The 288,358-nt window shown below is 36.8% G+C and overlaps 6 protein-coding genes and 1 long non-coding RNA gene across 8 annotated transcripts; 2 read left to right on the forward strand and 5 right to left on the reverse strand.

The window, feature by feature from the left end:
• Positions 1-12,743: 12,743 nt before the first annotated feature.
• Positions 12,744-13,931, forward strand: LOC140170931 (uncharacterized). The gene has a single exon (XM_072194128.1). It carries the CDS (start codon positions 12,744-12,746, stop codon positions 13,929-13,931), a length of 1,188 nt encoding a protein of 395 aa, XP_072050229.1.
• A 38,803-nt stretch (positions 13,932-52,734) lies between these two features.
• On the reverse strand, positions 52,735-53,514 carry LOC140170932 (tereporin-Ca1-like). Its single transcript, XM_072194129.1, has one exon. The coding sequence runs from the start codon at positions 53,512-53,514 to the stop codon at positions 52,735-52,737; it is 780 nt and encodes a 259-aa protein (XP_072050230.1).
• An 8,195-nt stretch (positions 53,515-61,709) lies between these two features.
• On the reverse strand, positions 61,710-62,516 carry LOC140170934 (tereporin-Ca1-like). Its single transcript, XM_072194130.1, has one exon. The coding sequence runs from the start codon at positions 62,514-62,516 to the stop codon at positions 61,710-61,712; it is 807 nt and encodes a 268-aa protein (XP_072050231.1).
• A 10,350-nt stretch (positions 62,517-72,866) lies between these two features.
• Positions 72,867-177,798, reverse strand: LOC140170935 (uncharacterized). The gene is made up of 69 exons (XM_072194131.1): positions 177,688-177,798; positions 174,481-174,508; positions 162,093-162,266; positions 159,465-159,674; positions 157,823-157,981; positions 156,265-156,456; positions 155,195-155,227; positions 154,271-154,423; positions 150,589-150,612; positions 149,190-149,333; positions 148,347-148,490; positions 146,606-146,632; positions 145,621-145,773; positions 144,898-145,056; positions 143,923-144,120; positions 142,425-142,613; positions 141,684-141,872; positions 140,973-141,149; positions 139,044-139,184; positions 137,087-137,248; positions 136,357-136,533; positions 135,774-135,962; positions 134,885-135,088; positions 133,197-133,385; positions 131,767-131,955; positions 130,154-130,342; positions 129,109-129,330; positions 126,247-126,329; positions 124,731-125,460; positions 123,879-124,031; positions 123,719-123,745; positions 123,171-123,212; positions 122,600-122,743; positions 121,866-122,018; positions 121,218-121,352; positions 119,680-119,796; positions 119,233-119,454; positions 118,385-118,540; positions 116,942-117,082; positions 115,511-115,672; positions 113,655-113,831; positions 112,931-113,119; positions 112,489-112,653; positions 111,665-111,841; positions 109,056-109,253; positions 108,453-108,641; positions 108,356-108,377; positions 108,038-108,246; positions 107,112-107,273; positions 105,731-105,907; positions 104,514-104,711; positions 103,523-103,711; positions 103,107-103,340; positions 102,194-102,355; positions 100,801-100,968; positions 99,345-99,542; positions 98,938-99,072; positions 98,494-98,679; positions 98,056-98,253; positions 97,672-97,854; positions 96,840-97,037; positions 91,676-91,864; positions 90,803-91,027; positions 89,871-90,035; positions 84,792-84,998; positions 83,359-83,562; positions 75,233-75,412; positions 74,392-74,511; positions 72,867-73,457 (listed from the first exon to the last, which is right to left on the reverse strand). Exons 1-69 carry the CDS (start codon positions 177,742-177,744, stop codon positions 73,165-73,167), a joined length of 11,634 nt encoding a protein of 3,877 aa, XP_072050232.1. The 5' UTR covers positions 177,745-177,798; the 3' UTR covers positions 72,867-73,164.
• An 8,735-nt stretch (positions 177,799-186,533) lies between these two features.
• On the forward strand, positions 186,534-187,095 carry LOC140171591 (uncharacterized). The gene is made up of 2 exons (XR_011861620.1): positions 186,534-186,880; positions 186,923-187,095. It is a non-coding gene; the product is annotated as an uncharacterized lncRNA (long non-coding RNA).
• A 6,739-nt stretch (positions 187,096-193,834) lies between these two features.
• On the reverse strand, positions 193,835-248,814 carry LOC140171590 (uncharacterized). 2 transcript variants are annotated; one of them, XM_072194871.1, is made up of 5 exons: positions 248,718-248,814; positions 221,683-221,995; positions 200,656-201,409; positions 200,004-200,100; positions 193,835-196,697 (listed from the first exon to the last, which is right to left on the reverse strand). In XM_072194871.1, exons 2-5 carry the CDS (start codon positions 221,768-221,770, stop codon positions 196,680-196,682), a joined length of 957 nt encoding a protein of 318 aa, XP_072050972.1. In that variant the 5' UTR covers positions 221,771-221,995; positions 248,718-248,814; the 3' UTR covers positions 193,835-196,679. The 2 variants fall into 2 exon arrangements, with proteins under 2 accessions (XP_072050972.1, XP_072050971.1); XM_072194870.1 differs by having other exon boundaries at positions 193,835-196,771.
• Positions 248,815-268,027: 19,213 nt separating this feature from the next.
• LOC140171592 (AN1-type zinc finger protein 4-like) lies at positions 268,028-288,282 on the reverse strand. Its single transcript, XM_072194872.1, is given in 11 exon segments — positions 268,028-271,475; positions 272,275-272,407; positions 275,626-275,677; positions 276,450-277,075; positions 277,110-277,254; positions 278,591-278,732; positions 279,644-279,833; positions 280,269-280,336; positions 281,475-281,550; positions 287,801-287,896; positions 287,899-288,282. Coding segments are annotated over 11 exon segments (1,824 nt in total). The 5' UTR covers positions 287,963-288,282; the 3' UTR covers positions 268,028-271,243.
• Positions 288,283-288,358: the final 76 nt, after the last annotated feature.

Below are 288,358 nucleotides of genomic sequence, written 5' to 3' on the forward strand. Positions count from 1 at the left end.
TTTTTTTTTTTTTTTTTTTTTTTTTTTTTCCTTTTTAAGCTGTCAATTTCGTTTGATAAAAGCTTTGGAACTTTTTCATATTCTTTTTATTTTATTTTAAAAAGAAAAGAAAAAAGTCAGGGTCGGGCCTTCTTTTTTCTTTTAGCGTCGGTCTGGTTACACCAATCAAACAATTTTTAGGCCTTAGTCGAAACGAAACATATTTCGGGCATTAAATTTTACTGGGGTAATAATAAGAAAATGAGCCTTCTATACCAGTAAATGTCATTTTGCATGGCAAGCCTGTCGATTGAGTCACACCCATTTACATCAAGTTTTAAACTCCTTGAATAATTAAGAGAATGGAATTTGTTAAAACAATATTATTTACCTGGATTTATGATAGATAATTGTAATAATAATAATAATACCAGCTCATGTCGCCAATGCGAGACACTCATTCAAACGTAAGTCGTGTCGGCTCTTTTGATGTGTCTCGACTGCTCGCACGCCATGTACGTACAGTGGTATGCACATCGTGTACGCATTCGACTAATATTTCCATCGTAATAATAAAACGACGGTTCCTGCGGTTTATTCAAAATCTAGAATTTCGACAAAACTACAGCACCTAAAGTCTTGATTTTTCAGCGTATATTAGTTTACTAACGTACATAACAATCGTGTAAAAACATAAATTTGAAAAATATTGAGGGCGTCCTCGTCAGCAAATGTTATAATAATGGCTTTAAGTACGTTTTTTATAATTGTTAAGTATAATCTTGTGATAATATTCACAGCGTTGACAGAGACTTTGACATCAATTTGAAAGACGTTGGTGCTTTTGTTTCCTACTATAAAGACCTAACTTTTGAGATGGTTTGCATGTCGAAAGGTGCAAAATTAACAATAAGGCGCCCGGTTATAAATCCGCGTTCAGCAAGTCATCATCACGACAAGCTACGACACTTGTAAACAAGCCGTGCTCGAGTTTGATTGGCAGATGACGTCAGACGCGATAAATTCTCTTTATCTTTGTCTTTCATTATAGAAGGCAGAATATTTATTTAAATTGTATATGCGCCATTATTTTTTTTATCAATTTAGTGTAAATGAAGACTGAAAAATCGTTAAATATGTATTTCAAAATTCCATACTATCCCACTACTGTTTTGTTGTTATGGTAATCTAATCTTTTGATGTCTGAAATAAACTTTGGTGTACTGTGAGGAATTTTTAAGTGTAGTGGAAATATCCAATGCCTCTTTACAAGCAAAATGATACCTTATAGTGAAGTAAATGTAGTGAAGTAAAATCGATACATTCCCTCATTTCAAATTATAATTATTGGTTTCGCTTTTGTTCAGAAAAAAAAAAATCAAGGGAATAAAAAGTAGAGCAGATCTGGTCTGCAATCATAAGACTATTGTGCTGGGAGGACACAGTATAGGGTATATAACCATAAGTATGTGGCCTATTGTGCTAACGTAATTATTATCGCTGTGGACGGTAGTTGATGATCTTTGAAATCTGATTTAGTCTTACTTCAGATACGTCTGTCGTATGTGGCATACTTTCATGTCACCGTATAATTACACCCCGAGTTCTAGGTCTAGAAATCATGCGCGTATATTGAGGGGGAGGGGAACTTTGTTTGTTTGTATGAAACATAAACGATGCATGATGATGGAGATGATTTGATTTTGAATTAGTTTATTGTCCCCGGTAAGCACAACCCATACCTCTTACCTCCCCTCTCCCCCACCTATATAACCTTCTCTTCCCTAAGTGTCTCCATCCCCCCTCCTCGCCTCCCCTACATTTGATATATCCTCTATCTCGAGCTCTCCTCCCAGCAAACACAAAACGTTTTCGACATCATTCGCAAAAGGCTATAAAAGGTTGTCAGAAAATGTTTATGTTGGGTTATATAAAGGGTATAAAACGTTTTAATAACATTCCAAAACATTTTGAAAACTTGATACAAAACATTCTAAACAGAATGTTATTTTGGGGTTAAAAAATATTTTGCGAAAAATGTTTTGCCCAAAATATTTGCAATAACGTTTTAAAAACGTTTTCATGACCTTTATATAACCCGACATTTATATGTTATTAAAACGTTTGAAAAAAAAACATCTTAAGAACATTTCTGTATTTGCTGGGTGCAAATATTTTAACATAATGTTATTTAAATGTTGACAAGATATTTGGCAAAAAATGATTGTAAAAATAGTTTACAATAACATTTTGAAAACATTGTTGTAGTCTGTTTTCATACAAAACGTTTTAAAACGTTTTCATGACCTTTATATAACCCGACATTTTAATGTTATTAAACGTTTTGACCTATAAAAGCCAAAATATAACTTCTTTAAAACGTTTTTAAAACGTTTTTGTGTTTGCTGGGCATCCCCTTCCCTCTCCACTTCCAAGGCTCTATCCCATCTGTTTCTCTTTCTCCCTCCCCTTACATCCCTCCACACACCCTCTCCCCTCTCCCCTCTCTCCCCTTCTTCTCATTTTATAATATCTCGAGTAATAAATAAAAGTCAATTTAAACCAGCCTAGATATTGGAAGTCATATAGCTTTCTATATAGGCTTATCGATCGTATGCATGCGATATACAGTACATATACTCGTAAATAGAGAAGTGTATACTAGTGTATATATCACTCAAGTATCTATTCTCAGTGTATTCTTTTGTGATATCGGTGGAAATATTTCGATGGTCTATAGTTTTTCACAGTGAAATAAGCCATGGCTATTTCCAAAACTAAATACACGCTTTCAAATGTAGATTGACTTGTGCGACTTCTCTGCTCGTGAATATTGCACTGCGAAATTTAACAACTTCTTTTGTATAATTTGATCAAGGTAACTTCAAACCTGATTTCCGATTACATAACAAACTGAATTAAAAACCGAAACGGCTTGCTACAAATTTTAAGTTTATAACAAAGGTTACAGACAAAGATATCGATAGCTGTCGATAATGACATCACTCAAGAGCTTAGGCAGGATAATAGGAAACCACGTGACCAAAATCAAAACCAAAACTAAAACTAAAACTAAAACTAAAACTCAATATTTGAAATGACCGATTGTACTTGTATTCAACACACTGCAGAGTTTATTGTTCTATTGTGTCCGATTTGAGCGCTGACATATTGGAAAATGTTGCCAATCAATATTCATGAGAGTGTACATTCAACATCCTTGGGTGACTTGTGTTTGGCAGGTTTGAAATGCATCTGACTGGGTGTTTTAATTGCCTAAAACATAAAGGTTTTGGCATCATTGAATGGCTGCCAGGTGCTGTTATATGTTTAATTTCTATAATAATAACTATTATTTTCTTTATTCATTCCTTGATTTTCCTTTCTCTGCACTTATTCTTTCTTATGACATGTCACTCCCTCACTCTCCTCCCTCTCTCCTCTTCTCCCCCGGGTCCCCCCTCTTCCTTTCTTTTTCTTTTTGTCTTCCTCTCCTCCGCTCCAATCTCGATCACCTATCCCCTTCTCCTCTTTTTACCCCTCGATCCCTCCTTCACTCCCTCACTTGCCCCTGGCTTTTTAAATGGATATTCGTGATATTAAGAAACCCATTTGACTTTATTGAATAGGCCTATAACCATGATAACAACATTAAACTGCGAAGTAGTTAATTATAGAAAGAGACACAGATAGACACAACTTTACAATTAAGCTAGCGCTATAATGCACATAAAGCAGGTATAATCCCGAAATATCTTTTATTGTCAGGGCCATCGCTAGACCATTTTCTCGGGGTGGGGGGTGTCGAGAAATCAATTTTGTACATTACAAATATATATACTTTTATATTATTTGAAATTGTAGTTTTAAAATAATTGCAATTATTTGAATTTTGACCATGATTATAGTGGAAAAAGGAATCCATAATGGCGATTATTGATTACAAGAAATCGATAATTCATATAACCTTGTAAATTGGTTCAAGTTATTATCTTATAAACATAACAACTCATACCAAATATGAACTTCAAACTATAACGTGTTCTGGAGTTATGGAATTTATAAATGTTTGATGGCCTATATCTCAAAACGGTTATTATGGTGGTTGAGCTCTTTTTCCACTATAGTCTTCAATTGGTGCTGATGAACAGTGGCGTATATTTCTTTTTGACATATAGGGGATGGAAAAAATTTATTGAAGTATTTTGAATCCAGCACCTTTTGGCGACATAATAATGCTTATGGTACAAATGCATGCGCGAGTAGCGCGAAACAATTTGCCATATTGAAACTAAACTGGTGAAATATGGTGCCAAAGTGGACTAAATTCGCGAAGCGCGCAAAAATTGGCACTTTCTGGCTAAAATGACCAAATAATGAGGTTAGTTTGGTCAGAAACCCACATACAGGCGTTGGACATTGAGGGATGATTGCATTGAGGCCCTCGCAAATCCCCTCCCCCGGGAGCTACGCCTATACTGATGAAGGTCGCGGTCCGGAGAGGTGATAGGATGCGCACATATGTGACGTGTCATGTCAAAAGGAGACACTTTTGGGCAGGATCATAAATGGAGAAATAGCCAAAAATCTGCCCGAGGTGATTTTTTTCACAATTTGGGTTTGTTGCAAATTTGTGATGTTATTAATGTTTAAAATATTGTCTGATAGTTTCAGATCGGAATATAACTGGCATCTTGTATTTTTTGAGACACTTTTCAAGGTAATTCCTACCCTCAACATTGTCAATAATAAGACCGATATCTCAATATCCAATTTTATAATACATTATGTACCATAACTTACAAACTCAATATCTTCGCTAAGGAATGTCCGATTTCATTAGGGAAAACGGCGCTGTGGAGCAAAATATCTCTATATTTAAGATACTAAGTATATAAAAACCTCAAATTTGATAACCTGCCCAAAAGTGTCTCCTTTTGACATGACACGTCACATATTTTGTCAATCTTATAAATCATTAGTTCTTTGTCTGCAGCACCTCAACGCACCTGGTAAACATCATTGTAGGTCCGATATACCGGGCCAACCGGCCCAATAGGGGCTATAGTTTTTATCCCCTGTCTCTCATGTGATGTGAGATAAACAAAGGCTTAATGCTTGATAAATATTTTTTTTTAAAGCACCCTGACCATTACATCACTGGTCATAACTACATCCCCTTTCCACCTCTCCCTCTCCCCTCCCTCTCTCCCTTCTTCTATCTTTCTTCTTTTCTCTCTCTTTTCCCTCTCTTCGACGGCCCTGTTAATTATTGTCATAATAGATATTAATCAATTTGGGAATGTCAGTAGTATATCAAAAAAAAAAAAAAAAAAAAAAAAAGGCGTAGTGATTTATAGTGCGCTACGCACAGGCACAACGCCTAGACGTTGATCCACAAGCCTCAGCACACTTTACAGGTTGTCGCTGACCACTACGGCCCCACATCATTCCATTAACCATTAAACAACAATTCAGGGACTTTGCTGCTTCAAGTACTCACACCCTAGACATTCCACCAATAACCTTCGCAACCAGGATCAGCTCTCCGAGTTTCGTACGGGTTACAACGAGACACATTAGCAGTGAGTTCCTTGTCCAGGGGAATTTCAAGCTGACTCAATTTTTCCACAAGAACGTACTATAGGCACCGCCAGGGTTCGAACCCGCAACCACTCGCACCATAGTTGAACGCCTTATCGATTGAGCTAACTTGACTGATGGGTTGACCTGTGATTTTTCTTGTTTTAACGCACTGAACAGTAAACACCTGAAAATGGCAGTGTTTCTGTATAGAAACGACTGCTTAAAATCATTAAAAAATACTCGATCTCTCCCATCTGTGGTACACTTGCAGGATTTGATATTACTAATCATGACCAATCCAAATTTAGCCAAAGTTATGCGAATTTCTGCTCATTTTAATGCCTACTTTAATCTATGCATGGTTTTTTCTGAGAAATGCATTCAGGGCGCACAACCGTATAATACTATTTGGTGGTGTGAAATCTGAACGCACTGAACAGTAAACACCTGAAAATGGCAGTGCGCCCTTGAAGCTGAAAGTTACAATATGGTAGGGCGAATATTTACTAAAAACCGAAGCCGTGCGTATGAATTTTAGTACTATTACAACAAAAATGTTACATAATGAGAGAAAATATACCATTTTGAGGCATCAAACCCTAAAAAGTACTTTTTTGGCTATATAACTTGATCAATTTTAGCGATTTTGATGCAGTCTTTTCAGATGCCATGCAAACAAATAGCTACTCGTCGTATTTCCAAGTATCGTGCAGGCCTCTCATAATTCCCCTAATTACTTACCAATCTGTGGACAAAAATTCTCCCGTAGCTGGTGGTCAACCAGTTGGTCTGGACCAGTTGAAGCCTGTTGACTTGACAGAGAAGGTACGTGGAACATTTATTAAGTGTCCAATATTAACAATGACTTCTCCAAGGCATTTGACCTGGTAAACCACAATATAGCTGTTGAAAAGTTGATTGCTTTGGGGGTCCGGGGGCTATCGTTCCTTGGATTTGCAGTTTCCTCAATAATCGCACTCAGTGTGTGAGATATAACCAAACCTTGTCTGATTATGCCCCCTTGTGTGCTGGTGTCCCGCAAGGTACCAAACTTGGTCCCATCATTTTCCAGGCTGTCATCAACGACGCTGCTGAAGGTTGCAGTTCTCACTACTGGAAATGTGTCGACGATCTCACATTCGTTGAGAACCGTGCGTGTAGTGAGAACGGCAACCTTCAGTCTGATCTTGATGACTTCCTGGACTGGTCTGTAAGTAACCACCTGAAACTCAACCCTGACAAATGTCAAGCCATTCAAATCTGTTTCATGAGAAACCCACCTTCTCATCTGCCATTCATTGCTTTCTTTTGTTTCATCTGCCAAAGTCCTGGGCATCTTCATACAGCAAGATCTTAAATGGGATGCCCAGGTGGATCACATGTGCAAGTGTGCTAACAAACGCCTTTTCATGCTCCGTTCTCTGAAACGTTTTGGTTGCAACGTTTCGGAGCTGACCACAGTTTACGTTGGTTACATACGTCCCCTATTTGAATACTCTGATGCCATTTGGCATTCAGCGCTCACTGTTAAACAATCAAATACACTTGAGCGAGTCCAAAAAAGGGCATGCAGAATCATTTTGGGTGCTAATTATATTTCGTATGATAATGCAGATAGTGTATGTGAGCTAGACTCTATCTCTGCCAGGAGGGAACAACACTCGCTTAAGTTCGCGCAATCGCTTGCTAAATCAGAGCGTACCAACATGTTGCTCCCTCCTAGTAGAAGTGAAGTCCATGGAAGACAGCTGAGAAATGCAGCCCATATCTCCAAATTGCGTGCACGCACAAGCAGATTTGCTGAAAGCCCCATTCCCTACTACATTAATCTGTTGAATAAGCAGTAGTAGCTTGTGTGCTGGTGGCTTTCCATTGTGCCCTTTTGCATCTCTCTGCTGTTTTTCTATGCCAAGTTGCCTTTTTTTTTTTTTTTTTGCTTTATAATTATGTGTAATTGATTTCTTTCATAATATTTGTTTATTGTCTCTTGTATAATGCAATTCGGCCGTTTGGCCGCGATGTTGTGCAGGTTAATAAAATCATATCATATCATATCATAATATTGTTTTAATTATGTACCCGTATTGTTGGGGTTGTGATCAGAGGATGATTTAAGCACTTCCCACCACGCCACTGTGTTGACTTGCGGTTAGCACAGCTGTGTGAGTGAACATGACACGACTGCTCGCACATTGCACTGACGGCCATGGTTAAATTTGAATTTGGACTGATATATTTACAATAAAAACGCATTCACAATGCTGGTCGATTTCATATTTTATGTTACCTACAGAAGGTGTGAATTATCCTTCATGCATACATCACTTTAGATCTGAAATCGACCAACTAATAATAACACACGCACAATTCTTAAACAACATCTTTTGCACAGAATTCAATGGGATTTGAAAAGTAAAGTGGCAGTTGAAACTCTGGTGATAACACGTTTGCAGTGCATGATGGGGCTTCCTTAAATCATCCTCTGGGTTGTGATATAACTTTTGAAATATGAATCTTTGTTCTTCATCCTAAGCATGGCATTCCAGTCCAAGTGAAGACCGTATATTAAATTAATAAATTAATATTCAACATTCTGGAAACATATGAAGACCAATTAACACCACCAGTGTTAAATTCCAGCACTCAATTAGAAGTTGCTATCCGCCTGGGTCTTAATAGCGTAATTGAATTGGTAAGTGAACAAAAACGTTCATAACACACTACTGGCGCCAGGGGGTGGGCTGGTGCAAGATTGTCTCCTACATGGGCTTTAATACTCCTCCTCCATCTTGGGCTTTACCCTCCTCCATATTCTAGAGCCATAAATTTTTTGGCAATACGAAACGGACGAATTTCAAGGAATCTGAGGTAGAAAACGGAAAACAAGATTTCATGATGTTTAAGAAAATGAAATTGAAATTGAAAAAAGTGAACTAAATACAGAAAATAAATCTTAAAATGTTGTTGTTTTCAATAAAATAAACGTGTAAAAAGTGCGATAAATGATACCCCTACCAACGTCCACGAAGCACATCCAATATTGCATAATTTCACACATACAGCATGTTCAAAAAATAGGATGTATAATTGTACGTTACAACACACATAGTTTGTAATATATTTGTATTATCTTGTAACAGGGACAAAACATGGTAAAACCGGCAAAACACGGAAAGCCACACACACAAAAAAACACGGTAAAAAAACACGGTAAAAACGGCATTTGTGACCTGGTAGGCCTATATCGAAAGCAGATACTTTTGGGCAGGACCGTAAATGGAAATAGCCAAACATCTGCCCGGGTGATTTTTTACAATTTGAGTTTGTTGCGAATTTGTGATGTTAGTAAAATATTGTCTGATAGTTTCAGACCGGAATATAACTGGCATTTTGAGACATTTTTCAAGGTAATTCCTACTCTCAACATTGTCAATAATATTTTTAAAGGCCGATATCTCAATTTCCAATTTTATAATACCATAGCTTACGAACTCAATATACTTCGCTTAGAAATGTCCGATTTCATTGGGAAAAACGGCGTTGTGGAGCAAAATATATGTATATTTAAGATATGTAAAAACCTCAAAATTGATAACATGCCCAAAAGTGTCTGTTTTTGACATGACACGTCACATTTGATAAAACGGAATTTTAAAAGTAGAAAACAGAAAACTTATGGCTCTACCATATACCCTCAGTTGAGGCAAACGGTGCCAACTCTTATGCCCATAAAAGTCGCCTTTCTCCAACCCTATTGCACCACGGCCACGGGTCAGCCACTGTGGGAATATAAAATTTTAAACATGAATCGGACAATCTCTAAATAGTCCAACAGTAACGTTAAGTTTCTATTGGTGAAAGCATATGACAGAGAAAAGAGTTGTTACACATTAGCATAATAATGCCTACGTTCTTATTTTAAAATGGAAATAATTATCTATTAACCGGGCATTCAATTTCCCTCGTATGAATATTACCATTTCAATATTTTCGTTCGCAAATGGTTATGTTATTAGAAATAAAAATTGACAAGACAGAACCTTGGGTTAAAAAACCTTATGAATATTTTGTATGCATACTTTTACAGAACGAGAAAATGCAAACGTTGACACTTAGTGTGGTATTGGGAATGGTAAGTTATTTTACTGTTAATGATCTTTCTCTTTCTTTCTTTCTTTCTTTCTTTCTTTCTTTCTTTCTTTCTTTCTTTCTTTCTTTCTTTCTTTCTTTCTTTCTTTCTTTCTTTCTTTCTTTCTTTCTTTCTTTCTTTCTTAGGCTTCAAGAAATATAATGAACTTTGTATTAAGGGGCGGCTTCAAAATCAACCGCCGGTTCACTGGCGGTTGATGGCAGTTGAATTGCGTTCCTGGCGGGAAACCGGCGATTGAGTTTTGAAGCCGTCCCTATATACAGCTATAAATAATGACAAAAGCACTCTTAATCGCCAAACGAAACTTGATTTTATCATTTGTGTTTTATCCCCTAAGGTGTGGCAAGATGACTTTCTAACTTAGAACACAAGTGATTATCCCGATATTCCAGGCATCACTATTTCAGCATCCAAGATTTGGCGTCCGGATCTTCACTTATATTCAAAGTTAGTATCATTGCAAATATTGTTGCAAATAGTTATTACAGCTTAGTGTTGCTGTGCTAAATACTCATATTGAATTATGAATGTAGTGGGTTATGATTTTTGGGCTCTAGCCAATTTGCATATAATTATTGTAATCAATGGTTTTTTGTGGTTGTCTGGAAGCGTGCCAGCAACCCGCCCTTGTATGAGTTTGTTTGTGTAAGCTCTACGCGATTAACAGTAGGCCTACATTTGATATTGCAGCCAGCAAAATACGCACCTAGGCATATGTCACTATTGTATTGAATTTGATGTGAACCAACTATGATAGTCATGATAGATATCCGTTGGTGATTTTGTTAGGGTAGGGTGGTTGGGATTCTTTTCTTTCTTTTTTTTTTTTTTTTTTTTTTTTTTTTCCTTTTTTTAAGCTGTAAATTTCGTTTGATAAAAGCTTTGGAACTTTTTTCATATTCTTTTTTATTTTATTTTAAAAAGAAAAGAAAAAAGTCAGGGTCGGGCCTTCTTTTTTCTTTTAGCGTCGGTCTGGTTACACCAATCAAACAATTTTTAGGCCTTAGTCGAAACGAAACATATTTCGGGCATTAAATTTTACTGGGGTAATAATAAGAAAATGAGCCTTCTATACCAGTAAATGTCATTTTGCATGGCAAGCCTGTCGATTGAGTCACACCCATTTACATCAAGTTTTAAACTCCTTGAATAATTAAGAGAATGGAATTTGTTAAAACAATATTATTTACCTGGATTTATGATAGATAATTGTAATAATAATAATAATACCAGCTCATGTCGCCAATGCGAGACACTCATTCAAACGTAAGTCGTGTCGGCTCTTTTGATGTGTCTCGACTGCTCGCACGCCATGTACGTACAGTGGTATGCACATCGTGTACGCATTCGACTAATATTTCCATCGTAATAATAAAACGACGGTTCCTGCGGTTTATTCAAAATCTAGAATTTCGACAAAACTACAGCACCTAAAGTCTTGATTTTTCAGCGTATATTAGTTTACTAACGTACATAACAATCGTGTAAAAACATAAATTTGAAAAATATTGAGGGCGTCCTCGTCAGCAAATGTTATAATAATGGCTTTAAGTACGTTTTTTATAATTGTTAAGTATAATCTTGTGATAATATTCACAGCGTTGACAGAGACTTTGACATCAATTTGAAAGACGTTGGTGCTTTTGTCTACCCTAATGGCACCGTGGATTGGCTTACTCCCCACATAATGCAAACCTCTTGTGTTATCGATGCACGACTCTTTCCTTTTGATACTCAGCGTTGCCCTTTGAGATTTGGATCCTGGTCTAGTAACTTGAAGCAGATGAATCTTATAGCTTCACACGCATTTAGAAGTAGTAGGACATATTTTATCGAAAATGGAATATGGGAATTGGAAGATGTTGTCATTCAACGCGAGATTGTTGAGTACATTCAAGGGTAAGTCTAGTGCTCATTTTAAGACCATTCAAATAGAGAATGTTTCCTGTAGTCCAATAGATTTTCGCAACCATTGTGCAAATCATGTTAAATTATACAGGGTATCCCAATAAAAACAGAACCCTCTTTGCACCATCTTTTTTTCCTATTTCTAAAGGTTTCTTTACATACCAAAATATAATTTGATTAACTTTTCAAAAATAGGGAAAATTGGGAAACCCTGTAGCACTGATCATTATAGGCTATGGAGGCATTTTAACAGCACCATAATAATGGTACATATTAATGATGAATCAAACTTGGCTATAATTTCATGCACATGCTTCTTTAGAGCAATTAATGTCATACTTTATCTACAGATTTTTTGTATGCTAATTCTATGTTTATCTATGACATTAATGCTAAGGTCATTTAATTGGTGTTTAATTCCTTTGTGGAGACGGAAATCTTGTTTGTGATTGATGTTTTACGAAGTAGTAGTAGTAGTGGTAGTGGTAGTAGTAGTAGTAGTAGTAGTAGTAGTAGTAGTGGTAGTAGTAGTAGTAGTAGTAGTGGTAGTAGTAGTAGTAGTAGTAGTAGTAGTGGTAGTAGTAGTGGTAGTAGTAGTGGTAGTAGTAGTGGTAGTAGTAGTGGTGGTAGTAGTAGGTGGTGGTGGTGGTGGGTGTGGTGGTGGTGGTGGTGGTGGTGGTGGTGGTAGTGGTGGTGGTAGTGGTGGTGGTGGTAGTGGTGGTGGTGGTGGTGGTGGTGGTGGTAGTGGTAGTGGTGGTGGTGGTGGTAGTAGTGGTGGTAGTAGTAGTGGTGGTAGTAGTAGTGGTAGTAGTAGTGGTAGTAGTAGTGGTGGTAGTAGTAGTGGTAGTAGTGGTGGTAGTAGTAGTGGTAGTAGTAGTAGTGGTAGTAGTGGTGGTAGTAGTGGTGGTAGTAGTGGTGGTAGTAGTGGTGGTTGTGATATCCTGCATTTAGTGTAATGCGCCCTTAATGTTTATATGCAATCACAGCTTGTCACCCATTGTCCAATTAACCCTTGACCCTGGTAAATAAATCGCTTCTCTAACTGGTATCCATTGTACACTCACGTGTGTATTATTTCTTGTGGAGTTTTGGTATAAAACTACTACAAATTGGCGACGAAATGGCTAAAATTTCAATGGATAAGTTCGACAGTAATGTCGAGGATTTCGGATCGTACATTGAACGGCTGGAACATTTTTTCACGGCCACAGAAATCACTGAACACAAGGCAAGTCACTTGATCACATGTATCGATCCTGCAACGTATCGCCTGTTGAAAGCCCAGGTAGCCCCGGCTAAGGTCACTGACAAGACTTACGAACAACTTGTTGACATTTTAAAGGAACATTTTTGTGGTAAGCCGTTGCAGATAGCGGAACGTTTTAAGTTTTATCAGCGAAAGCAGAAACCAAATGAGTCGGTCTCAGACTTTTCTGCTGCCTTACGTCAGCTCAGTGTTACCTGTAATTTTGGGAACTTCTTAGAGGACATTCTATGTGACATGTTTGTGTTAGGACTCAGCAACAAGGCCACACAACGTAAACTCTTAGCCACGAAAGACTTAACTTTCAAGACAGCATTAGACACGGCAAACGCTGATGAGATCGCGCAGCGCGAAAGTCAGGTTGTTGCAAATGCTAGTGGCAGTTATAGTAAAAATGAGTCAAGTTCAGTTCATTTTACTGGTGCTAAGAGTAATTATAAGAAAGGTCATTATGGTCCTAAATCTAAAGCAAAGAAACAGACAGGTGATGGTGACACCAAGTGCTATCGATGTAACAAGGGTGGTCATAACCCCCATAAGTGTAGATTCAAGGATGCTACATGCTTTAAATGCTCAAAAAGAGGGCATATTGCACCTGCGTGCAACAGTGAAAGTCATAAAGATAGCCAGTCATCAGCACCTAGTCATGGTCAGGCAAATTATGTCTCAAATGCACAAATAGCCAATGATAATAGTATCAATTCTGTCTCTAGTAATGATAATGCTAGTTCATGTGCAGATAGTGTAAGTAGTCATGCATCACACACTCCATCACAGCAGGAGGAAGTCAATAAAGAGCCAATTGGGTTGTTTCATGTAGGAAGTGGTAAAAGTAAACCAGATGTCAAACCCATTTGGGTAACGGTCAATGTCAATGACAAACCAGTCTCTTTACAGCTTGATTCAGGATCAGCATATACAATTATTCCCAGAGACATGTTTAATGAATTACCTGGTAATGGTAATAAACTGAAACCAACCAAAGTAATTTTGGAAACCTATGGCCAGGAACTCCTCCCACTGCTTGGAGAATGTGAGGTGTAAGTTGAATATGAAGGTCAGGTCAAAATGTTAACATTAATTGTAGCCGATGTAGCAAACAAACCGCCTATTTTTGGCAGGAATTGGCTGGCCGAGATCCGCCTAAATTGGGCACAGTTATTTCACACGGTGATTCACACCTCAAATCTTGATAACGTCATGGCAAAGTATCCCAATGTGTTCAAACCAGGTCTTGGGACCATGACAGTTAAGGCAAAGTTACACATGAAACCAAATGTGACGCCAAAATTTAAGAAAGCTAGAAATGTACCGTACTCACTCCGTGCCAAGTTAGAGGAGGAATACGCACGGTTACAAGCTGAAGGCATATTAGTGCCTGTATCCTACTCTGACTGGGCAACGCCAGTGGTACCCGTTGTCAAGAAGGACAACAGCATTCGGGTATGTGGTGATTTTAAGGTCACAATTAATGATGTTTTGGACATTGATAAGTACCCCTTGCCCAACCCAAAGGATTTGTTTGCTGCACTGGCTGGTGGAAAAATTTTCACTAAGCTCGATTTGAGCCAAGCGTATCAACAAATGCCTCTTCATGAAGACTCTCAACAATATGTCACAATCAATACCCACATGGGTCTGTTTAGGTACACACGCCTACCCTATGGGGTCGCTAGTGCGCCCTCATTGTTCCAAGCAACTATGGAACAAGTCCTTCAGGGAATTCCTGGAGTTCTATGTTTTTTGGATGACATATTGATCACAGGGGAGAATGAAGAAATGCATTTGCAACGACTTGACACGGTATTGCAGCGCCTTGACGCATACGGCCTTCGGTTAAAAAACGCGAAGTGCGCATTCATGCAGTCGCAAGTTGAATATCTAGGTCATCTTATTGATGCAGACGGACTGCATCCAACACCGTCTAAAGTTGACGCGATCACCAGCGTACCGCAGCCAGAGAATCTGACGCAGCTACGCAGCTTCCTTGGTATGGTACAGTATTATGCAAGATTTCTTCCGCATCTTTCATCTGAATTGAAGCCATTGCATGATCTCTTGAAAGCGGATGTACCATGGAACTGGACTGAAGCATGCACTGTGGCTTTCCAAAGTGCAAAAGATGCACTGGTATCAGCACAGGTATTGACACATTATGACGTCACAAAGGAGATTCATTTGGAATGCGACGCATCACCATTTGGTGTCGGGGCCGTGTTAACTCAGGTGGACAATGGAGTGGAGCGTCCAGTCGCGTTCGCGTCCAGATCTCTTGATGAAACTGAATGCAAATATTCGCAGATAGAAAAAGAGGGTCTGGCAATTATCTTTGGAGTGAAGAAGTTTCATTCATTCCTATACGGTCGCAGATTTACGTTAATAACTGACCACAAACCGCTTGTAACTATCTTTGGGCCTAAACATGGAATTCCCACCTTGGCTGCACAACGCCTACAACGCTGGGCAATAATATTGCAAGCACACACTTACAATATAATGTACCGCAACACGCTGGATCATGGCAATGCTGACGCACTTTCCAGATTGCCCTTGCCACAGGATGGTAATGACTTCATACACAGTGAAGAACAATTGTACAATGTGAGTGTGGTAAATGAACTACCAAATAGCGCAAAAGATGTGGCAATGGCTACTAAGAAAGACAATGTCTTGGCACGCGCATTTGAGTACACGGCTTACGGTTGGCCGGAAAAGTGTGATGACCCCCTACTGCAGCCCTACTTCACCCGTAGACAAGAACTTTCGACGGAACAGAACTGTTTGCTGTGGGGAAGGCGGGTTATTATTCCTCCAAGTTTGCAAGGCAACATTCTGCATGAACTGCATGAAAGTGGACATTTGGGTATAACACGCATGAAGGCTCTAGCACGCAGCCATTTTTGGTGGCCCAAACTCGATACAGACATTAAAACTATGGCACAACAATGTGCTGCATGTAAGCTGGTCAAGAATACACCAGCAACTGCACCGCTGCATACTTGGCAGTGGGCAACACGCCCTCTGCAGAGAGTGCATGTGGACTATGCTGAAAAGGATGGACAATCTTATTTGATTATGGTTGATGCACACAGCAAATGGCCTGAATGTTTTCATATGGGAACCAATACCACAACCAGTAAGACTATAGACATTCTCAGAAATTGGTTTGCAGCGTATGGGTTACCAGAGACTATGGTCAGTGATAACGGGCCACAGTTTAGTTCTCATGAATTTGCCACATTCATGAAAAGTAATGGAATTAAACATATCCGTGTACCTCCATATCACCCTGCATCAAACGGTGCAGCTGAACGTATGGTTCAGGAAGTTAAGCGTTATTTGAAAAGCGCGCAACAGAGTAATATGACATTACAGCATAAGTTAGCAAACTGGCTTTTGGTTTATCGCAGCACGCCACATACTTTCACGCAATGTACACCAGCTGAACTGTTCCTGAAAAGAAAGCTCCGTACACGCTTCAGTATGTTGCAACCGTCTCTGGAGAAGTTTGCCCAGGATAAGCAAATGAAAGCTCAGAGTAGTTCACAAAGCACGCTTCGGCAATTTGCTCCCGGCGACACTGTGATGGTCCGGAACTTTCGCGGTAGCCAGAAGTGGAAGCATGGCATCATTATGCAACGTTTGGGACCTCTGTCTTACATGGTAAAAGTGCAAGACCTAATGAGACATGTGCACATTGATCACCTCATTGTTGGCACTAGTAGTGATGACAACTCAGAAAGTCAATCTGATGATGACTCTGCATTGGGTGCAGTGCCAGAGATTCCCAATGTTGTAAATGATGGTATGCCACCAGTTCGCGCAAATGCACGCGCACATGTAGATGCGCAAGTGAACGTAAGACCACAACGCAGAAATCCTAAGCGACACTGTGGTCCACCAAAGAAGTTGGATCTGTAAATCAGACTCTTTCCATTAATAACTGGACATTAACATAAGAGTTTTTGGCAGATTTTAAAACATGTTACAGTTACATGTATGTTACAGTGTTGATCACTGTTCATTGTTGAAACTACCAGTTTTCAGTACTCAACATTTATTGGCATTTTAATGTTAAAAGGACAGGAAACAAACAGCAAAGAAGTATGCTCACAACTAAAGATGGTAACTTGCATCATGAGTGTTTTATTTGTAACAACAAATTACATGTATTGTATACTGAATCAAAAGTATTGCTGTTTGACCATTTACTGTAATGTTTTAAATGAACATCATATTTAGGAGGGAGGAATTGTGATATCCTGCATTTAGTGTAATGCGCCCTTAATGTTTATATGCAATCACAGCTTGTCACCCATTGTCCAATTAACCCTTGACCCTGGTAAATAAATCGCTTCTCTAACTGGTATCCATTGTACACTCACGTGTGTATTATTTCTTGTGGAGTTTTGGTATAAAACTACTACAGTGGTAGTAGTAGTAGAAGAAGTAGTAGTAGTAGAAGTATTGCAACATAACAGTAATAATCGTTTAAAAAACGTTTTTAAGGCGCATATTATACCATAAAAATTGGCTTTTGCTGTGCACTTGACACTCTCAGGTGCGCTAGTAAAGGGTACGCAGATAATAGGGCTTGAAAAGGATTTCCGTTCAAAATTCTGAAATTGTTCTGGGACAATTTGTCAACCTTTTTTCAGAGTTTTCCCGCAAGTTACTTTCACCGTGGCACACTGTAACTAGTCCCTATACTGACTGTAATAAAGTCACGAGGCTCGTACACTTATATTTATAATAATTATTACAAAACAATTCTCAATTTTGCATGAGTTTTTAAATAATATTTAAAATAATATTTAGATAAACTCAAATTATTTTTAATATACTGTCAAAGCACTTAAATAAAACTAAATAAATATTTATTACATTATTATAAATGTTAAAATATAAATGTAGTGAACAGTAGGTCACGACCTTGCAGCGGTTGAGTCAAATCAATAGCTCTACACGTTTATGACCATGACTTAATCCACTTAGTCAATAAAGTTTATATTGTTGTGAATAACAATTTGCATAAATCAATACTGTCAGAGATGCAGTTGATGGTCTCATGTGATATTTTAAACTTTTCTACATGCACAAATTTAACAAGAAAGTCGACGATTTGAGGTAACAGTCGACCTATATGATTGGTACTGTTAGAAAGATAAGATATTAAACTTGAATCTAATTGGAAAAATTAAAAAAACTAATGGACAGAAGTTTCATACCAGTTGAATGAAAATTGGGGTCATTCGAGGTCAGAAGCAATCAGACAAAAGAAACAATGTAGGTGTGTCTACTCTCCTGTGTGCCAATTGGCTGAAAAATTTTGTGTGTAAAGTTATTTTTTTATTGAGTAGTTACATTGTGCGTGGTTCTCAAACGCCGTCCAGGGTTTTACATACTTACTTTAATCATACCAATAATAATCGTTTAAAAAACGTTTTTAAGGCGCATATTATACCATAAAAATTGGCTTTTGCTGTGCACTTGACACTCTCAGGTGCGCTAGTAAAGGGTACGCAGATAATAGGGCTTGAAAAGGATTTCCGTTCAAAATTCTGAAATTGTTCTGGGACAATTTGTCAACCTTTTTTCAGAGTTTTCCCGCAAGTTACTTTCACCGTGGTTCTCAAACGCCGTCCAGGGTTTTACATACTTACTTTAATCATACCAAGTATCATCTTGTCCGTTTTGAATTTGCTGGCCTTTATTCTGCCGACTGCCTCTGGTGAAAAGGTATCGCTTGCCATCACCAACCTGCTTGCCTTGGTGCTCTTTCAGGAGGTGATAGGAAACTTGCTTCCACCATCATCACACAATATTCCATTCATGAGTAAGCATTTTCGGTGTTGTTAGCGCAAACTGACGAATTGCATAAACTATAATAAATAATGTCCACTCATTTGTATTATTGCGATGGTGATAATGCAATACCGTGTTTGCCATGGTCGCTATCCGCGCTTCTCGGATCGCGGAAGGTACTGCGCATGTTATATAGTGATGGTTTATAGTTATCTGTGATTCGTCTGTATGTATAAAATGTTTAGCACGATTTGATTGATTGGTGATTCAAATTACTTCGTGTATTATTATTTTATCTTGATTTGCCTAGGGATAAACTGTCATAAATTGTGACATGGTATATCAAAAAGAGAAACTTTGTAGCAGGTTATCAATTTTGAGTGTTTTACATATCTGAAATAAAGAGATGTTTTTCTCCACAGCGCTGTTTTCCCCAATGAAATTGGGCATTCCTAAGCGAAGATATTGAGTTCGTAAATTATTGTATTATAAAATTGGAAATTCAGATATCGGCCTTTAAAAATATTATTGACAATGTTGAGAGTAAGAATGACCTTGAAAATGTCTGACAAATACAAGATGCCACTTAAATTCCGGTCTGAAACTATCAGACAATAATTTAAACATTATTAACATCACAAATTTGCAACAAACCCAAATTGTGAAAAAATCACCGCGGGCAGAGATTTTTTTGCTATTTCTTCATTTACGATCCCGCCCATAAAGTGTCTCCTGTCGATATATCACATTACAATTATAATTAATGTTGATGTTAGGTAAATTTACTTAAAATATTCGGCTTTATGTCATTCGATTTAATATTTTTGGAATTCAATATGAATTATTAATTGATTCATTTTCGTTCTGATAATAGGTTATTATTTTGCGCCAATGATCCTGATCAGTGGTTTGGCCATTGTCTCTGGTGTGCTTGTGGCGGCATTGTACCATCAAGACAAAGCCAAACCAATTCCACGTTGGCTTCGGAAAATGTTCAAGCTTCAATCATTGGTAGATCCGTCTACTGAAGATCATCGTTTAGAACTGAGAGCTTTAGATGAAAATAATGATTCAAGCGGTAATTACACTGGTAAATAACACATAATCAAGCAACAAACACGCATTTACCGTAATGACATCATATTGCAAAGAAAACCCCAATAGATTTTTAATCCTTTGAGCAGAAAATAAGGAACGAAAATTAAAGCATGCCGAATTCGACAGCCTCATTCGGCTGATAAGAAAAAGTCATTTTATTCTATCTTCAGTAGCACGTGTATGCTCTTTCCAAAAATGCACAATTAATGTGAATTTTTTATAAAACTTTATGGTGATGTGGTAGCAAATCTCTGATAATCCTTTAATCGACATAGTTGCCACATAAGAATGTGATTTTAGGTTAAAGTCAGCGCAGTTGAACATGAAATTTTGATTTACAAAGAAATTATTTAGTGCTTTTAAAAAATTGCAACTTGTTCAATATGAGTTGACTCACTGCAGACAGCATCAGTTCAAGCAGCGTAGCAATATCATAATATTAAGATAATATCATCTTACATGGGATGTAAATTAAGAAGCAACAACAAACGGTTTCAATGTTATTAGTTTGAGTGGATATGGGCATGACTTTGATCTTTTGTTTATGCAAAACAAAAGTTGAAATGTTGACAATGAAAATGATAGCACATTATTATTACTTTGAAGTTATAAAGTTACACCTATCATCAACAAAAAAAGCTGAAATTGAATATAAGTCGTGTCATGGGAAGTAAATTAGGTATGATTTATACCAGGGAGGGAAGCGAGTTCTACTCTCACTTTCCTGTTATACTGAGTTTAGTATTTAAATCAAGCAATCTTAGGTTTAACTCCATTCGAAGAGAATAAGTATTACATTACAAGTTGAAACTCTTTGCAATTTTTTATTCGTATTTCTCCTGACAAAAAGATAAATTGTGTTAGTAAAATGCTGGCTCGTACGGCCCTTTTCAACGTTGAAACGAAATTGATTTCCAATGCACCAGACTGATGACGTACATTATATGAACAGTAGTCTCCTCCGCAGCTAGTTTGGTTACGCGTAAACAAACTGGATGTGTAGAAGACTATATGCATGTTCACGAGTATTACATACAAATGAGCTCTCGAAGAACTCTTTTGATGTTCATTGATGTATGTAAAGCGCGACCTTCAACGCGAGAAATTGGGAGAACACAACAAAAGGTTAGTTCCCGGGCCATAGAAATTGGTTATTTGCATAATAAATACAATATTGATATGTCATGCTCAAATTCTGATCGTACATTGAAATTGATCTAAAATTTATTTTTTTACATTTAGTCCAAGTATTTCTCATCAAGTTGATATACACGTGAATTGTAATATCACAATTTACTAATATATAATAAAGAAGCGGCCTGATTTTATCTATGTGTAAAAAACATTAAATTGGTAATATATAGTTGATTCACATGACATCACTGTAGTTTCTAGGTCAAATCTTGTCTCGTTCGAAGGAACTCACCGCTTACAGTTGGTTTTTGCAGAATATCAATTTCAAACGACTTATTTTCTCAAAAAAGGAGTAATTTTCATTGTCCTCATAATATTAGCTTGCCAATATGCCCTTTAAAGCAGCGGTCCTATCAAATTTAGTAGTTAGTTGTTTTTATACTGTGCAAACATCAACTTAACCATCGTAAGGCCACTGCTCTTAAATTATACCTTTAAGAAGGAAAGCATTTCTCATTTGAGAAGGGGTCTTATATATACATTTTATGCTAATTGTATATTTTCATCTTATTAGTTTTGAATCTTAACTCTATGTTATCTTTTCAAGTGTTCGTCAACTTCAACTTCAATTCATTTATTCACACATGATTTCACATTTATATAATTACAATATTTTCAAAATCATATAGATAAAATTTAAGCATTAACAACAAAACAATTTGATTAAGTACGAGCGTAGGTACATAATAAAATGTATCTGAAGCATAATACAAAATTATATGGTTATATTGCAAATCACAATCGTAATTTCCGAAATTATATATTAAAAGAAATTTAAATTAAATATTTACACAGATTCCAAAACATATGTATATATGTCATTAACCGTGTGTTTCATTTTAATCTTTCATGTAGCCAAACCTCGTCCGTGGACAGAGTGAAAAACGGGTACATTTCTTAAAGAGGAAATATCTTCAAATTTGAAGATTGAAATAATTGTTTTGGTTTATTAAAGCTAACGATTTAAGGTTTCTTTACATTTTTACAAAGAAAAATAGCAATTCAATTAACGATACAAAATTTGTACAAAAAGTTTGGACATACTCAGTAGATTTTGAAAACGAGAAGAAAATAATATGAAGGTGTGAAATAAAACTTGTGAAGTAGAGGCTAAATAAACCCGAAGGTCTTTAAGGCTGGTCCCACCTTAGCAAATTTCATGGGGAAATGTTAGAATAGAGAGTGGATGAGCATGACAAGACAGAACAGTACAAGACAGTACCAGACGAGAGAGGGCTGGGCGGGATAGGATCTATCAGGACATGGATAATACAATAAGTACCAGTCAAAAACCTTAAAAGTTGACAGCATAGAGGATCAATTTCAGAAAGGCCTACATATAAAGAGTGCACTACATTTTTGGAAGAAATATGGCTTCAATGTTGATTGTTGATTTTCTGGTGGAGGTAAATTATGACAATTATTTTTTGCATTTGGTTTAAAGTTTACATGTACATGCTTTTGACACTTATTATTTGTACATTGCTGGTATAAATAGATTTTTGGGATTACAATGTTAGATATTGAGATGCTGACATAACAAGGGTCATTATACTAATTTAGTATGACGACAATGATTTAATGTAATATTGTAAAAGCTATTATTAAAGCCATATTATAACATTTGCTGAGGAGAACGCCCTCATCATTTTTTTTTAATTCTGTTTTTTACACGGTTGTACTGTACTTATAAATAAGTCAATAAAGATGCTCTGCAAAAATCAAGACTTTGGGTGCTGTAGTTTTGTCAAAATCTGAGATTTTGAATAAAACGATGGAACCGGCGTTTTATTATTACGATGGAAATATTAGTCGAACACGTATGCACAGTACGTACACGGTGTGCGGGATACACATACCATTTATACACACACACACCCCGAGGGAGTAACATGCATGGGCGCTACTAGTAAATTCCAATTTTCTCTGCTTTACCTCACTTGTTCGGCTCAAAATTAAAAGGGACATATCTGACAGTAAAAGCTAACATTTTATGGAAAATAAATACTAATCTATTTTTACAGAAATGTTATAATATGGCTCTAATGTTTTTTAGGTTAAAACAATAATGTGTGATTTGCATAAAGAATAGTTTCCTTTTCACTGATAGCTACTGAACAGGTTGTCCCCTTTTAATTTCGAGCCAAACTAATGAGGTAAAACGACGAACATTGCTGTTTCATTCCAGCGCCTACAATGCATGTATCAGCTCGCTGAACGTATTATTGTCATGAATGTTGGCGTAGTTTTACACAGCTAGGACGACAAAGAAGACGTAAGACGAATCTCGATATGCACACAGATTATACGTCAAGACGGACAGCGCTTACAATGTTTGTATGATCTCGCCAATCGTATCATTATCATGATTATTGGCAGAGCTACACGCAACTGATGTGATGTACGAACAAGACATAAGACACATAGCGATATGCAACGCATACACTATGTATATGCCATGCAGTGTAGGCTATACGTTACGGTACGTCACTGATTGAATGATTCAATGTACACACGCACGCGATGTGTTCAGAATAAAACCGGAGATACCCGGTTTTATTTTAATGTTAAATTTTACTGTAATTAAAGAACTTCAGGCTTAGGCTTTCACAGGGCATTTATGTACACCAATGGCCATTACAATGGTGCAAAAAGTAGAAATTCGAAAAATATTGAGGGCGCTGCTGTGGAGCGAATCACACATTATGGCTTTAATTGAACATTGTTTCATTAACATCACATATTCTTATGCCATGTTTGGTGTCCTTTGTCATACATAGACAGGACGCTATGACGTATTATGTTCCTGGTATCATATCATACTACTTTTGGCCAACCAGAGTGAGTTCATCTCTTACTACCGCACATTATTCTTATTGTATATTAATTATGTTCAACTAGTAGTTAGTTACGATTGGAGATCTGTCAAGTTTATCGTATTATGGTTACATATAGACAATAAAATTACTTCTACAGCTTAGCATCTGATTCCCCATTTGATTCATTTATATCCCGGTTACACTTACATACAATGTGTCTTAATTAATCTATAAATTTGGTAAAAAAATGTATATATTTCATAAATGGCTCTGTCAGACAAAGTGGGTGATTTATGAAGCGTTATCAACTACACTGCAAAAATTATTTTACTCAACACTGAGTAAAAAGGTCACAGCTCAAAAGTTGAGTAAAAATTACTCATTACTAATTTGTTGAGTTGTGACCTATTATGAACTCAATGTTGAGTAATTTTTTACTCAACTGTTGAGATGTGACCTTTTTACTCAGTGTTGAGTAAAATATTTTTTGCAGTGTACATTGTACAAGTGTATCATGCGTCTGAAGTTGGGCACCCCAAAAAGGTTCACAGAAAAGACTATATGTGGTGACAACTCTCTAGTCCGAAGATTCCCTAGTCCGAAGGCTCCTTAGCCCGAAGGTTCGCTAGTCCGAACACGTAATTTACCATTCGCTAGTCCGAATTCTGAAAAAGATTCGCTAGTCCGAATATCGCATTTTCTAGTCCGTATATAGAATAAGGCTCGCTAACCCTAACCCTAATCCATAACCCTAACCCTAAACCCTAACCCTATCCCTAACCCTATCAACTAACTCTAACACTAACCCTTATTCTATATTCGGACATGGAATAATTGATCGAAAGAGGCACTACCTAATTAGCATGAGGCCACACTGTTATTTAAATAGCGTATTGTTATTTAAATTTGGCCTCAGCTCGTATAGCTGGCGCTAGTCATGGCATGCAGACGGATCCTGTTCGAACCAGTGGAAGCGTACAGGCATGTTTAATTGATGCACAAATCAGCGTTCTGTATATAGGTATAAGCTGGTATATTTTGTACACGATTTCTTTATACAACAATGGGGGTGATATTAAATGTATCAAGTTTATAAAATGTGACATTTACGTGCCTTTTTATTGTCTGTAGTGCAGAGTTCCGCCGATTGAAGCTATAGATGGTGCCAGCGTGGCCGTCCCTGGCTGCATGTAGAATTCAATTCCAAAAAATATTGAATATATCAGATTCATTTCAAGTAAACACCATTGGTCTGCATTTAAAAGAAATGTTAATTCCCAAAGATATATAATCGAGTATCACAATGCATTATATTATGTCAAAACAGCCGTAGATCTTATAATATTCAAGGACATTGGTTACGTAATTCCCACAACAGCGTTTGGTGATAGACCTATGAATAAGGGATTAAGTAGTCTTCATTTCTGATCGGTCAGATGTAGTGTAAAAGGTTTTTTTGACTTGAAATACTACTTAAATTTGTCTCGAATTTCCATCGCATTATTGACATCAAGTCCTAATTTCGACATTGCTATTGCAAAAAGTCATTCCCTTCTCAAATTAGCAGACTTTCAATAAAAAAATTATCTCTGGTGCCTAATGGAAATACCAGTCCGCCATTACGGGTGCAGAGGTCAGTGGTCTCAGCTCTCATAGCGGGCGCACTTTTAAGCTTGGTACTCGCATTGAACGGACAAAGTTCGCAAACTGAATGGCGGCTTTATTTGCCATCCGTAATTAACATGATCAAGGGGTCAAACATAAATATTCATAACCGATCGATAACTGGACTCATTTTCTACCAAGCAAGCCAGCGGGATTTGTCATTGCTTTGCGTGCTTAATAGAACAACCGTGAATTTAGTGTCACCCCCTTGATTCGGACTAGAGTACCTTCGGACTAGAGAACCTTCGGACTAGCGACCCTTCGGACTAGAGAGAAGTCGCGAGATTAATTCGTCAAAAAAGGGGTCGTATTTGAAAAGTATTTGTATGAAATATTTTATCATTCAAGATAAAAATGCTGAAAATGTGCTTATGATGTTGGGGAAACAATTTATAGCATTTTAAATGAATGAATGAATGAATGAATGAATGAATTTATTTATTTATTTCTTATTTAACCTGGGGTGACCAATCAATGCACTGGCACTGTTCTCCCTTGTTCCCAGATTTTCATCCTTTGGTGTACGTGCTAAATCCCACGACCATGGGAAAACTGATAGTACCAGGGCACTGATGCCTTTGATAAATATTATTCTTAAGGCTGCGATCACATAGAAGTATACGGTATTCGCTATTCGCTATACGAAATAGGCTCATTCGATCAGGCTGAGTTCACATATAGTATTCGTGAACTCAGCCTAATCGAATGAGCGTATTTCGTATAGCGAATAGCGAATACCGTATACTGTATACTATGTGATCGCAGCCTAAGGCTGCGTTCACATAGTAGTATACTATTCGGGTATACGGTGCACGTTTTGTAGGTGCACGCGTATAGCTTAAATCGAGCAATGCAATTTCATAGTACCGGGTCACATAAGGCTACGATCACATAGAAGTATACTATTCGGGTATACGGTGCACGTTTTGCAGGTGTACGCGTATAGCTTAAATCGAGCAAGGTAATTTCATAGTAGCGGGTCACATAAGAGGGCACTATTCGAAAAGGCCGTATACCTGCGTATAGTAGTATAGTGGGAATAAGTGGGAATCGTGCGTGTTCGATTTTAGTGCAGCGTATACCGTCCTAATTTTAAAACTAAACCATATGTGGGTAAATTCACTTTTCACTAATTCTGCACATTATGACACCTCATTGAATGCAATGTGACCTCAAGAAGTAAACTTACAAGCATTTGATTAGACGAAGAAAATTGGTAAACTGACCTATCATGCCTAGACTCGCTAATTGCTATACGAAATACGCTCATTCGATCAGGCTGAGTTCACATAGTATACTCCTATATGAACTCAGCCTGATCGAATGAGCGTATTTCGTATAGCTTATACCGTATACCGTATACTTCTATGTGAACTCAGCCTGATGGCAGGCCATACCATGCCAACTCATTTCCATTGATAAGGCTGCGATCACATAGAAGTATACTGTATACGTTTTACGGTATTCGCTATACGATATACGCTCATTCGATCAGGTTGAGTTCACATAGGAGTATACAATGGGAACTCAGCCTGAGAGAATGAGCGTATTTCGTATAGCGAATACCGAATGCCATATACACTATACTTCTATGTGATCGCAGCCTAATGCATGTTGACATGGTTGACTTGCGTTTCATCAAGATGTTTAAGGTTGGTTCAGTGTGAATATTCGAAGGCGAATATTCGGCTTCGAATACTTTTTGTGACGTCAAAATATATACGGCAACGAATAAAATATGATGACACGTCGAGTTGAATCGGATTAAATATCGCGCAACTGATAGCGAGATACTATTGATTTATATGAAAGGCTCGAGGTCACCTGAATATCGTTCGACGAACTTGGTGATTTCAAAAATCCCCAATGAAAATTAAGGGATCTGGAATGAGCGTTTTGAGCGTTTCGACAGTATTTTTGTGGGACATGAGAGCACATCAGGCATATCGAATTACATTATGAATACGAAGAATGTCTTTCTGATATCAAATAATTTTTATTTGTTGAAATTCACGATATAATACAAATTTTATGACAAATTATTAAAATTTGATATTTTTCACATATTGATATATAACAGTCCTCGAAGTAAATATTATAAATCTAGGGTACCTGCAGGTAATATGGGACCATTAAGGACGTTTAGCTTATTTGCATAAAAACTAAAGAAGATATGCCCACAAGAGATTGTTATGTTGAACAACCTGTCCTTTAAGATTAATAAAACAGGCAATGTTACCTTGTTTTTATGTTTGTTTGGACGCTATGACGTCAAAATGACGTCATCGTCAAGTGTCCCATATTACCTGCATGTGCAGGTAATATGGGAAACTGTGTTATCTCTATGGTGAAAATCAAAAAGTTCAGAAAATCACTCTTTTGTTCTAAAAACATTTTTGTTACATGATTTTGAATGTTAAATGCAAATTTCTACAAGAAAATTCAATTTTCTAAATAGTTTTGCTTTTCGCATTGACAATGCACACAAATTCCTATGTGTCCCATATTACCTGCACCCATTCAGTTGAAAATCAGAGAAAATAATCATTTATAAAAGGAAAGTGCCACTTGTCAGTGGAATTTTACCTGCTGATAAGCTTAACCCATCACCTAAAGATCATAAAAATGACAAATGCCCCTCAGTACCAGAGTTTTTGGATACACAATCATAAAATGTGACGTCATTGATTTTATATCAGGCCAAAAAAACGACATAATTTTTGGGCAATTTCACTCTTTTGGCATTGATTTCCAAGAGTTTGATACACAGACTCCAAAACTGCATTTCTAGAAGCACAATTGATGTCTCTAAACACTTAACAAATCAACTTAAAGTGTTTACCTTCTCTAAGCTACTTTTTGTTAAAATGAAAACAGGTGTCCCATATTACCTGCTGTCCCATATTACCTGCACCTACCCTAATGATATTTTCTTAAAGTGTATGTAGCTGGGAGGAAAAGCCGACGATCAATTGAAAATTTTGCCCTTTCATATTGAAGATATGGGTTTTTTTTCCCAAAAAGACCTAATTTTTTTTTGGTGTTTTGGGGAAAAAAAAATCCATATCTTCAATACGAAAGGTCAAAATTGTCAATTGATTGTCGGCTTTTCATCCCACCTACATACACTATAAGTATAAATCATCAGATTTATAAAGTTTGCTGTAGTGATGGTAAGTAATGTTTTATGCAAATAATATGATATTTAGGCTTACAAACATAACCTAAATGTACAAGTGAATGTTTCCATATTAACGTAGCTCTATTTAAATCGACTGATGCAGAAAAAAGTCTAACTCCAAATTCAGATTTATGCCTCCACCCCGGTTTTACATAAATAATGTTTGGCCCCAGTTCTAGGTCCCCATGTGCATCTGCCCCTGGCAGAGGATGTGTGAGGGTCTGGGGGTGGTAAATCATTGGTTATTGATATAAAAATGCGTTTGCCATGGAGGTTCACCCATTTTTGTCATCTTTTCCGCACTAGCGGAATTATTGACGTTTTTGGCACCTATAAACGATGTTATTTTGGGCGGAATAAAGATGTAATGCGTTGTTATCAGTCAAATTCATAATTATAAGTAACTAGATTTCGCGGTTCTCGGGTATGGTGGTTCTCGTGATAGGACTACCCATATAGGCCTACCTGCCCTGACCTTTTTAATTTAATATTGCACCCCGGAAATAGTCATGTTCTGCTGTAGGCCTATAGGCCGTATTGAAATATGTTGAAAATAGGCCTATTGATCACACCTGCACGATTAGCCACACTGTAATCAGATGCTCGCACTGCGCCTGTCGGTACTCCGCGAACTACGCGATAGCGCACGCGAGGCGCACCGCGAGCACGCGTTAGCGAGCCGCATGCACGCGATAGCGCGCGGACAGAGGTACGGACGGACGGACGGACGGACACGCCATGATTAGTATTATGATAATTAAGAGGGCAAAATAAGTAATATGTAGGAATGGATATATAGCGCTTTGCAATGAATATCTTCATAAACTATGCAGAACAACCAAAAGCACGAGCGTTGGTACCCTATCATTGCGTGTTCTTTTAAAATAAATTCTTGTTTATTTCTATAATTTGTGAATCAGGCATTAAAACACACTTAGGCCCTAGCAATATAGGCCTACACAAGTTCGGAACGAGACTTTTTATCTTTTGACGCGTATTTCGGTCAAATGCCAAAATTGATTGCTCAATGAATCATGAAATGAGAGCAATACTACTTTGATGATACCGATCTCAAGTGGATATCAGCCAATGAAAAAAGTATTCACCGGAAACATATTTGTGGGAGTTGAATTTTGTTGAACTCGACAGATATATATTTGGTGGGTCACCGTGGGTGGTCTCATATATAACACTTGTGAGGGCTGTCATATTTGTCGTCGCTTCAATCATATCTTATGATATTTATTTATTTATTTATTTATTTATTTATTTATTTATTTATTTATTTATTGACTTATTTATTGACTTATTTATTTATTATTTATTATTTATTTATTTATCTATTGACTCATTCATTTCTTGATTTGCTTTGCAGTTGAAACCTACAAGAAGGTATGGGTCAACCTCCGCACCTGTTACAGGCAGGTCGTAAATGCCCCGAAAAGCAAATCTTTTTGACTCCTATTCAGGTCAGGGGCGTAACCAGACCTGACCTTCCGAGGGGGGGGGCATTGAAAAATTTCCCAATTTCTGATCAAAAGTTTTAGTATTTATGTTTGAGAGAAAGCTCGCTTGCCACGAAGCGTTAAACGGGTGGAGTCGGTGGGGTCCAGTGGTCCAGGGGCAAAGCCCAGGCGGTGGTCAAGAGGGCTGAGCGCCATGAAGCTCCTGGTTTTTGGCATATTAGAAAATATCAGTGTTTCAGAGTACAAATTTCACAATGAAAGTAGTAGGCCTATAGATCTTCTTCTCTCTTTCTTTCCCTTTTCTCTTCTCCCTTGAGTCAGTTCCCCTTTTCTCTTATCCCTTCCCCCTTTTCTTCCCTCTTTTTTCTTTTCTTCCCTCTTTTTTCTTCTTTCCCCTTTCTCTTCCCTCTTTCTTTCCCTTTTTCTCTTCTCCTTCCCCTTTTTCTTCTTTCCCTTTCTCTTCCCTCTTTTTTCTTCCATATTTTTCTCTCTTTCCCCTTTCCCTTCCCAATTTTTGACTCTTCTTCCAGGTTTTTTGTGTCCGGGGGCAGCTTGCACCCCCCGGCCCCCACTGGTTACGCCACTGCTCCTATTTAGACCCATTTATACAGACATTAAATCATGACAATAGTTCAATAGAGTTTACCTATTATGATTTTATTAACTTCGTTAAAGAAATTCTCTAAATTTTGCTTACCTTGGTCAACGGGCAATACTTGTTAACAGTCGGGCAACGCTGTGAATTGTAGAAATATATCTTTCTCCGGTTCATAGTTTTATATTCGAAGCCGCATATATTTTGACGCCCAAAACGTATTCGAAGCCGAATATTCGACTTCGAATATTCACTATGAACCGACCCTTACAGTCAACGCACCGCATGGCTTATTGTTCTATTGTGTCCGATTAGAGCGCTGACATATTGGAAAATGTTGCCAATCAATATTCATGAGAGGGTACATTCACCGTCCAGTTTTCGAAATTGGAAATGGAAACAGTCTGTTGGGGGATTAAAGGTGGCCTTAACCCTGGAATTATAGAAACTTTTGGGCTTCATAATGTCAATCATTTTTTGCCCTCATTTTTTCGTTCAACGTAACAAAAAATTCTTGGGCCAAAAATTAATTTTTAAAAACTAAATAAAAATATCTAGGAGCCGTTTTTTTTTTAATTTATTAATTTATTTCGACCAAGAAGAATCATAAAAAGTCTTATTTTCGCACAGAGTGTCCGTCTATCCGCGAGCTATCGCGTGCGAGAGAAGCGCTGTCGCGGAATATTAACGGGCGTGTGCGTGGCGACGGGGCGCAGTTCGCAGTGCGCGCATCGGAAAGCATTACAGTCAGTGTGACTAACAGGTGCATCGGACCAACAGAGAACCGCGAAATCTAGTTTAAAATATTTTTTCTGGTTTTTAAAAAATAATAAAAAGAATTTTTGTCACGTTGAACGAAAAAATTTGGGCCCAAAAAACTTGGTGTTTTTTTGGGGGGGAAGGGGGATTTTGGGCCAAAAATGCGCATTATAACAATAAGACTCGGGGTCAACAGCTCATTCGATTCTATTCGATAGTGATCTACGATCAGTCGGCAATCCGCTAATTATCGATTTGCAATTAAAGTACTTTTCTAGAGTAACAAAAGGTATACGCGGTTGTAATCACATTAACTCTAAGCGACCACTAACTATGGATTGAAGGCCATTAGATGTACCGCTAGATGGCGACATTCCAATAGCGCGCAGATTACTGTTATTGACCATTTAATCTTCATTATATTTACAAGTTTCATGATCCTTTCTTAGCTCACCAAAAAATCCCCCCCCCCGGTTGCTCAAGTATCGCCGTGGATGCATTGGCGTTGATCATTGGGTGGGGGGATGGGGTTAGAAAAAAATTCTTTAAGTAAAGTAAATTCAGCACCTTTTGGCGGCATAATAAGTTTATAGTACAAATGCCCGGAAAATTTTGCTATTTTGAAACTAAATTGTTGAAATTTGGTGCAAAATGGAATAAATTCGCGCGAAGAGCGAAAAATTTTGCACTTTTGGGGCTAAAATGGCCAAATATGAGGTTAATTTGGTCAGAAACCCACATACAGGCGTTACTATTGGAGGATGATTGTATGGACCATCCCCCCTGACAAAATATTGGGGGGATTTATCCCCCACCCATCCACCTCCCGGATCTACGCCTATGCGTGGATGGGTAATAAAGCCGGTAATCACCACCTCACAACTGGTAATAGTCTATACTTTGATGGACAACGATGTTGATCAACAAATTAGACAGGAGATTTATGACCTGTATGTTATTATTATATTATGGTCGATTACAATCTCAGTTTTGAAATCGGTGTTTGTACATGTAATATAATATGATGCTTTATCCAACATCATCCTGTGTCCCTCAAAACAAAGATACTTTGCTCAAGTGGCATTATCTTATATAATTAATTGATTTTGCAATACAGGGTACCAAATACATTGGTACCAAATACCAATCAATTTCCAGTGAATATGGATAAGAATGCCACATCAAAATGCAGTATTGGCAGGGCCGTGTCGGGAAATAAATTTTGCTGATGGCCGAAATTTACCTTTTGCTGGCTCCTGCGCAATATGATTGCCACCACTGGATCTTCGGATAGAAGACACCCCTCCGCCACACTGTAATTCAAGTTTTTCCAAGCTGTCCCCCGAATTCCTTTACCGGGGAAAAGTGCACGAAATGTTGATAAAGTGCGCTATTTCAAAGAAATTTGCTATTTCAATACTATAATTCAAAGGGGAACGTACCGGAGTTACCGAACCAGGCATAGTGCAGTTATGACCACGGCAAATTCATCGTGACCTTTCCAGCCAAAAACCCGCTTAGTGAGGATTAAACCGAGATATGCAGTACTAAACCATTATAGTAATCGATTGTCCAATGCAAATTTATTACCACGTGATAATATTAATCCAATGAGCGATCGAATTGTCCACTACGGTCGACTAATCCAATCGATAATGACGCTATTGAGATGTACGGGCGGAGCTCCACTGACCAAGTTTTGGGGTAATTTTCAATGGTTTGCTGTCATTTACTCATCAAAGCGGTCCCCCGTTATTACAAGGACTATGCTAATGATATAAAGATTGACATGTAAACAATAAGTCATACTTGATTGACATCAAGTACTAAATTTGTACATATTACGGTTTCGTGACACCCCTCTTGCAAATGCGACCAAGCCAGGGCAGCCCGGTGCAGCAAAATGTGCATTGGAATAACACGGGAGTTTGGATATAGATGGTATATTTCTTTCTCATACAAATGTATGGTCCCCCGTTGTTTTGAAAAGAATAAGTAATTGAAACATAGAGCAAGTACTAAAATCATAGCTTTTATACTTTTTCATATATGACGCTACCTAGTTCATCTCCTATATCTACAACATAGCGCTACCAGTAGGGTTCAATTGCCTATTGTGAGTGCCACTGTGTTGTGTGCATACATGTAGTTAACAATAACTCTATGATGGAGCAAAAATTGGGTATAAACACAGTGACAAAAACAAAAAACAAAGGCATCATTATCAGTTTTGTGTTGTCCCAAATGCTGTAATTAAATACAATATTGATTGACTTTGATTGATTGAGGTGCGTTTTAATGTTTGTATAAAATTGAAAAGGACAGGAGTAAATATTTCTTTACCTTTATTTCCATTAAATTATCAGTATGCATGCACCTCATCCCACAATAGTTTTGACATCAGTTTTGAAAAAACTACTAAAAGCCATATTGTAACATTTACTGAGGAGGATGCCATCAAGATTTTTAAGAATTCTGTTTTCTTATTCTGCCAAACTCTAGACTTTAGGTGCTGTAGTTTTGACAAAATCCGAAATTTTACATAAACTGTCTGAACAAGATGTTTAATCATTACGTTCAAAATATTAGTCGCACGCCGCCACGCGATATTCAGAACACAGTATATTCAGAGCACAATACTTTGAGTGGCTCGGATTGGCGGCATATGCGCTGGTATAAAAAATAGCAATTTTATTTGTTGGCCTCGTCTGTTCGGACAGGGATATGTGTCTCATATCCCTTTTTCGGGCCACAATTAAAATCAAACAGGAACATATGATGAAAACTAACATTTTGTTCGAAAGAATTCTAGGGCCTATGGAAATGCTACAACATGGCGTGTATAACATGTCATCTGCATTAATTTTTGTTTTGACTTGTTGAAATTCACGATATCATACAAAGTATGGGCATATTATGATTTAAAAAATATTTTTGACATTTAAAGGTCCGTAACCCGATCGACAGCATCATCCTCCGATTTTTCTCATTATTGTCGAGTTTTTGATATCAAATAACAGATCATATTTTTCTCATTACCATCTTGAGATTTGACGATCCAAATTTTTTCCAGAGAAATCATGAAAAACAGGGTTAAGTGGTTACCACTTTTGACATGCCCTGAAATTCTGGGTAGGGAATGAATGAATCGGTGAATTCGAGCCGTGTTATTCCGATATTAAATCGCCTGAAGAAAAAGATCAAAATATTATAGAAGGCGCTGTAATGATATACATTAAAACAAAATAAATAAATAAATAAATAAATAAATAAATAAATAAATAAATAAATAAATAAATAAATAAATAAATAAATAAATAAATAAATAAATAAATAAATAAATAAATACAAAGCATGATACGCGGAAAAAATACAACGGATATATCCGATTCGGAGATTTAAAAATTATGCAAAAAACTACTAAATTACTTCTGCAGAAATATCATACATGAGCCAATCCATGTCAACTCCAGGGATGTGCACCGCAGCACCTCTTCAATTTTTTTCTTTTTCTGTGTGGTGGTAGATATTAATAAAAAAAGTAAAATCCTGAAAATTTGCGCTTCATACTCCATTTCGTTTTCCCGTGGCATCAATTTGAAATTTAGGGGGGTCAGCGTAAAAAATGTGTCACAACGCGAAAGACGATGTTTGGAGGTCCATAAATGTATAAGGGGAACCCTCTACAACTTTGAAAAGTATGTATCCTGGGGTACTTTGTTGTGTAGACTTCAAATCTGGCATCTGAAAACTTCTAACTTCATTAGAACTGTCCATTTTTTGCCAGTCAGAGCCCTTTGTTAGGACATTACTCTTATCCAATATTGAGCCTATTAGAATACTTTTAGCTGAGATATTACCCATGCAAAACTCCAATTGTACATTTTTGGTACATTTTGACCCCCCCCGAAACCAATGTCAGACATTTTGCCCCACCATCAACTTCAGGTATGTTGAAAATGTGTTCTTGGACAACATTTCTGAGGGATAGTGGATTGGGGTCTTGATGACTTTGCTTTAAAAACATCAGTTAGGTTTGCCTACTCATATATGAGTCATTCCAGCCACATCAACAAAATAAGTTGGTTGGTCAGTGGTCATCCCTTCAATTGTGCTGAAAATCATTTCTAGCACTCCTCTATGAGCATAATGAACACATGGAAAAAATTAATGCTCAACTCCAAGAGGTTTTGGAGATATGGCTTGTCAAAATTTGACCCAGATTGAGGGGATAACCACTGACCAACCAAATTATTTTGTTGATGTGGCTGGAATGACTCATATGTGAGTAGGAAAACCTAACTGATGTTTTTAAAGTTGTAGGGGGTTCCCTTTATACATTTATGGACCTCCAAATATTGTCTTTCGCGTTACGACACATTTTTTACGCTGACTCCCCCTAAATTTCAAATTGATGCCACGGGAAAACGAAATGGAGTATGAAGTTCAAATTTTCAGGATTTTACTTTCTCATTAATATCTACCACCACACAGTAAAAGAAAACATTGAAGAGGTGCTGCGGTGCACATCCCTGTAGTTGACATGGAATGGCTCACATACAGTTTTCCCGTTTGCTTATTTTAAGATATTTTACTCCCGTTTGGAAGAGGGAAATTACTGTTCGGCGATATCCGATAGGTATTGTCAAAACAAAAAAATCCGAGATTCCGACCTATCTACCCTATTTTTTTATGTTACGCCAATCAAACACATTTTTAGGCCTTAGTGAATAGCCTATACCACATTCGCACAATTGTGAATGTATCACAATTTAGTATAGTGCCCTTTAATGAATGCAATTAAATGTTGTTGAATGTTGTTTCACGAAGGTTACGTCCTGTTACATGAATGTCAGTTGCAAGTCATTACTATTTAAACTTTCAGTCAGCGATTAGGGTTTGAGGTTAGGGTTAAGGATAGGGATTAGGGTTAGGGATTAGGGTTAGGGATAAGGGTTATGATTAGGGATTAATGTGAAGGTTAGGGATTGGGGTTAGGGTTGGGGATTAGCGTTAGGAATAAGGGTTAAGGATTAGGGTTAGGGGTTAGGGTTAGGGTTAGCTTTCAATAGTAATGACTCACCTTAATGTAACAGCATGAAAAGTGTACGTAACCTTAATGGGCTGTTTCCCCATACATTTTCCATCATTCTTCAGGCCCTACACTCTATTAGTCTGGCTGCAAACACCATATTTTGGGGGTTAGATGGTTTTGGCATTTAAACTTGTTTTTTTTGCTGATTATTGATCTTTGAGTGGTGTAGAAAAATATTCTGTGGGATGTAAAATCGTCACCCTTGGGCAATCCGAGATATTCAAGATGGCCGCCACGTAACATTCAAATGGTGTTTTAGTGATAAAAAGGTATCACACTATGCACACTGGACCATGCAGTATGCATGGCAGCTCATCCTAGTGTATAGTAACTTTGTGCTCCTCCTTACATGGGTATGGTTATTACATAGGGTATTTTATATTCTGTCGTCGCTCGCTCGCGATAGATTCGGCTGTTCCATCTTCCGCCCTCAGACATGAAGGGGATACTTACCGTTGTACTCAATGAGGAAAATCACAAAACATGTCATATGATAAATATACCTCTTTGTGAAACAATTTAAAAAGTTTGATTTCTTATCAGGGTAATATGCTCCCAATAAATTACAAAAGGAAACGCACATTGATGTTTTCAATGCGGAGAAAATTGACTGGAAATGACAGGCCCTGTACAATCCAATATGGATGTCGTGAGGGTGTCCCCTTTGACATATGTGAGAAATGGGTAAGTGCACTAGATGGAACAACAACCCTGACCGAGAGAATACATGTGTAGTTTGTATGTGTTCACTATTCGCTGCATATTTGTTCAGTTTTGAAAAGATATTTGGAATTAGTATCACAGGTACAAAGTATACCACATGCTTGAACTTTTGTTTGGTAACAACATAATCCCCCGACTGACTGATAACTGGGGGGGGGATATGGACCCCACCCACCCTAACTGATTTGTATACATGTGCAGTTATTCCAAATTTTCAGGCCTGCTTAATGAAGGTGGTAAAAAGTAAAGCTGTTTGCATACTGGTAACAAAATGACAAACTGGGAAAAAATTACAACACATTTTCTTCTTGATATGTCTGAAGGGTGAATTTCTAGTATTATGATTATTATTATCATTTATTTTATTATTTATATTATTATCATTATTATATTTTTATATAATTTATCCCACCCCCATTGAATACATTGCTCCCCATGTACATTGATGCTGCACACAGCTTAGACAGTGCCCTTTCCTAGTCCCTGTGTGCATCTGTGAGTTACATGTCACTAATGTGTCACACACACACCCCCACCTCCACATTTACTGCTATCTGATACATGTGAAGCCTAATAACCAACCAATCTACATAAATACTAGATCTAACCACCCAAAATCCATTGTGAGACATATGCCAGCTGCTATTGAGAAAAGAATATCCACGCTATCTTCAAACCAAGAAGTCTTTGACAAAGCTGCCACAACATACAATGATGCGCTTAGCAAAAGCGGTTACAAGGAGAAAATAAAGTATAGCAAAGGCAGTACAACAGACGCAAGCAGTAATGGAAAGAAGAAGAACAGAAAGAGACAAGTACTCTGGTTTAACCCACCTTATAGCAGAAATGTAAAATCTAACATTGGGGGTACATTTCTAAAACTATTGGATAGGCACTTTCCACCAGGGAGCAAGCTTCACAAAATTTTCAACAGAAACTGCGCCAAAGTCAGTTACAGTTGCATGAGCAACATGGGTGCAATAATCAAAACGCACAACAACAATGTCACCAAAAAACCCAGCAAAATGCAGAGAAAATGCAACTGCAGGAAAAAAGATAGCTGCCCCCTGCAGGGAAAGTGCCTATCATCACAAATCGTGTATAAAGCGGAAGTAGAATCAGATAGCATGAACAAATCATATGTAGGCTTAGCGGGAGGGACATTCAAAGAGAGATTCAACAACCACACAAAATCGTTTAGGCACTTAAAATATGAAAAAGAAACAGAACTATCGAAACACATTTGGGAATTAAAGAAAAAGGGCAAGGACTATTCAATTAAATGGGAAATTGTAAGGGAGTCAAACACAGAAAGAAGACAATCAGGGCAGTGTGACCTATGCATGGATGAAAAACTGGAAATAATCAAAATAATCAATCACAAACACTTCATAAATAAAAGATCAGAATTGATCAGTAAGTGCAGGCACGGGACAAAACCATCAAACCGTGCCAAGAAAAAGAAATAGTTTTGTGTGTGCATCTCAGCAATCAGTTGCCTGACGATCGCCGTAATGCGTGAAACACAGTGTAGCAGCTCTAGCAAAATAAGTGTATAGTAATCAATTTGTATTACAGCTCTACCAAATACGGTATTGAGCACTCTTCCATGTTGATGATATACATTATATTTAATAATGTAGATATATACATGTAGTTTTTAGAGAACTTTTAATACCTGTGACCCCCATGGCCCAATGGCCCCCTTTTCATTTTTTATACCCAATTACCCCCACCCCTACTTACCAGGCTCCTACTTCACTGGTAGACACATACCCGTCAGATATAAAGTTGAGTGCCTCACCCCAGGCATGGACCCTGACCGAGTTCGGACTCGAGCCGGACTCGTTTGTTTTTGTGGTTGATAAATGATCTTTGAGTGGTGTAGAATAAGATTCTAGGGGGTGTAAAATTGTCACCCTTGGGCGATCCGAGATGAGCCAATCCATGTCAATTCCAGGGATGTGCACCGCAGCACCTCTTCAATTTTTTTCTTTTTCTGTGTGGTGGTAGATATTGATGAGAAAGTTGATGGTGGGTCAAAATGTCTGACATTGGTTTTCAGGGGGTCAAAATGTACAAAAAATGTACAATTGGGGTTTTGCATGGGTAATATCTCAGCTAGCTAAAAGTATTCTAGTAGGCTCAATATTGGATAAGAGCAATGTCCTACCAAAGGGCTCTGACTGCCAAAATAATGGGCATCAAAATTATTTTTACTTTTGGAGTTCTGACCCCCCGAAGTTGGTCCTGGATGGACGAAGTTGCATTTTGAGGGCCCTATATCTTTTAAAGGAAAGGAGTTACAAGTTTTCTGATGCCAGATTTGAATTCTACACAAAAAAGTACCCCAGGATACATACTTTTCAAAGTTGTAAAGGGTTCCCTTTATACATTTATGGACCTCCAAACGTCGTCTTTCACGTTGCGACACATATTTTACGCTGACCCCCCTAAATTTCAAATTGATGCCACAGGAAAACTTAATGGAGTATGAAGCTCAAATTTTCGTGATTTTACTTTCTCATCAATATCTACCACCACATAGAAAAAGAAAAAAAATTGAAGAGGTGCTGCGGAACACATCCCTGGAGTTGACATGGAATGGGTCAGATATTCAAAATGGTCGACACGAAACTCGGAAATAGCATTCAAATGGTGTTTAAGCGACATAAGGTATCATACCAAATATATAGTGTTTTGGGCAGTTAAAGTTTGTTGTTTTGTTTTTTTGCTGATAAATGATCTTTGAGTGGTGTAGAATAAGTGTAAAATCGTCACCCTTGGGCAATCCGAGATATTCAAGATGGCCGCCGCGTAACTCTGAAATAGCATTCAAATGGTGTTTTAGTGACAAAAGGTATCATACCAAATAGTGTTTTGGGCAATTAAAGTGTTTTTGTTTTTTGCTGATAAATGATCTTTAAGTGGTGTAGAATAAGATTCTAAGGAGTGTAAAATTGTCACCCTTGGGCAATTAGAGATGTTCAAAATGGCCGACACGTAACTCTGAAATACCATTCAAATGGTGTTTTAGTGACATAAGGTATTATACCAAATATATAGTGTTTTGGGTAATTAAAGTTTGTTTGTTTTTTGCTGATAAATGATCTTTGAGTGGTGTAGAATAAGATTCTAAGGGGTGTAAAATTGTCACCCTTGGGCAATTAGAGATGTTCAAAATGGCCGACACGTAACTCTGAAATACCATTCAAATGATTTTAAGTGACAAAACAAATATAGTGTTTTTAGTGCGCATTATGGATAGTTTTGGCTCAATATGTAATATATGCATGTGAATTATGAACTGAAACCTCCCTACGCCATACATAAATTCTCCCAGCCACATTTCCTAATATGAAATTTAAAAAATAGCTTAAGATTGGCGAAGGTAGGGATCGAACCCACGCTGCGCCGCAGGCGCTATAATGCTTACAGCATCGGCTCCAGCTTCCGCTTGGCTACCTGACTTGCTGGTAGCCATCTTGAACACATAATCGCAACTGTATACCACGTGACAAGCAAAGACAGAAAACGTACCATATTTTAGAAGTTTATCTGCTTAAAAAACATTAATGTGTATTATAGAGTGTGATCGGAAATTATGTAACATTTGACCAAAAATTATAATTTTAATAAATTTGTGCATATTGTGCATAATAATTATCTTAAAACACCATATTTTACTAATCCAAAAGAAAAAGTAAAATTTTGCTTTACGTTCTGCGTAAACCGGGTCCGTAAAGATAGGTCAACAAAATTACACTGTGAGGAACGGACAACACAGTACACATTTAAAAATAAAGCTTTAAATAACAAGAAGAATTCCTGTAGCTTAATTTGTTTTGCAAATTAACTACAATACATTTACTATCAATAATACAATTTAGATGAATAAAAAATGTGTCTCTGTTTAAGGAAGAGGGGTCGTTGAAGTTGACATTATTAAATTGTGTCCGTCCCTCACAAAATTAATCGTAAAAAGTTTTTTCTCCGAAAAGTTCTTGAATAAATTACAATTGCCCCATCTAATGACAGTGATGCATAGGTATCATGATATAAAGTTACAAAAATTAGAAACATTTCAGTCCAGAGTTATGCAGCCTTAATTACAAAATACGTGAGGGACGGACATGCTTTTTGACCAAATTGAATGAAAAACCAGCATGTCCGTCCCTCACACCCAACTTGTCCGTTCCCCGTTCCTCACGATCAATCGCTGATGGTATTTACACACACTAGAAATAATCAAAGCAACATTGTATTAATTAAAATAATACTGTAAGAGGCTGAGGGACCAATTTTGAGGCAATTTGAAATAATTCCACTGATTTCAAAATGGAGTCACATTTTGTCCGTCAATCACACAGAAAATGTCCGTCCCTAACGTAAAGTTTGCGTTTGGTTTAAAGAGCCACTAGAAGTAAATTTCAGCTGTTTCTTGTATTGATATGATAGAGACAACATTCAAATTACATTATATATGTTACAATTGTAATTAAGACGAAAAGTTTCAATAGAAAAAAAGAAAGGTAACTATTGCCATGGTTTATCAAATCTATTGATTTCCGTCCCTCACAAGTCAAAATGCGACATTACGACAGAAGTACATGTGACACCTTCAATTTATTTGGCGTACCTTATTAAGAGTCAAATACCCATTCAAGTTTAATTGAATGCAAATACTCCTTAACTTACCAGTGCATCTATTTATCTATTGATTATCTGTCCCTCACGTAAGGGGCGGATTCCGATCACACTCTATAGCACTTAATTGTTGATATTTGCGTGTTCTACATACATAAATACGACAATACATGGGCATATGTACATGCACAGTACATTATCGATTTTGACTCTCCGGACTGCCCGGGTGGACAGATCAGTACCCCTAATTTTATTTCATAAAATAAACGATTATAAAAACATTTTTTCTGTCTTCATTTACACCAATTAAAAAAAAAATTTAGAGTATATAAAATTAAAATTAAATTCTCTGCCTATTCCATATAAACTGTAGCACGCTTGGGTATCACGAATCGCTATATATGATGTACTGCTAATATTCATATATTCTTTTATACTTAGGATGCTTCAGTGTTTACACAAAAATATTTCTTTGAAAACCCCTCACTCGGCTAATTAAAAAATAAATAATTAGGCTTCCCTAGTATGTGCAATAAATTAGTATTAAACATTTTCTTATTTTAACAGCATTCTATAAACACTTGGCGTTTGGCGAAGAGAGGAGTGCATCACCAGTTTGCTTTATTACCATGGTAACGAAACATCATAGGGAAAACTATTCTTTTTCTGATTTCTCATGGCAATACAAAGAGTTTGAGACCATTGTCAACAAAATCCGAGCAATTTTCATTTTTGCCCCATGTGGAGCCAAAATTCGATCTATGACATCTCAATGTTACCTATTTGCCCATAACTCCATCACCGTAAGTCGTGGATAGGTCAAACTATACTTTTTCTGAATCCTTATGACTAGATGATTTTAGTGATAATATTTTTAGTGATTATCATTTGTAATCGGTTTCGTAGAGGTGTACCAACACCTATATACGAAACAGATCTGTATTGAGTGATGGATTAATTACCAAAATTTACTACATTTAAATATATTTCTGCTCCTTTTAAATATATTTCTGCTCCTTTTTAGTTGAGCACATTATCTGTAGTGATGGTTTCCTCCAAGTTTACTCTTGTTGTATTTTATCCTCTCTCTGTCTATTTATTTTGCCAATGCCATCCTTGATGAAGCCCTGAGGGCGAAAGCTCGGATTAAATTTCATGTTACACTGCTACGCGTTCACGAAAAGCCCATTCAGTGATGATCGTAAAAATCATCAAAATTCAGATTTTGGTATCGTTGATCAATCAAAATAAGACATTTACATAAATCTGTAATTTATATACTGACAGTATATAAATAGCTGCATGTATTTGTATGGAGCTTCAACTTCGTCCATACTGCTGTTTTCTTCATTTTTTTGGCAATTGTTTTCATTTCGAAAATACATTTTGAATGACATCGTAAACTTTAAAGCAATTTATAAACAATTTAATTTTTTTACACTTGCGCTGAATTGTTGTCAATAATTATATGCTGTTAACATGGGTCAGATAAAATTGGGTCACGATCATGAAATGTTAATCAAACCTGCACGATATTTGTATTTCTCATGTACTTTAGAGCCGTACGTTGCCTTATCTTTCTTCGTTGTCAATATCTGCTGTTCAAAATAGCTTAAAACAATGGGATGTTTACGTCAAACAATCCACATTATGATTTATAAACTTTGCTTATGAAGTCGAGTAAACAAATTATTAAAAGCATGCCCGGGATATGTAAACATTATAATAATGGGAAATTGTGACGCAGTAACCTCACTACATTAAATTGACCGGTGTTTTATTGTTTTCTGGGCTAATAAATAAATAACAATAAATTCTGCTTCCAACGCATTTTACAAATTTGTAATACAATAGCCCCTTTTTGAATAATTGCTATTATTTAAGGGGGGTTAGTTACTTTTTCGAGATGTTTATTTATGCTAGCTTGATATGTTTACTCATAATTAGGGGTACCCCTAACCTCACTAAGATGCATCCCGACTGTATCTTTTATTTATTCCTACCCTTATACCCTTCACAAGCATGTTTAGTTATAGAGGTGTAATTAAGGTAAGCAACGTTGTAAAACAATGTTCACCGTTGCTACATGTATAAGGCCAAAAAAAAGGTTTGTCTCAAAGCTCACGAGAAATGTAAAACAAATGCGAAATGCGATTTTTTTTTTTGTATTCCCGACTTTTTCATGGTATTTTCGCCGATTTTTTATGAAAAAAAAAAAAAAAAATTCCGCATTTCTTTTTTGTCAAATCGGGCGATTTTACAAACGCGCACTCAAGCTTTGAGACAAACCTTTTTTTTTGTTTTTTGGCCTTACTAGTATATATTTTAAGCTCAGTTAATCCAACATCTGCATTCAGTTTTGAGTTATAAGCTTTTCTTTCAATCCGAGCAAGAGAAGATAAGCTTTTGTTTCAATCCGAGCAAGAGAAGGCCGTAAGTCCAAAAATGATAAATCGATCAATATTGATCAATATTACAGATATTTACTTGGTTGATATACAAAATGATTCTTCTTGCCTATACCCATGTACCTGAGAAGTATCAATATTATGGCTTTTTTGGTTTCCAAATGATCTTATTAAAAAAGTTTAAACGATCATATCTCAAAATTCCAAATATGGACTTACGGTCTTCTTGCGCTCAGGTCTTCAAATATAGTCTAAGCATTATGATTATTGGCAGAGGATGTTTAAAGACATTCCCACAACCCAATGGGGTTTCTGACCTTGTATGTCTGGCTTTTGCACACATATGGTACAGTTGATCATGCCTTGCATTGGAATTGTGTGCAAATATCTGGTGTTTTCATCCTATTATTTAACATTCATAACATTGAGACTTAAGAATAAAATTAATGCAGTGGGACAATATGAATGTTTCCTGTAAGAAAATCAAATATCAGTCCTAAGTCTCAACTATTAGCTCGTTGGCTGCAGTTTTAAAATGACCATTTTGTGTGTGTGGCAATGGGGACTTTGCCTTTAAAATTAGGTTATATTGATCAAATTTCCCAATCATAGTGCATTGTAGGAATGCCTTTAAGCCTCCTCTGGATTATTGGCTGCAGTACCAATATATGGATATTTACCTCCAATCAAAATGTAATGTATTTTACTGCCGCATTTAGAAGGTGGGTGTTTCTAAAAAGGTCAGTGAATGGATATTTTTTACACGTGGCTTCGATATGTTATGATATAGTCCGTGACCCGATCGACAGCATCATCCCCCTGATATTTTTCATTGTTGATGAGGTTTTGGAATCATACTGCAGTTACTGTCCGTTTTCCTATACACAATACACAGTGCTCTCACCATTGACGCGCGACCTTTACAAATAGTGTGTGTATAGAAGTATATGAATTTGCCTAGTTGACATCACTGTGTGAAAAATAACCGGCCAATATTTAAAGTATTCTCCAAACTTCTAGCAAATATATTTCTCTAACATGACCTAAAATTACAGCTAGGTTAGATGTTCAGAAATAGTCGCACTTTCGTAAAATATGAGTGAGTGCAAGGCATAGCTAGCTCATTGCTAGCCAACTCCCCGTGTTAATTGAATGGAGATTTGACTGAAAATATTAGCTAATATTGGTAACGGACCGCTCAGTTCTGAAGGATGCCACAAAAAAACGGTACAAGCTACATTTAAAGTATTCTATGAAATTCTAGAAAATATAGTTTTGTAACATGTCCTAAATTTTTAGCTAATTTAGGTGTTTGGAAATAGTCGCACTTTTGTGTTTTAGGAAGGATATGTAAACGACAGATAACACCAAAAAATATAAAGAAATTATTTCCAAACCGTGTTAAGTCAACAATCATCATGTTGCTCATTTTCAAGAATGCTGGTTGACAAAAAGCAGACCATTGTCTCATTTCGTGAACAAAGGTCTACATACCATTGTTTGCTTGCGTTTCCTTTATAATCGGTTACCCAACTGAAGCTAATACCAGCTCATTGCAAAAACCGCACATATAAAACAGACACATGTGCACAACCAGAGAAGATAAGCAGTTGAGCTGTTTTCAATGAGTGTTATCTTGGTTTAATAGCTTTTAATGGGGTTTTGTCCTCCAAAGGTCGTGGTGAATTCTACTGTATACATGACTGCATCATGATCACATAATAGATACTATTTTTCTCATTGCTATCCTGAAATTTGACGCTCCAAGTCGATGTATTTCCGGAGAAATCGTGAAGCACAGCGGCCTTTAGAGGCTACCACTTTGTAAATATTAAAAATTACTTCGGATTTCTGGGCAGGGAATTATGAACGAATCAGCAGTCTCCTCAACAGCTACTTTGGTTTCGCGTCATTCACATTCTGTGAAAGAAGCAAAGTGCTGAGTTGACTTGCGACAGTATATAATTAAAAAAATTCCACTGTTGTCTAAGCCGCTTCTGTGGCGCAATGGATTAGCGCGTTATGTTTTTACCCGAGAGGTTCCCGGTTCAAAACCCGGTAGTGGTAATTTTTTTCTGGTTCTGGTTCTGGTTAGGGTTGAGTCGGCATTGCCAGTTATACTGTACTTCACCAACTTATCCTGGAACCTAGGATTGAGTGCAGATATCAGAACCGGGGATGGTCCCCCTTCTCTTTTCGAAGAGCTCTGACACTTTAACGTGCACAGGGATGAATCCTCCTGAACACGGGACCAACGGCTTTACGTGACTTCCAAACCACGGGACTTCGCACACACACTACCTATATCTGCACGTGCTAACCCTCACTTTTTTATATTCATTTGAAATGTACATGTTGCAAGGGGAATTATATTTTGTTTCCTTTTTTTCTGAAACGGTACGAAAAAGAGTTAAAAACAAATATTTTCCGTTCAATGCGGACCGGGCATTGCAACATTGTCGTCAGATCTTGTTGCTTGCCTGCCCAGAATGCAATTCACGCATACCAAGGTATTGGATTGCAAATTTGGCTATTTATTCACATTTACACTGAAAATGCTCTCGTTTTTTCACAAAGCAGCATAAAGGGGGTTACCCCTTTAAATTTCAGTAATGAATACAGTTGAATAGATGGTCTAATAGTATGATTCTCCCTTGTAGGGCGAAATAATCCGGGTTCAGGTGGGCTGGGTGATAAGGTGGGTCAGAATTTTTTCTGTCCATTTGTGAGCCAAATTTGTTTACTTTCATGTGAAAATGTACATATTGCACTGGGAAATATATTTTGTGTCCTTTTTCTGAAAGGGTACTGCATGGGTGCAAAAAAGAGCCCTCGGAAATCGCTTTTAGAGGTTGGGGATGTCGGGGAAAGTTGTTTACAATACTTTCTAGTTTTTAAAAGTAACTGTATCCATACGCCAGCGAGGGCAGTTTTTCTGCCCTTGTTATGATAAATTCAGACGGACAAAATGAATATGCAGTGTCTCAACAGCCTTAGGTTTTATATTTCTCCTAAGACCTTTTATTTTGCCTTCCAATAACCAGAATTGTTGTTCCACAAACTCGATTCATTTATTTATCATAATCTATGCACCAGATCATCAGATATTCGCTGTTATTGGTCAAAGCTGTATGTATTTCTGTGTTTTCCTAACAAAAAATACTCTGTTTTATTAAACACGATACCGTTTCAATACTTTCAGTACTCTGTGTATATACAAATATTTTATTTATAATTCTATTACCTCCAAGACCCATTATTCAGAATCGCGCACTGTAATTTGTTGAAACGCGTCACGTGAGAGCCCATTATTCTGCAATAATGGGTCGAGCGCCGTAACACATTCTACGCTTGGTTACGCGTGCAATATTTCCGCGATACGCGCTGTTACTTACGCGTACGCGCTCCACCTTGAAGTAAACAACTTAAAAAAATATTTGTGCCAAAAAATGATATTTTCTCTTTAAATCGCACTATTTTCTGGTAATAGAATAGAAATAAAGGGTGCAGCATTATCCTTTACACGCAAATAATGTGTCCTCGGCAGTAAAACGTTTAAATAATGGGTTCGGCTGCGCCTCACCCATTATTTACGTTTTACTGCCTCGGACACATTATTTGGGTGTAAAGGATAAAGCATGACCCTTTATTTCATAAATCAACTACCATAATTCATTTGATAATTTATTATTAAAACGGTCTGATAGTCCCATAATGTAAAGAAAATGGATATTAATGAGAGCAACGTAATTCAACATGATAAACTGTACATTATGGGTTTTTGTTTTATAGAGTTTATTTCCATTTGTATGGTACCATACAATTTTGAAAGTTAGTCTGGCAATCTTGCACATAATTATCTTATGGTTTTAAAAAAGCAATTTTAATATAATGTATTATCAACCACTTGACGGATATTTTTTGTACTTGATGTCAATCAAGAATAATATATACATTACATGTAGGCTAAAAACTGAGTACATGTATGTGGGGCATCTGTAAATGTTCGTACCTCCCTGATATGTAAATGACAGATCAGCAAAAGCAGCTCCCATATCTGTCCATAACTTTGGTCAGTGCAGCGAGCCAGGGGATTTCAAGTGGGTGATTATTGATTGGCAAGTGCCATATTTGGGCATAAGTGCATTTCACCATTGAATGTGGAGGGTAGACTAGACTTTATCGATTGATTTTGCTGGAATAGTTTCCTGTTAATCATATTTAAGTACTGCAAAGGTCGAATCATGTTTGCTGTACAGTATAACTGCACTATTATCTCTCTTGTTTTTCCTGTTTTGTTTACGTTTTTAGAGGAGGCAGGGACCCTGGATCCGCCTCTGGTGTAGTTCAAATGATTCCAGTTCATGTACTACAATCTTGCAAATCGTTTTAATGTTGCCATATGCAGTGATATGTGACCGTACAGCTCGAATGAGCCGTAAATTCCCGAAATTGTATTCTGAGTTAGAGTGTAAAATGTACATGCATGTCGTATTCATCGGCATTTGTAGCTGGCGCGACATCGGCAGAGTGCTACACTATCGTAAGTGCAGTTTGGACAGTTTTACAGGAGGAGCATTTTTGTGTTTAGCGTAGCCATTTGTTTCCAAGTAGCCATAAAATGACATGGGAATGTAAAGCAATTTGATTTTAATAATATAAACTATATAAATGGTGTTAAAGTTAATAAATCGATGAATTATTTACTGATTTAGATGTCGTAAGTGCCACATACGATAGTGTTACACTCAAATAGAAATGAGTGTAGAGTGTAACACTATCGTATGTGCCACATACGATAGTGTTGCACTCAAATAGAAATAAGTGTAGAGTGCAACACTATCGTATGTGCCACATACGATAGTGTAGCATGCTTTGCTAAATTAGGATATGCGTAATATCGGCTCAAATATCCAATATTTTGTCATTTTATGTTTCCTAACAAGTGTTAATTTTTTTGGCACATAATATTTACAATAGCAAGACACCTTTTGCCGTAATGTTATCTCTCAAGATTTATTACTGAATCTAAAACTAAAAACACCGGATTTATCGTCTCTATTACCAGTCATGGGAGCTATGAACTTAGCCAGCATGGTGACAACGCATACAGCTGTCAGCGTCACAGCCAGTGATGTGTTAGAGACTGTTTTGCACTTACGATGGTGTAGCATTCCGTGAGTTTGTTGTTTAGGCCCAATAAAGTAGCGTATGTGGTCTTGCAGCAAATGAAAAACAAAATTAGGATGCAAGACTATCGTAAGTGGCACATACGATAGTCTTGCATGCATTAATTAAAATTGCATTGCACTTACGATATTTTATTTTATTAATTAAAAAATAATTAAGCAATTTTGAAACTTAAAACGTGGTTTAAAATGTGCGTTTTTATATGGCCTTCCATAATTCTTCAAAATCTCATTTTGGCCAAAAATGTCACTTACGATAGTGTAGCACTCTGGCGACGTAGTATCTCATTTTGATAGTCAAACACCAATCAATAATCCTATTATTGAAGAGGATAATAAGCTTCTACCTTAGATGTCAATAGAATTTTTAATAGCTGTGGTCTTTGTTTGCTTTGGCTAAATCTTGTTCAAGTAGTGGGTTACCAGGCATTGTATTTTGTATAGGTATGTATAACCAACAATTAACAATGAGAGAATTTTCTTGAACCTCGTTGACTTGGGGATGATTTCATATGACCGCCAATTATGACTATTTGATATTTATTGCCAGCAATGTGGAAAAAGAGACACACGTAGAAACGAAAAAAGCTACCATTTTGTTGAAGGAGCAAAGTTCAACAAACCATAACCCCGCTACTGGATATCGTTTAAAGTCAAATAATATACCATTTTAAAGCTTATGATGTATATTTTCTTAACTCGAAATAAAACAATTTTGACAGGGAGAGGAGTTTTCGGCTCATTCGCCGTGACAGGTCACATATTTGGCAGCGTAATACTAATATAAAGGTGATGGAGCAATTTCAACAATACCCCTCATTTAGTGGAAAAGGGTCACTGAACTTTGCATAGGAGTTCAGTTCAAAGTTATTCAAACTTGCTCAAAACTCACACGGCCATCATCATCCTGTGTCCATATTGAAAAAGTATACTTTGACCTGTCTATGACTACGGTCAAACGAGTCATTGTTGTTTTTAACCAAGTCCGACCAATGTTGAACTTGACCGGCGTGTAAAAGTAAATGACCTTTCCCCACAAAATACGGCTGCAGTTGAAATGGCTCCATAGCCTATATAATGATTAGGTCTATAATTACCGTATCTCTGGTGACGGGAATCTATTGGACTAGGGTTTGAAGTGAATGTATTACGAAATATCTTGGCTGGTGCATTAAGGGAAGGGGTATGAACGTTTGGACAGTATTTATTGTGGGACATTAGAGCACATCAGACATATCGAATTGCATTCTGAATGCGAAGAATGTCCTACTGATATCATTTTTTTAAAATTATTTTGCAATGTAATACACATTTTATGGCAAATCATTAAAAATTGATATTTTATAAACTTTATAAACCTGATGATTTATGCTTAACGTGTATGTAGGTGTGATGAAAAGCCGACGATCAATTGAAAATTTTGACCTTTCGTATTGAAGATATGGATTTTTTTCCGCAAAACACCAAAAAAAAAATAGGTCTTTTTGGGAAAAAAATCCATATCTTCAATATGAAAGATCAAAATTTTCAATTGATCATCGGTTTTTCCTCTCAGTTACATACACTTTAAGAATATATCATTAGATTTATAAAATTTACTTCGAGGACTGTTATATATCAAACATTTGAAAAATATCAAATTTTTACAATTTGTCATAAAATTTGTATTATATCGTGATTTTCAAAAATGAAAATTATTTGATATCAGAAAGACATGCTTCGTATTCAGAATGCAATTCGATACGTCTGAGGTGCTCTCATGTTCCATAAAAAATACTGTCGAAACGCTCAAAACGCTCATTTCAGATCCCTTAAAGCACGTCTATTAGAAGACAATTCACCTAGAACGCTACTGGCCACCCTCTATAATTGCTATGCATAGATGTACTGGAAGTCGATCGTGACATGTTCAAGCTAACACTTTTCTGAGATACAGCTTTTTACTTTGAAATTAATTTCCTAGATCAAAAAAAGCACTAATTGTTTTCTTAGTAATGTCATATAAAACCATAGTGCTTTGCTATGTCTTTTTTTAATTCTAATATTAAGGTGTCGGCCATCTACCTTTGCACAGTATTTTATGTGGGGCCTAAGAGCACATCAGACATATCGAATTGCATTCTGAATAAGAATAATGTCCTTCTAATTTCTTGAAATACGCGATACAATATAAATTGTATGGCAAATTATTAAAAATGGATATTGTTTACATTTAACAGTCCTTGAAGTAAAATTTAAAAATCTAATGATATTTACTTAAAGTATACGTAGCTGGGAGGAAAAGCCGAAGATCATTTGAAAATTTTCACTTTTCGTATAAATAAAGATATACATTTTTTTCCAAGGAGACCTAAAAAATATTAGGTCTTTTAGGGAAAAAATCTTCAATACAAAATGTCAAAATTTTCAAATGATCGTCTGCTTTTCAAATGAGGTTTTATTGCGAGGTTAAACAGATGTGAATGGCAACGCGCATATCCACAGTGTGAATTTTTCCTTCACTTTGGTACGCTAATAGTTTGAATGTACGAGCCGGGTTGCGTTCCTCATGACCGTTTCATCTTCTTCTTTTTTTCTGATATGAATCCTATAATGTAAATTCCACATGGGGCCTTACACTGTTTCCTTTATCTTCTGTGTACATGTACAGGAACGCAGGTTGCGGCTTATTCCTTGCTCTCGACTCGCTTTAGAAATCATATGTCCAATATGGGTAGGCCAAGTCAATAGAAATTATAAAAACCAAGCATGTCAATAGAATGGCCAAAAACATCATTAAAATTACGCAAACAAATGGTATTCGATGAAAGTCTCTCAATATAAGTGTAATCTGATCCTCAGGATTTTGTTCGCGTAACACACCTAACACCAATGTTTCACACTAGACAGACAATTAACTTGTGTATCTGGTAAAATCATACAATATATGCCCATATCAAGAGGTGAAGTCACATATGCATGAATAAATAAAGTTGTGTTCTGTTGCATGCATTTTCGAAGCGAAGTCGAAGATGTAATTAATTGGTTTGCCGTCAGTGAGTTGCGTCCGAAATTGTTTGACCATTGATATTGCGAAAATCATATAGTAATTAAACATAACAGTTCCTGCTTACCTCGAGTTTACGAGTAAATTCGTACTATAGCATTTCAAAGTCATAGAATTTATTAAGTACAGCCCAATTTCGACTTGGACCTGAGGCCTGCTATTTCTCCATCTCTGATTCTGCCCACTCTAAAACTCCTTTCCTTATACGGGGCGCATAATCTGCTAAGATGACTTTATAATCCTCCAGGGATTTGTGATCTTTGTTGAGCAACTGGGTACTAGCAGTTGAAACATTTGGATTTGTAAATTTCGGACGAAAAATTATTTTTGCGTCTGTTTGGTGAGTGCTCCCCATATATCCAACCACTTCAAACTTGTCATCGCCTTCCTCGATTTCTTCTGTACTAAAGTAATACTCGCCGCGTTGATAATCAAAATTGACTGGTCCGGTTGAAGCTTCCGACTTCTTTTTAATCACCTTATCTTTGGGCTTTTTATCATAAAGCATCAGATTGAGCCAGTCGTTGTCTTCTCGGTGTTTTGTTTCTCCTGGGTTAGTCAGTCCTACTGCGAGTGTGTTAGAATAATGGTTGTGGTTATACGGCATGCCCCACATAACTACCACGCGGCGATCAGCCTTAGGATCACCTGTCGCCACTTTCCAAGACACTGTACCATAAGATCCAGCCCAAATAAATCCAGTTTTACGAACCTCCATAGTTGTGTTTTTTCCCGGAGGAATTCTCGAGGGTGGTGAATTTACATATCCTTTACACCTTCTTATTATTGGTTCGGTTAATGGATATTTTGTCCAGTTTTCAATCTCGATACCTAAGCAGACACTATAACCCATTTCCCTAATGGTTGCGACAGTGCTAGTGACTGCAGCGACCGGGGCAGCGATAGACGATATTATACCTAGTAGCAGCGAGGCCATCGTTGGTGTTAAAACAAAGCTCTAAAAATCTTCTTCACAGTTTGCCCGCAACAGTTCACACAATCAGTGATATAGTCACATATACCCGTCTGCTGAGTGTGCGTATAACCATAATAACTATAATAAGCAAACAACGTCAGGAGTCACGAATAAGAGTGGCGATTGGACAATTTCCAGTAAAGTATATACCCCGGAGGAACTCATCTTTAGAAGTGACGGGCATGTGCCTCTCAATACCCGATGAACCCCTTTTTAGACTCGGCTACCCAATGACCCTCTTTTTCTAGAATTTTATAATCAAAATGCCACAAAATAAATCTCTTGTGATTTGACCCCCAGATGGCCCTGAAATTTTTCCTCGCTTTCTAGTTAAAGTTCAAGTTCACTTCTGTGATATATACAAAATGGACCTCTGGAGAATTAGGGCGAATGGATCATAGCTACTTCATGATGAAGTCATGTCTACAGTAGAATTCACCACGACCTTTGCAGGACTTAAACCCCATTAAAAGCTATTAAACCAAGATAACACTCATTGAAAATAGTTCAACTATGTTAAATCAGATCTTCTCTGGTTAAATCCACACTACACGTGTTTCTGTTTAACCTGTGCAATGAGCAATGACCTGGTATTATAGTTTCAGTTGGGTGAACGATTATAAAGGTTACATACCACTAATAGGCTTGGGCGATACATTGAAATACGACGAGTAACTATTTGTTTTCATGGCATCTGAAAAGACTGCATTAAAATCGCTGAAATTGATCAAGTTATATAGCCAAAAAAGTACTTTTTAGGGTTTGATGCTTCAAAATGGTACATTTTCTCTCATTATGACATTTTTGTTGTAATAGTACCAACATTCATACGCACGGCTTCGGTTTTTAGTAAATATTCGCCCTACCATATTGTAACTTTCAGCATCGAGGGCGCACTGTCATTTTAAGGTGTTTACGGTTCAGTGCGTTAAAACAAGAAAAGTCTCAGGTCAACCTATGTTGAATTGTTGATCATTTGGCATCTAAATCATATAGTTTCACCTGATATTAGTGGCATTTAACTGTGAGAGTTTTGAATATGAAAAAATTCCACCCGAAATTAGCCATTTTCCCATTTTCCCGTGTAATACATAATTAGTGGTATTTAACCTAAAGCAAACGCAAGGTAACAATACTGTATGGGCCTTCGTTTACGAAATAAGACAACAGTCTGTATATTGTTAACCAGCATTCTTGAAAATGGGAAACATAATGGTCAAAAGTTTTACTGTAATCTATGAAGCACATGTAAAGAGGAAGTCTACGCTCTCTGTACTTCTCAATCACATTCCTGAAATTGACAATTTGGTCCCTAGTCCCCCTTCCTTCACGAAATGTGAAAGGTCATGTAGGGGTTAGTAGAGGGTATTATGTGGAAATCTTTAAAATGCTACTAGTGCCAGCCGTTTGACCCGATTTCGACCGATTTTGAACCGCTGACCAAAGCTTAGTATATGTTGTACACAGAGAGGGATCAAAGGTCATGTAGGGGTTATTAGGGATAATTCTGTGAACATTTTAAAAATACTACTCCTCCTTTAAATTACATACTAAGACCATTAAACTTTAATTAAGCTGGCCAAAAATCAAACTTGGCGAATTTGACTTTTTATGTTTTTAGGTAGTTAGAGAAAGAAAACATCCCAAAGAACATGATTATATTAAATTTTTTTTTTTTAAAGAAATAATAAATAATTTAAATGTGTCATATGCGCCCGTAAACATGAAAAAACAAGACTACATATGGAAAGGTTTCTATACAAAAGCGATTCTCTTATAAACCATCATGAGCACCTGAGCACACATTTTCGTCCATGAGCTTTCAAGCAAGCGCATTATATCCGCACAGTCATTGATTACACTACACGGTTGAGTGCATAGCAATGTAATGAGCTGTGGAGCTTCTAGCTGAAATACGGGCCTCTTTGATTGGTTTTTGTTGAAACCTCAAGTGTTCTCTTCATCTAATCAGAATTTGTTTTTAATTTCAAACGAAAGCTAACACTTCCCCCTAAAAACACTTTTCGTCACTAGGTCAATTTAATGTTATAGCAAGGCGAATGTGGAAAATCTGTTGAAAGCTATATACCTATCCAAGCACATTTTTTGACCAAAATGTAGGTTTTAAAAGTCAAAACCTCAAGTGTTCCTTACAATATTTTTCAAATTTTAAATGAAAAGGCACACTTATATTGTCCATATGCTAGCGTCACTGTAATGAGCAATGGCCAATTCTCTTTAAATTACAAATCTTGTGCAACAAGCTACTGTTTTTGGGTTTTGTCATACGGTTGTAAATTCAATGAACTATGACTTTGCTAAAGAGCGCTTACAAATTGATATGTCAAAGAGTACGTATGAAAAATGACGATTGGTAAGATCGGCAAAAAAAGGATTCATTTTTGTGTACGTATACTCGAGGGGCGTCATTTGTTCGTAAGAAAAATGGCGAAAATGACTTTGACCCCTTAATCATATGTACATCTAGATCTATATCTACAAAATACTAAAAGCAATATCTAATTGAGATAGGAATGATGGATTTGGATGAACAAAACACATAAAAAAAGTGCTATTATGTTGAGGATATTTGAAGGAGGCCGTTCCAGTCCTGTATTGTGCGAGGATAAAAACTGTATTTATATACGTTACTGTTGGTTTTAAGAACTCTGAATTTTGCAGGATGGAATTGCCTTGTAATTTTCATTGCTTGACGATTAATGTAGTCCGATATGGGTATGGCAAAGGTTTCATTTTGTATCTTAAACATGGTGGTTAAACGAGATTGCTTTCTACGTTGTTCCAGTGTTGGCCATTGTAATTTTTTGAGAATTTCTGTCATGGAACCCTTGGCTCTGCTGTAGATTTTGGTGACAAACCGAGCAGCCCTGTGCTGCGTCATTTCCAATCTTTGGACGTCTGTGGTTGTATGTGGGTCCCGCACAGCACAGGCAAACTCTGAAATGAGGTCTTACTAGGGCGAAGTAGAGTTGCTCCTTAACTTCTTCTTACGAACAAACCAGAGAGCCTTATTTGCTTTGGCAATGATATTATTAAGGTGGAAGGTCCATTTAAGATTATGAGATATTTCAACACCTAGATAGGGATGATGAGGGACATGTTACAGCTGATCATTACACATGTTGTACGATTTGATTAGTGGGTGCTTTTTGGTTGGTTGTAATCCTGACAGTTTTGCATTTGGCGGTATTAAATTTTATTTGCCATTTTTCGCCCCAGTTACAAAGAGAATTAAGATCCTTATGAAGAATTTCTAGATCTTTGGGGGATTGAATAACTCTGTATAAGAGACAATCGTCTGCAAATAATCCTATCCTGGTAAAACTGTCAATATGGTCTGCCATGTCATTAATATAAATAAGAAACATGAGGGGGCCTGGAACAGTTCCTTGGGGGACTCCAGATTTATTTTAACTGTGCCGCATCTGAGGTTTCACCGTCTACGACTACTCTCTGCGTTCTTGATGTTAACCATTTTTCAACCTACTGTAAAAGGGGACCTCGTATTCCGTAGAAATTCAATTTTTGCACCAATCGCCGATGAGGAACAACGTCAAAGGCTTTCTGAAAATTATAAATATTTGAACACCAGTCTGCCAATTATTGTCTAGGTTGTGTGCGAGATCTCCTATCGTAATGATAAGCTGAGATTCGCAAGAATGCCCGGATCTAAAACCATGCTCGAAATTTGAAAGGATGCTGTGTTTTTCTAGGTGACACAAAACATGGCGGAAAATGATAATTATGTTCCTTAAGTTTACAAGTAACTGGAGTCAAAGACACCGGTCTATAGTTTGCAGGTTTGCATTTCTCTCCTTTTTTGTAAATAGCAGTTATGTTGGCTGTAACTTGTAAGCCAGTCCTCCGGTAGATCACCTGTTGTGAGAGATTGGGAAAAGATATGACGTATGATTGGGGCCAATTCATGACTTTTAACAACTGAGAAGGAATGCCATCGGGCCCACATGCTTTTTGGGATCTATTTCTTGCAGGAGTTTCTCAACACCGTCTAGGTCTATAGACAATTGATCAATTGATCAATTGTAGGGAAGGGCTCTCCATCCATATCGGATATTTGATTGACATTCTCGGACGTGAAAACGCTATAATATTGGTTACTATTAAGAGCTTCGGCTTTACCCTTTGCAGATGATATTTCTCCACCATCAACATTAAGAGTGGCCACTCCACAACTATCTCTTTTAACGGACTTGACATGTGTCCAGAATCTTTTACCTACTGATGGAGTTACATTTACATCGCTTGATTTTTTAGTTGGTGGTTCATCAAGCAAGGACATGAAATACTCATTTTTTGCCTTTTGCATACCCTGTTGAACAATTTCTTAAGTTTTTGGAACTTTTCCTAGTGTGCGTTTGTCTTGTACTTTTGATACAGTTTGCATACGCGATGTTTTTTGCGTGTCAATCTTTTATTTTCGGGAGTCATCCAAGGGACGTCCCACTTCTGTCTAACTGGGGTTTTTTTAGGTACGTGTTTTTGTACAGTGATCTTTGTCTTAAAGTCAAGCCAACTTGCGCTTACTCTACGGGATTCACTTTCGTTTGTGTTTGCTTGGATGAATTTTTCTTGATATTCGTTTGCCTCTTTCTTGATCTACTATCTATTCGATACGGCACGATTTAGGGTCGGAAAAAACCGGACATGTTTTGAAAAGAAACCCTAATACCTTATACTCATTTGAGACACTAAACAATATACCGTATAATGCGGGATAAAGTAAAAGACAAAATAAAAACTTAATTTAAAGATTCTAACTATTCAATAAATTTGTAATTCTCATAAATTTTTTTAGATTTACAAACCCTAATAAAACAAAGTCAAACATAAGAATTTCTAGATTCTTCTTTTCAATGCTTATTTTCCATTCATATAATTTTCCTCATAATACAATAAAAGACAAAAGAAATGGATTTACAGATCCTAATAAAACAAAGTCAAACATAAGAATGACTTTTTAGATGCTTATTTTTCAATTCTAATAATTTTCCTCATAATACAATGTAAAACAAAAGAAATAGATTTTCAAACCCTAATAAAACAAAGTCAAAAATAAGAATAGCTTTTTCTAGATGCTCATTTTCAATTCTCATAATTTTCCTCATAATACAATGAAAAACAAAAGAAATATATTTACATATCCTAATAAAACAAAGTCAAACATAAGGATGACTTTTTTCTAGATACTTATTTTCAATTCTCATAATTTTCCTCATAATATGATGAAAAACAAAAGAAATATATTTACAGATCCTAATAAAACAAGGTCAAACATAAGAATGACTTTTTTAGATGCTTATTTTCAATTCTAATCATTTTCCTCATAATACAATGTAAAACAAAAGAAATAGATTTTCAAACCCTAATAAAACAAAGTCAAACATAAGAATAACTTTTTCTAGATGCTCATTTTCAATGCTCATAATTTTCCTCATAATACAATGAAAAACAAAAGAAATATATTTATATATCCTAATAAAACAAAGTCAAACGTAAGAATGACTTTTTAGATGCTTATTTTTAATTCTAATAATTTTCCTCATAATACAATTAAAAACAAAAGAAATCTATTTTTATTCTTTTTTAATTATTCTTATGTTTGACTTTGTTTTATTAGGGTTTGTAATGCTATTGCTTTTGTTTTTCATTGTATTTTGAGGAAAAATATTAGAAATGAAAACCTCAAACTAAATTCCCCCTAAATCGTGACATAGCTGCTTTCTTGATCTCATCTACATTCATTTTTCTAAAAAGAAACACTTTGCCAGGAGATTGTTTTCTATTAACATTAACAACAGCTGTAACCACACTATAGTCACTCATTCCCGGATACACGTCAATATTTTCAACGAGACCAGGATTGGTGGTTAACATTTAAGTCCAGTATATTGAACTTACGTGGCAGGTTTTTCAAATAAATATTTTCTGTGTAAAAACTGTACCATCAGATAGGTAATGGAATATATGAATATTAACTGTACATCTATTATAACAATTTTGATAACAACTTGCGTCAAAATTGATCTAGAATAGAAGGTAGAGAATTTATTTCAATCTTATATACGCCTTTTTTTTAATTAAGTGAAAAATAAATTCTGTAAAAACGATAAATTTTTAATGTAAATTTTGCATTAGACCCCACAAAAGATTAACGCTTTGTTGTTATGATAATCTAATCTTTTGATGTCGTAAATAAAATTAGGAGTCTAATGTGGATATTGAATGCAAACTGGAACAATCCAATGCCTTGTCAAAAGCATTTACTTCAAAATGGAGTTCGGATGCATATAGGGTTTGTATTCAGGCATTCAATATTAAATTAATGTCATACTAAGACATCTAAATCCCCACAAAACACATGTACTATGTGGCGTTTCTTTCATTTTGCCTCATTATTTCGGTTTAAAATGACCAGTAAACTTTTTTGACAGTTGTTGCTAGTAAAATTTGGTATTTTTTGTCAAATAATAAAATTAAATGGTTGACCGAAATCGTACATGATGGGTTTGACCGGTGATAACGTTCTGTCGTTTTTATATGTTGCCAAAGTATCATTCACTGATAGTGTGACGACGCTATCGTCACGTCCTGTTGTAGAGAAGCGGATTTTGAGTGTCTTAGGCGCCCCCAAATATGCCAAAAGTGAAGTTTGATATGTGGCGAGTGAATCGGTAAGCTTACCAGATTTCTCAGACCATCGGCCAAAAATGGTCGTACAAACTTGCTTTTTACGATCAATTCCGACGGATTAAATGGATTTACAGTTTCTCAAGACCTTTTATTTTGCCTACGAAATTTGCCGTAGAACACGATTGCGCCAACTTTTTTGACCTCCGATGATGTTTGACCCCCCTACTATTCAAAAATTTAAAATGGCTTCTAAAATTACATATTTTTGCTTGTTTGTGGCATAGCTTCAATGTGTCTTTTTTTTATAATTTTGGGGTTGAGGAACACAAATTTTTGAAATGATTATCTCTATCCTGTACAAGTTCAGTCGCCAAAAATTAAAAACAACGCCAGAATGCCGTCATTTTGCTTGTAATAGCATGTTTAATACATGGCTTCAAATAAGTCTATTAACTCTTTTTTATATGTTTTTAAATTTGGGAGCACAACAATATTTTGTCGGATTTGTGTTCTACGCTAAATTTGGCCATAGAAACAACTCGTTTTAAATCAGTTTTGAAACTGTTAAACCAGCATTTAGGATGTTTAGCATTACAGAAGTATCTTAGCTGCTTGTAATCCCAACGCCCATGTCCACAGTGTGAATTTATCAATACTAATGCATGGCTGATTAGTATAATCAAAAAGAAACTAGAAAGTCTCCACTGATCAAACAATTTGAACTTCCGGCCCACTGTGGAACTCAATAACGATAAAATCATGCAAGTAGCATTACTGCCACCCGAGTTTTGTAAAAGTTTCTTCACCGTTTCATCTTCTTTTTGTGGTTTTTCTGATACCGATCTCAGAATGTTCAATGCAAATTCATCGTTTGTGTACAGGAATGCAGGTTGCGGCCTTAACTCCCTACACTCGGCTGGCTTTGGAAGTCCTATGTCCAGTATCATGGGTGTCCCAGCCCAAGTCAATAGCATGACAAACACGGAACATGTCGATATAAATTAAACTGTATCGCTAAAATTCTGCAAACAGTCTCTCAATATAGGTGTAATGTGATAATCCGGATTCGCATAGCACATCTAAATCACCAATGTTTTAAACGAGACAGACGACGATTAATATTGTCTATCTGGTAAAATTATACAATATGCCCATATCAAGACGTGAAATCACATATGCAGGAAGAACTTGTGCTCTGTTTCATCTTTATTTTGGTGTGGTACTGATAAATGTTTTTCAAATAAGCGTTGCGAAGATGCAAGGGACTGGTTTGATGTCATCGAGTGACAAATCCGACATTATTTGACCATCGATACCGCGAAACTCATATAGTAATAAAACATAACAATTCTTGCTTACCTCGAGTTCACGAGTAAATTCATAGTGCTACAAAATTTCAAATCCATATTATATCTTATAAAGAACCACCCAATTTCGACTTGGAACTGGGCCTATTTCGTGGGCTATTTCGTTAACTTCTCCGTCTATGATTCTGCCCGCTCTAAAACATATTTCTTTATACAAGGCGCATAATCCGCTAAGATGACCTTCAGGGATTTGCGATCTTTGTTGAGCCTCTGGGTCTTATCTCTTTCTTCCCTGGTATAAGCAGGTGACACCTTTTCATTTGTTAATTTCGGACGAAAAATAATGTTTGCGTCTGTTTGGTGACTGCTTCCCATGTATCCAATCACTTCGAATTTGTCATCATCTTGCACGATTTCTTCCATATTAGAGTAGTACGCACCGCGTTTATAAGATAATGGTTTGGTTGATTCACTTAAGCTGCTCATAGCAACCGCCCGATCCTCAGCATTGGACTCTGTCGGGGGCTCTTTATCTTTCCGCATCAGGTTGAGCCAGACGTTGCCTTCTCGGTGTTTTGTTTCTCCTGGGTTAGTCAGTCCAACTGCGAGTTCGTTATAAGTATGGTTGTGGTTATACGGCATGCCCCACATAACTACCACGCGGCGATCAGCCTGAGGATCACCTGTCGCCACTTTCCAAGACACTGTACCATAAGATCCAGCCCAAACAATTCCAGTTTTGCGAACCGCCATAGTTCCTTTGGTTCCTGGAGGAATCCCCGGTGGTGGTGAATTTACATATCCTCTATATGTTCTTGTTATTGGTTCGGTTAAATGAAATTTTGTCAAATTTTTAACCTCGATGCCTAAGCAGACACTATAACCCATTTCTCTAATGGTGCCGACAGCGCCAGTGACTGCTAATAGTGTATCAGCTGCATCTTCTATGAAACCAAGTACCTCCACCTGCTCCACTGCAGCCATCGTTGGTGTCAAAACTTAACTTAAAAAAATAAACTTCACAGTTTGCTCACAAAAGTTGACACAATCAGCGCTACGAAGTCACATATATACGATAATAAACCCGTCTACTGAGTGTGCGTATACTTAGTAAACCATCCCTGGTATACCGCAGCACTGACACCACCTTGCCTATCCTAACATGGATCGTTCAGGATTCGAAGGTTATTATAATAAATGATGTTGGAGATTAAAAATGTATACATGTATATAGCCATATAGACGAATCTCACGAGCCAAGTCATGGTCAGGATTTGGTCGGCCATTACTGGGTCCCCGCTGCACCAAACTGGTGTTTTGGCCGCCCAATTGTGCGAATGAAAGCCGCCTAACGCCTAGAGAAGATGCAAGGACGAGGAGGGTTAATATAATAATATATACAATAGAGATAATTCCGCAGGTAATCCCGTCGCATCTATTCATACATAGGGTCCTTTCATCTTTTCTGTTTCGGTTTCGGTTTCCGGTTTTGGTTTCGAATCTCATTGTTATTTTGAAGTGTTAGCATGGTACGTGTGAACAATCCTTTTATTCTAGTCTTTTGTTGACTACAGAAAAGTTGAACGAAGATAACTTCTGTTTCGGTTTCGGGAGTTATGTTAATTTCTGGCAGGAAAAAAGTGTGAGATGAGAGGGTTGATGCTAATCTAGACAAAAGAAGTGTCTAAATTTTACGGTCGTAAATTCGCGATAAATTGTACGGCTTCAATTGACTTGCGTTGGGTGTATAGGTACTCCAGCCTAAGCGGGAGTAGATTGTGAAAATTGCCCAACGTAGAAATATATGGTCAATTCCAGCCAAAGCGGGACAAAATTCTCTCTGGGGCCATTTTGAAAATGTTTTCCTTTTCAATTCTAGACTTATCAAATGAGACGATCATATCTAGTGAATCATCAGGTGGAAGTGCCATCGGATTGAAAAATAACTTTTCTTGCTATACCAAATAAAGTGTTAAATGCGCATATGCATGTTACCCACGAATTCAAGCCTTTTTCACCTGTTGTACTCCATAAAATTTCACTTTCTTTAATATCTTTCAATATTTTATGTGTGACTCATATACACTAGAAATCGGTGAAGACATTGAACGTTAAATAGAATTTTATTACATATATCTACAAAGAAATATTTTGGTTATTACAAATTTTAAGAAAGAACCAGGTGTACAGTTAAGATTGTGTCAATTCTTCGAACTCTTTCCAAAGTGGCTGTCATTTAACATTACTGTATTATTTCGAAAGATTAGAATAAATGCTTCATATAAATATAAAGTTAGATTTTGTATCTCGTCGCAGGATGAGGATCTCGGATGGATTCGTGGGTAACAGCGTCTGGAAAATAGCAATTCCTATTAAAAAATTTTAATAAAATAAAAAATACTTTTCCGTATGTCAATAATTCAGGCTGCAATGGCACTAAAATGAATTTTAATCAAAATACAGACTACATGGAATATTTAGCATGGATCATTATGTCATTTTGGGTATAAAAATTTTGAGAATAATGAAGTTGCCAAATTCAAATAGACAGAGCAAACAGTTTTATATTTTTATTTTAGTAACATTATTCCATATTTTCATGCAGCAATATTCTATTAACTCGTGTTTGACAGTTCCTATGAACTAAAACCCTTTCAATACATTGTTAACTATAATTTAAGTAGGGATTCGTGGGTAACCAAAATGTTCGTGGGTAACACATATTTGAAGGTATGTATTGGTAAGCGGCAAAATCGAAAATATTACAGAAGGTTGGAAACCATCATGCAGTTATTCCTCCATTGTGTTTCAATGATTCCCGTTTCTCTAACCAATTGCATTTACCCAAAAAATGGTAATTTAGGATAATCAATCAAAACTTCATGATACAGCTTCAGTATACCTTCAAGAAGACGCTATTAAACAGGACTGTTTTGGAACCTATTTCGCATGTTTTCAAAATGTTAAGATGCATAAGAAATATATAATTTACGAGTAAATCCTTGGATTCGTGGGTAACGCCGAATTCGTGGGTAAAGCTATAAGTACTATAGTATCGTTTGGGGTTTGCGTTTCTTAGGTGCATAAACTGTAAGTACTGTAAAAATTATAGCATACCCATGGCTTGAATATGTGCTGATTTAAACTTAAAATAAACAATCTCCTTGTTTTTCAAGGTTAGCATCTATTCGGGATTCGTGGGTAACAAAAGTTTAAACCGTCGTAGATTCTTTTTTTAAAGCGGTGAACGTATTTTTACGATTTACAATTTTAAGCGCTTGTCAAACTAAATTCAGTGTCCAAAGTCATTAAATGTTAATTTAAGTTATGGCAATTATATTTGCTGGACTCGTGGGTAACAGTTGATACGTGGGTAACGTCAAATTTGATTTTATGGGTAAAACGTATTTGCATAAAATAATCACTTGGACCTCAGAATTATAGAACGAAACTTCGTTTCATGATATAGTCATTTATGACATATTAACTTAACATTTCTCAGAACGACCATTTTATTTTTGATACGCGGGTAACAAAATTATTAGCCAAATTGACTTAATGGCCTCTAGAGTCCACAAACTTTGGTGGAATTCAATCGTTTTACATATGATGAGAGATCATGCAAACGTCTTTCTAACGGTAATAATTTCATTTTGATTGAAGGACATTCAATGACATATATGGTGCTTTATCTTTGAATTCGTGGGTAACGCCAATTCATTTAAGCCATCATAACTTGTCCCCTGGTATGACTTGCTAGTAAAGGCCTATATGCACAAAGAGAGCACATTGGACGTGACATGATATGCTTCATCAATAACGTGATTTCCTTTATTAATGACATTTTAAAGTGGAAAGTTAACATAGAGAGAATTTTGTCCCGCTTTCGCTGGAATTGACCATATACATTAACACGAGTAATCAGTGTTGCCAAGAATTACGTACTTGTTCGTGCAATCGCGCAAAAATCGGTTATATTATGATTATGTAGCGATTAAACGGGGAATTGTTTTCGTCCCAAATACACCTTAAAACTTGGTAATATGCAACACCAGAGAAGTGCGTTGAAGTGAAACTAATAGGATTCCTTTCATTGGAATTGGTAATCTGATAATTGCTTCAGGCAAAATTGCCAGACTCAAAATCTATTTTAAATGTAGATTATATGAGAGAGTGGGGATGCTAGACGAGGAGATGATCTGGTGGAGGGGAGGGGAGGGGAGGGAGGGGAGAGGGGAGGGGAGGGGAGGAGGGAGAGGAGAGGAGAGGAGAGGAGAGGAGAGGAGAGGAGAGAGAGAGGGAGAGAGAGGAGAGGAGAGGAGAGAGGGAGAGGAGAGGAGGGAGGAGAGGAGAGGAGAGGAGAGGAGAGGAGAGGAGAGGAGAGGAGAGGAGAGGGGAGGGGGGGGAGAGGAGAGGAGAGGAGAGGGAAGAGGAGAGGAGAGGAGAGAGGAGAGAGGGGCGAGCATGCAGGGAGGAGTTTATTTCGTTTATTTTTATTTGTCCACGTTGATCATAGGCCTACTGCTAAAACAGTGAGAGGGGAGAAGGGTAAAGGAAATACAACATCCAATATAATTCAGATATCCACATAATTCAAAAGATGGCACAGGTATGAGTTGGGGAGGGGGAGAGACAGACAGACTAGAAAGAGAACAAAGCGAGAGGAGAAGAGGCAGGGGTCCTTTTTTTTAAAGTAAGAGTGAGTAAGATTGCCCACTTGAGACGCCAGTGTTGCATATAATTGACTATTATTACCTCTTCAAATGAGAAGCATGATGCCCCAAACGTAACAATGAAGTCAACTTACACACCATCCTACTTAATCCCTTGCGTTTTCGTTTCTGAACAATAGAGCTCCCGAAACAGAAAACTTGAAACGAGGGATAGTCCTTTTGTAGCATTTGATATGGTGTATGACTTTATTTACTTTGTACCGCACGTAAAAAGCAATAGACCATGTAGAAGCTGTGTCGTCGCCAGAGTGCTACACTATCATAAGTGACATTTTTGGCCAAAATGAGATTTTGACGAATTATTGGGCCTAAACAACAAAATCACGGAATGCTACACCATCGTAAGTGCAAAACAGTCTCTAACACATCACTGGCTGTGACGCTGACGGCTGTATGCGTTGTGACCATGCTGGCTAAGTTCATAGCTCCCATGACTGGTAATAGAGACGATAAATCCGGTGTTTTTAGTTTTAGATTCAGTAATAAATCTTGAGAGATAACATTACGGCAAAGGGTGTTTTGCTATTGTAAATATTATGTGCCAAAATAAATTAACACTTGTTAAGAAACATAAAATGACAAAATATTGGATATATGAGCCGATATTACGCACTCTAATTTAGCAATGCATGCTACACTATCGTATGTGGCACATTACGATAGTGTTGCACTCTACACTTATTTCTATTTGAGTGCAACACTATCGTATGTGGCACATACGATTGTGTTGCACTCTACACTCATTTCTATTTGAGTGTAACACTATCGTATGTGGCACTTACGACATCTAAATCAGTAAATAATTCATCGATTTATTAACTTTAACACCATTTATATAGTTTATATTATTAAAATCAAATTGCTTTACTAGTATATTCCCATGTCATTTTTATGGCTACTTGGAAACAAACGGCTACGCTAAACACACAAATGCTCCTCCTGTAAAACTGTCCAAACTGCACTTACGATAGTGTAGCACTCTGCCGACGGTGTGTTTTGCCGAAGGGAATTCTATTGTGTTGTAAACTTTAATCATTCTTTTGTCTACGTGTGTTTTCGCAGCAGGTGTAAAACGCTTGATGGATTGCAGTTTAAAATTCCCGCCAAGGCCGAATCATTTAAATAAATAAATAAATAAATAAATTGGGTGCATTGTAGCCGACGGGGACCTAGTTATGGCTGCCAGTGAGGTGTAGGAATGCGTGAAATGAGATTCGTCTATACACAAACAACGTAATCATTTTATTATAGCATGCTTTTATTACGCCCCAACGGCGATCATCAGATAAAATTGCTGTTGAATTCTGAATTGCAACTCCAAAAGAAAATAAATTCAAAGCGTTAAAAGCGCATGCGTCTTTGCTAGGAAAGCATAACCACACGCAGGTTTAAAACGCGCATGGCGCAGTATGCACGCACGCATGTAATGAAGTTCGCAATTATTTTTCTTCTTTGCGCGGCTTGGTGGGGATGCCAGGCCTTTGCGCACGCGGTATTTCTAATTTATCTTCAATGCATAGATTACATTGCCTGAGTCACGTAGCTTCACATCTGTGTGTGTTTGATTCTTTCAAGATTGTACCAATGGATAGATTCGTTACTCCCTTTTCTTTTTAGCTGTCATACATATTTTGAAAGTTCTGTTTCCTTTTCAAATTTTTCATGTTTAAATGATTTGGCGTGGTTGTTGAACCTCTGTTTAAAGGTTCCGCCTGGAAGGCCTGTATAAGATTTAGATTCTGTATTTGAAATTACACTGGCTTTATACACTAAAGCACTAGTCATGCACTTTCCGCGCAGGGGACAGGTTTCTTTTACTCTACAGTTGTAACTTTTCGTGGATGGCACTTGGTTCCCTTTTTTGGTGATTTGTGAGTTGTGGGATTTGATGATTGATTTCATATTCTTCATACAGCTGTAGCTGATTTTCACTGTGATTTTATAGCCATATAAATAGACCTAAACATTTTCCACCATAGCGTTGCACAGTGTCAACACCCTGTATTATAAATATTTTTTTCCATAAAGCTCCATACTCCGTTGAAATCAATATTCTATTATTGACACAGATAAAGAAAGATTACATATGCATTGTGTTATAGGACTTGCACCTGGAACTAAACTGAATGGGCTAAACCGTGTTCCTTTATACCTATAAAGTATAATTGTAATTCTCAAAATTAAATATATCACAATTTTTACGGGCGATTTAAAAATCTTTACGGACAAAATGCAGTAAAACATATACACAACAAACAGCAGTCGCCGCTAATTAGTGTATTGCATTCAAGTTAGTGTACTGGAAACAAAACACTGGTTTTACCTGAAAACAAATCGATTTTTCTTGTAATAGAACATCATATGGGGTACTAGAGCAGGCACAAATCGTAATAATGTGTAGAATATAGAAACTCTGTCGTATCTCATATGATAGTCATGGTATGCTTAGCCTGAGTCGCTCGGCCTATCTCGAACAAAATCGCCATGCGTAGCTGTTGAAAAACGAGAGGATTCTCTGTACTATCACGGCAATTTTTGACACGAAGATATAGGGATGATGATGACGATGTGCGTTGTACCTGAATTTACACTACAGTCAGTAGTCAAGCACACACAACTCAGCGATCAGTATAGGGAATACTGGTCTACGAATGGCTTCAATTGGGCCACAAAACACGTGTAAAAAAATAATGTTCTTTAAACTGAGCGTTTTTGCCCAAATTTGACCCCAAGATGCATTCGACAAGTCTTTGTCGTTCTAATATACATTATTATGTTTTGATGAATCCAAGTGTGTGAAAACATAATAATGATAAAAATTTAGATCCTTTACGCCCAATATTTATTGGTCTCGCTATGAGTTTTCAAATCCAAGTTTTTATATCACAATTGATCGGTCATGAATTAATGTTCTCTGAACTGAAAGTTTTGGTCCAAATTTAATCCCAAGATGGATTCGACAAATCTTTGCCTTTCTAAAAATTATACACAATAATTTGGGTAGTCATGAGGCGAAGGTTACCATAATTCCAGGATAAAGACCAACCTTAAACTATTATTGTGCAATATGGCTTGCGTGCAAAATGATGATACTATAATAATCAGCATGATCAGTGGTTATTCTTATCGTCTGAGTTTTTGATAATCATTATGAATGTAATCGGCATAACATTGTTCATATTGTTATCATTAAATATACACGCTACAAGTAGTATAAACAAGCGACATTAACTCAGTTGAAATAGGTTAAAGTTTTCTGGGTGAAGGCCACTTTTATAGATCCGGACATAATGCAATATGATGTCTTTCATAATTATTCAAATTCTGCTGCTTGCCCTCCCTCCAAAGATGCAGAAGACATTTTCCATATTGACGATAATACTATGTAAAACACCTTTTATGGTTTACATCAGTGGAGGATACATTATATTAGAGGAAGTTTTGAATCAGAAAACGGACATTTTGGTGAGAAACGGACAAAATGGAAAGAATTTAAATTTTCTCATTCTTTTGGATGAGACACTTCGTGGTGTGTGTGTCAATCATTATTGTCTTATTAAAACTGGTGAGAATTGGTAATCCCCGCTGAGCTCAAAACAAACATTATTATTTTCTCATCCAAAAGAATGAGAAAATTTAAATTCTTTCCATTTTGGCCGTTTCTCATCAAAATGTCCGTTTACTCATCCAAAATTTCGTCTAGTGTTAGGGTGGGGGACTTTTGAGTGGTATAGGTAAGGTTACTGAGATGAACTTTATTTCTCAGCTTTAGCTTAGATTAAAACCATGTTATAACATTTCCATAAAAAAAATAGATTAGTATTTCTTTTCCATAAAATGTTAGCTTTTACTGTCAGATATGACCCCTTTTAATTTTGAGCCGGACAACTGAGGTAAAGCAAAGAAAACTGAAATTTACTACTACTAGCGCAGATGTCGCCAATGCATGTAACTCCTTCGGTTGTACTACTGCACAGGCCTTTGATGTACCATCCCGCACGCCTTGTACGTACTGTTAATGTTATGTGAACATCGTGTACGCGTTCTTCTACTATTTCCATCGTAGACTACTCCGTAGTTCACTTGCCCATTGTGCATACTCTGGATATTGCATTTAAGCTTAAAACTCCGATTTAAATAATTTGTGCACAATTGATATACCGTATGTGACGTGTCATGTCAAAAGGAGACACTTTTGGGCAGGATCGTAATTGGAGAAATAGCCAAAAATCTGCCCGGGGTGATTTTTTCACAATTTGGGTTTGTTGCGAATTTGTGATGTGATTAATGTTTAAAATATTGTCTGATAGTTTCAGACCGGAATATGACTGGTATCTTGTATTTTTTGAGACATTTTTCAAGGTAATTCCTACTCTCAACATTGTCAATAACATTTTTAAAGGCCAATATCTCAATTTTCAATTTTATAATGCCATAACTTACGAACTCAATATCTTTGCTTAGGAATGTCCAATTTCATTCAGGAAAAGGGCGATGTGGAGCAAAATATCTCGATATTTAAGATATGTAAAAACCTCAAAATTGATAACCTGCCCAAAAATGTCTCCTTTTGACATGACACGTCACATATTTTCACAACTGATCATCTTTTTAGTCGCCGTACTCCCTCTGTTTGTTAGCTTCCATCCAGGCTTTGTGCGTGCGGTTAAATTGGATGATAAACAAGTATGATTGACAGTGTTTGTGTTAGGGATCAAAGTTCCGTTTAAAATTGAAAGTCCATAGTCTATTTCCATCGTAATAATATATAAAACGACAGTTCCTGCGTTTTATTCAAAATCGCGAATTTTGACAACAAAACTATAGCACCTAAAGTTTAATAAGTCTTGATTTTTGCAGGGGTTTATTAGTTTAATAAAGTAAACACAGCCAAAGTAAAAAGTTGCCACTAGTTCCATCTGATGAGTTTATGGCAAAATAATTTATATAATAATTTTCTATACACTTTCCTTCGAAGGTTGATACCAAATTTGATATCAAAAGTTTAATCATCGTGAGCATAGACCGGAGACCATTATAAGCTCAGACCCAAAAATCAAAAACATTCGAATTGAGAAAATAATGTTACATATCACACAATAGAAACTAATTAAGAATTAATTAACGAAGTTTTGTATTTGCGTTACTCATACGACAACATATTTTTGGAATGGATCATTTCAGATACATTGGAAGACCGTGTACATATCATTAGATTTATGAAGTTGACTTTGAGGACTGTTAAATATCAAAAAAATTAAAAATATCAAATTTTCATTATTTGCCATAAAATTTGTATTATATCGCGAATTTCAAAAAAATCAAAATTATTTGATATCAGAAGGACATTCTTCGTATTCAGATTGCAATTCGATATGTCTGGTATATTCTCAGCTCCCACAGAAAATACATGAAAACGTCGCTAAACGTTAATATCCCATTCCTTAAGCTGTCCTAAAATTATTGAGGGAAAACAAAATCCAGCAGACATGATCACAGACTTTCTGAGGGTTGGACACTGACTGCTTAATTTAGGTGTTATTTGTCTTGGGTCCAATCTCTACCATGGGAAGTTTGCTATAACTTTGTAAATATAATGACTGTATGTTAAATCACCCGATAATGAGGGCCGATTGTTTCATTAAAAGCGACAGGCAAAACTGCTACGCACTTACCGCGTATTTATACGGTCTACCGCGTAATCGCGAATGTACGCAACGCTCTATCGCGTATACGCGAAGGCACGCAACGCTTGCGTGATTGTTAGACACGGCACGATGGAACAATCGGCCCTTGTGCGATATGCGAGAATTCACGGGGACTTTGACTGTTGATAAATGGTCAGTAGTAGTTTGTGATTGCAATATTTCGAAACCATAAACCAATACTGGGTGTTATGCTATGATGTTTCATTTTGCATTATGAATGACTTTCTTGTGGTGACCTTCAAGATGTGACTCTTTTCTAGGCAGATATGCGAGAATTCACGGGGACTTTGACTGTTGATAAATGGTCACTAGTAGTAGTTTGTGATTGCAATATTTCGAAACCACAAACCAATACTGGGTGTTATGCTATGATGTTTCATTTTGCATTATGAATGACTTTCTTGTGGTGACCTTCAAGATGTGACTCTTTTCTAGGCAGATATGAAAAGTGCTGCGTATTTTTTATTCATGGATGAAATTTGCTGTAATCAACGAAATCTAGCAAATGACTCAATTTCAGTCCAGATTGACACCCAACACATTCAAATTGGTTACATTTTGACGAAAATTTAAACAGTATATAAGCTGCTACTAAAGTTTGTTAGGCTTATAATTATAGCGAAAATTATTAGGTATAAGGGGGTGTTATTTTCTTTGGAAGGTGGGGGTCATGAATATGTCGGTGACCGGAGTCAATTTTTATGACCCCCTTATTGCGGGCTGAAAGTTTTACGACCCCTCCCCCTATCTTGCGCCGAATTTTTATGACCCCGACATATGCGCTGGTATAAAAATAGCAGTTTTCTTTGTTTTGCTTCATCTATTCGGGCCAAAATTAAACTGGAGAGAAACTGAGACACAGGTCCTGCTGAAAAGTTCATGTAAAACATGTCATCTGATATTAATTTTTGTTTTTACTTATTGAAATACAAAGTCTTATCATATTATGATTTTTAAAATACTTTTTAATTATTTTTTAATCCAATGCCGCCATGGTCCTTTAGTCACCCCATAAGTCAGATAATTTGCAGAAATGTGTGTTACTTGGAACGAGGTGATATGTGACCTATTCCGCTATTCTTGTGTATACGTCACAATAGGACATTCCAGTGTGTAGAATTTCTGTAGGACTTATCCCCATTGTCCGGACAGTTTAGTGTGTAGAATTTATGTGGAACTTATTCCCGTTGTTTAAACAATTGTTACAGTTGCCGCTGAGCTCCGCCTCAATTTAGCATTATTTTGTGCCAAGCATGTATAACGTCCTTGTTGTTCACTCTGAACTGTAGCGATAGTAAGACTTGTTCCATCTTCGCTGAAGGAGTAAGGGCTGTTGGCGACGGATAAATCTAAAACTTGTCCGTCCTTTTCCCATGTAACTACCGGTGTTGGTACGCCTATTGGTGGCTCACAAGCTAGTTGAACGGATTCTCCCAATTGTACTTGCACATTGGTAGGGCTCTGTCCAAATGCCTTCCGAATAACTAAAAAGAAATTAAATCAAACAAATCCGCATTTAAATTTTTGCTTCAAATGACTTTGAATACAAAGCTTTAGTAACTTGTATGACTGAACGCAACTACAATCTTGGGTTAAAAGTAATTATTCGAACATTCAAGTAGGACAGCGTTAAACCACATTTCCGTTATATTTGACTCTTTCTTAGTATGAAGTCTGGATCTTCACCATGAGAGGGGTCTCCTACTACTACAAGTATAACCCACCCGTTTCCCACCATGCATGGGTGTATCTAGGATGGCATGACCAAACAAACAGGTTGCATTATTCAACGGGGAATTGAAGTACCCAAGTCAAAGTGTTCTACAATTTTGACCGGGAGTATACTTCTCGAATAGATTGGTAATAGAAACATACGTAGAATTCCATCTATAACCATGCCTCTAAATTAAGGATTTTTGTCGAAAGAGACGTTAAGCCAGACACAAAATCTTCATTTAAAGTTTAAGGAACTACCGTAAAACATCGTCTACAAGCATATAGAGTGCTTTTGCTGAAAGCTAAATAATTTCAAGCGCCATCCATCGACACAATTATATCATTATGGAGTTTGAGCAAATAAATTACCGATACAAACATATAAAAACAAGTACTATAGCAAAACTAGTCAATTGTATTGTCATATTTACGCCTCTTTCGCATCAATTTAGCTTTCATCAAATCAAAACTCATCATCCTTGTAGACGAGGTTTTAAGGTATACTGAGACAGGCGGTATCTAATGTGCCTTTCGTTTCTTTCGTCAATAAAACACTCGTTTAGAGGTATTGCTTGTAGGCCTAGGCGGAATTCTACGGCATAGGCCAATAGTCATATAAAGTAGGAAATTTACCATGTAATTGAACAATAAAAGATGAGTGAATTAAAATATCACTATTGCCGAATTGCCTGATATACTCACATGAAATAGCTACGTAAGCCTTGTCACTTCGATGGATTTGCTGATCATCCGTAATAGCTACACATTGACACCAGAACTTGTCATCACCAGTATGCTCTTCTATCTCTCGTCTTGAAATATCTTTATCAAAACGAAGAAGAACAAGAAAAGAAATATTAAAATAACAGATAAAAGTATATAGAAACCTATTCCTCTGGAACGACCTTCTCGACAATGTTGTCATATACTCTTCAAATCATTGACCCTCCTCTGGAACTACTTTAGTGACCATGGTCATCTCCATCTCCTTTGTATTGTCTATACTTAATTTTTTCATCTTTTTGTCTGGTCTGATTCTCCATTTTCTGCCTGCCTCCTTTATGTTTGATGCATAGGTCATTCTTTAGTGTTCAGGCACTATGGTATTGTGGTCTCTTGGCCGAATAAAAAAAAAAATTTAAAGTATCAAAATGATTAGTATCCATCACTTTTAATATCTGTTACCACTTGAATGAAATTACGATACCTTTTATGGTTTTCTCATACCGACGAATCACAAACTATGAACCATCCCTTTGTTTTATATGCATCAAGAGACTTAAAGATATCTAGTGACTACAGATTATCGATTTTTTTCTTAATGAACAGCCACTTTACCCGTGGGTCGCTATCCGCGCTCGTCGAATCGCGGGACGTTTATAAGGCCGGCACTTCACAGATTATAGGGCTACTCGTATAGAAAGAGAGAACTTTAATATACGAGATTTATATTCATTGATATTAGTTGTTATACTACTCTGCATTAAAAAGTAACACAAAGATTCACCGCGTCACTCACATGGTTGTTGCCTTTCATACTCACCAATAGAAGCGACAGTTCTGCCTACTTCTTCATTATATTCAATACGTCCAACCTCCATGACTTGTCCATTGCATTCAAACGACAAATTTTCCCTCGGTACATCTACACTGCATGACAATGTGACAGGTTGGCTATGTCGGACCACGAAGGAATTCACAGGCTCTTCAATGAATACAGATGCTAGATCCAAAAAGGGGAAAGTGGTTAGTTTCTTATCTTCGTACAGATTTTATAAACAGATTAAGTTTCCCTCATATTCCTTTCCAAAATTATGGTGTGATCACATACATCCCAACCAAACAACAAAGTAAAGGATCAAACACATTACAAATAACAAGTTAAAGCCTGATATACCTCCTCACAAGACACAGTTTTGTGTATATCGTGTACGATAGTCCTTATATACCGAAACTCTTGCTGTTTATAGCGAGGCACCGTTAGCGCACAAATCAAGTCTGTAGATTTTTGAACCGTGCAGGGGTCAAGACTTATTACTCCCGGTCTAAGAAACTAAGAGACATTCTAAGCCACCCAAAAGACCCTCAGCCTAAAGATCATGGACCATATGTTTACTCCATCCCATGTAGTTGTGGCGGTAGTCAATACATTGGACGAACAAAAAGGCCCCTACAAGTGAGACTCAACTAACACAAGAAGGCCACTGAGAATAGGAAGATAGAGAAATGCTGAACATGCTTGCAAAGAAGGCCAGGAACCTATATGGGATGACTCTAAATCCCTTGTACAAGGTTCACACAAAGTCATGAGGCTCATTCGAGAAGCCTCAGAAATTAAAACGAATGAAAATACTGCTATTAACAGGATGGATGGCAAAAAGATCAGCCTCAACAGACTCAGCTACCATGATAAATCATAATTCCTGATTGACAGTTATCACTCTATTGGCATATATGTTGATATTGACAGATAGGAGTGACATGTCAACATTGATTGACAGACAGGAAGTTCATTTGCTCACTTAGGACAATAGTTTTCTCTTATGACATAACAGGAAGTAGGTTCATTTATGCTTTGTTCTTTGAATACAATATATTATGAAATAAACAGGAAGTCACAGGAAGTGCTTTGTTTGTTCACAACATAGACTTCTCTCTCAGCCAATCATATCTACCAAAAAACGTTTCAAAACGTAAAAAGCGGCCAAAGTTTAAAAAATCTTTCCTGTGTGGCTTTTCACCCTTTTTTAAACTTGGTCCCATTTATGAAAGTTTTAAAGACCCATACGAAGTCATCTATAGGCTACTATGTCAATGTTTATTTTGTAGAGCAAATGAATTAATGTTCGTGCGTAATTGAAGTTTTTTTCCGTATAGACGTTATAATGTATTTTGTAGCAAATACTCACTTTGTTAAATTCTTCATCGTCATGTGCGATTCTGCGCCTTATGTACAGATGTAGGGGGCCTATATGTAGCAGGTTGACACACAGTCAATTTGCTAAGTATATATAATACTCTACTACTCTTTATGATCACGCAATATAATAAAACATAAACCTTGAAATGTTTTTGATAATACATACGGTAGCCTACGTCATATTGCACCGCTTTCGAACAGTCTTAAACCTATAAGAGTACATTGTTGCATGTAAAAAGTAGGACTCATTCTTCATGTTAATACTACTTTACTAAATGGGACCAAGTTTAAAAAAAAGGTGAAAAGCCACACAGGAAAGATTTTTTAAACTTTGGCCGCTTTTTACGTTTTGAAACGTTTTTGGTAGATATTAATTCTTTTTTGAGGTACAAAAATATTGCGCGCTAAGTGGTTCTTTGTAGCCATGCGAGGTGAACTAGTTGGATATCCATATTTCGCGGTTAATGGTGCTTTGTAGCCCTGCGGGCAAACTAGTTGGATATCCATATTTCGGGGTGAGTGGTTTTGGAAGCTCCGAGGGCAAACTAGTTGGATATCCATATTTCGCGGTTAGCGGTTCTTTGTAACCCTGCGGGGGCAAACTAGTTGGATATCCATATTTCGCGGTTAGCGGTTCTTTGTAGATTGCGGGCAAACTAGTTGGATATCCATATTTCGGGGTGAGTGGTTTTTGAAGCTCCGAGGGCAAACTAGTTGGATATCCATATTTCGCGGTTAGCGGTTCTTTGTAGCCCTGCGGGGCAAACTAGTTGGATATCCATATTTCGAGGTTAGCGGTTCTAGTGGTTTTAACGACCCGTAACCACCCCAGTCAGCTGCATACCGCATCCAGAATAACAGAATTATTAAAAAAATTAATAGCTGAACCCAATAGTTCAGCCAAGGACTGGAAATGACATATTGATGACTTTATATAGAGTGTATTCAATAAACCCAAGGCGGAACGAGAGTTGCTAAGTAACCGCTATCCGAACCATAAACACACATGCATGATCAGACAACGAGTATTCAATTTCCTCATAGCATCCCACGTTGTACACACGTCAGTCGAATTTGGTGGTGTTGGTTTGTTAGCCCTCCAAGTTATAACATAGTTCACTTTGTGTTGAACATTGTATGTGGGCCTCTGTAATAACATAAAGATCAGTATGATCAGTGTGGTATCACAGAGCAGACCCTTGAGAGGGTCTGCTCATTTGGCTCATTTGCATGGCAGTCGGACTCGCCATTGTATTTGATCATTTGTGTATGGAGAGCAATGGCGACCCGTCATTGTATTTGTTCATGTGTGTATGGAGAGCCACTCTTGGAGCCCATGGGACTTAGGCTAGGTCCTCAGGTAGAGTCAGACGCTGTATGTACTAGAAACGCCCATTCTTGTTCATTCAATGTTAGCATTAAATTTGTATTGCCCGGCGGCCACGCGTAATGGAAAAACCTGAATTTGTTACATAAAAAGAAATGAAAATTAAAAAAAAAGCAAACCACCGGGATTCGATACAAGTTTGCGTTGTAAATGAATGCGTGAATAAGAGTGTCATCCCCTTGGCGCGATATTTGATTTCTGAAAATACTCAAGTTGCCGTTCAAAATGCCTAAAATCATCAAGATATTGCAATACTGTCTAAAGTGATGTAAAATTGTATCAAATTTGTATGATTTAAAGCACATAATTTCTGCGTAGCGTGGAGAATCATTTACATAGGATTTTGGAGAAAAAATGTGATAATTTTAGGGAAATATAGAATGGCGGAAGAAACAAATAAAACATTTTCCTGGAATGTGTAGACCATATTCTTTCTGTTCCTATTGATTTGGATACTGAAATAATTCTTAAAATGAAGCTGTTGGGTGATTTATGTTGGCGTTTCTAGAGTGTGTCATTATTGGCAAACATCTCGATTCACGAGATTTCTTTTGCAAGAACGCCAAAATAGCACGAATTTTGTTGGTTTGCGACTGAAGAGTGTCCGCACTATAGATTTCTGCCTTGCAAATTAGCTAGTGTCAGTGGGTAAGAAAGTGGCATCTTTGACAAGCCACATAATCTTATGTAAAACTCTGCTGGGTGTTTCGATCATGTATTATGAGCTATTATGCGTGTTTGGTCAAGTGAGGGTAATTTGTAAAGCATCAACTTGTGAACAAGTCATAGAGGGTTTGATCATGCTGATGATGTTGCCATTTTAGACGCTTTCTGAGTGTTTAAAGCCCAAAATTAATGAATAAAATCGTGTATGAGATATTTGCGGGGATATTTGGGTGCATTGGGCACTTATGGGTTGGGTATAATAGATTTCTATGTATACAATTAAGTCTGATATATTTTCGATGGAATATATATTTTCACTTGAAAAGTTAGTAGTTTTCCGAATTGCAATTTCTGAATATTATATAAAAGGTGAGAATAAGACTATAAATGTAAGAGTATGGGATAATTTTGATTGTTAATAAATGCGAAACGCCGGCGGTAGACATCAGCAATATCAGGGATTGCCGCGATTCTTGCAGTAGCTTTTATGAATAGAATACAATAGTGGATACAATAGCGGATACAATAGCGGAACAATAGAGCTCTCTTACGGGCAAATAAACCTCGTCCCGTTTTGCTAAATTTCACTTCTTCTTTTTCATGAACTAACCGTTATTTTTTAAAACTTGTGGCAAAACTTCGACCGAAGTTTTTAATGACAGTATCTTATTTTTCCCTGTAAAGAAGACTTGCTTTTTCAATTCTGTCTTTAGTCCTGATGAAGTCAGAGCCACATCTGACGAAAGCTTGACCAATTTCACACAGTGACTGGCTGCACAAATACTGTAGTTTTCACACATTGACGAATAAAAATCAATTTCTGACCGGAAAGAATGTATACGCCAATGCAACGTGCATCTGCTCCAACTATAAACACGCTGATAGATACAGTATTTAGTCTTGAGACTAAATGACATCCCACCCATACCCCTGGTTTATACCTAGCACCCGGTCAAGCCCGGGGTCAAGCCCTTGATATCATCTTGTCAGCATTGCAACAGTAGCATAAGAAACTTATTCTATGGGACACATTGCACAGTTTTCCAATTCAGTGGTTTACAGAAAGTAGTCAAATGGCCATTCACACTCAGTTATAATCTGTACAGTGTTGCTCACGATGCAGCATTTCCGCCCAAGGTCAGAACTATCTGAGGGTGAACTGCTATATTTAAAGAGGATGGTCTTACGCCCAAGCCGCTCTTATAGATGCAATGGAGATGGGTTGAAAATGGCAGTGGTAGTATAATATCTCTTTCATGCCCTGTGACCTGAGGTACCAAAATTTCCCTTATGAAATTCACCCTTATGACTTACTACAAATGAATTTATCCACATATTTCAATCCACTCTCCATCATGCAACCCCCACTAACCCAGCAAACACAAAAACGTTCTAAAAACGTTTTCAATAAGTTATATTTTGGCTTTTGGTTTAGGTAAAAACGTTCTAATAACATCAAAATGTCGGGTTATATAAAGGTCATGATAACGTTTTAAAACGTTTTGTATGAAAACACACTACAACAATATTTTTACATGTTTTCAAAAAATATTATTGTAAACTATTTTTGCAAACATTTTTGCCAAATATTGTGTCAATACTTAAATAACATTATGTTAACATATTTGAACCCAGCAAACACAGAAATGTTCTTAAAATGGTTTTTTCAAAACCTTTTAATAACATTGAAATGTCGGGTTATATAAAGGTCATGAAAACGTTTTTAAAACGTTATTGAAAATATTTTGGGCAACATTTTTTCGCAAAATATTTTTTCAACCCCAAAATAACATTCTGTTTAGAATATTTTGTATCAAGTTTTCAAGAATGTTTTTGGAATGTTATTAAAACGTTTTTATACCCTTTATATAACCCGACATTTAAACGTTTTCTGTAAAACATTTTTGTTTGCTGAGCAGTAGATTATCAAAAATGTTTTTAAGGTTATGAAAACGTTTCATACTCTTAATATACCCTTTATATAACCCGACATTTAAACGTTTTCTGACAACCTTTTATAACCTTTTGCGAATGATGTCGAAAACTTTTTGTGTTTGCTGGGTAACTTAATGTTCTACATGCTGGTCTCAAGCTTCAACATAAAAAGTCCAGTTTTGAGATATTTTCTCAAAATATCAAGAGCTATATTAAGAACTACTGAATCAATACTATAGTTTATAGGGAAAAAGTTCACTTTGGTGACCACTCTCTGGCTAGTAAGGTTTGACGATTGATTCGACTTCTATGGACCATTTAGAAAAAATAGCCACCATGTCCCTCGCGAAAATCCCGGCATTTTTCGCTAGAGGCCAAAATCCAAAATGGACGCCACCACCATTTTGAAAATTTAAGTTTTGAACCAGAGCACCTATAATCATGCACAAAGACACTTTTTCGGATATGTCGAGTACAAGGATTCCGATTCTGACATTAGTTTGACATTACGGCATCATTTTCACCCAGAAATCCAAGATGGTGGCCGGCACCATCTTGAAAAATTTAGTTTTGAGCAAGAGGACCTTAAATCGTGTACAAAGACACTTTTTTGGATAAATCGACCACAAGGATTTCAAATTTGACATTACTTTGACATTACGAACTCATATTTACCCAGAAATCCAAGATGGTGGCCGCCGGCGCCATCTTGAAAAAAATAAGTTTTGAACCAGATTACCTAAAATCGTGTACAAAGACACCTTTTCCGGTAAGTCGACCCCAAGAAATCCGAATCTGACATTAAGTTGACGTTACAAAATAATTTTTGCCCAGAAATCCAAGATGGCCCCCATTTGGTAGAGCGTAAATGTGATTTTTGAATGAAAGCAGAAGCATAAATGTGTCATTTCCGCCTTATCTGGGGTTCATGTCCCTTATATGGGGTTTAAACTGCCTTATCTTGGGTTTACATCCCTTATCTATGGATAAAGCGCCTTATCTGTGGTTTAGACGGCCTTATCATGGGTTTACGTTCCTTACCTGTGGCTAAGATGCCTTAACCTTAGCATATCGCAGTCTAAACCCAGATAAGGCATATAAACCCAGATAATGCGCCGTAACCCCAGATAAGCGACGTAGACCCCAGATAAAGCAGTCTAAACCCCAAATAAGGCGCCTTAACCCTAAATAAGGAACATAAACCCCAGAAAAGACATCTAAACCCCACATAAGGTGCCTTAACTCTAGATAAGTGTTGTTAACCCCAGATAAGGGTCGTAAACCTCAGATAAGGCATCTAAACCCAAGATAAGGCGCCTTAACCCCAGATAAGAGACGTAAACTCAGATATGGCAGTTTAAACCCCAGATAAGGCGCCGTCTGGGTTTTACTTCTCTTATATTAGGTTTATGTTCCTTATTTATGGTTAAGGCGCCTTATTTGGGGTTGGGACTGGTTTATCTGAGGTGTACGTCCCTTATCTGGGGTTACGGCGCCTTATCGGGGTTTAAACTGTCATATCTGAGTTTACGTCTCTTATCTGGGGTTAAGGCGCCTTATCTTGGGTTTAGATGTCTTATCTGAGGTTTACGACCCTTATCTGGGGTTAACGACCCGTATCTACAGTTTGGGCACCTTATGTGGGGTTTAGATGCCTTATCTTAGGTTTATGTTCCTCATTTAGGGTTAAAGCGCCTTGTTTGGGGGTTGGACTGCTTTATCGGCGGTCTACGTCCCTTATCTGGGGTTACGGCGCATTATCTGGGGTATAGATGCCTTATCTGGGTTTAGACTGCGATATGCTAAGGTTAAGGCATTTTAGCCACAGGTAAGGAACGTAAACCCAGGATAAGGCCGTCTAACCCACAGGTAAGGCGCCTTATCCCTAGATAAGGGATGTAAACCCAAGATAAGGCAGTTTAAACCCCATATAAGGGACATGAACCCCAGATAAGGCGGAAATGACACATTTATGCTTCTGCTTTCATTCAAAAATCACATTACGCTCTACCAAATGGGGGCCATCTTGGATTTCTGGGCGAAAATTATTTTGTCACGTCAAATTAATGTCAGATTCGGATTTCTTGGGGTCGACTTACCGGAAAAAGTGTCTTTGTACACGATTTTAGGTAATCGGGTTCAAAACTTATTTTTTTCAAGATGGCGCCGGCGGCCACCATCTTGGATTTCTGGGTAAATATGAGTTCGTAATGTCAAAGTAATGTCAAATTTGAAATCCTCGTGGTCGACTTATCAAAAAAAGTGTCTTTGTACACGATTTAAGGTCCTCTTGTTCTAAACTAAATTTTTCAAGATGGTGCCGGCCACCATCTTGGATTTCTGGGTGAAAATGATGCCGTAATATCAAACTAATGTCAGAATCGGAATCCTTGTACTCGACATATCCGAAAAAGTGTTTTTGTGCATGATTATAGGTGCTCTGGTTCAAAACTTAAATTTTCAAAATGGTGGTGGCGGCCATTTTGGATTTTGGCCTCTAGCGAAAAATGCCGGGATTTTCGCGAGGGACATGGTGGCTATTTTTTTTAAATGGTCCATAGAAGTCGAATCAATCGTCAAACCTTACTAGCCAGAGAGTGGTCACCAACGTGAACTTTTTCCCCTAACTACTAGGCTTGTTAATTTGTCATTTGTCATGCTGATTACAAATCAGATCATGAAAATGTATGATTATGATTTTTTTTAATTAAAAAAAATGAAACTTGACACCCGCGTGGAGTTGTAACAATAATATACTCACGGCAATCAATGAGCTGCTCTGGACAACATTTTCCAGGTGCAGGTGGGATAACAACGCTGGTACATCCTTCTGGCGCTGTGTCTAATGCACATGGTTGGTATTTGAAATAGCATGTTGAGTATCCGGACCGATCACAAGTACAGATATCGCAGCCATCTTCATATTGTTCACCAAATTGGCGAAGAGCGCCCCTATCGTTGCAACCTAAAATGTGGAAACATTTCTGATTAACTCGCATATTACCAAATTTATTTTGAAAAACTAGAAGATGATCGGTGACATTTTCAATATTGCTCACAATTCCCTAAATTCTATCATGCAATGCGACTGCTCAGTGCCAGAAGTGGGTAAGTGCAATAGCTACCCTGTGACCATTTGGCAATTTATACACAGTATATTGTACTCGGCCATCATGGCGGCTACATATGTCAGCTATTGCACTTATCCACTTCTGGGACTGAGCAGTCAAATGGCTCGTTCGTTTTTTTAAACCTTTGTAATTAACACCCTAATTATGACAAATAGAATAAATTACGTCTAGGCGTAACTTTAATGGCAGCAATAAGCTGTGATTACAATGGGGTATAGAAGACCATGAATTTGCTTGACAGCCATATGACAGATATTAATGAGCTGAGTTACACTATAGAAGTTTCCGGCATCCGCCTACCGGGCTTGCGGCCTTGATGGGTTTTTTAAGGTATGACGGACTGGGGCCCAGTATTGAGAAAAAATATCATGACCGCAAGCCCAATAGGAATGAGGCCGAAAACTCCCACAGTGAGGACTTGTATGGAGTTCCAATATAAATAAGACCCGCAGGGCAATAAAGCAACACCATGCGTAACCATAATATAACGTTTGACCAACAGAGGGCGTCATTATATATGAGATGAAATAGGAACTACATACATGAGATGTTGAACGGGTATCCCATGTATGTTCTACAGTACTACTCACACTGTTTGGGTATTGAAGAGCATGGGTGGCTTGAGCTGAGTTACAAAACATATTGTAGCCAGAGCACAAGACCATCCGAAGTACATGAGCAGCATTTTCTGTTTTACAAGCTCTTCATTGTACGGGTTTATTGGAATATTCAGTAAATTGGTTTCTATATTTTAATTGTTGCAAATAAAGTTCTTGATAATAATTTAAAGAGCTAACTGTCGTAAGTGCATATTCTTAATTTGCTGTTATTCTAGACCATCGTTTTTCCACAATGCAATACCGTCGTAAGTACTACACTTACGATGGCCTTACACTCAATGCTCATTTTTTATGACAAGGTAAGACCACCATAAATGCCATAAATCAACGGCAAAAATAATAATAACTCCCAAAATTGGCCACAAATGTCACTGACGATAGTTTTGTACTCAGCATTCGATTAGAACTGGGACGATTTGAACTGACACAAAATAAGACAGTACCTTCTGGGCAAATATACCGAGGGCAGCATTCATCACGTGATGTTTCATCTATGGTACAGAACGCAAAGTTTTCCGGAGGCGAGGCGCAGAGTACCGTGGGACAACGCGGCTCACCAAAGCGACATTGACAGTCCATACAGGCACCTGATGGCCGATAAAACTCTCCATCTCTGACTCGATTACCGTCTTTATCAATGCAATCATTGGCTATGAAAGTAATAAAAATGTTTGCGATGTATTACATTGATAATGAAACAATCCAAATATTTGTGACAGATTAAGGATCATTCTCAGTGAACGACTCCAAATAGGATTTTGTTCGGGGTAAATATTTATAAGTACCGGAAATTTCGATTTTTTTTTTCATGAAAAAAGGTTGTAAAATGTGGCATCAGAGTGATCAGTAGATTCCTTTTAACGACACATTTAATTTCACATGCAATCTTAATGGAAAAGTCATTTACGTTACCGCGGTCTTTTCAAAGGATTATTGGTAAATGTCTGTATTGCTATAAACAGTAAGACTTGTGTCACTTTTAATATTTTATCTAGATACAGAAACCCCCAAAATGGTAACGTATATGAAACGACACAGATCCTGATCACAAAACCAAACTAACCCTAACGCCCAGGCGTATTTTGGGACCGTTCATTATTTATAGGGGAGGGGGGGCCGGGAGGATTTCAAAATTGAGTTCATAAAGTTACACAACCCCCCCCCATCTAAAATTACATAACCCCCCCTATTGCCACCAAAAAAAATACATAACCCCCCCCCTCACATCGAGAAATAGGCCTACACTTTGCTGGTATACCATGACCGGATTCACCTTTTGATGGCCCCTGGGCATGGCAACATGATTGCCACCTCTGGCTCTTCATATAGAAGACACCCCTCTCCCCACAGTTGTAATCCAAGTTTTTTTCCAAGCTGTCCCCCGAAAATATGCTATTTCGATGCTAAAATTCAATGAGAGATGTATCGGAGTCACCGAACCAGGGAGTCCAGCGGGCAAAATTTCCAAATCGTCCCACTGATCTGCTACTAAAAGAACATTACTTGGACAAGTGCGCTCGAAGCGCGCGAAAAAAAAAGCTGAAATGAACAAAACTGAGGACAATAATAGCGTGTTTCTATTGAGCATCCGGAATTTTTCCAGTGAAATTGTTAACCGGGTAATAGCGGAGAATGACGGCTAACAGTCAATTTCTATTGGGGACTGTTATCCGGAAAATGCAAGCAGCCGTGGCCCGATCGTCACACTTCGTGACTTTGCCGGAGAAAGGTCATCTCAGGTCATTGCAAGTCTTGTTGGTTGACGATGGCGATCGTAACTTGTTCACTTTTAATGGGAATTTTAACATGTTATTTCTACCTTCAAATGAATCTTGGAAGATAAATCCGCCCATGCTACACAGAAAAGATTAGCCTAACCTACAAATTACAAAACATGTTGTATTATTGAAGTTGTATGCCGGGAATACCCGGGGCTTAATATCGGCCTACACACATTCTACACCGCGCTGCAATCACTGAACATGCTGAAATCTTCTCGGGCCCCTTAGGCCTATTCCTTCAGTTGTCCACACGAAAAGAGGATTTTCAGCCATGATTTCTGATATATTAATATTCTATACCTTAATTTATGCCTCTTTTAACAATGTTTAAAATATATTTTACTCTGTACGAAAGTTGCAAACACATACAGCTGATGAAATGGTAAACAAAACAGAACACACGTTGCGATCATGTGACCGTGTCGATTTTCGGTTTCTCTCCTGTAAGCGCAGTCTGTCGGAACGATGTCAGTTTACATTGGCGTTATCCGGATAATTTCTCCGCCATTATCCTACTAAAAGTAGGATAAATTCCCCGGAAAACTCTCGCCGCTATTATCCGGAGAATAGCGGAGAAGGTCAGTTTCTATTGGGCACAGTTAATCTCTTAACCGGTTTTTATCCGGATAATGGCCCCAATAGAAACACGCTATATGTGCCCTAAAATCATTCCAAAGGATGATGCATATAGGGCTTTCACAACTTTTGGTTAATTTAGTCCCAGTATTTTGATCCAGTATACAAGTTTTATGGTTTTTCCAAGCATCAGAGGAGCTGCCCTAACACTCATATTTATGATTTACATTATAGAATGGATGGAATTATAACTATCAATTTTGAGATTCGTGTTCAAACTTCAAGTTCAAGATGAAAAAAAACCACCAGAATTTACAAAGGCATGTCTTGCAGATCTACTCACAGAATGGTTTCTCTGAGATAAATGCGCGCAGCAATTTGGCATTTTGATACTAACAAAATAGAGTTAATTTAGGGTCTAAAATAGACCAAAAGGAAGATGCAAATCATAAGTTTTGTCACAATACATCTGTCGACTGAGCAGGGGAGGGAACTGACTTGCCACCCTGCCATATGGCTAATGTGCTGATGAACAGTGGTGTAGATTTCTTTTTGACAAGAGGTGGTTGGAAAAAATTCTTGAAGTATTATGTGAATCCAGCACCTTTTGGTGAGAGAATAAGTTCATGACACAAATGCGTGCGAAGCGCACAAAAATGTTGCCATATTGAAGCTAAACTCAAAACATAGTGCAGGAATAAATTCGCGCGAAGCGCGCAAAAAATGACATTTTTGTGGCTAAAATGGCCAAATATGAGGTAAATATTGTAGTGAATCATAATCATAGTGAATAATTTAATATTAAATTTCACCTGACCCCCCCTATCAGAAAAAATAAAATCACATAACCCCCCCTGTTTGTTAAAGTGAAAATCACATAGCCCCCCCTACATTTTTCCCGGCCCCCCCTCCCCTGTAAATAATGAGCGGTCCCTTAAATAATAATTGGCAAGGGGAAAGGAAAGAAGGAATAAACAAAGAAGAACAAGAGAAAACTTTTTCTCGGATGCGGTTTTGAATTCGTGACCCCTCGGGTGCGAGACACACGCACGGCCATGCTTTGCCACGGGGTCTACCTTGGCCAGCCAAGCCTTCCGTCACCAGATTATAACTGTTCGCATGATGACGAATGATGGATGGTTCGGTCAGGGTTAACACTGAAAAGTAGCTTTCATAACAAGATGACATAGCCACGCCCTATATATTAAGGAAGAATATGAATACCTATCTTGTTTCTGTGTTGTGAAAATTATTATTTTGTATCTTTTTTACCTTTTTTTTTTACTATAAACAAGAGATAAAATCAAAATCCTACGTTATTTTTCTCCAGTCATAACATGCATCGAAACTATAGTAACGTAAATGATTTCAAAAGCGGCGACACAAGTACATGCCAATTTTTGAATATCATGCCGTCATCTTTCAACATGAAAACACATTTTAACTATAAAAAGTTTTATCAGTTTTGGACCTTTCCGTAGAGTAGTAATTGTACAAAGTCAGAATTAGTTTTATTGAGACAGGCGTTTTGGGGTACAGTCACAGTTGCCAACTTTTTCATGGCGTATTTTACCCAGCTATGTTTGACGACATAATTATAAGGTCTGTCTGGTGCTATAATCGTTTGGGGAGATATTTTCACTCAAATACCTGCGACACTGTTTAGACTGGTTACTGAGAATGGCAGTTAAACCACCTGCGACACTGTTTAGCCCGGTTACTAATAATGGCCCTTAAACGACATTCAACATCATGAACAAGAGTGAAAATTTACAGGGGTGAAAATAACTGATATCTAAAATTCCTTTGCGGTCTGCAAGTATAAATTTGTACCCTAATGTATTATAGCGGTAGAAACCCAGACTGAGTTCTACTTTTACAGTCTTTGGTACAATCTCAGAAGAAAGGGTTCATGGCTGTCCTGAATGTAGATAGAGAACCTTCTTGAAAATTGAAAGAAATCCTAAATGGTTCTTTCTGGCCTTTCTAGAACTGTTTTCGTTCTTCATGTGGCCATTTACGGTTCTACATACAGGACGTTCAAGAGCCTTGTTAAGTTCCATTTAGTAGAACTGTCATGATGCAGTCATGTCTACAGTAGAATTCATCTCGACCTTTGCAGGACTTAACCCCATTAAAAGCTATTAAACCAAGATAACACTCATTGAAACAGCTCAACTGATTAAATCGGATCTTCTCTGGTTGTGCACAAGTGACTGTTTTCATGTGCGATATCGCAATAAAGCTGGTATTCAAAGCTTCAGTTGGGTAACCGATTATAAAGGAAACGAAAGGAAACAATGTTATGTGTGGCTTTGTTCACGAAATCAGACAATGTCGTGCTTTTTGTAAACCAGCATTCTTGAAAATGAGCAACATAATGATTTTTGACTTAACACGGTTTAGAAATAATTTCTTCATATTTTTGGTGTTATCTGTCGTTTACATGTCCTTCCTAAAACACAAAAGTACGACCCTCTCCAAACACCTAAATTAGCTAAAAATTTAGGACATGTTACAAAACTTTATTTTCTAGAACCTATTTAGAATAATTTAAATGTAGCTTTTACCGGTTTTTTGTGGCATCCTTCAGAAGTGAGCGGTCCGATACCAATATTTTCGGTCAAATCTCCATTCAAATAACACGGGGAGTTGGCTAGCTATGCCTTGCCCTCACTCATATTTTACAAAAGTACGACCATTTCTGAACATCTAACCTAGCTGTAATTTTAGGTCATGTTAGAGAAATATATTTGCTAGAAGTTTTGGAGAATAAATAAAATATTGGCTGGTTATTTTTCACACAGTGATGTTAACTAGGCAAGTGTCCATTCTCCCAACATACATCATTTGTAGGGGTCACGCGTCAATGGTGAGAGCACTGTGTATTGTGTATAGGAAAACGGACAGTAACTGCAGTATGTTTAAAAAGTGTAAATCAATAACTAAGGTTGAGACCAGGGTGTGTGTTAGGTTTAAAGTGTTTCTGGATTTGTACCCGACAAGTCTGATCATCCCGATGGACGGAGTAAAGGCCCTCTTGAGATCGTTCAGAAGCTTTCCCCGAAGACGAAATAAGATCCTGAACAGGTTATTTAAATATTAATTTTACCCCTCCATATTTTCCAAGGGGTACTCCGCCCCTATACGGTAACGCCCCTGTACCTGACAATGTGGTGCAGTCAACTTCAATCCCATTTGTATCGTAAAATACTGCATTGCAACTGCCGCAGTAGTTAGCCCTACAATTTGCTGTTGGGTCTGCTGGACATGATGCACTCTGGCATGGATCGGCAGCGCAGGCCACTTCAGGAGCGTCGGGTGGACAATCTGAAAAAAAGATAAGTTAAGCTACGTTCTAGTCACTTGAAATACTAATAATTGTTGTAAGACATATTGTGATGTTTTGTATGCTATACAAAATATAACTTATTTTAATATGTGTATGTGAGGAAGTAAGGAAAGGCTGTGATGAAATGAAAAATGCCAAATAATATGCAACTTGTAATAGACAATTCATAACACATTACTAGTTTACATAATATTCCCTAATTGAGCATCGTGAACAACTAGTTCGACGAATAGACCCTGTTTTTTCTTAGTAACCAACTATGCTCTGACTCTCGTCGCTCAAGAAAGATTAACCACAAACATCCACTAACCGCCCTCCCAATTTTGGGCGGCGCGGTCACTGGACTTCCATGTGAGATAGTGATCACAGTGTGAAATGAGTATAGTCTGGTAACTTAGAAAACAAGGTCCTACTTGTCGGACTATGAACAACAGAAATTCTCAACCATCGGTCGCGCGAAAGGTAGGGTAACGATATATGTTCATGCCTGCATTCACCGCCAGAAGTGTCCATTTCTCTTTCGAATCGTGGGCCCCCAGGTTCATTGGTGGATTCAATCTTGTACTCTTAATTGACAATAATGTCATATTACTGTAATCTTTCCATACTGCGTTATGGAGAATTTAGTGGTATTGAGCCTGAATCGGGTAACTGTTGGACATCCTCACAACATGGCGTTTGGTACCAATGAAGTATTTCTATACCACCTCCTGACCACCCAGATTATCATGCAATTATTCTCTACCTGGATCAATACATTGGAGACTTCCACAGCATTGGTCTTCTTTTGGTGGTACATAGCTACATCCAGGCGTCAACTGATACTGTGGACACGCCTCGGATTCACATCCTAATGGGTAGATGGTTTCACCAGGTATTGAATTGGGAGGCTTCTCGCAGGAACACGTGATACAAGGATCTGGATTCCAGACTTCGCCGACCTGTCTAAATTTGTCACCGTCAGGACAACCTGAAAAATATATGGGAAGAGTCTGCCAAAGTATTGTTCATGCAGTCTAATTCTGAATATCCTCAATCTATGAGGCACATTTACTACCAGTCATGCTTCATAGAATAAAAGTATTGTTGTTATCTTCTGTCGTGCGTGCATCTTTTGTCTCAACAAATGGATGATACCGTTATTTTAATAAGAACAAAGCAGAGTTTCTTTGCGGCAAAATGATTGTATCGCCCATGTCAGATGTTATATGAAGCAATCGACGGATGCATAACAGAGGCTAAGAAAAGTGCCCTTTTCTCATTATTATTTTGGTTAAAAAATTGTAATGTTAATTTTTAACATAAACAAAAGCTTGACTTTAAATCAATCAGACTGAATCAGTTGTCAGCCTCGTAACCGAATTTGTTGGTATGGAGAAAAATGATTGTTGGAAGTTTGGTACTTAGTCAGTAAAGATCGATGAAACGTTTGTTTGATTGTACAACATTTTCTCGGGACATAATGTTGGCTATTATGATATGTAGGTAGAAAAGTAAGATGATTATTAATCTCAATCAATGTTTGGCCAGTTTGAAATTTCCAAATGGATCATGCTCGCAATCAACTTTCTGACACTAGTCACGCTACTTTAGGAGATTCCGTCAACTTTGCATTTACCTTCCGGACAGGTATAAGATGGACAGCATGCATCTGGATCTTCTTTTACTGTACAAAATAGACTGGGTGGTCCTCCACAGCTAGCTATTGGGCAGATTGCATGGCCGTTGCGACAGATGCATTCACCACATGGCTCTTGCCATCTGGTTCCTTCAGCTTTAGGATTGCCATCTCTATCAGTGCAGCCTTCTGCAATACAACAATAATGATTGCAGATTATACAGTTCGTATCTTTATAATCATATTTTGTTTGAAATTGTTACTACTAAAACAATAATATTAAGTAAACCACATTTGTATTATCACCTGGACATTCTGTAGAATTAGACCGAGTAAAGATCTTGGATACAGATCACTGATAATTTGAACGCGGTGTAAGGTAGTCAGTCTACATCAAAGTGAATGAAACATCTTACGGACGAGGACATGATAAACTTCCAAGAATCTTAGAGCGTGGGATCAGTCTAAGGTCAAAAAGGTCAGGATCTGATGCCAGTGATCACAGTCTCAGTCTTACGGATGAAAAATGGAGTACCATCTAAAAATTCCGAGGTGGAAATTAATTTCTTTTGTTTTGATGAAAGCTTTAGATTGAAATCACATTAGTGTGTGTTGGTTGATACACTGGCTATGATCATGATGTGGCAGGTTCAGAATTATATGCTTCAGTCAGTTGATTACATACTAGCTGTTCTTTATAAGGGACATCGGGACCGATTGAAGGGGCACTAGGCCTCGACTGAGGGGGCACCGGTAATTTGTTGTAGCTGTCAATGGAATTTGTCATAATTTTACTCCAATTGGGGGCACGTGTTCTCTCCTGTCCATAGGGCCTGCACTTTGGCTCGACATTTGAAAGGGGCGTGAATTCATTTTTGGATACGCCCCTATTATAATTAGGTAATACTCGACTCACACACATTCCCTATTATATATACATGTACCACATGTAGTAAATCTATCTGCTTTATCTGTATTGTGCCGTTCTTAAGCAAATAGTTAAACACGATTTCATCAAACATAATAACAATAGCTCTTTTACAGTGTGCAATCATCCCGGGCAATAATAGAGGATGTGCGTGAAATTATTGATTGGCTCCATACAAAAGGATTTGAACCGGTGTCCTTCACCGTAATCATGGCGCAATGCAGTTCATTCAATCAAACGTTGTCGTCAACCTATTTTATCGTATAGTGCTATAACAGTAGGTGAATACAAGTATTGAATATAGGCCTATCGCGTTGCAAAGCCCAATTCAGTGATCCCAGCGAAAGTGAAAAAAAAATCAAATTGTTACTTTTATAAAAATATTTTAATGAAAAAAATTGGCAAAAAACCCAAGAAAACGGCAGTATCGACGAAGTTGAAGCCCCATTCAAATAGGCCTACATGTAGCTAATTTATATACTGTCTGTAATTACAGATTCACGTAAATGCATTATTTTTGTCTTAAATAGGCCTACACGGCTTTTGGCTGAACCACTAGCAGAAGACACCAAATTGATGTTTTCATGACCTTTGACATTCTTTTTTGTGGCGAGTGACATGGTCAGTTCAATTCACGCCGAGTGTCCTTGACAGGTTTGACCCTGCTTCAGTGGTCATGAAAGAATTCAAAAGATAACCTCTGCCCCAACAATCCCAAGCAATTGTCTGAAACTGCTTTTCGGATCATAAGAACTCAGTCGTCAAATGATGATAGTCATATAATGACCAAAAGATTATTACTGACTACTATATCATTGAAGACTGAGTTCCGTAGTACAAAATCTGAATTTTGATGATTTTTACGATCGTCCGGATGAAAAAATCACAGAATGTGCCGTTAGTTCCCTCCTCTCCTTACCTTGGCAATATGAATCAAAGAAAAAAAAAGAAAAAAAAAGAAAACAAGAAAAAAAAAAGACAAAAAAAAGAAACAATAAAAGAAAAACAAATGTGAAAAGTTCGAACAATATTTGGTTTATAAAATTAATGTGACCGTATATGAGGCTCGAACTCACCACCTTCCGATTTAAAGTTCGAAGCGCTCGTGAACAAAATTCTGATGCCTTACCAAGTGAGCTGTGCTCCTGAGATACGAAATAAAAATAAAATAATGCACTGTATACCTGCTTGTGTCGGTAATTGATTTGCTCATATTCCATAATGGTACAGTGCAACAGAGCAAAAATGCCCATAATTTAAAAGCTATATAATTTATGAACAATATACACTACACATAAAAATACTAATACAAGGGCATTTCAACATAAGAATCCAAACAATTAAGTACCAACATGCACAGCTTTGTCCTTATATCACATTTGGGTTTTAACCAAATGTTATCAAACCTCTACTGTGATTGGCAGCTGCACAAGGCATCTCTTTGATAGCTGATAATGGCCATCCATTCAGCAAGTGGCTACTAACTGACCTTGACAGGCTTGAATGAGCACTGTCATCTGCTACAAAACCATCACACTCTAGGTTTGACAATGGAGTGAAAGACTATTATTATTGATTAGGCGCGGATTTTAAAAGTACAGCTCCTATGCGTGTATGGCAAAAAATTGGAATAGAATGTTTGGAGTCATGTAACTAAAATACTAAATGCATTCTGCAAAATGTGCTCTATCTGACCAATTTATAAAGCATTTCATTAGCTTTAATTTGACACATTGTTTAACATGTTTGGAATTATGGTAAATCATTAAATAAAATATTTATTAATTAATCAATTATGTCAATTAATTAAAAATTTAATGCCAATATGCATATTTTCTCTGACAGAATTGTAGGATTTGACATGAGCCATTTTTCTTGTAAGTTTGATTCTTATAACATACCGGTATCGTATTGCGTCCCATTATAGTTACAGAAAAAAATACGCGCGCAGGACACACATACGCACACCTACACACACACACCCAAAGGATCGTACCGTTTTACAATCGTATAACATTCTTTGGCGCTAGTAGTAGTAGTAGTAAATTCCAATTTTCTTTGCTTTACCTCACTCGTTCTGCTCAAAATTAAAAGGGGACATATCTGACAGTAAAATCTTACATTTTATGGAAATTATGTTTAACTATTTGTTTAAACAGCACAAAACAGATAAAGCAAAATTACTATACATAGGACTATACATGTATGGTATGCCAGGGACTGTTTAAGAATATATCATTAGATTTATGATATTTACTTCGAGGACTGTTATATATCAACAATGTGAAAAATAAATTTGTATTATATCATAAATTTCAATGAAATTTATTTGATATCAGAAAGTCATTCTTCGTATTCAGAATGCAATTCGATATGTCTGATGTGCTCTCATGTCCCACAAAAATACTATCGAAACGCTCAAAACGCTCATTCCAGATCCCTTAAAGTCATAATGTACGATCTTATAATATGAATTTGGTTAATTTTTTCAAACCTGATTTTTTAGCATATTTTTAATGTTTACAACTTGCACCTAAATGTAATCAGCCAAATTGCTTGTGTTTGTAGGTAAATAGAGCAAAGTTCAACATCAACATCAAGGTGTTAATTTTCAATAATATATTGATCTAGATAATGGAAATCGATTTTTAGGTTGCTTCGACCAACAATACCTCGTCTACCCTTAAGTCTTTAATTTGGTTAATTTTCTTTGTCTTTTTTTTTCTTTTCTTGTTTTATTTATTTTTCTTTGATTTATATTGCCAGGGTAAGGAGAGGAGGGAACTAAAGGAATATTCAGTGATTTTTTTAATTTTTTTTCATCCCGACGATCATAAAAATCATCAAAATTCAGATTTTGAATACTAGACTGCGGAACTCGGTCTTCAATAATAGTCAGTAATTTTTATATTTTGGACATTACTATGACTATCATTTGAGGACTGAGTTCTTATGATCCGAGGAGCAGTTTCAGACAATTGCTTGGGATTATTGGGGCAGAGGTTATCTTTTGAATTCTTTCATGACCACTGAAGCATAGTCAAACCTGTCAAGGACACTCGGCGTGAATTGAAAGACCATGTCACTCGCCACAAAAGAATGTCAAAGGTCATAAAACACCAATTTGGTCATTTGGTGTCTTCTGCTATCTAAAGGCCTTATAATGGCTGATTTTGTACCTTTCGTCATTGTCATAGATGTGCTAACAAAGCTTGCTAGTGCAGTGGTTCAGCCGAAAGCCGTGTGTCTAAGGCAAAAAATAATGCATTTACGTGAGTCTGTAATTTATATACCGGTACTGACAGTATGGGCTTCAACTTCGTCAATACTGTCGTTTTCCTGTTTTGTTTTTTTGCCATTTGTTTTTCATTAAAAAATTTATAAACGTAACAATTTGATTTTTTTTTTCACTTTCGCTGTGATCACTGAATGGGACTTTGTAGCGCGGATTATTCAAAACTTGTTTTTACCTACTGCTATATATATATAGTATTAATCCGATTATTACATAACTTTGCCAGCGTATTCAAGACATAGGTTATGTAAGGGATAAACTGTACATGGGTATAGAAGCCCTGCATGCTTTTATTGATTGGCTCCAAACAAAGGATTTGAAAAGTGTCCTTCACCGTAATCACGGCGCAGTAGCCTACAGTCCATTCAATCAAATGTTGTCAGCGTGCGAGACGAACGATGTATAAATCTGGAGGTCACATCATCACTTATCATGCTTATTGTAAAACGTTTGTCCAATGCATACACTGTGTGTAGGCCTATTGTTCCCGGGTATTGTCAATGCAATCAAGCAAACAGGTATTATATTTTGAAAAGGCCGCTATAGTATATTCACATGGGTGTCTTGAATGGCCAATCATATGGGACATAATCAAATTGCAGTGACTGCTTCCTTTGTTACCACATGTCAGTCATCTTGTGATTATTGGACCATGTAAACCTGCAAAAAACGAGCCAAAGTGCAGGCCCTATGCCATATGATGTTATGCCACTGGTCTTTTAACAAGTCGTTGCCTTAAAACTTTAAACTCCTCCCCATCACTAAGGCATAATTTATACAAGCTAGCAGTTCGAATGTACTAGTCTAAAACCTGTCTGACCTCTAATAAATCGGCAGCTCTACGACCATGACGCCTGTTAGACAGAAATTGCTAGCGGTAGATTTCACTATTACAAGAGACAAGACAAACACGTCGGGTGTAGACTTGGCTTTGTACTCACGATCGCAAATTGGCTGGCCTTCTCCTCGTCCACGTCTTGTGCCTTGCAACTCTTCTCCATTTTCGTTGACACACCAACAATGTCCAATACTTCCATGACATTGTTTTTGCGCAAATTCACCAGCCTCTGTACATTGTGGAATATATTTTCCTGGAATCGGCGGCCCAGCATCTAATAACTGTGTTAGGCATTTGGTAGCTATGAAGCAAATGACATTTGTGAAACAAATTAATCACTGCATTAATTACAATGGCAGAATCGGCACTATACTAAAAATAAAATGTAGATATTTATATAGCGCTTTATGCCGTAAACAGCCTCAAAGCGCTTTATATTTATTCCGCCGTTATTAGAATATGTCGGAACCACGTTTGCTGCCTACAAATGGCGCAGTGTTCATCAGTACAACGACTGTGACTACCGCCAACAGCCAACAGACAAAGCGCCTTTCCTAAGGGCGCAACACGGTGGCGGGACGGGGACTCGAACCCACGCACGTCAAGCAAGCTCAAGTTTATGAGTCTAAGGCCGTACCACTGAGCCACCGTGCCTTACACTGAAAAGACGAGCTTTGTGTACTTTTGTGCTGAAGCACTGTTATTGATTGTCTGATTTTAAGCAGCCTAATGATTGCATAAAACACGCTAGGGGAAACTAAACTCATGTGCGTAAGCACTTAACAAGTCAGACCGTCACTTTTGTTATTTTACATGTTTAGTTTAATAGCCGTTTACGTACTAGTAAGTACATTAACATTAGATGTTTCCAAATAGACATATCCACAGAAATTCATACATATTTTACTGCTTAAAAGGAAACTTGTGTTAAGTACCTGCTGGTTGTGTTAAGTTGCGTAAAGCTTCCATGCAGCTTGATCCTCCACACGCTGTTGGGCAACATTTCTGAGTTTCACTACAGACACTATCGTCCTGACAAAGGTTTGCACAAATACCGAAACCTCCGTCACCTTCTGTCGGTGGACATATTCCAGGATTGCCAAGAGGTTCGGGAGCAACTTTAACAAAAGTATAAAGACGCTATGTTATAAACGTGTCCATAATTATGCTATGATAGCATTGTTAAAGAAATCAATTCAATTACCACAGATGTATTCAATGTTATATAGAAACAATCAAGGACAAAAAAACAAACGAACACCAAACTTTGAAGAAAGCTTAGTTTAAATTTTTTTCTGCTGCCTGTCGGCATTACTTACGATCACACGCTGGTTCTCCTTCTCCGGGACGTCGCCGCGTACCAGCAAGCTCTTCTCCATTTTCATTGACACACCAGCAATGTCCAATACTTCCATGACATTGTATTTGCGCAAATTCACCAGTCTCAGTACATTGTGGAATATATTTTCCTGGAATTGGTTCTCCCGCACCAAGTACCTGATTTTGGCATTTGGTGGCTAAAACAAAGGAAAATTATTAGATATTTACTACAGTAAACAATATGTATAATAAATCAGATTTTGTCCAATGATTTAACTTAATTTTATATCTGCTGGTGTTGTTATAAAGCATAAAGAAAACAAAACACTATACGCCGAAGGATTTAAGATGCCATGTTCGGTATTTTCCATCGAACAAATTCATTGACAGAAATTCAGGAATGTTCAATATATATTTTTTTAAACGAGACACATTACCAGGTGGTTGGATTTGTATAGCTTCCATACAACTTGATCCTCCACACGCTGTTGGACAACATTTCTGAGTTGCACTGCAGACGCTATCATCCTGACAAACGTTTGCACAAATACCGAAACCTCCGTCACCTTCTGTCGGCGGACATTCTCCAGGATTGCCAAGAGTTTCTGGAGTTTCTGGAGGAACTTTTTTCACAAAAGAAATAAAGCAGTTCGAGATAATGCAAAAAAATAATCATTTGTGCGTTAAATAAATAAATAAATAAATAAATAAATAAATAAATAAATAAATAACGAATAACATTAAAATAGAAGCTGATCAAAAGCAGGTATCTTGGATGTAAATGTCTTGTCTTTTTTGTTGAAATCTTCTAACATGTCATCCAAATTTGAATGCTTGACTTTTGACATCAAAACGTTATCCCGAGAAGCCAGTATACTTACGTGTGAGACAAAGTTTAAGCGTACTACCCTCTGCAGTCTCCCCGCAAAAACACTGATTGCAACCATCTCTACAGAGATATGAATCGCCAACTTCCCGTTTATTTTGGTTGGAATCAATGCAGTGATCTTTTAGTTCTGTGAATTAAAAGAAAACGATGCCAATAGATTCATGACAAGAGAAAGGTTGATGACAGCCATCATCTTCATCATCATCATCATCATCATCATCATCATCACCATCGTCGACGTCGTCATTCGCTTCGTTCTGAACCGGGTTCTGAATGTATGGGATGTATGTGTGACCCTATTCATTTAAGCGGTGTGTATTATGTTTTAAAAAAATGAAAATTAATGAGGAACATCTAGAACGATAGTCTATAGCTTTAACCGTTTCAATTACTACTCACGATCACACGCTGGTTGTCTTTCTCCCCGTCCTCGCCTTGTGCCTTCCAACTCCTCTCCATTATCATTTACACACCAACAATGTCCAATACTTCCATGACATTGTTTTTGTTCAAATTCACCAGTCTCTGTGCATTGTGGGATGTATTTTCCTGGAATCGGTGGTCCTGCTTCGTGAACTTGTAATTGGCATTTAGTAGCTATGAAAAAAACGTTGACGAGTGAATAAATAGGCCACAATAAACAATAATGGATAAAAGTATTTCGGAGTTGATCTATATTATATTGTGATTTGTAACGCCCAGCATATTATTTAAAGATCAGTTGTGGAGTGCAATGATTCAATGTAGCTACAACACAACGAGGAGGAACAGAAAAGACACGGCATGATTTAGTGATTACCCTGGCATGATTAAGAGCAAAACCGATGTGCCCTAAAAACACAGTCATTGTGAAGATCGAAGCTCGAAGACGAGTGTGGATTGGCAACAATACTGCGCTCTTTTAGGCATGCGGGAACACGGTTATTTGATGTGATCATTTATTAATTTTTCAAACAAAACATTACAATGTCCAATTCTAGACCTGACTTACACCAAAAGCTATCACACTAATAAACTTTATATATACACATATATTTTGTAGCAATTTTTAACACGGACTTTCTTTTATATATAAAATTATTCATCTTTTTCTGCTTTCTTGTGGTAATTTTAATTCTATAAACTGTACATTTTGCGGGCGATGTTTACATAAATTTTGAATTTAAATGCAAATAATATGAGTTATGCCTTACATTTCATGATAAAAAAAATGATTAAAAATGACATGCCATCAAAAAACTCGGGACGCAATATCGGCGACGCAGTGCCAGTAGCCCTAGAAATCGGGCTATAGTAACCGTTTTACCGTTTGTCATACATTGCCATTAAAATGTCCCCTTTTCTTGAATGGATATGAACATATAAATATCTAAGTTACATTTAATGTATAAAATACATTGCTGTCATTCACCAATTAATTGTAATTAGTCATTAAACTTATACGCCAGTATGTCAAATTTTTTGAAAAATTATTCTCCATTCAAAATTGACATACGACACGTGATCCGCCAGTATGTCGAATAATAGTTAAATTCATATCCATATTGGCCACACAGCCGCAATATACCAAAATATTGGTGTATGTCACATATTTACGACATAGTGGCGTATGTATGTATGTATGTATGATACGCCACTATGTCGTCCAAAACAAGGGGAATGTTGTACACAATAATTCCATTGAGTGAGATACGCCAAACCTAATTAGTGATAATACTTAATTAATTAATGACATGTATGTCTTGAAAGTTTGGCAGAATGTAGAGCTTTATACAATGATTATGAAACTGATCTTATCTCATTTTGTCAAAAATGGCTGATACGAATTTTTATTATTTTTAGAATGACTTGTTACCTTGTGGTTGGGTTTGTACAGCTTCCGTACAACTTGATCCTCCACACGCTGTTGGACAACATTTCTGAGTTGCACTGCAGACACTATCATCCTGACAAAGGTTTGAACAAATACCGAAACCTCGCTGACCTTCTGTCGGCGGACATTCTCCAGGATTGCCAAGAGGTTCTGGTGGAAATTTTTCCACAAAAGAGATCATTTATTTCCAGATAATGGAACAAATTATCAAAGTATCATTAATTGATCTCAAACACTGGTGTGTTATGTGTTGTTTGTACTGTTTACCATGACTGCTCATATCCATATGTACCAGACTTGAGTCCTGTTTATCAGGGACCAGTCTGTGTAGCTCAGTGCTTAGAGCCCTGCAAGCGAGAAGTCTGGGGTTTATCTGCCTATGCATGTTATGTTTCCATTTGTAATTTCATGTTTAATTGTGCTAGAGTTTTTGTTTGTTTGTTTTGTTTTATTTCTTCTTTAACCCGGGACACTCAATCAGTTGAAAACACAATTAATCATCTGTTCTTCCTTGAGGCCCAGGGAAAGTGGAACACGGGACGCAGTAGCGGGACCACAGTAGCGTGGGAAAGTGGAACATGGGACGCAGTAGCGGGATCACAGTAGCGTGGTCGCAGTAGCCGTAGAACTCGGTCTATAGTAAGGGGCACTTTTTATTCCAAATCTGGGAGGAAATGCTTGCGAGCCAATACAAAACCTGCAAGTCACTTCAATGCTTGAATGAAGCAAGACATTGTGAGATAGGCAAATCTAATTTGGTCCTATAGTGCTATCAGTGCCCTGATAGGTACCGTTGCCTCGTTTTGTTGTACCCTGAACATTTGCATAGTGCTTTTGTTTTTTATTTAAATGAAAAACAATAACATTATGCAAATGTTAATTATTATGCTTGATATAATGTATTACATCATCAGGGCATGATAGAAAGAGTCATTGGTACCTAACCGGGCACCAATAGTGCTATAGGACTAAATTATACACGTTGCCTTAGGTTACTTGAGAAAATACAATCGTGGGTTATTTCTAACCTAAATTTAGGAAACACGGTATGGGTTCTGACTCGCAATCGGAGGATTGCGGATTCTAACCCCGGCGGTGCCATCGTATGGTGCACTTGCACAAGGTGCTTTACCTTATTTGCCTCACCCCATCCAGGCGAAATGGGAAGATGCTAGGGGATGATCAAAGTGCTGTGAGGAAGTGCACTACGGGCGCGCCCTTGTAGACGTGGCAGTGGCAGCGGAATACATGCGAATGCGTGCAATTCGGCAAGCGTGATTGCGTATAAAATTCAGCTTTACATATACAATGACTAATTAACAGAGTGACAAAGAGCGTGTTCATTTTGTGACATTAGAAAACTTAGAAAGTTTACCTGATGCAAAACAGTCGATTTCAATCCCATTTCTGTCGTAGTATAAAGCGTTACAGCCGCCGCAATAATTTGTTAGACAGGTAGCCGTAGGATCAGCTGGACATGAGGAGGTCTGACAAGGAGATACGACACAGTTTACCTGTGGAGACTCTGGTGGACACTCTGTAATACACGATAGCACATGATATCAGATGAAATGTTACAATTAAGTTGTTAATAATCGTTGAAGACACCTTTTAGAAAGCTTTTCATTATAAATGAATATATGAATGGCATATTTTCTGTGTAAGGGGGGATTAAAAGAGCGATATTACGTGATACCAACGTACGTTTAGAATAAAGTGTACTTCTCACAAGTCTTCCTATTTCTAAATAGAACCTAAAAATTCACACTCAATAATATTATTATCTTTCAAGCTACTATACCATCCGTTTTCATTTGAAATTTGAGGGGTTACTATTGAGTAATAGGTTATTTTACATTGATATTGATACATATTGCCATAACAACCCTTCTCAGCCCTCTCCACATTGTGATTTTAATGCCCTTTTTAGATGCAAACTCAGTATACGTTAACTTACGATCCCTGTTTGTTGTATGTTTAATATGAACCATACACGTATGATTCATCTCATTTCTCTGGACTGATATTCCAACAAAAATAGACCTCAATAGAAAATGCCTGAAAACACTCATATCCCAAACACGGCATACACAAAAGTGTGGAGGGGAATCTTGGCACACCAGTGTTATGAGGGTATGAACGTTACTGATTACTACTCTAACAATAATTCTCGTCACAGGCAGGATTCATTCTGTGGTGTGTGTGACTCGTCATGCTAAGTCTATAACACAAAATTAGCGTTTGTGGATGTGGTACCAGCTTTAATGACTCAGATAATGTTTGCTCACCAACGTGTTCGTCAGGACATTGGACACTTCCACAGCATTGGTCTTCTTTTGGTGGCACATAGCTACATCCAGTAGACAACTGATACTGTGGACACGACTCTGGTCGTAGACATACTAATGGGTAGATGGTTTCACCAGGTGTTGTACGGGGTGGTTTCTCGCAGCCACACGAGGTACAAGGATCTGACTTCCAGTATTCGCCGACCGCTCGCAATTTATCGCCATCAGGACAACCTTAGGCGAAATATAAAAAAAAAAGAATGCAACATGATAGTAAATTGTACATGTGAAAACGACATTTCTCGTCTTGCACACTTACTAAATAAGTGTGTTAATAATTACTACAACGATCAGAATTCCACGTGAAAGATCGAGTCATGGTATTTTATGATAAGCAACCTCATTTTTTTAATTACCTTCAGGACAGGAATAAGATGGGCAACATGCGTCTGGATCCTCGATAACTGTACAAAAGGGATGTGATGGACCTGCGCATCTAGCTACAGGGCAGATTGCATTGCCGTTGACACAGACGCATTCACCACATGGTTCTTGCCATGTATCTCCTTCAGCTTTAGGATTGCCATCTCTATCAGTGCAGCCTTCTGTACGTGAAAAGAGAATTAAGTAACACAATGTCCAGTTTTTGACCAGAGAAATTCTTCCGGATAATTGGTGTATGCTTTTTTCGTCTTTTTTAAATATGATTTAAAAGAAAGCGAATACCGGCGGTAAGCTTTATTGTCGAATTAAGTTTTATCAATATGTACCATAAGTGTGTGCAAGAGAAAACAAAGCGTACTTGATTCATAGGTCAATATCCATGTTCGATTCATGCCTAGTTGTGACAACCCAGCAAACACAAAACGTTTTCGACATCATTAAAAGGTTAGAAAAGGTTGCCAAAAAAAAAAACACGTTTAAATGTCGGGTTATATGAAGGGTATAAAACGTTTTCATAACATTCAAAAACATTTTTGATAACATACTGCAAACATTCTAACATATCGGTTTTTAAGTGTTGACAAAATATTTGGCAAAAAATAGTTGCAGAAAATATTTTTCAATAACATTTTGAAAACATTTAAAAATATATTTGTAGTGTATTTTCATACAGAATGTTTTAAAACGTTTTCATGACCTTTATATAACCCGACATTTAATGTTATTAATACGTTTTACCAAAACCAAAAACCTAGAATATAACCTGTTTAAAACGTTTTGTGTTGAACTTTTGCAGACTTTACATTCGTAAAAATAAATTAAGTGTATATAGCACACGAGGAGCGCGTGCCCCGTCAAAATGAATTATTCAACAATTGCAACAAACGGTCGGTTGCCCATCAACCCCTTCCCCATTCAGACGACTCACGCTGCTACATGTATACGCCTCTACAAATGACTTACGCTCGCACGTTGGTTCTCCTTCTCCGGGTCCTCGTCTTGTGCCTTGCAACTCTTCTCCATTTTCATTGACGCACCAACAATGTCCAATACTTCCATGACATTGTTTTTGCACAAATTCACCAGCCTCAGTACATTGCGGAATGTATTTGCCTGGAAGTGGTGGCCCTGCTTCATTGACTTGTGTCTGACATTTAGTAGCTAAAAGGAATCAATAAATTATTAACATATTATTATATATTTTTTAAATGTACTATACATTATTTGTATAAAGTTTTCTTCAGTCATATTTGTCAAATTTGCACTAGATTGGTCTGGTGAGTTTCAAAGACAATATGTTTGAAACTTCTACTAACACACTCTAAAACGGCCCTTAACTCTAGTTTTATAATAGTCTTATGTGATTTTGTTACCAATACAAGCCGGTGACGATTTGTTATAAACAAATGCACGTAACAGTTTGAAAGACTGGATTGTATATGCACTGCATGTGTCAAAGATATTGGAAGGTTGGGATCCGGAGTTACATGAGTGGTATTGGTCGGTCGCTCAGTCGGTATGCAAGGTCATTGGCTTATTTCAATGGTTCTTTCGAAGGCCTACTCTGATCTGAGCATTCGAGTTTAAACGTGGCGCGTGAAATCCGACAGTCATTATTCAATCGCAGGCATGAATGCCGGCAAAAACAGTAAGTGCGGACTGTTGGATATAGATGGAAACGGAAGTTTTGAAATAGTGAAATTAATTTGTCTTTTGCGTTATAATAATTGTAAAAAAGTGTGGACAATATGAAAGTAAAATGCAAGTACAAGTTTGTGTTTATTTTGGTTGAAATCAACGCAGTGATATTTTAGTTCTGTGAATTGAGAGAAAACGAATGACAGCCATCATCATCACATCATCATCATCGTCATCACCACTATCACCATCTTCATCATCATCATCGTTGTCGTCATGCGCTTCTGAAGGTATGTATGGAGTGTATAGGAGATCGTGTTCGTTTATGCTGGATAAATGTGTGCATGTATTAAAATATTGTTTTAATCGAAAAAATAATGCGGAACATCTAGAAAGAAATTCTATAGCTCTCGTTGTTTTATTATTACTACTCAGGTCTTTCTCCTCGCCCTCGGCTTGTGCCTTCCAACTCCTCGCCATTATATTTGACACACCAACAATGTTAAATACGTACATTGGTTTTTCATAGTATGACTTGTTACCTTGTGGTTGGGTTTGTACAGCTTCCGTACAACTTGATCCTCCACACGCTGTTGGACAACATTTCTGAGTTGCACTGCAGACGCTATCATCCTGACAAAGGTTTGAACAAACACCGAAACCTCGCTGACCTTGTGTCGGGGGACATTCTCCAGGATTGCCAAGAGTTTCTGATGGAACTTTTTTCACAAAGGAGATAAATCAGTTCCAGATAATGGAAAAAACAATTATCAAAGCATCATTAATTGATCTCATACACTGGTGTGTTATGTGCTGTTAATACTGTTTATCCTGACTGCTCTTATCCATAAGTAACAGACTTGAGTGCTGTTTATCAGGGACAGTCTGTGTAGCTCAGTGCTTAGAGCCCTGCAAGCGAGCGGTCAGGGTTCAAGTCCCCGCAAAGACAGAGGTATGTCCGGAGTATTTTCTCTGGTTTATCTGCTTATGCATGTTATGTTTCCATTTGTAATTTCATGTTTAATTGTGCTACAGTTTTTGTTTGTTTGTTTTGTTTTATTTCTTCTTTAACCTGGGAGTGTCCCAACACAATTAATCATCTGTTCTTCCTTGAGGCCAAGGGAGAGTGGAACACGGGACGCAGTAGCGGGGCAACAGTAGCGTGGCCGCAGTAGCCCTAGAACTCGGTCTATAGTAACCGTTTTACTTTAAATAAGGACAGGGGCACTTTTTATTCCAAATCTGGGAGGAAATGCTTGCGAACCAATACAAAATCTGAAAGTCACTTTCAATGCTTGAATGAAGCAAGACATTGTGAGATAGGCACATCTAATTAGGTCCTATAGTGCTATCCGGGGTGCTATCCGTGTAAAGTTGTCTCTTTCTGTCGTACCCTGAACATTTGTATAGTGCTTTTGTTTTTGATTTAAATGAAATGCAATAACATGCAAATGTTAATTATTATGCTTGATACAAATTATTACATCATCAGGGCATGATAGAAAGAGTCATTGGTACCTACCCGGGCACCAATAGTGCTATAGGACTAAATTATACACGGTTCCTTAGGTTACTTGAGAAAATACAATCGTGGGTTAATTCTAACATAAATTTAGGAAACACAGTATTGGCTCTGACTCGCAATCGGAGGATTACGGACTCTAACCCCGGCGGTGCCATTTATTTGCCTCACCCCATCCAGGTGAAATGGGAATATGCTAGGGGATGATCAAAGTGCTGAGAGGAAGTGCACTACGGGCGCGCCCTTGTAGACGTGGCAGTGGCAGCGGAATACATGCGAATGCGTGCAATTCGGCAAGCGTGATTGAGTATAAAATGCAGCTTTACATATACAATGACTAATTAACAGAGTGACAAAAGAGCGTGTTCATTTTGTGACATTAGAAAACTTAGAAAGTTTACCTGATGCAAAACAGTCAATTTCAATCCCATTTCTGTCGTAGTATAAAGCGTTACAGCCGCCGCAATAATTTGTTAGACAGGTAGCCGTAGGATCAGCTGGACATGAGGAGGTCTGACAAGGAGATACGACACAGTTTACCTGTGGAGACTCTGGTGGACACTCTGTAATACACGATAGCACATGATATATCAGATGAAACGTTACAATTAAGTTGTTAATAATCACAACGTTGAAGACACCTTTTAGAAAGCTTTTCATTACAAAATAATATATAAATGGCATATTTTCTGTGAAAGGGTAGATTAAAAGAACGATATTACGTACCAACATAAGTTTAGAATAAAGTGTACTTCTCACAAGTCTTCCCATTTCTAAATAGAACCTAAAAGTTCACACACTCAATAATATTATTATCTTTATAAGCTACTATACCATCCGTTTTCATTTGAAATTTGAGGGTTTTTTTTTAGAGTAATAGGTTATTTTGCATTCATATTAATACATATTTCCATAATAACCCTTCTCACCCCTCTCCACATTGTGATTTTAATGCCCTTTTTAGATGCAAACTCAGTATACGTTAACTTACGATCCAAACAATGTTGTTTGTTGAATGTTTAATATGAAACATACACGTATGATTCATCTCATTTCTCTGGACTGATATTCCAACGAAAACAGACCTCGCTAGAAAATGCCCGAAAAAAACTCTTAATCCCCAAACCGGCATACGCAAATATGTGGAGGGAAATCTTGGCACACCAGTGTTATGAGGGTATGCACGTTACTGATTACCACTCTAGCACTTCTCGCCACAGGCAGGATTCATTTTGGGGTGTGTGACTCGTCATGCTAATTCTATTACACAAAATTAGCGTTTGTGGATGTGGTAACAGTTTTAATGACTCAGATAATGTTTGCTCACCAACATATTCATCAGGACATTGGACACTTCCACAGCATTGATCTTCTTTTGGTGGCACATAGCTACATCCAGTAGACAACTGATACTGTGGACACGACTCTGGTCGTAGACATACTAATGGGTAGATGGTTTCACCAGGTGTTGTACGGGGTGGCTTCTCGCAGCCACACGAGGAGTACAAGGATCTGACTTCCAGTATTCGCCGACCGCTCGCAATTTATCGCCATCAGGACAACCTTAGACGAAATAAAAAAGAAAGAATGCAACATGATAGTATTTGTACATGTGAAAACGACATTTCTCGTCTTGCACACCTACCGAATAGGTGCGTTAATAATAACTACAACGATCAGAATTCCACGTGAAAGATCGAGTCATGGTATTTTATGATAAGCAACCTCATTTTTTTAATTACCTTCAGGACAGGAATAAGATGGGCAACATGCGTCTGGATCCTCGATAACTGTACAAAAAGCATGCGATGGACCTGCGCAGCTAGCTACAGGGCAGATTGCATTGCCGTTGACACAGACGCATTCACCACATGGTTCTTGCCATGTATCGCCTTCAGTCTTAGGATTGCCATCTCTATCAGTGCAGCCTTCTGTAAGTGTATTTTAAAGTGAAAAGGGAATTAAGTAACACATTGTCCAATTTTTGACCAGAGAAATTCTTCCGGATAATTGGTAAGCTTTACTCTCGAATTAAGTTTTCTCAATAAGTACCATAAGTCACAAAGCGTAACTGATTCATAGCTCAATATCCATGTTCGATTCATGTCTAGTTGTGATAACCTGGTATAAGAAATCTTCACAAATCTGTGTGTTAAACGATTTGTAGACTTAACATTCGTAAAATACATGAAGAGTATATATATATATATAGCACACGAGGAGCGCATGCCCCGTCAAAATGAATTATTCAACAATTGCAACAACCGTCGGTTGCCTAGCAACCCCTTCCCCTTTTCAGATGTGAATCACGCTGCTACATATATACGCCTCTGCAAAATACTTACGCTCGCATGTTGGTTCTCCTTCTCCGGGTCCTCGTCTTGTGCCTTGTAACTCTTCTCCATTTTCACTGACGCACCAACAATGTCCAATACTTCCATGACATTGTTTTTGCGCAAATTCACCAGTCTCAGTACATTGCGGAATGTATTTGCCTGGAAGTGGTGGTCCGGCGTCATTGGCTTGTGTTTGACATTTAGTAGCTAAAAGGAATCAATAAATTATTAAAATATTATTATATATTTTTGAAATTTACTATACATTATTTGTATACAGTTTTGTTCATATATTTGTCAAATTTGCACTAGATTGGTCTGATGTGCTTCAAACACAATATGTTTGAAACTTCTACTAACAAACTCTAAAACGGACCTAAACTCTAGTTTTATAATAGTCTTATGTGATTTTGTTACCAATACAAGCCGGTGACGATTTGTTATAAACAAATGCACATAACAGTTTGAAAGACTGGATTGTATATGCACTGCATGTGTCAAAGATATTGGAAGGTTGGGATCCGGAGTTGCATGGGTGGTATTGGTTGGTCGCTCAGTCGTTAGGCCTGGTCGTTGTATTATTACAATGGTTCGTTCGAAGGCCTACTCTGATCTGAGCGTTCGAGTTAAACGTGGCGCGTGAAATCCGACAGTCATTCAATCGCAGGCATAAATACCGGCGGAAACACTGCCTGTAATCGTGCACTGTTGCATAGGGAAACGGAAAGTTTGAAATTGGGATATTTATATGTTTTTTCACGGCAGTGAAATGATGCCACTTTCCCCCACATCTCATATGCACAGTTTATCCCTTACATATCCTGTGTCATGAATAGGTATTGCAGCCCACCAGCCCTGTGGCTAAAAGTCTAGGAAATAATTCCTAATATCTCATACCCTAGTTTGTATGCCTTTATCTAATCTTGCCACACATGACAACTTACTAATTAGCCCTAACCCGGAAAAGAGTCTGTGCAGGAGTAGCAATTTTTTAGCCTTTTTTAGAAACATGTTTGCAATTGGCTTATAGCCATCACATGCTGACAATACACATAACTGATTGGTTAATCAAAACTAGCAGGGTCATGGCCAGGCCTGATTACAAAGTAAACATATCATTCTGTATAGGAAACTGTGCAGCAAGTGATTTACTTCAGAAAATTACTACATTGCACAAAACTAAGTCCATTATCTATACTTTATAGTTAATTGAATGTTAGCTATATGTTTATTGACTCTTGTAATAACCCATGTGTATGCCTATAAACCTGTATAATATTGGTGTTCATACATATCCCTGACTCTGACAAAAGCTAGCAAGAGCAAGCTGTGTATTTATTTTGTTTATTGTGATAAGATACAATTTTCTTCGTAGTTATAGCCAAATTTGTTTCCTAGTAGGTGGCTTAATAAATATTCCTTTAAAAGGAATGGGCGCCCAATGTGAGCTTGGTCGTGATGTGGTAAATTTACTGGTGTTTAGATTTGTTATTATTATCTCTTCAAACCCGGTGACACTTCATTATAGAAATCAAACGAAATGCAAAACGAGATCCTGTAGGTGGCTCTCGAGGTGGCTTAAAAAACTAAATGCAAAATGAGGTTTTTAAAAAATATTGTTTTCCAGAGTTTTCCTCATATCACTTATTTATTGTCGAATAAGTGCAGAGTAGGTTAGATATGAATATTGAATGTTAGACCAAAGCACCTGATCGGTGAACTTATCTTTTTTTAACGACAAATTCTTGTTTGCGTTATAGTAATTGTAAAAAAAGTGTGGACAATATGAAAATAAAATGCGAGTACAAGTTTGTGTTTATTTTGGTTGAAATCAACGCAATGATATTTTAGTTATGTGCATTGAAAGAAAACGGGTAACAGTCATCATCATCACATCATCATCATCACTATTATCATCAACATCATCATCGTCGTTGTCATCAGACGCTCCTGAATGTATGTATGGAGTGTATAGGAGATCGTGTTCGTTTATGCGGGATGAATGTGTGCATGTATTAAAATATTTTTTAATCGAAAAATAATGAGGAACATCTAGAAAGAAAGTCTATATAGCTTTAAGGGTACACGCGGTATTGTCGAAGCAGCCAAAATATCCATTTTCATTTTCTAAATCAATATATTATTGAAAAATTGCACTTTGATGCTTGGCAAAAGTTCATTCTACAATCATATACTTTGAAAACTTGCTTGATTTATTGTTGTTACTGAGTTATGTACGTTTCACAAAAGTGTTATTGTTTCTTTACAACATAACTCAAGAACCACGGGACCTAAAAAATATATCTATCATATTTGAATCCTTCTACAGACTTTCTATGAAATGATCAATGCAATTTTTGCCAAAGCTCACTACCATTCGCAAGATGCTGTGAACTACCAAATCGCATCGCAACAAGTTAAAATAGTTACCAACCTTAACTATTTTATTATTACTACTAAACGATCACACGATGTTCGCCCTTCTCCTCTCCCTCGTCTTGTGCCTTCCAACTCCTCGCCATTATCTTTGACACTTTGCGACACCAACAATGTTAAATATGTACATTGGTTTCTTCATACTAGGCTCTTTTTAAATTATTTTTAGAATGATTCGTTACCTTGTGGTTGGGTTTGTATAGCTTCCATACAACTTGATCCCCCACAAGCTGTTGGACAACATTTCTGAGTTGCACTGCAGACACTGTCATCCTGACAAAGGTTTGCACAAATACCGAAACCTCCGTCACCTTCTGTCGCTGGACATTCTCCAGGATTGCCAAGAGTTTCTGGTGGAACTTTTGTCACAAAAGAGATAAATCAGTTCCAGATAATGGAAACAATAATCAAAGTATCATTAATTGATCTCATACACTGGTGTGTTATGTGTTGTTTATACTGTTTATCCTGACTGCTCATATCCATAAGTACCATACTTGAGTCATATTTATCAAGAACAGTGTGTGTAGCTCAGTGGTTAGAGCGGTCTGGGGTTCAGGTCCCCGCAAAGGAAGGTTTGTCCGGAGGTGTTTTTTCTGGTTTATCTGCCTATGCATGCTATGTTTCCATTTGTAATTTCATGTTTAACTGTGCAAGAGTGAGATGCGTGATTTTTCTTTTCCCTCTAAATCATTCGTGCGTTAAATAAATAAATAAAACTTTTAGAAATTAAATAGTGCTCAAAGCTGATCAAAAATAGACTGATTTTTTTTTGTCTTTCTTGTACGTGTTGGACATAATAATACTAGCCTCCCAACTCTCCCAACATGAACACTTATTACAACCATCTCTAGGAATCATCGCCAACTTTGAGTTTTTTTCGGTTGAAATCAATGCAGTGACCTTTTAGTTCCTTGACTATCGAGAAAAAGATGCCAAAATTAATATAAGTAACATAAGATAAATTGCACTATCCTAAAAAAACTGGACAAAATGAGACATTTACCAACTACTGCACTGCAATCAACTTCAAGGTCATTTTCATCATAGAAGATTGCATTGCAGCCGCCGCAGTAGTTCGCTTCACAACGAGCTGTTGGATCAGCGGCACAAGAGTTGACAACGCATGGGTCCTTTGCACATGCAACAACGGGAACCTCGGGTGGACAATCTAATATAAAAATAAAAGCTTACATGAGTATTCGACATTTGAGATTTCCTTCAATGTAATGAACTTTACTGCGCAAAATAGTATCTTTATTTACAACATAGGCGCCTTAAAAAAAAGTACAGCCACTTTTCGTAATTTTCTGCGATTCACTTTCTCCGGTGAAGGCACCAGCTGAATCAACCTGCCTGTTACGCTCTACGAACTAATCACGGCCTTTGAGCACTTTTTTTTTTTACATATGGCTCCGATTTATAGTATGTGGGTTTGAGATACCAACCTGATGGCTCGCAAATGTAAGACGGGCAACATGCATCTGGGTCTTCCTTGACTCGACAATTAGGATTAGGAGCTGGAGCACATAATGCTACTGGACAGATGGAGTTACCATAAGTACAAACACATTCGCCGCACTGGCCAAGCCACTTGTCACCCTCCACTTTCGGGTTGCCTTTATGATCAGTGCAGCCTTGTGCAAAACAAAATAATACAAAAATAATTACACAATGATGCTTGACAAAAATGGATGATATCGTGTATTATCTTATCTATTCCAACAGCCTCCCGTAATATCTCATGTATACCGGTATTATTGTCTTAGGTATGATTCGGTCAATGTTCACTGAAGGGCCAAGCAAAGTAGCACTGTTGTATTGATTTTGTTAAGTAAAACGCTATTAGCCTTTTAGAGATATGGCGGACACAATAGGATAGCGCTGCACGAAGTGGGTCAAGTCTTTTGAATTTGCCTGCTTTTACCAAGATTGAACACTGCCCTCCTTTTGTGTACGCCATACTTCGAACAGGCTATTGCAATAGATCCAAAGGTCCAGGGAAACTAATGAGGTGTCACTGGAGCTGTAAAAGATATTTTATTAAATGAGATGCTGTAGTTGCATTAAATACTATTCCGCTTGTGTAAACTTGCTATAATAGATTTACGCTACGGTTTTCCAATTCACTAAATTGCTTATGATCGTACATTTTTTCATCTTGTTACCTACCTTGGGGTTGTGGTTGTATAGCTTCCATACAACTTGATCCTCCACACGCTGTTGGACAACATTTTTGAGTTTCACTGCAGACACTATCATCCTGACAAAGGTTTGAACAAATACCGAAACCTCCGTCACCTTCTGTCGGTGGACATTCTCCAGGATTGCCAAGAGGTTCTGGAGGAACTTTTTTCAAAAAAAATAGAAAAAACAGTTCCAGATAATAGAAAAAATAATTATATGCATCAGGATTTCCAAGAAGTTCAGTAGCAACTTTACCAATAGTATAAATTATTTATTCATTTATAACACTTTATCACTGGCACAGAAATAAATCAAAGGGATTTGGACAATTACAAATGCAAACACAAGTTGCATCAAAGGTGCGAGCAAATTTGGACTGGTAAAATTGAAGCAACAGAATGTGTGGATCTGATAATACTAGAGAGCTGGTTTCAAATGTGCACCATACGCTGTAAAAATCCCATCTTATGGCATGCAGTTTTAGAAAGCTAATTTACCAGTAACAAAGGATCAGAGGAAAATCTGGTGGTGGGACGGTCTTTGTATACCATTAAAAACTACATAATCATCTAGATTGATGTCATATAATCCGAGATTATATTTACATTTCTTTATGCTCGGCCTCAGGATAATCTTAAATGAAATTAGTTGCCCTTCTCTTGACCCCCTTAACTTTCTGGATGTTGCGCTTTGAGGTACCACTCCAGAGTTCCTGGTTCTAAAACGCTTTATTACAAACGCGTCCATAATTGTTAGAATTCAATTAAATTACCAATTACAGACATAATTGGTGTCCAAATATTTTTTATAATAGTATCAAGTTTCTCCTGAGCATTAAACTACGTCGTATTTGTTTAATGCATTTGTGAATAATAACGTTATTTGACAGCTGGTAGCTTTGTAAGATAAAAGTTATGTATAGTTTATAGGTGAATTCGTAGTTTTATAGTATTTATAATTTTGTAGGTGAATTTTCAAAATAATAAACTACTCAATTTTTAAGAGAAAGAATAATCAAGAGGGTCTACACTCTAAAATAGGGGAATCAACAATATTTTGGACCAACATTCACCTCGATTATGGCTTAATCAGTGCGAATATTGCGCGCATCAGTCAATGCATTCATTTTCAGAACACCAACACCAAAAATATCCATACACTCGTAATTGAAACCTGATTTTTCACAAATAATAGGAAACATAACCTACTACCCTATTACAGCTTGCAATATAAAATTATTTAAATGTCGGTAAGTATCTAAATTTAATTTATTTATCAATTCATCTTATTTTCATCTTTAAATAAATATGCGCAATTTATGATGACCTGAAAGTGTCTGAGAGCAGTTGAGTGAGCAAAATGCTGTAGAACAGATAGTTATAATAAAATACTCATCCGTGTGCAATATCGTTTTTGGTGTGTTTTCTAAGAATGTACTTTTCTTCAAAACCATTAGAGGTAAAGACATGATTTTTTCACCAATAATAGGAAATATACTATCCTGTTACAGCTTACAAACACAAATTATTTAAATGTCGGTAAGTATTTTATTTAATTTTTTGAAGTTGGGTACAGTTCATTTTAAAATCACCCTGCATACGTGTAGCTGGTGGGTGGGGCACCCATGAATTTGATAGAAATTGTTCAATTCCGTGCCTCTTCCAAAGTATTTCAACACCACCGTCATTATGGGAGGCTGAAATTCAGAACTTCCGATCTACTAGTACTAGGATGGTTTGTACCCTCGTCTTCTTCCATTAATGAGAAATTCCGTAAGATAATTACAACTATAATGCATATAATGATATATATATTTTCATGAATCTGCATATGTTTCGTACCTTGTTGTGCGCAATCAACCGCAATTCCATTATCGTCATAAAATACGGCATTACAACCTCCGCAATAATTGCCATGACAACGAGCGTCGGGATAACTAGGACACGTTTCAAACTGACATGGATCTGCGATGCAAACCGCTTCAGGAATATCAGGTGGACATTCTATATATCAGAAGCAAAACCATACAATGATGAACGATGGATTGTCCATTGTTTCCACGAGCCGGAATGGAACAATACAGTTCATCATTCGTCAAGTGGTTATATTTCGACCATTACACGAACTTAGGATAGATAATATTTGCTTTATATCACTCATACTTAAATTAAAAACAATTCAAGAATATTTCATATTTTACAACACAATATAGGCAATATATACGAAGTAAACTCCTCAACAAAAGTTTGGAAAGTTTTTTCAAGCATCTGTATCTCCAATTATTTGTGACATATTCATATCGTGTTGCATATCACTGGATAGCTACAATACTGCCCTTTACATTGACACCCCATTTGAAACAATAACATTTTTCACGGCTGAGTACATGCCTTGTGAATGTTGTGGGGTCTCAAAATGAATTTGCCAAATTGACCATTATTCTGTGCAGCAAGCTGCAATCCCATAACTTCACAATCTGGGACCTAATGCAAGATGACACCGCTCGCCCCACATAGCCACGGTAGTCAACGACTACCTACAGAATATGGGAGTAGAGTCAAAATGGCCTGCCATCAAGCCAGACCCGGGGGCCAGACCTCAACCCGATTGAACACTTGTGGGACCAGCTTGATCGTGCTGCGCGTGCCAAAGAAGCCCATAGGCAACCACATTGAATGACCTGCAACGAATCCATGTGGAAGAATGGAATTCTATCCCACAGTAACGTGTAACCAGGTCGGTGAGCAGCATGAGGAGAAGGTGCCTGACTATTTTGGCTGCCTGTGATTTTTTCACCCGCTATTGAGGTTAGTGGCTAGCTTTGTTTGAGCACAGAATACTGATCAATTTGGCAAATTCTGTTTGAGACCCCACTACATTCACAAGGCGTGTACTCAGCCGTGAAAAATGTTGTTGTTTCAAATGGGGTGTCAAAAGGGGAGTATTGTAGCTATCCAGCGATATGCAACACGATATGAATATGTCACAAATAGTTGGAGATACATATGCTTGAAAAAACTTTCCAAACTTTTGTTGAGGAGTTTATATAGTACCGTGACTAAAATTTAATTACAATTAACTCGCAACTTTAAAACGGTGAGTCCACATTGATACCAAGGCTTTTGTCAGTACATTCACATGTTTATAATACACCACGTCGCCGTTTCGAAAACCTTGCTAGCCACTGAATGACCCGGGCTGAATGATAATCAACCAATGAGCTGTCTGTATGTATGAGTGATACACTTACTATATAATCACTGAATACTCACCCATGAATTCACACCGGTTGCCACTAAATCCAGGTGGGCACGAACAGTGGTAGAAGAGTCTCCATTTGACGGTACACGTAGCACCGTTTATACACGGGTTCGGGTAACACGGCCCAGATTCAACTGGAGCTGGCGTTGGATCTATAATTGATAAAGTAGGAGATATTCTAACGTGACAAAACACTACATCAATCATGTCAATACCAATACAATGAATAGAAAGGTTATTATACACTTACTTCCATTCTTCTATTGTTATGAACTTGATTAGTGATTAAAAGACTATCTCTTTACCTTAACCTCGGTGATCCTAGCACACTCTTTTTATGACATTTTTCAGTAGATATCCACGAAAAAAATGCTTATTCCCGAATTTGTGTTGTAATTTCGTTCTGGTGTACCAGAACGTAATAATATTTTTGCCAAACGAATTAATCTACAAGAAACTTTTTGTACTTAAACATTGTGTAGCCAGAGGTTTCCAGTGGTATAAAAAAATCTCAACTTTTTTTTGAGAAAAGTGTGTGTGTGGGGGGGGGGGCCTTATGTTGTGGATCACGAAATGCCCTTTTAACATAATAAGTATGCTATATGTTGGGTCGGAAAGTGGATGGATGGAAATAGGTACTAATTCTGTATGCCAAAAACGAAAAAAGGAGCAGACCCTAGCAGAGTGTAGGAGCCGTGGGGTCAATGTAATACTCATTTATGCATACATAAAATGATACATGAAGGGATGCTACAGACAAACAAAATTGTTTCGCTTGCCCAAGATTGCATTAGTTGGAAAACCTTGTAGACGCCTGCTCTGCAGCCAACTGATGATGATGATGAGTTGAGGCATTTCCAATGTTGATGTTGTATTATGAGATGAGGGTTTGAAAATGAAAACGAACTCTCCTAAACATACTTTATAAAACATATAATATTTAGCTCCAGTATTTTACAATTGTTTGGCATGTCAAAGCAATATAACATTTGTTAAAAAAAACCGAGTTTTGCCCATGAAAGAATAAGGTTTCATATCGTCACTGGGTAGGAAAAATCTCATAATGTAATTCTAAAGGCCAAATGTAATACCTCATATGTAGCAAGTGGGTCCCTGTTACATAAACCTCACATGTGCAGTTTTTATCAAATTCCTTCTTTTTTTTTTCTTTTCTTTTTTTTTGTACTTCAACTTGAGGAAAATGCCTCCTCGACACACCTTTTGATACTTCCCTTTTAACTGTAAACTACTTAAATGTCTGTAAATGACCAAATAACCAACAAAACCCTCGTAATTTTTAACAGTTTTTATGTATACCACGCACAATGACAAAATCGTTACATACGAGATGGGACCCACTTATTGTAACATGTGAGGTTTTGCACTTGACCTTTGAAATTACATTATGAGGTTTTTCCTGCCCAGCGACAACATTACGGCGATATTATATGTACCTGGTTTACAATCAACTTCATTTCCCGATACATCAAAGAAAACTGCTCTGCATTCGCCACAGTAACTTGGCAGACACGTAGCGTCTGGATATGCAGGACAACTAGTCACATCGCAGGGATTTGCTGCACAACGAACACTGCTTGGTGATGAACAATCTGAGATACAGGTCATTGAATTAGGAATAAGAACAATAGCTTTTGTAAAGATGCATTTTTCTTTTCCTAAACAATTTATTCAGGTGTAGAGAAATTGACATCCCAACATACACTCTTGGCAAAATTACTAAGTATAAACCTTTATTTTAAATTGAACTTTAGCCAAATAATAGATTAAAGAAGCCATTTTTACAGGATGTTTCTGAGCTAGTTGGGTTCCGTTGCTTACTTGTTAGGACAAAAAGGATAAATATCATAATTAACCCCATGAGAACTACCTGCTGATTGACCAAAATGAATATTGTGTCCAATTTTAAACCAACCAAGGAGGGTATTAATAAGATCATCTGCAAAATAATGCACGTTTGACCATAAATAGTTTAAAGCCTAGTCATAATTGGCAATTGAAATGAGGATTTCAAGTTATCAAACAATCAGAAATGCTGTTAGATGACCAGTAGTGTGCAGGGGATGGATTGTTATACCAATAGCCTATCTTTTTTAAATCATAGAATTTACTTATGTTATTTAGGAAATACAGCGATCTTCCCAAAATTCATGATACCGATTTTTGGTAACGGATTATCAACTCTTACGCAAACATCCACACACATGACGTTATTATATCGTGTCACATGAGCAGATAATCATTAGTGGACAAAGATACATGGAAGGTTTTATTTAATGTTTACCTATGTTGCAGTTGATCGGTTCACAGCAACCAGGAGGGGTACTGTCCCCACCAGTACACCTAACTCCGTTTATATCACGAGAACTTGGAAGAGAAGGCAGACTGGGACAAGACAATTCAGGGCAGACAATCTCGCCATTTTGACATATACAGGTAGCACAGTCTGCTCGAGACGTGATCGAAGTTCCTTCTTGATATACATTGCCAAGGTAATCTGTACATACTGAAATAGTAGAGTATTGCAGAATAAAATTATTGAAAAAGACAGATGAAAATCTTGATATTAACTTATAATAACGATTTACTTGCCAAAAAGGTTTCAAGATGACGTAATCATTAAAACTGCAGGTTGATATAAATTGACTCTGCAACTTAGTAAGTAATACAAATAACACTTTGAAGCTAATAATTATATATAATGTAAATTTAATTGTCATCCTTAACGAACCTCTTGTGTCACAAACTCTTCCGATATAACCTTCCTGACATCTGCAGGTGTAAAATCGCCTTAACCTTACGCTGCAAACACCGCCATTCTGACATGGGTCTGGGTTACATGGTCCGGCTAAAAATAGTGGAAGATAAAGTAATGGAAATAATATTAGATGCTAGTTTTAAAAAAAACATAGACAATTTATATATATTGTATGAAATAACAGGGTCAAGATCGGATTGGTTGTTTAGTACCGAGGAAGCCCGATTGGCTGATGGGAAACAATATCCAGCTATGAGGTGGGTATTCATCCCAAAATTACCCCTGTCCTAGACTATGCCATAGTCGATTTTTGATAAATAAAAATATTGTTAATCATGATGAACGCATTCAGTTGAACTCGAAATTATACTGATATTTAGTAGGCCTACATCAAAATACTAGTATAAAATGGTTATGAAAAAGTTTAGGCTATATAATTATATTTGTGACAGTAAAAGTAAAGTATAGGCGCTACGTAGGCTTATATTATTGAATGCAACATATCATAATGGCATAATTATAATGACACTTCAACACTGAACAATTCTAATTTTAGAATCTGCCAGTTTATTATCCGAAAAACCGACTATGGACTTTCACTTTTAAGCAGAACTTTACCCCGGGACTCACACACTGTCAATCATACTTGTTTATCAATAAAATCTAACCACAAGACTAAGCATGGTGGTACAATACGCGCTAGATGCATACGTTCATCCACCAGCACAAAAGCGCCACATTCCCTAGATAGTTGTGTACATGTATAGTTATAATGGTACCAGTACGCGTCGGGAGGATTTAAACAATAACGAGATCTGGGCGACCAATCACAAGCCAGATTCATTTTTAAAGATGCATTACATCATCACCAATTTTAGTTAGGCCAGAAATTGGCCTAACTCTCAAGGCAAAGTCAGTAGTCCACTTGGGAAGCTAACAAACAGAGGGCGTACGGTGACTGAAAAGATCAGTTGTGAAAATCTATCAATTGTGCACTCATTAATTAAATCAGAGTTTTAAGCTTAAATGTAATAGCCAGAGTAGTGCACAATTGGCAAGTGGACTACGGAGAAGTCTACCCCTGTCCATGAGTATGCATATATAGGGAGAATAAACAGTTTCTTCTTTAAATATTGATTTCAGTGATCAAAAACATGTAGTAGTCACTCTACTAATATAGAATAGAGTCCATACAAATGTATCTGAATGTTATTGCTTTCTTGGCCTCGAGGATTGAGACAGTACATAATTGAGAGGAAATTGCGCTACTTTGGTCACATTGTAAGAAAGGATGATGGAGTTCAGAAGCCGATTCTTCAAGGAGCCATGAAAGCCCCTTCGTGGAAGTAGACGTCCATCAACATGATGTGAAGAATATTTCATCACAGGGTATGTATGGTGCAACAAGTTTGGTTTTAATAGAAGTAGGTTGCGTGCTCTTGTAAGGACCACAGCCATCTAAGCCAGAGATCTGAGAGATGATTAAGAACACAGTAAAGCTAAATACTTACGTGGAAGACAAAGCTTGAGAGTACTAGCCTCTGCACTCTCCCCGCATAAACACTGATTACAACCATCTCTACAGAGATAGGAATCGCCAACTTTATGTTTATTTTGGTAGAAATCAACGCAGTGATCTTTTAGTTCTGTGGAATTAAAAGAAAACGGTGGCAATAGTGTTATGAAAAGGGTGGATTGGTTGACAGCCACAATGAATCATCGCCACTTATCATATCAACAGCAGCAGCAGTATCATTATCCTCATCATCATTGTCGTCATCATCATTGTCATTACTATCATCATCATCAATCATCATCTTCGTCATCATCATCGAAATGATTATATTCACGGGGCAAATTATTATACTAATCAAATGTGTATGGTTGGGAATAAATAATGGGAATTATAGAGAAATATAATAAAGGATGTGGAAAGTGAACTTTGCTGTATGATTTGCTTGCTTTATTTAACACGATTGTTCCAACTCGACTCACACTATCGTCATATCTAAATGACATACTTCACATGTACGCTGATTGGTTGCTCCGCGATCTCCTGGCAATCGGTAAAGACATTTCTCGCCACCAAAGCTTTGACAATGTGCGTGAAAATATTTGGTGTAAAATGATGAGGATTTTTCACTTCAACGTAGGCCTACCTGAAACTGGAATAGCGACTACACACTCTCTCCCTCCACAAGCGTTAGGGCAGCATTTTTGTGTGTCCGTACAAGCTGTATCACTTTCGCACAAGTTGGCACAAAGTCCTACTCCTGCTCCGTCGTAGATCACAGGTGGGCATTCTAAATTGACTGTGTGGGTAATAGATATACGGCTCGTAAAGATAATGAATAATAAGAGTGAAAATGAAGGCATTGGTGGCAACGTAAACTTGCCAATTAAATAACCAGTCTATTATCTTAAGACTCAATTTAGGTACATGTAGACTGACATAAGAGCCTACTCTACGTTGCAGGTTTACTGATTATGGTTAGGTACCAGAGTTAAATTTGTTCGATCTTTGGATCGACCGTCATTAATGACGTTATTAATTAAATATCAACAAATTAATCAAAATTACTGGTATATTTGTATTGGTCAATGTCATTACATAAAAAAAACCCTCATATGTAATCACAATTAAAAATAGTCGATGAATTGATTGTATAAATAACAAGGTTCGACCAAGCATCGATGGTAGATCGAATTTAATTATATTGCCTTATACTGAGTTCAGCGGTATCTTCAAAGAGATTGATGAGAGTATTGTTCTTGCCGAACTGAAACTTTGCTCGTGTATGCATGCTTACAGTAAATTTTCGTTTCTCAAGATGAATGTTGCAGAATATATATTAAAAAAAGTAGTTACCATGGTTACGCTATTAACACTTACTTATAATACATTCTCCTTCATAAGCAACTATAAGTTTGGTGTTTAGCTCGCAACCAGCTCGATTCATTTCACACAAATTAGAATGAGTTCTACCGCCTGTATCGCACACAGGTCTGAAGTCACGAGTACAAGCAAAGGCACATTCTGTGGATAGAAGGATGCAACAAAATTAGTCGTAAATTTGAACCATTTTTGAGATTTGAAATTGTACACGTAATATTGCTTTGTTTTCTTACACCAAGACTTAATGTCCAAGACTAAATCAGGTCTAATTTAGAATTATTACATTCAGATGGTTAGACAAGTTGTTTACAAGCTATGCAGGCCCCATGCCACTGGGTAAAATGAGAAATCATGCTATTATAGATAAACAATCCAAAACTGTGAATCACAGAATATTGTCACATTGTGCAAAAACAATGGTGGATAAAAGCAAACAGTTTTTAATTTTACTAAGGCACAGCAGCTTGTGGTAAATTGTGGCAAGAAATTTTGTCAAATTCTGCTAAATCACATATTGTTATTTTATACGTTATTTTAAGCTTTGTAATATATATCTTTAAACACTCACTTCCAACTTCAGGGGCAATAACAGGCTGAATAGGAGGTTCAACTGTGAAGAAACATAACATATTATAAACTTTTCGCCTACTATACTAGCCATTCTGACCAACAACACACACATAACATGCATTTGCTTTGCTACAATATTTACATTCTCCTTCCAGAAGTTTAAATCCTTAATGTAAGATTTCCTTCAAATTTTAAATTTGTTATTATATACTCAAAATCATGAAATAATGCTAGTAATAATTATCGGGGAGGGTTTCTGTTAAATTTGAGCTAAAATAACAAGGTAAATGACATTATGTCGAACTTTGCTCTGTTGACCTACAAACATAACAAATTTGGCTGATTCCATTAGGTGCAAGTTGGGACATGTGTAAACATTACAAATAATGCCAAAAAATCAGTTTGAAAAAAAGAATTAACCAATTTCATATTATAAGATCGTACATTATGACTTTAATTGACACAACTAATGTCAAACAGATACAAAATAATAATCGGTAAGAAACTTAACAGCGACATTTCTATACCAATCAAATTTGAACTTACCGACTAATGTTTCTTTTTCAGGCTCAACTGCTTAAACCAAACAAAGAAAGAAACAATCAGAAATGAGATATTTTGCGATGACGATATTTAATATAACAACTAATAATGGTTAATGTGTTTCAGGTTTATAAAATAATCATGAAAATGGAAGGCTAAATACCTTGGACTGGCTCAACACAGCTTGATGCACCACATGCATTTGGACAACATCTTTGTTTGCTCAGACAACCAGCATCACTTTCACAAACATTTCCACATATTGCAACAGCTTTTGGATCGATGGGAGGACATTCTCCTTCCAGAACTGATGTCTCTGAGATTAAAAAAAATGCATGTTTACAATAACATTTGAAGTGTTACAGACCCATTCATATACAAATAAATATAGTACTGAAGTGTGACGTCATCAAATTTTGCAGCATTTTCATGACCATATTTCAGTAGAAAATGATGAAAAACATCCACAGTCCAAATTTGGTGGGAATCGGATCATGAGGGCCCGAGATATGGCCGCATGAATACCTAATTAGCCCCACTGAAATCAGTGTAAATTGGCCTGGTTCGTAACTGTTTGGATTTTTTTTTTAACCAGGCCAATTTACACTGATTTCAATGGGACTAATTAGGTATTCATGCGGCCATATCTCAGGCACTCATGAACCAATTCGCACCAAATTTGGACTGTGGATGTTTTTCATCATGCTCCACCGATACATGGTATTCAAAACGCTGAAATGCAAAATAATAAGGGTACCAGTTATTTTAACCCCCGTACATCCTTAAGAAGGACATATTAGATTTAGCACTGAGCGTGGTAAATGGTCTCTATAACATTCTAGTGCAATTTCTGTTATTTTTTTTTATTAAGCTCTAAGCATGTTTTGTCCGTTCATGATATAAAAGTGAAATTAATCAATTCCACAGCACTTACTTCCTCTACTTAAAAAGAAAACTTTGAATCTAAAATGTGTTTCAACTAACTGACGGTAGCAAGATTACCAAGCTTTTCCACTCATATTGAATTGCAATGTTGTTAGGGTGTTGATTAGAGAAAATAAAGTAAAAGAATAGTTTGTATTACTTATGCAAGATTCAGCGTCCTCCCCCGGTTGGAATCCCGATGAGCATCTACATTCTCCCTGATTCACAATCCATTCTCCGGATGCTTGGCAAAGGTAAGCGGGGACCTGGGTTCCAACCTGCTGGCTATTTGCCACGCACACCCCGTGTACCTCAACTAAATCCGTTGCTGTTGACGCCGTCTGCGTTCTCTCAAACCGAGCAAAATTCTTCACCACAGAGGGACAGACAACATAGTATACCTCGAGCTTTAACACTGTCATGCACGCTCCCTGATCCCGTAGTGCGATGTAGAACCCATCGCGACTTACGGGAATATTTTCGTCTACGTGGTTTATCGCCGGTGATTCCGGATCGGAAAACCTACCGTCGGCTGCAATACGATTTACTTTTGTATATGTCTGCGGTGTCCACGCGGGATCTGTGCTCGTGGCAGTGTCCTCGTCGGACTCATAATAGTACATTTCAAACGTTTCTCTACAAATGGCTAAGTCCGCTTGTGGTATACTGTGACAAGAATCCATTGTGAAGTCTATTTTTACGTGAATACGGTTTGCATTGTTGCGCGGTATCCATGGTGTCCGTACCCAGTGGTCGCCACCTGCCTGCTGTACTTGGCAGATTTGGTGTATGCGCGCATAGTTGGGTCCTGTCTCCGTCCACTGTAACAATGAAACAAAAAAAAATTGTGTCCACGAAAGATTGTAGTTTTTCCAAATAAAGGGGTGTAGAATTCAACCGTCATGTTGCCTGCCACGGACCCCTCGGGTGCTAGACACACGCACAGGGATTGTGTGCCACATGGGTCTACCTTGTTGGTCGCTCAAGCTTCAAGTTCCGACGTAATCACATCACGTGGGATACATGCGCTTGCAGGTGCTTTGTGAATTGAGCTGTTTTGATGTTTGGTTTGTTTATTTTTATCATAAAATGTTATCCATCTAATCACCTACAATAGATAGAGAGGGCTCAAATTTACACTCTCTCACCCCCTCCCCCACAAACACACCCACCCACCCACACATACAGCATATTTTACAACCCATTTTATTAGCTTCTAGCTTGCCTCATTACCACACGTTGTCCATTTTGTGTTGACGACACTGCCATGGGGAATTCATTACGGCAACAGTTTTACTATCCCAGAAATATACAGCATTAATTTTCTTGGACTAAAAAATATTCCGTTTTGCCAAATGAAACATAACTAAAACCCAATCCTATAGCTAGTTCTAACTGGCAATATTATTGGAATATTTTGTGTCCATAATTATTTTGTTTCGGCAGTGCCATATTGAGCACAATTGCAAAGTCGCCCCACTGACCCGCTCCCAGAACGACTTGGAATTTTGGTCAATTTTGTTCCGGTATTTGAGCCAGAAGGGGAAACTTGCTCCGCTCCCGCACCTCCACCCCCACCCCCGGTTGGGTGTTCAAATACTATTTACCCCATTATTTGTGCTACCACCAGATGACTGCGGATACACTGTCCAGTCTAAGGTTCGAAATGATGAAGTATTGTACACATTTACTGAAAAAGGGGGAAAAACAACAAAAACAATGTTACCAATTTGTCAACACACTGACGAACAATTTTTAAAATGCTAATAAAATAACGTAACCCTTACGAAAATGCAGGCAAAAAAAAATGTGTGCCGAAGCGTGCTGCACGCTTAAATAAGTGTGCAAAAGTGTGCAGAAGTGTGCAGAAGCGAGCAAGAGCGTGTTCATGTGTGCGAACTAGCCATGTGCGTGCAGGCAATGCACGCAAGTATCAATTGCACATATATAAACTGTGCGCTGCACGCAACTTGCACATTATTCCCTGCACGCATTTTTTAAGTGTGCAGTGCACGCATTTGCACACCTAATATTCTCTGCACGCAAACTTGAAGCGTGCAGCGCACGCATTGCACACTTGCACGCATAATTGCAGGAAGCAGCAGTGCAGTATGGGATGTCAGAGGTCACCAACTGCCAAGGATCAGAGAAGTGCTGGCTCCTCAGAAGCTCCCAATAACTTTGAAAATTTATAAGTTTGAAGTGTATATTAGGGGTTTCATCATTGTCTTGTTGATGTTGAGCATATCAAGAATTGTCTCTGCAAGAAAAATCAAATTGCGTAAGTTTCAAAAGTCTGTTTTTGCGATTCTTTTCCCCAGGAAACCATAGTCTATGAGGTTAGTGTTGAATTCAGCAGACATGCATGAAGTGTATAAATACCTGTATATTATCATCAGCTCCTGCACGCGTGCAAGCGGCAAGCTCCTGCATGCGTGCAGATCCTGCACGCGTGTAGCTCCTGCATGCTATATAAGCGTGCAGACTGTGCATGCATGTGCATGCGTGTTTTTGGAGAAAAAAAAACATGCATGCAGCTCCTGCAAGCGTGCAGCTTCTGCACGCGTGCATGCAGCTCCTGCGAGCGTGCAGCTCCTGCATGCATGCAGCCCTGCATGCTATATAAGCGTGCATACCATGCACGGTGCATGCATTTGCATGCGTGTTTTTTTTCCAAAAACACGCATGCGCACACTTCATATGCACATGTGCGACAAGTGTGCGCATTCATGCTGCACGCTTGCAATAAAAGCGTGCCATTTTCGTAAGGGAAAGGACATAAGATTATGAGACTGGTTTTCAGTTTTTTATTTTTTTTGATGTCATCATCATCGGCTGCCCATCGAGGTCGATGAAGGCAGAGTTGTCGAAGTTGATGGATGTTTCTTTCTCCATCCTTCAAGGTACTTCTCCTTTCGCTTCCGCTCCACTGTTTTTCCAGCATCGTGGATCTTCTTCCTCCAACTGACTCGGTCACTAGCTTTCGTCTCCCATGTTTCAACATCCATGTCAGCTGTCTTCAGATGACGCTTCACAACATCTCGAAGTTTCTGCCCACCACGTTTTCTCTTTCCTTCTGTGAGCTCACCATACAGCACCGCTTTTGTCATCAGGCATCCTTACAACATGACCGACCAAGCGCAGTTGGCTCTTCACTAGGATGACTTCTACGCTCTCCATTTTGGCTCTTTGAAGCACCTTTCCATTAGAAACACGGTCCTGCCATAATATACCCATGATACATCTAAGGTGACGAAGTTTGATATGTGTGTAAGTCTCAGTAGAACACAGGAGACAGTGTAGGACGAACACGCAATACAGCTTACATATTTTGGTCGTAAGTCTTATACCACGTTGGGAACATACTTTTTTTTCAGAGAGCCAAAGGCACAGGTGGCACTCTGAATGCGTCTTGTGATCTCCAAATCGATGGAATTGTCCACGGATATCACACTCCCCAGGTAGGTGAAATTGGTGACAGATTTGACAGGTTCTCCATGTATTGGTGTTGAGTGCCAGGAGCAGGTTGGTAAATGACCTTTGTTTTACTTACGTTCTGCAGGTCTTCAATGGATTGAGTTATACCAGGGCGGTATCATCAGCATATAGGAGCTCTTGCACACATACTTCTTTACATCGAGTCTTGGCACGGAGACGAGTCAGATTGATAATTTGCCATCTGTTTTAGAACAGAGGAAAACTGACCATCTGATCTGGTTATTAGATGAAGTTTCCAAAACATCTGGCAAGTAGAGACCAAATAAGTTTAGTGCCAATACACATCCCTGCTTAACACCATGACAAACGGAAAGGACTCGGTTGTATCACCATCAACTAGAACAGTTGCCTGCATTTCATTATGAAATTCACGAATGATCTTGACAAAGATATCTGGACAACCATAATGCGCCCAGTAGTTTCCAAAGTAGTTCTCTATCAATGGTGTCGAATGCTTTGGTGAAGTCGATGAAGACCATGTAAAGTAGTCTCTGCTGCTCTATTGATTTCTCCTGAAGCTGGCGCAGGGTGAAGATGGGATCAATTGTGGATCGAAAATTGATTTAATCTATAAGATTAATTTTAAGTCTAAAATTGATTGGTCCCTAATTGCAACCTTAAAGATTAAGGGAGGGGGAAGTGAGAGGAGAAGAGATGGAGAGAAAGGAAGAGTGATGATCAGGATGTGATAAGCTTACATTTACATGTATGATTTGAGAGACGAGGAAGCCAAGGGGATGGAGGGGAAGTGTGAGGAGAGCGATTTGGAGATTTCAACCGATATCAACAAATGAGGTCTTAAATCAGAGCTAAAGTACAAAGGGTATCGGATACTGGTTTTGATTTATACATATTTATCTTTGCTTAGGACATGCAGGGCTGAACATAACTGGTACCTTTCTTCTTTTGCTGTTTGTATATATGTAATAGTAATAATGTGTAAGTTATGTTATTCAGCAGAACGTTGTTACCTTCAGGACCAGGCTGTTCGGGACATGTAAAAGATGGGCAACATTCTCCTTTTGCTGGTTCACCAGCAATACACAACGGAGAAGGTGGAGCGTCACACAACTCATCAACGCATCTAAAGGTCTGACGCAGTCCTTCTCCAGGTGGACAGGAACATGTAGTACACTCGTTGACCTTCCATTCCTTGCCAGTCTCATGCAAGACATTATTGTCATCTACGCAACCTGCAAAGAGTTGAGACATTTTCTAACAACTGTTCTTATAACCCGATACCCACCACAAATACAATTGTGTAAGCAAAGCCGTTTAACTTTTAAATGTTTTAAAAAGTATAATCGTATAGACATTATAAGCTTACAAGCTGACTTGTCTTGACCTAGTTGATTTAATTTATTAACTAACATTAATAATAATTCGGTCGATTCACAATACGATGGCCTCCAGCCGTAGCTGGGGAATGCAACACAGAAACATATCATTGTGTGTTTAAATGTTAATAAACTTATGTTACACGTGAATGTACACTATGCAGTTTACAATAATTGTAGTAGATCCATTTTCGATTTATTGATCATTCGTGGAGCTTTTTTTAGCATTTTTATTATCACACTCGCGTAAAAATCCAATGGTGGCTAGGAAGGCCAAGGAAGGTCAAAAATTGGACTAGCAAGAGCAACCATTGGCAAAGCATTGTATTGTGAATCGCGAGAATTGTTTGTCTATTTTATGAAAGCCCTGTCCCTTAAAATAATTGCAGTTGCTCTTAACAACCGTAGCAACCAATTAGATTATTTGTCTGTCACTGAGGTGTTTAGTTTGTCACAAGGTTAGGGGCACTATATAACCCAGACGGGGAATGAGTTACATAAAATGACCTTCTTTAATATAACGAACTTTTAAGACGATAAAATGTGTCATATTCTTTTAGAAATTTTGCACCGTAAATCCCAAGAACTTTGCTTCGAGACCACTCATTGATCTTGCGAAAGCACTTAAACTTCCAACCAAAACGTTGAGAATATAGACTCAATTTTGTAGCAGTTATACCTTCAGGGCATTGGTAAGTTGGGCAGCATGAATCTACACCATCACGCACTGTACATAATGGATGTGGCGGCCCTGCACATAGAGCTACTGGGCAGATAGATCTGCCACCAAGGCAGACACATTCACCGCATGGTTCCTGCCATCTGTCACCCTCCTTTCTAGGGTTGTCGTATCTATCCGTGCACCCATCTGTAATAGAGAACCATCGTATAAGGTCAGTCTTTGACATGTTTGTGATATTATGTTCTAGAAACACTGATCAATAACCATCCTGGCTAGAGAACCCTACAATGCTTTCAACTTTTAATAGTGTTTGAAGGAAGTCTCCGGCGATCATAACATTAAGCCTTATACTGGGTACTTTTGCCAAGAATACTCAATGTACAATCAAGCGTGTGGTGGTATGTCTTGTATAAGAGCCTGACTTGTGGATGAGGTGATGCATAAAAAAACGTTCTGTAAAAACTGACGAAAATGACGAACATTTGATCATTTCTTTCCATTACATGTAGTATCATATTGTAAAAAGCCAAGTAGCTGAGGTGTTAGATCAATGTGCTAGGAACATATTTAAACCGATGACCCCATTTTCACGTTGGCTTAAAGGCCCTTTCAGTGATTTCACAGGAACATTAAAAAAAAATGGAAATTTGTCAGAGTTGCTTAGAAATAAAGAATAAGTCTACAGAATTTCATTAAACCACTTTTTTCCTGAATACATCGACAAATTAGTCAAGAAAACAGAAGTTTTAGAAAGCTTTTCTACTTCAACTCAGATCGACTCGAGAAAATCGAGATTTTCGTACAGTGCGCCACCAATCGACTGGAAAAACTTCCTAGTCCAGTGTTTCTAACACGGGGAAGTAGAGTCTAAATTGATTTAAAACAGACGCTTAATTTTTGTAGTAGATAACAAAATAAGCAATTAAAGGTCACCGAGGCAAACTAACGGTCAATTCAAATATGAAAAACAGTTAAAATTGTGTATTTTGTTTAAAATAGTAGCTACTGATGTAATACGTAGTAGAAACAATACGCAACGCGTGTTGGTACGGTGGAGAGTGAGCTTCTTTCGATCTCGAGTCGGACTTTTGTACTGTCAGTATCAAAAGTCCAGAATCATGCAAATGCTTTATTTTGTCTAAAATACACGGCTTTCGACCAAACCACTAGCAGGCTATGTTAGCACATCTATGCCAATTACAACGGTACCAAAATCTGAATTTTGATGATTTTTACGATCGTCCGGATGAGCAAATCACTGAATGGGCCTTTAATAAGTTGTATTTTCGCGCAAACGAATACCGTAATTCGTGGCATTTCTTGTCCGCCAGTTTGGGTACAATTTGACCCCCTAGCGTACTGAATAAATAGCGCGGTTTTCCGAACGTGTCCGATCTTGATGGTCTATTGCGAGTGATTGCCGGAGACTAAGTGAGATTTGGTGACCTTGATTAAGGATCAAAACAAATATCACATTTCGGTGCATAGATAGAAGAATAAAAGGTAATGAGACATTGCAGATTATCGGAATTAAAAACATGTGAGTCCTCCTCCTTTTATCCCTAGCGAATTATTCAATCGGCTATTGTAATGAAGAGGATGAAACCTACCTCCTGGGCAATTATAAGTTGGACAACAAGCGTTCGGATCTTCATTTACTGTGCAAAGTGGATCTGGTTGTGGTGCACAGGCAGGTGTTGGACAAATTGCATTGCCATTAACACAGACGCATTCACCACATGGGTCTGGCCACGTAGCACCCTCTGCTTTGGCGATACCAAATCGATCTGTGCAGCCCTCTACAAAAGCGATATTAAAATGCCATTTTATTTTTAAAACAAAACTGAAATATCTTAATGATTTAACATAGTGCAGTTATACTCCACAGCAAACATGATTCGACCTTTGCAGTACATAAACCTGGTTAACAGGAAACTACTCTAGCAAAATCAATCGATAAAGTCTAGTCTATCCTCCACATTGAATGGTGGACTGCACTTATGCCCAAATATGGCACTTGCCAATCAATAATCACCCACTTGAAATCCCCTGACTCGCTGCACTGACCAAAGTTATACGACAGATATGGGAGCTGTTTTTGCTGTTATCTGTCATTTACATATCAGGGAGGTACGAACATTTGCAGATGCACCACATACTCAGTTTTTAGCCTCATGTAGTGTATACATTATTCTTGATTGACAGCAAGTACAAAAAATATCCATCAAGTGGTTTAGCTTTAATGCTCTTCGGTAGAAAGCGGTCTACAAGTGAGTGATAGTCACTGAAAGTTGCATTCGATTTACACAGGGAATTTTGCAGGCCATGCCGTGCCCTACTTACTAAAACACCAAAGTGCGAATATTTCCAAATATCTAAAATAGCTAAAAAATTTAGGACATGTTACAAAACTATATTTCCTAGAATTTCAGAGAGTACACAAAATATTGGCCGGTTATTTGTCACGCAGTGAAGTTAACTAGGAAAGGCCCTATACCCTGTAACATACACTGTTTGTAGAGGTCACACCTCAATGGTGAGAGCACTGTGTATTGTGTACAGGAAAATGAACAGTAACTGCAGTTTGAATCACTTAAAAATGCAATTATTTGTTTTATTCTAAAGGTACAAACCAAATTTTGCCGTTTCCGAATACCAAATGGAAATAAACAAATGCTTATATATAGGAAAAACTCCTTTAAATAAACTTTTATCGTTTCAATATTTGAATTATCTTTTGCCGTTTCAAGTCGAATATAATGATATTGGTACGATGCTTTGCAAAGTTATAGCATTTTCTCCAGCAAAAAGCATCAGGTAATGTTATGCATCCAAATTAATGTTGACCAAACTGTGCTATGAGAAAGCAAGCCATAATTATTCTAACACAGACTAAATAAGCATGGTGAGCAAAGCAAAATGAATGAATCCTTAATTGGCATGCATGTATTACTGAAAAACATTGGATCTCACAAAAACGAAAAGATAGAATTTTGAAGGGTGAATAGTTGATGAAAGTTGAAAAAAGTTATCAAAATACCATCTGGACAGTCGTAAGTGGGACAGCAAGAATCCGGGACTTCATTTACTGCACATGCATCACTGGGTGGTGGAGCACATCCAGGCACAGGACAAATTGAGACGCCATTATCGCAGAAGCATTCACCACATGGTTCCTGCCACCTATCGCCGGTAGCCTTTGAGTTACCATACTTATCCACGCAACCCTCTAATGCAATGAGAAAGCAGATCTAATACAGGATGGCTTCAAAATCAGCTTGGTACTACTCACTCCCCTTCCCAATGGACAATTCCAATTGCAATCCATACACCCCTCCCCAATGGAAGACATGACCTTCATCTTTAAGGAAGTATGGATTTCAAATGGGTTTACCTCAATGGGTAACTCCATTTGAAATATACAACCCCTCCCCTCATGTGAGCTGGTGTGGGACATCATGTCTTTCATATGGGTGTAAAGATTTTAACTAGAATAGCCCAATATTGGTGGTATCACATTGTAATGTAATGTTAGTTGTTATGTCTTATGGAGTATAGCATAAGGAATATCTAGCTACCTTTACCGCATGATTCTTAACATAATAGCGCATTGATTTCACTTCTAGTCAAATGAGCAGTTTATGTTAATTTTCTAAAGGGAACTAAGATGATTAATATATTTTAGTGATAAGAAAAATCATCTGGAAAATATGTAAATAGATTGGAACCAATGCGTTGCAGCTTTATCGAGAAAAGAATTAATAGAATAAAAATCATGATCCTTAAGCAAGTGCGTTTAATTGCAGACGTTTATTGAAATAATTTACTTCATTAACATGGAATTCCTTCGCAGCAAAACTGTACTAAAGCTTGTTTTTGCAAAACAAATATTTACCGAATGATATGCTTGAGTTCTGGTATCGTAATTTGAAAAAGAAGAAAGGTACAAAAAAGCAAGCTACGGCGTATTAAATGCAATTAGCCACGGTTGTTTGATGGGATCATTTATTAGTTTTTCAAACAAAACATCATGTACAAGCAAATTTTAGGCTAAAACAGCTAAATGTGATATCATGCTAATGTATACAGATGCTTTTGAGTCATTCTCAACTTTGATTTCACCTCTTTTACAAAATTGTTCACTTTTTTAGCATTTTTATAGCTTTTTCGGATATAAAATGTATCTATTAATGACAAAATTGGTGGCGCTATTTAGTTACTGGAAATTACTCTTTCAAGCTTTTAATACAGATAATTCCTTTTATTGTTTGATGAAATATGTTTATGTTTATGAAATGTTTCACCTATTCCAGCTGTTTTAATGGCAGTATTAATCACCTACCCCTTGCAAATAAAGAAATATGATTTAGGATAAATAGCGCCATCTATAGTTTGCATTTAGTTAATAATGAAGCCAATTCTATATGCATCAAACAACCGTGTTATAGCATGTACAGGTGTATGACGTTGTTAATGCTTTTTGTTTTTTGAATTTTTGCGCATTCGATCTTTTTGTCTCTCAAAAAATGCGTGGCAAGTTTAAGCAAATAGTCGGACTTAGTATAATGAAAGACAGAGATAAAAAAAAAGACTAGTTTGCGTCTGAAATTCTGACAACAAGACAGAAAATGCCGTACTGCGGAAGTCGGCAACCAATTACGGCGCGCCTTTTACCTGACGTCAGACGCGATTTAGTCTTTTTATCTCTGTCTTTCATAGTAAACAAACCTTCTTCACAAATCCACTCCGGACAACAAGTTGGCTTATTGGAGGTAATATATGTGCATTCTGGACGGTCTGGTTTAACTAGACACTCAACAAGTGGACATGAAATAGTTTGTGAAATACATGTACACACGATTTCACAAAGGCCTTCCATACGACGAACCTCGGCACCTTCCTCGTAAGTCTTTCCATCTTCGTCGATGCAAACTGTGATGGTAAACCAACAAATAATATACAAACCATAAAAAGAATAAATGTAAATTAAATATTTAACAATTTCGGAAATTCAAGAAATACTCTGCAAAAAAATAACAACCCCAAGCTAAGTCATCACACCGTCACTGCGCAATGCTACTAGAAATATCCGTGTCCGTGACAGATACGGGTATGTCCCATCAGTCAGGCCCTTGACAGACCCTGATATGTAATGCTGGTGTCATACTTTCCTGTCGCTTGCTGCTTTGCCGGTCTGACGTCTAGTTTGATTCACTGCGCAGTCGCACTTTGCGAACAGAATACGATTGTTGGCACATAGCGAAGCTTAGCAGCAACCATGGAACATTGGCTTTCAGACCGAGTCAAATTGAAGGTAAAATATGGTGAAAAAGTGGAACTAATTCACGGGCGAAGCGCAAAATTATAATTTTTTGCTAAAATGGCCACATTTGAAGTTAATTTGTTCAAAAACCCACATACATGTATCAATCTGGGTGGGTATACGACTGTATCATCCATTTATGGCTCAATTTGTTGATAAAAGTATAACTACCGATGTTCACCATGTTATTCACGCTTATATTTACGACTGATAATGTTGCCAGAGTTAGCTAGCGATCAAAATTTATCACACATCTTGTTTATTGTTGTGCGTACATTGCGTACATTCATTTACCTTCTGGGCAGATGTATTGTGGACAACAGGCATCTGGATCTTCTTTCACAGTACACAGTGGGTTGGGTGGTCCTTCACAGAGAGCTACAGGGCAGATTGCATTGCCGTTGACACAGACGCATTCACCACACGGTTCTTGCCATGTGTCTCCCTCGGCTTTAGGTTGGCCGTCTCTATCAGTACAGCCATCTACATTTAAACGCATTAACATATTTCAGTGTACGCTAGTATAGTATGTATTTTTCTACATTGTGACCGGGATTGTGACCAAATAATGGAGTAGTAGCTAGCAGTTTGAGTCGTAAATCAGTACTTAACTATACTATGATCAGCTCGTAATCGGCGGAAATTATTAGGCTTTTACCACTACGCCGAAAAGTAGACACACGTTAAGAGTGATATAATTGATCTGCCTGGAATATATTTTGCTTGTTAAAGAAAGTAGACGAAGTATAGGACTTCAATTAATAATTACTTCTGGCGAGATGTCACAAGACAATTCCCAAAACAAATTATATTGATATCAATCCGCGATGTTATAAGGCCCGCCGATTACCAGCTGATCAAACTATAATGTATTTACCTGGTGGTTGTACTTGTAAAGCTTCCATACAACTTGATCCTCCACACGCTGTTGGGCAACATTTCTGAGTTGCACTGCAGACACTATCATCCTGGCAAAGGTTGCCACATATACCGAAACCTCCGTCACCTTCTGTCGGCGGACATTCTCCAGGATTGCCAAGAGGTTCGGGAGCCACTTTTTAACAAAGGGATAAAACAGTTCCAGATAATGGAAAAATAATAATCATATGGATCAGGATTTCCAAGAGGTTCTGTAGCAACTTGACCAAAAGTATAAATTATTTATATATATATTTTTTTATTTGTTACACTTTATCACTGGCACAGAATTACAAAAATATTATATTGCACATAAGATACATCAAAATTTACATAATATCATAAAAGGAGCACATTAAAAAAGTCCAGCGAATCGCTGGAGCGAACAGGTTCTATGCACCTCTAAGTAAGAGAAGGGAAAAATAAATCAGAGGAGGAAAATACATCAGGTTATTAAGTTAAGTTTGCCTGCAATTTGGACAATTACAAGTGCAAACACAAGTTGCATCAAAGGTGCGAGTAAATTTGGACTGTTAAAACTCTCAAACTTGTTGCTGAAATGAAGCAACAGTATTTGTGGTTCTGATAATACAAGGGAGCTTGTTCTAAATGGGCACCATACGCTGAAAAAAAGCCCATCTTGCATATAATGTTTTATAACTTTTGATGAACCGGCATATATTTCGTACCTTGTTGTGCGCAATCGACCTCGATTCCATTATCGTCATAAAATACCGCGTTACAACCTCCGCAATAATTGGCATAACAGCGAGCGTCGGGATAACTACGACAGGTTCCGAACAGACATGGTTCTACGATGCAAGTCGCTTCAGGAACATCAGGTGGACATTCTATAATTATATCAGGTAGAAGCAAAACCATAATGAGATGAAATATGAATCGTTCCATTGTTTGCACGAGCCGCAATGGAACAATTTTCTACAATACATCGTTAATCAAATGATTATATTTCGAGCATTGCACGAATTTAAGACAGTTAATATTTGTTTTTTATCACTCATACTGTACATGAAATTCAATTTCAATTCAAGAATATTGCATATTTTACAACACAGTATCAAGTATATAGTGCCGTGATTTAATTCATTTCTATTTAAATTTACCAGCTACTTAATCGGCGAGTCCATGAGATAACCCACGCGCAAATCAGCTAAGAAACAGTCTCTTCCCTGAACGTACCCGACACGCATGGTGTGTCTGACCAAGGCGTATTGCGTGGCGTAAGCGTTGTTGTGATGGTAAAAACTATCAAATCGCGGTGGTTGATGGCCAGTGGGGGCGGTTGCCCAGCTAATGAGGTAAAGTCATTCTCGGGTTGGTACGGTACAGAGCAGTTGGGAGAAGGAGGGAGGGGAAGGTCACTGGGGGACGTGACATAAAAGAACACTGTTCGGTGTCTTATTAAGGTTTTTGTCAGTACATCACATGTTTGTGCCCCTTACGCCACTGAATGGTAATCAATCAATCAACCAGGCCCTTGCAACTCCTATACAGCGCAATACAAGAAGATGTGGCAGCGTAAACGTGCCTGTGCAAAAAGTGCCGTTATTACACAGGGCCAATCTTACTCTTACTATTTGAAGCAGAAAAATGATGCTGCCACGAAGAGGCGCCTACGTACGCATGAGTAGTGATTACGCGTATTACTATACAAACGTCACTTATACTCATGAACAATTAAAAGCAGAAAAACGATACCGCCACTGCAATATAGCCTAAGTAAAACAGCGTAATATTCAAGACTTATGCTCACTAGTATGACGTCACTGTCCTCAGATTGTACATGCCAGTTTCTTATCCAATGTAATGATAACCATATGCTGGTTTCTTACTTTCTGCCGCTGAGCAGCGTGACGCTTCATCATACCGCTTGCACTTGTCTGCATGACTCTGAAAGCCACTCTTGCCGCTCAGCACCGCTCCAATATCGTATTTTGTTCTCATACGTCAGAACGGTACCGCTCCGACTTGACTTGAATTCAACTCCTAGCGATGCTGCCGCTTGAACAAAGCGGTGGAATGTTCAATAGACCAGCTTGCCGCTGGTCACCGCTAGCGTAGTCTCGGACCCAGCCGATTTGTGCTCCTTCGTCACTAAACAAATCGTCTGGCGACAACCTCATAGTACGTCTTTCCTGATTGGCTGAATTAACTCAGTAAAATATTGGGTTGCCAAATAAGGCAAGTTGGTGGACAGTCATGCGGTGATATAAATCCCCGTATTAATCAACACAAATATGTGAGTACGCGTTACGAGTCGCAGACATGAAAGGCGATATCAGACGATTGGCGCCTCAGTGGCTGCAAGTTAGCGTACATTTTGCGTTTGCGGTATCTACAAAGTACGATGTTTGTGTCACACGAGTCACGCCCTAATTCATCAGCCATAGCCAATTGAAAACCTTTTTATTTGGCAATTCATTAACCGACCCTGAACCAATCAGCAATCATCATTTCGGGGTTGTTGTCAGACGGTTTGTTTAGTGACGGAGGAACACAAACCGGCTGGGACCGAGACAACCGCTAGCGTTTCTGGTGCGACTGCGCAGTGAAGCAAAATCATCGTCTGATCGATAAAGCGGCAGGAAAGTATGAAACCAGCCTATATAATCACTGAATACTCACCCATGATTTCACACCGGTTGCCACTAAATCCAGGTGGGCATGAACAGTGGGAGAGGATTCTCCATTTGACGCTACACGTGGCACCATTTATACATGGGTTCGGGTAACAGGGCCCAGATTCAACTGGAGCTGGTGTTGGATCTATAACAAAGTAGCAGATGTTCTAACGTGACAAACATGACAAAACACTCTATCAATACCAATGCAATGAACAGAAAGATTATTATATGTTTGTTTTCGCTAGTTTATTGTTATGAATTATTATAATTATAGATTAGTGATTAAAAGACTGTCTCGTTACTTTTATCATATTATGCTACATTTTGCGTCGGAAAGTGCATGGATGGAAATGGGGACTAATGCTGTATGCCAGAGTTCAAGGTGCAAAATTGACAAAAACGAAAAAAAAGGAGCAGATCCTAGCAGAGTGAAAGATCCATGGGGATGAATGTAATACTTCCTTTTATAATGCATACATAAAATGATACATGTAGTTAATGTGTTTCTCATGTTGGTATTGCATTATGAGATGAAGATGTCCTAATCATGCTTTATAAAACAATATTTTAGCTCCAGTATTTTACAATTGTTTGACATGTCAAAGCAATATAAACATTTTGCTAAACGAGGTGTGCCCAAACTTTTCTTTAAAGAACAAAGTAAAGGTTTCATATCATTGCTGGGCAGGAAAAACCTAATATGTAATTTTAAAGGCCAAATGCAATACCTCACATGTGCAATTTTGATCAAATTCCTTTTTTTTGTCTTCCAATTCCGAATTCCATATTATTAGATTTTGACGACGAAGAAAACATCAAACCTTTATCTGTAGAAGCCACTATACTTACATGGAGGACACGCCATCAAAGTACTTATCTCCCCGACATCCATGCAGATACACTGATTACAGCCATCGGCACAGGGATAGGAATCGCCAACTTTGTGTTTAGTTTGGTTAGAATCAACGCAATGATCTTTAAGTTCTGTGAATTGAGAGCAATCGATGCCATTAGTTTTATGACAAGGGAATGGTGGTCGACAGCCAGTAATCATCATCATTGTCATCATCATCGTCAGCATAGTTTGTGAGGATGAGTTAGCGCAGTGGTAATTCCCTCGCTTTGCACCACTGAGGTCCCGGGTTCAAGCCCCGGCGCGGCCCAAGGACTCATGTGCACTTGGTTTATCCCGATCCATGCTTGCTCTCGCAGGTTTTCTCCGGGATCTCCGGTTTCCTCCTGCTTTCAAAATCGGTGATTAGTTGTTTCGTTATCAAAACTTCCTTCACCCAATGGAATTTGGGGAGCTGCAGAAAATGGGTGGATGTTACAATCTAAGTGCGGATAGATTTGCGCCGGGTTCGGCTGCAACTAGCCTAGTTGATGCGATCTGATTGTGATGATTCACCACGCAGCGAAATTACAGCGCTTTGAATCCTCTGGAAAAAGCGCTATATAAATTCCGAAATTTATTTATTTTATTATTTATTTTATTTTATTTATTATAGTCACCGTCGTAAAACTAAAGAAATTGGCACACTATTCAAATATATATATCACTTACGATCACACGCTGGTTCACCTTCTCCGGGTCCTCGTCTTGTTCCTTGCAACTCCTCTCCATTATCATTGACACACCAGCAATGTCCAATACTTCCATGACATTGTATTTGCACAAATTCGCCTGCCTCTGTACATTGTGGAATGTATCTTCCTGGAATGGGTGGTCCAGCTTCTGATACTTGTGTTTGACATTTAGTGTTTGCTGTATCAAACAAAATTAACATGAAAAAAAACACTTTGCATTAAGCTAGAAGATACTACACGCTTTAGATATCAAAAATACTGTCGTAGTAAGAGACTGGTGTTTTTCCGTCAATCATCATCGGTTTCAACATATTTTTATTATTATTCTAAAATGACTCGTTACCTGGTGGTTGTACTTGTAAAGCTTCCATGCAGCTGGATCCTCCACACGCTGTTGGACAACATTTCTGAGTTGCACTGCAGATACTATCATCCTTACAAAGGTTTGCACAAATACCGAAACCGCCCTCGCCTTCTACCGGTGGACATTCTCCTGGATTGCCAAGTGGTTCTGGAGGAACTTCACCAAAAATGTAAATTATAATCACATGTGTCATAATTTTAAACGTACATCAGTGATTTTGACATACTTATTTATATAACATAAGCGCAGTATGAATGGGTTAGAGAAAAACATTACGACATAATAGAAAAACAATTTCAATCTTTAGATAAAGCTTAGCCTCCATAACTCTGCTCCACACGCTGTTCGACAACATTTCTATTTTGTACTAATCCCGATTCCAGCACTAATTTGGATTAAAACAATTATTATCCTATTTTGCTGATGAAACATGGCTAAATCTTAATGCCCTGCGTGTTAGCCAAAGGCTTCAACATAAAAAGTTCAAGTTTTGAGATATTTTCTCAAAATATCAAAATATCTCAAGAACCACCGAACCAATACTAGGCTTGTTTGTACTCATTTTGATGCATTTTTTCATGCTGATTTCAAATATGTTTTTTTCTTTTTGTGAAGTTTGAAACTTGTCGTCTGCAGTCGACACTCGCGCAGAGAGCGTTAATCGTTAGTTATATAGTCTCCTTTACTAACCCTCTGGACAGATGAATGACGGACAACACAGATCAGGGTCGTCCTTCACTACACAACTTGGATTAGGTGCTGATTCACATGATCTTACTGGACATATTCCGACGCCATTCTCACAAACGCATTCTCCACAAGGCATTAGCCATCTATCACCATCCTGTCTTTCTTTGCCCTCTCTATCGAAACACCCTTCTACAAAACAAAGGAAAGAAACAACAAAGAAATTGTGTTAAATCATGTTCAATGAAAATCAAATTCCTAGATGCTTGTGAGATGCCTTCATCGAAAACCACCGAACCGATGATTTTGTTGCACATTTAGATTTTAAACATGTAAAGTGGTACAGTCACCTTGGAGATGAATTCAGGGAGATGAACTGTGCGGCTTTGTAAATTAAGACAAACTAAAACATGGTTGCCCAAATGAAATAGTCGCGGCCATGATGCAGTAACTTCCATGGTTCACAAGTCTCCTACAAATACTTTCAAAAATTTTCAAAATAAGTTTATAATATAATATTTAATGTTATTGAAAATAATTCAATATATATTACCATTGTACAGGTTCGCGGCAATCAAAAACATATAACTCATTCAGCCAGGATGTCTCGAAACTACCAACTTGCGACTTTGCACTCATTTCGTGAGAGCAGATCGCAAATATATTCTTTCTTCTCATCAAAATCAAGCTCAAAGAAGCAAAAGGTCTTTCAAGATTAATCAAGGAAAAATCTAACAAACGTACCGGTGGGACAAGTGAACGTCGGGCAACACGCATTGGGATCAACATCCTCCGTACATCCTGGGTCAGGTGGACCTTGACATTTGACTTGAGGACACGATGCCTGTCCATTAGTACAGAAACATGTACCGCAGGGTTCTTGCCAAGAGTCGCCTTCTACTTTTGGGTTGCCATCCCTATCGGTACAGCCTCCTACAACAAACGTATGAAATATAAGTACATCGATTATAAAAAGTGAAAACGACCTCTGAATCGCTATAAAGGTTCCTATCATCCTAGGTATATTACATTTGAAAGCTTACATTTTTCTTTTGTTTTTAGTACACACTGTTAGAATAATACTTTGGTTAGAACACATGTTCATGGTAAAATTGTCTAACACGGATCTCCAGATGACCCACAAAATTTTTAACCAACAAATTAAAACTTCTGATAACATGTGTTAAAAAGTTTTAACTCGCTGGTTTTAATTTTAACCAACAATTGAAGACCTGAGCGCAAGAAGACCGTAAGTCCACTTGACCCCTCAACATGTACACACTAAAGTTGCGTATAGTTTGGTAATGTTTTATACATATTCAGGGCCAAAACAAATCTTTCACAACCTTTCATGATGTTTTCACCCTGGAACATGTATTAAACATTATAAAACCTTACAAAATTATACGTAACTTTAGTGTATACATGTTGAGGGGCCAAGTGGACTTACGCTCTTTTTGCACTCAGGTCTTCAATTGTAAAGTTCACCTGATAATCCGTGTTGGTTAAACATTTTAACATGTTTTTAACAGTGTAGTTGGAACGGGAAATCTTTCAAATAAAGATACACCATTTATAGGACATAGCCAGCTTTGCTGTTCCGAAGGGGTCAAAATTCCAGGCGTTGAAAATTGGTCCGGGTTGTTTGAAAGGTGAAACAGGCTCCAAGAAGGGCTGATTATTTAACTTTAATGTGCATTTTTTCATCCCATTTTGAGGAACATGTATTGTAATATATACCTGACGAAGTCTCACACTCATATGTTGGACAGCAGGCCCCTTCAACGTATCGAGGTACATGTGTGCATCCTAATCTAGGAGCTGGACAATCAACTATCGGGCAGACTTTTCTGCCATTCTGACATAAACAATCAACGCAGGAATCTGCGGGCCTAAAAACTCCCCTTCACCAACAATGTTTCCTGTTTCGTCAACGCAATCTGAAGAATAGAAAATAATTAACGGTTGAAACATGCTTATTGCTTAGTACAGAAGAATGTACCGGTTCCGTCTCTAAGGTTCCTATAATCATGATCAAAATAAATGTGTTATAGTTCAAACTAGAAATCTCTAAAATGAAGTAAGGAGATGATATGGATACATCTGATGCGTATTCCAGTCCGAGTTGAAGGATCCAAGAATGGCTGATTATTTAACATTGAATTGCATTCCTTTCATTTCACCATAGGGAAAAGAAAGAAAAAAAAGTAAAATACGCCCCTGTGGGGAATATAATATCTACCTGATGGAGGTCCGCAATCGTATTTTGGACAGCAGGCACCTTCATCATATTTACGTATGCATCCTGGTGCAGGAGGTGGTGGACAATCAACTATCGGGCAGACTTTTCTACCATTCAGACATAGACAATCAACGCAAGAATCTGTGGGCCTAAATGATTCGCCTTCACCAACAGTGTTTCCTGTTTTGTCAACGCAATCTAAAAGAATAAAAATAAATAAACGGTTTCAAACGGATGCAAGCAAATGTCACGTAGTAATTTTTAAATCTGAATAGCACTATAATTAAAAACCTATCGACCTGTCAACCAGACCAAAAAAGCTGTACTGCGCGGGTCAACAACCAACCAACCACCCCGCGCCTTTGCCCTGACATCAGACACAAACTAGTCTTTTTAATTCGGTCTTCAATTATTATACTATCGTTTAACACCACTGACAAAGGTCACGGGGTCATTCCCAGACAGTTTCATGCGTATTTGGGTGATCCAATTCCTTCTGCGTCTCAAACTGGGTTTTCATTCCCGAGTATCTTCAAAGAGTGTCAGTTAATTTTACAACTTACAATTTTACAATCTTGATCGATTGAGAACAAAGGCTATACAATTAGGCACAGCATTACCAACATCGCGGTATTAGCCGCTAAATTACGCTTAGTTCCTCTGTTGGCTAAAAGTAATATTCTTTACACCCAGGAACATTTTGGTGCCGACTGGGAGACCGATTGTTGGTTTGCCACGCCTTTGTGCTTTCAATTCTTATAGGGCATCGGTAACACTGATATAAAGATGGGTTCAAATGGGGTTTTATTGCGAGGTCACACATACGTATTGAAGTGACCACCACTTCTTAGGAATCTGGTTTTTATTTCAGGATATATGCAAAAAGAGACGCAGGTATAGCAGCCAACAGCATTTTCATACGGTTGTACACAACTGTTTAAGGCGAAGCGTCTAAACAAATCCCTTCATGGTTACCTGATGCTGGTACGGCTATCGAACAGACTGTTCCTCCACATGCCGTTGGACAGCATTTCTCCCCGGAACCACATCCACTATCTGCCACACATACATTGGCACAGATGCCAATAGCATCCTCTTCTACCGGCGGAGGACACTCCCCGGCAGTAGGGACATCTGCAAAATGATATCAACAAGTATGGCTCTTATAGTATCCAATAAAACAGTTTTTGTTTGGCTTACGTAATAAAATAAGGTATGAAGAATAGCACAAAAACATTATAAATTAATACCGTAACAATTCAATAATAGGCCTAAGCAGCATATTTGCTATGTGCCTATTGAATAAAGAGTTGATCAGACAAGAACGAATTTTAGGGTAGTTTCAAACATACTAACCGCAAAAAACCCTCAAATTCCAACTACAAGTACCGATCATGAAAAAATTAGCTCGAAATTCAATCGAAGACTCGAAAAAATACATCGGGGTTCCGATATTGATTTGTTGATTGTTCAAAATAAAATCTGATTTTACAGATTAGTCTTGAATGATATTACACCTGTGATTAAAAGTCCGTTCATGTTATGAATACGCCCAACCGCCGTAAAATAACTTTTCTGACTTACTATATTATTACCTAGACGCTGCGTATTAAAACAGTACCCTGGTATCCATACTTTTGCAGGAAGTCCCCCTCCCAATTTTATACTATGTAACCCATTACGATTTAATATAGTTACCCGTTGTTGTGGAAGCACACGGTCCTGTGCTTACAACAGTGATTTCAATATTTTTCAAACATGCAGAAACAGTTAGTTGACATTCATTTGTGTAGGTGTCCCCATCGCTGCCACAGACTGGCTCGTAAAATGCGGTACAAAAGTCGTTGCATGCTGTATTAATTATTTTTGAATATGAACAAGTGTTTCAACAATTAACATGATTAATTAATGGAAATGTTTATCTTGATATGCCCTTTTAAAGAGTTCTTTTGCTTAAAATCTTGTTTCACTGAGTAGTATTTGAGTATATATTACTATCTTTAATGTTGCTATTTTAACCCCTGAAAACTATTGTATTTAAAGCGTTGCTTAATAATTGGTTAATTACGCGATATATTCTTCTAGATATTGAGGCTCAATCTCTTCAGCCCTACCACATTCTTACCATGCTGCTTATTGGCTCAATAAATCATAATAGTTTTCTTGTCACCAATCAGCAGGTAGTACTCATGGGGTTCATTTTCTTCAGCCCTACCACCATTCTTAACATGTTGCTAGTTACTGATTGGCTCAATAAATCATAATAGTTTTCTTGTAACTAATCAACAAGCACATGTAGTACTCGTAAGGTTCAGACTTCGCTGACAATAACTAGAATCCCATTCTATCCACTGGACATTTCAAGCTAACTCAATTTTTCCACTCCACGAGCATGACGAGCGCGTACTAAACCACCGCGAGGGTTCAGAACCTACAACCTCTTGTACCATAGTCGAACGCCTTATCGATTGAGTTAACTTGATTACTATAAAAATCATGCAGTAGTGTTATTACTATATTTATTATTATTATTATCATTTTGCGTTATTGTATTGTAGTCTTTGCGAAGCAAACTTATTATTACAAGCAAGTCAATTGCTGAGGTAAGCCATAATATCACAATGCAGAATATATGAAACGTGCAATATTACAATGGGTTTTATAGAATAATCATGCAACAAACCTGGAACTGGAATATGTAACGGTAAACCTGGAAAGAGAAAAAAAAGACGCCAACGGCATACATACTTATACGGTATATTGTTTTAAGTCAATGTTCAATTAATAGTTTACAAACCCCTGTGCATCCTAAACAAAACCAAATAAACATCTCAAAAAATAACTATCCCCTTAAATAATGGCCATTATTCCAAAACGGGTGATTGTATTACAAATCTGTAAAATGCGTTGGAGCAGAGTTTATTTTGACACCTCATTTGTAACAATTGACTAAATATTGACGTCACAGCGTACATTTCAATCAATGTAACCCAAGATTTTAAAGTTGCAGTAAATTGTATTGATTTTGTATTCAGTGTAATGGAAGGAATCTATGTAATGATATCTAAGTGTTTTTGTATTGTAAAGTTTTGTATGTAAGTGCAACTTTCAAATCTGGACCTCACTACTTTAAATTGACTATCGTATCAAATGAGGTGTCAAAATGCGCAGAAATACATTCTGCTTCCAACGCATTTTACAGATTTGTAATACAATAGCCCCTTTTTTTAATAATGGCCATTATTTAAGGGGGTTAGTTACTTTTTTGAGATGTTTATGTCAAGATTAAAACAAGCAGCCAGTACCTGTACCCTTTAGCTCTGATTTTAAACCTCATTTGTTGAAATTGGTTGAGAATTAATGAAACGGAGACCTAAAACCTAATTAAGGAACGAAATCGAAAGTTGCACTTTCATGTTCTAATCAATGGAAAGCACGGTGCTAGATTCTCTTGTTCAACGCTTTGTGTACAAATCAATTGGGCAAGCAACACAGCAAACACAAAACGTTTTCGATATCATTCGCAAAAGGTTATAAATGGTTGTCAAAAAACGTTTAAATGTCGGGTTATATAAATGGTATATTAAGGGTATAAAACGTTTTCCTAACATTCAAAAACATTTTTGATAATCTACTGCCCAGCAAAACACGGAATGTTTTACAGCAAACATTTTAATGTCGGGTTATATAAAAGGTATAAAACGTTTTATTAACATTCCAAAATCATTTTTGAAAACTTGATAGTTTCCATGACCTTTATATAACCGGACATTTAAATGTTATTAAAACGTTTTGAAAAAAACATTTCAAGAACATTTCTGTGCTTGCTGGGTGCAAATATTTTAACATAATGTTATTTAAGTGTTGACAAAATATTTGGCAGAAAATGTTGGCAAAAATAGTTTACAATAATATTTTGAAAAAATATTGTTGTAGTGTGTTATCATACAAAACTCTTTAAAATGACCTTTATATAACCCGACATTTTAATGTTATTAAAACGATTTTACCTAAATCAAAAGCCAAAATATAACTTATATAAAACGTTTTTAAAACGTTTTTGTGTTTGCTGGGGCAATGTAGCAAACTGCAACTTTTGAATTTGCATCATCCGTGGGGTTATGGATCATTGTGTCTTTATGATTTCAACGAATGAGGTCTTAAATTCGAGCTTAAAGATGCAGCAATTGGCTGCTGGTTCTAATTCTGACATATGTCTTTGTTAGAATTTTTTTAGTCGTTTTAATGAAAATTTACCCTTTGCTGTCCCCATGTTCATCACTGAAAATATCTAGGGTGTAAACCTCCCCAGCCCCCCCTCGGCTACGCCAATTTCTACTAGTACTATAGTCCATATTATTTTGTCCATTTTGAGTTAGGATGCCACTTTATTTAATCGCTCTTCAAAATCAAAATTTACGTACCCGATTCGCATTCTCCGTTATGATCTATGGTTATTTCTCTGTTATTTTCACAACTTTCTTCTCTCATGCTACATTCATTGGGGTACGTTTGACCGTCTGAACCACACACGGGTTCATAAACGCTACTACACGATATATTACATGCTGTGGATGATGAGAAAGATATTTAAAAGTTGCAGTTGATTTGCCAGTTTATACGCATTATGTTTGTTATTTTTACCAATACCACTCTGGAGCGACTGGAGATTCGTGATTTAAGTATCTTCTTTTAGGGTATAGTATCGTGGAAAGCTGATATAAGCAAGGGCTGAAAGATGTTAAATTTGGGTTTTGCAAGCCTAATACTTCCTAATCTAACAAACCCAACACGGTAAAGCAACTGCGGAGCCAGCGAAACCCCCATGGCTACTGGTTGGTTCGAATCGCCGGGGTACCAAGTGACTTCTTTGTTCATCTATATACTCTCCTTTTTCGTTTCTTATTTCCCTTTCGATATCAAAAAATCCTCTGGGTGGTAGGATTAAAAATGTATTTTCCTTAGTTTGAGGCATCTATATTATAAGTCATGTAAGTGAGCAAATCAATTGATCTTCACATCGTATTCTATTGTGCGCTAAAATCTATTTTGGCTGTCATATCTAAAGGAACTGAAATACCAGCATGGAGCTCCATAAATAGGAAGTGGGAGTCATTCAACCAAGATTAAAATAGAATTAGGGTTTACGTTTAGCGTAATTGAAAATAGTGTTGTGTTCAGCGTTTGCCCATAGAAGTGGTATCTCCATATGAATAGTATGCTTATCTGATCATTTTTGAAAATCTCGAAGAACGTCTGGAACATACCTGATACACATCTTCCGGTGCTTTGCACAATAATGTCGACATTCTGTTCACAAGCTACTCGGTTCATCTCACACTCATTCAAATAGGTGTCACCGTCGCTTCCACATACCGGTAGATACTCAGATGTACAATCAAATTCACAAGCTAATGGAATGCGTAAGAGACTGACAAGTATATTCATGGTGGAAAGCATTTGATGACAATGAGTATAGTTCAAGAGATGGCATGAAAATTTCTTTGAGGAGGTGAGAAGCGAATATGTACATTGTATACTTATAAGTTTTAAATTGGTTAATTTAGGGCACCTAAGAAACAGAAATCATAACGACAAATAAAATTCAAATTCACACTGTAAATATTAACTCGTCAAAAATGTAGTATAATTTGACAAACTAAAATTCGTATATGTTAAACAGAATCATGCGTAGTACTACAACAAATGGACTTTCTGGTTCTTTTTTCCTTTTCACATAATATCTGAATACCTTGAAAGTAATTTGTAATCATTTTTACCAGTGCATTGGATGCAATGTTAAAGTTAATCAGGCTTTTAGTAGGCAGAGCGAGCTTGAAGCGTTTTAGCTCTAGTGTGGACTGCAAGCGAAAGAATATTCATCGGTGGCAGCAGTAGCGTAAAATAATACACACAGCAAACGAATTGAGGTATCGGTTATTTTCAACCCTGTATATTCTACACAAAGACAGATGTATCATCAGTTGTCACGAGTTAAGTCATTTCATTGTCGAGTCGAGTCATTTCTAGCAATAGCTCGAGTCGAGTCGAGTCAAATGACTCGAGTCACTGTACAATCTCTATGGGGAAAATTTCAAGATCCGAGTCGAGTCATTCCATTTTAGAAAAGTCGAGTCTCGAGTCATGACTCGTTACAAGTATGGTCATAATTAGAACCAACAGCCGATTGAAATCGTTGAAATCGGTTTATGAAGTAAAGGCACGGTGATCCAAATTCCAAGAAAGACACAAATTCAAAGTTGCAGATTGCTCCGTTGGATGATGTATTGATTTGTATTATACAAAGTGATCTAGAACAAGAGAACTAGCGCCGTGTTTCCCATTGATTAGAACAATAAAATGCAACTTTGAATTTCGTTCCTTCCTTAGGTTTTGATCACCATTTCTTTAATTCTCAGCCTATTTCAACAGATGAGGTCGTATCAGACCCAAAGCGAACAGGTATTTGTTGCTGGTTTTAATTTTGACATAAGATATGCAGGGGTGAACATAACTGGTACCTAAATTATTTTGCTGTCTATATTACTATAACACTATTATATATACCTAAACCCGTAAAACTGCAATTACGCAAACATTAATTTATATACAGCATTTTCCCAAAATTCAATCCATACATGCAATCGAGAGGTGCCAAAAACTCACCTGGAATCTGCGGGTGTGGTGGTCCTGTTAACCAAACGTTGCAGAAACGAAAAAAGAAGAAAAAACGCGGTAAATCAGACTGATTGTATGTAGCCTTTAGAAAACAGAAGCACAAACATTAAGGAACAAAACAAAAATGGAAACAGCCTTCAATTACGCATACTCAATCATGCACAGTTGCTCAAAATCACCTCGAATCATTGTGTATTTTGGTCCTATTAAGAAAATCAAAAAGGAAGAAGAAAGGCGTAGTCAATCAAAAGAAAGGCGTGGTCATATTTAGTCATTTTAAGGACAGTTTCTTCTTTGCCGTTCCCATTTTATCCCCTGGTGATTTTGTGTGGGGGCAGTTTGCTCCGCTCCCCTGACTACGACACTGATCGGAGCCCATTTTATAGTCCCCTTTCCAAATGTCGTTGGCGGGGACAAAATTATGCAAAAGTCCATTCAATCATGCATAGCTGTTGAGAAAACGCAAAAAGGAAAAAGAAAAAGAAAAACCATACTGTAAATCAGAAGCTTGCATGCCTCCTAGATGTGTAAACTCACCTCTAATATGTCGAGGTGATCGTGGTCCTGTTTTTAAAAAGAGAGATGAAACAACATGTTAAATCAAATTAAAGATTGTCATTTTTCTCATACGCAAACGTCCATGCGGACCCTGGTTAAAAACAAGTACAAAAAAAGCACTGTACTTTTTATGTACTTTTAAAAAATGTACTTTTTTGGAACGCGAAATAAGTACATTTAAAGTATAAAAAAAGTATAAGAAAAGAAAAGTACACTAAAAGTATAAACAGACCAAAAGTACATAAAAAGTATACTTTTTAGCCATAGGAAAAGTATACTTTATTTGGCAGTGTGAAAAGTATACTTTTGAATACTTTAAATGTACTTATTTCGCGTTCCAAAAAAGTACATTTTTTAAAAGTACATAAAAAGTACAGTATACTTTATTTAGCAATAGGAAAAGTATACTTTATTTGGCCATGTGAAAAGTATACTTTTCACTTTTCACATGGCCAAATAAAGTATACTTTTCAAATGGCCAAATAAAGTATACTTTTCACATGGCCAAATAAAGTATACCATGCTCTACATATGGCTTAATAAATTATACTTAACATATGATTAAATTTGAAAATTTTCTTGTTGTAAGAAATTAGAAAAAGAATATTTTTTAACTACCATGGTTGCTTTCTTGTCCAGGTAACACCACATATGTCAAGTTCAAATGCCTTGTCCCTCCCTCCGGGGCACATTATTGCAACACATCAACAACAAAATACAATAATACAAACAATATTATAATATAAATCAATACAAAATCAGATCAATGTTGAATAGTTCATGCATCAAGCCCGGGTATAGGCATTTTGGAACAAATGTGTTTACAAGTTATTTGCTTTGAAATTACACAATTATGTTCTTGGTGGAGCGAACTGAAAATCGCAGGTTGTTCGAAATTTGTGCAGCTGAAACATGAAATGATCTGTTGCCCCACTGGTTTCTGGCAACTACATGTACCGTAGCTGTTTCTTGAAGAAGTCTTTGTGTAGCAGAACGGATATTACAAGCTGGTGATACAGTTCTGGACCTGATATATACGAAGTCTTGTGGACAACAAATTTCTTTGTTCAAAAGTAGCTAATGCAGATCATGTAAAAACAGGTGTAATGTGGTTTCATATGTAGACCTATATGTTCATGCATGCCACTGGTAGCACTTATAAATACAATGTTTCGAGTTATCTGTATAGTCTGTGCAGTTGAGTCTTGTGATGCCATGCAACAGAGTTGCCAATGTCTATCGTTGAGGTTATTGAATTCCTCAAACATAGCACATTATACCATTGACCATATGGGTACGGAGAATTCAGCAGTGTTGTATGTTGACAGCATGGGCACTCATGAATGAAGCTGAATGAGCGTGTAAGCTTACCCAATTATCAGCATTATATGGCATTTCTTGGTGTACAAAATATTTTAAACAATAACAAATACATGGTACCTTCTTTTGTGTCCATTGAATGCAATCAGAAATCCAAGTCATAGCATAATTATATCCATGTAAAATCCTCAAAATGAGAGCTCCCATCTTAATATGCCATGTCAAAAACAGCTCCAAACTGAATGACAGTTATTTTTCAAATCCACAACAATATTGTCATGTGACAATTTGCATATCAGGTCAAATGCTAATCCAATAAAAGTACAAATTAAGTACACTAAAAAGTATATTAAAAGTACAGTTGGTGACCTCCTAAATGTTTAAGTCCCAGAAAAGTACAAAATAAGTACAATGGTGCTTTTGAAAAATGTCTGAGTCTGAAAAGTACATTTTAAGTACATTTCACGAGGTCCAAAAAAGTTTAAGTCCAAGAAAAGTACAAATTAAGTACAGAAAAGTACAAATAAAGTACTTGTTGATGGGCAAAATCTTTGGAGTCAAAGAAAAGTACAAATAAAGTATAGAAAAAGTATATTAAAAGTACAAAACATTTTAACAAAGGGGAGAAAAAGTACATTCAAAGTATACTTTAATTGTACTTTTAACTCGAAAAGTACAATAAAAGTACTTAAAAGTACACATAAAGTATACTTTATTTGTACTTATTTTTAACCAGGGAGTTGTCATGCGTATAGTTGTTCAAACTCACCTCGTATCTTTCGATGTTTTGGTCCTGTTGAGAAAACGGAACGGGAAGAAGAATAAGAAAACGCGGTAAAACAAAATATAGCAGCCTTCTATTAGGCAAAACTTCCATTCAATTATGCATACTTGTCCACACTTCTTTCAGCTGTTTATGAGTGTGATGGTCATGTTCAAAAAAAGTTGCAATAAGAAAATTAATGTAGAAATAAAAATATATTGGAACCTTCAATTATAGCGCATGTTCTATTCAATCATGCATAGAAAAGAAAGGCGTGGTCAATCATCATGAAAAGAAAGGCGTGGTCAATCATCACAAATCATTGTGCTTGTTCAAAGACATTTCCAATGTGGTATGCTTGAACCAAGATGAAAAAGATGAATGTGTTAATGAAGAAAGATTCTCATAGCCCGGTCTCACAGCTGCTGTTTGGCAGAATTTCATTAAAAGGAAAGTGTAAAATACACTGAGTTTTACCGATTGTTAATGCGAAGTTGCCCTTTCGATAAGAAAAGCTTTGGATCCGATTAATATCTTAAATTGAGGTAAATTAGTCAGTATACTTCGACTATATTATTTATAAATACGCACGTGGCCACCTCCGTGCTGCCATAACAGTTTGTAGACAGTAAGTCTCGAAGTGACCGGCTACAGAGCGGGTGGTCTAAGACCTTCCTGTATATTTGAATGCAAAGGCGGTAAACAACGCGAGATTGTGCAGTAAAATTTTCTATTTTGTTCAACTTTGTGATTATATTGTAAACGTTTCTTTCGATAATTTTTTTTCCGTCGGCAAATACTTTCAAAACGTTGTTTTTGATAACAAATTAAAAATTCGGAATCCCCCATGTGTAATAATTTTTTTATTCAATTAATACTTAAATTTGATGATATTTATCTAAAGAGTTCCTATCGTTTTCAATGGCATGTGGATTTGGTTACGCTTGCTGTTCTTGGTAGGTCCCCCCTCTGTATTTTACTTGTTTCCTCATGTCAGGTTGGTTTACCTTGCTCTTTTTCTTTCCATACCTGGGTGTGTTTGCTCACATGTTCCATCGTAGACTGCAGTGATTTCAATGTTTCCTTCGCATGCTACCCGTCCCATCTCACACTCATTAGAATGGGTGTTACCATCCGAACCACAAACGGGTCTGTAGATACGTGGACAAGCGAACAAACAGTCTGAAAAAAAACCATTCAGTACGATAAGAGTAATATATAAGATTTTGTAAATATACCATAAAACCTCGCACACCGACATCGCCTGGCTAATAATTACTTGGTACAGCAGAGATACTAAAATCAATACCCGGGATCGATACACGTGAATGTGCTATGCACGATTTTGATATTCAGACGAAAATCTTTGGATACCGGGGTAGAAAATTATGAATATCTCCCGTAATTGATTTCGTCTAAAGAAACCAGATGTGGTTCCTTGCACTTGAATATATGTATTGAACAGATATGATAGTCGTTAGCTTGCGTCTTGAGAAAGAAGCTCACGTCTTGAACTCAAAAACTGACAATAATTCTGATTTTATATGTGCCGAACTATATAGCGCAGTGTATAGGCCAATCGTGGAGGTAGTCTAAAGCAGATGACCCATAGCGTACCATGGTCACTCACACACAGCGAGGTCAGTCACCGGGCTATTGTCAGTAGCCTTAGTCAGATATCCTTCGGCCCATTATGCGTTTCAAAACTATTAAACAGGTCGGAACAAAATAGCCATGCGTGGCGGTGGATTCAACCTACCATGGCGATTTCTAGAAGATATCGGGGCGATGACACTGTGCCTCGTCTACATGCATATAGAGTGTTTTTGATGAAAGCTAAAATTAATACGAAATAGCCGTATATATAATAATACTGTAGATCGGGCTTATAATAGTTCCTTCAAATGTTGTACATTACTGCTTCTTACCCACAATTTTAAGGTTAATACTTACCGACATCGATAGGTGGTTCTGGTGATACTTCCACTGTAGTCATTTAAAATAAGAAAGAAAACAAGTAAGGTTTAGATATTAACCCTAACCCTGCCAAACACTAAAAAACTCACTGCAAAAAGTAACTGCAAAGTGCAAGTATCCCACGTGATTCGATTGCGTCATCAATGTCTGCCTCTTGTTAAAGTTGCCGCACGTAACAATATTTATTTTACAGGCTTCATCACGTCTATATATCTACACTCTGAGCCACAAAAAGGTCATATCTTAAAATCCAGTCCATCACAATTAACAAAAAATACACACAGGATTGCCTCAATATTCTACTCTAAACACATGTCAGTATTAACCAAGCAGTCGTCCAATTTACACAAAAGCAAATTGCATTGATATGGAACAGCTTCCCGGGCCACATTCACAGTCCAATAATTGGCACCCAACAAAAGAAATCTGTGAGAATCGTTGAACAAGGTCCTTGCACAGATGACAATGCCCAAAGAGTGAATGGAATAGTGTGGAACACGACAAGCAGAAAGCAGCACCGTTTTGTAAATCTGTTCAACGATTCTCACTGATTTTTTTTTTTTTTTTTTATTATTGGGCTGTGAACCAGCATTTATACATTTGTGTTATCCAACGGCGCGCGTGATTAGTAGAAAGCCAGGTATAAACAACATTAAGGGGAGGCGTTCATACAAATCCCTTATGCGTTAGGGATATCCCTTAACAAATACCTAAAGAGACATCCTTACTATCTACAAGGGTCATTCAAAAAGTTCTACCTCCATCATCACATCTCAGTGTATAAAACTCTTCATATCTGACCTGTCGCCACGAAATGAGCGTAAAATCGCAAATTGGCAGTTTTGAAACGCCCTGGCTACTGCATTGGTGGTCTTTGTTTCTTTCTTGAATGCCCCATTGTGCCCCCATTCACAAAGGTCATATAGACGTACTTCTGGCTTAAACAGGTGCGCAGCAAACAAAGAACATCAACTGATTCAAGTCAGTCAGCCAGGATGTCTTGCGACTTTATGCTTATCTCGCGGTAGCAGGCCACGCATTATTACCATCTGGACATATCCAATTCGAACAGCACACCCCGTCTTGAATATCTTCTTCACAATCAGGTCGGGGTGGACCTAAGCATGCTGGAGACACACAAGCGGGTACACCACTATCCAAACATTGGCAACTCAAACATGCATCGACATTCCAAGATGAACCAATGGCATGTAATGTACCATCATCATCAACACAGCCTGTATCAAGACAATGACAAGATCAATAATTATTTGTTTAAAGCAGAAATACGTTTAAGGGTAGACTAGGTATTGTTGGTCGAAGCAGCCAAAAATTTCATTATCGAAATCAATATATTATTGAAAAATAACAATTTGATGTTTTGCAAAAGTTCATTCTACAAATCATATACTTAGAAAACTTGCTCGTTTTATTGTTGTGAATGAGTTATGTGCGTTTTACAAAGGTTTTGTTGTTTCAGCCCTTTTTGCAACATCTCAAGAACCACAGGACCTATAAAAGTATATCTGTAATATTTGAATTCTTCTACACACTCGCTATGAAATGATCAATGCAATTTTTGCCAAAGCGCACTACCATTCGCAAGATGCTGTGAACTTCCAACTCGCAACAGTTTAATATAGTTGCTAACCTTAAGGGATCTAAAATGAGCGTTTATTGGGTTTCGACAGTATTTTTGTGGGACATGAGAGCACCTCAGACCTATCGAATTGCATTCTGAATACGAAGCATGTCTTTCTGATATCAAATAATTTTCATTTTTGAAAATCACAATATAATACAAATTTTATGACAAATTATAAAAATTTGATATTTTTCAAATTTTTGATATATAACACTCCTCGAAGTAAATTATATAAATCTAATGATATATTTTTAAAGTGTATGTAGCAGGAAGGAAAAGCCGACAGTCAATTGAAAATTTTGACCTTTCATATTGAAGATATGGATTTTTTCCCAAAAGACCTAATTTTTTTTTGGTGTTTTGGGGAAAAATCCATATCTTCAATACGAAAGGTCAAAATTTTCAATTGATCGTCGGCTTTTCATGCCACCTACATACACTTTAAGTATAAATCATCAGATTTATAAAGTTTACTTCAAGTACTGTTAAATATCAAAAATATCAAATTTTAATGATTTGCCATAAAATGTGTATTAAATTGCGAATTTCAAAAAATCAAAATTATTTGATATCAGAATGACATTCTTCGTATTCAGAGTGCAATTCGATATGCCTGATGTGCTCTGATGTCCCAAAATAAATACTGTCCAAACGTTCATACCCCAGCCCTTAAGGCTGGTGTCACACTAAAACAGAGTAATGCATCAAATTTGAGCGAACGCTAGGAACGTGGGAATGCAAAATGTTTCGTCTAATAATGTGTTGAATTCCCCAAATCCCCGCCCTGCCTAGCGTATCAGCTCGCGTGATTATTCTCTTATTCTATATTACCTACAGATTGGCTAACCAATTTCGTCTGAAGGTATATATTTCGTAAGACATCTCAATTGGGTTTTTTTCAGCAACACGAGATTTGCCTTTTCAGGCTTTTTATAATCTTCAAATTTATTAACTCTTACCTGGTGGTCCGCAGTCGACGACAATGTCATTGAGAGTAAATTCAGGAATACATCCACCACATATCGAAGGCTTGCAAGTAGCTTCAGGGAAATCCCTGCAAACGGCGCCTTGGCACGGATTGGTGGGGCAATTATAGGCATGACTATCACTCGGGCATGCTGTAAGAACAATATATAATGTATTTATTTTTGTTATATTGGTTAACCGGCATTAGGAAAAATAGTCCGACGAGTAGGACCTGGTTGTTTTAGTTACCAACTATACTCTGACTCTGATCGCCCAAGAAAGATTAACTTTCACTACAATCTCGATCACCCATCCGCTTCTAAAATCTCGAACCCTCCTTCACTACCTCAATTGGCCCTGGCTTTTAAAATGGATATTCGTGATATTAAGAAATCCATTTGATTTTATTGAACAGGCCTATAACCATGATAACAACATATAGCTGCGAAGTAGTTAACTATAGAAAGTGACACAGATAATAATAATAATAATAAAACAGCATTTATCCACGCTTTCTGAATACTCAGATTCCTCAAAGGGCGCCACACGGGTCGATATGCTACCAAGCCCCAAAGGGCAGCGCAAGTTGACCTCAATGCTGAGTGTGACATACAACAGGCCCGGGATGATCCCCTGATCTTTACGAAAAGGCCTGCAACTTTTACATGTCCAGATATTGCTCTTCTGGTACATGGGACCACCATTTTACGTGACTCTCCGAACCACGGCCTGCTATGCACCCACTGTGGTGTCTGCACGTTTAGGGCCACAATGAGTGGGATAGAGGATAAATGAGAAAGCTCATACAACCTTCCGACCGATAGCCTAGCACACCAAACTACATGACCACCCTCTACCTCTAGGCTTTGTCTCGAACAGAATGCAGAAGGTACCTAATACTGTAGCCTTCTACAGGGTGGACTAAGGATGACCACCATTTCCCTTCTCCTCTGTTCATCCGCCAGTGAACTGCCGTTGACTTTGGAGGTCGTAACTCATCCGCCTTCACTACAGATAGACCTATATACCTGGCAGCAATAACACGTTGTTACGGGTAATCGATCAGCAACTCTATTGAATTTATTTCAATGAGGCGCCTAAATTAAGATGGGTGCTAAATAATTCTACATCGATGGTAAAGTGTGCTTTTGTGTGTATGCGACAACTCAAGCACACCCTTGGGTGGTATGATAACAAAAGGTACTTTTCGTTCGTGTAGGCGTTTCACGCGACTTTGGTTTGATCACTTATTGACAGTAGCTTGCCTATGAAAGCGTTAATACGCTGTCAGGTCAGTTACCGATTTAATGGCGGAACTCCTTTGTCTCGAACAGAATGCAGAAGGTACCTTTCGATGAATAGCTTGGCGGAAAATGAAATCGGCACAAAGCAACAATGCGTTACATAATCTATTGCTCCTCCAGGTTTATTAGCTCCATGAGTCCAGTAGTCTCGGACCCAGCCGATTTGTGACCCTTCGTCACTAAAACAACTCTGTGACGAAGGACCACAAATCGGTTTAGACCAAGACTACAGGTACCAAAATTGGACAACGCTGGGTTCCATCGCAATGAACGCAATTGTTTGAATCTGATAAACGAATCGTGCTAAAACAATGAGAATTATTAAACCAACCACAAATCCTTTCTCGTAATCTCAATACTGGATGTCTTGTGTCTGGTACCTCATTGCCACAGCGATCTGTACAATAACACGACCCAGCTGCACATTGTGTGTGGTAGTAAAAACCATCTGGTCTACATCTTGGTCGAAATGCACCCACTCCTCGAAATGCTCCTACCCTCAGCGACTTGTAGGCTGTTTCACATGGTGGTACTTCGGGCCCTGAAAGCGAATTGTTAGTTGGTTTTTGTTTGTTGTTTTTGTCTCAGTTAAATTAGCAATGTTTAATGATACCCGATCATGATCAAATGTAATCGGGTAACTGTAAAAGACAGAAAACGGAAATGACGGAAAAGACAAAAAAGGTAGAAAATACAGAAAAGTTTGGAGTTGAAAACAGTTGATATGAAGCTATGGGGTTAATATGTTGGAGTTAATGTTCTTAAGGCCCTGTATCCATAGGCTGTTCCCTTGTGGCGTGTGCCCTTGTTCCGTGTTCACTTGTTCCCATGTGACCTGCCACACAGACAACCTATGGATACGGCCACTAAGCAAAACAAAGGTTCGTTGTCTGTGTGGCAGGTCACATGGGAACAAGTGAACACGGAACAAGGGCACACACCACAAGGGAACAGCCTATGGATACAGGGCCTAAAAGGTGTTTGTTCCCATTAATTAGTGGTTTGTTGGATAGTCATGAAACTTGGTGCATGCTAGTACCGAATATATATTTTTTATGTCCAAGGTCAGATTAAGGTTATCTGAGTATTGATTGTTCAATTGTCATCGACCTTGGTTGATGTGATCACCATTGCGTGTCAAAATGGTTAAGGTCATGTCAAGGTCAAGTCAAGTTCATCCGAGAATAGATTGTTGGATTGTCATTAAAATCGAAGGATGTGATCACCATTGAGCACCAAACGTTCGATGTCATTTCAAGGTCATTAGAGGTCATCTGATATAGATTGTTGGATCACCATAGATTGCCAAAACATGTCAAGGTCACCTGAGTACAGCTTATTAGATTGTCATTACATTTGATTAATTTATTAGCCGCCAAATTGGGCTACTTCTGGAAAATGATGTCGCGTCTTGTCTTGAACCAATGGTTTCGAACAAAATGTGACTACTAATAAGGGGGTACTACACCCCTCGATAAATTTGTGTCTATTTTGCATTTTTCTCAAAAACGAATAACACAGTGGTAACAAAAGTTATGTATATTATAGGGGCAAGGAATTCAATTACTACACTGGCATTTCAGAGACCCAAGACAAGCGGTTCGTTATTTATGATAAGAAAAGAGGTACCGCTAGGTTGTACCTCATTTGCTATTATATATACTGAACCGCTTGTCTTGAGTCACTGAAATTTCAGTGTAGTAATTGGATTCCTTGCCCCAATAATATACATAAATTTTGTTACCGGTGTGTTATTATTTTTTGAGAAAAATGCAAAAATAGTCACAAATTTACCACAGGGGTGTAGTACCCCCTTAAATCAATGTGCTAAATTTGTGGTGTTTACATCCACCAAGTTTGGTGACAATTCAACATCTTCAGATGACCTTGAACATTTTCGGCACTATACTCAGATGACCTTGACATGACCGTGACCAATTTATGCACTCAATGGTGATTATACATTGATCACAATTTTCGGACATCCAACAATCTACACTTAGATGACCTTGAGTTTTGGCACTCGATGAAAATCACGTCCACCAAGACTCATGACAATCCAACAAGCTATACGCAGCGCAGATGACCTTGATATGACCTTGAACAGCTTCGGTGCTCGATGGTGATCACATCAACCAAGTTTGATGACAATATATTCAGTTGACTTAAGATGACCTTGGATATGTTCGGCACTCGGTGGTGATTCAAACCACTTAGTTTGATGACAAACAAACACTATATACTCAGATAATCTTGATACTACCTTGAACATTTTATTTTCGGCATTCGTGTGCACCAAGTTTCATGACTATCCTACAGACTGTCATTTAATGGGACCATGGACCTGTCTAATAATAACTACAAACTTTTCTGTCTGTTCTGCCTTTTCTATCATTTCTGTCTTTTACAGGTGCCCAGTGAAATCTCTTAGGTCCGACTTCTCGAAGCTTGGCTAATGCTCAGGCTTCCTATGCCAGCAGGCTAGCCCTACCAATGTGGACCCATTTTATTGATTTATCTTTCTAGGTGATGTACAATGTGAAATTGTAAGTACTGGTATAATAAATGGGCTTAAGCCTGATGGCTTAGGAAGCCTGACCACTAATAACGCTTCGAGAAACCGGCCCTTAGCGGCTTCGTGTGAATTTCGTACAACAAAGATTTGTGTGAAAAAGTAGTCGTCGTATAAATACCCATCCTATATACGTTTTAGTAATGAGTCATATTTTTTCTTTTTCTTCGGGCGAGCTTGGTCGGCCGGCTGATTTTATGCATACAGAAAATTTAAATCCCCAAAACGGAAATTCTGGACTGTTTGCATATAATTATTATCATCAGTACCATTTGAGGAGAAAATAATGTCTGCTGAGTGTCTACTCCCTCTTTAAATACAAAAACAATGTGATGACCATTCACACAGCAATAGGTCCTTACTATGAGTGACAAATTCTACACTTACTACACCTCACGTCTTCGGTAACACCGCGGGTACCGTCAACCTCCGTTCCACATAGATCTACACACCAACATTCCCCTAATGACGCATCACATTGCTTAGGCTCGTAATCCCCATTGTCATCACAAACATGCTTCAAACTCGAAGTAGACCAACTCAATTCATCTGTACAAGGACCTTGATATATGAGAAGATAAGATGAAAATTAATTAGCTACGCGGCTACGCCTACATTATTTTTATTATTATTAGGCATTACAATGCACAAATTTTAATTTTCATTATCTGAATCAATATATTATTGAAAAATAACACTTTGGTGTTTTGCAAAAGTTCATTCTACAAATCATATACTTTGAAAACTTGCTTAATTTATTGTTGTTAATGAGTTATGTACGTTTTACAAAAGTGTTGTTGTTTCAACCCTCTTTACAACATAACTCAAGAACCACGTGGTTTTAAAACGAACTCATATTAACCATGAAAACGAATAAAAACAGTTGGCTCCCCAACACGTGATTCCCGCGCCAAAAGTGCAATGACGTAATTGTTATTTGTGTTCAATTGTCCCCATATAAAAATACAATAGGTATCGGGATAGTATCTGATACTAATACCGGAATAGTACCCGCTACCTAGTGGGATATTAGTATCGGTATAGTATCCGGATATGTTTCACATGCAAATTTTTTGTCCATATATGGACATATAGTATCGGGATAGTATCCGATACTGTTACTGGGAGACACTGATAAATAGTATCGGAATAGTACCCGATACTAGTATCGGGATAGTACCTGATACTAGTATCGGGATAGTGTCTGATACTATTTGTTTCGCATGTAAATTGTTTTGCCCAAATATGGTCATAGAGATATGTCCAGAGATTTACATGGTATATGGACAAGGTCACTGGAAAATTTCAAATGATTATAGTTGTACATACATTAAATGTGAAATGTGTAGCAATTGATTATTGTACATACATTGAGCATTGAAATATGTGGCAAAAAGCAATTGAAAATGTACATTATGAATGCTCAATTGCATGCTAAAAACATATAATATACACATTCACATTTATTGCATGCATTTGATTTGGGTGCAGAATTCAACATACTCCGTGGTTTGATATAGCCTACATTGTACGATGTTCTTAAGCTTATACTAAATTTAGATAAAATATAAAGTTCTGTTCAAAAACTGTCACCCGATACAATCATACCTGTATTGTGAAGCCCAGAAATTGAACACACTGTACAATTCCTTGTACAACAGTATATTATCCTTTGAATCAGAGGAACTCATTCCTTGACTGTATAGCAATTTGGCTCCAAGCCGATATGGCAGTTATTCTAATTAGTCATGTGACATGGATTGGCGCCAACTGAAAGCGGGTACTATTCCGATACTATAGTATCAGATACTAGTATCGGAATAGTATCGGAATAGTACCACTATAGTACCACTATACCGATACTAGTATCCAACTAGTATCTGCTAGCAGATACTTTCGGATAGCTCCAGAATACCTACCGGATACTATCCCGTATAGTAGCCGGAACTATACCGATACCTTTTCTTTTTGCTATGGGTCGTCACCCAGCAAACACAAAACGTTTTCGACATCATTCGCAAAAGGTTATAAAAGGTTGTCAGAAAACGTTTAAATGTCGGGTTATATAAAGGGTACATTAATGGTATAAAACGTTTTCATAACATTAAATAACATTTGTTGGTAATTTACTGCACAGCAAACACAAATGTTTTACAGAAAACATTTAAATGTCGGGTTGTATAAAAGGTATAAAAACGTTTTAATAACATTCCAAAAACATTTTTGAAAACTTGGTACAAATCATTCGAAATAGAATGTTATTTTGGGGTTGAAAAATATTTTGCAAAAAATGTTTGCCCAAAATATTTACAATAACGTTTTTAAAATGTTTTCACGACCTTTATATAACCCGACATTTAAATGTTATTAAAACGTTTTGTAAAAACATTTTAAGAACATTTCTGTGTTTGCTGGGTGCAAATATTTTAACATAATGTTATTTTAAAAGTGTTGACAAAATATTTGGCCAAAAATGTTTGCAAAAATAGTTTACAATGACATTTCGAAAAAATATTGTTGTAGTGTGTTTTCATACAAAACGTTTCTTTCATGACCTTTATATAACCCGACATTTTAATGTTATTAAAACGTTTTTACATAAACCAAAACCCAAAATATAACTTATTTAAAACGTTTTAAAAACGTTTTTGTGTTTGCTGGGCAGCCATCATTGTATTACTAGGACGTCATTGCACTCGACAATTTCGGCGCGCGAAAATTTTGAATATCGCGTGTTGAGAGACGGATGTTTATATATTCGTTTTTATGGTCACTATGAGTTTGTTTTAAATAAAACCACGTGATTCGTGATTGATAATTATTTTTCTTACATATAAGGCATAATGTTGTGATTGCCGGTGACTTCCTTCAATCAGTCACATGTCAGTTAGCCTAGTATCAAGACAGGGATGACACAGCTTACGGAATAAAACTGTATAATAGGTTTAATCCCTTAATGATGTCTTGACAATAGACTAATTTTGTGTTATAATTATGGTGTACAGGGGGTCCCAGAAAAAATTACGGAGTAAATAGAATTGAACGTAAGTCGAGAAGTAGACATAGGAATCAAACAATTCAAAATGTAGCGCATAGCCTATTTTATTGTGCATCACGTACGAAAATTTTATTTGATTCGGTTGACTGGTTGCGAAGAAATTAACGATTACATAATGCGCGCATCAATGCAGTTCATTCCAAGTTTGAGCACAGGCGCTTTTTTCATACTCGTGCACCGCTTTCTAAAGTTTGTGTATCTCATTAAATTTAGTCCACATTATCTATTTTATAATCCGACGGTGTTATGTTATTCATGCTTTCACTGAAGATGGTAACATTTTGTCCGAGAAAACTTTGATTTCTGCAATTGGAAGCTTTCCAAGTTTAATTTAATTGTGCAAATATATTTTAAGTTTCCAAAGAACATTTGAGCCACGAATGACAATGACCAAGTTACAGTTAACGTGTGATTTTTGATACCATGCAACATTATAATGTTGAAGTTTTAAAAGATTTAAACTTTGCATTACAATTTCTGCGAAAGATTCCAAAAACTTAAATGTCTGTGAGAATTGTTTTAAGCCAGCTGGGATTCTTTTATGCAATAATTCTTTATACAACATTAATATCAACATTAACGAAAAAGATATTTACAAGTATCGAGCATCATCTTACATGCAAGCTTTCATTTTCAATATCGTGCTGGTTGTTTTCAAATTTTAACAAAACCTAATTAAATGTTTTGAAAGAAACAGATTGTTTAAAAAGAACGAAAAGGATTTCACAGATAGTGCTGCGGAATGGTGAAACCATTGTTCAAATTGGGTGAAAAGCATGAAATTTGGTTCAGATGTACTTTAGTGTATACTGATTCATTTTGGATCCGGGGCCAATTGAAATTTTTCCTATTTTCCAAAATGGCGGCAATTTTCAAAATGGCCGCCTATTTTTCCTAAAAATGTCGAACTGATCATGGATATCAGCTTGGAATAGCTATTTCTCTCTGATTGCTACTCAAAATCATCTAGAAATAGAGTAGGTTGAATATTTTTGATTTTCAAAATGGCGGCCAAATTCAAAATGGCTGCCAAATATCGTTTGACAATGAGATGAATGTGAAAAGTAATATTTTTCTTCGCAATGATAATGGAAGTAACCTTATATAAAACATTATAGTGTACACCCAAACATGTGTGTGACAGAGTGAGAGAGAGAGAGAGAGAGAGAGAGAGAGAGAGAGAGAGAGAGAGAGAGAGAGGAAGAGAGAGAGGGGGGAGAATTGCAGTATTCTAAAGGCACCTATCAAATGCTTTCGCCTTATTGCTACATCTTAAGTCACTTTTACTTTCCACTTTTCTACTTTCAGATCTGTTTCCAAGCCTTCATTATAATATGCCTAAAAATCAGAATGCATGCTGCCCTTCAAGCTTGTAGATAGCTAGCAATAGACTCGTAGTTATAGTGGTGGTGGTAATGGTCAATACTAACCATGGAAAACTCATTTAGACTATTAGATCAGAGGCAACTTCCAGTAATACCTTCAACATCTGAATTGTCAGAGCCAATAGATTGGAACAAATGCATTTTGTGCCAAAAAGCTACTAACGAAACACTGCGATGTCCAGGTGATAATAAAGACCCTGATTATGATATTGATTTGGTGTATGCTAACGTCGCTAGTAATTTGGAAAAGTTCAAAGAACTAGGGGAACTTCCAGATAATTTGAATTTAGAAGCGCTAGATGACGGAACAGGAATTGCCGCAACCCTGAAGTCCAATGTCGCCAAGTGGCACAAACAATGCAAGGATAAGTACAATACCACTAAATTGAAGCGTGCAGAAAAGAGAAAAATAAAGGAAAGTGAGAGTGAACCAAGTGGTGTCTCACCAAGGAAGACTCGCAAGAGTAGTGACAGTGCGGCAAGAACATCACAAGATACTTGCTTCTTTTGTGGTGATCCAGGTGATTTACATAAAGCCTCCACTGTTAAGTTAGACATAAATGTCCGACGATGTGCAGAAATTGTTAAAAACTATACCTTAATTGCTAAATTGAGTTCCGGTGATATGATGTCCCAAGATGCCATGTACCATGGTAAGTGCCTAAAAGCACTTTATAAGAAAGCAGAGCTAGTGAATAAATCTAATAGCAAAGATGATACTTCCAAACAACTCCAAGGGATAGCCTTAGCAGAACTGCTGTCATATATTGAAGATTGCCGTGGTGAGAGCGTAGAGAGTGACATAGCACCAATATTTAAATTAGCCGATTTAACTCAAATGTATACGGCAAGACTCAATGACCTGGGGGCAGAAACAACTTCGCGAGTGAACTCTACCAGGCTCAAAGAACGAATCTTGGCCAACATTCCAGATTTGCAAGCCCACAAGCAAGGTAGAGATGTTCTTCTTGCTTTCAAGGACGATGTAGGGTTGGCTTTGAAAAAAGCACTTGAAAGCGACTTTGATGAAGAGGCCATAGTGTTGGCCAAGGCAGCTGCAATCGTTCGCAGGGACTTGCTGAACCATGACAAATCTGAATTCTCCGGCTCATTCTCTAAAGATTGTCAACAACAATCTGTTCCACAATCTTTAATGACCCTAGTTGGCATGATAATGACGGGTCCTAATATAGTCCAACAATCTAGCAATGCTACTGATACTCAAGCGATGCTCAGTGTCTCCCAACTTGTGCGTCACAATCTCATAATTCGGCGCAGGGTAGGCTCAACATCTTTATACCACAGCGTGGATCGTGAACCACCCCTCCCTATTTACATAGGACTTCTAATTCACGCCAGAACACGGAAGCGTGGATTGATCGACAAGATGTATAATCTTGGAGTCTCCGTATCATATGATCGAGTACTGTCTATTTCAAAGGATTTAGGCAATGAAGTGTGTTCAAGATATGAAGCTGAACAGGTTGTCTGTCCAGCAAATCTTCGCCATGGTCTTTTTACAACTGCCGCAGTTGATAACATAGACCATAACCCTACCTCTACAACAGCTCAAGGTTCATTTCACGGGACTGGTATATCCCTCTTCCAACACCCAAGCAAGAATGTTCTTGGAGAGAAACGAGATATGCCTGAAGTTCAGCACAGTCACCCTAAACAGAAGACAATGGCACAATTACCTGAAGATTATACCAGTATACTTCCAGCAGTTCTTCACACAAAGGAACCTGATGTACCTGAGGTTGCTGTCCTCCCACCAGTTCCGTGTGACGCTGACGCAATATCTGCAGCTGCTTTGCAAGATAATGAAAGGTAAGAATCACTTCTCTTTCTTGTTCCACTTAGTATTGTCAGCCTTTATACATTAAGATGAGAATACTGTTAGGTGATGCACGTCCTTTCGAATATATATATATATATATAATGACAAACACACAAAGATACATTTATGTGCAGTTAGGTGCAATGAAAGTGGTAACTGCCTTAGAAAGGTCGAATGCCTTAATGTTACCTTCAAAACACCCAGGGTTGGAAAAGCCTACAGGATATCTCTTTGCTCTAGTTTCGGAGCGAGCATGGCAAGCATTCTTGATAATTACTTAATGACTATCGCATAACCTAAAATTGTCTATTATAGTAAATTGTTATTGTTCTTCTATAGTTTACCTGCCTCACATTGACTATGTATTTGTGTCTTGATGTATTGCAGGTGGCTCTGTCATGTGAAGGATGTCGTAGAATCTAGTGACAACACTCCGCAAGATATGGAGGTCTCCTGGGCAGCATTCCATGCCAGTAACACAGAACATGACCCAGAAAACCCAACAGACATCAGCACACTTCTGCCTCTCTTTGCCGAGAAAGCGACTTCTCCTGCAATGATACGTCATGCCATGAATATTATCAAGCAGAATGTGGACTTCCTCAATCCTGGACAAGCCCCTGTAATCGCATGTGACCAGCCATTGTTTGCACTCTCTAAACAAATCCAGTGGAACTGGCCAGACAGTTACGGAGAAGATAAGATGGTGATTATGTTTGGTGGCCTTCATATAGAGATGGCTGCTTTCAGAACCATCGGTGACTGGTTAGAGGAAAGTGGATGGACAAATGCACTGGTGGAAGCAGACATTACATCTCCTGGCACGGCAGACTCATTTCTAAAGGCATCCCACTTGACGAGAACAAGACATGCCCATCAGGTTACAGCTGGTAGTTTGTATATCCTAATGAACAGAGCATATGATAAATACACAGAGAGTTTGCCAGCAAATGAAACACCAGAAACATTTGATACATGGCACAACAGGCGCATACAGGAAAGCCCGCAATACCAATTCTGGTCTATTACTTTGGAGTTTGAGCTAGCTATCCTGAGCTTTGTAAGGTCGCTTCGAGATGCCAACTTTCAGCTATACATTGAAGCCCTTGATCAACTTATGCCATGGTTTTTTGCCCTTGACCATCCACATTATAGCCGTTGGTTGTCAGTTCATCTACGTGACATGAGGAGTCTCAAGAATGTTCACCCTGCAGTTGCGGAACAATTTGAGGGTGGTAAATTCGTTGTGAGGAAGACCCATCGTTCCTTTTCATCCATAGCTCTTGACCATGCACACGAGCAGAATAATGCTGTTGTGAAAGGTGATGGTGGTGCCGTAGGGCTAACAGAGGACACATCTAAATTAATGCGTTGGATGGTAGCAGGACCAGAAATGGCGCGAGTCATAGGCGAATTCGAAGAGTCAGTAGAAAGCATTAAGATGACGCAGATTAAGGGACCCGATGTCAAACATCATGAACAAGTAAAGTCTGTGCAAGGTACATTTGCCAAAGATGTGAAATCGCTCTGTGATACTATGGAAGAGATGGGCAACCCCTTTGAAGAACAGACCAGTGACCTCTTAGTTCTTGATACAAGGGACATAGTAGACGATGGAGTAGTGCACACAGTTCGCAACGTACAGAAGCTAGGAAAAGAACAGCACACCAGCTTTGTAGAATCGCGCCTTCACAACAGAACGGAGTCATTGTTCAGTCCACTGAAACGGAATAAATATCCACTGTTCAGTTGCCCTCAACCTGCAACAAAGTCTGATGAGAAGCAGCAGATTGCATCACTGAAGAAGAATTGTGCCCTTTTTTCCAGGCTGTACGTGTCATGCCAAGTCCGCGACGGAAACATGGAAGAATTTTTTCGCCACGAGAATCAGAGTTATCCGCCATCATTATCCAAATTTGGAAAGCTGCGTTCAGGAACAAAGGCAGACCTACTTGGATGTTTCCAAGACACATATCCTCCTCCACCTGAAGATGTCCCCAATGTAGACGCTATTCTTCTTGATGGTGCTGCAATCATTAATATACTGAAGCCTGGTCCAGCAAAAACCTTTAGTGAGTACTCAGAGCTTGTATTCTTGCCGTTTGTGCAGTCCCAGCTCAGGAATGCCAACAGAGTAGATATTGTATGGGATGAATACATTCCAAATAGTCTCAAGGCAATGACAAGACAGAAGCGTGGAAAAGGTACAAGGAGACGTGTGCAGCCAAACACCAAGATACCCGGTAATTGGCCAGCTTTTCTACGGATCGACGAAAACAAGATGGAACTCTTTGCTTTCCTGGCTCAACAGTCTGTAACAATCCACACTGAAGGGAAAGTAATCTCTACTTTTGGCAAATTGACCATACTGAATACCCCAATTGAGGAAACAGGCCGCTTGTCTCCTTGTACCCACGAGGAAGCGGATACCAGGCTTCTGCTGCATGCAGCTGACGCTGCTGCTACTGGATGCCAGCGAGTCATGATACGTACAGTGGACACAGATGTGGTTGTGTTGTGTACAGCTTTGTTTCCCCAAATTAATCTTACTGAACTTTGGGTACTATTTGGCACAGGCAAGAATTGCAGACTCATACCAGCACACGCCATTGCCCAGACCTTAGGACCAGAGAAATCTATATCTCTACTTATGTTTCATGCGTTCACCGGTTGCGATCAGACATCCTTCTTTCTTAACCGAGGAAAGAAAACGGCATGGCAAACGAGTAAGGTCTTCACTGATGTTGTAGACTCATTTGCAGCTCTCAGTAGAGTTCCACCATCAGAGCAGGAGTTGAGTGATCACATGCCGACAATTGAGCGGTTTGTTATCCTTATGTACGACAGAACAAGTTCCTCTGAAAGTGTTGATGATGCACGCAGAGAACTCTTCACTCAGAAGGGAAGGTCAATTGAGTGTATTCCACCAACCTTGGCAGCGCTCTTCCAGCATGCGAAAAGAGCAACATTTCAGGCTGCTTATGTCTGGGGTCAAGCCTTATTACGCGCCCCAGAGTTGCCGGATCCAGCTGAGTGGGGATGGACAAAAGAGACCTCTAATTTGTGGCAGCCTCTGTGGACAACACTGCCTGAAGCTTGTAAATCTTGCCAAGAATTTATCAAGTGCGGCTGCAATGTGAACTTAGGGTGCCTTGGTCGGTGCAAATGTGTAAAGACTGGAGTCGCATGTACTACGTACTGTAAATGTCATGGGGACTGTGAACGACAGTAATAAGAGATAGTCAATTTAGAGTAACAATGAAGGCAGATGTTTTAAGTTACATGACCTTTTTATGCTCTGTATTAATTGAACTTGCCAGGTAAAGATGTTCTTTACAGTTTAGGCCAGTTGCAAATGCAAATCAGTCATTTGAATCCTTTTTGGAATTTGTCGGCCATATTTCAATGCATTTTGTTGTGTAGCCAATTAGTAAAGATGCCACTTGAACTGTGCATTTGACTATCATAAGTTTCACATTTAAGTTCAGTAAAAGATTATCAACATTAGAAGTACTGATTTTCTGTAATAGTGGTGGCCATTTTGAATCTGCCGGCCATATTGTATATTGAATTTTGTTTTTATTAAGCCAGTGAGTACAGACGACAAACTGTTCCTTTGAATCCATTGTAAGTTCCAAATTTATCCTTTGTAAAATGTTATTAACATAAGAGTACTAACTTCCTAAGTAACCGGTAGCCATTTTGAATTTGGCGGCCATGTTGGATTTTGGATGCACATTTTTACGTGATTTATAAGTATAGATGCCAGACCACACATTTAGATATCACACATTTACATATCGTGTCAAATTTAAGCCCAGTAAAAGCTTTTATATTATAAAAGTACCGATTTACTGTAATAAAGGCAGCCATTTTGAATTTGGCGGCCATGTTGGATTTTAGATGCATAGTTTTATGTGATATGTAAGTATAGATGCCAGACCATACATTTAGATATCATTTGTGTCAAATTCAAGCTCAGTAAAATCTTTTATATTATTAAGTGCCGATTTACTGTGATAAAGGCAGCCATTTTGAATTTGGCGGCCATGTTGGATTTTAGATGCATAGTTTTATGTGATATATAAGTATAGATGCCAGACCATACATTTAGATATCATTTGTGTCAAATTTAAGCTCAGTAAAAGCTGTTAAACCATAAAAGTATCGTTTTACTGTAATAGTGGCGGTCATTTTGAATTTGGCGGCCATATTGGATTTCGGGACAAAAATTGAGATGGCCCCGGATCAAAATTTGATTAGCATGCAAAAAGCTACCTTTGTACCAATTTTCATGCTTTTCACCCAAAATGAACAATTTTCTTGTATTGGAGCACCATTCTGCAGCACTAAGAACAAAACATGAAGCCCATTGACATTTAACGACTATAGTGCGCATTGTGTTGCAGTATGATCTTTCTCTCAAACTTGGAATGAAGTGAATTGACGTATGCGTTATGTAATCGCCCATTTCTTCGCAATCAGTCAACCGATTCCAGTAAAATTGACATATATGATGCAGAATATGATGGGCTACACGCTGATGTTTAGATTTGCGGATTTTGATGTCTATTTCTCGACTTACGTCCAAATTCATTCGCTCGGTAATTTTTTTCTGGGACACCCTGTATACTACCCTTGACATTAATAATGACTCTGAAAAGAGCCGTGGACAAGTAATGCTGTCAAAATATTCTAACACGTAGTGAAAATTAGAAAAGAGTCAAAAGTTTTAAAAGGACAGAGAACTGGAGCTCAATTTTTTTCAAAGCTGCTCCGGTCGGTATTTTGAACGTGAAAATCAAACCATACCTAAACATTTGATGTTAGTCTAAATATAAATTTGTGTTGTTTTCAGTTATTTTAAGACTGATTGCTCAGTATTGAAGACTGAATGTCGTATATTCAATCTATTTACGATATAGAATTCATAAACGTATCGTTGTGGAGGATCTCTACTATGTGTATATTATCTAACAACAATCTATAGATTTCAAGGGTCGTGTTTACATGTTTAGTCAGTGATTCCATGCAACGTCAAAGTAATTAGAGGGAATACACAATGATAATAAACATGGCCACAGGGAAATTAGAATAGACCTACTTTTGAATATTTATAAGGGCCTTCCAAAACTTCCAACTTCGCAGTGCCAAAGAAGCGTTGTCCTTTGGCAAGTCGAAATGCCGGTCTTATTTGGCAATTGTCGAAATGAAGTTACACTGTCAAAATATCCGATATTCTGACATGGTATTTGAATATCTTATTTGTTTTTGATACAGGGTGACTTTTAGCATTGTTATCACAATGACTATTTGTAGGAATGTTATTTTCCTGTACCTAATGCCTTGACATGATAAAGATTATTATTGCTACGGCGACCCCTTTACCAGCTCACTTGTGCCTGGCCGAAGTTTCGTCAGCGCCAGCTACATTTTTGTATTATATCGTGAATTTCAAAAAATCAAAATTATTTGATATTCGAAGGACATTATGATATAATGCGATTTGGTGTGTCTGATGTGCTCTCAGGCTCCACAAAAAAATAATGAGCAAAGGTGGGTGACTCGATCCCTTAAGAAAAATCGGGAGATAACGTTGACGAAAATTTGGCCAGGCACAAGTGAAGGGGTCGCCGTAGTTGGGATTTTTTAATGGAGAATTGAAAAATAAAAGCAATATAATCTTTATCATGTCAAGACATTTTAGGTACAGGAAATAACATTCATAGGAAGCTATAGGAATAGTCCTTGTGAAAATAATGCGCAAAATCGGCCTGCACCAAAAACACACAAGATATACAAATACCATGTCGGAATATTTTGCTTTTGACAGTGCAACTTCATTTCGATAATTGCCAAAAGACCCATATCAATTTATAAAGGCTGTTTAGGAAAGTCATAGTTCATTGAATTTACAACCGTATGACAAAACAGGCGAAAATAGTAACTTTTTGCACAAGATTTGCAATTTAAAGAGAATTGGGCATGGCCCATTCTAGTGACGCTAGTATATGGACAATATAAGTGTGCTTTTTCATTTAATGACATAAAACCTGGGTAGGTAGTTTTCAACAGATTTTCCACATTCGACTTGCTATAACATTGAATTGCGTTATCTGTTGACCTAGTGACGAAAAGTGTTTTTGGGGGAAGTGTTAGCTTTCGTTTGATATTGCGTTTGAAGACTGTGTGGAGACAATCACTGCTTGCTTGAGAACTCTTGGACGAAAATGTGTGCTCAGGTGTATCGAGGTGGAAACTGTGCGCATGATGGTTTATAAGAGACTCGTTTTTGTGGAAACCTTTCCATATGAGCATTTCGACTTGCCAAAGGAAAGGACAATGCTTCTTTGGCACCGCGAAGATGGAAGCTTTGGAAAGCCCTTATCCCAGCCCTTAACATTAAAGCCCTTAACGTAAAAAAATAAAGAAAGAAAAGAAAACCCTCTCGACAACACGCGTTCTCATTGTATCGTCCCTACATGTACTTACCTGTTTTCTCAGTTGACGTGCACTTGACCTGTTAATAGTTTAAACAAGAATGATAAGAAATGGATACATTTAGACACGTTTTACATATATACAAGGTTAGTTAAAGTTGCATAAGCTTATCATTACTTTAATATTGCGAGTACTGTTGACACATTTTTTACGGTGGCAAAGAAAGTATCCATACACTTGAAAAAAAATCATTTGGGTAATTTTTTTTTTATTTGATGCACTATCTAATCTTGCACATTATGACACCCCATTGAATCCAATGTGACCTTAAGAAGTAAAGTTACAAGCAATTGATTAGACGAAGGTCCCGTTTTAAAAGTGACAAACTGGCCTATTATATTCAATACAAGGTGAAAAGATTACAACAAGCGCAACAAAGAGACAACACAGTTTCTTCAGTGAAGAAATAAAGCAGTTATTTTGCTTTTCAGTTCTTTTGTTTCAGTTTTCTTTTCTAAAAGTTTTCTTCCTTTTATTTTAAAACAAAGGCACGCAAAAATTAGCCATTTACTACTCTCAAACCAGAAGTATGCATGTACTGTAAAACTGGACCTTCGTCCAATCAAATGCTTGTAACTTTGCTTCATGTGGTCACATTGGATTCAAAGAGGTGTCATAATGTGCAGGATTAGGTAGTGTATCTATTTAAAAAATCATATTTACCCAAATATGGTGTAGTTTTAAAATCAGGATTTTTTACGGATACTTTTTTTGGCGCAGTATATTAAACCTATGATATTATCATGTATAACCTATTGAAGAATTTAAGATGGAAGAACGTTAAAGGCACTTCATGATCCATAGCCTCATCACCACCCCCCACTTACTCTAAAAATAAAAAAAGTTGACATATGTTTATACTATTATGAAAACTAGGACTACAAAATGTCTATAATAACTTTCTGGCAGATTAGGTCGTTTGATATCGTCCAATTTTAATTTTCTGTCTGACGACAGACAAACACAGACATTAACGCATATGGGGCTTTGTGATACATGCAATTGCACGTAAAATGTTCAAATCCACTAAAATTGTGGCAATACATATTTTTTCGTGGATATCTATTTACCCATACCATAAAAGAAGGATGCCAGAATCACAAAATATCCCTTTAAATAGACACCGGACAAATTTTGGAAGGCACAAAACTATAATAACTTTCTGGCAGATTAGGTCGTTTGATATCGTCCAATTTTAATTTTCTGTCTGACGACAGACAAACACAGAACATTAACGCATATGGGGCTTTGTGATACATGCAATTGCACGTAAAATGTTCAAATCCACTAAAATTGTGGCAATACATATTTTTTCGTGGATATCTATTTACCCATACCATAAAAGAAGGATGCCAGAATCACAAAATATCCAATAGACACCGGACAAATTTTGGAAGGCACAAAACTGCACAATTTTGTCTTCTCTTTTCTTTCCCTCTTCCTGTTTCATTCTCTTCTCTTTCCCTTTCTCTCTACTCCACTTTTCTCCGGAACTTTTCTTTTCCCTTTTCCTCCCCTCACTCTCACTCTCCGTTCCCATTTTCCTATCTTTCTCTTGTCCTGACATACCGTAGGCCACAAGACTCCTTAAACAAGTCAGTCCTACATGTATTTTACGTTTTAAGCTGAAACAGGCGGTAATAAGTCATCCAGCCATACAATATCCAAAACATGCTTCCAACATGACATAATGTTACTTGGTTACCAACTGTCAACATTTGACAATTTGACAACCAATTCCCTCAGAAAGTCACTTCCTGGAAAGCTGGACTGAACTTGGTCATCTGATGTAACTGGAGACTGGCTAATATATTACCTTTCTGTATGACGAATTAGTATATCTGGTAATTGGACTGTATTCTTTCTAACACAATCAAGAAGAATTGCTAAAAACTTTAAGAGTCAGGTAACGTACTGTGGACATGTTTTATTATTACTAGCGGGAGCGCTGTCTCGTAGAAACTACCACTACGTCCACTAATAAGAAACTCCGATATTACCTGAAGAAAACAATAATTGTGATTGTGAACATTGTGCTTACCGTCACTCCAGTAAGTAATCCTAATAAAACAAAAAGTATTCCAGATTTTTGAGCCATAGTTTCCAAATAAATTCCAAATGGTCTCCATACATCCACTGGAGATCGCATAAACACATCAGATAATAAGATCGTTTGAGCATTCTTCTAAAAATCTAGGTAGCCTAGGCCTTTTTGTACAGTAGTTATCGATGCCTACACGTTCTAGGCGTGTTACTATAGGCGTCATAAACCTTGTATCCATAAATGCGTCAATTTGAATAATCTGAGCTTTGTATACTGATTTGAGAATGATTATGATCAAACGCTCATTTGATTCTTTAATTCGCTTTTGGCCTTGATAGTCTTATAAAGATCAATCCCACTGATCACACTAATTAAAAGATCCTTTCCATCAAGGTAGAAGCAGCAATTGAATACCAGCAACAATTAATAGGGCACGAAGACTCAGTGCCACTTGTCAAAATCAATAATCCAGATTTGAGAGTTGTGCAAGAAAACGAAAGATATCCGTTTAAATTGACATTACTGCAATATTTCCGATTTGGTTTACCAGATTTACCTTTTGGGGGCCCTGGGCCAGGCCAAAATTTGGAGGCCCCAAACTGACCGCAAAGAAGGCATGTGCACTTAAGCGGCCAAATTTTGGTTTCCGCATAAGATCGACAGTGGAGGGGAAGTATTACAATTTATAGGGGGACGGGCATTATCTTGTTCCGATTCTAATAGGACAACAAAAATCAATTTCAGACTGTTTTAGCTCAAACTGAAGATGAATTTTGCTATTAAAAGGGCGAGTGCGCGCGGCGCGTGCAAATTTTTGTTACAATTTTACCATGCAACTAAAGATTCATGTAAATGAAAATACAAACATGCTAACTTGAAACATAACATGTTAAAAATTATTCCGAATATTATTGTTGAGATACGTGATCTTCAGTTACCATGTTTTGTCAAAGGGCTACAAAAAAGTTTAAAATTTTAAATATCTGGGCGGCCAGCATCCCACAGGGGGCAGCATCCTCCTGTCCCCGGTTCCGCTAGTGTCCATAACCTCTGATATTTTATAGCCCTGGATACTCCATATAAAATCAAGCAATATAAAATAGCTTTAAGAAGTTTAAGTAAAGTTTAATATCGTCTGTGAACATTGGACTTACCGTTGCCGCAGCAAATAACCCTAATATAACAGCAAACCTCACTGATCTGCTGTCCATTGTTTCCAAGTTGAATGACAGAAGAACGAACTGACTTCACATTAACAACTGGGTTGTACTCCACTGATTCAATCTCTCATTCCGATTTCCTCCGGTGTATGACAAATATGATTTTGCAAAATAAGGTGCAAAAATTAATTCACTATTAATTCCTTTGTATTCCTGTGTCACTTGTCATGAACATGCAAATGTTTGCATATATTCAATATATTTCAAACACACAAACAAATAAATCAACGAAACAAGGCTATGCAAACGGCACAAAGTCACCAGAACTTCTGATAGCGATCTGTCACTTACAATGGATTAGATATCGGTATACGCTATCTAGGGCGAATCGGGGTCAATACCGAAAGGTGAAGACACGGGTGAAGAACAACTTTACCACATAGGTATTTTCCCATTTCATCAAAACTTAAGTTACATAGCCTACTTATTTCATCATCCGTAAAAACATAGACCAGCTATTAATAGAATGTACCATAAATTGATTTGTTTGACCAACTTCCAAGTTTAAGTGCTTTACAGTATTGCAAAATGTGATTTGTTATAAATATGGGCACATTTTGGGTGCTAAAACCCCATGAGAACAGATGAGAACTACCTGCCGATTGGGTAAAATGAATATTGTGTCCAACTTTGAACCAATCAACATGATCAAGGAGGGTAAAAGGATCATCTGCAAAATGCAAGTTTGACCATAAATTGTTTAAAGCCTAGTCATAATTGGCAATGATTGGCAATTGAAATGAGCATTTCAAGTTATCAACCAATCAGAATTACTGTTAGATGACTAGTAAAAAGTGTTCAGTGGGTTAACCTGCAAATGTGTGTTTCAACCCCATTAGCTCAGTTGGTAAAGCGCCGGACTTTGGTACAGTTTCATATTTTCCATGTTTTCAAAAGCGCTCAATAATAAGCACATATGCTAACTATCGAGTTTTTACGGTATTACCACTTGTTAATATGATATCTGAGCCAAACAATTCCACGGTGCATTTGAAGGCACACACGTCACGTGTTTGCGTCACAAAATAAAAAATGAAAATAAAAATTCTTCCATGAAAATGCATTACCTTTTTTTAATGTCAAGCATATCTAGGCATTAACAGCTAAAATCTAGGAGATAAACGCTGACGAAACTTCGGTCAGGTAAAATGTTGACAGCCCAGAGTTCCAATGACCTTTGATGATCTTGACATGACCTTGATAACATTCCTCAAGATATGAACATTGGGCCATTGTATCAATTTCCAGCCAAAGTTGAAGGCACTTCCCCATTGGCATATAAACAGATAAAAGACCCCCTTTAATACATTTTACTATCTTAGGCAAGTCTTCTGTGAGTTAAGTACAATATACCGTAGTATAACATTAATAGTAATCCCAACATTTAATAATTTTCTAAAAGATGTAAACCTTCGTAGAAACTGACCACTAAATTTCAGATTGCAGACTACTTTAGTTGATAACGTCATGTCTATATGACGTAGACCCCGGGCCACAGTATTAACCCTTTGTATATCATGGGGTTGTTGCCAAGCTCTTTCGAAAGGATCGTTTATTAAAGAAACAAACAAAATGTTAAAAATAAACGAACCTGCATCGAGTTTCGGTTTAAAGGTAATATCAGGTCATACATATGCTCTTTCGTTCAATGCACTCTTTTATGGAAGTTACGTGCCGCGATTACCTGCGTTGGCAGACATCTATCAACAACAATCCGTTGATTCTGGGGATTTCTAGAGAAGCCCCCTTAGTCACGAAATGAATTCCGTGAATTAAGGATGTAGGCTACGTCATCAGCCTCAGGTGGGATCACCAAATTTGTGGTTGACTATGGTCCTACTAAGTACACATATAAGTTTTTCGGCTTAAACATATCGCATAACCCAGCAAACACAAAAACGTTTTAAAAACGTTTTAAATAAGTTATATTTTGGCTTTTGGTTTAGGTAAAAACGTTTTAATAACATTAAAATGTCGGGTTATATAAAGGTCATGATAACGTTTTAAAACGTTTTGTATGAAAACACACTACAACAATATTTTTAAATGTTTTCAAAAAATGTTATTGAAAACTATTTTTGCAAACATTTTTGCAAAATATTGTGTCAATACTTAAATAACATTATGTTAAAATATTTGAACCCAGCAAACACAGAAATGTTCTTAAAATGTTTTTTCAAAACCTTTTAATAACATTTAAATGTCGGGTTATATAAAGGTCATGAAAACGTTTTTAAAACGTTATTGAAAATATTTTGGGCAAACATTTTTCGCAAAATATTTTTTCAACTTTTGTATCAAGTTTTCAAGAATGTTTTTGGAATGTTATTAAAACGTTTTTATACCCTTTATATAACCCGACATTTAAACGTTTTCTGTAAAACATTTTTGTTTGCTGAGCAGTAGATTATCAAAAATGTTTTTAAAGGTTATGAAAACGTTTTATACTCTTAATATACCCTTTATATAACCCGACATTTAAACGTTTTCTGACAACCTTTTATAACCTTTTGCGAATGATGTCGAAAACGTTTTGTGTTTGCTGGGAACATAGCCTACAAACGTTGAGGCATCAATAGACTATCAATATGTAGATATTGCCAAAATTCGGAATTTGAGACAAAACAGGCTTTAAGAAAAACAAATTGTCAAAAGAATTGCATTACAACTTCCATTATTCCACTAATTTTATATTATATTGTCAGGAATTCTAATTCAAAACTTTTAAGCAAGTCAAATATTTTCATTGAGCCCATATTTATTGGACGAGCTATGAGTTTTAAAATATTGGACTAAATATTGGGCATAAAGCACCCAATTTTATCATTATTATGTTTTGGATCCAATATTTTCACACACTTGGTTCCATCAAAACATGATAATGTCAAATATTGGCTCTCGTCATGCTCATGGACAAAGGTTGTAATAAGGTCAATGGTCAAGGAGTCCAGTTGCTGTATTTAAGATAACACATTTGTGAAACATTTTCTTTCAAGTTCACTCTGAATTTTATCTCGAATTTTTCGCCCCCCCCCTCCTTTTTTCAGGTCTCAGGTCTTTTTTTTTTACTTTGATTTATAATGCGCCTTCTCCTGTGGCTACAAAGCGCAACAACAACATCAAAAAAAGAACAGCAAACATGATCAAAATTAATACATAAAACAAAGGCAACAATATGGAAAAAGATATGTCTTGAACATAGTTTTGAATAGTTCAAGAGTAGCAGCATTACTGATATGAACCGGTAAGGAGCTAGCACTGAAAAGGCTCTATCCCCAGCACCCTTCTTGGAACAATGCACCAAGAACAAAATACTAGATATCTGCCGAGAGGGTCTTTATTGGGATGATCTTCTCACAGTGAGGCAGTTAGTTATGTACTGGGGAGTTCTGGGGAGATATAGTCAATTCAGAGATTTAAACACATTTAAGCAGCGTCTTGTATACAATTTTCTCACTAACAGTGAGCCTAATGTAGTTGGCTCAAGAGAGGGGTAACAAGCTCAAATTTGTGTTTGAAACGTGCACACTACCTGGGTGGTTCAGCAGCACATAGATGTTTTGCTTCCTATTTTATGTAGAATTGTATTGTGCATCATTGCTCTCTGGTGTGTTCCCGGATAATCTCCATAAAGCCATTGTTACTCCTGTTCTAAAAACAAAGTACACAAAACCCAAAGGTCTTGTAACTGAACCTTGTGAAAGGCCATAGTCCGTGTAAAGGTCTTCTGAATAATGTGAATATGCCCCAGAAACAAAAACTTGACATGAACTGTTTTCAAGATAAGAACTATAGTACCAACAGTGGGCAGTTTACACCAAAACCATCTTGAAGCCTTTAAAAGGAAGGTTTTATTTCAACCTCAAATGGTGACCCGCAGGTCAAATTGCTAGAATTGTACATTAAACACACCTAAACAGACACAATGCAATTTGCAGGAATTATTTGTATTAAAAGCTTGAAAGGGTAATTTCCAGTAACTAAATAGCGCCACCAATTTTGTCATTAATAGATACATTTTATATCCGAAAAAGCTTTAAAAAATACCATAAAAGTGAATAATTTTGTAAAAGAGGGGAAATTAAAGACTAAAAACTATCTGTATACATTAGCACGATATCACTTTTAGCTGTTTAAGCCTAATTTAGTTATACATGATGTTTTGTTTGAAAAACTAATAAATGATCCCATCAAACAACCGTGCAGCTTAATCAGCGCCAATATTGCAACATTGAAACAAACAACTATACAAACATCCAATCCAACCCAACCCCATCCCCCAGTAGGCAATGAGGATAAAGTGCCTTGCCCAAGGACACAACACGTTGGCACGAGCGGGGCTCGAACTCGCAACCTATGGATTATGAGTCGGGCACCTTATCCACTCGGCCACACGTGCTCCCACAGCTCTCTGCAGCATAATCCTATGGTCAACCGTGTCAAACGCTGCTGATAGATCAAGCGTCAGCAGTATAACAGCTTTTTGATCATCAAGGGTGCGCTACAAGTCATTATGGACGCAGGCTAAAGCAGATTCTGTACTAGCTCTGTACTTTGCTCATTGCTGACTCCTGTAGGCTGACTGCAAATGTTCAGATAGACTATGGGCATTGGTGTGTTCAATTAATTGAAAGAAAGCACACTGTTCCAACACCTTCGAAGTAAATTGTGAATTTGCCGCGATTAAAAGCACATTACGATTGAGAATGGACTTTGTTTTTAGAACAGGAGTAACAATGGCTTTATGGAGATTATCCGGGAACACACCAGAGAGCAATGATGCATTTACAATTCTACATTAAATAGGAAGCAAGACATCTATGTGCTGCTGAACCAGCCATGAAGGCATAGGGCACTTCTTAATGATCTCAAGTAACTCTTCATTAGTAACACTCTTAAATTCAGGGAACAAACATGTAACTGGATCTGACTTCATACATGAGAAGCTCATTTCAATACGGTCTTATACATGTCCTTGACACAGCAGTTATTAAGTTTGTCTGAATAATGAACAGGGTTTGCGGCGCGTATTGCATCATTAACGACCTGTGTTGATGCAAGATATTCTTCGTGGTTCACATCAGATCTTGATTTTCACCATTTCCTCTCATTGCGACGACGCTCTCTTCGGACATACCAGGCAGGACGATGTCTAATCCTCCGTGATTTTGTGGAGGGAGGAGCGTGATAGTTTTAAGTACTTCAGAACATGCCTTGTTGTAATCAGCAAGCAAAGCATCAACATTGTCATATTCTACATGTATCTCATTTTGATAGCGACAGTCAAACACCTTTTAAACCAATCAATAATCCTATTGTTGAAAAGGATATTTATTTATAACATTTGGCACAAGGCCAGGCAGATCCAATATTGATTACACAATAAATTGAAGGATTGCCCTTACATTAAAATCAAAACATTACTAGAAAATACATATAATCAATACAGAATAAAAAAAATAAAATATTATGTGAACTGGTTAGAGGAGGTGGGACTGAATGGCCAATTTGAAGGCCTGGAGGGAAGAAGCATTGACAATAGCCTCAGGGAGATAATTCCAGATGGAGGAGGCATACGGATACAATGATCTCTGGGACAATGAAAGCCGGCGGAAAGGAACTTGAACAGCGCGGGAATTGAGGGTTCGTAGACCGGGTCTGGGATGAGGCTGGAAAGGGTTGGGAGAAGAACAAAGATTAGTAAAGAGTTTAAATAAGTGACACAGAGAAGCAACATCACGACGCTTATTAAGAGGCAGGTCAGATTCCAAGAGAAGGTCCTCATGGGAGAGGTTCCAAGACTGAAGAATGACACGACTGGCGAATCTTTGAGTAGACTCAAGACGGTTGGTAAGGGTTATGTTCAGAGGATGCCAAGTAGTACAACCATACTCCAGAATGGGAGAACCAAGGCCAAGTAGGCCTACAAAGAACGACAGATGCTGAAGGGGCTGATTGGAAAGATCTATGAATGAAGCCGATGATTTTGCGAGCTTTTTTGCATATGTGATCAATGTGAAGATTCCAGGAAAGCTTGTCAGACAGCCAGACACCAAGAAATTTTGCAGAAGACACACGTTCAATAGGCAGGCTGTTAAGAGTGAGATTGAGATCCGGGAAAGGGTCCATCTTAGTGGAAATGACCATGACTTTTGTTTTGGAGGAATTGACAGAAAGGTGATTAAGGGAGAACCAAGAATGGATGGTATCAATGTCGGATTGGAAATCAATGACCGTCAATTAGGGGCTGTGCAATAATTATGAGGGGTAAATTTCCCAAACCAAAATTCTTGTTTCTTGATTTGACTGACTACTATTGGCCTCTTTGACCCAAGCAGGGGTGTGAGCCCTGACCCAAGTCAACTGACACTGCGCATCCTACAGTATCATTAGTAGATACAGGGATGTGAGAGTAGATGTTGTTGCCTTTGTGATTCTTTGGGTTTTAATAAATAGCACTGGGTCATCGTATGTCCTGTTCTCTTACAGTAATTGCAAGTTAATTTGGGTTTAAAGTCAGTCCCACCTTTTGGTTTATTATTTGAACCCTCTGTCATGTCTGTGGTTCTTTTACCGCTTGCACTTTGCTGTGAAGTAGACTGATTTTTCCCTTCTTAGGTACGTTACCACCCTGATTTGCATTAGGTTGGTTAGTCATGTTTCCATAACTTCTGATATGGCTAAATTTGCTTTGAGTTCATCTCATGGATAAGCCATAGTCATTTGCTATTGTTGCTGCCTCATGCAACGTTTTAATTTTGCTTGCACTCTCATACAAATGAGTTTTAATGTCAGCATGGACACATCTTTTGAACTCTTCACCTAGTTTGTCTATCTAATTTCTCTTGCTCAAACTTGTCCTTTACCTCAATTTCTTTTTCTTTCAATGCTTCTATACACAGTGTGGTTCCCAAGTTATAATTTTCAGAAACTCTTCTGCATTGCACGCCATAGTATTACTGTACTTTCACTTTAAGAGTTAGTAAATTATAGTTGGAATTCCAATTGAATGAACGCAGCTTTTAATAGCGTGACGAATTTTTGCGTACACTGCGTGATGTACGCCAGCGTGTGCGACTGTGCGTGAGTAACGCGTAAGTGAATCCAACCATGCCAACACACTCAGGATTGGTTAGTATTGTATCCAAGGTCGTGCGTTCGCGTTGTAGTTTGAAATACGCGACATACGATCGCGGTTGGATCGAGTGCAGCTGTTGAAAGCTGCGTTCATTCAATTGGAATTCTTACTATAATATCAACTGTCTTTATTACAATGTGGTTCCATTCTTGGGTACCACCCTGATTTGCTTTAGGTTGGTTAGGCATGTTTCCATAACTTCTGTTATGACTAAATTTCCTTGAGTTCAACTTATGGTTAAGCCATAGTCATCTGCAATTGTTGCTGCCTCATGCAAAGTTTTAATTTTGCGCGCACTCTCATACAAATGAGTTTTAATGTCAGCATGGACACATCTTTTGAACTCTTCTATAAGAACTAATTCCCTAAGCTGGCCATCATCATCTTTGATTTCTTTTGAGCCGAGCCACCTATCAAACTTTATTCTTTTTCTCAAATTGAACATGAGTTTGGTCTGCTTCCTCTCTTGGACCTCTAAATTTTTAACAGCAGGGTCCAATGCTCAAACGTGACATTCCCATTTTATGATTTTTGTTATGAAATCACAGCATATCACAATCAATAAATCACAGCATATACATATTCATCATTGTCATTTCATATCATTTATTCTGATACTAAACCAGCATATATCCATCAATCTGTGTTCAGTGGGCTATTCTAGTTGAAATCCATACACCCCTATGCAAGACATGACCTTAATCTCCAACACAGGGAGTGTGAATTTCAAATGGGGTTACCTGAAAAGGTGACTCCATTTGAAATTTACACCCTGTGTGGAAGATTAAGGTCATGCCTTTCACAGGGGGTTATGTATTTCAACTAGAACACCCCAACCAGTAACTGGATCTATGGTGTTCCATTGCCACAATTTAACATTTTCCACATCGATCCAATTTAAAATGTTAATTCTTATTTGCAGATAATTAGCCTTGCATACCAATTTATACTAAAATGAAAAAGAAAACAAAATTACACTTTCTCTGTAGATCTCATGTTGTCTTTTTCCCTCAAAAAGAAGTACCCTTGATAATGCACATCCCTCATCATTGCATTTGTGTACAAGAATTAAAATGTCCCACAAAATATAGACCACAGTAGATGAATTGGGCTATTCTTTAAAAAAAATCCACACTACCCCTGTGGACGGTTTTGAAAATATCTTCCACATGGGAAGTATGAATTCAAATGAATTGAACACATTAGGTAGCTCCATTTGAATTTCATATATGTTGAGTTTCAAATGGAGCTGCTAATGTGTTCATTCCACTTGAAATTCATGCTCCACTTGAAGATATTTCCAAAATCTTCCACAGGGGTACCGTAGTATTCATTTTTAATGGAAGAGTCCATTATTACCTTTCATGCCTGAAAATGTGAACAACTTGATCCTTATTCCTTTTTAAAGAAATGACAAGTTCCCATCACATGCATGACAGAGCCAAAATTATGACTACTTTCTGCAATTCATTTTGGTTATCACATGACAACCGCCCTTTACAATGTTATTCTGAAACATTACAAGGTGTCCCAAATTTATTGGTATCCATCAGGGGTGACCATTTGACGCTAACATTTTACATGACCATCACATGATATTTGCTTTGCATAAGATCCATTTCAACTTTACCAAAGACGTTTTCAAACCGCTGCACAAAAATAAAGGTTACTCCAAAAAGTTGTAATTAAATGAGTATGAGTAACACAGATACTATTTATTATAAGATTTAAACACAATTGTTTTCGTTTGTTCCAGAAAGATGTCGACAAGGACTTGGATACCCATATATTCCCCCATACCTGATGACGCCAATATACAGGGTGGTATTAGGCGTCTTGAATCTCATTCTCTATATCTATAATACTAACATCTAAAAAGCCGTGGAATGTGATGGTATTAATAATTTTGGGACACCATGTATCATACCCAAGTCAAGTTAAATAAGCTACAAATTCTACTATTGCAAAAGTTAATTTACAATTTATAAGGTAAGAAACAAAACAGAATGTACTAAATTTACAATTTATAAGGTAAGAAACAAAACAGAATGTACTAATATGGTGCTCATGAAGAGTAGCACCAAAAATAAACAATTCAAAACAATTTTAAAATATGTGACCGAAATAACTTTTTAACACCTTGTATTAAATTATCAGAAAACATAAAAAAAAAGTAACTTGTAATATTAATCAAACCGAGCAAAGTTTGTAACCAAATAAAGCTGTTTCTGAAAATATTTAATATACCAATCGATTTTCATTTTTTTGAACGACAAAAATTCAAATGTGGCTTATTTGTCAGTCATAAACTACACACGTTTTGAAAAAAAGAAAGGGAAAATACTACTTTAATGGTACCCTATACATATAGCACCCTATTATGTATAGTGTCAGACAAAATACTACTTAATAGTAAAAGCTACATTGTGGGACTACTTAACAATTGTAACTTATAAATATATGAAATAAAACAACAATCTTAACTTATAAATATATGAAATAAAACAAAGAAACAAAAGTTATCATTGTATCTATACAAATGAGAAGGTTGGTCAAATTTTACATATAACAAAATAGGATAATAACTCATAACATGTTCTGTTTATCTTTCATAACATATATTAACCTTGGTTAACTAACATAAATTCACTCCACAGTCTTAAGTGATCCACTCATTGATCAAAGTTTTCAAATTCACTACATGTATGTCCACATGGAGGGGCTTCAACTACTAAGGTTAAATAACTTGTGTGATATATAATGGGTGTTAAACGGTTGATTGTTTAATTGTTCTCTTTTGGTATTTGTACCAAAAAAAATAAACAGATATTACGACTGCCAATATAGTGAAAGGGTATGCAATAACCCCTTGACTGTCCAAGGGGACCCTAGAGCATAGAGAGGAACCAAAATCCAACCCATCTGCAATCAAAAATTGCCACTTGCTACTAAATACAGATTGATGCAGATTATGTTTTCTCACTCATATGATTCAATCACATCAAGATTGAATACGGCCACCATTGTGGAAGTATTGAAAACATAGTGTCTCATATATTACATTGTTGCTTTGTTAACGGAACAGCTTCAATTGATATAAAACAATATTACTGACATAACCAAAAAACATTAGTATATCTTGTACATGTAGGAGATACTGACTGACCACCTCTTCACTACTTGTGAGCTGTACTTGTGCAATGGGCTATGCCAGTAGAAATCCATACACCCCCTATGGAAGACATGACCTTAATCTCCCACATAGGGGGTGTAGATTTCAAATGCAGTCACCCAGTCAGGCAACCCCATTTGAAATTCACACTCCCTGTGTGGAAGATTAAGGTCATGTATCAATAGGGGTATGATTTCAAACTGGAATAGCCTATTGGGCAAGTTGTAGTATAGTCAAAACTTGCCCGGATGTCTAGCTGTTAAATGAGCTTTGAAAATTGTTACATAAAATCTTACTCAATAGGCATCGATTACACACTTATTTAAAGTTAAGCAAGTCCAGAATAGCAAGCAGGTCTTACAATATGTTTAATATTTTCCAATTATTCATTACTAGCATTTCTTCCATGCCAGTATTCTGCAGGTTAAACACCAGCATTGTCAGAACATGTCAGAAACACTTTAATTAACCTATACATATCAAAGTTGGAGTGTTTCACATCAAAATTGTAAAATACTTTATAAGTTTGTCTCGTCTCAAGTTGAGAGTAACGGCATGTTGGATTTATGCGGCTACACCACCAGCGTACGGACAAAACGCCCATCTATGCATGTGTATACACCCCGCTGGATAGGTTGGCACACGCGACTCAAATCTGCCACTGCAAAATCCAACATGAGAAAAGACGGACTGTAGTACACTGTACTCTCTATCCACTGGCTCCCCCTGGCTCCATGCATGGTTTTATATATTAGAAGGAGTGAATACTAAAATGGAGGGGCTATCTTTTTTAAAGTAGGAAACATTTCAAGTGTTTTAACCCTTATGAATACTACAAAATTTACATCATCCATAGAATACACTCACTTTCACATTGAAAACTAGAGTTACCCTTCAATCAACATGTAACAAATTCCATTGTCAACAGTCTAGTTAATAAAACTTGCACCTAAAAAAAAAATTTAAAAAATTACCTGTCCTACATGTACAAATTCAGGTGCAATATACTTATTTACATATGTGATACAAATGATTATGATATATACTAAATAACATTCTCTTGGTCGGACAATAGTTACAATAGGTTGAAGTTACAATAGGGAAACAGCCTTGTAAAACAAATGTATGTGTAGTTCCCAAATACTCAAGAGCTGAATACAAGCAGCTCAAAGGAGTTGTTCCTAAACACCTCACTTGCCCAACATCTCACGTTACTGGAGTTTAAATTTCATTGCAGCGTGAAAATTAATCTTGCTTCATACAAATTAGTTTGGCAGGAATTGTTTGATTTTCCCAAATTAACTGTGTCATGTAGTAACCCTTTTTTTTAAACAAGGCTAGATAGGTGTAACAGGACCTGTGGTTCCCACTCAAATCAGCTGAGCCAAGATTTACTCGTAATAAATTATTGAGTCATGCTTTTATAGTTTGTTCGGCTTATAATTGGTGAAAATGATGAGATTATAACATTGTATATTGATTTAGAATCACATGCACTCAGTTGGGTGCAGCATTTACGCTAGTTGTGTGTCGCATGTGTGACTGGCGCATGCTTATGTAAATTTATGTGAACGTAAGTTGGGATTTGATTGATAAAAACAATTTTGCCAATTATAAGCCAAACAAATTATAATCCTCTTTTTTCACCCTAAGATTTACCAACATTAAATGCAAGCTGGCAGTTCATTCCATTTTAATACAGATTATTTACACATTCAAATCTCTGGAGTTTCTACCAACTTACTCTATGCAAAATGCAAACCTATTTCTTGCATTAACTTTTTCAACATACTTCATAAAAAAATACCTGCACTTAGTACACCTTTTCTAAATACCATTCTTGAAACACTTCACACCTATAATATACACCTTGCATCTATTAATCAATGCGCTATTCCAGTTGAAATTCATACACCCCCTATGGAGGACATGACCTTAATCTCCCACACAGGCTAGGGGTGCAGGTTTCAAATGGAGTCATCCATTCAGGTAACCCCATTTGAAATTCACACTTCCAATGTGGAAGATTAAGAGAATGTCTTGACAGTAGGTGTATGGATTTCAACTGGAATAGCTCAATACTCTCTAAGGGATAAAATCAAAACTCGACCAGCGGTTACCGGGGTTGGACAGTGTTCTATTGTTAAGAATAGAAACTGGCTTCAACCAGACAGAACGGCCCAGAGCCAACAGTCGAGTTTTGATTTCATTCCTAAAACACACCTTTTTATAAGTTAATCTACCATGTTTATCAAAATATTCTCCCTGTGACAACAACATGTCACATCATAAGAATCTTTGCAAAGCTATTTCATATCACATGATCATATCAAACCAACTGCAAAAAAACACATGAAATTTTGTCACCCTCTTAAATAAGAAATGTATGATTGAAAACACATCAAAAGTAGAGATCATTAGTTCATATTTTCAATGAGCTATAATTCTATGAATACTAGTAATGGAATTAGCAATACTATCTGGGATGCACACCCTATGCTACAGTTTAACGATGATATATGTTATTGCACCTCTCACAATACATGAAACTACAGGAAGTAAAACTTGCATATATCCCCCTGATTGGCTTTAAATAGCAAGGATTAGGGATGTGTTATGCTAACACTACCAACACGTCGTAAGTGAATTCTAAAATCAATCGTAAGTTATGATGTATCTTAACTTCCATATCTTTGAAGGATATTTGTGATTGGTACACATAATAATAGTGAATGTAACGGGAACACATTCAATGACATTGTTAAGTCATGAAGAGTAAAGAGTCATTGCAACTTTACGACGGGTTATTTAAGCTACAATGTTAACGTTTAGTGAACCACAACCCCTGATCCTATGCTCTTTGCTTATACAAGACTATGTATTTGTAACAGATAAACTATAGCGGGTGCTGTTCAAAAACATGACATATGCACAGTAGTAAACAAATACAACACAGGCTATATTTGTGGCATTCCCAAAGCCAGCAAGTTTAAATTTATAATATGTACGCACCAAATGTACCACATCCTGTGTTCAGAGGAAAGTGGTCAAATCGGATGTTGAATTTCACCGCAAAATCAATACAAATTCATCTGTTGGCACCCGTCACAAATACAATAATATTGATACTAACAACAAAGAGTACCTTAACAATAACCTCATAACAAGCAAAGCCAGGGGGATAAAAATAAGTTGCATTGCAAATTTATCAACCGATTTGTTACGAGCAAGGCCACTTGATTAGTGAGATACTTATTTACATAACACTCCATCTATAAATATGTCTTCATTATACAAGGTAAAAGCCTATATATCACAGCATTAAACATGATGAACTGACCCTGTACAACAGGATTGGAAAACTGAGTACATATATATATATATATCTATATATATATATAACAAGGTTTTTATCGGTCAAGAGTGTGCGACCCGACAACACGTTCATTGTCTAATTTGTTCATTCCAATTAAATATAGTCATCAATTAAAATTCTGATTTACCCACTTGAACTTTGACGTGACCTTTTTACTGGAACCATTATACTCATGGTAAAAAAACAATCTGCTCTGCTCACCGCAGTACAACTTAAGGACAACTGTACATTTGGTTATGTCTCTAGCATGTCACTCTTGAAGTTGATGCTGAATATTGATAATATGTAGTGATGGTCAAGGACAGAATAATTGTTTCTTAGTTCGAGTTGTATGATTATGATTATACCTAGAGGATACAACAGCTTCCAATTCCTCCTGAGAGGGGACAAGAAGTAACATTTTTGTCCATGAGTATATTTCTGAGCTACAGTAAAATTTACATTCTAATCAGGTGCTAACCTGCAGATGATAAAACAGACTTGTTAATGCATGTAAACCTCATGCACATTTTTCCAGGAAACATCACATGAGGTTTGAGTAACCATGGCAACGTCACAAATTATACTACTTCTAAAGCACATCCGGTTCCCTACTTCTACAGGATGCACATACTGATGTATAATAAATAAATGATGAGAATATTGCCATACCCAACATTTTTGCTACCGCCATTGAAGGCAATATTTTCTTGTAAAGATGTGTAAGCAGGCCCCGGGTAGCAGGTTGAAACAAAGGGCTATTCCAGTTGAAATCCATACACCCCCTACAGACGACATGGCCTTAATCTCCCACACAAGGGTGTAGATTTCAAATGGAGTCACCCATTCAGGTTAATCAATCCAATTTGAAATCTGCACCCCCAGTGTGGGAGATTAAGGTCATGTTTTCCAATGGGGGTATGGATTTCAACTGGAATAGCCCAAATTGGGTGCATCATCAAAATAATGAACTTCCTATAGCAGCAATTTAAACATAAATACAAGCATGCTAATATTTTCTACAATATTTATACTTTATAAAACTATTACTTCATAAACTACACTATTAATCCTACTTAATATCTGGCTGCCTAGTAAAAACTGCAGTATCTGCATATGTTATAACATGGAAGATACTGTCTTTTTACTTGCGAGCGCAGATATGCATGTGACTAGTACGACTACCTATTAGTTGTGGGATAGGGCAATTAGTATGTTTTTAGCGGGTTTGCTGTCGGACAAGTTTAGTGTTCTCAAGCTTTCATCAGGAGTAGCTCTGACTTCTTCAGGATAAAGTACTTAAGTATGAGACATGTAGGCCGCCACTGGTGGCTCTGAAAAGAGCCGTTCACTGAAGACTGCCCTCTACACATTACCAAACCTTGACATACTGACTACATCTGTACCTGGTACAAAAATCTTCTCTGTTGACAAGGGGCAGTCTTCAATGAAGGGCTCTTTTCAGAGCCACCAAAAACTTTTACATTAGCAAATAGGTGAGGTTTCTTTGTTCACAAGGGGCAGTCTTCAGTGAACGGCTCTTTTCACAACCACCAGTAGGCAATGGGCAGCCTCATATTTAGGTACTGTGTCCTAACAAATTCTTGACAGTTGTTAATTTGTCCGACGGTGACACCTCTAAAAACTTAATGATTGCTACCTATTAGTATTACACTGAGATTCAAAATAACAATATCATTACACTTTCGCAAACCGTGACTACATCTACATGTGCCTGGTACAAAAAACTTCTCTGAATACTTTCAATTCTAGAATATACATGTATAAATAACATTGAAATACACTTTGACATATTAAAATAGTAATAATTAATTACACAATACAAGGTTTAGTGTCACCAAAAATAGTGTTGTCTTTCGACTATCTCAATTCCATCATCTTTCATATAATACATAGTTTAACCCCCTGAGCACTACCTGCCGATCTAACATTGCCTCTGATTGGTCAATTTCACGATATTTTCACTTTAATCACCAATCAGAATGGAGCTTTGAAAATAATTCACCTCAATTTTTTTGTGTAGTGAAATTATTCTAACAATGTTGCTGATTGGGCCAATTGATAATGAAAACTTCTTTTTGGCCAATCGGCAGGTAGTTCTCATGGGGTTAAACCATTAACACCACTGTCGTTCCCTTTCTTTCTTTTTTTACGTATGAAAATAGCATTGTATAATCAGTCTATACATGCAAGCTCACTCTCCCTCATACACATTTGCAATCTCAGAAAGACATTAATTTTAGTTTCTGGTTTACTGGACTGGAATACACCAAAAATGATAAATATTCTGGTTTCTAGTACCTCTTTTACCCACAAAAAGGGTATGGAGGAAAAAAGTATACAAAAATGGCTGGGGAGGGGGTCATGTTTTGTTTGTCTTGATTCTGACATGTAATAGTCAAAATTCAAATAATATAGTTATATTTTATTGCAATAAAAAAATGCAATAAAATATATTACACTCCACTCTCCTAACATATGATTTTCTTTGAAATATGCATATATCAAGCAATTAGTTTTCGACTGAAAATTGAAATTCATATAATTTTTATTTTTGATAAAGCAATTTTTCCCTACCTTTGTTTGATAATCACATTTTTTTTTCAGTCTGTTACTGGAAAATTTTTTTTTTTTGCCTTAGTTCATAAAACTCTTGGATCCCAAGGGCTTGATTTTATTCCATAAAATCTATTTTATTCCATAAAATCTTACAAGGGTTTGCACCAATGCTTGAAAATTGATATGCTATTACTGTGCTAGGGTTGTGGTTATTGTGATTATTACCGGTAATATTAATAAAGCATCACAAGCTGTTGCAAAGAAAAATGTTAATGCATTTTGTGCTTGTTTAGGCCAAACAAATTTAGCATTTATATTTTCTACAAATCTGGGTTAGGCGAAGAAAAAAAACCCTGTTTTATGGGTGGACGGACTTTTAAACTAAGGTCGGTTATTCATGATTTGCTTTTTGATTTTTTTTTCTGGAAATATAAAATGACCCTAAAATGTCACCAAAAGTTTGAAAAATTGTGAAAAAAGTTTTCTGCAAACATATTTTGAAATATTTTTCAGTCAAAATCAATAAATTTTCGTCAAAAAACGGCTGATTTTGTATGATTTCAGGAAATTTTTTTAAATCTTCCAAATGCAAATTCTGGGTTGGTCAAGCCAGTAAAATAAGGTGTGTTTTTTTTTTGTCCCTTTAACACTACAATACTTTCTCATCTTTCCATGTCCTTCCTCATCCTCATAATGTACCCTTATAGAGAGTACAGTACTAACAGTCTAACACCCACCCATCCACAAGTCATGTCAGTGGTGGGCATTTGCTGTCGGGCAAACAGAATTTCAAACATACCTGCAAAACTTGAAATTCTCCCATTAAAAACAAGTTTGAACATAATATCTTATAGATTTAAGAAGATAAACTTTGCATGTCCTTGCAAAAGATTAATGTTACTTGTAAATGAAGTAGTCATTATTTTTATTTGTAACAGAATTTAGTGTTTTTAAAAATCTTGTTAGAATGTCATCAAGGACAAAAGTCTTTCAAAAAAATGTGTAGAATTTCACAAATTGCACACTTTCCCAAGACAAAATCATAAGCCACCTTTGTATGAATGAATATCAATGACCTAATCTGATTAAAACAAATTATGTTGGAACAAATGAAAATATGACATATAATATAGGCTAGGACCGGACTGGTTTTAGTGTACAGCACAAAAAGCACCAACAAGCTAGTGTGAGCATGAATATATACATACTATGTTCTGTAAAAGTGATATTTTTCCTTAATTATTTTTTCACACTGAGATTTTTTTGACAGTTTTGCTGCTAATAATAAGTTTTCTACATTTGTACATGACTCGATCACACATTGAAGAAACATGTTCACATGTTATAAATTCTGTGCCATCTATAATTAGGAGAGTGCAAAAAAAGCATGAAAATTAAAGAGTGCCAAATTTGACACACTCGCACTGAGAATTTTTTTTTCTACCTTGACCTGCACATAACATATTCACGTATATAAATTCTGAGCAACCTTAGTGCAAAAAAAGTATGAAAATTAAAGAGTGCAAAATAATACACTTTTACAGTATATATACCTACAATGTACTACCAATAATTCCTTGTTCGTGACTTTTGACTCTTACCAAAAAAAAATGTAATTGATTTCCCAGAAAAAAATCTATGGACGTAAAGAACATCATACAAGAATAGGTTGCATAGAACATTCTTAAAGGTAACTTACAACTACTGGACAGGGAGAAAGTCCATTTTAATGTATATAATTAAGTTAATAGACTTAATAAAATTTAATAATAACCCTCGCATGTGCAAATATACATGAATAATTGAATATTAAATTCAGTTCCATTTGTGTACTTATCAATTCGGTACACATGCACAAGATAAATGTTATAGTGTGTTAGTCAGCCCACAATATTACAAATTGTTTAATCTTTAGTTTACGTCTTTTGGAATACATTATTGTGTAAGAAAAAAAAAAAAAAATCAAAAGCCTAATTACTTATGTCCAATACATTTTTACCATGGAATACAAAACGTTAAATAACTCGGAATGTATTTGATTACATTTGAAAATCTGTTTTTAGTAATCAGGCTTACTCGATCCAAATGTAGATGCCATAGACTAGTAAAAAGCTTCATCACAAATACTTAGCAAAAAAATGACAAAGAAGGCAAAAAGTGAATTAGAATATAGTACATAACACCAATTTCTTGTGAAAAAAATTTCTATATTCCAATGTTTTCTTACCCTTCAGGACCTTGAATACAGAATTATGTCATCTTAATGTCTTTAAAGGAAACAGCAAAAATATAATACTTAATACGAAACAAAACCATGAAACTACTTTATCTCAGTAATTCCATTGTCATGTTTAAAAACAAGGAATCAATTGCACCGCCGGACGGCAGGCGACAACGCCGGATTAAATCAGTGAAAATCACAAAATTGTCGCCGGCTCATCTGATACCTTTATACCAATAAATTTCATCTTAGTACATATACCTTCAACAGTTTTTAGCCTTTTTTGTAGGCATCTATCTCAAACAAAAAACCACAGACTTATATGTCCTGCATTAAGAAGGTTCTCCAGGGCTGTATCAGGCCCGGGTCTCAGGTATGCATGTCCACTGCTCCTTGAAATCCTAGTCATGTATCTGTCATTTCCATTTACAGCAAAGTCAATTTACATGCTGAGAGAACCTCATAGTGGTTGATAGTCCTGCAAATATAAATAATGTAGACGAAGAAAGTCAAAGAGAAAGAAGAAAGAGAGGCTCACAGTGGCTGATGGTCCTGCAAATAAAAAAATAATGTAGATGAAGTCAGTGAGTGTCAAGTATTAAGATGGATGGTCATTCATTTAAAAGTAGGGTTGTTCATGCATTTCCACTTTAGCTGTCAAATTGAGTGTACCGTATTCGTTCCAATAAGCGTCCATAACCCAATAAGTGCCCACCCAGGGTATTTTCAATTTGCTAAAGGGTACCATTAATGTTGAAGTGACTGATAGACGTTGATACAGTGAAATAGCTTGAGGATTTGAAGTCCTGTGTAAACTTGCAATGCATTTTATACTGCATCAGAAAAGCTACTAGAACGTCTCAGGACCCTATTATAATGTAGGTAAATCTAAAGGTAAACCAGGTAAAAATAAGCGCCCACCCAAAATGACTTTGTATAGCGCCCTGTGCGCTTATTGGAATGAATATGGTACATTGTTAGGTACTGACTAAACAACCAATGTGAAAATACACAAGTTTATAAGGTGGAACACCAATTGCTGATCAAAAAATTTCCTACAGTAGAAATTTGATTTGAATGAAAACAGCTACTAATATTGTAATGATTGTCTTTGTTCACTGTGTGATGAACTCTCGCATGCAAGTAACCCAGCAGTGAATCCAACTCACAATGCTTATTTGTGATTGGTTTAGTATTTTCATTTGTATGCAAGGTTGGCGTTTGCATTGTATTTTGGAATACGATCGCGGTCCATTCACGTACAGCTGTGTTCATTCAAATGAAATTTTTACTTTATGATATGATATGATATGATTTTATTAACATGTACAACAACACAGCCAAACGGCCGATATTATACAAGAAACAAGGAAATATCAATTATCATGAAAGAAACAAAATACACATTTAAGGCAAAAATATGAAAAAAGACAACTTGGCATGGAAGATAGCAGAGTCTTTGGGTTTTTTTTAAATGTTGAAATAACGTCTCTCTCCCTTTAAGAATCGCACATGTGAAATCAGTTTAATATATATATATATGTAAACGGTAAAAGAATTTGTGTCAAATCCACACATTCAATTAGGCTTGTTTATGCATTTCCAATTTCTATTTCTGTCAAATACAGTGTTTGCGCATTATTTGGAACAGTACCGACTATACAATCACTGGGAAAACACACTTAAAAGGCAAACCCCCAGTACACCATTATTTACTTCAGCATATGAATTGTAAATGTTGAATTAACTTCTCTTTCTGCAAGAATCACACGTGTGAAATTTAATGTATCTACCATGTAAAATACACACCTTCGATCACTAAAAGTCATATCCATTATTTTCTACAATACAAGCTAATGTGTTTTTACTAGAGCATTTGGAAGCATAAACATGTTTGTAGATTTTAGTCGCGTTTCCTATGTGCAAATAAACTGACACTCTCCTCGCAATCAATCCCTACTCTTTGTTAATCAGGGTGTGCATGTGGTAAATTGAGTGTGACAAGCCTAGCTTGCATTAATGCAAAGTTAACACAGATTTGGTCCAATTCTTTGTTATTTGGCAAAATCTTATGTTAATTTTAAGAAGCTGGATATCTTGTCCTAAAGCAATCTACATCATGTATTCTAAGCCCCCGGGAGCTATGGCATTTTCTAAAGGGGGATTCACAGTGAATTTTAGATGAACAAATGGTGTTTATGTAAGCTTAAACATCAGTGAAATATGGGTGACTTCGGGTTTACTTCCTCTTGAAGTTCTATACAAAAAATGTAGTTATAGCAAATTACTTTTAAGTTTACTTTTAAGTCTGACCTACATCATATATGGCATGGCAAATTTCTGAATTTCTGTCAATTTTACTCTATAAAAATATGGAGGGGAGCATTTATTTAGATGGCAGCCTTTATATGACAGCATTTATGTTATGAAATCTTAATTTGTCGGACACTTATGTTCTACATGTTCTTTACCCATTGAATTTTTCTGCTTAGTTCTTTATGTATGGATGGGGGTGTGTGTATGTATGTGGGGGTGTACATATGCGGCATGTGTGTGTTTTTATTTGATAAATTATGCAACTTTATAGACCCATATCTATGTTAAGGGGGTGTTTGTTTCTCCTCATTCTAATGTGTTTTTATTGTATAAGTTGTTGCTGTTGTTTTTCTGATTTGAATGAAATCAAGATTTGATTGAGTGATTGATTATTCAAGAGAATATGGTACATATAGTGGTATGCTAATGTAAACACCCTGATATTTTTTAAAACAATATTATTGCCTTGCCATTACAGCGACTTTCCACTATATGTCATCAAATTCTATATACATAACCATCCGTAATGTAAAATAGAATTTGTATTATTTTCATCATCAAGAGTATAACCAAGCAGACTTTTGGTGAAATCCTTAAATCCCTAATGCTGACTTTCTTATGTATTTTATTGTTTTTGCTCCCGCTCCCTACCTAAATCTCAATTTTACAATTCCTAATTGAATAGGATCATGCCACATACATTGGAGATCTCGAACTTTAACATCCTACATAGTATGTTAGCCTGTATCCCACATAGAATGTTAACCTATGTTTACCCTGACATATAGCTATAATATTATTGCAATTACATAGCTAGGGACTTTCCCATTTTCTCATCACATTCTGCAAGCACAATGTTACAAAGGGCTGAAGAGGGTAATTTGCAAATATATTGGATTTTTCTCTCCAAATTCGAAAATTACTTTATACAAAGCCTTCAGAAGTAGCAATTAATGTTGGTCAATGTTTTATTTTCACTGCATTGTGAATTACTACAGCGTATTCAGCAGCGTAGCCAGCTTTTTAGTGCGAGGGGGCAAAGCCAAATTTTCTTCCCCATTTGTCAATTTTTCGACCAATTTTTAGTCATTTTAATGACACTTTACTCTTGCCATCCCCATTTTCATCACTGAAAATTTCTGTGGGCGCAATTTGCCCCCCCGGCTTCCCCTGGCTATGCCATTGAGTGTAAAGTGTTAGTGACAATCTTCTAGTACACATATATATATATATTTGGGTGCATCAAATGCCCCTCATGTCAAGCAAATTTCTTGTCCTAGTCTCAAAATATGCCATTGGTCAAAATATTAACCAGTGACAAATTTAAAGTTATTCTGTGGTCGAATATATCTTCAAATCGCCAGAAATTGTCTGATTGAGTATAACATCTTCCTGAACTAATTTCTGAAAATTTCCGATCAGCGGCTGAAAGGGTCTATGAAGTTTGTCAACTTGATACACTACTTACCCTGTCCCCACGATAGATGGGATTCTTGGAAAATGCTGACCAACCGCTGTCGTCCGTTTCCTCGTTAAGTCTGCCATAATTGTTTCTCAGTTTATGCCTAAATAATAATAAAAAGATAAATCAATAAACATCTTCAGGTGGAACAAAAAACTACAAAGCGTAGAACAAAGGCCATGGTTGATTCAACTTGAGGAAGATATCTATAACCAAGTCAAATAGTTAGTACACTTGGGATATGCACATTTGTGAAAGGTAAAATTGCTTCATGCAAGGGGCTTGCGAAAAGCAAGTGAGACTTTGATATAAAACTGGATCAATTAAAACTCATAGCAAAACCAATAAATATTGGGTGTAAAGCATCCAATTTTATCATTATTATGTTTGGATCCAATATTTTCATACACTTGGATTCATCAAAAAAAAAATAATAATGTAAAAAACAATGGGAGGGTATCCCTCTACAAGGGAACCAATTGTTATAAGTTTCTGAATTTGATGTGAACAATGGCAGAAGAAATGAAAGATTACAATGAAAAGAGGTCAACAGGAGGATGGAAAGAAAGACAAGAGGAAAGACATAAGGAGTTGAGGAGAAAGGAAAAACAAAGGAAGAAAAGGAAAGGAGAATTTGATAAAAACATGCCCAACTTACTTTCTATAAACATATCCGACTCCGATTAATGCTACCAATGCAATAGCAAATACAATAACAGTCACAACCACCGCAGTCTTGTGTCCCTGGCTGCTCTTCTTCGGTACTACTTTCTCATGTTCATCTGTCGTCAAGTGTTTAGCACCTGTCGTCAATGGTTTTGGTGGCGCTTTAGTTGTAGGTTCTTCAGTTGGGGCTTTAGTAGTCGTTTTTTGTGGAGCTTCTGTTTTTGCTGCTGTTGTAACCTTGGGTAATGTAGTTGGTTCTGGTTTCTGCGTGCTAGGTTTACCAGCTGCACCAGTTGTACCACCTGGCGCAGACGTTGTCGCGGATGTGTTATCAGTTTTGTTTTCTGCCACAGGTGTTGCTGTAGCACTTACTGAAGCAGGTTGTGTTGGCGTAACTTCTGTACCACTACCAGGTACGGGTGTCGTCGTACAGTTACTACCAGTGTCCGTGCAGTTTGTAGATTTTGTAGATGAAGGCACTGCTGAAGTAGTTGCACCTGCAGTTGTCACTACGGAGCCACTGGTTGTCGCAGCTGGTGATGATGTGGTAGTGGCACTGATGTTTCCATTATTTGGACTGCCATCTGTTTTAGATGTTTGTTCTGGATTGGTGGAACTGTTAGTAGTTGCGATAGGTCCTGGTATAACTGTTGTGTTAGTTTCTAATATTAATGTTGTTACCCATTCCGTTGTGATTCCTGTGTTATCGACGCCAGGCTTGACTGTTGATTGCGCCGCACAGCTCACTAGAACAAGAAAGAAAACAGAAGTAATAATGATTAATCATAATATTGATCATAATCATCATTTACTATTTTGTGAAAGTCAAACTTGACATCACAGTGCAACAGAGTGACTATTCTCTATGGACCACAATGGCCTCATTCCAGTGGCATAGTTCAATAACCTCAATTAAACACTCACAGTGCAAAATTTGACCTTAAGTTGCAGAGTTTTTGTACTCAAATTTTCAAAGGTCATTCAATGAATATGGTCATTTTCACGGTAAAGGGTGTAACTTTGGATTTTTAACATTTTGATCCGTAGTGTTCTAATAAAGCCACAGAATTCCATGATTTTTGGCCACATAAGTCATCTAGTTAGCAGCTACCTTGGGTAGCATAGTCATCTTTGGGAGTTACTGCGTTCAGTTTTAGCAGGCTTAAATGTACTTAATATTGCCATTTTGAAAAACTATAAAAAACAGTAACATTTTTGTAAAACCCTGTGTTTTCTTCAGTTACTTCATGGATAATATTTCTTATCCTGAAAGTATGGTCATATGTTCAGTAAACACTGCCACATTAGATTTAATTGTGAACAGCCCTGTATTTTTGAGAACCGGACTTCGATATTTGTCGTTTCGGAGGCTTCATTTTCCGTTAACAATTGTTAACAAACTTTGTGGGTATAGCTTTGGTTCATAATTCTTGGTTATTTCTTCACTTCTTCATGATTCATAACTGTTGATATCTTAACTTGAAATGGGTAACAAAAATTAGTTGATTTGCAAGCTTTTAAGATTTTTATAAAATCTTGACTTCAAAGAGCCCTTTTTCCGTTAACTTTTTTGAAGCCTCCGAAACAAACTGTTCAGCAAGCTTGGGCAAATATAAATAAAAGAGCTCATCCAATCTATTTATCAAAATGTAGCAAAGTAGATCCTCAAGTCACTTGTTTTTAAATCGTGGAGATATATATCACCGTTTGAAAATGGGACCCAATACAAACTTTCCGTTAACAATTGAAGCCTCCGAAACAAATGAAGCCTCCAACAACAATAAGATTAATTATCATCTATGCATATCTAAATTGGTGTTTCATACTGATATCTGCATTGTAATTGTTACTTGATATGTGCAGAATGTCATAAATTTAAAAAAAAATTTGATATTATGGTCAATGTTTGAAAAATATACTGATACCCAAAAAGCCTGTTTCGGAGGCTTCACATGCAAAAAACACCATACTTAACAAATGGGTAAAAAAGTTAACATGTTATAAATCTACAATATCTGCCACATAGAATCATTGATTCGATACACATAAGAAAATAACAGCTTAGATGATCCCAACAGTGTTGTTTTCAAAAAAACTACTTCTGCAATGTTTAACCATTGTTAACATGAAGCCTCGAAACAAAAAAATGACTTGCTGTGATAATTTAATTTTTGTCACAACTGAAATTCAATACTTGGAAGCAAAGCATGAAAATTGGTAATTGTGATATTGTTTACCTATTTTTTCATGTCAACTTGCAGTAGTTAGCCAAATATTTTACTTTTATGATCACCTGTGTTGTTAACTGAAGCCTCCGAAACACAAATTGCTTGAATTGCCAATTCTAAAAAATAACTCCAATTTCTGTGAAACTTGGCTGGGAGGTTCCTTTTATAAAGTAGTATTTGTACATGAAGTTAGACATTCAAATTATTTTAGGAACCCAATTAAAACTTAAAAAATATGTTTAAGGTTGGGAAATTTCCATTGTAAATGACACTTTATGTAAAAAAAATTCAAAACTGCAATTATAAACATAGCAAAACATGGTATAAAATGTAACTTATATCTGTTGACTTACTTTGGAATGGGATTTCACATGTATTCCAGCTTTCATGTCATAATTTTCTGAGCTTATGTAAAATACATTTTTCTTAGATTTTAACCAAAATGTTATGGAAATGTCAAATTTTTATTAGAAATCAAAAGGTTTAAGCCTTGAAACATTATTTTACTGGAATTTAAGTTGCTTCTATGCATGATTTCAGTAAACAGAAACATATTTAAGTGGTTTGAAATTTTGACCCTAAAAATCAAAAGTTACACCCTTTACTGTGAAAATGACCATATACAAATGTATAATTTAGGATTAAAGATCTGTGCCTTATCTACTTTTCAGGGTAAAATGATAACATTTACCTACAAAGGTCCAAATTAAGCAAAGACAAATGAACAAAGGGGTCCCTTTTCTATTGCAAACTGTTCAAAATAGCACCACAATATCAATTTTTACCCCCTTGCAAAAATGTCTGACTAGATTTAATATTACATCCGCCATTGAAATTGGATGTCCAAATCATGCTTCTGTCAGTCAGTGTGATATTATGGCCCCTCCCTTTTGGCATCCCAAAAAAATCTTGCCCCCCCCCCCATTTTAATTTTCCCTTTCCCTCCAGGGTCATAATTATTCATTTTTTGCAAAGTCCCTAATGCAGCCGTCAAAGGGAATCTTGACCCTACCCTCCTCAAGACTTCACCATGTCGTTGGTGAAAATGCATCTGATCTTGAACTTACTGGACAAGAGCATAGGGTGAATCTTGACCCAATGAGTTTTCAAATGCTGTGAATCTTCCACCAAACAAATAATCGCAAAAGTGAAACTTTGACTAATCTTTACCCTCGTGTAGATTGTTAAATATGCTTTTACATAGAACCAGCACTCACAGATCAGGTGAATCTTGACCTAATAATTTTTTTCTTGTGGTGAATCTTGAACTAATATTTTTGGACAGAAGGTGAATCTTTGCCTAAAAATAATTTTTGAAGGGTGAATCAAGGTGAACCCCTTGAGGAGGGTAGGTTCAAGACTACCTTTGACGGCTGCATAAAGACCTTGGTAGACAAGAAGAGTCATGTAAATTATAAGAAATTCAAATTATTCTTGATTTATTACTCTTGAAATATTGATTACAACTTACAAGATACAAGATACAAGAAAGAGTAATCATGCAAAAGGTAGGTCAAAGTCACACAAGTGTTTATGCCTTATCATCCTTGATTCAGACAGACATGTGTTTACTAATTCTTATTCATATAGATCTTTATTGACTTGATAATATAAATACAATCTATATCCTATAGATTCGGTATCCCTTTGTGTCAGAAGAAAACAGGAGTTATTAAACATGTACAGTAATCATGCATGGTAAAATTTTTCATTTGGGGGCAAGGCATTAGCTAGGGGTGTCCGACTGGTGTCATTTGGACGTCTTGTTTTCAATTTGGACACCCTAAAATTTTGATTTTTATAATAGAGTGAATAGGAAGTGGACACCCTGATTTTGTAGAATAAGGTATTTTGACCATTTTGGACACCCTAAAGACACCCCTCTGGCTAATGCCTTGTTTGGGGGTGATGTGATACGTTTATGTTGGTTACCTATGCCTGTTTGATTATGAAGATACAACTACATGATGTATGAGTTTCACAACTTATTAGGCAAAAAAACAAAACATGTTTGTTTCCTGTAGCTGGTACAAAAAGTCAAATGCGAAATGTGGTTTTTTTTAAATCCATGTCTTGAAATGGGAAAAAATACCCATTTCGCTGCAAATTGGAATGGGAATTTACAGTGGGTTTCTCCGACACAAAAAAGAAATCATATTTCTTCATATTCAAGAATATTTATGACCCCCTTTCAACCTGCAGTAGTTTTTCACTATGTTTGTTTGTTGTGTAATGTGTAAATGTTTACTCCAGTAGTGTTTTATGTTATTTTTGTGTGATTTTTCTGGGTTTTTTTTCTTTCTTTGCAAGTGAAAAAAATTCAAATGCGTATAATAAGTCATCAAAAGCGAAATACGCGTGCTACAGGAAACAAACTTGGTTTTTTGCCTTACTCAGCTATGATTATTTAATTATTCTGTCAGTGACTTTGATAAATATGAACGAAGGAAAGGGTTAAGTTTAGAAAACAAGTTTTTCAAGACAATACTCAGTCATCAATTACAATAAAAAGTGTTTATTAAAATTATTATGATCCTCTCAAAATGTATCTTAAAAAATAAAGCTGCTGACTCATCCTCTTAATTTAATAGACAGTGTCTGGGAGCCTATCGCTTGCCAGAATCATAATTTCTGACATAATCTATAGCAAATAAGCCAGTTATTGCTGAATATAATTCTGATATATCATCACCTTAGATGTGTTCAAATTATCTAAAATTTATTGTCTTTACAGTATATATTCATGTCTTATTCATGTCTTCATGAGGAGCCACAAAATCCAATTTCAATAAACCTTTCAGCAAATAATAGTTTGAAATGGGAAGGAATATTAAATCAAAATAAAGAAAAAAATGATTTTTTTTGACCGTCAATTTTGTCGTGATCACGTCCCACTAATATCCATGCATGCACTCTCTAGTGTGTTGATCTTATCATCCATATCATCTAGGCAAACATCACGCTGACTTGATGATGACCACTATCACCATACCCATCACGTATTCAGGCCGGGCAGTAGTTAGCGAGATGGACGACAGACAACGCTGTCGTCCAGGGCTGTAGTAAGTGTACATGTAGGTGTTGATTTATTGCTTTAATAATGATGGCATAATTATATCATGTTTCATAATTAATAGACTATGTGTGCTCATCGCAAGAGACGAGACATTATGTACATAAACTGGTGGCAATTTAGCTGAAAAAGGGGAGACAAAAAGAGCGATTCACTCAGGAAATGAATAAAAACCAATTTCTTTCAACTTGGACCAGACAATTGTGTTGAACATGCATGATCATAAGATTAGAGTAAATGATGAAAATTTTGGGCAGGAGACACGTTCATATCCTCCCTGATGCAAAACTGATGGCGGGCTGGGTCAGCCGTAATTTTGTGTTGTAAACTTTAAAAACCAATTTCTACACACCATTAACTGGATGCCTTCTTCTTTTTCCTTTTTCTAGAATTTGTATTCACACCCCGTCTTGATCCCGGGGTCTTGATTTTTGCTTTCTGTAAAAATATCTGTGATGTGATCAAGCAAAATCAGTCAGAAATATTGATTTTGAGATATCGCCAATCAAAGGAAGTATTCCCTTATTGAATATTGTGTCCTATTGTTTTAGAAACTCTTTACTGCTCAAAAACTGGTTGTCCAAATTCAATAGGGTTTTCTGCAAATGGTATACAAGAAAGTGAAATTTGAATATGTCCGACTTCAGACTGATTTTTTTGCTTGATCACACCACATTTATCTAGAAATGTCAATACCAGGATCAGAGAAGATAGAGAAGTCTCTTCTCATATTCTTTGTCAGTATAGTTCTGTGCCTCAAGATTTTGAGCATGTCTGCATAAATGGACCAAAGTTAATGCTCCAATTTAAGCTTAAAAGCTTTCCAAAGAGCTCGGTTTTATTAAGGGTAGCCGCTGTAATTCTGTATTGTTGGTTGAAGCAGCCAAAATATCAATTTTCAATATCTAAATCAATATATTATTGAAAAATAACACTTTGATGTTATGCAAAAGTTCATTCTACAAATCATACACTTTGAAAATGTGCTTGATTTATTGTTGTTAATGAGTTATTTACGTTTTACAGTGTTGTTTCAGCCCTCTTTACAACATAACTCAATAACCAAAAAGACCTACAAAATCTGTGATATTTGAATTCTTCTACACACTCATTATAAAATGATCAATGCAATTTTTTTCCAAAGCTCATTACCATTCGCAAGATGCTGTAAACTACCAAATCAAACAGTTTAAAATAGTTGCTAACATTAATATTCATATGTTTTGGAACATTGTATGACTACAAAAAGGCATTTACACAAAGAAATCCTGGGATCAATTTGAAATACACATAACTCAATCTGCATTTGACAGATGTTTAGTCTGATGATGATACAGGATTTGATAAGGCCCTTTACAATTAATTCTTAGTTTCCTGTTTCCCGCCTGCGTCCAAAGTAGAGAATTGCAAAATATTTAATTATTTTATTTTTATTTTGGATTTTCTCTTTTAAAATAACTTTAATGACTTCCATTTGATACTTTATGACTTTAATCGTATCAACCATAATGATGGGCAAACAAAGAACATAACTGTACCATTACTTATGTATAAAATTAAACATAGTTGTAAAATAATTAAATGCATGTTCTTAGCCAAATGGGTTGATGTAGGTTGCGACCACTTGCTTAAAAATAAAGAAAATAATAGATAATTAATAATTAATAATTAATAATTAAAAGTCGCCTCATCCCTTGTTTTCAACCATGAAACAGGAAACTAAGGATCAATTGTGAAGGGCCTAATGGCAAAGGGTACATACCAAAAGATTGATGTCCATAATTGTGATTTTGTTGGGGGAAAGGGGGTCAAAAAGTAGAAGGAGACAGTCAACCTATCTTTCGTTACGTAATGACAACCAGGATTCTGGAATTTTATATCATTTTTTTTTTCATTCAAAAAAAAAATTCTACCTACATGTATATGACGTACATATCCATTGGTGTAAATGCTAAAATACTGAAAAAATAAAAATCAAATCAGTATTACTATTTTCCTAAATACTTTTACACATGAGAGGATGACAAATCCTCTGGTCCATTGTGTATGACTATTAATATTCCATAAATTACAAATTTATATACATGAATTGTATTGTGTGTGAGGCAGTCATGCACAAACAATGAGCCTTGCAAAACAAAATCAATATTTTCAATTTTTTAATTTCATTCCCATACTTGCCTGCAACAACATGTTGAAAATCTCATCTAAAGTGGATGAATGCAATTACCGAGCATTGTAGAACCAGAGATAGCATCATTTTCATTGTGCTCAAAATAAAACGCAATGATTTGATCACTTTCTGAGTATGTAAGCATCTCAATTTAGACTATTTGTATTTTGAAATCCACATACTCTCATTATCCATCTCTTTAGTTTAGGCCGAGTAAAAATAAAAAAATGTTTCTTGTCCCGTTGTCCGGGTTTTAAAAAAAAGGAGGAAGGGGGCTTTTTATTTTCAATTTTTTATTTTTAAATAGGTGTAAATACCCATATAAACACGCGTATTAGCGTATAGAATACCGAGATAGAATAATGCCTGAAAATGGAGGAGGCCCTTTTATTTTATTGTTCTGGTAGGTACACCCCATCTAGTGATCACAGAACCATCCAGAAGTGTTTCTTGATTGCATATTAGCAAGGCCATAGAATTTAGAAAATATCTCAAGTTCCAAGACATCTTTCTTCAAAAGTTATAACTGAATTTTTAAAAATAAAACAAATTTGAAGCAGCCTCAAAAAAGGAAGCGGGAGGGGACAAGAAACATGTTTTATTTTTTATTTGGCCTTAGTATATTTTAAATAAAATTGTTACTTCATAATATCCCTTTATAGCAAATATTTACAACTAAGCAGTATTATGTACCTAGAAAGTAGACCCTAGAATTCTAGGGTCTATGTTGTACATGGCAGATGATGACACTGGTTCAGACAGCTAGATCAGGTTTATATTAAAATATGCATTGCCCTGCTTATTTACATAGACAGCTTGTTTACAAGCATGCTACTTGACTAGAATGGCTTTAAAGACCCAATATGTTAGTTCGGCACAATGTATAATTAATACTGCGAAATCAGCACTGTATCATTTCCATTTATGTATTTAGTGATGAGTTTTTATAACAACACTTTGAGAAAAGTGGGAACCATTATTTTTTGTGCTTCAGAGATTTTGATGGGTTTCACATGGTTTAAATTCATGTTTTTATTTTAAATATTTGACATAATATCGATACAGGACAATTCTCGAAAAATCCAATAACTTAGTTATAAACCGGAACTCTTACTCTAACCCTAAACTTCACCCTATAATCTGGTTCCCTAAACATAATCCTAACCCTAACCATAAATATAACTCTAATCCTTATATCATTTAGCCTCATCAGGCCCCCCAATAATTGTTGTATTGCCCTCAGGGACCCATCCTAACCTAAATCCTGCAAACCCTGACATAACCCCCTGTTCCCTAACACTAACTCAAAACTTATCCCTAACCCTAATTCTTACATAAAATGCTCTAAACCATAACCTTTTTCGGACTAATGGCCTTTCTGACGCTCTGTTCCCGACATGTTAAGCTTTTTTTTAAATAAAAGTAGCTTTCCAGATATAAAATAAAAGCATTAAAAATTTAGTCTTAGAGGCTGTCTGCTTTGGACACTATATTAAATCTCATTTTATTCTTTATTATTATAACATTCCTTCCATAAACCTACACAATATAAATTGAAGGATATTGTACATTGAATGTACATTTTCATTGTAGCTGCTTCAAAAACACCTGGGTTCTGCTTATTGGAAATATCTTAATTTTGAACAGTACAACTAAGCATAGTCTTGCAGGGTCTACTGAATGAATTATGAAGCCTATTTTCAGGCATGAGAATGATCATGAAAAAACCTGGAAAGTTTGAAAAAGACTGAAAAGCGTGTGAAATGAGGCTAAAAATGCCAAAACGGGCTGGAATTAAAAGAAACTGCGGAAATTTGGACCACAAAAAGCAGGTAAATCCTCATGCCTGTATTTTTTGTGCTTCAGAGATTTTGAAAGAGTTTCACATGGTTTTGGTAGCAAGTTTAGGTGCAAAAGACATTGTTACAAATAGCACAAAAACTAATTTTTACCACTATTTTTTTAAAACTAAAATTGTGATGTACGCCTACATGGTGTAGAGTCGACTGAATATTTGATAAAAACTGTTTTTGTAGATTTCAGATTTGTTATTTCGAAATTTACAGGTTGTAAATATTATTCTCCCAGGATTTTGTGAACGCTTGATAAGTCTAGATCCCTGGATGACATCCAATTCATGTGAGACGCTAGCAGCATCATCTGAAAGCCTGTGTTACCTTCCTTTGTCATTGTTCATGGAAACATGGTGAATCCAGAACATTTTACATTAAAAATGTAATTAGAATGCATACCGGGGTACACTTTTGTGCATTATTTGTGCAGTTACACTTTAAAATGAAATTAGTACTTTTCATTATATATTTTAGGTTTAAAAATACATACATGTACATTGTACATACATGCAGGAAACTTCAGGTCAGTTGAATACATTTTTTTTTTCATTAATCTGTGATCCATTTGCCCACTGGCTACATGAATTAAACATTTTAACCAGAGTTTTTTTAAGCATTAATTTTTGCTCTAGTAAAAGTTACGAATATTTGGTTTGATTTTTAACAATTTTAATGTATTGTAATGTATAATTATAAGTATTTTTCAAATTTTAAAGTATTTTTAAAATTTAATAGTCTTTAAAAAATTCTATCAAATGCATACCTTAGATTTTGAATGTACTCTGAAATAATAACTGGACAAATAGACAACTGTGCTACAATTTGCCCGGCACATTATAAACTGCAGATGGACAGGTGCCAAATTCAAACCCCAGTTCCCGACTATCCCCGGACATTCATACTTGAGTGCCCCCTTCCCCCTGGAGGTATTTGGACTAGATATTGCCTTGGCTCAATTATAAAACATGTGAGATTGACGAGCAAAATAAATATGGTGAAATCTTTCCAGGCTTATCATGCCGATGAACACATTGATCATTTATAAGGAGACCACCACTATTCACACTACGGTACTAAATTTGTTCACACTGCCACAAATGTTTTTACTTGTTTTTCAATTTTGCTAATTTAAATTTACCACATTAAGAGTATATGAACCCTTGACTAACACACTTTCGGTAAATTTCATTTTCATGCATTTTTAATTAAGCAAAAAGATTGGAAGAGTGCATTAAGAATGAAAATTAACTAAGCGCCAAATTTCCATTTTTACGGTATGAAAACAGCTCCCGACAATAGTCTTAAGGGACCGCATATCGTGGCACTCATGTCGGATGATGCCGTCAGGTGTTTGGTCAATTGTTTCCACTCTAATAGTTAGATCACGCTCTTGGGGTTTCTACCGTGATAGATTTACATCTTATCATTGTCCAGGGAAGACCGGTGATAGGAGATGAGAATTAATCTGTTTATGCGACCATGATGATTTAATATTAGCTGTCTTCTCTCTTTATTACTTGACAAACATAATTGGGAAGTTTTAATATTTTACCATCTCTGATTTTTTTTTTATATATAACATTCGGCCAAGCCACACAAAACCAAATAGTGCTCAAATGCTACTAAATGAAAGGGATGCGAACTGAATATGACGAGACAGGGATATGGGAAAAGGTCCGATTTTAGAAGCAGGTGGAAAACGAGAGAAAAACCTGTGAGGACTAGCATGGATCGGCAACCAAACTAAACTCACATGTGGCAATGTGGGGAATTGAATGTGGGCCACAGTGGTGAGAAACCAATGAGAAGCACACTACACTAAACCTGTCCTCCCACAGACGATATTGAGTAAATACCATTCATCCACTCTCAAGAAAAATATGATACTTCCTCAACTATGTAAGTCAGTTATTGATTGCAAAGTGATTTGAATTTTAATTAGCAATATATATCATCAAAACAAAATTTTTTTGAATACGTGTACTTGATCAAACCAATGTTAAAGGGGCAAAATTTATCTGAGATTTTTAGTACAAAATATTTTACCTACGGGGTCTCCCCGACAAACCGACGGTTAGGGTAAGGGTGAGATTTAGGGTTAGGGTCATGGTTATGGTTAGGGTTGGGGTTAGGTTTAAGGTTAGGGTAAGGTTTAGGGTTAGGTAAGCTTAAAATTCGGACTAGCAGTGGTTTGGACTGATGGGGTTTCGGACTGACGGGGTGTACCACCTACATGTAGATACTAGTAGCTACATGTAAGTCCACCAATTTTCACCAAATGATCATTTTTAGCCAGGTTTAAAATTTGATAGAAAGTGTTCATTTCATAAAACAAGGCAAATAAACCCTTCTTGAATATATATCCCTGACATTGACGGCTCCTGTTCAAATGTTAACCACAGACTCTGAATTCAACAACCCCACTTGCATTGCGAATAAAAATTGTGCATAATTTTAGCCCACATTTGAGCACACTCTATGCTTTAGGTACACATAAATCTAAATTTTAATGAATTTTAGGGCAATGTGGTTTATAGTAACTCACTGAATATTCCTTTAATTGTTATAGACATTCAAGTGTCAAACTAAACAGAGTATGTTAATTATCTCTAATGGATGAAACATTCATATGCTTCTAAAACTAATTGAAGCTAACATGATGTTGACGCCAACAACATGCCATATGATATAAACACAAAATTGGGTCAAGGAAACTTCCCTGAATGAAAAAATAGGCCATTGGCATAAATTCATGTATGGTTTTAGCTTTAACTAGATGGACCGCCGTTCTCGGATGTCGCGGTTTTCGACGCAAAGCGTCGACCGTGATGCCTCCACCAAAGGGAGTGATGTGGAATTCACAAGTTGATACAAAGCTTCAAGCCTAAAAGAGGAGACTGAATTTGACCTTAGATGACACCTGGATGACCCCAAAACAACCTTTCAATGACCCTGGGTAGCTCCCAAAATGACCGCCCAAAATTTGGCTCTAAATGTTGACTGTACCCACCAAGTTTCATGCCCATATAGTAATTATACTAATTTGACCTCAGATGACCCCTGGTGACCCCAAAATGACCTTCCAAAAATTTGGCTCTAAATGTTAACTGTACCCACCAAGTTTCATGCCCATACGATAGTTTTTACTAATTTGACCTCAGATGACCCCTGGTGACCCCAAAATGACATTCCAAAAAATTGGTTCTAAATGTTGACTGTACCCACCAAGTTTCATGCCCATACGACAGTTTTTACTCATTTGACCTCAGATGACCCCTGGATGACCTCAGATGACCCCAAAATGACCTTCCAAAAATTTGGCTCTGAATATTGACTGTACCCACCAAATGTCATGCCCGTACGACAGTTTTTACTAATTTGACCTCAGATGACCCCTGGGTGACCCTGGATGACCCCAAAATGACCTTCAAAAATTAGGCTCTAAATGTTGACTGTACCCACCAAATGTCATGCCCATACGACAATTTTTACTAATTTGACCTCAGATGACCCCTGGGTGACCCCAGATGACCCCAAAATGACCTTCCAAAAATTTGGCTCTAAATGTTGACTGTACCTACCAAGTTTCATGGCCATATGACTATTTTTGCTAATTTGACCTCAGATGACCCCTGCATGACCTCAGGAGACCTTGACCCACTAACCAATATAAACTTGTTCTGTCTGGGGTCAAGATGCACCCACCCACCAAGTTTGAGGAACGTGCGACCCTCAGGCTCCGAGAAAAGAGGTAAATAAGGAAAATGGGCCCTCTGACCTCAAATGACCTTTTACCTCAGTATATGACCTTGAACCTCACCCAAAAAAAGTAGCCAGAGTTTTGACCATGACCCACCTATCCTGAAAATCTGAAGTCAATCCGCCCATCCATGCCCGAGATATCGCATCCGGACGGAAGGACGGAAGGACGGAAGCTTCGGAAGCACGGAAGCACGGACATTGCAAAAACAGTATGCCTCGCGGTGGAGGCATAAGGCCTCGCGGTGGAGGCATAAAAATCAATCTTGGGCAACCTACATAATTTGCACACTGCTCTTTATACTGATGCATGTCAATGTCAATTTGGGGGCCTAAATACCTGCCACATGAAATTATGCCATAAATTATTTCCTATTGCATGTGCAACATAACAAAATCATTACTGTTGTATGTATTTTTAGCTTCATTTTCTTGAATGGAATAAATTATGGTTGAACTGAGTCAACTGACTGTGTAAGTTTGTTGTCCAACTGGAAGCCCGAGACATGAGGGCCACTGGTACATGCACAATGTAGGTGGAACCAGGCTTGCTTGATTTAAATCGTGATTTTTTTCTTCAAATCAATCATTGATTTAAATCAACTTTTTTATTTCATTGTTACCATTTTTGATCAATTTGAGTTGAGAATTTCTTTTTTAATACGTAATTAAAATATTACCTCTTTGATGTCATTTTAACTTTTGCCCAACAATGTTTCTTTTGAATTTTCACATGTAAAAACATGTTGTTGTTGTTTTTTGTAAATACCTGATAGGATTGCACATATGTCAAGCATTCCACTGGTCTCTTTTGACTTTATCATGGGGTATGTGCAGTGGGAACAGATCCAATTTTACCAGGCCATTTTCTCTGGCAATTCCAAAATTAACCAATTAGGAATCATGCTTCAGCTCTTCTTTGCATAAAACTCCCAAAATTGCAGCTCAAAATCTACCACCCCTATAATTTGGCCATTTTTTTTATAGTTCACTAGACCCAAAAATATGTCGAAATTTCTGTTCAGAACCCCCCTTCTCAGTACCGGAGGATGCAGAAAATATATAAAAGCCATGCCTGTAAGCATGGTAAGTATGTAACCATAAGTATCATTTTGGCTTTTGACAATTAATAATTTTGTGTTTGTAATATGTGTAAGTCTAGATAATAAGCTTTTGTAATTGTTTGTTATTTTGAACATGTATGTTTGTTTATGCACGGCCCCAAGGAAGAACAACTTTTGTTGAATTGGGCTTTCCGTGTTGAAATAAATAAAGTCTAATATAAAAGTACTTCCAATAAACCATGAATTTATAGTATGAATTAATGTCAAAAATACAATCAGTTTTAATTTTATAAATCTTATAACAGCTTATTGATTACTTTTCCACTCATCAATTATGACACAAGAATCCTTTTTTTTTTCTCGTAATTTTTTTTAAAATTTGAAACCGTCCATACTTATCTGCATCAAAGTAACTTTAATTTGAATTTCTTAATATTTTTGTAAGGATTATGTTTCCAACTCCCCGCAAACTACATTTGTGTATAAAAGCAATATGAATCTTGCCAGGTTACGACTTGTACAACAACGATAAACGAATCGCAGTATAAAATCCCATCTCAAACCACACATCCCCCCATTCAGGAGCACTGCAGGAGAAGAAAGAAATGTTCCAAATCAGGTGGGCTTCATGTTACTTCAAATGCCTTTCGGTAGTTAGCCGAGTTTCATTTGTGTAATTACCTATATTTCCTTTTGCACCTGATCAGTGTTGCCAATGTTGCAACTTAGCCATCCAAATTAGGCTGAAGTAGTTGCTGATGTCTGCAAGCAGCAACTGTTAAGAATACATTTCCTTATGCAGCTGATTTTAAGGATGGAGGGTGATCTCTATAAAGTTCTGAATTGCTTTGATGACAATTTATTGATCGGTATAAATTAAGTTCCGAATATTTTTTTAATTTTAGTGTACTTCTGCTCAATTAGGATTGCATGTATTTCTTAGCTGGATTCTGTAAAACTGTCCATGTAGGGCTATCCTGGAAAGTTATATGGTTTTGGTTTGGGTGCCTTGTATTTGACTGGCTAAAAAATTGGCTACTTGACACTCATTTACCGCCACTCGGTGGGTAAATTTGCCGCACATTGGTACGGAAAAGTTCTGGCAACACTATCTATGCTCTGTACACGGTTGTTCAACTTTGAAGAAATGATCAAAAATAAAAAATGTAACAATAAAATGTTGGCCTATTTTACAGAACATGAAACATTTTTTAAAAGGAATATATTTATGTATGATCATCTCCGCTGGTAAAAATATACAAAGTTCTTGTGAGTTTCAAATTACTATTTCTACAGAATAATAACTTGACATTCCACTGAGCAAACATGTTTTCACTTGAGACCATTCTATGCCTGATGTACATTGTAGCCGTAGGCAAACATTAGACGACCAATAATATTTTTCTTTCTCAAACCATGTATTTTCTGTCTCAATTCCCCAAATCAAACTGTGTGTATAAAAATACTAGAAAAAAAAAAATTTGTCAGGAAATTTCAGAAAATTATTCAATTTAAAGGTACTACATGTAGACTAATATAACGCACTATTTAGTATTATCTACGTAATTAAATGACTGGAATATGACAGTGCTATCATAATAGGCATGTATAATGTACAATGTACAAATTAAATCCCATACCAAACATTCCAGTGGTAATGTTCTTGGTTTGTTTAAAAAATCAAAAAAATCTCAGCTCCTTCGGCACAGATCAGTGCATATTATCGCAGATTCCTCAACTCTCGATGGACCCTGAAGAGTGACTTCAAAAGTTTTTTGAAAGCCGAGCATAAGGATTACAATAAGCTGCGCCAAAAATGGCAGGTCTTAAATGAGATAAGGGAAAAACCATGGAGTTGGGAAAATAGCGTATGGGGGTCTCTAACCGCATTATGCTCCGAGATATATCTTCAAAGTAGAAAAAGTAATCCCTACGGTGATTGATAGTTGACTAGATGTTAGAAATTCCGAGTTGATACAGAAATATCTGTCTGTATAGGTACGATAACAAATGTTCTTCAACCGATATATATTTTTATGTATGAAAAAACCTCAATTTTAATGCAGTGAGTTTGCTAAATTTCGAGTACTTCATTGTTTGGAAGCTATTTCAAGATGTTTTTTAACTGACAAAGGCAATATATTCAATTCAATTGTTTTGAATACTTAGAATGGTTGATAAATGTATTGATGTGCTCAGTTTAATGCATAATTTGCATCAGCTCTAATGGAAATGGCTTGATATACATATACCCGGTATATGGCTAATAATAGGGGATAATTTTGCCTAGTATGCATGCAGGAAATGAAGATCAACATGAATATATTAAATTATATGTTTTTGTCAATTTTGGGGGGAAAACATGTTGTGATGTTATAAGGCCCTCCAAAAAAAATGGTTTGTCTCAAAGCTCACAAATGGTTTGAAAACAAAGGCGAAATGCAATTTTTTTGTTATTCCCGACTTGGTATTTTATTTTGAGTAAAAAAATCGGATTTTCATTGAATTTTTCCAGAATTTTTTTTTTTTAAATACAAAATATTTCCGCATTTCTTTTTTTTTTTCCAAATCGTGCGATTTTACAAATGCGTGCGCAAGCTTTGACTTTGAGACAAACCTTTTTTTTTCCCTAAATCAAAAGGAATGATCAATTTGTTGCGCCACATCCATTCTTATTTTTGCCCATGTACAGTAATATGCTATGTCACTATGCTGACAATAATAATTAAAATTGTTATAGTTCCTTAGCTGCGAATATTGTTGCTGCATCAAATAATGGTACAAAATATTAACTTCTTGTGGCCGCATCTTATAATCAATTTTATTAACAAGACTCATTATGCTTGCTTGATTGAATCGCCTGTTATATTTAGGGATTCATGAGAAATAGTAATACTGTGAATATTTTTTTCCTGCACCGTAGTAAATTAATTTTAACCATACTTTATCTATAGGGCAGAACCCACATCTTGTCAAATCCGTCAGGTTTTTTAATAGAATCGGGTAACAACGTTTGCACAGTATTTTTTGTGGGATCTGAGAGTACATCAGACGTATCAAATTGTATTTTGAATATGAGGAATTTCCTTCTGATATCAAATAATTTTGACTTTTTGAAATTTGCGATAAAACAAATTTGATGGCAAATGATCAAAATTTGATAGTTTTAACAGTCCTTGAAGTTCACTTTAGTTTTTAAAAATAAATCTAATGATATGTACTAAAGTGTATGCAGCTAGGATGAAAAGCCGACCATCAATATTTTGGGAAAATATCTGTTTCTTCCATACGAAAGGTCAAAATTTTCATATGACGGATGGCTTTTCATCCCAGCTACATAAACTTTAATACAATTTACTTTGAGGACTGTTAAATTTCAAAAATATCAAGTTTTAATTATTTGCCATAGAATTTCAAAAAATCAAAATTATTTGATATCAGAAGGACATTCCTTAAATGCAATTCGATATCTCTGATGTGCTCTCAGGTCCCACAAAAAAATCATCACTAACCGAGCCCTTAATATTTTGTGACCATAAAAATTTCGCAAAATCTTTGCCAATAGCAAAATTTGTTAAATTTTCATTCCCACAAACAGTTAATGCTTTATAGTATACATGTAGCTGTTCATCCATGTGCTATCTACTGTAGACAGAACAGATGATATAACCAGGGACTATTGATACTGATATAACAATAGGCTCAGTCCATGTCAAAACAGACTGAGTGTACACCCACCCTCTTGGATTTTGCTCTCCTTTGGCTCACGGGTACCTTTCATGGACCCCTAGGTGAGGTCACAAGAAAAAAATTCAAATTCAATTTCGTTTCCGAATGGCGGGCCATCTAAGTTTGGCGACCTTGACCAAAATTGGGAATTTAAGGTGTCCAAATGACAAAGCGCTCTCTTTGAGAGGCATTTTCTTCTTAATTAAATCAGTTGTGACCCTCTTTTTGAATGTGGTCACTCACTGGCTGTGTCTGAAATGCCTAATGCCAAAAAAGATTGATTTCGAATTTCGTTAGGATTTCAGAGGGGTCAAAATCAGCACTTCGTACTGTTCAATCAAATTATCTTTGATTTTGAAGGACCCATGATAATGTCACAGTGCACTTATAGGTCCTAATTATGTTCAGAGTGGATTAACCATGTGCCAATGTCTATGAGCAATTCAAAAAGAGAAATTTCTAGACCCCCTACAGAATTTTAGGCCCCCCTAAAGTGGTTCAGCCACAAATGGTGCTTAAAATCGGCAAATTTTGACACCTAATAACTTAAAGTGTACACCAGATATGAATTTCTAGTCTTTTGCATCTGAAAGAATGTAGTCTAATGTTACTAGGAACATAAGATTTGTTTTGTATTTTTTGTGTTTTGATACTAAGTTGATGGTCCCAAAAATCCCAATTTTTGACTAATAATGTACAGGTTATGGGTACAAAATGTCAATTTCAACATACCCTTTTTTCTATTTTTGATCACTTTACAGCAAATTGTCTTATTTATCCTGTTATTACATAGTTAACAACGTCCGATTTGGGTGATTTTGGTGTCTAATTATGTTTTTCTTGCATGAGAATACAACTACGCAACTTGTAAAAAACTGTACAAGGAACCAATGACCTCCTTATTACAATATGGATGCTTTTGGCAGCCATGTTGCAAAAGAGGGTCATCGGTTCCTTGTATAGTTTATTAATTTGCTTAGTTGTATTTCTCATGCAAGAAAACATATATAATTAGACACCAAAATTACCAAAATCAGACGTTGTTAACTATGGTCAGAATTCAAAAAGGTCGTTGACCTATGAACATTTTTTCGTCATAGCGCCTCCCTGAAAGGTCTGACACATAACAAACTATACATTTTGGAATCCTCATGACCATACGAGTAATTTGATATATTACTTGACATAATTGGGAGCATTCTGAAAATTTGACCCCATAACCTGTACAGTGTACTTTGCATGTGCATCGTTGCCAGGAAGTGCATTTTGACCCCTTAAAAATCCATACAGAGGATTAGAAAGTAGTTTTTCTTATTACTTGACTCAAGAGCAACTTGAAATATCAGGATAAATAATACAAATGGCTATAAAGTGATCAAAAATACAAAAAAAATATCATACTAAAATTGGCATTGTGTACTGTATCCTGTATGCATGGTATGTTAGGCAAAAATGACTATTTTTGAAAGCGTCAACTTAATACTAAAACACAAAAAATACAAAACAAATCTTATGTTCCTAGTACATTAAACTACATTCTTTCAGATGCAAAAGACTAGAAATTCATATCTGGTGTACACCTAAAGTTATTAGGGGTCAAAATTTGCTGATTTAAGCGCCATTTGTGGCTAAACCACTTTAGGGGTGGCCTAAAATTCTGTAGGGGTCTAGAAATTTCTCTTTTTTTGAATTGCTCATAGACATTGGCATATGGTTAATCCATTCTGAACATAATTAGGACCTATAAGTGCACTGTGACATTATCATGGGTCCTTCAAAATCAAGATAATTTGATTGAACAGTACGAAGTGCTGATTTTGACCCCCTCTGAAATCCCAACTAAATTCAAATCTATCTTTTTTGGCATTAGGTATTTCAGACACAGCCAGTGAGTGACCAGATTCAAAAGAGGATCACAACTGATTCACTAAGAAGAAAGTGCCCTCAAAGAGAGCACTTTGTCATTTGGACCCCTTAAATTCCCAATTTTGGTCGAGGTCGCCAAACTTTGATTGCCCGCCATTCGCAAATCGAAATGGAATTTGAATTTTTTCTTGTGACCTCACCTAGGGATCCATGAAAGGTACCCCTGAGCCAAAGGAGAGCAAAATCCAAGAGGGTGGGTGTACACTCAATCTGTTTTGATATGGACTGACCCAATATATTTAGTGTGTAGTTTAGCAATTGCTCATTGGCACAATGTGCATAGTCTACTTCACACATTAGTAATACATGTAGTAGTCTTATATTTGAATGTATGCAAATAATATTTTTAAGTACGCTGTATAGATGAGTTGACATGTGTTTACATTTGATACGCCCTCTGTTCGTCTGAGATAAAAACTGCCAGGCTAAAAACACTTTACTTTACATGGAAGAAGTTGATTTTTTTTTGTCAATAACTTTAGTTTCAAAGCAAATAATATCACACAAAACAACAAAGGTTTTTAAAGTTTTTAAAGCCTTAAAGTTTTCTTGATAATTTTTTTAAATTATATTTTAAAATTAGTGAAATGATGCGAATTGACTAAAACATCATTGCTTCACTGATATTTTGTTTTGGTGTCTTGTACATGTAAACGTATAAAACTTACATGTACCATGCAGGATCCATGTATCAAAGCCGACTAAAATCCTGAGAATCATCATTTTGTTTACTTTTGTAGCGGGATCGAAGGAAAATGCTCTTATGTCGTTAAAGTCTTAAATCCTGAGCAAACTGATACCATACCTGATACCTGAGAATCACTGTTTTCTTTACTTCTGTAGGAGGATCGAAGGAAAATGCTCATACATGTATACAGGTCCTAAGTTTCAAATCTTGCGATAGAAATCGCATCCCTCATACACGCAAAGGCTTATATTAAGCAGGCACCCAGGCTTTTTTTACCCCATGGTTGCCCAGTTTTGGCTCCTGGTGTGGCCAATATTTTACAAGTTACAAACTATAGGACCAGGAGCCATCTTTGGGACCAGGAGCTCATTTTAGCTCCTGGTCCAGGCATACTTAATATAAGGCCTGCATACACGTATGTCCTAAGTCTCAAATCCTGCGATAGAAATAGCATCCCCGCTGTCCTATTTTTCTATTGAGTAAGATTACCTCTTAAAACTCCACTCATCACTTGTCAAGTACTTACCTGTGCAAAGTAAGGCCACGGAAAAACATACGCTAGCGAAACCTACGGTCATATCGTATGACCATCTTTTTCTACTGGCACTGCACATTGTTTTTTAATAAATTGCACTTGATGATATGTGTGTTGTCTAGACTCGAACGAGCTGCAAGCTCTTCAAATACTTTGGTGTTTACGGTGTACCCTTTTCCCTCTGGTACAAAGATTATCTATTCCTGGTTGACGAAAATTATTTCCGACCGATTGATGCTAGCCGAGTTGCTGGAAGTATAACTTCAAAACATAGCCTTTCTTCTCACTTAAATATGTACTCAATCTGCAGAGGATGAAGAACAAACAGAGAACAAATTAGCGTTATTTGTGTATCCGATGAGAATTTAATTGATTCACAATTACATAGAGTGCACATTAATTGTCACACAACCGAATTGAAAGAGAGAAAGAATCAATTAGTGCTATTTGTGTATCTGACATCATGTTGAGTTTTACCATCTTCATGCTACATGCTTGTGCAACCACTTCCATCCAGAACATCTAGCTGGTATTGCATAGCAAATAGTGTAGTATTCATGAAAATTTCAGGATGCAGATAGCAGAATTTTTAATATCAATTAAATTTCAGCTTAGAAAATTGCCTGTTGAACTTATAATTTGTCACCCAATAGATTCAAATTTACTTGTGTACAACTGACATTTTCTCAAAAATATGAAATTTTTATCACAGCATATTTTTTGTTTCTTTATTCACACTGACGTAATGAATACAGCCATGCTCATTGCTGAAGTATTGATCCAATGTTCTATCTATAATAAACACGATATACTCTTGAAGTAAAAGGTCAGCACATATGAAACCCACATCGCACCAGGTGCAGAACGGAAACCATATTATATAGAATAGATGTTATTATTTTCATCCTCACACCAATGCAGTGATAATACTCTTGGAGTAGAAGGTCAAAACATACGAAACCTGAATGACACCAGGTGCAGAACAGATAGCATAGATGTTTAAATTTTTCTCCTATCCCATCACACCTGTAGCAACCGAGCAAGCCTGTTCCATCTCAAAAACAATCAAATACACTCAATGTTGGATAAAGCAGAGTATCTACCTCGCGGCTACAATATGCTCATAGTCAGTACACAGTTCTGTAATTATGTTATTCACAATAGGATTCTACATGCATAGCATGACTCTTTGAGCATGTTGGGTACAAAAACTCATACTTGAGGCCAACTTGTGCTACGCTATGCTTGTTATTGAACTTTGCCATTTGTGATGAGATAACTGTGGTCCATGTAATGCTAGCTTCCTCCAACTGATTTCATGATCAACAGTGCAAATCTATTATATGCCAGGTAGCGCATGAATGGATGCACACAAGCAAGCAACAGATTGTCATCATGTGGTATGAAACAAAATAGTCTCATTTCCAACTGAACAGTTCACTAAATGTAACTACATATTATGGGTTTAATAGGACTGTGTCTTGACAGATGAGGTTTGAGATTCTGGCGTCTGACTGTGGGCAACGCATTGCACATTAATGTAACTCGGCAGGAAAAGCTCAGTTTGCAACAGAAAAATATTAAATCAGGCAATACAAATGAATTTACAATTGAATGTATTGCGCATGTGAAAAGGCAGTGCCTACGGCTTACTTTCAGTTTCACTAACCTTTATGTTAGGGTTCAGTAATGCCCATTGTATTTTATTTCTATGCCAAAAATATACATGTTACACAATACCTGCATTGCATTACAAGAACTTTTTCCTTTTCACAAATTCTTACAATAACATCCACTTTTGATATGGTGGAAATAAGTTGTGTACTTTCAAGAAGCCTCCGATATTTAAGGTTGACAAAATTAAATCCTGTGTTAAACTTGAAAATTCCAACTCTTCTCAATTCTTACAATCCAATCCTGTTTTAAAATAAATTGGATGTATCAAGCATCCTTTATAAAAAAAGTATCAACAATAAAGTGAAATAAGAAAATATTTATATAAAAAACACATCAAAGAATATGTATGTAGTATGTACATCCATCACGATCTTATGCAACCTCTGACTGAATGTCCTAGAAGCCTATACAAGCATTAAATATTAGTAGTACGTGTATATAATATACTGCGATATATACATGCATGTTCCAAAAGGTAATTTTAACGATAACTGTCACCTTTATTATATTCTTAATTCCTTCCAGAATTAATGCAATTCCATGCACCAAACATTTGATCAGCAACCAATCGATCTACAACAGAGTTGAGCAATGACATTGCATTAGAAGGCAAACGTTTCCCATGTCATATGGCACTTTTGAATTTATTGATGTCTCAGTAAGTTGTTCAGTCAGTCACACAGAGACACGGAAAAGCCATTGACATGTACACGATTTATACCTTACAATGTACATAGCTGATTACTTGTAATGTGTACAAGGAGGAATAAATCGAAATGACGTTAGAGGAGCTTGACTGAATCATATGCAATTACAGGGATGTGTAATTACTTTCTTTTCCTTTCAATATTAGCCATGTGTTCAGATGGGCATCAAACTCTAAGGTCATGCACAAATCTAGTTAGACTGGGTCTAACTTTGGAGCGGTCAAACTATGGAGAGTTATCTATGAAGTAGGAACTTTTTTTAGTATTTTTTACGTATATTTACCTTATTCTTATAGTTATGTAGATCCTGTTTTAAAAGGGAATGTAGCTTAATATTAGAATGGTGCACTTTAAATTTGGACTTAAAGACCTAAAAAAAGAAAATTGTTTGATTGGCGTAACCCAACCGACCATAAAAATAGGCCTGACCCAAGACTTTTTTCTTCTTTTTTTGGCAAAATAAATGATTTTTTTTTTAATTCAATTAAAAAAAAAAAGAAACAAAAAAGTTACAAGGCCTTTATCGTACACAATTTTATTTTTCTGTTATGCCAATCAAACAATTTTCTTTTTTAGCCCTTCTCTAGGAGTAAACAAAAGATTAAAGGAATCCCTCCCTAAGTCTAACCTCCATAGTTAGACCAGGTCTAAAGTTAGACCTGATCTAACTTTTGTTGTGCATACGGACCTAAGGGTTTGAACCTCCAAATGTATGAATTCAATCCAAATTCAATCTAGGGCTGTGTCCACATGGTACTTTTGCAAGCTGAATCCCTTGAGTCACCTCCAATGTGCTTGGGTGTAAGTAAAGGTTCACACCTGTATTTTACAGGCCTGAATGCCCATGACTTCGAAGCGACTTGGGGCCAGACGATTCCTTGAATAATGTTGTTGTAGGAGTCCACCACTCATACAGCACAACAAGTCTCAGCTCTAGTATAGAGCCTCTGCCACTACCCTAAATACAAGAGCAGATTTTTAATACGAGGTGTGCTACGTACTATCATATCCACAATCTGAAGCACATGTCGACGTCAGCGCTACACAGAGTACGCAGCTCATCGGCGAGCTAGGTTTCTCTGTTTGCGTGCGCTCACTGTCCAGTTGGACATCACAATCCGAGGGAACTGATCAAGTTCTAAACGAGTCTGTTTACATGAACCTTCCCACTTCCCAGCATATAAAGCCGGTACCGGTACCCATTTATACACCTGGGTGGAGAAAGACAATTTTTAGAGGTTTTAAAGTGCCTTGTCTAAGGGCACAACACAATAGCACCGCCTGGACTTGAACCCGCAACCCTCCGACTCACGAGCCTGTACCACTGGCCACCATGCCCTGTGCTTGGGTGAAAATCAAACTCCACTAAAAACAGATTTTGGCTGGTTATCACTTTGCAAATTTGCACAATCACATAGTGAACTGCTGCATGAATCCTTCGAATGTGTCCACATGGCACAAACCTTCAAGTTTCTTCTGAGCACACAACCCTATTAAATACTGTATTTGGGGGGTTCGGAGTGGGTCAAGAATCCTGCATGGCCTGGAAAAAAGTGATTCCTGGGAAATTAGGTGTTTGGGTGTTAATATAAGGTTCAAAAATAAAGAAATACAAAATAAATTCAAGGGAAATTCCTGTGTTCTTGATACATTTTGAATTTAAATTTCTGGGAAATTCAATTTTGTTTTAATAGCTCTACAAAGTTCATTAGTTTCCCTCCCGAGTGTCAAGCCTCTAAATGCATCCACATGTCGGCAGAAACCCCTGACTGAATCTTCAAGGGTTCTGATCCTCTTGAGTTTCAGCTCTCCTGTGGACAGGGCTAATGTTGGCAACATGATTTTCTACTGGTTGGCTGACTAGCCAGGAAGTGTTTTACCTGATTAAGGCGGTTAGCACTGGTTATTTAGCAGACAGCTTTATCATATCCTTTATCATTTTAATATCATGATATTTAAGAGGGGCATGCATTGAAATAAATTAGATCACTGATAGCAGACAAAGAATAAAATTAGAATACATTCTATGAGGGGACGGGATGGGGGAAATAAAACAAATAAAATATTAAATACTAAAAAAATGTATTATTTGCGGTATTAACGATGATTACATTTTATAATATATGGCAGGATTTTTTGGAAGAGGCTAAATGACCATAATAAAAACACAGAAAAATCTGAAAAAAATTGAACAAATTTTGCAAACACATTTTTTAAATGTTTTCAAAATTTTCAGTAAAAATCAATCCACTTCAGCCAAACAAGAGCACCAATGGCGCTGTGGCTCTCACGCTTTTTTGTGGAAAGCAATTGTTCTTGAGTCGAATCGCAACAGGTTGGTAGGTCGGTCAATTTTTTAAACCTTCAGTTTGAAAAAATTCCCCACAAATATTCAATACGGTCCTTGAAACTCAATGCGGTGGTCAATCTTCCTCCTCCGCATTATTATTTTTTTTCGCATTACTATTAGTTGCAAAATCTGAAAATAATTCATTGTGCAAATTACTACTGAACCAGCAAGAATAATTTGTTCTGCAAAATTTTAAAATCCCCTTTTTTCAGTATTTGAAGCTTTCAACAACTATAGAAAGCCTTGGCAACTATTAGAATTCATCTAAATTGACCTCAGACGACCCGAAATGACCTCCCAAAAATTTTGCTCTAAATGGTGACCTCAGATGACCCCGAAATGACCTTCTAAAAATTTGACTTCAAATGTTGACTGTACCCACCAAGTTTCATGCCCATACGACAGTTTTTAGTAATTTGACCTCAGGTGACCCCTGGCTGACTCGAAATGAGCTTCCAAAATTTGGTTCTAAATGTTGACTGTACCCACCAAGTTTCATGCCCATACGACAGTTTTGCTAATTTGACTTCAGATGACCCCTGGATGACCTCTGGTGACCGTGACCCACTATCCAATACAAACTTGTTCTGTGCGACCCTACAAAATTAGGCTCCAAATGTTGGCCGTGCCCACCAATGCCCATACAACATTTTTAGCAATTTTACCTCAGATGACCCCTGGGTGACACCGGTTGACCCTGAAATGACCTTCCAAAAATTTGACTCCAAATGTTGACTGTACCCACCAAGTTTCATGCCCATATGACAGTTTTTGCTAATTTGACCTCAGATGACCCTGGATGACCTCAGGTGACCTTGACCCACTAACCAATACAAACTTGTTCTGCCTGGGGTCAAGATGCACCCACCAAGTTCGAGGAACATGCGACCCCACAAAATTTGGCTCCAAATGTTGACTGTATCCAGTTTCATGTTCATACAACAGTTTTTTAATAATATGACCTCAGATGACCCCTGGGTGACCCCAAAATGACCTTCCCAAAATGTTGATTCCAAATGTTGACTGTACCCACCAAGTTTCATGTCCATACGACAGTTTTTAGTAATTTGACCTCAGGTGACCCCGGATGACCTCAAAATGACCTTCCTAAAATTTGACTCCAAATGTTGACTGTACCCACCTAGTTTCATGCCCATACGACAATTTTTAGTATCTTCCCAAAATTTGACTTTAAATGTTGACTGTACCCACCAAGTTTCATGCCCATACGAGTTTTAGTAATTTGACCTCAGATGACCCCTGGGTGACCCCGGATGACCTTCCCGAAATTTGACTCCAAATGTTGACTGTACCCACGGTTTCATGCCCCTACAACAGTTTTTGCAAATTTGACCTCAGATGACCCCTGGATGACCTCAGGTGACCTTGACCCACTAACCAATACAAACTTATGCTGGGGTCAAGATGCACCTAGTACCAGGGATCTATTCGATGATTTTGTTTTTTGGGTGGATCACCGCGCCGCATAGGCATTTTACACATAAAATACACATAACCCACACACAACGCAATTGCACAGTGCCGCTGGTTACCAGTTGTTCTCATTTATGTAATCAGCAATTGGAGCCTACAAAATGTGGTGCATTTATAGTGTACGGTACTATTATGTGATATCGGGAATTGACACAAATTTTACGGTAACAAAATCAGTCATACCCAGAAAGGATAAAATTGAATTGAGAAAATATTGTATGTGTGACTTGTTGTACTAAAGATGCATCCACCCACCAAGTTTGAGGAACATGCTTCCCTACTATGCTAGTGCTCTGACGATAACACTCCGATCGCCATGCAATCTAAGTTTTGTAGGCCAGTGGGACAACGGAATCACTACGTGAACGAGCTACTACTACACTAGTCTCTGAGAGAAGAGGCAGACACAGACAAACAAACAGATTCTAGTGAATTAAATAGTGATGATCAGTTGTAGCAGCTACAAATTTCGAGCGTTTGTCAGGGGGTCAAACCCCCTCCATTTATATTTCCCCCACACTTTTAGACAGACACCCTTTTTATCAAAAATTGAACCCCCACCCTTATGCAGTGTTTGTGACCAAAGCTTACAGCATTACTTTATCAAATTCGGAAGACTGAACATCGGCGCTATCGCCGTTTTATACAGTCACTTCCGGGTCCATTTTATCACTATCTGCGCCATCAATCCATTTCAGAATCCAAATTGATGCAGAATTTATCCTCATCTATCAAACACTCATGATTTTCTTATTCATCTGAAACATTTGCGACATAATATTGGCAAAACTGCAATCATCTTTCGAAAAGATACGACTGTAGATTGTTTACAGCATTACTTTATCAAATTCGGAAGACTGAACATCGGCGCTTTCATACAGTCACTTCGGGTCCATTTTATCATTATCTGCGCCATCAATCCATTTCAGAATCCGAATTGATGCAGAATTTATCCTCATCTATCAAACACTCATGATTTTCTTATTCATCTGAAACATTTGCGACATATTAAATGTTGGCAAAACTGCATCACTGCAACTGCATCGAAAAGGAGCTAGGAATGAGAGCAAAAAGTAGGAAGTCACCACGGTACTTTCCATGGAAACTTTTACCAAACCGACAAAGTCTCCACGGAAGAAAAATCAAGAAGCACAAAGTCACCACGGATATCGATCGTGAAGGACGCTATGGTGTCTTTTGAAATGTCCACGGAAACTATTACCAAACAGGCAAAGTCACCACGCTGATCGATCGCTATTTGCATAACAATGAAACAGGAAACGGGGTGCTGGATGAGCTGACCTTTGACTGTTGTCACAAGCAAGCTTAATCAAGTTAATTAGTCGGGTGGTGGAGGAAGTGGAGGAGCTCTGTGTAATTCCAATGGGAAGTTGGTGTGCATAAAGAATTTCTGCACTTTGGTGCATCTAACTTAGTACAACTGCATTTTCATAGTGTTAATCTTAATTTTAAACTTAAGCAATTAAGGATTTAACAAGCTTTTAATTTATGCAGTGGAATATGTGTGTCATGCAATTCCGTGGGGTTTAAACAACTTTTTAAGGCATAAAAAGGGAAAACTCGAAGACTGTAACATGTATAAAAATAAATTGCATGATTTATTATAAGATTGTTTTTGTTTGATGTTCAAAGTACTTAATAAAATAAGAAATTAGAAAAAACCTTAGAAAATCAATATTATTTGATATCAGAAGAATTCAATTTGATATGTCTGATGTTCTCTCATGTCACACAAAAAATATTGTCAAAACGTTCATATCAGAGCACTTAATGTAAAATTTCCTTTGGCTAAAACTGGCATTACTTTTATACATATAAATATCTAATTCACATATAGGGTGTTCAAAAAAATCTGGCATGAGTACGGGTCCGGGGACATTGGAAATTGGGACCCGAGTACGGGTACTAAAGTCTGCCTTGAAGTAAACTTTATATTAAATCTAATGATATGTATTTAAAGTGTATGTAGCTGGGATGAAAAGCCGACCAAGCCGATCAATTGAAAATTGTGAACTTTCAAATATACATTTTTTTCCCGAAAAAGACCTAATTTGTTTTTGTGTTTTGGAAAAAAAAATCCATACTGTATATCTTCAATATGTGATGTCATAATTTTCAATTGATTGTCTGCTTTTCATCCCAGCTATACATACAAAGTACATATCATAATCATTAGCTTTATAAAGTTTACTTTACAATCCTGTGTTCTACACAGTGCATTTATCTAATTCCAATCCTGAGGGTGGTGTAACTCAAAGCTCATACGTATTGGTCTGTGTGAGAAGGTTTTCTAACTTAGACTTTTATCTTCACACTGCCATCACTAACAACGAGATATAAATGCGCTATAATTATAAAAAAAAATGCAAAAATAGGCACAAAGTTGGCCAGGGGTGTTACCCCCTTAAGCATTTCAGTTCAAAGAAAATATGCGATAGCACAAAATTTAATACAACATTTAAAACATGCTCCAAATTCACTAAAAACATATCATCTTCGTCTGGGCCTAAAGATCACAAAAATGTAAGTAACATCTGTGCACATAGAACATAATAATAGTTACTAAGTTATGAAGCTCAGCATGTCTAAGTTCAATTCAATTTGCATGTTGTACAGGCCGGTTGAAAAATGAAAGTTGCTCCGTTTTTTGTTAAAGTGGGGGCAAACTGTTCCTCAAGTTCAAGTGATTCAGGGAAAGAATAGTTACTATGAAGAGAGATGATAAATAAATATTTAATCCTATTGAATCCAACATTATTTAACTCTTTGCCGTGTAACATACTAACTAGACATGGTAGATAGTGCAAACTTTTCATTTTCTGAAGCCTCTAAGCTACAATCAAGTGCAAATTTCCCTGGGACACTTGTTCATATTTCGCCATCTGTTCAATAAAACCGGTCATATGAAGTCCACCATATGATACTTTATTTGTATAGTTTCCAACCTATTTCGAATCCCCTCCCTCCCCCACCAACCAATGTTGGAGCAAAATAGGCCATTTTAAAAATGAGGCGTTTGGTATATACAACATTGAATAAGGGGTGCGGGAGGGTCATTGAACTATGAAAGTGTCCCAGCAAATTTGCACTTGATTGTAGATGAACAATTTGTCTTGATTTTTACTCAAGTTGGAGCAACTTTGGACCCATTCACAACAAGCAATTCGAACTTGGACCTTTTGTGTCCCATAACTTCTTAACTGTAGATTGTATGCGCACAAACATTTCTGGGATCCTTGGGATGGATGAATAATTTGACATCTTGGAAAGTGTTCTTGGTATCAAATTTGCCCCCTATATACTATCCTATTGGGTCTTTTTGAGGGTCACAGTCTCAAAATTCTGCCTGGCAGACAATTGAATCAAATTCAGTATACCCAATTTAAAAAAAAATTAGCTGGTTGTCAACTTTTACGCAAACTTGCTGGTTGGAACACGGTCTAGTAGGCCAATCAAATTAAGATGAGTAAGGGGTTAACTCATCACTAATTGCAACAGAATCCATTTAATCACCATTCATTTCAAAAAACATTATTATTAAAGAAGTCCCCGAAAATCCAAGTAGTGGAACAGTACCTAATTTGCATAAATCCAAAATGGCTGCTTATACAGGGGTGGAATTTCAAAGTTGATCAAATCCTGTTACTTGCTGTTAAAGTAAATTCACACCAAACCTCAATCCTTTGTGCATCCTTTTAAGGTTGGTCTGAACCCTGGAATTATGGAAACTTTTGGGCCTCATAACATGTCAACTTTTTGGAATTGCTTGGCGTGAGACAGAGACGCACCGGGATTTGGCGACTCCAATGTTCATGACCCATGATTATTTGAGCCTAGTACACTATCCAACAAACACACTTTTACAAAAAACGTTAAAATGTCCGGTTTTATAAAGGGTATAAAATCGTTTAAATAACACTCAAAAACATTTTTGAAAACTTGATGCAAACATTCTAAACAAAATAGGCCTACTATTTTAAAGTGTCGTATTTTGCACAAATATTTGCCCAAAATATATTAAGGCTTACATACCGTACTATACGGTATAGGCCTTGCATAGCCTAAACCTTGATTATGAGTATAATTATTTCACTATTATAAACGGTATTTTGTAGGCCTACTTAAGGGCTGGGGTATGAACGTTTGGACAGTATTTATTTTGGGACATTAGAGCACATCAGACATATCGAATTGCATTCTGAATACGAAGAATGTCATTCTGATATCAAATAATTTTGAATTTTGAAATTCGCAATTTAATACACATCATGGCAAATCATTAAAATTGATATTTAACAGTACTTGAAGTAAATCTGATGATTTATACTTAAAGTGTATGTAGGTGGGTTGAAAAGCCGACGATCAATTGAAAATTTTGACCTTTTAAGATTGAAGATATGGATTTTTTCCCCAAAACACCAAAAAAAAATTAGGTCTTTTTGGGAAAAAATCCATATCTTCAATATGAAAGGTCAAAATTTTCAATTGACCGTCGGCTTTTCCTCCCTGCTACATACACTTTAAGAATATATCATTAGATTTATATAATTTACTTTGAGGACTGTTATATATCAAAAATTCGATAAATATCATATCAAATTTTTATAATTTGTAATTTAATTTATATTATATTAAAAATTAAAAAAAATGAAAATTATTTGATATCAGAAAGACATGCTTCGTATTCAGAATACAATTCGATAGGTCTGAGGTGCTCTCATGTGCCACAAAAATACTATCGAAAACATAATAAACGCTCATTTTAGATCCCTTAACTTAACAGTTTCATATAATCATGATATGCCTACATATTGAGGTTGTATAGTATATTCCATTATCAAGTTATGTTAGGTTCATTAATGTTTTTTTCTAATGATTTAGTATCCACATCTCACCTTGTATTACATTTTCATGTCATAATTTGTATTATTATAATATATCATATTATATTATATTATATTATATTATATTATATTATATTATATTATATTATATTATATATTATATTATATATTATATATTATATTTTATTATATTTTATATATATTTTATATTATATTATATTATATTATATTATATTATATTATATTATATTATATTATATAGTATTATAATTATTCTTATTATATGTCTATTATAGCCTATGGAGGATAAAGTGGTCCGTGGTCACAATCAAGAAAGTGTGACGTGATTCAGTATGCAAATTTTATATAAACAATAGCAACAATAGGAGGATATAATTCGATTATCAATAATATATATTGTTTGGTTCATATCTACTGATATAGGCTAAGAGCTTTTAACTATAGAGTATCATGATTTGAAGTGGTCGGAAACCAGGAAATTTGATCAACTTGACCAAGGTAATCAGCTCATATGCAAATGCCGCACTATATGCATAAACAATAGCAACAATAGCGGGGGTATAATTCTATTATTAATAATATTCAATAATATTGTTTGGTTCATATCTACTGAAATAAAAACGTATGACTAAATAATAGAGGATAATTAGTGAAGTGGTCGGAATCCAGGAAGTATGATCAACTTGACCAATGTGATCGGCTCATATGCAAATGTCCGTTTGTACACGCAAACAACGGGAACAATTGGGGGATATAATTAGATGAAGATAATTAGGCCTATATGATATGATAATATGCAAAATATAGGATAGGCTTTTACGACATCTAATTATTAAAATATGCACTGCATACATTAATAGAAAATAATGATTTACAATATCTTGGTGTAGATTATTCATCCAGTAGTTCAAAACATTATTTTATAATTATATTCAATCTAGGCCTAGGCCTATATACAATGTAGTAATAATACTGGAACTAAAATTTGCAACTCGCTTTGCTATGTTGCTTCCGATCAGATGCCTGATGAAATCCGAAGTTTTCGGACGCAACACGAGCAAAGTGAGTTGCAAATTTTATAGTTCCAGTATGGCAGTATTAGAATTTATAAAATAATGATTTACAATCTTATAAAGATTACAAGATGTGTATCTTTATTGAATGAAGGAGTGAATGAATGAATTGTTGAATGAATGAATCTGAGACGAATATATGAATGAATGTATTGTTGAACGAGCGGATGGATGAATGAATGAATGAATGAATGAACTTATATATGAATGATAGACTATCACCACACCACCACCCCAAAAAACCCAAACACCCCCCCCCCCACACACACACCACCACCACCAAACACTAACAACATTATAAACAGCAATGATAAAATATAATGTATAATTATCGTTAAGCACAAAACAGTAGTTTCGAGGATTCGAATAGTGCAACCAGCATTACGATTTTCAACAAGCGTTTCAAAGCGACTGGATTGATAGACTACCGTGGCTACTTTTACCAAAATAGGGAAGTCACCATGTCTACTTTTACCAAAATGACAAAGTCGCCATGGGTGTAATATAATGTAAAGTGAGTTCAAACTCTATTTTTCTGAATTCTGCGCTCAAATACAAAAGCTATAAATTAGGCCCTATACATTGAAGATATAGTTGATGAACGTGGGGTCTGCAGGTATAGGCCTACATGTGTGGGGTGTGTGGGTTTTTGTTGTTAGTGTGAATATACGCTTTTTACACTGATGCTTACTCAAAAAAAGTTTGTACCATTGTATACCGTACCACCAGAAACCCTCATCGGTGCTATCTACTGTAGATAGCAAGCTACACAATCTTACATGTGCTATCTCAGTAGAGATGGTATTAATTATGTATCATGCTGTGTTCCATATATAGAAAATTATAATATATATATACGAGTGTGTATAATTATGCCCTTATAGTCCCAGTATCTACAGCATGCAGTTCAATTGCGGTACCTCTTCAGGCTCGTATATAATTTATAGGTCTTTTGGTGTCAAGTTGATCGCTAATCTTAAGGGGCACTTCGTATAATCAACATCATCATCCCCCATCATCATCTTGCTCCAAGGCCATAAGATGGTATATAGCCAGTTTTAATTATGTATGACATGGTATGTACTATCATGCTTTTTAATATAGAAAATTAGGCTATAATATGCGAGTGTATAGGCCATAGACCCAGCAGTGTTCACGTCACAGCATCATTTTAAGTGTTCAATTGCGGTATAGGCCTACCACTCTAGTCTAAGTTCACTATATGCTTTATAGGTCTTTTGGTGTCAAGTTAATAGCCAATCTTAAAGGGGCACTTCGTAATCACTGACATCATCCCCCTTGCTCCACAAAACTTATAATATTATACCATCAGAAATCTGGGAGTCATAGTTTTGTTTAATACGGTGCTATCAACTGCATGCGGTATGATAATATTAATCATTAGGCCTACAAAGCGGTTTAATAGCCATATTTGGCGGTTCTCGGCGGGCGCGATTACCTGGCTGATGGTGACTGTACCCACTAAGTTTCATGCCCAATATGACAGTTTTTACTAATTTGACCTCAGAGACCCCTGGTGACCCCAAAATGACCTTCCAGAAATTTGGCTCTAAATGTTGACTGTAGGGCCTACCCACCAAGTTCCATGGCCATACGACAGTTTTTAGTAATTTGACCTCAGATGACCCCTGGGTGACCTTCCAAAAATTTGGCTCTAAATGGTGACTGTACCTACCAAGTTTCATATCCACACGACACTTTTAGTAATTTGACCTGAGATGACACTGGGAGCCTCGTGGGCCGGGGTCAGATGACTTAGTGAACATAAACTGCTTCTTGCCAGTTCAGAACTACACCCACCCAAAAAATCTAAATGATTTGATCATAAGGATATTCTTCCTATTCAGAATGCAATTTGGTGTATCTGATGGCTCCACAAAAACACCATACAAACGTTGTTGTCCAATTAGCTCCAATTCCTTAAGCCTATTTCAATATTATATATGCCATATGGCCCTACATGAGTCGGTTTATACTTTTTTTTTTTATACATGTAGTCTTGTCATGCTATATATCACGCATCTTACGTAGGCCTATAATATTAGGCGTATAGCACTAACCTATTTTTTTTGATGACTAATCATTAGGATATAAAAAAAGTTATAATTAAGTATAGGCCTATCATTTATATTGTGTGCAATGTAAACGACAGGAGGATAAAATTCGATTGTAAATATAATATATATTGTTATCTTCATCTCTACGCAAATAAGAGTATATCCCTTTCAAGTTGAAAAATGTTGCCAATATTAACACATTAAGTCCCTTCAGTTTATACATGAATTAACTTAACAATTTTTGTCAATTATGTGTTACTATTTATCTTCAGGCCCGCTTATCTTCAGACAATTTTTTAATAACACATTATTTTCTTGAATGTTGAAGACTATAATGAGCAAGAGCAACCAGTATTAATACGATTTTAATACGTTTTAAGCGACTGGGTCAATAGACTACCGTGTCTACTTTTACAAAAATGACAAAGTCACCACGGCGTAAAATAAAATGGACTTGTTATACCGCCCTCATACACGTGATCACTCTCGTGGCGACTTAGCTATTTCTGTAGGAGTTTCCATGGCGTCTTTGCCATTTCTGTTCTATATTCCGTGGAAGCTTTTATGGAGACTATGTCATTTTAGTTAAATTTACTACCTGCGAAAAGATACGACTTTAGATTGTTTATCATAAAGTAAAACATGGGCAAATGGGCAAAAGGCTGAGATACCTGTGAGATCCTGAATACATGAATACGTCAGTCTATACTCTCTACACGGCCGCTGTGGTTCGGATCGCTCCACTTCTAGTGTGAGCGAAGCGGCCAAAGCGGCTGATGTAGAGACTGAAAATTATATTCATTCATAAAACTCACGGTAGCGTCGATTCTACTACAGGTGACGTCGTATGAATTGAAAACATCAGCAAATTAATTTTTGACATTTTCTTTCCAGATTTATGAAGAAAATATGAATGTTTTTCAACAGATCATCAAATTACTTTATTATATTTTTTTTTCAATTGGTAGCGTTACCCGTACGCTTTATAATTATATATTGCTCACACGCTTTTTAGAAACCCACCCTATATTCCGCAAAATTGTAATTTTTACAGATTTTCAGAATTCCCAACCCACGCTGTAGAAAGCGTGCCAGACAAACAATGATAATGAATAGCCAGATGTGACCTTCGCTGTCGAGCCGTTGTTTTCAGGGTTGTCAAACCCGCGATTTGGTAACCCAATTAGGCGACTTTTGAAGATTTTCCCGGGACAATTTCCTGCCCCATAGAATACAAAGGGTAAAGAAAAAAAATTGGGCGACTTTTCGATTATTTGACCTGCGATTCGGGCTGAATTTTTTTGGCAACCCTGGTTATTTAGCGTTCATTTAATTAAATTACTACGCCGCTGGTCTCTAAATATTTTGAAGTGTTGTCCCATAAACAAAACTCCCGAGAACTCAATAAACAATCTGGACAAAGGAATCATCCAATCACGTTTCTATCCATGTGAGATCACCGCAAAAATTCATGATAAAAGGTCACTTTCCCAAAGAAAAATAGTGCAATCCGTCAATTCCCGCCATGATCTCACAACTTAAATTACTCAGACCAAAATAATCTCTAGCGCATACAAGGAACCAAGCAAAACGATAGAAATGACTTGTTTCTCATGACGACTTTTGACTTTTCTCACTTCAAAATAAGTACTTTCCCCACCCCAAATTCACTTCTAAAGGAGTGCAATCGATTGCTAAATAACTAAGCAAACCTTGGAATGTAATTTCAAAGCCAAATATCATTAACAAAAGAAACCTTAGCATAAAAAGCAAGAACGCAAGTGGCCAAAATTTGTAGCAAAAATACAGTCCTCACTGACTACAATGACTAAGGCTCACTAGCTCCGCTAAGAGCCAAAAATGGTTGCACAGCGATTACCAAATAGGGTGCAACTCTACTAGTCTTATTACAAGACTGCCCTACCTCAACCCTAAACCCTGTAAACGAGGACTGGACTCAAGTCTAGTGAGTTGCACCCTATTCGGTAATCGTACCATGGCTGAATACTACAGCTGAAAAAATAACAACAGAAAAAAAAAAATTTAAATTAAACTAGCACAGTTTACAAAATTACAATACAAACCTAATTTAGTAAAAACAACAGGAAAGGTTAGATGGACATGGAGTCACTGACGTCACAGTCGGCACTACATGGCCTGTGTGCCCTGGAGTGAATCCAACCAACAACAACATCAACAACAACAAAATATAAACAATAAACAGAAATAAACAACTTCAAATAAGTGATGATCAACCAACTGGTATACTGTCAAGGTACACAAAGCATGACTCACCAAAGATCACGATGATCATCATCATGCTCACAACCTTGCAATATTGCACACAAGTTCAGGAGATCAGTTCTCCAAAATTAGACAATTTTATTTGAATACAATCACTTACCAGTCTCAGTTACTGCTAAATTGAATTGAAAAGCCATGTGACATGTTTCTCCCTGCCATGATATTGGTAATAGCCCCGGTAATAGCTCCCTAGCGGACTGATTAAAGCGGCAGACCATGTGATCTACCATCACCATTTGGTAATTTACGATACACATGGGGAGGATAGGTTAACCAATTGAGTGGAAATTTAATACTTTATTGGAATATAATCGCTAACCAATTGTAATTTTCACTCAAAACAGTTACAAGGGTAATTTATTTTTATTCCATACACCCACACGCAACCACAGATCCAACAGGAAACAGAAGTTTACCCAAAAATCTTTCAAATTTTACTGTGCAAAAAGACCCCAAAACTGGTGGGAACCCTGCCGGTATATACTATAATAGGTATGATTTTATGTCAGAACATGGAGACTGAAGAGATCAGAATTCACACCCACACCCCCCCCCCCCCATGTAAAATGTGTTGTTATTTGTTGCTCACTCACTTGAAGATAGATGTTTAGCCCAAATGCAGTGTCCGATTTACAAATGTTTTCCTACCTGCACTGGTGCATGTAGCCCAAAATTTCTACATGCACAGCAAAAAGTGTGCATGCACCAAAATTAAAGCAAACATAAAATCACATTGAATCACGATCATTGTCAGTTAAGCTTGTAATAATATTCCCGGCTCCACTGTCATTGTCATTTTTATGCCGATCACTCGCCGATTTCTTAGCCAAAACACTGGATGCTGTGGCTTCATCTGTTCTAGAACTAGTCGCCGATGAGGTGCACGATTTCCAGAATGATGCCAGTGTTTTTGAGCTATTTCCTTTTTTGCTGGACATTATTATGATTATTTTCCGTACGTAAACAAATATTTCCCACGGTTTAAATTCCGGTTCTTTTTTTTCAATGAAATGAAAATGACAGTTTCTACATGTGCGAGGGTATCGGGAATTGGTGGATGATGTCACATTACGCTAGCCCCTCTAAGGGAAGTCATAGTCTTGGGCCAGACTGTATGTGGCTATCTCGAATGTTCGTTAGGATCGACAAGTATCAGACCGACGCAAACTGGCTGTGTAGGAGACTAGGGAAGTCAATGAAAAAAAGTGACAGTTCTCACGTGATAGGGGTATCGGGAATTGTCAATTGCGCGATTTGCGCCAGCCCTTCTAATGAAGTCAGGATATTGCGCTAAAAATAGATTGGGTTTTCCAAATCGGACTGACTGCTTGTTTACTTTTGTATATTGCCTTGTCATATCGCTAGCGCTAAAATCGTACATGCACGCGTGCAGGCAGGTAGTGAAAAGCTGCATGCACAGAGGGAATGTTACATGCACTGGTGCAGGTATGCAGGTGGTAAATCGAACACTGCCCAAATGAGATTCAAAAGTATATTACAAAGAGTCTGCAAGGTTGACAGCAAAATGTATGTTTTGATTTTGATTTTTCCATAAAAAATAAAGGGATATTCATAATTTTTTTGCAAATATAACCAGTTTTCATTGGTATTTTTTGGAAAATCACAATAATGAATTCAAGTGAGGGTCAAAAAATGAAGTGAGGGCGGGTGACGGGAAACTCAAAATCGACTTTCCTTGGCCTAAAAAGCATGATATAAAGCAACACTCACTTTTTGAATAATTTCAAAGAAACCAAGGTGTATTGCTGAAAGGTTGACTGATTATTAAGGTTCCTCTACTTACTTCCTGACCTTGTTGACCAGCTACATGTAGTACTTCTGTTATAAATCTACTTCATACTTCCTGTCCCCTATCCCTGATTTGCAAATTATCTATATATCCCTGTTTCTATAGGCTTACTTTGAAACAAGAATAGATTAATATTTTAATCCCGTCTCTAGCAAAATGGAATATGCATGAGATTTAAAAACCCATCATTGAAATTCACAATGCAGATTGCAGATTGCAATATTATTACACAAAATAATCCCAAATTGATTGAAAACCTTGATCTCTACTTCATTTATTAGTTTTTGAGAATAGTAGGACTAAAATTACATTTGCTCATCCAAAGGCCAAGGTTAGCGTTTTATATTTTATCTATAAAAAATTTCTCTGTATTTGTTTCAACCGGGTTTCAGCACTATATGTGGGCCATTCGTGTACCGGTACTGTATTGTTTTCAATTGGCTTACTTTGTTTTCTAGAAATGGTTAAAAGGAACTTGCTTGCTAATTTTTAATAGGCATATGTCAAAGTTGTTATTATTTTAAAAAATATATGTAACATTGTAGTTGTAAATTGTTTTGTAGTTTGTAATGTAACTTGTGAGGGATAGAGCTCTTCAAATTAGTTACCAGTATCTATCTGATTTTCCCTTCTGCACTTTGTTTTTATGCCATGTTTGTACGTATTGTGCAGTGAATTGTAATGAATATTAATATCTGAAAACAAATTAAAGACAGCTATGGATGTGTTCCCAACTTGCAGATACATGTATATAGGCCCTAGGCCCTAAAGATTACCTTTAAATCCAAATACAGGGGTTCAATTTCAATGTGAGATATTCTCCATGTTTATTGTTTACAGATCACTAGACCATCAGAAATTGTAATCAAAATGCAAATTTACAAATACTAACCCCTCCAACTTAAGAATTTAAGACAACAAACCTATGGTACAACTATGTACAATGTCAAAGGGTAATATCTATTCCACTATTTTCTCACTATATTGTGTTTAAAACTCTTACCCAGTGCCAGCACCAGGATTTTTTTGGGGGTGGGGGCATTGAGGAGGCAAAGTGAATTTCAGGGGGAAAAGGGGGAAAAAGGGGGAATTTTGTGTAAATTTGTGTTTATTTGGGTTTTTTGCTTTCAAAGTGGGGGGCAAACTGGGGAGACGAGAAAAATATTGGGGGGGGGGGGCAAATGTCCCCCCACGTCGCCACTGCTCTTATCTCAAGAATTTACCAAGTTAGAACAACCCTATCAAGCTGAGCAGTTTTAGCCTACCATTTACTAAATTACACTGTCTTAATGTTACTAATTTTATACAGGATGATAATCAATATACCCCTGCATTGTGTTCCCTTAATCCACTTTTACTTGAAATAAATTGCTTTTCAAACATCCTGTCAATAAGCTTTATTATCATGTCTAATTAAATTTGCAACTCTGTAGACTGCGCTTCTTTTGCAGCCAGCGAGCTAATTGAATTACATCATGTACCTGCCTCAATCATTCATTGTGTATGGGTTGCTTCAAACTGATTGAAATAAATGACTTGCAAATGTTGTAACAAATTAAGGGAACAACCCAAAACACTCCCCTATAAACATATACCTAGCTTTGTTTTGATTTTGAGGTGATGACATCCCTTCCTAATGGCCTAAACCGAAAGTGGGTCAAAATAGCCTTTTCAGGGGCATAAGAGAAACATATATAAATTTATCAAAACTTAAACCCCTTCCTCCCAAAGGAAACTAGTTTTATTGATAGGATGTCATCAATCTTTTGGGTTGTTCCCTAATCACCTGTATATTTATGTGCATTTTAAAGCTTAGCTAAAATGTAGCTTCACTCAACCCCTATCCTTAATCCTATTACTCTAACCCCTGTGGTAACCTTTGACCCAGGCCTTTGACCCTGGGGTTAACAATAAACCTGAATGACTATACCATCCTAATACTAAGGCATTGGTAGAGGGAGTTCAAGTACAATGTAACCGTTGCTTACAAGTTACATCACAGTCTGTGCTTACATAATAGCCATGATTCTGAATCATTCTGCCAAACATATTTTGAAATAGCAGTTGGCAGGGCATTTAATTTTTTAATTAAAATTAAGGAGATGACCTATAACTTGTTTCCCCCTATAATGTAGCAAGAGGGGTGACTATGCACACATCTGGTTATTCCTTCATGTAATTTTACACGAAATTAGGGTTAGGGTTATGGTTAAGGTTAGGGTTAGTTTAGGGTTATGATTAGGGTTATGATTAGGGTTAGGGTTAGGATTAGGGTTAGGATTAGGATTATGCTTAGGGTTAGGATTAGGGTTAGAGTTAGGATTAGATTACACGAAATAATTACATGAAGGATCAACCATACATCTAGTAGAGGTTGTACTCCGGACTCAGCTTATCAAAGGTTTCAAAATTCTTGTAAAGTTATAATATAAATAATAAGTTTAATATAAATTCGACATTGCTGCCCCCTGGAACCCCACCAGGGGCCTGCGAGGTACATCCTAATCAGACTCCATTCGGGGGAACTGAACAACCTGGCCCCACCACTTTCAATGTGCTGCGCACGCCACTGACTCACAACGGTGGTCACCAGTTTCTTTTGTTATGCATAGTCGCGCTAAAAGTCGATTGATACGTACATGTACATGTTGAGATAAGCCCAATTCAGATATACGCCTTTTGCTATGAAATTAATTATCTCGGTCAAATGTAAAGCAATAAATTTTGTGTCCAGCCATTTTCCAAAATTTCATATCCTTTTGAGGGCATGTGTGCCACAACCCCCCGGTGCCACTGCCCCTACATGTAGATGATGCTACATGTTCGTCACTGGTGTTAGCAGAGGGGGATATTTAAAATTAGGAAAATGTCACAGTCACTAAATAACCCTGAGTACCGGTACCTTATAAGAGCCTTATTTTATAACGGCTGCTCCACCACCCAACCGGAGATGTTTTGAACAGTAAATAAAATTGCAACAACTTACTTTTTTTAAATTAATTTTTTTTTCTACCTTTTACCACCCCACCCCTCACCCCCCTACAAAATAAATACCCACAAATGTCCATCACCCTGGCCAGATGCCCAGGGCTCGCATTTTGATTTGGCGTGTCACACTCGGCAGTCCACGCTTTTTAATGCGTGCCGGTTCGAAAGTACAGTTATTCATTAAAATGCTTATACAGTACAGTAGTAGTTTTTCACATATAATTTGCATTGTTCACATAATGTATCAACTTAATGGAGAGAAAAACATCGGATTCGCACGTGTGAAATAGGTGAAGAATTCGGCGTACTTGATTTACTTCGAACCAAATTGCGTGTGACTTCGTCAATGTTTACAAATAGTAGGCCTGGCATTTTCGGGTAATCTTGTACCCGGGTACCCGGCGCATTTTTCGGGCGGGTAACCGGGTACCTGAAATTGCAAAAAAAAAAAAAAAAAAAAAAATTCAAGATATTTTGTATTTTTAATATGAAAATTGATACTTTGTATTCATGTCATACTCTATTAATGATTTCAAAATGCATCAAATTCAATGCATTTTGAAATCATTAGACTATGGCCGTGTGTCTTGACTTGGGACCCTGGAAAAGTGGGAGGTGTGACACTTTGACTGAAAATTTCAACTTTTCTCTTTAATTAAACTATGAAGACAGCATCACAATCCTTCAAGTTTACATTCATTTTAAAGCTAATTTATTCTGCTTGAACATGATACCAAAAGATAAGTAATATGACATTGCTAATTAATTTTACGGACCAATAAGTTAACAAAGTGCAAAGTGGGAGGATCACGGACACGGATCTTCGGACACGGTACAATGTAATCTCTATGGGAAAAATGAATTTTTATAGGTACTGTAACTATGATCCACTTGAAATTTTTAATAATTTAATATTGTGTGGTTAATAGATGTATTTGAATGGACTTATTAATAGTTCTGCTGTAATATTTTATGAATTTTACTTTAATTATACAGATTAATGACACTTAACGAGCTGCTAATTAAGAGTAAAACGATGATGCGACAAAAGCTCTGACATTCAGAAATTTTGTTGGGAGTTTGAACCACGGTGATAGAAGTCAAATATCCACCCCTCATTAATGCTGTATTTTAGAAGCAAGTAATTAATAAAGAATTAAACAAATTGTTGGCCTGTAATGTTCTAAATTATTAGATTAATGACACTTAACGAGTTGTTAATTAGCAAAGGCTAAAATAATTTTGCCATCAAAAAACGAGTCTGATCATTAGAAATTGTATGAACTACTTTGAAAAACTACATTGTCCTACAGGTCAAACATTATACTCCCTCTCATTTATGCTGTTATTGTTAGGCAATTAATAATATTAAAAATAAAATGCAACATTGTTTAATGTTACTGATAATTTAATTATCATAATCTAAGTCCAGGAACAGAGTTGACACAGTGTCAAGAACTAAAAGTAATGGCCCATAACAGTTCCAAACACTTGGAAGCTCCGCTCTGTAGCATTTGTTAACTGTGAAAGATAACTGAATGTCAGAGAGCTGTCCTGTTATTGTATGGCATGTTTATAAACTGATTTTCATGCTTGTAAGGTTCGCAGAATCAGACACCAGCAAAGATCAAAAGTCTTCTACATCTAAAGCACCAAAAAGAAGTGTCATTGAAACTGAAGAAATGGCAAACATTATTGCCAAGGATCAGTAATTGCCATTGAACCATCAAGTGATTCAATATGATTACCGCTTGTTTAAAAGTTGCATCAGAAGGCATTATTACAGTCAATGAAGTAGCTTTTGTCCATTCTGACTATAATCACACATTAAAAATGTCGATTGCAGATCAAGCCAGGAAGCAGCAACTCCACGGCTATGGAATTTCACTCATAATTATTAAGTGACTACAAGAGAAAGGTGTTTGAAAGTAGATGAAAGACCAGCCATTGTACCAAAGCAAAATATAGTACAATATTATGTTGGTATTGACCTTTCACAGAGCAAGAAAAAAGCAAATTATTGTGTTCTTCAAAATGCAGACCATGAAGACATTTTGTGTTCATTATCGTGACTGCGCTTTGATTCAGCTAGGATAAACAAGATGGGTAAAACTGAGGATTAAAGCATGTTAGACAGGCTCATAGTTATGCCTTGTATTTTTGATGTTTAGAGAGCATGTGTGTATAACCAGAAAGCACTCTGGACATGATTTTCCTAGACACGTTATGCTGAAATAACAATGTGACGATTTTTAGAGCAAATTTTATGAAGGTAATTTTCATCCTCATGTATCACAATTACCTTTATAGGGATACCTGTAAAACTATACATATTTAGAATGCTCTTACCTTGAATAATCCAATTCTGGCATAGATTTTACTCTAGGATGTATCTCATCAGTGGACCAAATTTTTGAGTCATACACTTTTTATGGAAAAATCACCGATATTTGTACTTGTAACTTCTTAACCCTTACCCCTATCAAGAAAATAATGTCATTTTGAATTCCTTGGAGCAAAAGCTTCAAAAATATGTATACTTTTAATAGTGTGAGATGTTTAGTTCTTGCGAATCAAACGTTTGAATAAAAAAAGGCGTAAATTTCTTGAATTTTGTCGGTGTCACGCAAAAGGTTCCCAACTTAAGACACGCGGCCCTATATGACATGAATACAAATGATCAATTTGTTTGTTTTTTTTGAATTTCGGGTACCCGGGTAGGGTATTTCCTACCCGGGTAATGTAATCTCGGGCGGGTACCCGCTACCCCGCCCGAAAATGCCAGCCTTAACAAATAGCGGAAAAAGCAAAGAGTGGTGGGGGTCAAGAATTTTCAGTATAAAGGGTGCCTCAGTAAAAGCGTGGGGGTCAGGAATTTTCAGTATAAAGGGTGCCTTTTAAAATAAAAAGGGTGGGAGTCAAACCCCACTGCCGAGTATGCGTGTTACTATACATCACAGATCTAGGAGAAAGTAAAACATTCTTTTTCCCGACTCCCAAAAGCTATAGACCACTTGACATCACTGTTTATCAACAAAGGCGAGGACTCGTCTATCGATATGCTTGAACGAGCCGCTACACAGTTTAATGGCTTTCTTGTACTAGTTATTTGAAATGTAGCGGCCGCGATTTAAAATGCACGTCACAGCATGTGCCCTTTAATAGCAAACTACGATGCGTACTCATACTGCAGAGCAAAGAACAATGGAAATTGCCATAATTCGTGTGCATACTGCCGGGCAATGACGTCACATGCCAAGTGGTCTATAGAACAAAATGGTTGAAGTTTTACGAAAATCATCCGAGCAATTTTAATTTTTGACCCATGCAATTTTATTGTATTTACCACTTGATTTCCGTGGGCGGCGCCATGGTAGTGCAATGCAATTAGTAATTTAATCGTAAATCCTTCTTTCTAAAAAAAAAAAAAGCGCAGTGATTTATAGTGCGCTACGCACAGGCACAACACCTAGACGTTGATCCACAAGCCTCAGCACACTTTACAGGATGTTGCTGACCACTACGCTACGGCCCCACATAATTCCATTATAAACAAAACAACAATTCAGGGACTTTGCTAGCCCTAGAACTCTGGCCATAGTGTCCGTTTTTACTTCCACTAGGGCCAGAGGCACTTACATTGAAAAATTTGTTGGAGATGCTTGAACGATCCAGTACAAAAAATCAATGCTTGATCGAACCAATACAAATGTGTGTCAGGTCACTAATTAACATGATAAAACCCACTTGAGAACACACAATCGCCAGTCATTTCTAAAGACGCATTTATACTCAATCGCTTTTGCAGAAATCTGAATCGCACGCATGATCAGTGTACTAAATCGCCGTCGTATTTGCCTGCTGAACATGCGCATAAATCGCTGTTTTTCAAAAGCGACACGTAGGCCTATATTGACACCCTCTGTCGGTCAAGGATTCAGTCTGATGATAAGCAACCCATGGGTATAAACATAGCTTTACACAATGACTAATTTACATAGGCACAAAAGACCGTGTTCATGTACCGTTACTCAGCCAAACATGGCAGAGTAGGTCCCGGATGACGGTACATGTTCCTATCTCCTCAACGTTATACCTTTCCAACAAGGAAAGAGATACGAAAAGCGAACGTCTAGACTTTGCTGCTTCAAGAGCGCACACCCTAGACATTCCACAATAACCTTAGCAACCAGGATCAGCTCCCGAGTTTCAGATGCACGGGTTACATTTTTTATAATTACAACGAGACAATTAGCAGCAAGTTCCTTGTCCAGGGGAATTTCAAGCTAACTCAATTTTCCCACGAGAGCGTAGGGTTCGAACCCGCAACCTCACGCACCATAGTCGAACTGAGCTAACTTGACTGCTCAGGAGCACCCCCCGGCATTGAATCTCAATCTGATTTTTTAAAGTTTTTTTCATTGACAACTCACTTCCAATAAACGCCCCCCATTTGGAAAAATGCAATGCCCCCGGGGCATTTTAGTACAAACAATACAGTTTTTAACATGTCCAGAGTAAATATTTAAAAAATAAATATCAAAATATTCAAATCAGATCAACCATTGAAGATAGTAATTTTAGACCCGGCCTAGCCGTAGCCAGACAGGGTCTAATTCTGCATAAAACCGGGCAACGTTATTTCTATAGATCTGCTGCGCATTCAAATTGCATTGTATTGCATCGTAATTTCATTTGTGTCTATACTATGCTAATTATGTTTACACAACATGAACTCACATGTTTTCAAGCAAATTCGCCGATAATAGGTGATCAAAAGCGATCGGAATGTTACAAAAGTACAAATCGCATTCAGCTTACTTCATATGAGATGATCTTTGGAAAAATACGGCATAATTTGTCTTGGTGTTTGCGCCTTGCGGAATGCCATGCAGTAAAATATTAATACGTTGCGGCAATTCATGATTGACAACTAACAATCGCTGTGTCCTTCGTATCTTCCACTGTCAATTTCTTATCCACTCACTAATCCTCACAAAAGCTTTGTGTTGATTATGTAATGTGTGAGGCAAATTGCAATAAGTACAATGAAATAATGAGTAGGGCGGGCCAGAGGCGAGGTTCTTCTTCATCTTACGTAAGAGAATTGTCCTCCAAAAAACCCGGAAGCTTGTCGTTTGCAGCTCTAGCTGAAATACAGCAAGATAATGTAATTGTAAGATAGTAAATGTAAACCTGTATTTTAGCTAGAGTATCTCGAGGTAGCCGTAGCCCTAATCCCTGCTACTGTAGTGCTAGACAACTCATGAAATTTACAAAACTGTAGTGTAGACAGAACAACAAACTAAACTTGTATTGTAATAATTTAAAGATGTCTGGCCATTTGTAAAGACGCACGTCCAGGCTATTATTATACAGTAGAATAGCTTTCGCAATAATGCAATGAGTGTACAATCACAATACACAGCAGTGACGTGCTGAGCTGAGTCAGTGGGATGTCAACCGCATAGCATAGTCAACACAGTGCAAACAATGAAAACATCATTAGAGATGTGACTCGCTATTAGAGATGTGACTTTCAGTCTAGCAATTTAGGCTGTACGCACACGAACATCATGAACATACAAATCACAAACATGTTTTTAGACAAATTAACAAGACATCACCCCCTAAAATCTACCTTTTGCCAACTACTTACGATTAAATTGGAGATCACTCCGTTTTGTTTTTCGTGTTTATTGACGCAAGCAAAGAGCAGTTTCGCAATCATTCATCATTCATTCGCTGTATTCCGTGCAATAAACTGAATCTCGACCTACTCCCCTAAAATCCTCACACGCTTTGCGCATGTGCGAGTACTAGTCTGTGTTCAAGACTTTGCGTGTATTAGTCTTGTATTCATGATGTATTGACCTCTGGTATTGACCAGGCGAGCTGGGTATTTGCCGTCAGGGTGTCAACTATATTAAACAAGTGTGCTAAAATCACGTTTATGATAAAAGAAAATATGTCTATAGGCCCCTATCCATAGAAATATTAATGCTTTATGCAATCAACTATCATAATGCCGCGCACGGGCCTATGCCTAGCTTAGGCTCTTTAAGATTTTTTAAAACGGCACGATGTCGATGACTGTTAATTAGTAGGCCTATTAATTATTAATTTTAATTAAAAATAATAAGTAATTAAAATTCCTTATTATTTTCTTTATTTTGAAACGAGTGGTCACATCCCAATATCAACGGTAGGCCTACATTTTGGCACTGCAGATATAATTATTGCGATTATATGGTTGATTTTATAGGCCTAGGCCTACATTGATATCTAAAATGCAGGGGTGTTTCAGTATCATAGTTAAGAAGTAAAAAAAAAAAAGTAGCAAATTAATATAGGCCTATGTCATTTTGAGAAAATGTCAAATAAAGATCAAATAGGCCTAAATAAATATTTTGCAATTCTCAATTTTGGACGCGGGAATTATTAGGCTAAATAAATAAGAAATAAGTAAATAAATAAACATGTTTCACGTCTCCTCTGGCTTTCTTTTTTGAGGTTTCTTCGATTTATAGGCTTATAGGCCTATTATTATTTTTTTGAAATTCAGTTTAATATAGGCCTAGGCTAACTTTTCAAAATATATCTGTAGACCTATGTCTAGGAAGTTGAGATGCTTTCTATAGCCTAGCTAATGTAGGCCTACAAGAAACATTTTTGGAAGGTTTTGTGATAATTAAAGGGGTCTTACCGGTACCTCTCAGAAAAACAAATAAAAGGCTTACTCCTTTTTCCAGGCATCAGTGCAGTGGCGGTGCCAGGAATTATTAAAGTGAATTTCAGGGGGAGGGCGCAAAATAAACAAATTTTGAGCAAAATTGCCGCAAAAAGTGGACATTTTCATAATTTTGAGTTTTTACTGGCTATTTACCGGCAATTTTGCGATAAAAGATAATAACTCCCCTCTTCCTTCTCTTTTTTTTCAAAAACCCGGATGTGAAACATGTTTGTTAATTTTGTTTGTTTAGGCCTATAAGTTTGTTTATTTATTTGTTTATACATGTACGTTTGTTTATTTGTTTGTTTAAAACTTTGTTGTTATTTGTTTGTTTGTTTATCTTTGTTATTTATTTTGTTTATTTGCCTGTATTTTGTTTGTTTTTAAGTTTGTTTGTTTATTAATATTTGTTTATAAGTTTGTTAATTTGTTTAAAACTTTATTCATAATTTCTTTGTTGATCTTTTTGTTAATTATATTGTTTATTTGTTTGTTTATAAGTTTGTTTATTTGCTTGTTTGTTTATCTTTTGTTTATTTGTCTGTATTTTGTTCAAGGTGTAAGTGTTTATTTATTTATTTGTTTATAAGTTTGTTGATTTGTTTATAGCTTTATTGTTAATATGTTTGTTTATCTTTTTGTTAATTATATTGTATATTTGTTTGTTTATTTGTTTTTTGCTTGTTTCTTTATCTTTTGTTTATTTGTCTGTATTTTGTTTAAGTTGCAAGTTTGTTTGTTTATTTATTTGTTTATAAGTTTGTTGATTTGTTTATAACTTTATTGTTAATAAGTTTGTTTATCTTCTTGTTAATTATATTGTATATTTGTTTGTTTATTTGTTTTTTGCTTGGTTCTTTATCTTTTGTTATTTGTCTGTATTTTGTTTAAGTTGCAAGTTTGTTTGTTTACTTATTTGTTTATCTTTTGCTTATTATTTTTAAGTTTGTTTATTTGTTTGTTTAAATGTTGTTTACTTTTTGTTAATTATATTGTTTATTTATAGGTTTATTTATTTATTTGTTATTTATGTTAGTTACTTTATTTGTTTATTTATTGTTTGTTGATTTGTTTGTTTATTATTTTATTGATTTTTTGCACATTTGTTTATTCGATGATTTGTTTGTTTATAATTATGTTTGTTAATTTGTTTATTGTTTATTCGATCGTTTGTTTATTTGTTTATAAGGTTTTGAATTTATTTATCTATGTATTTGTTTGTTTGTTTATAGTTACTTCCAGAGTGGTGTAAATCGTTTTCATTTAATAAATTAATAATTGCTAACCGCTGCTAACTACTTGCCTATTTGTTTGTTTACTTGCCTATTTGTTTGTTTACTTGCATAATTTGTTTGTTTACCTGCCTATTTGTTTGTTTACTTGCCTATTTGTTTGTTTACTTGCCTATTTGTTTGTTTACTTGCCTATTTGTTTGTTTACTTGCCTATTTGTTTGTTTACTTGCCTATTTGTTTGTTTACTTGCCTATTTGTTTGTTTACTTGCCTATTTGTTTGTTTACCTGCCTATTTGTTTGTTTACTTACCTATTTGTTTGTTTACTTCCCTATTTGTTTGTTTACTTCCCTATTTGTTTGTTTACTTCCCTATTTGTTTGTTTACTTGCCTATTTGTTTGTTTACTTGCCTATTTTACTTGCCTATTTGTTTGTTTGCTTACATGCCTATTTGTTTGTTTGCTTACATGCCTATTTGTTTGTTTGCTTACTTGCCTATTTGTTTGTTTGCTTACTTGCCTATATGTTTGTTTGCCTACTTGCCTATTTGTTTGTTTGATTGTTTGCCTACTTGCCTGTTTACTTGTTTGCCTACTTGCCTGTTTACTAGTTTACTTGTTTGCCTACTTGCCTGTTTTCTTTGTTTACTTGTTCGCCTACTTGCCTGTTTACTTGTTTGTTTACTTTCCTGTTTACTTGTTTGTTTACTTGCCTGTTTACTTGTTTACTTGTTTGTTTACTTTCCTGTTTACTTGTTTGTTTACTTGCCTTTTTACTTGTTTACTTGTTTGCCTACTTGCCTGTTTACTTGTTTACTTGTTTGTTTACCTGCCTGTTCACTTGTTTGTTTACTTACCTGATTACTTGTTTGTTTACTTGCCTTTTTACTTGTTTACTTGTTTGTTTACTTTCCTGTTTACTTGTTTGTTTACTTGCCTGTTTACTTGTTTGTTTACTTGCCTGTTTACTTGTTTGTTTACTTACCTGTTTACTTGTTTACTTGTTTGTTTACTTGCCTTTTTACTTGTTTACTTGTTTGTTTACTTACCTGTTTACTTGTTTACTTGTTTGTTTACTTGCTTTTTACTTGTTTACTTGTATGTTTACTTGCCTGTTTACTTGTTTGCTTGTTTGTTTACTTGCCTGTTTACTTGTTTGTTTGCTTACTTGTTTACTTGTTTGTTTACTTGCCTTTTTACTTGTTTACTTGTTTGCCTACTTGCCTACTTGCCTGTTTACTTGTTTACTTGTTTGTTTACTTGCCTGTTTACTTGTTTGTTTACTTGCCTGTTTACTTGTTTGTTTACTTGTCTGTTTAGTTGTTTGTTTACTTGCCTGTTTACTTGTTTGCCTACTTGCTTGTTTACTTGTTTGTTTACTTGCCTGTTTACTTGTTTGTTTACTTACCTGTTTACTTGTTTACTTGTTTGTTTACTTGCCTTTTTACTTGTTTACTTGTTTGCCTACTTGCCTGTTTACTTGTTTGTTTACTTGCCTGTTTACTTGTTTGTTTACTTGTCTGTTTACTTGTTTGTTTACTTGCCTGTTTACTTGTTTGCCTACTTGCTTGTTTACTTGTTTGTTTACTTGCCTGTTTACTTGTTTGTTTACTTACCTGTTTACTTGTTTACTTGTTTGTTTACTTGCCTTTTTACTTGTTTACTTGCTTGTTTACTTGTTTGTTTACTTGTCTGTTTACTTGCTTGTTTACTTGTTTGTTTACTTGTTTGTTTACTTGTTTACTTGTTTGTTTACTTGCTTTTTACTTGTTTACTTGTTTGTTTACTTGCCTGTTTACTTGTTTACTTGTTTGTTTACTTGCCTGTTTACTTGTTTGTTTACTTGCCTGTTTACTTGTTTACTTGTTTGTTTACTTGCCTTTTTACTTGTTTACTTGCCTGTTTAATTGCTTGTTTACTTGTTTGTTTACTTGTTTGTTTACTTGTTTGTTTACTTGTTTACTTGTTTGTTTACTTGTTTGTTTACTTGTTTGTTTGCTTGTTAGTTTGTTTACTTGTTTGTTTACTTGTTTGTTTACTTGCCTTTTTACTTGTTTACTTGCCTGTTTACTTGCTTGTTTACTTGCTTGTTTACTTGTTTGTTTACTTGTTTGTTTACTTGTTTACTTGTTTGTTTACTTGCTGTTTTACTTGTTTACTTGTTTGTTTACTTGCCTGTTTACTTGTTTACTTGTTTGTTTACTTGCTGTTTTACTTGTTTACTTGTTTGTTTACTTGCCTGTTTACTTGTTTACTTGTTTGTTTACTTGCCTGTTTACTTGTTTGTTTACTTGTTTGTTTACTTGTTTACTTGTTTGTTTGTTTACTTGTTTGTTTACTTGTTTGTTTGCTTGTTAGTTTGTTTACTTGTTTGTTTACTTGTTTGTTTACTTGTTTGTTTACTTGTTTGTTTACTTGTTTGTTTACTTGTTTGTTTACTTATTTACTTACTTGTTTATTTATTTATTTAATTAATTAATTATTTAAGTATGTATTTATGAGTAAAATGAATGATTGAGTAAGACGGGAATTGAGTGAGTGAGTGAGTGAGTGGGTGGTTTGATTAGCTTATGATTGATTGGTTGATAAAATTATTGAAATGTTGATTATGTTTATTGATATGTTGATTGATTGATTGATTGATTGAATGCCTGAGTAAGTGATGATCTATATTGATCGCATACTTGATAATAGTAGGCCTAATTCTTTGTTTGACATGATCGAGTGAATTAATGAGATACATAGATGAGTGAGCAAGTGAGTATTAATAATTGAATGATTGGATGATGATTGGTTGATTGAATGATTGTAATTTTGATTGAACAGGTGGGTAATTCAGTGAGTAAATGGGTGAGCGAGTAATTTGATTGGTCGATTGATTGATTTATTGATCGGTTCATTGATTGCTTGATTCGTTGATTGCTTTTAAGCAATCAACGAATCATTAAAATGGTTTAATTGCTCGATTGCTTGATTGTGTGAGTGAGTGAGACTGGTGGGGTTGATGAGTGAGTGATGATCGAGTGACTGACTGTGTGCCAAGTGAATGATACTGAAGTAGTCGAGTGTGAGCTTAATTGTGAGTAAGTTTGTGAGTCATAAGAAATGAGCTAGCGAGTGAGTAAGTGAGAGGGTGAGTAAGAGGTGAGTGAGTGAGGGAGACATGAGGGGGTGAGTGTATGAGGGGTGAGTGAGTGGATGAATGAGTGAGGGAGGGGAGGAGCCACGAGTGAGGGAGGGAGGTATCCAGGGAGGTAGTAAGTGAATGAGCGAGTGATAAGAGGGGGTGAGGGAGGGAGGGAGGAATGAGTGAGTGTTGACAGACAAACAAGTTATAGGATCTAGGCCTACATTGATGTATTTATTAATTGTTTAATCATTTATATATTTAATTCTTAAACACTTGATAACGTTCCTGCAATCTTATTGGTTCTTACCCGTGTGATATGACACATGGAAATGGTATACGGGGATGCTCAAAGGTTTTGAGGTGCATTTTCATCGTTTTTGGTATACCAATGGGGTGGTTTTGAAGTTGTTTCGGGTATATTAATGACCCCTTATTTCTGTGATGGTATTGAGATGGGCTGTTGTAGGTTTTTGGTTATATTGATGATATAATGATGGGTCACAATTACAGTAAAAATGGTATAGAGATGGGTTGGTTTACTGATAGAAGTGAGGTATAGTGATCGGGTGTTTTTTTGCACTATGCAGGTATAGAGATGGTCAACAATCAGAAGTCTACTTTTAGCACCCCCGTACAAATATTTTCCAAGAGGCCCCCCCGGGATTTGAACCAATGGGAGGCGCATATCAACAACGGGATTGATCGATTTTGAGCCCTAGGTAATTCCTTGTAAAATGTAGAATTTAATTTGATTTAAATTTGTAATATTTCTGATATTTTTATTTGAATTGAAGTGTTTAGAATGAGAATAAAAGGTATTGTTTTTTAGCCGCTTGTCGTGCATCTATCGTCTCATATATATAACACGGGCGACATCATTATTTTTGGCGTAAAACAACGAGGCGAGCCGAGTTGTTTTACTTAAAATAATGATGTCGCCCGTGTTATATGAGACGATAGATGCACGACAGCGGCTAAAAACAATACCTTTATTCTCTAATTATTTATGTATAAGGCCTATGTATTTATTTATCAAGTTATTTATTTATTTATTTATTTATTTATTTATTTATTTATTTATTTATTTATTTATTTATTTATTTATTCACTTGGAGAAAGATGACTATCAAATTAATAAATATATATATAGGTTAAGTTAATAATTTTATTTATTTATTTATCTACCTATTTATTTATTTATAGGCCTATTGAATGTAGAGTCAATTTACTCCACGGGTAGAGTCAACTGACTCTCTTGTGACAGTCAGGTGACTCATTTTGAGAGTCAGTGCTAGTTTACTCCACTTTGAGAGTCACTTGACTCCATTCTGGCTATCAGTGTTGTTATCAGACGAGTCAAGTTGGTGTAGCTATATCTGTTGACAAGTAAACAAACAAGTAAACAAACAACAAGTAAACAAACAAGTAAACAAACAAGTAAACAAACAAGTAAACAAACAAGTAAACAAACAAACAAGCAAACAAACAAGTAAACAAACAAGTAAACAAACAAGTAAACAAACAAGTAAACAAACAAGTAAACTAACAAGTAAACAAACAAGTATACAAACAATTAAAGAAACAAGTAAACAAACAAGTAAACTAACAATCAAGTAAACAAACAAGTAAACAAACAAGTAAACAAACAAGTAAGCAAACAAGTAAATAAACAAGTAAACTAACAAACAAGTAAATAAACAAGTAAACAAACAAACAAGTAAACTAACAAACAAGTAAACAAACAAGTAAACAAACAAGTAAATAAACAAGTAAACTAACAAGTAAACAAACAAACAAGCAAACAAACAAACATACAAACAAATAAACAAACAATCAAGTAAACAAACAAGTAAACAAACAAACAAGTAAACAAACAAGTAAACAAACAAGTAAACAAACAAGTAAACAAACAAACAAGTAAACAAATATGAAAACAAACAAGTAAAGTAACAAACAAGTAAAGTAACAAACAAGTAAACAAACAAGTAAACAAATAAGAAAACAAACAAGTAAACTAACAAACAAGTAAACAAACAAGTAAACAAACAAGTTAACAAACAAGTTAACAAACAAGTTAACAAACAAACAAACAAGTAAACAAACAAACAAACAAGTAAGGAAACAAATAAGCAAGCAAACAAACAAAAAAGTGAACAAACAAACAAGTAAACAAACAAATAAATAAGCAAACAAATAAATAAATAAGCAAATAAATAAGCAAATAAATAAGCAAATAAATAAGCAAATAAATAAAATAGGCAAGCAGCGGTTATCAATTAATTTATTAAATGAAAACGATTTACACCACTCTGGAAGTAACTATAAACAAATAAACAAACAAATACATAGATAAGTAAAACCTTATAAACAAATAAACAAACAAATTAACATACATAATTATAAACAAACAAATGAACGAATAAACAAATATGCAAAAAATCAACAAAATAATCAACAAATAAACAAACAATAAATAAACAAACTTATGAAAATAAACAAATAAACAAATTAATTAACAAAAATAACAAATAAATAAATAAACTTATAAATAAACAATATAATTAACAAAAGATAAACAAATTAACAAACTTTTAAACAAACAAAATAGTAAACAAAAGATAAACCAACAAAATAAACAACAAAATAATATAATTAACGAAAAGATAAACAAACATTATTAACAATAAAGTTATAAACAAATCAACAAACTTATATAATCAAATAAATAAATATAGAAATAAATTAATAAATAAATAAATGATTATTGATCAATACATAAATAAACAAATAAATAAATAAATGAGCAAAAAGCAAGCAAGCAGCCGTTATCAATTAACTTATTAAATAAAAACGATTAAATAAAGAAATAAATAGATAAAAAAATCATTAATTGATAAATAAATACATAATATATACAATCAATTAATTGATAAACAAATACATAAACAAACAAATAAATAAATAAATAAATCCAATTAAAGGGGCATTTCGTGATCCACAGCCTCATCCCCCCACTTTTCTCAAAAAAGTTGAGATTTTTATATCAATCGAAACCTTTGGCTACATAATGTTTATGTACAAAATATTTCTTGCAGATTAATTCGTTTAGCAAAGATATCGTGAAATTTGAATTTCGTTCTGGTGCACCAGAACGAAATTACAACGCATTGTCTATGGAGCAGTGTAATACACATAATCATGCATAACTCGCGAACGCAAAATCGGAATCAACTGAAATTTTGGGAATAGGTTTTTTCGTGGATATCTAATGAAAAATGACATAAATAGAGGATGCTAGGATCACGAAATACTCCTTTAAGGCCGTATAAAATTAATATTTTGGTTCTCGTCCAGAGGATTTTCATGAATTGATGAGGGAGGGAGGTTTTTTTTTTTTTTTTTTTTTTTCAATGTAAAATTAGCATTGTCTGTAGTTTTCTGTCTTCTCCAACAGTGCTCGAGGAATCGATGAGGCCCTTTTTTTTTTCAAATGTGAGATTCTGAGGATAAACCCCTAGAGTACCACAAAAAGACTTGGAAGTGATGCTTGTTCTCTAATAAACTTATTTATATGTATGAAGATTTCATAAATCATTCCAAAGTCTTAAAAAATTGAAAAATCTAAAAAAAAAAAAAAATCCGACAAATCCCAGAAATTGAGGAGGGAGGGACGAGAACCAAAATATTTATTTTACACGGCCTAAGGTAAATTAATTTATCCACAGTAAAGTGCTCAACCAAGAAGGGAGCTGGAATATATACATTTAAAATAGACTTGGTGATTTATTAAAGCATTATTTACAATAATTGTTTCATGCAGGCCAGCCGAAGCCGACCTACACTCATCAGAATAAATAAATAAATAAAAATAAGCCTAATAAATAAAGAATTCATCCTATATAAATAAACAATTTAATTGATAAATAAATAGCCTAAATAAATAGCCTAAATAGAATAAATAAATAAATAGATAAATAAATAAATAAATAGGTCTAAATAAATAAATAAATAAATAAATAAATAAATAAATGAATAAATAAATAAATAAATAAATAAATAAATAAATAAATAAATAAATAAATAAATAAATAAATAAATAAATAAATAAATAAATAAATAAATAAATAAATAAATAAATAAATAAATAAATAAATAAATAGGCCTAAATACCAAACCAATACTAAAATACCTACGGTACCCCTGGACGGTACCGCACAAGTTTGAAAAAATATTGTTTTCATTTAGGGCCTATGCATAATTTTGACTATAATAGGCTTATAGCTTGAATAGTAAATACTAAAAAAGCCTATAAATAGGGAGATATCGTTTTTATTTGTGTAAATGTAATCCCCCTCACCTCTCATCATCCAGTTGATAGGCCTACCTTCGCTTCGTTTTATTAAAAAAATAACTATTTCATGTCCAATCACGCATAGGGTAAATTGGGGTAAATGGAACGCTTAAGCAATAAATCACTTTCTGTGGTCAGGAGGGTATCCATATATGATTTTTGTTTGTTTCAATAAGTAGATGATATGTTTTTACAACTTGTTTTAACAGATAAACTCCCATTTTATGGCTTTGTTTCTTGTATCGGTTCAAATACATGCATGGTCATGGTGTTCCAGTTACCCCAACAAACTGGGGTAAATGGAACAGTGGGTTGGGTAATTGGAACAAGGGGCATTACTTGCAAGGAGCCTACATTCATAGCTATATTTACATTGAAAAGACATCAGAATATTTTATTTAACGTATATTTTGTGACTAAACAAAAGATTAACAAAAATAATTTAGTTTTCATGTTTTTTTATAAACATGGTAAAATACCACGAAAAAATACACTTTCTCTCGGTACATAACAGAAAAAATGGTTTTCAGATTTTTAAAAAATCAATAGGAGGCCTAATCTACCATGAATTAGTTATTTGTAGTATATAATTTCATAATAATTAAACCAATTAGTAAAACAAATATTAACATGTTATATATATTTGAAGTCAGTCAACTGTGTTCCATTTACCCCAAGTGGATCTGTTGTGGGGTAAATGGAACACCAAACTAATTAATTAGCTAATTAGCATATTAATTTGCATAATTTCATCATTAAAATCTGCTATTTTATTGTTTAAAACATTTATGTTATTGTAGAAAACAAATATATTGCCAATATTGTAAGACATCTGTCAGCACAACATTCAAATATTTAGGAATCAATACCCTTAAATTAGTAATGTTCACTGAACCGTAGCACCACTTCAAGGTCAGTGACAACATTTGAGATTTTCTTCCACTCAAATACCGAGTAAACCCACACTTGGGGTATGAAACGAAAGCAGAACGTATGGCGTTGGGGTAAATGGAACAGTCGGTATGATGTTGCCCAATTTTTTCTTGATTGAGGGAATTGTATTCTCAGCGTTCCATTTACCCCACCGTTCCATTTAGGCCTACCCCAATTTACCCAATTTACTATTAAAACTAAAAAGAAGCATTTTATTCCGGGATTTTATTTCGATTATTAATAAGATTATAAATCCAGGCAGGAAGATCCAGGGTTATATCATATTAAATTATGGCCGGTAGGTTATGGTAATAATTGTGGCCATTAAAATGTTGTACTTGTAGGCTACTGGCTACAACATCAACATCAAACTAAATTTCCCGCGAAATGCACGCAATGTAGCAACGTTTCGCGATTCGTGCATGACACCGTGATTTATTTATAGACTGCATGCACCGCGCGCTAGACTTGTGAAATGAATCGTACTTGTGCCGTGTGCAAATTTAGGGGAGTAGGTCGAGATTCAGTTTATTGCGTATTCCGTCGCCAATGCAAAAATTATTGCTTTTTTTATGGTGTTGGGCGGTATCAGATATTCGATATGTATACGGCCATGTGTCCTGAACTCGCCACCCTTAGCGTTACATGACAAATATTATGAATTTTTACACCAACCGGGTTTCTAATTAGATTATCTCGACAATCATCAACCCTAAACTAGCAAAAGTATACATTTTTGGAAAGCTGAAGGCATAAGCAATTCAAATATATACATTTCAACTCATTATACAGGGTGGCCTGCAAGTTATACAAGGTGGAATAAAAGGATTTTGATAAAAAATGGGTCACTCAATGCATTGCTTATTACCAACTTAAAGTAATAAACTGGAAGTAAACAACATTCATTTGGTTAGAGGATATGGAGAGCCAACTGACTTTGGAAGAAACCGAAATCACAGCTGTTTGGTAATCTCGGAATATAGGGTGTCCCAAAGTATGTTAGATTTTTTTACAATTCAACATATTTTGAACCTTAACATTTTCCCCCTAACCCATACAGAAAAAATATGTCCATATTTAGATTCCTCGTCCAATTTCCTTCAGAAAATCTATACTTTGACTATGATAGGATAAGTAATTAAAATTTTACAGTAACTTTTAGATTTTGAAGACATCTGCATTACTTACTACAGTGTTTAATATGACAACGGGTAGTTTTGCATGGAAAAGTTTGTATTTTCTAGACTAAACCAATCATAAATGATTAAAAACAATTAGTAGAATTGTTTAGCTGTAAGGCCATGAGTCTTTTAGATGCTAAATAGAGTCCAAATCAAATTTACAGCCTTTACAGAAGCAGATTACGCACTAAAAATACCAATCCCATAGAGTTTGTGTGTACCACATCCCCCACCACCACATCCCCCACCACCGCCACCCTGCCCATTCTGAATTCTATGAAGCACAGTGTTAGTATTAAAAAAGTTCAAGTATTTCTTTTTACAGGGTTGAAAGTGCATTTTATTTAGGAATAAAATGATACCACAAGCATGACAAGAACTTCTTGCTTGACAGAGATATCATCATTTGTTTTGAGTCGACTTTGGCAAAATGTAACGTCGCCACCTTTTTTTGGTGGCGAGCTCAAGACACACGACCATACGCTGTCAGGGAGCCGGGTATGGCAAGCTAAGCGGCTCAGAACGTGGAGATGGCTACGCGCAGCTTATTTAAAGCTACGTGCAGCTGTTTGACCAATCAAAATAGTCAATTTAATCACGTGGTTAGGTCGTTAGCTGCGCGTGGTATAGTGCTAGGTATCCTCTTTCACAAGTATTATTTTGTGATTCATTTACGGAATTAGCATAGATAACTGACGAGCGGGCAAGGAGACCAAATCACAGCACGTGTCAAGAGAACATGTTGCTAATGCCTGGCTAAAATGACACAAAGCATATTTATTTAGTGTTTCCAAGTTTACACCGTGTTCTGTATTAGCCGTGTATGGCAAGCCAAGGGGGCCAAAAGCGTGGAACAGCCTACGCGTAGCTTCTTTTTCGTTACGAGCAGCTGTTTGACCAATCAAAATAGTCAAATTTAATCACGTGGTTGGGTCGTTAGCTGCGCGTAGTATAGTTATAGGTATCCTCTTTCACAATTATTATCTTGTAATTAATTTACGGAATTAGCATAGATAACGAACGGGTAAAGGAGGCCAAATCACAGCACGTGTCAAGAGAACATGTTGCTAATGCCTGTCTAAAATGACACAAAGCATATTTATTTAGTGTTTCCAAGTTTACACCGTGTTTAATAGCAAGTAACTTTATACTCGGGCTGTATTAGCGGTGCAGGGGATATGAAGGTCAAACCACAACTACTACTGATGTAAACATGGTAAAGCGCTGTGTAAAGATATTGCAGGGAAAGCGATATCACATGCCACTGTGTAAATATGGAAAGAGTAAAATGGGTCATCATTTTTTCGGAACGGGGGGTCCTAAATTTACGTCGGCGTCAATAAATTGCGGCCCTCACTATTTCGGCATCAAAATGTTATGACCCCCGACTCCCACCACCGATACACCTTACCCCTAGACAGGCTAAAATTGTATTGAAATCAGTCTTTTGAATACAATAAACACACTATCTGTAGTCATCTTGTGACTCCCTACATTTTGTCATTATCAATTTATGACCCCCTCCCCTTATTTTTCTTTCCAAAAAGTATGACCCCTATATTTGGGATCCCTTCCGAAGAAAATGATAGCCCCTAAATAGAACAATCATCATTCTGTTCAGATATTACTTTAATAGCACCTATACCATTTTTTGCTGATATACTACAGATATTTTCATTTACAAAAATTAACAACGTAATATTTGTGAGAGAGGATGTTTACATCAGCTCCACGTGTTTAAAACCGCGAATCTGATTGGTTAATAAGCTGCACGTAACGAGAAAGAAGCTGCGCGTAGCTAGTCCCACGTTCTGAGCCGCTTAGCTTGCCATAGCCGTGCAGGGGATATGAAGGTCAAACAACACCTACTACTGATGTAAAGCGCTGTGTAAAGATATTGCAGGGAAAGCGATATCACATGCCACTGTGTAAATATGGAGAGAGTAATGGGTCATCATTTTCTTCGGAAGGGGGGGGTCCTAAATTTACAAAAAATCGGCGTTAATAAAATTGCGGCCCTCACTATTTTGGCATCAACAATTTTATGACCCCGGCTCCCACCACCGATACTTACCCCCATAGACAGGCTAAAATTGTATTGAAATCAGTCTTTTGAATACAATAAACACATCTTATGACTCCTACATTTTTTATTATGAATTTATGACCCCCTCCCCCCTTATTTTGCTTTCCAAAAAAATATGACCCCTATATTTGGGATCCCCCTTCCGAAGAAAATGATAGCCCCCTAAATAGAACAATCATCATTCTGTTCAGATATTACTTTAATAGCACCTATACCATTTTTTTGCTGATATACTACAGATATTTACAAAAATTAACAACGTAATATTTGTGAGAGAGGATGTTTACATCAGCTCCACGTGTTTAAAACCGCGAATCTGATTGGTTAATAAGCTGCACGTAACGAGAAAGAAGCTGCGCGTAGCTAGTCCCACGTTCTGAGCCGCTTAGCTTGCCATAGCCGGGGGGGGGGCACATTGATCGAGGCCCGGGATCGAGGCGGGGGATTGTCACGGAAAATTCAGTGACTGGTGATATATGCTGACGTGACATGACACTGACTATTGAAATCGTAAAGCTCCTTCTCGCTAGGCTAGAAGAGGGCACGGTGGCTCAGTGGTTACGGCCTTGGACTCATAATCTGAGAGCTTGCTTGACGTGCGTGGGTTCGAGTCCCCGTCCCGCCACCGTGTTGCGCCCTTGGGCAAGGCGCTTAACGCTTTGTCACGCTTGCCTCACCCCACCCAGGTGCAATGGGAAGCTGTTAGGGGTAGTCACAGTCGTTGTACTGATGAACCCTGCGCCATTTGTAGGCAGCAAAGGTGGTTTCGACATATTCTAATAACGCCGGAATAAATGTAAAGCGCTTTGAGGCTGTTTACGGCATAAAGCGCTATAAATATCTACATTTTAGGCTAAAATATCTATGACTCTGACCCGGACTCTGACTCCTTATTCACTGCCCATACCCCCCCCCCCCCCACCCCCCGGTCGACAGCCACTGCTGCGGCAATCATGACACCAGCGGTTTGTTTTTATTCATATTTCAAAATGTTCCCCATTGGTGCCCCTACCCCCCCCGGGCCTACCCCCACCCTAAAATATCTTAGACGCGGGCAGCGGGTGTAGTTAGGGATGTGGCGCCGAGGGGCTAAGGATACTGTGACATAATCCCCCCCATTATTGAAACAATTTCGTGTGGAGCGAGGGAAATTTTGGACATATAGGCCTGCCACTAAGTTGAATATCGGTCTTAAAATGTTCTTTCAATTTATTTTGTGCTGAAATGCGCGTGAAGCGCGCGAGAACTTTTGACTTTCATCGCTTAGGGGCGCAGAATCGATGCTGTATTGGTCAATTTGGTGCCCCTAGGCCTAAGGGTGGCGCCGGGGCATGTTGACGGTGAACTGATAGTGAACATGATAGCTCATGGTATAGGCCTACGACATTTTCCCCCCTCCCTGGACTCCACGTTATATACGTTTAAAATAGCCAGTGCTGGTGGGGTTTCTGTCACTTGCGGCTTTAACTTGGACAGAATCCCTTCCTGACATCGACAGTTATATTATACTATACTAATATTATTTCAGCATTTTCGGTAAAGAATAACAAAACTAAAATTGGACGAAAATCGTATTTTGACGAAAATTATACTAGGCCTATATAATACATAGGCCTACGGTACGGTAATAATGGCTTTCCGATTTAATTCAAATTTGAGTTTCCAAAAAGCAGTGCAGTGTAAAGGGTCAAAAATCATTTGACACGTCGAAAGGGGACCCGGGGCCAAAGATTTCTGGCACTGGTCGAAAGGGGGAGGGGGACAAACGATTTAGTGACAGATGGGCTAGGCCTATTCCAGAAACAAAATGTCATCCTAGAATTTCAGTTTTTCTTTTAATTTTTAATAGCTTTTTTTTAGCTTTTTTAAAATAATAGGCCTATATGCATGGAACCGGGCGTCCAGGAGCTATCTTTGGGACCAGGGGCTCAATTTTAGCTCAAGTCCTGGTCGGAAATAGTATGATTACGGCTTTAGGCCTATACTAACACTAGGTCCGTATCATGCATGGTATGCACAAAACAAGTTAGACAAGGTCTTACATTTGGCCTGGTGACCTGGTCTAACTATGGAAATTATAGTCATACATGCAGAAAGTGACTTGTAAAATGCAGCCAAATATTAAATGGCTGCAGTTTCAACTTTTCTACTATAAAATAAGCTACTATAATATATAGGAGTCAGTATTAAGAAGAGGAAAAGAAAAGAGTAAAAGTGTCCCACCTAAGTCGCACCTCAATAGTTAAACCTGATCAAACTTGTTTTCAGCCTAATCACTTGCCGGATATGATCATGATGATAGCACATTTGTGACGCGATCAAGCAAAATCAGTCGGAACTCGGCTATACTGATTCTTAGATATAGCCAAACAAAGGATCTATTCCCCTTTGTTTCCTTTTGTTTTGGAAACTCATCAATTGCTCATATCTTTGGAACTGGTTGTTCAATTTCAATGTGGTTTTCTGCAAAATCCAGCTTTGTAAATGCTTTGTACTAGCCTATAAGAAACTGAAAATTTAATATTTCCGAGTTCCGACTGATTTTGCTTGATCGCATCACATTTCTGATGCAAAAAGAATCTTATTCTTGGATCTGTGCAGAGTGCCTTTAAAACAAGAGCATCAATTTTCGATGCCACAATCGAATACCGCCCAACACGACCATAGACATTCCATTTTTGTAGAAGAGCGCCACAGCTAAAAGAGATATCAGCACTTCAGAAACTATCAGAGGTGGCCTACTGCACTACTCTCTTGCATCCATGCTTTTGACTGCACACCTAGCCCTGCAGTAGTTAAATAAAATAAAAATATCCCCAAAATATCGGTCTATTATAAATGAAAATGTCTGTGTCCTCTGCAGCATTTTCTTTTTTACTCGGAAAACTTATGGCAGGATAAGGGGAAAGTCAAGACACATTTGTTCATGCCCAAATGTCTTGATACTTATACCCGCCAATATGGCCAAGACGTATTTGTTCACTTGAAACTGGTAAAATAAAACTTTAATATTAATTTCCCTCCTTTTTTTTAATTAAAAAAAATCGCTATTTCACTCTTTCCTACTCTAAAAAGTCACATGATGGCTCAAGACAGCTCAAGCAAATTGGCAGGAGTGAGTTCAGAGTGTGTGAATGCAACTTCCTTGTGATTTCCTTTCATTTTTTTTTTAAATATATACTTCCGGGATATACTTCGGACATGAACTTCAGAAATGTCGGAAAATGTGCATATTTTCTCCCATTACCCTGCCCTTAATTAAGATGAAGGCCAGTTTTGGTGTATCCTTTGTGTAAGAGAATACCAAACAAATCTAATCCTAACCCTAATCCTACCCTAACCCTAACTCTAATCCTATTAGTATTTCGTGCTCTCTTACACTAAGGATCAACCCCAGTTTTGCACATAATCTCACTGGCTCATCATCCCGGGGAGGTGTACTCAAGTTTGGTGGGTTGGATGGGTGTGCCGCAGAGAATTTGAAAGTGGACCCATCAATATATCAAAAATTTTTTTAATTTGGACCCATCGAAAAGTCAACATTTTTTCCCAAATTTAACACAAATTGTCTGGCTAAAATTGTGCTATTTTCCCAAAATATTTAGCAAATTTTGAAAAAGGGCCCTATATCTATTATACCAAAATTGGCATAGAAAAAGGAAAATAAATTGATATACCAAAAGGCCGAAAATGCTACCCATGCTTGTGGCACATCCCCGTAAGGTCATTTGTACCAAGCATCCCCCCGATCATCATTTGTCTTGGGAAAGAAGCTGGCAAGATGGAATTATAAACCTTTGAATTTGAGTAAGATATTATATTCCCGTTGCATCCTGTCAGATGAAGAAGATACAGTGACCACTCAATAGATAATAGACAAATTATAACACTCTTCTTTGAAAAGAAAAAACAACAACTATTTTAAAGCTATATATTTGTATTTTAATGGTCGGATTTCAAAGACACAAGGAGATCCGTAATGCCCAAGCAGTATAAGTACAAAAACTTGTTAAACACACTGCATTCACAACTGAACAGTAATGTTATATAGCTGCTTTGCCCTTTTACTAAGTCTTATCAACATTCACTTCATCAATTTTGCTAATATTCGAGACATACAATTCAAATTTGGTTAAAAATAACAAAAGGATTTTTAAACCTGATAAATTTCCAACACCGAAGTGAAGTGAAAAACAAAAACAGAATGACATTGAGAGAGGAAACTGCTTGAAAGCATACTGAAACCTCAAACGTGACATATCTTACCCAAAAAAAGTCCATTTTGACTCAGGAGAGGGCATGTGGGAGGGGGGAAGTGAATTTTAGGGGAGATTCAACCAATTTTGCACAAAATTGTTGCAAAAAGTGAGAATTTTTCATAATTTTGGCCTTATTACTCATGGGACAACTGGGGGAGGGAGTTCTGACTGGGGATTTCCCCATGGCACTGACACTGCTGCAAGGAACATCATGGAAATCACATTGTTAATGGCTCCACAGTTACACACTGGAAGGGACACCCAAGGCAAAGGCATGTGGCATTCAAGACAATTTGCCTTCAGGTGTATTTATTCTGTTGAGCTACACATAATCTGTTATATAAAACTTGACTGAGCTATGCAATTGAAAATGAGATAAGACCAGTTTGCCTAATACACTGTATAATACATAAACATGAAGTGTCAGGACCATTACAAACATTTCACTTCTTGATCCATTTTAACACCATCCTAAATATTGTGTCATATAAGGCCATAAGGTTCGTCTCAAAGCTTGCGCGCGAGTTTGTAAAATCCACAAATGCGGAAATTTTTTTTATTTCAAAAAACATTTTTTTATAGTTTTTTCAAAAAAAAATCAGCGAAAATCAGACTTTTTCTCACAATACCATGAAAAAAAATCGGGAATAAAAAAATTTTTAAAAAAAATCGCATTTCGCATTTGTTTTTAAATTTCTTGTGAGCTTTGAGACCAACATTTTTTTTTTTGGCCTAAGCATGACTATATAAAACATATTTTACAGGGTTACACTTTTGTTGCACAGTGTGGCAATTACACTAAATTTGACTGCTCGGTGCCAGAAGCGGTTAAGTGCAATAGCTGCCCTCTGGACATTTGATAATTTGCACTTACCCACTTTTGGCACTGAGCAGTCGAATTCTTGAAAAGAATCTTCTGTGGAATCATATGATTCTTGTAAATAATAAGAGAATCAACTTCCGATTCGCACAAATCTTCTTAAAAGAATCTTTGCCAGACAATCAACTTATGGTATTCCGTTGAAATTTTAACTCTTAATTTTAAAGTCAAGAAGAAATAGTGGGGCCAGGCTCAAGCAAAATTGTCAATACTGTGATCAACATGTCCTTATCATGAGTTTACAACATTGTTAAAACTTGAATAATAAAAATAACTAGTTGAGTGAGTCCTGTAATATGATAGATTGACTGACAAGGATAGCTGCATGCATAGCTCATTAAAATGAGATAATCTATCATGTGACTTGTTAATTAAATTATTATTCCCATAGTATCATAAAATGAATTAGTTAAAGAAGTTTTGAAACATGTTCAGGTCCACTATAAACAGTTTTGGAACATGTTGAGGTTAGAAGTTTTTTAATCAGTTTTAAAAGTTAAAAGTTCAGAAATTAGTAGACAAATCCAACATTCTACTTGCTGTTGGACAGTTTCGTCACCCAAATTGGCCAACTGCCTCAGTAATGCAAAGATCCACCAGTTTTTACGCGAGAAATCTCATCCCTACATGCCGAACTATGGATCAGAAAGAGGGGCTAGGAGACGTTAAATCGCGTTGCAGGCATGATATATTCTCTGAATCCTGTAATGATCTGCTGTTGAGAACTGTGAACCCTAAGGATGAGAATTTGCACGGGAAAACCGACAGATCATTGCATTACTGACGAAGTCACCTGATCCGAGTGAAGAAACAGTCTAAAAGTGTGCAGAATTTTGGATATGTCTACGTAATTATTGAACTTAATTTGAATATCCTGATTGATTCCAAGACATTATCACTACATATGAATATCCACTCGTATATGAATCAAGCCTCACTCAAATGCATCAAAACTTTCAAACATTTTTTTAAAACAAAACAAACCTTGAATTCTCAAAAAGTAAAAACAAATTGGCAAAGTGTACAAGTGTAGTATTGCATCGGGTTTTAAAAACAGAAAAAAATGCAGCAAAACTTGGAACTCCTTAAATTGTTACTCACACAATAACTCACCTATTTGTTACTCACAACATAACTCCATCAACCAAATAAAAAAAAAATTCAATAAAGCTGGCAGACAATTATACACACCTTTGATGCATAGTTTGAGAAAAAAATAGAATTATAATGCACTATTTTAAATAAGTACTAGAAATCTATTTATAACTCTACATGTAATATTATTATCTATTATTAGTAATTAATAATAAAAAATAGCAGTTGACACAATTTTTCGAGGCATGATCAAAAACATTCTGACCTTTGACACTAACAAGGTTGACCCAGGTCATAGTTGGCTATGTGAACATGAAACAGATTCCTGCCCATCTGAAGTTTGAAAATGGCATTTATCGGTTTTTGCATCCAAACTCTTCATACACACCCTCACGACTCCGCCCTCCCATGTACAACTGCAGTATCTACATACGTGCCATAGCACATACAGTCCAACCTCTCTTATCTGGCCATGATGGGACCAAGCATTGGCCGGATAAGGGGAAAATCCTGATAGGTCAATTATATGTAATTTTGCCTTGACTGTCTGAAGTGCTGACATTGAGACACCAAAAAATTACTCTGAAAGATGGTATTTGAGTGCTGCATGTCACAAAGTTATGTCCTTCTAAATACTTTAGTGCATGAAATCAAGGTCTCAAAGCAGCATGTTTTTCTATGAAGATCACCTGTCCGGATAACAAGAAAGATCCGTATTAAAGAGGTCCGGATAAGGGAGGTTAGACTGTGCTGGCCTTTTACCATTATAATACCCTTAGAATACAACATAGTATCTGTAGTAATGAAAGCAGATACTGTTTTCATACTTGGGAAAGCAGAACTATACAAATGAGAGGCATTCTATTCATTCACATTATTTGCATCTCTGTGGCATTCCACTGGAACCAGTCAAGATTCACTAGAAACATCACAATACATTAGAAACATGCTTCATAAATGTACAGTGAAAAAACTGTCAAAGCTTCTTTTTAGTTTGTGTTAACAGGAATTTGTGTTATACACAGGTCATAATATAGTGTAGTACAGGTATATGCTTGGGACTTCCAATCCATTTTTTATTATCATGAATTTTAAGTTAACAAGTTTCTACTGAATATTAATGCATGTTTCCAGTGCATACTCAATGTTTACATACAAAGCCCCACATAAATGCAAACTTTAAAGTATGTCCTTGTGGTACATGTGCTTGACCATAACATGCCGTTTCTATTCTTTTATGTTAATTTTTGAGCACAGTTACCGGGTACTACACTAGCTGGCAGAGAAGAACGTCACTCTGTCCTGATTGGCCAATTCAATTGTCCCATAATCATAACAACAGACCAGTAATCTGAACTTTGAACTTTGTTCGCGCTCATGAAGGGTTACAAAGCCCCACCAATGTCACTCATTAACACTGTACTCACGTCGACAAGTGCAAGAGTGCGCCTTCTTCTATGCCCGCTACTGTAAAATCTCATTTACATCTATTCTACACTTTTCCTGTTGTTCATGTCACTTAAAATTATATAGAGAGACACAGTGGCCAATCCTGTACGACAAAGGTCAAAGGGAATCCGTATCCCAAAACTCATTCACACAACCAATTCTTGCTGTCAAACTTCAAGCAAGACTTAAAATCGTCATTTTACTAAAAAAAAAAATTATTGCACATATTTTTCAATCGCAAGGTTATAAACTCTACAACTTTTTTGTAACTTTTGTAACTTTTTGGCAGTTAAACAAAGAAAACAGTAAAAAAAATCAACATGCTCAGAAATGAGTGAATTGAAATTGGATGAAGATTGCCTTGTCTATTTTTTAAAGAATCAGTGTTACAAAATTTTATGATATCTTTATCATATTTTATGATAATTCAAAACATATGTTAAATTTTAAATGGCAATATTTTCTATTGCTGAATTTAAAAATTATTTATGGTACCTAATATACCGTGAAGGCAAGTCATTAAAACATTCTTTAATGGTTTATTGGTGGTTTACTCATAAAAAATACACATGCTCTTCTAAACTTTAAAAACTTTCCCAAATATGCAATACTTTAATAGAAAGTGATGTGATTATGTTATATGCACAACCAGACAGTGTCTTGGGGTTTTACAAATTGCAATGCAATCAGGAAATGTTCTTAATTCCTAAATGATCATCATCTAGATGTATTTAAACCAACAGCAGCCACTGCACTCATAACACTGTCTGTATTCATAAAGCAGAAAGTTAAATCCATAAAAATGTCTGACGAGGCAAAACAGCAATTTCAGATTTTTAAAGAAAAAAAACAACATCAGGCAATTTCAGGTTCAGGGGTGGTAAAACTATATAATAAAAAACAAAAATAATTAACACACTTATAACCAAAACTTTCACTCTTAGCGATTGCTTTATATTTTTGGCAGTTTGGGGCGCTGACCAGTGGGTTGCTTTGCTGTAGGAATTTCCGTCCTTCCGACTTGTAGTCGTAGCCGCAGCTATGCGCTTCGGCGTACCGGTGGGTTGCGCAGAAATTGCGACTGCATCTGGAAAATAGGCAAGCAAGTGTGATTATTAGTTAATATCACATGAGAAAATATTAGGTGTGGCACACAAACAACTAAAGTTTGTTCGGTTTATATAAGGCGGAAATTTTTCGGCTTTTGTTACTGCGCGTGTCAATAAAGTTCCAACTCATGTTCGCGTTAATTCACATAAGTGTGCGCTAGTCACGCATTACGCAACAACGCACATCTAGCGTATGCACTGCACCCAACAGCGTGCACGCCATTCTATATTAATACACAGTGTTATGAGTCTTACTTGTTCCGCCTTATATAAGCCGAACAAATTTTATGATGTTGCGATTTCTTATATTTCTTGTACAATTACAATTTCTGAAAGGGTTTTTTATTTGATTAATTCTCTCAGGAGAACCCTGGGTGGTTTTTAAAAAGGAAGCAAAAGGATCTTCCTTCAATCTGACAAACTTTTTCTGGTTCTTTAAAAAGTTTGACTGGTTCTTGAATTTTCAGTAACCTTTTATATGGTTCAAATACAAAAACTTCAGAACCCTATGGGAACCTACATGTATTGGATTCCGGGCCGTAACCAGGGGGGCTGGGAACGGATGCCCCCCCCCCCCAAATCCAAAATCTGCTCACCCCCTCTAGTCCAACTAGGTCCAAATAGGTATACTTGAAACACAAGCGACGTTCTCAAAGTATTATACCCTTGCTTCAGCGCTTGTAAAGGTACAATTGTAATACCCTCTTACATACAGAGCCCCACTTTAACATCACTACCATTTGAGGTGACAAGCACAAAATGATCCATTGTACTTACCTGCATTGGTAGCTGGTTGCGAGACCTGTTTTCTTGTTACATAGGAAGCACCTCAGTTTGTTAGATTTCTTCTTGCTAGAAGTCAGCACTGTTGCCTTGGTTACTGGAGGTAAACGATGGTGGGCCGGAGATACTAGGAAATAAAAACACAATGAATAATCAATATTAGCAGCTTGCAAATTTATGGCACTGATATCAAGGATGTGACCTGTTTAATCAAAAGAAGGGATTTACTATCTGCATGTTGAAGAACCCTCGCTTTCTTTTATTGAATCAGTTTTCTTATATCATGATACCTGTGCCAAATAGCAGAATTCAAATTATTTGGTTCATATAACTACCGACAGTAGTACAAGAGTGCTCAAAAATTTCTAATTGTGTTTTGAAACAGCAATAGCATTCATATTTTTAGAAGTACGATACAAGGATGTTTCATTAAAATCCTGAAAATTGGCTTTCTTGTACACTTGTTCAGTGAAGGGGAAACAAACAAAAATCCCTAAATCGGAAAAAAAAAAAATAAAATAAAAAATCACACCTCTATATCAAGTAATCAGCACAATAATAATCCTTGCAATTTAGAACAAGGTGAGGGCAACTGCTAAATAGAGCCAAAATTGCTTAGTCTTGGGTTTGGGTAACAGTACTATGAAAATCAGTCATGAAAAAGGCCTAAAAAAATTGTTTGATTGGCGTAACCCGACCTACCCTAAAATTAGGCCCGACGCTAGATTTTTACAAGCCGACGACGGATGTCGGCTTGTTCTGTCTCTTCTCAATTCTTCTTCTTCTTCTTTCTTTCTTCTGGCAACTCGTGACATTTTATGCGTGACTTGCCACGTTTACCTCTAGCTCTCTTATGCTTCGACAGATTTCAACCATACTTGAGCCAAATGACCACTGGACTAGGCCAAACCTTACATTTGACTTTGACCCGACTGTGACCTTTGACCTTGACCTTATGGCCAAAAATGTCAATTTCACAAAAAATGCTACTCCTTCCACAAATTACATGCAATGATCATGTGACTCATGCATATGAATCAACATGTGGCAGTGCTTAAAACTTCCTAAAAGAATTGAGGTCAAAGGTCATTAAGGGGTCATTTCCGGTCAAAATCTGAAAAATTTGTAAAAAATATTTTAAAAATCACTGTCTGTACAAATTACATAGCAGAGAGTCGCCATTAACACACATGCATTGCTATTAGCCAGGGTCTTTAGGATGCCTACAGTTCTGGGGCCAAATGTCATTAAAGGGTTACTTCCGGTCAAAAACCAAAATTATCAAAAATGTTCAAAACATTTTTATTTCAAAATGTAAACAGACCAGAATAATATAACCAACATACATGAATTAGTGTTCCCTGATGTATGCATGGTATTTTTTATTTTGGGGGTCAAAGGTCATTAAGGGGTCACTTCCTGTTTTTAGCTGAATAACTTCAAGAATTTTTATCTCAAGAACTGAACATGTTAGAATTTTTTAATTAAAATTGGAACAATGCATTTTGTCGATGTACATAAGGTTTTTTTTTTTTTTTTTTCAAAGATCATTAAGGGGGTCAAAAGGTCAATCAAAAATTTAAAAAAATCAAAATCCATGTTTAAGTTCGATTAAGCTGAAATTCACCAGGAATATTTCTTATGACATCCTAAGCACAATGTAAGAGCAGTTGACCCCATCCGTAACCCAGGGGTCAAGTTATAGGGGTCAAATTGCGGCTTGTATTCAGCGCCTGTTGACTCTAGTTTCTTCTTTCTTCTGGCAACCAATCAAAATGCTCTAGCTCCGCCAGGCATTGACAGATTTCAACCATATTTGACCCAAATGACCACTGGGTTAGGCAAAACCTTCCATTTGACTTTGACCTTGCTGTGACCTTTGACCTAGCTATAATGGTCAAAATGTGATTTCACAAAATTGCTACTCCTTCCACAAATTACATGCAATGATCATGTGACTCATGCATATGAATCAACATGTGGCAGTGCTTAAAACTTCCTAAAAAGAATTGAGGTCAAAGGTCATTAAGGGGTCATTTCCGTCAAAATCTGAAAAATTTGTAAAAAATATTCAAAAAATCACTGTCTGTACAAATTACATAGCAGAGAGTCGCCATTAACACACATGCATTGCTATCAGCCAGGGTTTTTAGGATGTCTACAGTTTTGGGGTCAAATGTCATTAAGGGTTACTTCCGGTCAAAAACCAAAATTATCAAAATTTTTCAAAAATTTTATCTCAAAAGATAAACAGACCAGAATAATATAACCATCACACATGAATCAGTGTTCCCTGATGTATGCATGGTATTTTTATTTTGGGGGTCAAAGGTCATTAAAGGGTCACTTCCTGTTTTTAGCTGAATAACTTTAAGAATTTTTATCTCAAGAACTAAACATGTTAGAATTTTTTAATTAAAATTGGAACAATGCATTTTGTCGGTGTACATAAGGTTTTTTTTTTTTTTCATTGAGGTCAAAGGTCATTAAAGGGGTCAAAAGGTCAATCAAAAATTTAAAAAATCAAAATCCATGTATAAGTTCCGATTAAGCTGAAATTCACCAGGAATCTTTCTTATGACTTCCTAAGCACAATGTAAGAGCAGTTGACCCCATCCGTGACCCAAGGGTCAAGTTATAGGGTCAAAGGTCAAATTTCGAAATTGGTCCAATCGAGCTGAAATTCAACAGGAATTATTCTTACGACATTCTAAACATGTTAAAAATATAATAATATTTATGACCCCAAAGGTCAAAGTTTAGGGGTCAAAGGTCAACTGCGGCGGCTTGTACTCAGAGTCTGTTGACTCTAGTTTTTCTTCTTTTTTTGCAATAAAAAAGGAAATAAACCATTTATTTTAAGAAAAAAAAGATCCAAGGCTTTTATCGAACACAATTTACAGCTTTAAAAGTTGCATTGGTAACTTTTTATCACAAAAGAATGTCCTTGAATACCGTAAAACCCTGTCTACAAGCATATATAGTGTTTTTATGAAAGCTAAATTAATTTGAAGCCGGCGTAAATATACCCATACAATAGATTGGTTTTAAATAATACTTGTTTGTATATGCTTGGATCCGTAATTTATTTGCTCAAACTCCATAATGGCGCCTGGATTAATGTAGCTTTCATCAGAAGTACTCTATATGCTTGTAGACGGGGTTTACAGTATACTATAAAAAAAAAAATTTAAATCCCTACCTAACTACCCTATTTTTTTTCATGTTACGCCAATGAAACAATTTTTTTTAGGCCTAATAAATGGTTGTTGGCTGAAATCTGTTGTTCCCCCCCCGCTTCTGACTGCTTTTTCAAAATTTTCTCACACAAACACAAATACTTACTTATTCTTCCCTCTCTACTTCCTGATAATCTTCCTCTGATACTATGGGCAGACTGGAAAACAAAAGGGCAAAATTAGCACAATTATAGAATTTATGGTACGGTACACAATAGAGGCCGTCAGCCTGTCGCCATCTTGTGGGTACAAATGATCTGCATGTTCATGCGTCGGACAGCAGGGCGCAGCTGTTATCACGCATCAACACGGTGATTTTGCTGTCCACACATGGAGATCGAACGACCATCACAGCGTGTACCCACAAGATGGCGGCAAATGACATCACGCTGACGGCCTCTATAAGATTATAATGTACGCCAAAAATAAGCGTGTATTTCCGGTAGGGGTCACACATTTTCCTCTTTGGTCGCAATTTTACCACATTTTATACGTCATCTTGATCATTTTCTAACACATGAGCAAATATATTATTTTCTAAGCCTGAAACAACTGATTGTTGTACAAAAACGAGACATAAAATTGATAATCTCCAAAGACAGATAAGAGCAAAAGGATCTAAATAACATTTGATGAGACAGATGAATCAAGATAAAACATAAAGATGACCAGGGCTCTATGTAAAGTGTGCTGAGGCTTGTGGATCAACGTCTAGGCGTTGTGCCAGTGCGTAGCGCACTATAAATCACTGCACTTTTTTTTTGTGATCTCAGTTCGATGCAGTACCAGCTTGGTTTGGTCAATTACAATCATGAATGAAATTCTGTAAATCTGTACTAGTTAAATTTGCAACAAGAGGGTTTCTCCTCAACAAGTTAACTTTCCATTTTTTTTATAATTAACGACATCATTATTTATCACCATACTTACAATGATACTCTTTCGTCCATCTGGAGTCTTCATCCTCTCACAACCAGAAGTACTTCTAAACGCACTCGTACTACTTGCATTCAACGTCGGATGATGATGATGACCAAATGACATTCCTGCCGATCTGCCACTACCCTTCCCCGTATGCGTATCCCTAGGCGTTGTATACACAATGTCACTAATCTTCCCTTCCCTACTGGCTTGATTAACAAGTTCAGTCACGATTCGTGCTTCGTGCGTCTTGTGACTCGATTTATCTCTAGAGACCCTCGGGTCTGCAGTTTTTAAATTACCACGCTCGTGAGTGATCCTCACGTCGGCCGTGGAACCGGAAGCAATGAGCCCTGAAGCAGTTGAAGTACTTGGCCTGTCTTCTCGTACACTCGGAGGTCCTGGAGTCCGCACCACAGGGACACCAGACGGAAGATTCGTGTACGATCTATGCAGTCTGGTATTGCTTAAATTGTCTAAAGGCGTCCTTCTCGACGCTGATTGAATCGGGCTATTTCGATGCTTTTCACTAGTCCTTTTTCGTTGTGGTTTATTACTAGTTGCAGAGCTAGTGGAAGCCGTCTGACTGTCCGACAGATCATCGGACGTTTCAGTTTTTTTTGTGCGGTTCACTGCTGGTAGGTTTCCTAATTTCAGCTCTACTGCTACTGCTATGTTTCACTGTCCCCACCGGAGGCAGAGGGTTGTTTTTGTTTAGGGATGGAGCTGTTGGTGTTTTCTTGACGGACAAAAGTCGCCTTCTACTTGAACTCTTTGGTTTTCCAGTGGACGGAGGTCTGGGCACTTTTTGTTTCTGTAAAAAAGAAATTGTTACAGAATATGTTGGTTAAGTGTATTGTCTTTCTTTTAATATTGAGATATTAATAAACTATTCCAGGAAATCATGTGTGTGCAAGGAGTGAAACTGTCTTTCTGATTAACAAACACACTGATAATAAGTGTCAATCAATAGGCAGATCAACAGGCGCAATTATTAAGAGCAGAGATTTCTTTTAATTCTTCAGTTACAATGTAGGCCTCTCCATTTTCTCTCAATAAAAGTTTAACAAATTTCAATTGAAAATGATTCAAAAACTTCTGGTGCCGGGCTGGTGCCCTTCTCTGCCCATTAAAGTTGATGACTAACATCACACCTCAGCCTACAGGGCCTCAGATTCGATGAGAATCACCGTAATCAATTATCCTAATGATTCTGGTAACATTTGCAGCGGGAATCAATTTCTTTCATTGAATCATGCAGTAAGTGAAGCGTCTCGGATGGTTTTTGATTCTCGCAAAATGGCACAAAATCTAGGCCCTGGCATAAGCAACCATAATTGATTGAAATTACTTTGGCAGTGGTACCTCTTATTGCATCACAAACAGGCCCATGGAAATCTAAAAGGAGTCTTGCTATGTACACTAATTTTCTCAGGCCTGTGAACTACACATCGTTATGTGCGATATAGCAAAATATCTCAGTACCACGCAATGCATTACTGGGAGATTTCCCACAATGCAATGTGACCCCGGAAGTAATGAATTAAAGATAGCGGCTTTTGTACTTTCGCAAATTTCAAAACAAAATTTTAACTTATTTAAGGTGGTACTACACCCCTTGATAAATTTGTGACTATTTTTGCATTTTTCTGAAAATATAATAACACACTGGTAACAAAAGTTATATACCGGTATATTTTAGGGGCAAGGAATTCAGTTACTGGAATTTCAGTGACTCAAGACAAGCGGTACGTTATTTATGAGAAGAAAAGAGGTACCACTAGAATGTACCTCATTTCTTAACATATATAATGAACCACTTGTCTTGAATCACTGAAATTTCAGTGAAGTAATTGGATTCCTTGTGTGTAGTTATTTTTTGAGAAAAATGCAAAATTAGTCACAAAATTTATCAGAGGGTGTAGTACCACCTTAACTGTATATCCAAGTAAATATTTGTGTAAAACGTATTTTCATGTACTACCACAAGTAATTATGATAATCTCAAAATTGACCGATTTTCAAAGGTCAAATTTTCGTGCTCAGTGTAAGGAAGCTAAAAAAAATGCCATGGCGATATTTTTGCCCCCTAGATATACGATATGAAAAACACTGGTGATGCCCACACTTACTGTGAACTTTCTACTCACTTGTTTTGTTATTGATAGAGATTCCATCTTAGCTCGTAGGAGCTTCATTTTATTCATGGTGACATCGTTTTCTTGGCACTGTTCTTGAGATGGAACCTGATCTTCTTCTTCTTCTTCTGTAGCATTGTACACAGAGGCACCACTGAAATAGAAAATATCAATCAATTAATCAATGGTTACCATAAACATAATCCTTAAATAAGGGAAGTGTGACGTTTGTGAAAATCGGTTATATCGTAATCTTCACCTGTTTTTTTTTTTTCACTAGGCGACGCGATCTGTTCCATTCGAGGGCAAAGGAGGCATTTTTGAAAATTGAGTTACTATATAATTATTACCTTAAAAACAAACACCACCAGGCTTTCATATACGGTACTGGAAACACCAAAGGTCTAGCATATTTGAGTTTTGTGATGTGTAACACATTTTCTTATGTATTTTACTGGGTTTTTTTTCCTCTCTATTTTTGCCTTTATCTCAATTTCAAGTATAAAGTTTGCTGTCTTTGGCCCCATATTTGTGAGTTTTCCATGTACGATGCACTCTAAACATTATAGACCGCTTTGGTCATTCCCAGATCTTCTTTTGCAAATCCCGAAACTATGTCGTTAAAGCCAGTGCTCTTGTTCAACGTCAGCAGGTATTCTCGAAACTGTGTCATGCCACGCTACATTTGGAATCATTCATTCACATTCACTTATCGTAGAACACATACATGAGAAATATAATGCCAAGATAATATGTGACAGTGAAGGAATCACATGAAAGACTGAAAGTCTGTGATCCCCTGGCTGGGTTTAGTTCAGTTCAGTTCAGTTTTAAGTCATCTCTACAAATGGAATGGCATTATAAGTAAGCACCAGAAAAATGTGTGATTTTTGAGAGCAAGGTTCGTGGCACTGGTTTTAGAAAATTCATGATTTGTGCGATTTATCCATAATATTCCCAAAATTTTTCAGTTTTTAAACTGAAAATTCTCATGCCTGATCTCTAAGTCAGGAAGTGGGGACAGAGGAAATTCCCCCGTTTAAAAAAATTCATGTCATTCATTACCTTAGTGACTCTGACAATGGTGTGAGTGTACCATCCCCTCTGTCTACAACTCGGAAGAAGTTGAGTTGGTCTCCTTCTCGGAAGACAAGTAATGTGACCTGGCGGTTACCTGGAAGCTTCTCCCAGATCTCATCTCGGTTCGCTTCCATATATTCTGCCATTTCACGGATAGCGGGGTCCTCCATAGGCACTGTGTGAAGAAGAAAAATAAAATTGACATTCAATCGATTTCAAAATGGTAACTTGGGTTTTTGCCTCTGTTGTTTGCGAGCTCTTAAGATAGTAGTTAAGGTAGTTGGATGCCCATCTTTTGACAGTGACAATATGAGACACCCCCCAACACACACACTCTACTTAACAATTTACCAACAGAACTGACAAGTTCAATCCTGTACGGAAGAAAGGATTGATAGTAATCTCTGGGTCAGGAAGTGAGGATAGAGAACATTTCCTCATTTATTTTCCACCAAGAAAAGACACCCAACACATGTTGGTGTACCCATCTACTAAATCCTAAAAACTTTTTGTTTGCTTGCATCCAACTCAAATCTTTTGCAAGATCAAACCACATGATAATATTATAACACTATTTGAGTATTTGTGTTGAATAATGCCACAAACTTACCTCTTCTTGTGTTTATTGGACCACCCCGCATAGCTAGCACCAACTTCAAAGAACTACTTGGAGGAATGCTGTATAATAGAACAAAACATATGTATGCTTTTAAAATATAATAAATTATTATTTGATTCACAAGTCCTTAACTACAACTACATTTACAACCAGTGTCCGAAATAAGGAAAATATGGAGGTTGTCCCGAGGACAACTAAAGCATAAATTCTGCTTGTCCTCAAAACATTTTGGTTGTCCCCAAAATGTGTCATGATTTTAGAGGTAATATTTAGTGATTATCCAGGGGATAAGTACATAGCTCAATATGGTTGTCCCCGGTGATTTTTGGACAAGAGGACAAGAGGATAAGTGCTTATTTCGAACACTGTTTACAACTACTTTGAAAGTTGCAAACTGAACACAATTCAGTGATAATGATGTGGTAAACAGAAGTTCAGGTACAATACCCCAAAAGTAACAATAAAATGATCCCCCACATCTTTATGAATCATAAGTGGTCTTTCACCCACAAATCTCCTGAACCCATTATCATTTATTGACTGAACCCATTGTCTCTTCATGTATTTATGATTTTATCCACCATTTATCTAGTTTTGTACAAAGTTCATGTACTTTATCATGTAATTATTGCTTAATTGCTTTGCTGACTGTGACTCACCGAGGAATAAATCAGAAACATTTAAACCATGAGGTCAATGTTTTAACATCTTTAACATCTCCCGAGTGAGTGCTTACAATTACATCAGTGTCTTTAAATTACAATGTGATCATGAAGCACATTGAAATAGATATTCATCATGAAGCAACATGCTGTATGTACGTTTTAGATAGGATAAGGATAGCCTTGAACTGATACATCTCAAATAATACATCCTCTGCAATGGCAAGGTAGTCAATATAGTATGAATATAGCTTTGCACTTTTGACAACCGTGCAAAATATTTCTTTAGGCAAGCTACAAGTACACTCTATTTAGAAACCTGCGAGGGACTGTGTTTCTTAGTGGGCTTATTTGAAAAGAAAAAAAACATAAAGATCCACTGAATATTGTTATGAAGAGTCTTACAAAAGTCACACAACACCACCCTTTCTACCAGTCCACCCTTTATACCAAGACAAAGTTTAAAATCCCCATTCTTGTACTTGATAACAATGTACATGGGTATGTATCGTGTCACATCAACTAGCTTACTTACCCATAGTCATGTAGACAATAATCATCCTCCAATTCAACTGCTTTCCAAATCAAATGTTGTTGGGAGATTGGAATACCTGAAATACACAAATCAAAATATACAAGCTATGCTTTATTCAATCACCAATTTTTCTTCTTTTTTTAAATATCTCAATTTCTCGGGTTCATCATAGACATAGTGGGCGTACAATGTATAGCAAGCCTTGGTGATATCATGAAAAACCCTCATTTTACTAGCAAATAGTATACACTTTTGGAAAGCTTTTTACCACAAGAATCCTTATGCAGTTTAAAAAATATAAATGCGGGATACACACTAAAGAAAATATATTTTTGTAAAAACATTTTAAGGCATGAACTAAGCTTACTTATTTTTTTCACACCCTGTATCACCAGGGTTGGCACAATTTAAATCAATTGACTTAAATCATGATTAAAATCACAATTTAAATCAAATGATTTTTTTTTAATCACTGATTTAAATCAAACTAGCAGAATGCCTGTGCTCCGTGCGGGCCTCCACTAGTTGATCCAGAGGATGGTACCATATTACAACCACCGGAGTAACATGCATTGGCGCTAGTAGTAAATTCCAATTTTCTTTGCCTCACTTGTTCGGCTCAAAATTAAAAGGGGACATATCTGACAGTAAATGCTATCATGTTATTGAAAATGAGTACTACGGTAATCTATTTTTAAAGAAATGTTATATGGCTTTAAATCTGATTTTTCAAAAAAGTGTATTTTTATTTCGGTTTTTTTTAAATCAATAAAATCGCCAACCCTGTGTATCACCGACACCACTTCGGTCAATCATAACAACATAGGCAAGCAAAACATTGTCAAACCTAGTCCGAATAATCAGACCCAGAACAAAATATTAATTTCTGACATGATCATGTTCTGGGTCTGAACTGTTTGCATTCGAAATCTTGATGCCAAATTGGACAAAAGAAGCACATGGTCCTACTTCACAGTTTTATAATCCCCTATTCATGTTGCGTGAATCACTCTATTGTGGACCATCCTTTTGATACTTGAGTATTTGGACAAGCGGAACAGTTTTGACAGGCCTTTTGTCTACCTCTCTGTTTGTAAACAAACGAGGAGGTCGAAATTGTCCTTCTCGGCGAATACGAAAGGCAGCATAATAGTACGGCACTATGTCAAACCTTTCTGTACATGCTGTATGTTTCCAATGCAATGTTTAGGCGAATCCACATGGATTTCTGAGCCTGTCAATGCCTGTAGGTAAGGCCTACCGTACTTATTTATAAATTTGAAGGGGTGGGTGTAATATAGTCCTAACCCTCCCCCTTTTTTCGGTGCACTTGTTACTGGTTTCAAATCAGTTGCAGTTAAGAGCCAGTCTCCCTTATTATGTACCCAAATCAGGGGGGTTGTGATACAAAAAAAATAGAATTTTCTCTAAAAAATAATTTTGGTACATATTAGCACCAACAACTCACATGTAAAATATGAGCGTGCACAGCGCCTCGTTCAGCTTGAAAAATTCTTGAAATTTCAGCCTCTCTGAGCCTTACTTGCAAATGGTAAACTTTGGAGGTGCATAACATCGCATGCGCCATCATCATCCCAACCTGCATTTTGCATTTTTTTTTAAGTACCAAATGGTTACATTACAAAAACCAAGAAAAAAAATTGGGATCTTGATGGCGCACAAAATCAGCAAATCCAATGATTTGATGAAAAAGTCCGAACAAGAACAATTAGTGCGCCCACATGAGCCCACTATCCAATCATCCAAAAAGTAAGATGGGATCTTGTTGGCGCTCATTTATATTGCGGGTCAAAGTTCCACTTTTGTGCTGCACATAGGCAAAATAATGCCAATTCGGCACAAAGTACGAACTTTGACCTCTATTGAATTAGTGCGCCCACATGATCCCACTTTTACTTGTTATCAGTTATACATAAGCCCCTTTATCCAATCATCCAAAAAGTTAGATGGGATCTTGTTGGCGCACATTTTTATTGCGGGTCAAAGTTCCACTTTCGTGCTGCACATAGGCAAATATGCATCACTTTGGCACAAAGCGTGACCTTTGACCTCTTTTATATTAGTGCGCCCACATGATCCCAATTAGCTGTTGCTTGTTTATTGTCTACTGGTCGCCAAAGAAGCTAGACGATGAAAAATAAAATTGGGATCTTGTTGGCGCATCTTTTTGTGATGCAGTAAAAAGCCCACATTGTGCAGCGAGTGGGAAAAAGAGGTCAAATTGACCTCCAAAATGAGGCTAAGTCCATTTTCAAAAAATCAGAAAAATATGAAGATCAAGAGATCCCAAGCTAATTTTTTCAGTTCTTGCAGAGAATTACCTCTTCTTTGATGAAATCCTATTCGGAGAGTCAGGTGACGTTGGCGCGCAATAATACAGGCGTGCAAAAAATAGGAAATTTTGACCTTTGACATCTGTTAACTCTGTGCGCCAACGAAATCCCAAAAAATTTTTGCTGAAAAATGAAACTTGCCATGGAGGTCTTTAATTTCAAACTTGTTCGGACTTGGGATCTTGATGGCGCAGCCCGTTATGATGCTTTGAAGTTTGCACGAGGGCGCTTTTCATCAAATCATTGGATTTGCTGATTTTGTGCGCCATCAAGATCCCAATTTTTTTTCTTGGTTTTTGTAATGTAACCATTTGGTACTTTAAAAAAATGCAAAATGCAGGTTGGGATGATGATGGCGCATGCGATGTTATGCACCTCCAAAGTTTACCATTTGCAAGTAAGGCTCAGAGAGGCTGAAATTTCAAGAATTTTTTCAAGCTGAACGAGGGCGCTGTGCACGCTCATATTTTACATGTGAGTTGTTGGTGCTAATATGTACCAAAATTATTTTTTAGAGAAAATTCTATTTTTTTTTGTATCACAGATGGGTACATAATAAGGGAGATTGCCTCTTAAAACATATAGATTGGACAACTACTTTAAAATCCATTTTTATCAAAAGTAATTAATCCTATATGGTCATTTTCACGGTAAAGGGTGTAACTTTTGATTTTTAGGGTCAAAATTTCAAACCACTTAAATATGTTTCTGTTTACTGAAATCATGCATAGAAGCAACTTAAATTCAAGTAAAATAATGTTACAAGGCTTAAACCTTTCGATGTCTAATAAAAAATTGACATTTGCATAACATTTTGGTTAAAATCTAAGAAAAAATGTATTTTACATAACCTCAGAAAATTTTGACATGAAAGCTGGAATACATGTGAAATTCCATTCCAAAGTAAGTCAACAGATATAAGTTAAATTTTATACCATGTTTTGCTATGTTTGTAATTGCAGTTTTGAAAATTTTTAACATCAAGTGTCATTTACAATGGAAATTTCCAAACCTTAAACATATTTTTTAAGTTTTAATTGGGTTCCTAAAATAATTTGAATGTCTAACTTCATGTACAAATACTACTTGATGAAAGGAACCTCCCAGCCAAGTTTCACAGAAATTGGAGTTATTTTTTAGAATTGGCAATTCAAGCGATTTGTGTTTCGGAGGCTTCAGTTAACAACACAGGTGATCATAAAAGTAAAATATTTAGCTAACTACTACAAGTTGACATAAAAAATAGGTAAAAATATCACAATTACTAATTTTCATGCTTTGCTTCTAAGTATTGAATTTCAGTTGTGACAAAAATTAAATTATCACAGCAAGTCATTTTTTTTGTTTCGGAGGCTTCATGTTCATGTTAACAATTGTTAAACATTGCAGAAGTAGTTTTTTGAAAACAACAGTGTTGGGATCATCTAAGCTGTTATTTTCTTGTGTGTATTGAATCAATGATTCTATGCGGCAGATATTGTAGATTTATCACACATTAATTTTTTCACCCATTTGTTAAGTATGGTGTTTTTTGCATGTGAAGTCTCAGAAATAGGCTTTTTAAGTTATCAGTATATTTTTCAAACATTAACCATAATGTCAATTTTTTTTAAATTTATGACATTCTGCACATATCAAGTAATAATTACAATGCAGATATCAGTATGAAACACACCAATTTAGATATGCATAGATGATAATTAAGTTTACTGTTGTTTCGGAGGCTTCATTTGTTTCGGAGGCTTCAATTGTTAACGGAAAGTTTGTATTGGGTCCCATTTTCAAACGGTGATATATATCTCCACGATTTAAAAAACATGTGACTTGAGGATCTACTTTGCTACATTTTGATAAATAGATTGGATGAGCTCTTTTATTTATATTTGCACAAGCTTGCTGAACAGTTTGTTTCGGAGGCTTCAAAAAGTTAACGGAAAAACGGCTATTTGAAGTCAAGATTTTATAAAATTTTTAAAAGCTTGCAAATCGGCTAATTTTTGTTACCCATTTCAAGTTAAGATAACAACTGTTATAAATCAAGAAGAAGTGAAGAAATAACCAAGAATTATGAACCAAAGCTACACCCACAAAGTTTGTTAACAATTGTTAACGGAAAATGAAGCCTCCAAAACGACAAATATCAAGTCCGGTTCTCAAAAATACAGGGCCGTTCACAATTAAATCTAATGTGGCAGTGTTTACTGAACATATGACTGTACTTTCAGGATAAGAAAAATTATCCATGAACTAACTGAAGAAAACACAGGGTTTTACAAAAATGTTACTGTTTTTTATAGTTTTTCAAAATGGCAATATTAAGTACATTTAAGCCTGCTAAAACTGAACGCAGTAACTCCCAAAGCTGATTATGCTACCCAAGGTAGCTGCTAACTAGATGACTTATGTGGCCAAAAATTATGGAATTCTGTGGCTTTATTAGAACACTACGGATTAAAATGTTAAAAATCCAAAGTTACACCCTTTACCGTGAAAATGACCATATTGTAGGCCTACTTATTAAAATAATGTGTAATTTTTGCACCAATGAACTTATTGGCATGATTACAGCTATGTAATTAAGTTCCCTGTTTCTCTTCAAAAAAGAAATGTGAATTAGATTAGCACTATATAAAATAGAAATATTAGACGTAGCACGTCCAAATGGATCCTGCCAAGTATCAACGTAGACGTATTGCTACCGACAAAAAACCTGGGGTCCTAGGATTTTCTATGAACAACAATTTTGATCTGAAATCATTGAGAATGTGTTTCTTACATCAACAACGACTAGATTTGATATTTTTTTCAAAGAAATATCCATCTCATAAGTAGTTATAGAAAGTAGTGTGGAATTCTTGCCTCTTGGGGCAAAAAGGTCCTAACCCACTAATTTACAAGTGACTGGTTTGTGTGTAAAAATTGTACGAATGATTTCAACAAAACAGTCCTTGTCAAAAAACAATTTATCGCGAAACCAGTAACATGTGTTTTAGGTGGGTAAGGACTTTATTACACCCACCCCTTCATTTGCTAATACCTAACGTGAATGCGTATCCTATTTAATATGAACAAAAAATGTACCAGTCACAGCCAACTATAGCTAAAATAATAGTTTCTCGATCATGAGAACCCAATAGGCAATGATAGGCACGCAGTGAGTCCAGTGACAATTGCGTCGGCGTTATACGCCTACTTATTACACACACATTTTGGGTACGGTAGCGCTGCATTTCCTGTGCTTGCACAATCGATCGCGCTATTGTGTCATTCCACTAAACTTGCGACATTACGCAGTGCACGCAGTACATTCATACTCTCATGATCGAGAAATTAGCTATAACATCACCGAACATTATGATTTTTAAAAGGAAAGTTGAACATGTGAACATGAAGTTCATGAGTTGAAACCGTGTTTTGTTTACAAAAAATACATGTATATGATATTTATTGTAGATGATTGGATCCAGTTCCAATAATTGGAACTCCCGGCTCCGACCGGGAGTTCCAACAGGTGCTGTGTATGTGTTTGTATGTGTTTAATGTGCATTCACACCCGGCATTCACATACACACTTAGCCGTCGGTTCGAGAAATCGTTGCTCCAAAAATGATTGCAAATTACACATTTGTAATCATTTTTCACCACAAAATATGATATGAAAACACAGGTGAGCAATGTATGAATATATGGAGAGGTGAAACAGGTTATTAATTATTGTCAATATTAATATTTTGCGACATTTATAATGAAAATAATTAACACTCTAGCCACCCTATGGCACCTTCTACAACTTGAGAACAAGTCCTCAAATGTTCGAAATTTGTAGTTACTACAACTGGATTGGATCGACAAATGCTTGCGGCCAGAGTAATAATAAAAATATCAAACAAGATTGCCGCACTAAATTAATGTCGACAAGAAGACAAAGTAAAATGGTAAGTTAATTTGCATGCAAGATGTTTAATTGTTTACCTTCCAGACGTTGTATTTTTTTTTTCACAGAAATCACTGTCTCGAATGGAGAAACCCGTAACTCAAACACGGTTCCCGTTAAAGTCTCCACAAAAGTTCCATAATATCCGCATATTCGGGATATTCAAGGTATTCCAACTGACCCTCTTCTATCGGCTGCATTGCTAAACCTTTGCTAGCCGATAAAAATATGAAAAAACTATTGTTTACTATGCTGAATTATGATCTCCGCTCGCCGCCATATTGGGGTCACCGGGCGTTTCTTGCATCGGCGCCGGTAGCAGTGACCCTTTTCAATGCACTTAATACATTTGTAAAAGCACTTTGATCAGTCAAAATTGGTAGAGGAAATCTTCACTACGTCCCGGATAGTTCAGGATCATTTTTGATGTCCATATTCAACCAGGTGAGGTAAAAAAGTTCGCCATTTATACCTCTTCCGAAACAAATAGTCTCAACGTTGCCCAGGAATGCCACTGATTAAAGTTCCCGGATGAAGATATCTCTAGTGGCAACAGTCACATGACCGATGTAAATAAACAGGGTGGTCGAAAATAC

This window comes from Amphiura filiformis, chromosome 15 (genome assembly GCF_039555335.1).
Source record: "Amphiura filiformis chromosome 15, Afil_fr2py, whole genome shotgun sequence".
NCBI lineage: Eukaryota > Metazoa > Echinodermata > Ophiuroidea > Amphilepidida > Amphiuridae > Amphiura > Amphiura filiformis.

What these genes read in the sequence shown, in the direction of transcription:
- LOC140170931 (XM_072194128.1), top strand. Translation starts at nt 12,744, where the DNA reads ATGGCTAAAATTTCAATGGATAAGTTCGACAGTAATGTCGAGGATTTC.
- LOC140170932 (XM_072194129.1), bottom strand. Translation starts at nt 53,514, where the DNA reads ATGGCCTCGCTGCTACTAGGTATAATATCGTCTATCGCTGCCCCGGTC.
- LOC140170934 (XM_072194130.1), bottom strand. Translation starts at nt 62,516, where the DNA reads ATGGCTGCAGTGGAGCAGGTGGAGGTACTTGGTTTCATAGAAGATGCA.
- LOC140170935 (XM_072194131.1), bottom strand. Translation starts at nt 177,744, where the DNA reads ATGGACAGCAGATCAGTGAGGTTTGCTGTTATATTAGGGTTATTTGCT. An exon ending in TTACATTTGCGAGCCATCAG is followed by an intron (nt 112,654 to 112,930) that starts GTTGGTATCTCA and finishes TTTTTATATTAG; the next exon opens with ATTGTCCACCCGAGGTTCCC. An exon ending in TGACTGCACCACATTGTCAG is followed by an intron (nt 84,999 to 89,870) that starts GTACAGGGGCGT and finishes TTACTTTCATAG; the next exon opens with CCAATGATTGCATTGATAAA.
- LOC140171590 (XM_072194871.1), bottom strand. Translation starts at nt 221,770, where the DNA reads ATGTGCAGTGCCAGTAGAAAAAGATGGTCATACGATATGACCGTAGGT. An exon ending in CGTGGCCTTACTTTGCACAG is followed by an intron (nt 201,410 to 221,682) that starts GTAAGTACTTGA and finishes TTCTTGTTCTAG; the next exon opens with TGAGCTGTGCGGCGCAATCA. An exon ending in GTCGGATATGTTTATAGAAA is followed by an intron (nt 200,101 to 200,655) that starts GTAAGTTGGGCA and finishes ATTATTATTTAG; the next exon opens with GCATAAACTGAGAAACAATT.